Raw genomic sequence first — 268088 nt, 5'->3', positions numbered from 1 at the left:
TGTCCTCTCCGACCACAGCTGGTGCAGGAGGAGCCACCTCCTCCGGTGCCCCTTGGCACGGCCCCCCCTACCTCCATAGGGGTAGGGGCGGGGGTGCACGGGGGTGGAACGGGCAGGACCCTCTCCGAACGCCCGCGGGCAGCCAGCAAATTGTCCAACCGTATGGACATGTCAATGAGTTCGTCCAGGGATAGATTGGTGTCCCTACAGGCCAGCTCCCTGCGGACGTCCGCCCGGAGACTACACCGGTAGTGGTCTATGAGGGCCCTGTCATTCCACCCCGCTCCAGCAGCCAAGGTCCTAAACTCCAGCGTGAAGTCTTGAGCGCTCCTCGTCTCCTGCCTGAGGTGGAACAGCCGTTCACCCGCCGCTTTACCTTCGGGGGGGTGGTCGAAAACAGCCCGAAAGCGGCGGGTGAACTCTGGGTAGTGGTCCCTCGCCGAGTCTGGAGCGTTCCAGACCGCATTAGCCCACTCCAGAGCTCGGCCCGTCAGGCAGGAAATGAGGGCACTTACGCTCTCCTCTCCTGTAGGAGCAGGTCTGACGGTGGCCAGGTACAACTCTAGCTGGAGAAGAAACCCCTTGCACCCAGCCGCCGTCCCATCGTACTCCCTCGGGAGTGCCAGGCGAAGCGCGCCAGAGCCAGACGTCGTAGGAGGAGGAGATGGTTGTATCGGGGGGGGTGTAGGTGGAGAGAGGATACCACTCCTCTCCCATCGTTCCATCCTCTCCATCATCTGGTCCATGGCGGATCCGATGCGATGCAGGACCGATGTATTGTGCTGGACACGTTCCTCCATTGAGGGTAGTGGAGTGCCCGCTGCTCCCGCTGATTCCATGCTCCTTCTGGTGGTGCGGGATTCTGTAATGTCTTGTCTGTGGTGTGGCGGAAAGAAGCGCAGGAAGCAGCGAACACTGTGTGGTAATTTTAATCAAGAACCACCCGTACAAAATAAGAGGTCTCCCAACAACAGGGAAAAATACACTGGACAAGCACAGTCAACAAACGCAGTTGACATACAGAAAAACAATCCCGCACAATAGGGTGCGGGCCAGCTGAACTAAATAGCCCTCTTAATTACCTAACTCAGGGCAGGTGAGAAAACATAAAAAAAAGGGAAAAACAAAAAGGGAATCGGTGGTAGCTAATAGGCCGGTGACGACGACCGCCGAGCGCCACCCGAGCAGGAGGGGGCGCCACCGTCGGTAGGAATCGTGACAAAGGCTGAGATTGTTGTATGCCCCATATAATATTATGTTGGTGGTAAGAATTTTGTTTAATAATTTAAATTGAAAACTCAGTGTTGAATCAAGCGCTGTTTTTTATGTATCAGTTCATACACCATGTGCCATGGAATTTGAATTTGTACATCAAACATTTCTTCCAAGCTATTTTACAACCTGCATGGCACAGCTGCAAACATTTTTGTCCTCAAATGAAACTGGTAAATTTGTCTAGTAATGCCAATCTTTTTCAGGCAATTTTGGTCTTTATTATATAGCAGACAAACAAGTTTCCTACCTTCACCCCCTTCCACTTGCCTACTCCATTTTCACAGTAATGCTGCAGTCAGTTGGTTATAACTTGGATTCAGCAAACATTGTCACACTCGGATCTGTTGTGCTTGTCTCCACCCCCTCCAGGTGTCACCCATTTTCCCCATTATCCCCTGTGCATTTATACCTGTGTTTTCTGTTTGTCTGTTGCCAGTTCGTCTTGTCTCATCAAGCCTACCGGCATGTTTTTCCCCATACTCCTGTTCTGTCCAGTGCCTGTTTTCTAGTTCGTCTAGTTTTGACCATTCTGCATGCCCTGAGCCTGCCTGCCATTCGCTAACTTTCTGACTCTGCCCTGGATTACTAACCTCTGCCTGCCCTGACCCTGCCTGCTGTTCTGTACCTTACTGACTCTGCTCTGCATTACTGACCTCTGCCTGCCCCTAACCTGTCGTTTGCCTGCCTCCTGTTTTGTCAATAAACATCTGTGATTCGAACTGTCTGCATCTGGGTCTTATCCTAAGTCGTGATATTACAAACTGGCCATGACTGACCCAGCAGACTCGAACCAGCTCCTCAACGCCGTCTCCTCCCAAGGAGCCACCATTGGGAGATGCCAGGAGTTACTTTTAGGTCTTTTGGAAGGATTCCAGACCTTGGCAGAACGCCACGACCGTGCTTTCCATACATTGCTGGAGCAAGTCCGTGGATTGTGTATTAGACAGCCAGCCACTACCGTAACCTCCCAGCCTCTCAGTAACCCCACTGTCAGCAACACGTCCCCCCCAGGCCTCCTGGCTTCCCGAGAACCCAGCTTACCTCATCCAGAACGCTTCGCTGGAGATTCAGGGACCTTCCGGGCGTTTCTCGCCCAGTGCTCCCTCATCTTTGAGCTATAGCCCTCTTCTTTTCCAACGGACTGCTCGATGGTAGCGTGTCTTATAACACTAATGTCCAGGAGGGCTCTTGCCAGGGCTACAGTCTAGACGAGTTCATGGTATAGGTGAAGAAAGGTTTTGATTCTCTGTTGTCAGAGATGAGCTGCTCAGAAGCTATGCCAAGACTCCCGTAGTGTGGCAGACTATGCAATCGATTTCCACACGTTGGCCGCCGAGAGTGCCAGGAACCGAGAAGCCCTGTTCGACACATTCCTTCACAGAGGAGGTGAAAGATGAACTCGCAGCCCAGAAGCTGCCCATCGATCTCCTCCCTCTCATTGCCTTAACCATCTGGATCGATGGCCGACTACGGGAACGTAGGAGGGAGTGGAGGTCTGTTAGCACTCCCCCTCGCTCGTCCATAGATTCCACTTCGCCTCCGAGGAATCCCGGAAGTCTTCGACATCTACATAGCCGAGAGAATCCGAGGTTACACGAGTTCCCTCGGGAATCACTGATGTATGGCAGCTCGCCTCCTCCGGAATCTATGCAACTTGGCAGAGCTAGATTGTCTCCTGCCGAACGGTTACACAGACTGAACACCAAGAGCTGTCTGTATTGTGGGACTACAGGACATTACATTTCTACCTGTCCTGTAAAAAGACACGGCTCATCAGGAGGTAAGTATGTTGGTGGGCATTACGGAGAATGTCCAGTCTCCCCTTACTCACACTCCTCTCCATGCCATCCTGCTGTGGGGTAACCGGTCCAAATCTCTCCGGGTACTCATTGACTCTGGGGCCGACAAGAGTTTTTTGGACTCTGAGCTGGGAATCCCCACTCAACCCCACTACGCGGTTCCTATCAACCTGCGAGTGTCAGGCAACCATATCGAGTCAATCCAGTTTCTACTTCAAATCCTCTCAGGTATCCATGGTGTTGGGGTTTTCATGGCTCCAGAGACACAATCCCCTTTGTGGGTTTGATCAAGGGTTGAAGCCCGTTCTGCCATGCTCATTGCTTGAAGTCGGCGCAGCCTGCCCTGGGACGTCTTCCTGTGGGCTTGGGAAAAGCCCCGGACCGTTCCAGCGGACTACCAGGACCTCTGGGAGGTTTTCAGCCAAGGCCCGTGCCACCTCGCTTCCTCTACATCGGCCCTATGGCTACGCCATCAACCTTCTCCCGGGCGCTACACCGCCTCAGGGGCAGCTTTATTCCCTGTCAGGTCCGGAGACCAAGGTGATGGAGACGTAAATTGAGGACTCCCTGGCTGCAGGGGGTATCCACCCTACTGCCTCCCCTGCCGGTGCAGGGTTCTTCTTTGTGGAGAAGAAGGACAAAACCCTGCGGCCGTGTATTGACTACCAGGGCCTGAATGACATCACAACAGGTTAAAACCTGTTGGAGATAGGGGGCAGTATTTGCACGGCCGGATAAAAAAACGTACCCAATTTAATCTGGTTATTACACCTGCCCAGAAACTAGAATATGCATATAATTAGTAGCTTTGGATAGAAAACACTCCAAAGTTTCTAAAACTGTTTGAATGGTGTCTGTGAGTATAACAGAACTCAAATGGCAGGCCAAAACCTGAGAAGATTCCAAACAGGAAGTACCCTGTCTGACCATTTCTTGGCCTTCTTTGTCATCTCTATCCAAAACAAAGGATCTCTGCTGTAACGTGACATTTTCTAAGGCTCCCATAGGCTCTCAGAAGGCGCCAGAATGTTGAATGATGACTTTGCAGCCCATGGCTGAAAAACAGTAGCGCATTTGGATAGTGGTCGATCTGAGAACAATGAGACTGGTGCGCGCGTGAAGAGTCCATTTTAGATTATCAGTCTTTGAACGAAAACAACGACTCCCGGTCGGAATATTATCGCTATTTTACGGGAAAAATCGCATAAAGCGAAAGCGGTTGACATGCTTCGAAGTACGGTAATGGAATATTTTTTATTTTTTGGTCACGATACGCGTCTGCGCGTCACCCTTCGTTAACATTCGGATAGTGTCTTGAACGCACGAACAAAACGCCGCTATTTGGATATAACTATGGATTATTTGGAACCAAACCAACATTTGTTGTTGAAGTAGAAGTCCTGGGAGTGCATTCTGACGAAGAACAGCAAAGGTAATCCAATTTTTCTCATAGTAAATCTGAGTTTGGTGAGTACCAAACTTGGTGGGCGTCAAAATAGCTAGCCCATGATGGCGAGCCATCTACTCAGAATATTGCAAAATGTGCTTTCACCGAAAAGCTATTTTAAAATCGGACACCGCGATTGCATAAAGGAGTTCTGTATCTATAATTCTTAAAATAATTATGTTTTTTGTTAACGTTTATCGTGAGTAATTTAGTAAATTCACCGGAAGTGTTCGGTGGGAATGCTAGTGACATGCTAGTCACATGCTAATGTAAAAAGCTGGTTTTTGATATAAATATGAACTTCATTGAACAAAACATGTATGTATTGTATAACATAATGTCCTAGGAGTGTCATCTGATGAAGATCATCAAAGGTTAGTGCTGCATTTAGCTGTGGTTTTGTTTTTTGTGACATTATATGCTAGCTTGAAAAATGGGTGTCTGATTATTTCTGGCTGGGTACTCTCCTGACATAATCTAATGTTTTGCTTTCGTTGTAAAGCCTTTTTGAAATCGGACAGTGTGGTTAGATAAAGGAGAGTCTTGTCTTTAAAATGCTGTAAAATTGTTATAAGTTTGAAAAATGGAAGTTTTCGGATTTTCGAGGAGTTTGTATTTCGCGCCACGCCCAATCATTGGATATTGGAGCGGTGTTCCGCTAGCGGAACGTCTGGATGTAAGAGGTTAATCGTTTAGCACTTCCTAAGGCTTCCACTAGATGTCGACAGTCTTTACAAAGTGGTTTGAGTCTTCTATGGTACAAACTGACCCAAATTGAGGCTGTGGAACTTGGTCACAGGGAGAGGGCCATTTACTACTATGACGCGGCCGCCCATGGCTACCCTCCCCTTTCGAAATGTTTAGTAAGACAATGCAATCGTCCGTCTTGAATATTATTGAAGCTCTGGTTGAAAAAGGCCCTAAAGATTTATGTTATACAACGTTTGACATGTTTGAACGAACTTAAATATATATTTTTTGCACATTCGTGATGAGAATTCCCGCGCACTACGGTACATTTTGAGTAGCCTTCGGAACGCGCTAACAAGAAGGAACTATTGGGACATAAATTATTAACTTTTTCGATCAAAACTACATTTGTTGTGGACCTGGGATTCCTGGCAGTGACATCTGATGAAGATAATCAAAGGTAAGGGAATATTTACAATAGTATTTTTGATGGCTGATGGTTCCAAGATGGCGCTAACATGAATCGCCTAGCCTTTTTTTCTGAGCATACCACGTCGTTTATTGCAAAGTGTGATTTCCTAGTAAAGTTATTTTTAAATCTGGCAAAGCGGTGGCATTCACGAGATGTTAATCTATAATTCTTTGAATGACAATATTACATTTTAACAATGTTTTCGAATAGTAATTTTGTAAATTGTAGCGCTGATTCACCGGAAGTATTTGAGGGAAAAGATTTTCTGAACGTCATGCGCCGATGTAAAATGCTGTTTTTATATATAAATATGAACTTTATCGAACAAAAAATGCATGTCTTGTGTAACATGATGTCCTAGGAGTGTCATCTGATGAAGATTGTCAAAGGTTAGTGCTGCATTTAGCTGTGTTTTGGGTATTTGTGATGCATCTAGTTGCTTTGAAAATGGCTGTGTGATTATTTCTGGCTGGTTACTCTCCTAATCTGTTAGGGCTAGGGGGCAGTATTGACACGGCCGGATAAAAAACGTACCCGATTTAACCTGTTAGGGCTAGGGGGCAGCATTTGCACGTCTGGATAAAAAAAATGTACCCGATTTAATCTGATTACCACTCCTACCCAGTAACTAGAATATGCATATACTTATTATATATGGATAGAAAACACTCTAAAGTTTCTAAAACTGTTTGAATGGTGTCTGTGAGTATAACAGAACTCATTTGGCAGGCAAAACCCTGAGACATTTTCTGACAGGAAGTGGATACCTGATGTGTTGTATTACCTTTAAACCTATCCCATTGAAAAACACAGGGGCTGAGGAATATTTTGGCACTTCCTATTGCTTCCACTAGATGTCACCAGCCTTTACAAAGTGTTTTGAGTCTTCTGGAGGGAGATCTGACCGAACAAGAGCCATGGAACGATGATGTCCCATTAGACACCTGGCGCGCGAGTTCATGTTGGGTACCCTCGTTCCAATACGTTATAAAAGAGTATGCATTCGTCCACCTTGAATATTATTCATGTTCTGGTTAAAAAAGGCCCTAATGATTTATGCTATACAACGTTTGACATGTTTGAACGAACGGAAATATATTTTTTCCCCTCGTTCATGACGAGAAGTCCGGCTGGCTTAGATCATGTGCTAACAAGACGGAGATTTTTGGACATAAATGATGAGCTTTTTTGAACAAAACTACATTCGTTATGGACCTGTGATACCTGGAAGTGACATCTGATGAAGAGAATCAAAGGTAATGGATTATTTACATAGTATTTTCGATTTTAGATCTCCCCAACATGCCGTCTAGTCTGTATCGCAACGCGTATTTTTCTGGGCGCAGTGCTCAGATTATTGCAAAGTGTGATTTCCCAGTAAGGTTATTTTTAAATCTGGCAAGTTGATTGCGTTCAAGAGATGTAAATCTATAATTCTTTAAATGACAATATAATATTTTACCAATGTTTTCTAATTTTAATTATTTAATTTGTGACGCTGACTTGACTGCCGGTTATTGGAGGGAAACGATTTCCTCAACATCAATGCCATAGTAAAACGCTGTTTTTGGATATAAATATGAACTTGATAGAACTAAAAATGCATGCATTGTCTAACATAATGTCCTAGGAGTGTCATCTGATGGAGATTGTAAAAGGTTAGTGCATCATTTTAGCTGGTTTTATGGTTTTGGTGACCCGGTCATTGAATTGACAAAACATTACACACAACTCTTGTAAATGTACTGTCCTAACATACTCTAAATTTATGCTTTCGCCGTAAAACCTTTTTGAAATCGTAAAACGTGGTTAGATTAAGGAGATGTTTATCTTTCAAAGGGTGTAAAATAGTTGTATGTTTGAAAAATGTGAATTTTGACATTTATTTGGATTCAAATTTGCCGCTCTTGAAATGCACCTGCTGTTGATGGAGTGCACCACGGGTGGCACGCTAGCGTCCCACCTAGCCCATAGAGGTTAATCTGGTTACTACTCCTGCCCAGTAACCAAAATATGGATATAATTATTGGCTTTGGATAGAAAACACCCTAAAGTTTCTAAAACTGTTTGAATGGTGTCTGTGAGTATAACAGAACACATATGGCAGGCCAAAACCTGAGAAGATTCCATGCAGGAAGTGGCCTGTCTGACAGGTTATGTTTCATCTTGGCTCTTTTTATTGAAGACTGAGGATCTTTGCTATAATGTGACACTTCCTACGGCTCCCATAGGCTCTCAGAGCCCGGGAAAAAGCTGAACGATATCGAGGCAGCCACTGGCTGAAACACTTTATTGCGTTTGGCAAGTGGCCGATCAGAGTACTATGGGCTTAGGCGCGTGCCCGAGTCGACCCCATGCTTTATTTTCTTTCGTCTGTTTACCTAAACGCAGATTCCCGGTCGGAATATTATCGTTTTTTTATGAGAAAAATGGCATAAAAATTGATTTTAAACAGCGGTTGACATGCTTCGAAGTACGGTAATGGAATATTTACAATTTTTTTGTCATGAATTGCGCCATGCTCGTCACCCTTATTTACCCTTTCGGATAGTGTCTTGAACGCACAAACAAAACGCCGCTATTTGGATATAACTATGGATTATTTGGGACCAAACCAACATTTGTTATTGAAGTAGAAGTCCTGGGAGTGCATTCTGACGAAGACAGCAAAGGTAATAACATTTTTCTTATAGTAAATCTGACTTTGGTGAGTGCTAAACTTGCTGGGTGTCTAAATAGCTAGCCCTGTGATGCCGGGCTATCTACTGAGAATATTGCAAAATGTGCTTTCACCGAAAAGCTATTTTAAAATCGGACATATCGAGTGCATAGAGGAGTTCTGTATCTATAATTCTTAAAATAATTATGCTTTTTGTGAACGTTTATCGTGAGTAATTTAGTAAATTCTCCGGCAGTGTTCGGTGGGAATGCTAGTCACATGCTAATGTAAAAAGCTGGTTTTTGATATAAATATGAACTTGATTGAACAAAACATGCATGTATTGTATAACATAATGTCCTAGGGTTGTCATCTGATGAAGATCATCAAAGGTTAGTGCTACATTTAGCTGTGGTTTGGGTTTATGTGACATTATATGCTAGCTTGAAAAATGGGTGTCTGATTATTTCTGGCTGGGTACTCTGCTGACATAATCTAATGTTTTGCTTTCGTTGTAATGCCTTTTTGAAATCGGACAGTGTGGTTAGATTAACGAGAGTCTTGTCTTTAAAATGGTGTAAAATAGTCATATGTTTGAAAAATTGAAGTTTTTGCATTTTTGAGGAATTTGAATAACGCGCCACGGGATTACACTGGCTGTTGAGTTGAAGCGTCCCACATAGCCCATAGAGGTTAACATAATCTAATGTTTTGCTTTTGTTGTAAAGCCTTGTTGAAATCGGACAACGTGGTTCGATTCAGGGGAGGTGCATCTATAAAACGGTCATATGTTTGAGAAATTTAAGTTATAGCATTTATGAGGTTTTGTATTTCGCGCGACGCGATTCCACTGGCTGTTGACTAGGGTGGGACGGAAGCGTCCCACCTTGCCTAGAGAGGTTAAAAAACGTTACCCGCTTCCAGTCATCACCTCGGCTTTCGAGCCTCACCATGGGGCTACCATCTTCTCCAAGTTGGACCTCCGGAATGCCTATTATCGGAAGGGGACGAGTGGAAGACCGCCTTTAACACGACTAGTGGGCACTACAAATACCTGGTGATGCCATTTGGACTAACCAACGCTCCTGCTGTGTTCCAGGCCCTGGTTAACGACATTCTCAATGACATGTTGAACCGGTTCGTGTTCGTTTACCTTGATGACATCCTAGTTTTTTCCCGCTCAGCTCAAGAACATGTCCGGCAAGTCCTCCAGTGTCTTCTGGAGAACCAGATGTTCGTCAAAGCAGAAAAATTCTGATTCCATCACGCCACCATCTCCTTCCTTGGATACATCGTAGCTGCAGGCAAGTGGATCCTGGAAAGGTGAGATCGGTGTTGGACTGGCCACAACCTACCTCCAGAGTGCAGCTGCAATGGTTCCTGGGGTTCGCCAATTTTTACCGCCGGGTTCATCTGTGGTTACAGCACCCTGGCTTCCCCCTTTTCAGCACTCACCTCTCCAAGGTCCTGTTCACGTCTCCAGCTGCAGACCGGGCGTTCTTGGACCTCAAGCATCAGTTCACTACCGCCCCCATCCTAATCAATCCGGATCTGACCCGGCAGTTCATGGTGGAGGTCGACGCTTCGGACGTCGGAGTGGGATCTGTACTGTCCCGGCGTCCGGCCCAAGACCAAAAGCTGCATCCCTGCATTTTCCTCTCCCAACGTGTCCAAAAAAATCTGGAAGGACTTACGACATGGATAACTGAGAACTACTCGTGGTGAAGATGATGTTGGAGAAGTGGAGGCACTGGTTAGAGGGGGCGGAACACCCATTCATAGTATGGACAGATCACAAGAACCTGGAATATATCCGCACCGCCAAGCGCCTCAACTCCAAGCAAGCTCAATGGGCTCTGCTATTCACTCGATTCAACTTCACCATCTCTTACCACCGGGTCCAAGAATGTGAAGCCGGATGTGCCGTCATGCCTCTATAGCACCTCTGCTACACCATCGGACCCCAAGACCCTCCTTCCTAGACGGGGGCTCGGCTAACCGGATGTTTGTCCCAGACTCTGCCAGTTCCCTGGCTCTGGAAGGGGCTCATTCCTCTGGAAGGGGCTCATTCCTCTCGACTGGCCTGCCATCCTGGCTTCCATCGGACCCTGGCCTTTGTACGACAACATTTTTGGTGGCCCACCTTGTTTCCTGACATGTCCACGTTCGTCGCCACCTGCACTGTGTTTACCCAGAATAAAACTCCTCAGCAAGCTCTGGCTGGCCTCCTTCAACCACTTCCTGTCCCTCACCGTCCCTGGTCACATATATCCCTGGACTTCGTCACTGGTCTCCCAACACCACTATCCTTACGGTGGTGGACAGGTTTTCCAAAGCCGCCCATTTCATTCCCCTCCCCAAGCTACTCTCAGCCAAGCAGATGGCCCAGCTCATGCTGCAGCACATCTTCCAGATCCATGGACTTCCAGTGGACATGGTCTCCGACCTTGGTCCTCAGTTTTCATCCCCATTATGGAAGGTGTTCTGTACGCTCATTGGGTCGTCGGCCAGCCTGTCATCCGGGTTTCACCCCAAGTCTAACAGCCAGTCAGAGCGAGCCAATCAGGACCTGAGACAACTCTTCATTGCCTCGTCTCCACCAACCCCACCACCTGGAGCCAGCAACTTGTGTGGGTGGAATGTGCCTGCAACACCCTCCCCTGCTCAGCCAATGGTCTCGCGCCTTTTGCGTGTTCGATGGGTTATCAGCCCCCGCTCTTTCCTGAGCAAGAGGTCAGCATTGGGCTGGCCATGACAGGGTCTTGATCTGGTGGTCCTTCATTCACATCTTGTTTGACCTGGCTGTATGGCATGGGACATTGTCCTGCTGGAAAAACCAATCCTCAGAGTTGGGGAACATTGTCAGAGCAGAAGTAAGCAAGTTTTCTACCAGGACAACCTTGTAAGTGGCTTGATTCATACGTCCTTCGCAAAGACAAATCTGCCTGAATCCAGCCTTGTTGAAGCACCCCCAGATCATCACCAATCTTCCACCAAAACATGTGAACTTTCATGTGCCTTAATAACAGAATTGTATGCCATCTGTAAATACGATTAAAATGGTTAAATTACGAGCCTTGTTGGTTAATCCACAGACAAAAAGCTAGCAAACCTTCCCACTAGCCATGATTTGCTGAGATAATGAGTGGGCTGGACATGCTGAGAGAGGAGTTCGGATTGGTCTGCCATAGAAGCTCATTAGTCTGTGTTGGTAATCCTGTCAAACGCAGATAAAAAAAAAAAAATGTATTGTGTAGTGGAGCTGCATAAGTGTGGCTCTCCACTTTCTGGAGGATCAAGTTTTGAAATCTGTGGAATTAGAGTATGATAGCTAAAGAGATGGATGAAACAACTGTCTCCGGATTATATCTTCAAACTAAGGGACACCATGGCATGGCATTCCTGACAGGGAGACACGTCCGTGCACGATGATGTATACAGGTGAGATAGTCTAGCATTAGCTAGTTACATTTTCAGATAATACACGTCTAATTTTGACAGAAAGTGGTTTCATTTCAAGCTAAAGTGTACTGTTAGCTGTCTGGCTCCCAAGCTGATGTTATTTGTTTCCCAGAGCCATTTGCTGTTCCAGTTAGAGCCTAATGTTAGCTAGCTAACATTGAACATGGTTGGTTAGCTCCCAGCACTGTGGCATTGTTGGCACTGTTCATTGTTGTTTAAGTAGCTAACGTGACGTGTGTGAACTTACACTTTGTTTACCTAGTGTTAGCAGTTTATGTTATTCTTTAATAACACAAACCCCGTAGCAAATCAGGGGGAGAAAAATATATTTATCTGAACAGGACAAATCATAGATGTTATGCTGGGAGGTAGATGTTCAGTCTCCCCTGTCCTCAACTTTTCTCCACATAACAAAGAAACAGGATGTCATTTATAACCCCCCACCCTAGCCTGGGGTTGAGCAATCAGAAGTCCTTGCAGTACAACTGGGCCAATGACCAAAGAACAAGTATCCTGCTCCAGACTCAATATACACAACATAGCACACGAAGTTCATGCTGACATTCCACAGATTCTAAACAGCTGTTGAACTGAAAACCAACTCCTATTTACATTGACCATTAATACTCTATTTAGTATTCTCATCCTCTGTGTTGTGTATTTATCTTCAAAATATTCTTATACTCCTCCCTAGACCCTTTAAATATACTTAAAATAAATGTTTAGAAAACATGAAAAAAATAGACAGAATAAAAAACATTAGCAGTAAGCATAAAATCATTCACATTAAACACCTTGCATTTCTATAACACAAACAGCATATTTTACTTGCCGTTGCAATAAGAAATAGATTTCACACAAAGTTATAGAAAAGGTGTCTTAACAGGTGATACAACACACCTGAGAAAGCATGGTTCGTTACAGCCCCAAAGACAGTTACCACGGGCACATTGACCACAATCATGAGGCTTGGTGTGATGATGAAGACCCTTATGATCCCAACCACATTCTGTGAACACCACTGACACCCATCTCAAAAAGGACACGGTTGATGAGTCTTATATCCCCTATCACGTAACAGTTGGATTTTAGCAGACGAACATCGGGCAATAGCACACTTGATAACCTGGATGAGGATAAGAAAAATAACCACAACTCCCACTATTGGAAGTATCATGCCCTCCAAAACTCTTCCCCATGTACCAAATGTGGAAGACAACCACATGACTAAACCTAAATCATCTGGATATCATAATCTTGATATTTAGCGCCCTCAGTCCTGATCTTTTGGATTAGGTCAGTTATTTCATCAGAATTATCAGGAATGTAAGTACAGCATTCAGCACCAATAACAGCACATGTAACCCCTCTTGCGGACAGAAGATAGTCAAGGGCCAAACGATTTTGCATCGCCACAGTCCGAATGGCAACCATCTCAGCGTTAATTAACTCAAGACTCTCAGCTGTACTATTAGCTAGGATTTCCAAAGAGTTAGCCTTATTAATAAGTTCCCATGCTATTTTAGAAATACCATAAGATGGAAAAGCAATCGCAAAGAATCTGTTTCCTTAATCACATGTTTATCACGGTGTGAAAAAGGAGAATTCACAGAATATCTACAACATATCCCAAATAACACGACCCTTGTCACAACTTTGGTAACCAGGAATAGGCATAGGATCCACATATAAAGTAAGTCTGAGTGTCCCTCATTCTTCTCTGTGTTAGAAATGGAAACACAATCCACATCCTGTATTAGGAGGAAACTCACAAGGAAAATAATTTCAAACATCTTTCACTTGTCTGCAAGACAATAATATTCAATCGACCTATTGTCAATGTAATCATTCACCAAGTCCTTTAAAAGTGACCAGCTCTTCCACACTGGTATCAGTCCCACATAGGTAACTATTCTGACAGTCTGACGGTATTGAGGAATTCTTCTTCTGTTCCACTGGTTGCACTTCACCGGTGATCTTGTCTCGTTTCAGGTACAGTCAAGGGATATTGCTGCAACCTCAGACGATTGATTCTCATAACCTGTAACGAAGTAAACAAACATGTCCTGGTTTCAAGAGATATTGATATTTCACATAGATTTCCCTAAGTAAGCATCTCCCAATTTTCAGGAAAAAGGTGTACATTTCACCTGCAGTTGAAGTCGGAAGTTTACATACACTTAGGTTAGAGTCATTAAAACTTGTTTTTCAACCACTCCACAAATGTAATGCTAACAAACTATAGTTTTGACAATCGGATAGGACATCTACTTTGTGCATGACACAGGTAATTGTTTACAGACAGATTATTTCACTTTTAATTCACTGTATCACAATTCCAGTGGGTCAGAAGTTTGCTTCATCCTTGGGAGCAATTTACAAACGCCTGAAGGTACCACGTTCATCTGTACAAACAATAGTACGCAAGTATAAACACCATGGGACCACACAGCTGTCATACCGCTCAAGAAGGAGACGCGTTCTGTCTCCTAGAGATGAACGTACTTTGGTGCGTCTTTTAGTTTACCTCCACAGAATCCAGCAAAATCTGAGGCTGAGCCGGAGAGAGCTTCTTAAATTTCTGCATCAGCATTGTGTCGTTGGGGCTGTCGTCTTGATTCCATTTCCCCCCTGCTTCTCCTGGCCACTTCTCATTAAATAAGTTTTCTTTTCCGACATTCTCGTTGCCAATGACCAGAAATCCCGCAATAATGACATACACATGGTTTCTTTTTTGATGAATGAATAATGTTGTTGGTTTCACTCAGAACCTGCTCAACTCTGATACCCACGTCTCGTGGATGCTTAAAAGTTTTTGATCATTTATCCAACTGTTTTGGAGATGCTGATTTGTGTGATTACTGTCACTAGAAGTTTATCTTCACTTCCTTTTACAGCCTGTGTTCTGTTTGGCCTAAGACATGTTTGTGACTGCTGTCAGAATCTGTTGACTCAAGGCCAGGCAGTACTGACCAGATGCTTGAAACCTGATCTGCCTTGCACAATTCAGTGTGAGGATAGATAGAGGGAACAGAGAGGTGGAGGTCATGTCTGACTTTTTCACCCGTGTCTCCTCCTCTACTTTGAAGTGGTTCTTTATATCAATAAACAGTGAATTTAAAATCTCTTTCATTCTCACATCCGGAAGAGCTGTTCCGCCCTTTTCCAGAGTGGTTTTCTCACTTAACAATGACATTACATTAACGTCAAAAGTTGTATATTTATTTAACTCAGCCAAGAAATAAACATCTTCTCAATGTCAACTGAGTTTATTTTCAGCAAACTTAACATGTGTTAATATTTGTATGAACATAAGATTCAACAACTGAGACATAAACTGAACAAGTTCCACAGACATGTGACTTAAAGAAATGTAATAATGTTTCCCTGAACAAAAGTAAAAGTCAGTATCTGGTGTGGCCACCAGCTGCATTAAGTACTGCAGTGCATCCCCTCCTCAAAGACTGCACCAGATTTGGCAGTTCTTGCTGTGAGATGTTGCCCCACTCTTCCACCAAGGCACCTGCAAGTTCCCGGACATTTCTGGGGGGAATGGCCCTAGCCCTCAAACTCCGATCCAACAGGTCCCAGACATGCTCAATGGGATAGAGATCCGGTCACTTCGCTGGCCATGGCAGAACGCTGATATTCCTGTCTTGCAGGAAATCACAAACAGAACGAGCAGTATGGCTGGTGGCATTGTCATGCTGGAGGGTCATGTCAGGATGATCCTGCAGGAAGAGTACCACATGAGGAAGGAGGATGTCTTCCCTGTAACACACAGCACTGAGATTGCCTGCAATGACAACAAGCTCAGTCCGATGATGCTGTGACACACCACCCCAGACCATGACGGACCCTCCAAATCGATCCCGCTCCAGAGTACAGGCCTCGGTGTAACGCTCATTCCGTCGATGATAAACGCGAATCCGACCATCACCCCTGGTGAGACAAAACCGCGACTCATCAGTGAAGAGCTCTATTTGCCAGTCCTGTCTGGTCCAGTGACAGTGTGTTTGTGCCCATAGGCGACATTGTTGCCGGTGATGTCTGGTGAGGACCTGCCTTACAGCAGGCCTACAAGCCCTCAGTCCAGCCTCTCTCAGCCTATTGCAGACAGTCTGAGCACTGATGGAGGGATTATGCGTTCCTGGTGTAACTCGGGCAGTTGTTGTTGCCATGCTGTACCTGTCCCGCACGTGTGATGCTCGGATGTACCGATCCTGTGCAGGTGTTGTTACACGTGGTCTGCCACTGCGAGGACGATCAGCTGTCCATCCTGTCTCCCTGTAGCGCTGTCTTAGGCGTCTCACAGTACGGACATTGCAATTTATTGCCCTGGCCTCATCTTCAGTCCTCATGCCTCCTTGCAGCATGCCTAAGGCACGTTCACACAGATGAGCAGGGACCCTGGGCATCGTTCTTTTGATGTTTTTCAGAGTCAGTGGAAAGGCCTCTTTAGGGTCCTGAGTTTTCACAACTGTGACCTTAATTGCCTACCTTCTGTAAGCGTCTTAACGACTCTTCCACAGGTGCATGTTCATTAATCATTGAACAAGCATGGGAATAGTGACGCTTGCGTCCCACCCTAGTCAACAGCCAGTGCAATCACGTGGCGCGAAATACAAATACCTCAAAAATGCTATAACTTAAATTTCTCAAACATATGACTATTTTACACCATTTTAAAGACAAGACTCTCGTTAATCTAACCACATTGTCCGATTTCAAAAAGGCTTAACCTCTCTAGGGTCGGCGGGACGAAATCGTCCCACCTACGTAACAGCCAGTGGAATCCTGTGGCGCGTTATTCAAATACCTTAGAAATGCTATTACTTCAATTTCTCAAACATATGACTATTTTACACCATTTTAAAGACAAGACTCTCGTTAATCTAACCACACTGTCCGATTTCAAAAAGGCTTTACAACGAAAGCAAAACATTAGATTATGTCAGCAGAGTACCCAGCCAGAAATAATCAGACACCCATTTTTCAAGCTAGCATATAATGTCACAAAAACCCAGAAGACAGCTAAATGCAGCACTAACCTTTGATGATCTTCATCAGATGACACACCTAGGACATTATGTTATACAATACATGCATGTTTTGTTCAATCAAGTTCATATTTATATCAAAAACCAGCTTTTTACATTAGCATGTGACGTTCAGAACTAGCATACCCCCCGCAAACTTCCGGTGAATTTACAAAAAAATGTACTAAATTACTCACGATAAACGTTCACAAAAAGCATAATTTTGCATTTTGCAATATTCTAAGTAGATAGCCCGGCATCACAGGGCTAGCTATTTAGACACCCAGCAAGTTTAGCACTCACCAAACTCAGATTTACTATAAGAGAAATGTTATTACCTTTGGTGTTCTTCGTCAGAATGCACTCCCAGGACTTCTACTTCAATAACAAATGTTGGTTTGGTCCCAAATAATCCATAGTTATATCCAAACAGCGGCGTTTTGTTCGTGCGTTCAAGACACTATCCGAAAGGGTAAAGAAGGGTGACGAGCACGACGCATTTCGTGACAAAAAAATTCTAAATATTCCATTACCATACTTCGAAGCATGTCAACTGCTGTTTAAAATCAATTTTTATGCTATTTTTCTCGTAAAAAAAGCGATAATATTCCGACCGGGAATCTGCGTTTAGGTAAAAAGACGAAAGAAAATAAAGCATGGGGTCGACTCGTGCACGCGCCTAAGCCCATTGTCCTCTGATCGGCCACTTGCCAAAAGCGCAAATGTGTTTCAGCCTGGGGCTGCCTCGATATCATTCAGCTTTTTCCCGGGCTCTGAGAGCCTATGGGAGCCGTAGGAAGTGTCACGTTACAGCAAAGATCCTCAGTCTTCAATAAACAGAGACAAGAAGAACAAGATCTTGTCAGAGAGGGCACTTCCTGTAAGGAATCTTCTCAGGTTTTGGCCTGCCATATGAGTTCTGTTATACTCACAGACACCATTCAAACAGTTTTAGAAACTTTAGGGTGTTTTCTATCCAAAGCCAATAATTATATGCATATTCTAGTTACTGGGCAGGAGTAGTAACCAGATTAAATCGGGTACGTTTTTTATCCGGCCGTGCAAATACTGCCCCCTATCCCCAACAGGTTAATCTTCAATAACACAAACCCCAATGCAAATCAGGGGGAGAAAAATGTATTTATTTGAAAACGACCAATCATAGGTGTTATGCTGGGAGGTAGATGTTCAGTCTCCCCTCTCCACAGAATAAAGGAACAGGATGTCATTTATAACCCCCCCACCCCACCCTAGCCTGGGGTTGACCAATCAGAAGTCCTTGCAGTACAACTGGGCCAATGGCCAAATAAGAAGTATCCTGCTCCAGACTCAATGTACAGAAAGTAGCACACGTAGTTCAGGACTGATATTCCACAGATTCTAAACAGCTGTTGAACTGAAAACCAACTTCTATTTACATTGACAATTCCCTATTGACCATTAGTACTCTATTTAGTTTTTAGTACTCTCGTCCTCTCATACTCTACATTGTGTCTTTATCTTCAAAATATTCTTATACTAGCTAGGTACATTGTTTACCTAGCTAGCTATATGTCTTAAGCTAAAGTGTACTGTTAGCTAGCTAGCTAAAGTTAGCTGGCTGGCTCCCATGCAGACTTTATTATTTGTTTCCCAGAGCCGTATGCTGTTCTAGTTAGAGCCTAATGTAAGCTAGCTAACATTGACCATGGTTGGTTAGCTCCCACCACTGTGGCATTGTTGTTTAACTAGAGAACGTTGGCTGTCTGGCTCGTTAGCTAACGTTACGTGACGTGTGTCAGTAAACGTCTGCAAAAAAGCGTAATGAAATTGTTGCCAGCAGAACTGGTTAGGTTGTTTTCATGTTATCCAGGGGTAAACAAATCATCAGCCAGAGCGCGTCAAGTGTGCACAAAAGTGAGTTTACAAGTTGATCAACTTTCAAAGCAGAATTACTTTCTCATTGTTCCTCAAATGCAGTGGATGATATACCATTTTGTAGCTCTCTACTTTTATCTAATGTAAAAAAACACAATTTCTAATTTTGCTACAGAATCTAGGTGGTGAGTCACATATTTGAGAAGCGTTTGACTGTTTTTAAGAAATGTATCTTAATTAATTTGAGTGTTTCTATTACAAAGAAAAACACAAAATTATACATCTGACAGACAGCGCCTGATTCAGTAACACTAAACAAGGATTAGATGGAGGCAAAAAAAGTAGGTTATAAAAATCCATGCCTTCTGGGAATGTTTAAAAGTCCAAAAGTTCTGTCATTAGTATTAAAATCAACCAATGTCAGCTTTTAAATGCTTTATTATCCAAATGTTTAAAGTGTGTGGGTGACGTAGAGAATGCATTTAACTGTTTTTAATATTAGGGCTTTCAGGAGGAACGGTAAAATTGCGTGTCAATTCATAAACCATGTGCCATGGAATCGGTACATCAAAAATCTCTTCCCAACTAGTTTGCAATCTATATGGCACAGCTCTCAATTTGTTGGTCCTTAAAGAGCAACTGCCTTTAAAAAGCACCGAATCCCTTTGAAAACAGCCTGTGGCATCGATATGAGTCAGGAACAGTTATTCTAGTGTCAAAATTGACTACAAAGTGTAAATAGGATAATTTAGTCATTAAATCTTTCTCCTCTAAACATTCCCAGAAGGCATGGATTTGTATAACCTACTACAGGCCAAAAACCTATAGGTGTAAACAACTCTTCAACCGTTACAAAATGATATTTCGGGCCATGTGTGGAAAAAAAACCTCTGGGGGGCAAACATCATTAACCAAATGCGGATTTGGTCAGGAAACACCTCCAAGACTAAAATCTAGTTTTTTTTAATGAGCAACAGAAAAACAAACGTGCCAATCGGCATTTTCAGTGGTTCTTTAAATACTTTTTTGGTTAAGCTTAACCAGATTTGTTTATATTTTTTGCTTGGTGCAGGGAATCCGAACGTATCCACTTGTCATCCAGGCCAATCGAGATAAACTGCAGGAATCACTTTCATTAATCCCTAAATGAGGGGTCTGCTTGCAGCCCATTTTTATAGGCATTCATAATTAATTGCAGATTCTGTTGAGCTCATTAAAGATTATTAAAAGATGAGTTTCTCGATTTGTATTTATAACGCAGAACACTGTGGGTAAAAAGAGACACACAAGGACAGCGGAGTCCCACAAGACCCACTTCAGAGAGGAAGAGCCATGCATGGGGATGTTATTTATTTTTTTAATCTGTGAAAAAGGGAAAAATAAGGATGTGCTGATAAATGCATTTGCTGAACTAATTTGAATCAATCTTCATGTGATGTTATTTAAAAAGTAACAGTCCAGTGTTTCCAGATTTCTATGAAATATGACCTATAATTAATTACAATACCAGTGAAATAGTTATTTCCCAAAAAGGATAATTAAGTATGTTAAAAAGCAGCTTTTCTGTGTTGGAATGGTGTGGGTGTACCCCAACAACAGAATGGTGTGGGCGTATACCAGTCATAAAAAATATGAATGCGAGTAGACAGCTGATTGGCCATCTCATCATCCTCTGAGGAAATAGCAAGCATTTTTTAAATGGTCTGTTTCAGATACAAGTTTGATTTTAAGTGTTTTTTAGAAACAAATACTACAGTATATAGGATGAGTCAATAACATTATTTGTTTATGATTTAACAGAATATAGTCTTTTAAAAGTGAGATATTCACTGGACAGTTAATCTAACGCAACCTTGAATTCTGAAATTGAATCATAGTTACAAATAATTCCACATCAACTTGTAGCATGTGATAAGTGCTACAGTTTTAACAGCTTCTCCTTGTAAAAATGTGCACTCTTCATACTTTATCTTATCCTCTCTAGGGGGTGTGGGACGGTAGCTTCCCACTTGGCCAACATTCAGTGAAATTGCAGAGCGCCAAATTCAAAAACAGAAATACTCATTATAAAAATTCATAAAACATACAAGTGTTACACATCGGTTTATAGATTAACTTCTTGTTAATCCAACCACGGCGTCAGATTTCAAAAAGGCTTTACGGTGAAAGCATACCATGCAATTATCTGAGAACAGTGCCCAGCAGACAAATCATTACAAACAGTTACCAGCCAAGTAAAGGAGTTACAAAAGTCAGAAATAGCAATAAAATTAATCACTTACCTTTGATGATCTTCATACGGTTGCACTCACAAGACTCCCATTTACTCAATAAATGTTCATTTTGTTTGATAAAGTCCCTCTTTATATCCAAAAACCTCCATTTTGTTTGCGCGATTTGTTCAGTAATCCACAGGCTCAAAGGCAGTCACAACAGGCAGACAAAAAATCCGAAAAGTATCAGTAAATTTCATAGAAACATGTCAAATGATGCTTATAATCAATCCTCAGGTTGTTTTTAGTCATAATAATCAATAATATTTCAACCGGACAAAAGCATTGTCAATATAAAAGGAAAACAAGAAAGGCGCACTCTTGGTCGTGCGCATGGAAAACCTCTGGGACACTGCAGTGTCCACTCATTCAGAGTGGTCTTACTCCCTCATTTTTCAGAATACTAGCCTGAAACAATTTCTAAAGACTGTTGACATCTAGTGGAAGCCATAGGAAGTGCAATTTGAGTCCTAAATCAATGGATACTGTAATGGCATTCAATAGAAAACTACAAACATAAAAAAATCCCACTTCCTGGATGGATTTTTCTCAGGTTTTTGCCTGCCATATCAGTACTGTTATGCTCAGACATTATTTTAACAGTTTTGGAAACTTTAGAGTGTTTTCTATCCAAATCTACTGTCACGGTTGTCGTTGGTAATGGAGGACCAAAACGCAGCAGGTATGTGTAAGCTCATCTTGACGTTTATTAACTTCCAAAATGAACACCAAAATAACAAAACAAGAGAACGAACGAACAACAAACAGTCTGGCAAGGCACAAGGCTAAACACAGAACAATCTCCCACAATTAAACAGACAAACACACCCAACTAATATAGGACTTCCAATCAAAGGCAACACCACACAGCTGCCTTCAATTGGAAGTCCACCCCAATTAACCAAACATAGACATACAACTAACTACATCAACATAGAAATACGTAAACAAGGAACAGTGCCCAAAAACCCCGGAATAATAAATCAAACGCCCTCCTAACTAACACACCACCCTGAACCACATAAAACAAATACCCTCTGCCACGTCCTGACCAAACTAAAATGACAGTTAACCCTTATACTGGCCAGGACGTGACATCTACCTATCTATTATATGCATATCCTAGCTTCTGGGCCTGAGTAGCAGGCAGTTTACTTTGGGCGCGCTTTTCATCCGGAGGTGAAAATAGTGCCCCCTACCCTAGTGAAGTTAACGGAGAACCAAATTACCTTTTTTCATATCTTTTTTGATTTTTAAAGAGGTACAAGGTCTATTGAGACAGATCTTGCATGCTTTATACAGTGCTTTCAGAAAGTATTCAGACCCCTTGACTTTAACCATATTTTGTTTTACATTGCAGCCTTACTCTAAAATGTATTAAACATAATTTTTTTCTCAGGAATCTACACACAATAATGACAAAGCGAAAACAGGTCTTTATACATTTTTACAAATAAAAACTGAAATACCTTATTTACATAAGTATTCAGACTCCAAATTGAGCTCAGGTGCATCCTGTTTCCATTGATCATCCTTGAGATGTTTCTGCAACTTGGAGTTCAACTATGATAAATTCAATTGATTGGACATGATTTGGGAAAACACAAACTTGTCTATATAAGGTCCCACAGTTGAAAGTGCATGTCAGAGCAAAAACCAAGCCATGAGGTCAAAGGAGTTGTCCACAGAGTTCCGGGACAAGATTGTGTCAAGGCACAGATCTGGAGAAGGGTACTAAAACATTTCTGCAGCATTGAAGATCGCCAAGAACACAGTGACCTCCATCATTCTTTAATGGAAGAAGTTTGGAACCACCAAGACTCTTTCTAGAGCTGGCCGCCCGGCCAAACTGAGCAATCGGGGAAGAAGGACCTTGGTTAGGGAGGTGACCAAGTACCCAATGGTCACTCTGACAGAGCTCCTCTGTGGAGATGGAAGAACCTTCCAAAAGGCCAACCATATCTGCAGCACTCCACCAATCAGGCCTTTATGGTACTAGTGGCCAGACAGAAGGCATTCCTCAGTAAAGGGCACATGACAGCCTGCGTGGAGTTTGCCAAAAGCCACCTAAAGGACACAGACCATGAGAAACAAGATTCTCTGGTCTGATGAAACCAAGATTGAACTCTTTGGCCTGAATGCCAAACGTCATATCTGGAGGAAACCTGGCACCATCCCTAAATTGAAGCATGGTGGTGGCAGCATCATGCTGTGGGGATGTTTTTCAGCGGCAGGGACTGGGAGACTAGTCAGGATCAAGGGAAAGATGAACGGAGCAAAGTACAGAGAGATCCTTGATGAAAACCTGCTACAGAGCGCTCAGGACCTCAGACTGGGGTGAAGCTTCACCTTCCAACAGGACAACAACCCTAAGCACACAGCCAAGACAACGCAGGAGTGGCTCCAGGACAAGTCTCTGAATGTCCTTGATTGGCCCAGCTAGAGCCCGGACTTGAAACCGATCGAACAACAGACCTGAAAATTGCTGTGCAGCAACACTGCCCATCTAACCTGACAGAACTTGAGAGGATCTGCAGAGAAGAATGGGAGAAACTTTCCAAATACAGGTGTGCCAAGCTTGAAGTGTCATACCCAAGAAGACTCGATGCTGTAATCGCTGCGAAAGGTGCTTCAACAAAGTACTGAGTAAAGGGTCTGGATACTTATGTAAATGTGTTATTTTTTTTGGTTTGTTTTTTCATAAATTAGCAAAACAAATCGAAAAACCTGTTTTTGCTTTGTCATTGTGGGTTATTGTGTGTAGATTGATGAGTAAAATTTTTATTTAGACAGATGAGAGGGACGAATTGTTAGAAGTGGCGGATACTCTTTATACAGATTTAGATTACATTTCTCCCACCCTCTCTCAAATCTGCATGCAGCTCTTACTGTACTGTATATACCAGACTGCTTATCTATCTAACATGAGCACAACGCTCAAATACATTTCCCAGTTTCCTTCCTTGACTGTAGACTCCCACTTGGGTGGCTTATTGCTGCACAATGCATACATGCATACATCAACAATGAATATACATAAAACAGGTTAAAAGTACTCAATTGTCAAGTAAAGATACCTTAACAGAAAATGACTCAAGTAAAAGTGAAAGTTACCCAGTAAAATACTACTTAAGAAAAAGTCTAAAAGTATCTGGTTTTAAATGTACTTAAGTACAGTGGTAGAAAAAGTACTAAATTGTCATACTTTACTCAAGTATTATTATTAATTACGGACAGAAAGGGGGCACACGCCAACACTCAGACATAATTTACAAACACAGTAGTTGTGTTTTGTGAGTCCACCAGATCAGAGGCATTAGGGATGACAAAGGGTTATATTGATAGGTGCCATAATTCTGTCCTGCTTAAGCATTCTAAATGTAACGAGTACTTTTGTTCGTCAGGGAAAATGTAAAGAGTAAAAAGTAGATTATTTTCTTCAGGAATGTAGTGGAGTAAAAATACAAGTTGTCAAAAATATAAATAGTAAAGTAAAGTACAGATACTTTTAAGTAGTTTTTTGGGGTATTTTTACTTAAGTACTTTACTTTAGTCAAATAGTATTGTATTTTCCTGTAGAACTGTAATTTCAGGAAAGATACTGAGCTAATGTATGTACCGTATGCAAAGACGTAGTCGTAAGATCTATGCACTGCAGTGTCATGGGAGATAGCTGAATGTTGTCCAGTCCACCATCCTTCTCTTTGCCTCCACACTCTTTTGGTCTTGGCCGCACATACAAATGGCTGTTAATAGTCATGAAGAAGCTATAAACGTCAATCAGTAAACACCTTTGACTACTTGGTGTCTGATTGGTGATCTGGCCGAGATGAGAGGGTCCCTGTGGATGGTAATTGAAGGAATTATCTGCGGACTGTTACATTCCCCAGCAAGAAAACCAAATATTGTTGCTCAAACAAAAGGGGTAACTAACAACGAGTCACCGAAAAGAACCAAAATAGGTGGGGTTTTAGGAGGGGTTCTGAAAGACCCTCATGGGGGTGCCCACTGAAAGTTGACTACCAACAACAACTGGAACATAAAAAAACACCCACCATGAGCACCAACTAAATTTGCCCAAGAAGAGGCAAACAAAAGTAAAACCCACACAAAACTTAAAGACAGGAAGAAAACCAAAAAGGTGGAGCAAAACAAAAACAGGGAAGATTAGATAAAGAACTGTTTGTCTGGAAATCAAAATAGGGAGAGCTAACTAAAGGTGTTAACCCTCCACATCTCAAGGGCCAGATGGATTAGCAGGACGTGTACTCCGAGCATGTGCTGACCAACTGGCGAGTGTCTTCAATTACCTTTTCAACCTTTCCCTGGCCAAGTCTGTAAAACCTACATGTTTCAAGGAGACCACCTGTGCCCAAGAACAGCAAGTCAACCTGCCTAAATGACTACTGACCCATAGCACTCACATCTGTAGCCATGAAGTGCTTTGAAAGGCTGGTCATGGCTCACATCAACATCATCCCAGAAACCCTAGACCTAATCCAATTTGCATTCCGCCCCAACAGATCCACAGATGACTATCTCTATTGCACTTAACACTGCCCTTTCCCACCTGGACAAAAAGAGCATCTAGTTGAGAATGCTGTTCATTGACTACAGCTCAGCGTTCAACACCATAGGGCTCTCCAAGCTCAAATCAAATCACATTTTATTAGTCACATACACATCGTTAGCAGAGGTTAATGCGAGAGTAGCAAAATGATTTTGCTTCTAGTTCCGACAGTGCAGTAATATCTAACAAGCAATCTAACAGTTCCACAACAACTACCTTACACACAAATGTAAAGGGATGGAATAGGAATATGTAAATATAAATATATGGATGAGTGATGGCCGAGCGGCATAAGCAAGATGCAACAAATGATATAAAATATATTATATACATATGAGATGAGTAAAGTAAGATATGTAAACATTATTAAGTGGCATTATTTAAAGTGACTAGTGAACCATTTATTAAAGTGGCCAATGATTTGAGTCTGTATGTAGGCAGCAGCCTCAGTGTGTTAGTGATGGCTGTTTAACAGTCTGACGGCATTGAGATAGAAGCTGTTTTTCCAGTCTCTTGGACCCGGCTTTGATGCACCTGTACTGACCTCACCTTCTGGATGGTAGCGGGGTGAACAGGCAGTGGCTCGGGTGGTTGTTGTCCTTGATGATCTTTTTGGACTTCCTGTGACATCGGGTGGTGTAGGTGTCCTGGAGGGCAGGTAGTTTGCCCCCGGTGATGCGTTGTGCAGACCGCACCACCCTCTGGAGAGCCTTGTGTTTGAGGGCGGTGGAGTTGCCGTACCAGGCGATGATACAGCCGACAGGATGCTCTCAATGGTGCATCTGTAAAAGTTTGTGAGGGTTTTAGGTGACAAGCCAAATTTCTTCAGCCTCCTGAGGTTGAAAAGGCGCTGTTGCACCTTTTTCACTAGACTGTCTGTGTGGGTGGACCATTTCAGTTTGTCTGTGATGTGTATGCCGAGGAACTTAAAACTTTCCACCTTCTCCACTACTGTCCCGTCAATGTGGATAGGTGGGTGCTCCCTCTGCTGTTTCCTGAAGTCCACAATCATCTCCTTTGTTTTGTTGACATTGTGCGAGAGGTTGTTTTCCTGACACCACACTCAGAGTGCCCTCACCTCCTCCCTGTAGGCTGTCTCGTTGTTGTTCGTAATCATGCCCACTACCGTTGTGTCGTCTGCAAACTTGATGATTGAGCTAAGGACCCTGGGACTTAACACCTCCCTCTGCAACTGGATCCTGGACAGCTACAGATGGTAGTGAGTACAGCCCAATACATCACTGGGGCCAAGCTTCCTGCCATCCAGGACCTCTATACCAGACACTCCCGCCACCCTAGTCATAGACTGTTCTCTCTGCTACCGCATGGCAAGCGGAGCGCCAAGTCTATGTCCAAAAGGCTTCTTAACAGCTTCTACTCCCAAGCCATAAGACTGCTGAACAGCTCATCAAATGGCTCCCCGGACTATTTGCATTGACTCCCCCCCTTTTTTTATGCTGCTGCTACTCACTGTTTTATCTATGCATAGTCACTTTACCCCTACCTACATATTACCTCAATTACCTTGACTAACCTGTACCCCTGCACATTGACTCGGTACCGGTGCCCCCATATATAGCCTTGTTATTGTTATTTTATTGTTTACTTTAGTTGATTTAGTAAATATTTTTATTAAAACTGCAATGTTGGTGAAGGGCTTGTAAGTAAGCATTTCACGGTATGGTCTACATCTGTTGTATTCGTTGCATGTGACAAATCACATTTGATTTGATGACAACTGGAGTAATGGGCCAGCCACTCTAAAATAACACCTGGGCCAGCACATGTGAAACACCTTCCCACTAATGAGATGGCAACCAGCACAGGTGTAACACAAATTGACTAACAGGGTGACACCAATCAGTGCGCACAACATGCTAATGAGCTATACGTGCTAAAGTCCAACCTCAAAACATAAATAGAAAAACCAAAGCCTGTCACACCTTCCCCCTTAAGACAACAATATCTTATATTTTTGATGGACAAGTTTGCTCACCTGCAACAGAAAACTTGAATTTTACAACTTAATCAACTTAAATGTGTCGCTACTTATGTGTCGACTTCTCCAATATAAACATGGCGTCTATTGGCTGTCAACAATTAAATATAAGACAATATACAAACTTTTTTCCCTTCTTTTCTATAGTTGCCAAAAAACTCACAAGTTTCGAAAAACTCTTGTCCCCTTGGAATGAGCGCAAACAAAACAAAACTCATCACCAATAGGAAAAACATTAAGTCAGAGCAACACACTGGCTAAATGCAAAACAAAAGGTATTGATTGCCCACCCGAGAGACAATGAGCAACCAAGTTGTCCTTACCACAGACATGTCAGATTTCAAGAGGAAACTCTTGCAATATACATAGTAACTTTCCTCTCATGAGTCCCAAACGTCAATGTCACGCTCTAGTACATTTGTCTAAGTTGGCACATCTGAGAAGAAGCTCTGATATTCTAAAAGCAATGCAATAATCTCGCTTTTTTCCTACAGAGACAAGTGTGCCAAAAAGACATCAAGGTTTTCTAGAATCTCGGAGTTACTCAAACGTCTAACCAGCACAGGGTGTATTGGGTTTTCCTCGTACTCTTGAGGAAGACTATAGTCAGCAGAGACAGCAGTGGCCACAAGCACAACATCACTACCGGTTTCCACTGATTTCGTCGCACCCGATCCTAGCAGGTGAAGTATGATTTCAACATGTTGACATGATATAGCCAGGTTTTTTTCCCCTGTGCTCCGGTCTGGCGATGATATAATCCAGATTACCATTTTTTTTTCATTATGATGTAAGGGCCTGAACTGCGAGCCTGCAACGGTGACCCCAGTGCAACGGTGACCCCAGTGCAACGGTAACCCCAGTGCGGTTTCGGGCCTTCCTATCGTACCAAACTTTCATTTTCGTTTGCACCCTCTTCAGATTCTCACTGGCAAACTCACAGGCGTGGGGCAATGTGTATCGAAAAAGACTAACGTTCTTCAACAGACTTGGTCCTGATTTTAAGATATCGCCCTGCAGCAACCTCTCTCTCAGCAAACTCAAAGGACCTCTGACATGATGTCCAAACACAAGTTCATTTGGACTAAAAGTGAGAGATTTCTGAACAACCGTCCGTGCAGCATACAGCACAAGAGGGACCCCTTCATCCCAGTTTTTCTCAAACTCAAAGCAGTAAGCTCTCAACAGACTTCAAAGTCTGATGAAATCTCTCAAGGCACCTTGAGACACTGGGTGGTTGATGCTAGAGGGGCAATGGGTTATACTGACTGCACCTGCGGAAGTCCAAACGTTGAAAATAATTTCACCAGGGCCTTAACAATAGTCGGAGCTGTGATTTTCCTCCGTGGAATGGCCTCAGGGAAGCAAATGGCAACACACATGATGGTTAAGAGAAACTGGTTACCACTCTTGGCTTTGGACAAACACAGTCCACCAGAACCCTGCTGAAAGGTTTGTCAAAAGCAGGAATATGCTGCAAAGGTGCAACCGATACAGCTTGATTCACTTTCATGGCAAACGCGACAGGATTTACAGTAAGCCACATCATCCTGTTTCAGACCAGGCCAGAAGAAGTTACGCAAAATACGGTCATACGTTTTGTTGACTCCAAGATCGCCTGCCATACTACCATTGTGAGCCAACCTCAATATCTCTTTTCGAAGTGTAACTGGAATGACAATTTAAGATACACTGGACCAATAGTCTTGCCCAGAAGGGAGCGAGAACGCCATTTCCTCATTAGAACACTATCTCTTATAAAACCCACACAAACTTCATAAACTCCTCTGGATGTATCTCAGCAAAAAGAGGGGAGGGGGAATCATCTTTACACTTTTCAGCAATTAGCTGCTTCCTAGACATCGCTCACCTTTGGGGTTTTCAAAGGAGAGGTCATCTCAGGAGGTTTAGCGAAATCAGGATCGCCCACAAACATCTCGGACAGATCGACCATGGTGGGATCACTCTCATCCTCCTCAACACAAGACTTGCTCCCAGCACCTTTCTTAGACATAGCACGTGTAACGGCACACACTGGGAACGCTCTAGGGTACTTTTCTGATGACCCATCAGGTTCCTCTACTCTGGGTTCCTAGCCAAATTTTTCCCCAAAATGAATGAGACCCCCTTTACCTGTAGACTTGGCCTCACTCCAACAACAACGGTACCAGAAATAAGACCAGACTCTAGTTCCACATTATGCAAAGGAACTTCCATGCACCCATCTCCACACCTTGTTCGGACACACTGTAACCAGTTGCTGAAGTGTCAGACAAAATAAATCCTCCAAAATGAAGGACTTGGCTGCCCCAGTGTCTCGCAGTATGTTCACCGGCTGTTTAACAACATCGCCACTCTGCAGAGACATTAATCTGTCTGACACAAAGGGTTCATACACATCTGATCCAAAATCTTGTTTAGGAAATACCTCAATCTCAACCGCAGACTTGACAGGCTGGAGTGCTCCCACAAGAAGAAACCGATCTCTAATTTTTTTGTTTCAATTTAGGACACAGAGATAACGTGTCCTTTCTCACAGCAGTAATAATAATCTGGTAGATATGAAAAAACAGTTTTCTGCAGATCTCTTTGGGCACTTTAGAAATTGACTTAAATCTTGCAGGAGGAGGTGATTTCTCTGGATTGTTTTTTGCATATGGATAACTACTGGGTGCTTGTTCTCTTGCGAACTCAACATGGCTTTGTGATTCGGGTCTTTCGTAATTTAAGGAACTGTTGTCTGTATGCCTCTGGGACCAACTCATAAGCCTGAAGGATAGAAGCTTAACAGTATCATAATCTGAACTCTGGTCAAGCGAAAGTGGTGCACACTTTCTGAGCGTTTCCCACAATAACACTTTGGAGGAACACTGACCAAATACACTAATTTGGTCAAAAGTATGTGGACATCCCTTCAAATTAGTGGATTCTGCTATTTCAGCAACATAAAATCGAGTACACAGGCATGCAATCTCCATAGACAAACATTGGCAGTAGAATGGCCTGTACTGGGGTGGCAGGTAGCCTAGTGGTTAGAGCGTTGGACTAGTAACCGAAAGGTTGTAAGATTGAATCCCTGAGCTGACAAGGTAAAAATCAGTCGTTCTGCCCCTGAACAAGGCAGTTAATCCACAAGGTAAAAATCTAGGCCATCATTGAAATAAGAATTTGTTCTTAACTGACTTGCCTAGTTAAATAAAGGTAAAATAAAAAAATAAAAATAAATAAACTGAAGAGCTTTCAATGTGGCACCGTCATAGGATGCCACCTTTCCAACAAGTCAGTTTGTCAAATTTCTGCTCTGCTAGAGCTGTCCCAGTCAACTGTAAGTGCTGTTATTGTGAAGTGGAAATGTCTAGGAAGCAGCAACGGCTCAGCCACGAAGTGGTAGGCCACACAAGCTCACCGAAAGGGACCTGCAAGTGCTGAAGCACGTAGCTCGCTAAAATCGTCTGTCCTCGGTTGCAACACTCACTACCGAAATGCTCGTGGCTGAAAAGAAGCAAGTCCCTGCAGCAATGTTCCAACGTCTAGCAGAAAGCCTTCTCAGAAGAGTTGAGGCTTTTACAGCAGCTAAGGGGGAACCAATTCCATATTAATGCTCATGATTTTGGAGTGAGATATTCGATGAGCAGGTGTCCACATACACTACATGACCAAAAGTATCTCGCGGCCATTTTAGGGATGTGGCAATCCGCTCAAACAGAGTAAAATATACATCCACCTCCTTTTCGTTGAAAGGCGGTACAAGTCAGCTTCGACCAAGATCCAGTGTGCAGGATGCCCTGACTGGATTCGGAGTGCTTAAAGATGTCCCTTTGTAGCGCTTCCAGCTCCATATTTTTTAATTGAATGGCATGCGCAAGTTCTTGTTGTTTGGCTGCACGCTCATGTTATCTTTCCCTGTGCTCCAACTCTAATTTATGTTGTCCGCATCTCTCCTTGCGATCTCTTTCCTTGTGCTTGAGCCCTAATTTCTGTTGTTCAAGCACACATTTTTGTTGCTCCAACTTTGCCCTTAGTTGCACGTTTACGAGATGTACTCTACTACCCGTATCACCCTTTTCACAAACCTCCCACTCCGGGAAGGATTTCCTCCTCCACCAAAGCAGTACCGATGAACTCTGACTACTGCTTTTGCATCACCAGATGTCACCTTGATGTCATAATGCTTTGAAATGACGAGCAGATTCGCCTTTCTACATTTATACAACGTCTCCCATGTAGGGTTTTCCACAAATGCTTCCAACAAGTACATGGCTTTATTTTATTAGCCTGTGTGCATATACAACTTTCAAAACGATTCCACCAATCTTATAACCCCTCAAGGTGGATGTCAGTGACAAACTACTGAAACGTGTATTTATATCTAGGCACAACAAAGCTTCAGAGTAGATTACTAGAGCGACTACCATACGCATGGGAAACAATATCCCAGATGAGCCCCAGTTTTGTTATGGTCTCCAGCAAGAAAACCAAATAATGTCGCTCAAACAGAAGGTGGAACTAACAAAGAGTCACTAACAACAACCAAAACAGGTGGGGTTTAAGGATGGATTCTGAAAGACAGTCATGGGGGTGTCCACTAAAAGTTGACGAGCAACTTTGCTCAAGAAAAGAAAACACAAGAAAAACCAACACCAAACTTAGACAGGAAGCAAACCGAAAAGGCAGAGCGAAGCAAAAACAGGGAAAATCAAATAAAGGATTGTTTGTCTAGAACTCAAAATAGGGAGCATCAACTAAAGACGTTAACCCGCCAGATCTCTCAAAAAAACTGGAGCACTGGGCCAGCCACTCTTAAAAAGCTATTGGGCCAGCACAGGTGAAACACCTTCCCACTAAAGAGACGGTAACCAGCACAGGTGTAACACATACTGATTAACGAGGGGACACCAATCTGTGCGCCCCCACATGCTAACGAGCTAAAGTCCACCCTCAAAACATAAATGGAAAAACCAAACCCTGTAACAGGACATCTTGTAAATTCTGAGGTGTATTGAACACGAACAATAAAATAAATTGTATGACCACTGAAATCATATGTTCAAGTTACTGAAAATGAGACTTACTACAGTGTACCCACAATTTCTTTTTTTTTAAGCACAGTCTAAGATTTCCTGCTGTTCAATGGTCAGTCAATTCATAAAATTGATAAGTTAAAAAAATAATAATAAATACATTCCTTATGAACAAGGAACAATTTACCCCTCTCGTCACCACAGATCTATTTTGAGAAGTTTCTGACTAGTCAGGTTTAGATTTTGAGCCATGCTTTTGTGCACCCACCACTTTTTTAAGTTAAGAATGTGAGAAATCACATTTTGTTTTACATTTTGTTTCCTATTCAATGACTTTTGGGTCTTGATGCCCTAGTCAAGAAAACAAGCAGCTCAATATAAATCTACGATTAAAGGGATAATAAAATCCACAATTTGGGTTAAATTATTCTTACCTTGAGTTGTGTCTGTAGGCCAGTAGTGACAGTATCCACAATAATCTGTTGTTTACTTTTGCCACAGCCAAGAGTTAGCATGATTAGCATTGTCCCCAAAAAATCTGTAATCCATGGTTCCAGTGTTAGCATAGCTGCACTGCAAGCCTAAAGACACAACTCAAGATAAGAGGAATTTGACCCAAACATCAATTTTGGCTGAACTATCCCTTTAACTTGCTGGAAAAATATTTTTGTATAAATCCCCTATGCATTCCAAAACAGTGTCTGTATCCTCATGGTGTGTGCACAGCAGGGTTGTGCTCAAAGATTATTTTGAAATTCAAATTTAATTGGCCACATCACACAGAACATGAAGTTTCATTGAATCTGACAGGTCACACTTCCAGATACCAATGAATATTGCTTTTCTCTGGATTTTTTTTTTAATATACTCTTTTTAAGCTTAGTCATTGGAATAGCAATTTATTTCAACCAACCATTTCATTTGTTTGGCTTCTTTGTGAAGGCTTTAGGGCCAAATTGAGGGTTAAACTAATGCATTCTGCAAAATGTACTATTTCCCCATATTGAACCAAATTTATTGTGTAACTGACAGCATTTAATCAACATGAAATCTTAATAAAATCTGTTTATATACACCCCCAGGAAGAACATGACCCTTTTTGTAACATTTTCTGACAAGCGAGCACATAGATATGGTCATTTTCGCATTTTCATACAGTTTTTGAATGTTTGGGAATTACGTATACTAAGGCATTTGTGAAAATTCTACAGCAATATAGTGGGAAACAGCCGTGCATTATGACGATTAATAGACAACCTAATAAAAACATATGTCTTGTTATTTTTTATTAATTTATTTTATTTCACCTTTATTTAACCAGGTAGGCAAGTTGAGAACAAGTTCTCATTTACAATTGTGACCTGGCCAAGATAAAGCAAGCAGTTTGACACATACAACAACACAAAGTTACACATGGAGTAAAACAAACATACAGTCAATAATATAGTAGAAAAATAAGTCTATATACAAAGTGGGCAAATGAGGTGAGAGAAGGGGGGTAAAGGCAAAAAAGGCCATGGTGGCGAAGTAAATACAATATGGACCGGAGTCTACGCAGACCGGTGAGCCATAGCCAATCAGAGCTACAGTAGGCATATATGCAAACCAGCCATTTGCCATTAATCACTTTGAACTGGACTGTGTGTTTACAGGCAGTTGCAACAACGCGACTTTAGATCATTAGAACACATTCGGCAAAAGCCACAAAATACACTTTAATGGATTTCTGAAAATGTGTAGCTAAATACCACAGGAGTCCTATTACATTTGGGAACTTTCCAGTCCTATTGATCAAACAACTAAAATAAGGTAGACTATATTTCCCTATATGCACATCAACAACAAAAAGATCAACAACTAATGCGATCCAGGGCAAGATGAGCTAAAATCTAACATTAGATAAACCCTCTCTAACTTTTTCAGCTAGTCAAAATTGCACTGAAAGCCTGCTCGCCCTTCTGCAGCTTGCTGCCAATGTCCCAACCAAGCACCCAAGCTAACTTTCCAGACACAAATGAGAGAACACCTCACTGACCATTTTACTCGCCCTAGCAAAGCTGGTTAGGTTGTTTACATGTCACTATATCACCAAAGCCCCATATACTACCCACCACCCCATATACTACCCACCACTACCCACTTATTGCCTACCTCCCTACTCTTCTACATTTGCACACACTGTATGTAGATCTTTCTATTTTTATTTTCTTTTGTGTTATTGACTGTACGTTTGTTTATGTGTAACTATGTGTTGTTGTTTTTGTCGCACTGCTATGCTTTATCTTGGCCAGGTCGCAGCTGTAAATGAGAACTTGTTCTCAACTGGCCTACCTGGTTAAATAAAGGTGAAATAAAATCAACAAAAAATACTATATATTGAGCATTCGTGACTAACTCTGACTTTTTTTGCCTACGTTTACTGACATCTGTCATATTCAGTGGGTGTTGGGTATTCATAAATTCATCAGTAATTCTGTGCTCTGGCACATTCAGACAGGACTGTGCTCTGAAATTGGAGTAGATAACCAGAGTGAATTTGTGAACGCAAGAGATATGCTATCTAGATAACAATCGTTCATCATATTTAGCTAGCAAAGCGATTCACATTTGTTGCTAGCTAACCAAATGACATCTGCATCGCTAGCTGTGTAGCCACCAAACAACAATACAAGGTGAAAATTTCAGTCACATCCACTTCTCCAATGACATGACATCTTCCTAGCAGCTAGTTTTTAGCTTGCTACATCAATATATACACTAGCATATTAGCGAAGTTATGACTGACTTGTGATCATTGCCCTTGCTAGTTTGATTGTATTGACATTCCCAGCCTAAGTTACATTTGTCTGTTTTTGCCCAAAATATTTAGTCATTATAAGTGAATGAATGGAGGCAGCAAACATTGTACCAGGCAAGCTGTGATTAACAACCTGATAGGAATATGTTTTGGACCGCCAAGAATGCCTTAGTGTATGTCATGGAATTTTGAGGCAAATAAAACTTCTTATAAGGTTTTGTAGCATAAACTTGAATTTTATATTTTGTACTGATATTATGATTGTTTGTTTGTTTCATATCTGCAAAGTCGTTAGAATGCTGTCACCCTTTAGTAAGGGATAATCAACAAGGGGCTATGACGTGGAAGATGTGAATTGGCCTTCCACAGAGTTGCATTATTTTCCAGAGAATTCATAGAGCCCCTCATTGATTATCCCTTTTATACCATTTCTATAATTTAACACGTGTTCATTTGTGTTCATTTGCAGGAAGAAATGTGTTCAACATCCACTGAAGTAGCTAGCAAGTTTACTATACTGAACAAAAATATGAACGCAACATGCAACAATTTCAACGATATCGTATAAGGAAATCATTTAATTGAAATAAATTAATTAGGCCCTAATCTATGGAGTTCACATGATTGGGCAGGGGTGCAGCCATGGGTGGGCCTTGGAGGGCATAGGCCCACCCACTTGGCAGCCAGGCCCACCCACTGGAGAGCCAGGCCCAGCCAATCAGATTGAGTTTTTCCCCACCAAATGGCTTTATTACAGTCAGAAATACTCCTCAGCGCCCCCTTTGTTCAGTGTAGATAGCTACAGTACTGACATTAGTTGCCTTGGTAACTAAACAAACAGATTTGTTTGTTTAGCTAACCAAACAATCAGTCCTAGCTTGCTGTTGTGAAAATCAAATTCAATAATGCCACTGTTTTCAATTCGACTTTTGCTTTCAAAAGCAGCTCAAACATAGAACATGCAAGAATTAAGTATAGCTATTGAATTCTGTCGTGCTGATATACCATGCGTTATAGGAAAATAATGTATGCTCTAGAATGCTCTTCAAGCCAATCAGAAACGAGTATTCAACAATTCCATGGTATAATTAATCAATAAGGCCTGAGGGGGTGTGGTATATGGACAATATACCACAGCTAAGAGCTGTTCTTATGCACAATGCAACACGGAGTGCCTGGACACAGCCCTTAGCTGTGGTATATTGTCCATATATCACAAGCCCCCAAGGTGCCTTAATGAACTTATAAACTGGTTACGAACGTAATTAGAGCAGTAAAAATAAATGTTTTGACATACTCGTGGTATACGTCCGATATATCACGGCTATCAGACAATCAGCATTCAGGGCTCGAAACACCCAGTTTATAATCAAATAATAACTTAGAATATTTGCATAAAGATTATGTTTTCCTTGATCATTCATTATAAGTTTGTCCAGAGAATCTATTGTTGCAACAATATTTTAGATGTATATATATTTGATGTTTTATGTACAAGATGCATATTTGAATAGATTACTCTTAATATAGAATATCAGAGTATTCTTCGGAAGATGGCGCCGGAGGGAATGGCTGCCGATTTATTGTCTCTTAACCAACCGTGATATTTTGTTTGTGTCACAGGGGTCATTGAAAGGAGACCAAGGTGCAGTGTGTGTAGTGCTAATTATTTTCCTTTAATGAATACACTTTGACAAAAAACAACAAATGACCGTAAACTGTCCCGTCAGGTCCACTCGACTAAACGGAAACAACTACCCACAAACCCCAAAGGAAAACAGGTTGCCTAAGTATGGCTTCCAATCAGAGACAACGAAAGACACCTGCCTCTGATTGGAAACCATACCTGGCCAAACATGGAAAAACAACACATAGAAATAGAAAACTAGAACACTCCCACATAGAAACAGAAAACCCAAATACCCACACAAAACAACCCCCTGCCACGCCCTGACCATTTTACTATGGCAAATGACCTCTTTACCTGGTCAGGACATGACAGTTTGTAACTTATTTTGTACATAATGTTGCTGCTACTGTCTCTTATGACCGAAAAGAGCTTCATCAGAACAGTGATTACTCACCTCGAATTGGACAAATCATTCTTCTTTAATGAATTGGACAGAAAGGATATACCCCAAACACACAAACAGGCCCTCATCCCCGTCATTCACTGGAGAAAGAAACAGAGATTTTGCGGAAAGAGATCGGGATGCCTTGTGAGGATCATGTGACGAGTGGCTAAGAGCCGATTGCCTGGTCAGGACCCGGAAAAGGCAAGTGGGAAAGCTGCCGTTACCGTCAGTACTACTCGCCAATGTGCAATCATTGGACAATAAACTAGACAAGGTACGATCACAAATATCCTACCAACAGGACATCAAAAACTGTATGTTTCACGGAATCGTGGCTGAATGACGACATGGATATTCTGCTAGCGGGATACACGCTGCACCGGCAAGATAGAACAGCACACTCCGGTAAGACGAGGGGGGGGCGGTCTGTGCATATTTGTAAACAACAGCTGGTGCACGAAATCTAAGGAAGTCTCTAGATTTTGCTCGCCTGAAGCAGAGTATATTGCGATAAATTGCAGGACACACTACTTGTCTAGAGAGTTTTCAGCTATACTTTTCGTGGCTGTTTACTTACCACCACAGACAGATGCTGGCACTAAGACCGCACTCAGTCAGCTGTATAAGGAAATAAGCAAACAGGAAACCAGTCATCCAGAGGTAGTGCTCCTAGTGGCCGGAGACTTCAATGCAGGGAAACTTAAATCAGTTCTACCAAATTTCCATCAACATGTTAAATGTGCAACCAGAGGGAAAAGAATTCTACATCACCTGTACTCCACACACAGAGACGCGTACAAAGCTCTCCCTCGCCCTCCATTTGGTAAATCCGACCACAACTCTATCCTCCTGATTCCTGCTTACAAGCAAAAATGAAAGCAGGAAGCATCAGTGACTCGGTCTATAAAAAAGTGGTCATATGAAGCAGATGCTAAACTACAGGACTGTTTTGCTATAACAGACTGGAATATGTTCCAGGATTCTTCCGATGGCATTGAGGAGTGCACCACATCAGTCACTGGCTTTATCAATAAGTGCATTGAGGACGTCGTCCCCACAGTGACTGTACGTAATACCCCAACCAGAAGCCATGGATTAAAGGCAACATTCGCACTGAGCTAAAGGGTAGAGCTGCTACTTTCAAGGTGTGGGACTCTAACCCGGAAGCTTACAAGAAATTCTGCTATGCCCTAAGACGAACCATCAAACAGGCAAAGCGTCAATACAGGGCTAAGATTGAATCGTACTACATAGGCTCCGATGCTCGTCTTCTGTGGCAGGGCTTACAAAGGGAAGCACAGCCGCAAGCTGCCCAGTGACACGAGCCTACCAGACGAGCTAAATCACTTCTATGTTTGCTTCGAGGCAAGCAACACTGAGGCATGCATGAGAGCATCAGCTGTTCCGGACGACTGTGTGATCATGCTCCCCGTAGCCGACGTGTAAGAACTTTAAACAGGTCAACATACACAAGGCTGCGGGGCCAGACGGATTACCAGGATGTGTGCTCCGGGCATGTGCTGACCAACTGGCAGGTGTCGTCACTGACATTTTCAACATGTCCCTGTCAACACCATTATCTGTATATAGCCCCACTATTGTTATTACAATAGAGACTGCATCATCTGTGGATCTGTTGGGGTGGTATGCAAATTGGAGTGGGTCTAGGGTTTCTGGGATGATGGTGTTTGGTGCAGTATTTCTCAAGTAGAAAAATGTGCATTGAGTTGTCTTGTGTAAGCAAATGTGTTGTGTGAACAAAGTTGGAGCTGCTGGGCAGGTCTGTTTCAACCTTCAATTACCCATTGCGACGCACGGATGTTCCAAACTCTGTTTTAGACGAGACTGACCAAAATTATCCTATTTACACTTCGTGGTGAATTTTGACACTATGCCATCTGGGGAAGCAAGTCAAAATAATCACACACACACACAGTCACACACACCGGTGTGGAAGGCCCTCCGAGAATGTCATTTTCATTCTCTCTCTTATTCTGTCCTCTCCCTTGACATTCTCCATCCCATCCCATCCCATCCTTCAATACTCCACATCTTTTAAGACTTAAGTCTCCCATCAACTCAAGGTAAATGCAGTTCCATCCATGTATTGTAATATATCATAGAACATGTACCATTAACTTATCCTGTCAGCTATGTAGTGAGAGTGCTCAGGATGAAGTTTGGGAAACCCTGGGTTACATATTGAACTGGCATCTGACTTTATACTTTTTTTTGTTAAGGGAAAACGTTGAAATTAGGTTTCATCTGAAGTAATTTGTTGGTCCCACACCGTCTGATCCTAACTGATCTAACTGCTCTATTTCTACACTGATACAAGGCTGTAAAAAATATGATTTGTTGGTATTTCTTTTTTATCTTTGAGGACTTTTAGAGGGTAAGATTCCTACTCTCTAACTTTAGAATTTATTTATTTTTTAACCTTTATTTAACTAGGTAAGTCAGTTAAGAACAAATTCTTATTTTCAATGACAGCCTAGGAACAGGCTGTCAGGGGCAGAAACAATAGAAACAACAGATTTTGACCTTGTCAGCTCGGGGATTCAATCTAGCAACCTTTCGGTTACTAGTCCAGCGCTCTAACCACTAGGCTACCTGCCACCCTGAATTTAGGCATACTGATGTCACAGATGTATTAGGAATAAATCCTGCTGAGTATCCAATCTGCTCTGAGCTGGAGATGTCTGAGTAATACACCACGATTTTGTTTTTCACTTTGATTACAGTCCAAAATGCACCATGCAGCAATACAAAATCCGCAATTTTCTGTTAATTCCACAAATCATTTAATTTGCAATGATATCCAGCTAAACAGATTTATAAACTTACTGTAACCCTATATCTAACATATGGAAACATAAGCATTTTCAGACTGTTTTTATCCTGATTGGTGCAGCTGTAAAATTTGTAATGAGAAGAAAGAAGCAGCATAGCGTACATTTGCCTCCAAACCATCAGCTTGCCAGTTAGTGCAGTAATAATTACATTATAACAGATGTAAAAAAAATGGCAACTAAGTGCCCTGGGTGGGAGAGATTAACAAACACATTCAAAACTGTTAGGAGACTTAAACTTTATTAAACCATAAAAATGGGAAGACTTTAACACAATTTACACAAGCAAGCATAAAGCATATTAATGTTACGACTGATTCAGTAAGGTTATAAAATGCATAGTATTGATTTTTTATATACTCTACCAGTACCATTGTCTTGTTATGGACAGCACATATTTTACATCTTGTTGCATGTAATTATACAGATTATCATCCCGTGATATCAGAATTACCATATCCCACATTAGAGTTGAGGTGTGTTCTAAAGTTACAGTAGCCTACACAAGTGTGTAGTCTGGAAAGTTAGAGTCCAGAGTCTACACACTGGCTAAAAGTGTGAGTGTGTAACGTTAAGTACACAAAAGGCTTGTAGTGTGTAAAGTTAAGAGTGCATAAAGACCACATACACAACAGAGAACTCTTATGTGGGATCAGCACTATTCCCTATAGCGGGACACTTGGGACCAGGGATGTGTATTTTGTGATGAACCACATTGTGTGGTTATTTACTTTGTCACAGTGCTTCAAGAGTAAGTTGAGTGTAACATTTTCAGCTCAATTAAGAGTTTGAATAATCATCTTTGTTATTACATTGCAAATCCCCTCCTTTACACGATTCTTCCTTTTAGCCACAGATCTTTATCAAGAATGGATCTGCTTATAATTGTATTCCCTTGTGGGAATGTTTCATTATATTTCTTTCACATAATTACCGCTACTCAGAACCTAGTTTTTTAGTTTGGCCTTAATAAGTCTAGAATATTCAGAGAGTGTGGTTCGGTGCGGTTGATCTGAGGGGTTTGCGTTTTCTGACATGTTGAAATCTTCTTAGTGGATAGAGGGGCAACAGATTGGGAGAGGGTGCTCTTGATGTGAGGGAAGACAGTAATTTGGCTTGCAGGGGTTACAGGATAGAGATGGACATAACCCCCTCTTTTAATAATGCAGTGGTGCCGTGCCAATCTCTCTTAAAGCAGATAAATCCCATGGGGGTTAGATTAGATCTGTATCTCCACAAAAACTGGTGGTCTGTGTGTGGAAATCAGGTCAAAGATAATGGACCTTGCAGCTGATAGCTGTCAATAACATAGACTAGTGTACTGTCACTTTTTGCAAAGAAATATCCAAGCTCATATCTGCCCATAACATAGACCAGTGTACCGTTATATGTTTATATAGAAGCATGGTGAAAATATGACTAGGTGGAAAAGGTCAACTTTGGAATTGTCTGTAAATTGGTATATGGTAAGCAAGAAACAATCTATGACCTAAATAACTTATAGAGTTCTCTAGCTAACTGTGTCCATCAGGTGTCAATTAGAATGCAATCTACACAACAATGCAAAACCTACAGCCAGGCTGGAAGTGTGGTGAGGTCTTTTCCTCCCACCCACCTAGGTTGAAGATACCCAGGTCAGGACAACCAAATAATTCCATGCGCAAGCTTTTGAAAATAAACAGATTCATGGGACCAGCTCCGTTGCTTAGTAGCATAGCTGGTCCCTTGGTTTAGAATTCCTCCTTACTTATGCAACGAGTTATGGTATATTATAATCGTCTTGTCTTAGCATTTTATCTTCAACTTAGCCACGCACCGAACCTTTGGAACTCCCTTCCTGACAATATCAGGGCAGCTCAAACTGTTGTGTCTTTTATAGCAGGCATTAAGACTTATCTCTATCAGCTGAGCTACTTTTTCTCCTAGACTTTGCTTGTTGTTGTTTATGATAGTCTTTTACTTGCTTGAACAGCCTTAGGCCAATATAACTTCAGACAAATTATTTCTGTAGCCATCACTAGGCTTGCTGCACCTTTTTACTAGCAACTTGGCCCACTCTTCAGCAGAAGGACAACGACTCCAAACACACATAAAAAACACCCAGGAATGGTTCAAGAAGAGATGCTGGCTGTTCTGGAGTGGCCAGCAATGTACAGATCTGAATCCGATCAAAAACCTATGGCAAGATTTGAAAACAGCAGTTGGTCAAAGGCACCCCTCAAACATTGAAGAATTGGAGCAGTTTGCAGCTGAAGAGTGGGCCGACTTGCCAGTAGAAAGGTGTAGTATGCCCATTGATGGCTAAAGCTTCTATCTCAAGGCCATGAGACTGTTAACCAGCCATCACTAACATAGAGAGGCTGCTGCCAACATACAGACTCAAATCTCTGGCCACTTAAATAAATGGACTTAATAAAGGTATCACTAGTCACTTTAAATAACTCCACTTTAATAATGTTTACATATCCTACATTACTCATCTCATATGTACAGTCGTGGCCAAAGGTTTTGAGAATGACACAAATATTAATTTTCACAAAGTCTGCTGCCTCAGTTTGTATGATGGTAATTTGCATATACTCCAGAATGTTATGAAGAGTGATCAGATGAATTGTAATTAATTGCAAAGTCCCTCTTTGTCATGCAAATGAACTGAATCCCCCAAAAACATTTCCATTGCATTTCTGCCCTGCCACAAAAGGACCAGCTGACATCATGTCAGTGACTCTCTCGTTAACACAGGTGTGAGTGTTGATGAGGACAAGGCTGGAGATCACTCTGTCATGCTGATTGAGTTAAATTATCAGACTGGAAGCTTCAAAATGAGGGTGGTGCTTGGAATCATTGTTCTTCCTCTGTCAACCACGGTTACCTGCAAGGAAACACGTGCGGTCATCATTGCTTTGCACAAAAAGGGCTTCACAGGCAAGGATATTGCTGCCAGTAAGATTACACCTAAATCAACCATTTATCGGATCATCAAGAACTTCAAGGAGAGCGGTTCAATTGTTGTGAAGAAGGCTTCAGGGCGCCCAAGAAAGTCAAGCAAGCGCCAGGACCGTCTCCTAAAGTTGATTCAGCTGCAGGATCGGGGCACCACCAGTACAGAGCTTGCTCTGGCAGCAGGCAGGTGTGAGTGCATCTGCACGCACAGTGAGGCGAAGACTTTTGGAGGATGGCCTGGTGTCAAGAAGGGCAGCAAAGAAGCCACATCTCTCCAGTAAAATCATCAGGGACAGACTGATATTCTGCAAAAGGTACAGAGATGGGACTGCTGAGGACTGGGGTAAAGTCATTTTCTCTGATGAATCCCCTTTCCGATTGTTTGGGGCATCCAGAAAAAAGCTTGTCCGGAGAAGACAAGGTGAGCGCCACCATCAGTCCTGTGTCGTGCCAACAGTAAAGCATCATGAGGCCATTCATGTGTGCGGTTGCTTCTCAGCCAAGGGAGTGGGCTCACTCACAATTTTGCCTAAGAACACAGCCATGAATAAAGAATGGTCCCAACACATCCTCCGAGTGCAACTTCTCCCAACCATCCAGGAATAGTTTGGTGACGAACAATGCCTTTTCCAGCATGATGGAGCACCTTGCCATAAGGCAAAAGTGATACCTAAGTGGCTCGGGGAACAAAACATCGATATTTTGGGTCCATGGCCAGGAAACTCCCCAGACCTTAATCCCATTGAGAACTTGTGGTCAATCCTCAAGAGGCGGATGGACAAACAAAACCCCACAAATTATGACAAACTCCAATCATTGATAATGCAAGAATGGGCTGCCATCAGTCAGGATGTGGCCCAGAAGTTAATTAACAGCATGCCAGGGCGGATTGCACAGGTCTTGAAAAAGAAGAGTCAACACTGCAAATATTGACTCTGCATCAACTTCATGTAATTGTCAATAAAAGCCTTTGACACTTCTGAAATGCTTGTAATTATACTTCAGTATTCCATAGTAACATCTGACAAAAATATCTAAAGACACTGAGGCAGCAGACTTTGTGAAAATTTATATTTGTGTAATTCTCAAAACTTTTGGCCACGACTGTATGTACTGTATTCTATACCATCTACTGCATCTTGCCTATTCTGCATGCCATCGCTCATCCATATATTTATATGTACATATTCTATTCATCCCTTTACATTTGTGTGTATTTGTGTGTATAAGGTAGTTGTTGTGAATTTGTTAGATTACTTGTTAGATAGTACTGCATAGTCGGAACTAGAAGCACAAGCATTTCTCTACACTCGCATTAACATCTGCTAACCATGTGTATGTGACCAATACAATTTGATTTGAAGAAGCATTGGTCTGCAGCAATCTTGACCTTAGATTGTACTAAGTACTAGCTCTGTGTTGCCAATAATTTTGCTTTTAAGTTTCGCCAATAACAATTGGTTCTGCAATGTTGAAAATCCAATAACAAGAGAAATAGGGAATTATTTAAGAAAAGTGCAAGGGTGCTAATATATTTGGCTGTATATTAAACACATTTTCTTGTTTATCTTTTATTTTATGCACTTTGAGATTATTCTTTTAAAATTAAAAGCACTTTACAAATGTAAAAAAAATATATATTATTAGTGTCCTCACAAACTTCCTGTCCTCAACTCAATGTCCTAAAAAAACAGCCACCAATATTTTCAACTCACTGACTCTCCTCAAAAACAGCAGCCACCCATATGATCACTGGAACTCCTCACAGAACTAAGTGCTCAGGGCAGGCCCACGTCATTCCCAAGAGCTTCAATGTTTGAAACCATTGTTCGTGAAAAAGATATCAAAGTGGAAGAGGAATTTTCTAGGTCATGGCCGATCAGACAAACAGCAGCCCAGTTAAGGGTCGTCCTCAATTGAGATTTGAGCAAAATCATAGATTTGATCACAACAAGTGGTGGGTTGCTTCCTATTGACGTTCACATGCAGCATCACTGTGGGGTTCCACTTGACCGAGGAAGCAAACCAACCTTGTGTTTGATCCATGCAAGAGGGAAAGGGTGTGGAAGGAGAGGGAGGGAGTGGCAGAGTTTGAGAGGGAGAGGTTGAAATGGGAGGAGGGAAAAGGGATTTGTGAGGACATGTATACAGTGTGCAAGCATGAGAGAAAAAGAGAGACTGAGCACAAGAGAGAGAAAGGGAGAGAGGGAAAATGAGAGAGAGCGTGAGAGCACAAACGAGAGAGAGGGAGAGAGAGAGACACCCTGGGGGATTACTACAGTACACTCTAATTTCTCTTCCAGATGTTAGTAGCCTATGAGAAACATTCCAGTGTCAAGTGAGGGTCTCAGTACTGCACATTTGACCAAGCCAAGCATAAATCTTGTTTCTAACCATAACGTTTGGGCTGAATATTGCCCTAGCCTAGAGCAGTGGTTGTCACACATACAAAGACTTATGGCAGTTCTAAATGGGGCATTTCAACCAGTAGCCTTTGAGATAACTTGCCTGCCCCAGTTGGCACCCTATTCCCTATGTAGTGCACTACCTTTGACCACGACCCATAGGGGGACTATATAGACAATAGGGGGGCATTTGGGACACAGCATTTATTCGGTGTCCTAAACACTTGAACCAAGGGCAGGCCTCTGACTTCAAGAACCGCGAATTCCCACAATTGTTCTGCTGCCAAGGACTTTTATTTTTCTGTTTACTGAACAAGGCCAGAGACCACTTGGCTAAATATACCCTTTCCCATGCAACACGGGGGAATTAGTGCCCATGGCCAGCACACAGTGCTCTAATTCAAGAACACAGCAACATTAAGCTTCCTCCACACCTCTTTTGTTATTGTTTTGATATTTCCAAAAGGACTCTGTTTACGAGTCATGGGTTTTGTGAGCCAAACGATCCATACAAAATAAAATCAAATAGGCTAATAAAAATGCAATAGGCTTGAGTTCTAAGGCTTGAGTTTTTTCTATTCTAATTGAAGAACTCCAGAAAAAAAAAGTTTAAAAAAAGTTGCCTATTAGCATTAAGTTGGTTAAATAGGTGATAAATAATCATTATAACTGTGAGACTGAGAGACCGGTTGAACCTGCAGACTCATGCCAAGCCCGACTAAGCACGTTTACAGACATGAAATGGGTGGCTGTTTTGATAGATGGGACCCAATGGAAACTCATTATAATGAACTCTGTTACTGAAAATAAAATGTCATGATAAAGCTCAACATCAAAGTTGTTTCCAAACATATTCAGTTTTCAATACAAAACATCTACATCCAAAACCAAAACGTACATTCAAAATAAATTGTTAAAATGGTGGGAAAAGATTGTTCAATATCTTGCACTCATTCAAGACAAAACCATCGTCTATTATATCCTGAGACATTGATGAAAACATCATGTGATAAATGATGTTTAAACATCTACATTAATTTTCTGTGACCCAGGGGTCAAAACATATATCTGTGATTCCAAAGAAACATCAAAAACTAAAGCAGAAAATTTGAAATTCAAGTCAATGAACATAACTTGAAATTAAATAGATCATCCTTTATTGTGATGCCTGAAATAAAAAAAAATCCAAATGTATTTCATTCTCTATGTTTATGACCTCAATGCAGCAAAGTAAGTAATGTTTTGACAAATAAACGCAGCAAAAAAAGAAACGTCCCTTTTTCAGGACTCTGTCTTTCAAAGATAATTTGCAAAAATCCAAAAAACTTCACAGATCTTCATTGAACCATAAACAATTAATGAACATGCACCTGGGGAACGGTCGTTAAGACACTAACAGCTTACAGATGGTAGGCAATTAAGGTCACAGTTAAGAAAACTCAGGACAGGTATAGGATGGCAACAACAACTGTCCGAGTTACACCAGGAACGCATAATCCCTCCATCAGTGCTCAGACTGTCTGCAATAGGCTGAGAGAGGTTGGACTGAGGGCTTGTAGGCCTGTTGTAAGGCAGGTCGTCACCAGACATCACCGGCAACAACGTCGCCTATGGGCACAAACCCACTGTCGCTGGACCAGACAGGACTGGCAAAAAGTGCTCATCACTGGCGAGTCACGGTTTTGTCTCACCAGGGGTGATGGCCGGATTTGCGTTTATCGTCGAAGGAATGATCATTACACCGAGGCCTGTACTCTGGAGCGGGATCGATTTTGAGATGGAGGGTCCGTCATGGTCTGGGGCGGTGTGTCACAGCATCATCGGACTGAGCTTGTTGTCATTACAGGCAATCTCAACTCTGTGCGTTACAGGGAAGTCATCCTCCTCCCTCATGTGGTACTCTTCCTGCAGGCTCATCCTGACTGTGTTCTGCCATGGCCAGCGGAGAGTCCGGATCTCAATCCCATTGCACACGTCTGGGACCTGTTGGATCGGAAGGTGAGGGCTAGGGCCATTCCCCTCAGACAGTTCTGGAAACTTGCAGGTGCCTTGGTGGAAGAGTGGGGTAACATCTCACAGCAAGAACTGGCAAATCTGGTGCAGTCCATGAGGAGGAGATGCACTGCAGTACTTAATACAGCTGGTGGCCACACCAGATACTGACTGTTACTTTTGATTTTGACCCCCCCTTTGTTCATCGACACATTATTCCATTTCTGGAATAATGTCTGTGGAACTTGTTCAGTTTTTGAATCTTGTTATGTTCATACAAATATTTACACATGTTAAGTTTGCTGAAAATAAACGCAGTTGATAGTGAGAGGACGTTTCTTTTTTTGCTGAGTTTATTTTGGAATTTCTTCATTATTTGAATCTACAGCAAGTATGAAACCATTCTATTATTTACCATCGGGATAGCAAAAGAGCAAAGGCTATTTTTAGTTAAATAGATTTTAGTTTGAACTGAAATGCACCGGAGATGAAATCAAGCGTTGCTTATGTTTATCTTTGCAAAAGAAGTTGTGTGCTTTTCAAAAGTTCAGATTCTACTCACAGTGAACTATAATGTGTTTTTGATTTTCCCAAGAGGCTTACAACAAGCACACATGAAACAGTACAATGTAGAGAGATTGATTTTCTCCTATCATTTCACTTGAGTTGTACCGTGATGCTATCAGGTAGCTGGTCATGTATATACTTATACCAGCTGCATTCAAATATATTCATTTACTTGTGCATCACTGGGGAGCAAGTGAAATTAATCAGAACTATGCTTGGGATTTGCAACCACTCACTGCGGGTTGCCACAAACCTGGTGTATCCCAAGTGGCACTCTATGCCCTACATAGTGCACTACATTTGACCAGAGCACTTATGGGCCCTGGTTGAATGTGGTGCCATATGAAACTCACCAACTAACTTATGTATTTCTGTACAATATCCGGGCTTATAAAGGAAGAGTTCACAGCAAGGGCAGAGGCAAAGGCAGCGTCATTCTGTCTCATAGTGAGCCAAACAAATTGGATCAATTTGTCTCTAATAACTCTAAAAAGTCAGGTTGAAATATTACGTCTTAAAGGAGGAAGTACAGTATGTAAGAAAGAGCCACAGCAGACAGTACAGTCTTCCATTATATGTATTATCATAGGTCTGTATCTTATCATGGACTGGCTCAAGAATGTGCAGACGGGCATTTAAAAGCTAATAAGGTAGGATGACAACAAGAGACTCATTGAGCCTATAATTCAATAATAATATAGATGGTCCGCTCACATGAATGTAATCACATTATAGTGCTGTGATCAAATGTCAGAACGATGACAATCTCTCCTCGGCATCTTAGCATTATTTTAGGCCATCCAGACTGTTGCTCCTTTGGCAGTCAGCTATACACACGCACACTTAGGCTACGTACGGCTGTAAACACACTATTGGTGACACACACACACAGACGTAAACATAGATACACACACTCAGGAAAGCACACACATGCACAAGGGAGAACGCACATGCACAAGGAAGCACACGCATGCATGCACACACATGCACACAAACACTAATGATACATCATCCCATTGCATGCTGGGCTCATTTCCTTTAAAATTCTGATCAGAATGTCTGACATTCATACAAATCTGGTCTACTTGAAATAACAGTAGAACATAAGTAAGAGAAAATTCAACAAAGAACCATTACCCATGACATCACAGTTGAGCACAAGTAAATAGAATGAAATCGTAGAGACCATTAGCCATCTATGAAATCAGAACAGTCTTTTAACCACGTCCTTCAAGCATGCAAACAACTTCCTTCACACGAGGAGAGAAAAGAAAATGTTGAAACGGTTACAGGGTGTTTGACTTTCAAAGAAAATCTAATGTTATTTGCGACATGCTTTGTAAATAAGAGGTTTGGACTAACAGTGAAAGGCTTACTTATGTGCCCTTCCCAACAATGCAGAGAGACATTTTTTGCTAAAATAAAAAAATATAGAAAATAATAACAAGGAATAAATACATAATGAGTAACGATAACATGGCTATATACACGGGGTACGAGTACTGGGTCTATGTGCAGGGCTACGAGATAATTGAGTTAGATATGTACAGTACATATATTGTAGGTAGGGATAAAGTGACTATAGGCAACAGGATAGATAATAAACAGCAGCAGCAGCGTACAGTATGTGATAAGTCAAAATAGTTAGTGCAAACAGGGTCAATGCAGCTATTCCGGGTAGCTATTTGGTTAACTATTTAACAATCTTATGGTTTGGGGGTAGAAGCTGTTCGGGGTCCTGTTGATTCAAGATTTACCCCAGAAACCAGAACCTGTATTTATAAAAGGTTTCAAAGTATGAGTGCTGATCTAAGATCAGGTCCTCCCTGTCAGTACAGTGTTATTCACTGTGATCTGTGTTCTGCAGATCACAGTGATCAGAACAACCTCAATTCCTCGGGTCATGGGCAAGGTGTCGAATGCGTTCCACAGGGATGCTGTCCCATTTTTGATTCCAATGCTTCCCATGCTTGTGTCAAGTTGGCTGGTTGGTGGAAACAAACCAGTTCTTGACACAAAAACATTTCCCCTGCACCCAAAAGTACTCGTTCCATTTTGAATGGCTATCAGGACAGGAAAATGGTCCAATTCACACATGTTCTCAAGAGAACATCTCGGGTCATCCTTATCTGATCTGGTGGACTCACTAAACACAAATGCTTCGTTTGTAAATTATGTCTGAGTGTTGGAGTGTGCTCCTGGCTCTCCGACAATAAAAAACAAGAAAATGGCCCCGTCTGGTTTTCTTAATATAGAGAATTTGAAATGATTTATACATTTACTTTCGATAAATTCAGTATATTTAAAACCAAATACTTTTAGACTTTTACTCAAGTAGCATTTTAATGGGTGACTCACTTTTAAATTAGTAATTTTCTATTAAGGTATCTTTACTTTTACTCAAGTATGACAATTGGGTACTCTTTCCACCACTGCAAACTGGTGAACCCAGCACCTACTACCATACCCCGTTAAAAGGCACTGAAAAATGTTGTCTTGCCCATTCACCCTCTGAATGGCACACATACACAATCAATGTCTCAATTGTCTCAAGGCTTACAAATCCTTCTTTAATCTGTCTCCCCCTTCATCTACACTGACTGAAGTGGATTGAACAAGTGACATCAATAAGGGATCATAGCTTTCACCTGGATTCACCTGGTCAGTCTATGTCATGGAAAGAGCAGGTCTTCATAATGGTTTGCAAACTCAGTGTATATGTATATATATACTGCTCAAAAAATAAAGGGAACACTTAAACAACACATCCTAGATCTGAATGAAAGAAATATTCTTATTAAATACTTTTTTCTTTACATAGTTGAATGTGCTGACAACAAAATCACACAAAAATAATCAATGGAAATCCAATTTATCAACCCATGGAGGTCTGGATTTGGAGTCACACTCAAAATTAAAGTGGAAAATCACACTACAGGCTGATCCAACTTTGATGTAATGTCCTTAAAACAAGTCAAAATGAGGCTCAGTAGTGTGTGTGGCCTCCACGTGCCTGTATGACCTCCCTACAACGCCTGGGCATGCTCCTGATGAGGTGGCGGATGGTCTCCTGAGGGATCTCCTCCCAGACCTGGACTAAAGCATCCGCCAACTCCTGGACAGTCTGTGGTGCAACGTGGCGTTGGTGGATGGAGCGAGACATGATGTCCCAGATGTGCTCAATTGGATTCAGGTCTGGGGAACGGGCGGGCCAGTCCATAGCATCAATGCCTTCCTCTTGCAGGAACTGCTGACACACTCCAGCCACATGAGGTCTAGCATTGTCTTGCATTAGGAGGAACCCAGGGCCAACCGCACCAGCATATGGTCTCACAAGGGGTCTGAGGATCTCATCTCGGTACCTAATGGCAGTCAGGCTACCTCTGGCGAGCACATGGAGGGCTGTGTGGCCCCCCAAAGAAATGCCACCCCACACCATGACTGACCCACCGCCGAACCGGTCATGCTGGAGGATGTTGCAGGCAGCAGAACGTTTTCCACGGCGTCTCCAGACTCTGTCACATCTGTCACGTGCTCAGTGTGAACCTGCTTTCATCTGTGAAGAGCACAGGGCGCCAGTGGCGAAATTGCCAATCTTAGTGTTCTCTGGCAAATGCCAAACGTCCTGCACGGTGTTGGGCTGTAAGCACAACCCCCACCTGTGGACGTCGGGCCCTCATACCACCCTCATGGAGTCTGTTTCTGACCGTTTGAGCAGACACATTTGTGGCCTGCTGGAGGTCATTTTGCAGGGCTCTGGCAGTGCTTCTCCTGCTCCTCCTTGCACAAAGAAGGAGGTAGCGGTCCTGCTGCTGGGTTGTTGCCCTCCTACGGCCTCCTCCACGTCTCCTGATGTACTGGCCTGTCTCCTGGTAGCGCCTCCATGCTCTGGACACTACGCTGACAGACACAGCAAACCTTCTTGCCACAGCTCGCATTGATGTGCCATCATGGATGAGCTGCACTACCTGAGCCACTTGTGTGGGTTGTAGACTCCGTCTCATGCTACCACTAGAGTGAAAGCACCGCCAGCATTCAAAAGTGACCAAAACATCAGCCAGGAAGCATAGGAACTGAGAAGTGGTCTGTGGTCCCCACCTGCAGAACCACTCCTTTATTGGGGGTGTCTTGCTAATTGCCTATAATTTCCACCTGTTGTCTATTCCATTTGCACAACAGCAGTTGGATTTTATTGTCAATCAGTGTTGCTTCCTAAGTGGACAGTTTGATTTCACAGAAGTGTGATTGACTTGGAGTTACATTGTGTTGTTTAAGTGTTCCCTTTATTTTTTTGAGCAGTGTATATTCTGAGAACACAATATACAAAGAGAAAACGACAGCCAAACAGTTCTGTCAGGTCTACAAAACACTAAACAAAAATTAACCACCCACAAAACCCAAAGGAAAACAGGCTACCTAACTATGGCTCCCAATCAGCGACAACAATGTACAGCTGTCCCTGATTGAGAGCCATACCAGGCCAAAACAAAGATATACAAACACATAGAAAAAAGGACATAGAATGCCCAAAACCCCAAAACACACAGAAAAACACCCCCTGCCATGCCCTGACCAAACTACAATAACAAATAACCCCTTATACTGGTCAGGTCGTGACAGTACCCCCCCCCCCAAAGGTGCAGACCCCGAATGCACCTGAAACAAAAACAATAACCCCAAACTAAAGGGAGGGAAGGGAGGGAGGGTGGCCACCGTCCCTTCTTGTGCTACACCACCCCCTTCCCAATCCTCCCCCCTACGGAGGTGGCTAAGGAGCGGGACGCAGACCGCGCTCCACCACTGGCTCACCCCACTTAAGTGGCGCCTCTAGAGCGGGTGACTTTGGCTGCGAGGCTGCGCAGGACAGGCAGTCGGCTCTGGCTGCGCCGGACAGGCGGGCGGCTCTGGCTGCGCCGGACAGGCGGGCGGCTCTGGCAGCGCCGGACTGGCGGGCGGCTCTGGCGCAGGATGCACCAGGCTGGGGAGACTTGCAGGAGACCTGGCTCTGGGAGCAGGCACAGGACTCACCAGGCTGGGGAGACTTGCAGGAGATCCTGGCTCTGGGAGCAGGCACAGGACTCACCAGGCTGGGGAGACATGCAGGAGCCCTGGCTCTGGGCGCCGGCACAGGATTCACCAGGCTGGGGAAACATGCAGGAGGCCTGGCTCTAGGAGCAGGCACAGGACTCACCAGGCTGGGGAGACATGCAGGAGGCCTGGCTCTGGGCGCACGCACAGGATTCACCAGGCTGGGGAGACATGCAGGAGGCCTGGCTCTGGGAGCAGGCACAGGACTCACCAGGCTGGGAAGACATGCAGGAGGTCTGGCTCTGGGAGCAGGCACAAGACGTGCAGGGCTGGGGAGGCGCACAGGAGGCCTGGTGCGTGGGGCTGGCACAGTCTTCACCAGACGGTTAGCACGCACCTCAGGACGAGTATGGAGAGCTTACTCAGGTGACATCAATTCGAGGACACGCTCCATAGGGCGAATGTCGTGCCTCATGCACCAACACAGCAGCTCTCTCATATCTCTCTCCTCCAATCTCCCCATCAACTCCTTCACTGTCTTTGCTTCGCTCCCGTCGCTCACCGCCATCTTCACCCTGACTGGCTCTGGTTCCATCCTCGGCACCGCCGACCATCTTGGGGATGCCTCTCCTCCTCTTGCCATGCCAGCCGATCCTCCCAGAAATGGCGTTCTGCCTTCGCTGCCTCTATCTCCTCCGGCGGGCGGCAGTATTCTCCAGCCTGTCCCCAGAGTCCCTTTCCGTCCAGTATCTCTTCCCAAGTCAAGGAGTCCTGAACCCTCTGCTCCTCCATACCACTCTGCTTGGTCAGTTGAAGGTGGGTAGTTCTGTAATGGTTGTCTTTGGAAGAAGAGGACCAAGGCGCAGCGTGGTGAGTGCTCATCATTTAATAAATATTCTGAGAACACAATATACAAAGAGAAAACGACAGCCAAACAGTTCTGTCAGGTCTACAAAACACTAAACAGAAATTAACCACCCACAAAACCCAAAAGAAAACAGGCTACCTAAGTATGGCTCCCAATCAGCGACAACGATGTACAGCTGTCCCTGATTGAGAGCCATACCAGGCCAAAACAAAGAAATACAAACACATAGAAAAAAGGACATAGAATGCCCAAAACCCCAAAGCACACAGAAAAACACCCCCTTCCACGCCCTGACCAAACTACAGTAACAAATAACCCCTTATACTGGTCAGGATGCGACAGGGTTTCAGGTGTCTCCGGAAGGTGGTGATTGACTCCGCTGTCCTGGCATCGTGAGGGAGCTTGTTCCACCATTGGGGTGCCAGAACAGCGAACAGTTTTGACTGGGCTGAGCGGGAACTGTGCTTCCACAGAGGTAGGGGGGGGCCAGAGGTGGATGAACGCAGTGCCCTTGTTTGGGTGTAGGGACTGATCAGAGCCTGAAGGTACGGAGGTGCCGTTCCCCTCACAGCTCTGTAGGCAAGCACCATGGTCTTGTAGAAGATGCGAGCTTCAACTGGAAGCCAGTGGAGTGTGCGGAGGAGCGGGGTGACGTGAGAGAACTTGGGAAGGTTGAACACCAGATGGGCTGCGGCATTCTGGATGAGTTGTAGGGGTTTAATGGCACAGGCAGGGAGCCCAGCCAACAGCGAGTTGCAGTAATCCAGACAGGAGATGACAAGTGCCTGGATTAGGACCTGTGCCGCTTCCTGTGTAAGGCAGGGTCGTACTCTGCGAATGTTGTAGAGCATGAACCTACAGGATCGGGTCACCGTCTTGATGTTAGCGGAGAACGACAGGGTGTTGTCCAGGGTCACGCCAAGGCTCTTAGCACTCTGGGAGGAGGACACAATGGAGTTGTCAACCGTGATGGCGAGATCATGGAACGGGCAGTCCTTCCCCGGGAGGAAGAGCAGCTCCATCTTGCCGAGGTTCAGCTTGAGGTGGTGATCTGTCATCCACACTGATATGTCTGCCAGACATGCAGAGATGCGATTCACCACCTGGTTATCAGAAGGGGGAAAGGAGAAGATTAATTGTGTGTCGTCTGCGTAGCAATGATAGGAGAGACCATGTGAGGATATGACAGAGCCAAGTGACTTGGTGTATAGCGAGAATAGGAGAGGGCCTACAACTGAGCCCCGGGGGACACCAGTGGTGAGAGCACGTGGTGCGGAGACAGATTGTCACCACACCACCTGGTAGGAGCGACCTGTCAGGTAGGACTTAATCCAAGAGTGAGCCGTGCCGGAGATGCCCAACTCGGAGAGGGTGGAGAGGAGGATCTGATGGTTCACAGTATCAAAGGCAGCAGATAGGTCTAGAAGGATGAGAGCAGAGGCGAGAGAGTTAGCTTTAGCAGTTTGGAGGGCCTCCGTGACACAGAGAAGAGCAGTCTCAGTTGAATGACCAGTCTTGAAACGTGACTGATTTGGATCAAGAAGGTCATTTTGAGAGAGATAGCAAGAGAGCTGGCCAAGGACGGCACGCTCAAGAGTTTGAGAGAAAAGAAAGAAGGGATACTGGTCTGTAGTTGTTGACATCGGAGGGATCGAGTGTAGGTTTTTTGAGAAGGGGTGCAACTCTCGCTCTCTTGAAGATGGAAGGGACGTAGCCAGCGGTCAAGGATGAGTTGATTAGCGAGGTGAGGTAAGGGAGAAGGTCTCCGGAAATGGTCTGGAGAAGAGAGGAGGGGATAGGGTCAAGCGGGCAGGTTGTTGGGCGGCTGGCCGTCACAAGTCGCAAGATTTCATCTGCAGAGAGAGGGGAGAAAGAGGCCAAAGCATAGGGTAGGGCAATGTGAGCAGGACCAGCGGTGTCATTTGACTTAACAAACGAGGATCGGATTTACATTTTACATTTACATTTAAGTCATTTAGCAGACGCTCTTATCCAGAGCGACTTACAAATTGGTGCATTCACCTTATAATATCCAGTGGAACAACCACTTACAATAGTGCATCTAAATCTTTTAAGGGGGGGGGGGGGGGGGTTAGAAGGATAACTTTATCCTATCCCAGGTATTCCTTGAAGAGGTGGGGTTTCAGGTGTCTCCGGAAGGTGGTGATTGACTCCGCTGTCCTGGCGTCGTGAGGGAGCTTGTTCCACCATTGGGGTCAACCTTCTTTTTAAAATGGTTGACGAAGTTATCCGCAGAGAGGGAGAAGGGGGGGAGGGGGAGGAGGATTCAGGAGGGAGGAGAAGGTAGCAAAGAGCTTCCTAGGGTTAGAGGCAGATGCTTGGAATTTAGAGTGGTAGAAAGTGGCTTTAGCAGCAGAAGCAGAGGAAGAAAATGTAGAGAGGAGGGAGTGAAAAGATGCCAGGTCCGCAGGGAGGCTAGTTTTCCTCCATTTCCGCTTGGTTGCCCGGAGCCCTGTTCTGTGAGCTCGCAATGAGTAGTCAAGCCATGGAGCAGGAGGGGAGGACCGAGCCGGCCGGGAGGATAGGGGACATAGAGAGTCAAAGGATGCAGAAAGGGAGGAGAGGAGGGTTGAGGAGGCAGAATCAGGAGATTTGTTGGAGAAGGATTGAGCAGAGGGAAGAGATGATAGGATGGAATAGGAGAGAGTAGCGGGAGAGAGAGAGCGAAGGTTGCGACGGCGCAATACCATCTGAGTAGGGGCAGAGTGAGTAGTGTTGGAGGAGAGCGAGAGGGAAAAGGATACAAGGTAGTGGTCGGAGACTTGGAGGGGAGTTGCAGTGAGATTAGTAGAAGAACAGCATCTAGTAAATATGAGGTCAAGCGTATTGCCTGCCTTGTGAGTAGGGGGGGACGGTGAGAGGGTGAGGTCAAAAGAAGGAGGCAGAGAGAAATTAGTCAAAGGTAGATGTAGGGAGGTTGAAGTCACCCAGAACTGTGAGGGGTGAGCCATCCTCAGGAAAGGAACTTATCAAGGCATCAAGCTCATTGATGAACTCTCCAAGGGAACCTGGAGGGCGATAAATGATAAGGATGTTAAGCCTGAATGGGCTAGTGACTGCGACAGCATGGAATTCAAAGGAGGAGATAGACAGATGGGTCAGGGGAGAAAGAGAGAATGTCCACTTGGGAGAGATGAGGATTCCAGTGCCACCACCCCGCTGACCAGATGCTCTCGGGGTATGCGAGAACACGTGGTCAGACGAGGAGAGAGCAGTAGGAGTAGCAGTGTTTTCTGTGGTAATCCATGTTTCCGTCAGCGCCAAGAAGTCGAGGGACTGGAGGGTAGCATAGGCTGAGATGAACTCTGCCGTGTTGGCCGCAGACCGGCAGTTCTAGAGGCTGCCGGAGACCTGGAACTCCACGTGGGTCGTGCGCGCCGGGACCAATTTATTGCCCTGGCCTCATCTGCAGTCCTCATGCCTCCTTGCAGCATAACTAAGGCACGTTCACGCAGATGAGCAGGGATCCTGGGCATCTCTCTTTCAGTGTTTTTCAGAGTCAGTAGAAAGGCCTCTTTAGCCTGTTGGGGCTCGGGGGCAGTATTGAGACATTTTGAAAAAAATATGTGCCCATTTTTAACTGCCTCCTACACCAACTCAGAAGCTAGGATATGCATATTATTAACACATTCGGATAGAAAACACTCTGAATTTTCTAAAACAGTTTGAATGGTGTCTGTAAATATAACAAAACTCATATTGCAGGCAAAAACCTGTGAAAAATAGATCAAAAAAAATGTGGATTTTGTGACTGTACTATTTAGTGTCATTGTTTTATAGATACCATAGTGAGAAAGGATTCATTTCGCAACACCTACGGCTTCCACTAGATGTCAACGATCTTTATAAAGTTGTTTGAAGCGTCTATGATAAACAGAGAGCAAATTAGAATCCAAGGAAGTTGACATGTCATCACTTCATTTTTTTGCGCCTGCGCATAAATCTGAGAGACGTGAGTTTGTCATAATTTTTTATCTAGACATAGGATAGGTTGTGTGAAAATATTACTGATGTTTAACATTAAAAATGGACCAAAAGATTAATGCTAAACAACATTTGACATGTTTGAACGAACATAAATAGATTATTTACTAGGTTTTTTTTACCTTTTCGGCGTGATTTTACCAGCCCCACACCACGTTTTATGGGAGCATAATGAACGCTAAGTACTTGGTGTTATTTGGACATAAATTATGAACTTTGTCAAAAGAAACCACATTTGTTCCGGACCTGGAATGCTTTCCGGACCTGGGATCCTGCCTTCTGATGGAGATAATCAAAGGTAAGGGGGTATTTACAATGTTATTATCGATTTTAGATGATGCTAACTGTATAGCATAGCCTGTTGTTCTTAGCATAGCACCCCGTTTATTGCAAAATGTGATTTCCCAGTAAAGTTATTTTGAGATCTGGCCATTCGGTAGCAATTACGAGATGATAATATATTATTCTTTGAATGACAATATTATAATTTACCAATGTTTTCGAATAGTAATTTTGTTATGTTCACCGGAAGCATTTCAGAGAAGAAAAAAATCTGAATTTCACGCTACTGTAAAATGCTGTTTTTGGATATAAATATGAACTTGATGGAACAAAAAATGCATGTATTGTATAACATAATGTCCTAGGAGTGTCATCTGATGGAGATTGACAAAAGTTAGTGCATAATTCAAGCTGGTTTCTGCTTTTGGTGATGCCTGACCTTGAATTGAAAATGGATGTTTGTACTTTTGTGGCTATGTACTGTCCTAACATAATCTAACTTTATGCTTTTGCCGTAAAGCCTCTTTGAAAATCGAACAATGTGGTTAGATTAAGGAGATGTTTATCATTTAAATTGTGTAAAATAGTTGATTGTTTGAGAAATTGAAATTATTAGATTTTTGATGTTTTGAATTTCCAGCCTTGTTAGCAATCCCGGCTCGGGGTTCATTGCTAACCTGTAGCCCCAACAGGTTAGTGTCCTAAGTTTTCATAACTGTGACCTTAATTGCCCACGCTGTTAGTGTCTTAACGACCGTTTCACAGGTGCATGTTCATTAATTGTTTATGGTTCATTGAACAATCATGGGAAACAGTGTTTAAACCCTTTACAATGAAGATCTGTGAAGTTATTTAGATTTTTATGAATTATCTTTGAAAGACAGGGTCCTGAAAAAGCTGAGTTTATATACAGTACCAGTCAAAAGTTTTGACACACCTACTCATTCCAGGGTTTTTCTTAATTGTGTCAGTGTCACCAGCAAAGCATCCCCACACCATCACACCTCCTCCTCAATGCTTTACGGTGGGAAATACACATGCAGAGATCATCTGTTCACCTACTCTGTCTCACAAAGATACAGTGGATTGAACCAAAAATCTCCAATTTGTACTCATCAGACCAAAGGACAGATTTCCACCAGTCTAATGTCCATTGATCATGTTTCTTGGCCCAAGCAAGTCTCTTATTATTATTGGTGTCCTTAGAAGTGGTTTCTTTGCAGCAATTTGACCATGAAGGCCTGATTCACACAGTCTCCTCTGAACAGTTGATGTTGAGATGTGTCTGTTACTTGAACTGAGGCTGGTAACTTGTCCTCTGCAGCAGAGGTAACTCTTGGTCTTCCTTTTCTGTGGTGGTCCTCATGAGAGCCAGTTTCATTAAAGTGCTTGATGGTTTTTGCGACTGAATTTGAAGAAACTTTCAAAGTTCTTGACATTTTCCGCATTGACTGACCTTCATATCTTTAAGTAATGATGGATTGTCATTACTCTTTGCTTATTTGAGCTGTTCTCGCCAATAATATGGACTTGGTCTTTTACCAAATAGGGCTATCTTCTGTATACCACCCCTACCTTGTCACAACACAATTGATTGGCTCAAATGCATTAAGATGGAAACAAATTCCACAAATTAACTTTAACAAGGCACACCTGTTAATTGAAATGAATTCCAGGTGACTACAACGTTTTGGTTACTACATGATACCATGTGTTATTTCATAGTTTTAATGTCTTCTACAATGTAGAACCCTTGAATGAGTAGGTGTGTCCAAACTTTTGACTGGTTCTGTATATACACACACAGTGAGCTCCAAAAGTATTGGGACAGTGACATTTTTTGTTGTTTTGACTTTGTGTCATTTCAAATCCAAAGTACTGGAGTACAATGACTATGTGTTTAAAGTGCAGACTGTTACCTATTAATTTTATTTTGCAATATTTATTATTCGTTAATAATGATGTGTGAGAAAGTTGCAGACGCATAAATATCATACCCCCGAAAAATGCTAACTGCCCCTTTTATTGTAATGGTGAGAGGTTACCATGTCTGGTGGGGTATGATATTTGTGAGTCTAACTTTTTCATTATCCGTAATCATGGCAGCATCCACATTAATGTAGAAGTGTTTAGAAACATATTCTATTCTTATTTACAACAAAAGCTACTCCAAAATAACCCTATTTACTATTCAATTCTATCAGGCAGAAAATAATCTGAAACACAACCATGTATTCAGTTACAAGTAATCTGACTACAAAAAAAAAAAACGTATCAGTTACATTACCAGCAAGGTTAGATACTTTTGAAAAACTAGATGAATACTTCTTGGATTACTTTTAAATTAAGAAAGGGTGTTTGCGGAAAAAATACATTGACACCTATGTTTTCTCAATGACATTGAAAAAAGGCACACCACAAGTCCGAGACCACTATGATGACACACCAAATGCATTTGATGGATCCTTTTTTGTCTTCTTCTTATGCTCTTAAGGGGAAAGTAATCAAAAAGTAACTGAAAGTAATCAGATTAAGCTAAAAGTTACGTAATTGATTACAATTTGACAGGTAACTAGTAACTAATGGATTACATTTAGAAAGTAACCTACCCAACCCTGCCAGGAATGCATCTTATGGAGTGAGTAGGGGTGACTAGACTCAAGAGAAAGTGGGTTTGAAACTGAGCCAAACAGTAAGGATCAAGAGTACAGCAATGTGCTGTGTTACCTCACTGCTGCCATCCTAATCAAGTCGGAGCCAGAGCATGTAATCAAGTTTTATCTAACCTTCCTTAATATCTTACAAAATATTGATTTAATTTGATCTTTAATCCTAGTAATCTTTTTGTGTACTTTCCCCTTAAAGAATATCAGTTTATACCAAAACTTCTGTTAATAATTAGGTAGCATTGTGTGGTTGTTGTTAGATGACAGATGTAGCAAGTCTGAATTCACTGTATCAGATTGCTATCACTTTTTCATAGTCAGTTTTTCCCCTTATGAAAGCAGTGCTTAGATCAGAGGGCAACGTTGAGCTGATACCATATCACTTATACCTATTCAATTCTTTCAGATCTACATTAAGTACCTAAGGGCTTGTGCTAGGAGTGAGGGCTAGGAGTAGTTTCTGGACCAGGCCTGTGTAATGCATGGGCGACTTCAGAGAGACTTGCTAGGTGCTGAAGCTCCATCAAGAATGTTTAGCACACCCAAGAAATAATGTATTAATAGATGCATGCTTAATACACCATAGATTGCAACCACCCCTACTCAACGACCAAGCCACCCCTTAGCTAGCCCAGTGAAAATTCCCTGGTGTTACCACTGGTGTAATGTGGCCATCAAAACAAACACCTACCATTTATAGGACCTCTGACCATACAGTTGAAGTCAGAAGTTGACACACACTCAGGTTGGGGTCATTAAAATGTGTTTTTCAACCACTCCACAAATTTCTTGTTATGAAACTTTGTGCATGACACAATAATTTTTCCAACAATTGTTAACAGACAGATTATATCACAATTCCAGTGGGTCAGAAGATTAAATAGACTGAGTTGACTGTGCCTTTAAACATCATGGAAAATTACAGAAAATTATGTCATGGCTTTAGAAGCTTCTGATAGGCTAATTGACATCATTTGAGTCAATTGGAGGTGTACCTGTGGATGTATTTCAAGGCCTACCTTCAAACTCAGTGCCTCTTTGCTTGACATAATGGGAAAATCAAAAAGAAATCTGAAAAAACATTGTAGACGTCCACAAGTCTGGTTCATCCTTGGGAGCAATTTCCAAACGCCTGAAGGTACCACGTTCATCTGTACAAACAATAGTACGCAAGTATAAACACAATGGGACCACACAGCCGTCATACTGCTCAAGAAGGAGACGCGTTCTGTCTCCTAGAGATGAACGTACTTTGGTGTGAAAAGTGCAAATCAATCCCAGAACAAAGGCAAAGTACCTTGTTTCCTCCAGCATCTTCACAGGTACAAAAGTATCTATATCCACAGTTAAACGAGTCCAATATCGACATAACCTGAAAGGCCGCTTGGCAAGGAAGAACCCACTGCTGCAAAACCGCCATAAAAAAGCCAAACTCCGGTTTGCAACTGCACATGGGGACAAAGATCGTACTTTTTGGAGAAGTGTCCTCTGGTCTGATTAAACAAAAATAGAACTGTTTGGCCATAATGACCATCGTTATATTTGGAGGAAAAAGGGGGACGCTTGCAAGCCGAAGAACACCCTCCCAACCGTGAAGCACGGGGGTGGCAGCATCATGTTGTGGGGGTGCTTTGCTGCAGGAGGGACTGGTGCATTTCACAAAATAGATGGCATCATGAGGTGGGAAAATTATGTGTATATATTGAAGCAACATCTCAAGACATCAGTCAGGAAGTTAAAGCTTGGTCACAAATGTGTCTTCCAAATGAACAATCACCCCAAGCATACTTCCAAAGTTGTGGCAAAATGGCTTAATTTTAATAAGGACAACGAACTCAAGGTGTTGGAGTGGCCATCACAAAGCCCTGACTTCAATCCCATAGAAAATTTGTGGGCAGAACTGAAAAAGTGTGTGCGAGCAAGGTGGCCTACAAACCTGACAGTTACACCAGCTCTGTCACGTGGAATGAGCCACAATTCACCCAACTTATTGTGGGAAGCTTGTGGAAGGCTACCTGAAATGTTTGACCGAAGTTAAACAATTTAAAGGCAATGCTACCAAATACTAATTGACTGTATGTAAACTTCTCACCCACTGGGAATGTGATGGAAGAAATATAAGCTGAAATAAATCATTCTCTCTACTATTATTCTGACATTTCACATTCTTAAAATAAAGTGTTGATCCTAACTGACCTAAGGCAGGGAATTTTTACTAGGATTAAAAGTCAGGAATTGTGAAAAACTGAGTTTAAATGTATTTGGCTAAGGTGTATGTAAACTTCTGACTTCAAATGTATATCGCCCCTACTGTTGGGAGCTAGTCTCAGAAATCCCAGACCTAGGGAGACTAGATGTTAGCTGTAAGACATACAGAAAAATAACATGTACAAGTGAAAAGCAGTCATAAAGTAAACAGACTTTATTTGGAAACCACAACCCGGAATCCCCACCACCATCAAGCACCCAGGAGCAGAGTCAATACCAGGGCTCATATTAGAAAAAAGGGATATCGTTTTAAAAATACATTAAAAAAACTGTGTTTTTTGGTCACCAAACAAAAGCGATTAAAATAAAATAATTTATCAATTACATTGCAGTTGAACATATTTGCCTATGACAAAAGTGATAGATATAGTCTTGAATAGAATTTAAATATTAATTTCAATATTCTTGATTGATTACAATTGTAAGACTTTCAGAGCACTCGTCTTGCATGATAAAAGATAGCTATGCTAAACAACGTACCATATATTTTAAGTGGCAAACAATGACAGTACTGAGAGCTCACAGTGCAAGTAATAAATAAACAAATAAATAAGCATCTGTACATGCACAATATGTAGTGTTTTAGGAGCTCAATGATAAAGTAATGCATGATCATGTTGAGACTGCTAGGAGAGTCATGTTTCATATGAGGCCTCAGGCCAACCATCATATCACACTGACAATGTTTTTTAATTTAATATCAGCAGATTTTCCATTAGCGTAATCATGACTGACAGTGAGTGCGAACAGATGGACACACCAACTTTCAGTGAGTGCAAAGAGGAAAAGGGAACAGACTGACACTGCACAGTAGTGGTCTACAACTAATCACCAGGATACAAAACAATCATGGAACACTGAGGGGTTAAATAAGGGGTTAAAGAGAGGCAAAACAATGACAGGCGAGTTTTTGTTTCACTTAGCTAATCAGGTTTCTGACAAGTCATATTATCTCTTTCATCACGCATCATCAAACAAAAACAGTTCCATTCCAGATAACTCGAACTCAACGACAACATTAGTGTTTTAAGAGAATGACAGTTGAAAAAAATCAAGATAGCATCAAACAGCATGTTAATTACATAAAGAGAGAGAGAGAGAAGGAAGACAGACAGAGAAACGCCGATAGAGAGAAAGAAAGAAAGAAAAAGAGAACAAGGTCAATGAGCTGAGCTGCAGTGGGAGAAAAAAAAAAAAAAAAAGAGGAACTGTTCTGCCAAATAACTGTGCTGTGAAATCCTCCCTCAAGAGAGAGGAAGCATCTTGTGTAAATGATAAAAAAACACATGGCACAGCCTGAGGGAGAACATGGGAGGGAGAGGGGTGAGGAGCATGTGTCACAATCCTCACGCCAAAACTGCCTGGTATTGTTGCAATCAAAGATGTTATGATACGTGAAGAGTGAAGACTAACAGCAGAAAACAATATATCTGTCTGGTGGTGGGTCAGGTTGTATGTGCGTGCGTGTGTGTGTGTGTGTGTGGGGGGGGGGGGGGTTGGACAGACATGAACTGAATATGAGACAAACAGCTCCATGGAAGCACTATGAGACAAGGGCTGTGCTATGAGGAGAGTAACACTGACGACGTGGCAAACAGGAAGTAAAGGGTGAGATCAATAAGTGAAAATAGGGGTGAAATGTAGTGTAATATGCTGGTGCAGCAACTGTAGTAATGGGTTATTTGGAGATGCATACAACATACAGAGATCCTGTCTGCCTGAAGTGGGCCTTGTAGTGTCCATTACATCATTTCCTTTCATTGTTCGTGATACAATCATTCCTTTTTTAAAAACAATACCTGGCTACGCACAGAGTGAGTCACACACAAAAAAAATCCAGTGATCAACAACTTATCTAGTAAACATATCAAAATCAAAACAAACCAGCATAAATTAGGATATGATAAAATGACATTCAGAAGAAGCAACACAAAGGGTTATGCATCTGTAGTGGAGATTAAATAGACTATGACTAATCGCGTTGTGCTTTTCCTCTCTCGTGCTGTTCAGAGAACAAACAAACCACAATTTCCCTTTTTTAATTCTCACAATGGTGTTAAAATTATGGGACACAGTAGGTAGGGTAGCCCCTAAACATGATAAAAAAATCGAAAAGGAGTTAAGCCATGCATGATGAAGTGGGGAGGGGTTTTATTTCTTAAAACCAACCGAGTTTGTGGCAGTGTCCGAAATGCCACCCTATTGACTATGCACTACTATGGGCTTCTAACCTATGGGTCCTGGTCAAAAGTAGTGCACTATATACACTGAGTGTACAAAACATTATTAATTTTATTTTACCTTTATTTAACTAGGCAAGTCAGTTAAGAACAAATTCTTATTTTCAATGATGGCGTAGGAACAGTGGGTTAACTGCCTTGTTCAGGGGCAGAACAACAGATTTTTACCTTGCCAGCTCAGGGATTCGATCGTGCAACCTTTCGGTTACAGTCCCAACACTCTAACCACTAGGCTACCCGCCGCCCGATTAAGGACAACTTCCTAATATTGAGATCCACCCCTCCTTTAGTCCTTTCGGTGGTGGACCATTCTTAATACACACGGGAAACTGTTGAGCATGAAAAACCCAGCAGCGTTGCAGTTCTTGACACAAACCAGTGTGCCTGGCACCTACTACCATACCCTGTTCAAAGGCACTTAAATATTTTGTCTTGCCCATTCACCCTCAATTGGCTCAAGGCTTAAAAAATATTTTCACCTCTCTCCTCCCATTCATTTAGACTGACTGAAGTGGATTTAATAAGTGCCATCAATAAGGGCGCATAGCTTTCAACTGGATTCACCTGGCCAGTCTATGTCATGGAAAGAGCAGGTGTTCTTAATGTTTTGTATATGTTATTATAGGGTGCAATTTAGGACGCATCACACCTGTGATTCAGGAGCTGTTAATAGCTCTACAAAAATGTGTCCTGCACTGCGGTAAATAACAACAAGGTTAATCACCGCATAATATGAAGTCAATCTCCTCCAGTTTCTTCAAGGCGGTTGCCCGTTTCTTCTCTATATCTTTAATCTCTTTTGTGGATTTGCTCTTAGTCCTCAGCTGTTTGTCAGCCTGGCTGCCGTTCAGATGCTCTGATTGGCTGTCGCCGCCACCTCGAAAGCTTTCTGCCGAGGAGGATTTCCGTGCATTCTTCTTATTCCCGGCACCCTCCCCAACCCTATCGCTGTCGGTGGCTCCACTCCCTTCCTCCTCCTTACCCAGCTTATTTACCTCCGCCTTCGCTAGCGTAGCAGCGCCCTCTGCTGAAGCTGGGCTCAGCGGCTGCCCCGCTGCAGACATGGCTGCCGCCATCTTGCCGCGCACGATGCCCGGGTGGCGGCATACGTACTCCTCGTTGGGTGCCATGGCAAGCATTTCCTCCAGGCAGCGCTTCGCTCTCGGCAGGTCTTGCTCCTCGAAGTAGACCACACACAGGTTGTGTTTCCCTTGCATGTTGGTGGGGTCCATACGGAGGATCCTCTAGAAGCAGATCTTGGCACCCTCGATGTCCTTCTTGTGGTTCATCAGGATATCCCCCATGAGAATCAAACCTTTAACATGCTCTGGGTGGTGGTGCAGTAGCTCGTCTTATACAGGCTGGGCATCCACCTCCTGTTGAGACTGCGAGTAGAGCAGGGCCAGGTTGAAGAGGGCGCTGCGGAAGCCCGTCTGTAGACGGATGGCCTCCCTCATCTAGCGCTCGGTTGCAGCATTCTCGTTGGCGTCCATGGCAAGCATCCCCAGGTTGAAGTAGCCGTTGGCATTATCTGGCTCCTCCTGGATGTAGGTCAGGAAATGACAGTTGGCCTCCTGAAAGAACCTGGGCTCACCTGGAAAACACACACAGACAGAGAAAAATGCACACACACATGCACACACACACATAATGGTTAGGGCATAACAACAACAAGTCATTGTTTATTTAGTTGGAGATGAGTGTGATTTGTTAAAAAACATGTTCTCATGGCACAATCACTATACTGGTTAGTGGGTAAAGGTGGGGCACGCACACTCAGAAAGTCACAGGGGCAGATTGTATAGCAGGAACTGTATGATAAGATAGGAATGGCATTCAGTAAAATCTACACACAATTTATACTGCCCAATGTTTCACCATGACGTTTTATTACATCTATCGGTGCTTGCATCTAAAGAGTGTGCCAAGAGTTTTCAATTTTTTTATTAACTTATTGTATGTGCACTGTGCCTGTAAACTATGCTGGGTGTACGTGCAGCCGCGCACTGCCTCTGACCGACAACCCCGTAGGGTGCCAGCAAGAGTCCCTGGGCACTAAGTCAAAAACCCACACCTACAATTGAATCAACAGTTGGGCCTCTGTGAACAGAACGAGAGTAATACCAAAAGAGAGAAAGAACACAAAGAATACAGGGAGTCGGAACAAAAACATTGGTGGTGACAGCATTATTAGAACACCGATATTAACAATAACACCTAGAGCCTAAATTAATCTGTCATTTTACAGCTGCAGCGAACCGTGAGTGATCCGGGCAGAGCCAGGGGAGTGCTGACACACACACATACACCACGCCACACACACACACCTAGTGGGTAGGGTGAAGGTGCATTTATAATAATTGTAATAATATTTTTTGGGTCCAATTCCCAAATCTGAAATCTTTGTCGACCCAACCTGCTATCATGGTACATTTGCTTGCACCATGGGGGACCATTAATCACACTGGTATAACTTGTGAGTCTGCAAATGTGAGGAAAATGTTGATGTGTCGCGTGCTGGGACTTTTGTTTAAATTCAACTTCAGGGTTAGGGAGCACTGCTCAGGTTCTTAAAAAGAGGATAAGTTACGCTGAAAACGAGCGTGGGTAAAGTGAGTGGCCCAGGAGGGGGGGAAGGGGGTGCAGGAAAAGTCAGCACCAGGAAGAGGAGGAGGAGAGGGAGGGGGAGGGAGGGAGGAGGTACCAAGGCAGCACCAGGACTGTGAACTTGGCCTTGAACTCACATGGCTGTCTGGGTAAACAATCTAGTCAACAGAGCTACAGATGGCACACATTCCAATGAAACCAAGTCTCTTCAGTAGAATAATTAAAGACGTTAGGTTTGTTAAAATAGAGCCCTAGTACTCTAACGCAATGGTAAATCTTACGCTATAGGTTCGGGGGTGTCAGGAATATTTTTGCTATTTTCACAGCAATTATTATGAGCAAAATAGCTGCCGGTGGCATGAAAGGCTTGGGTTTAAATGAATAAATAAGTTGTAGGTGTGACGAAGGCTTGGGCACTCACTGGTCCAACAAGGCGTTCCATAGCTTAATACCGCATGCGTTTGTCTCAAGTTCTGTAGGTTATTGACGGTCTTTGCGTTGTCATCAACTCCAATTCGGCTGGGGGCACGAAATATTCTCCACCTAGTCCATTGTGGAATAATACTACAGTTTATTAAATAGCATAGGCTACTGCGTGATAGCAACAGTAAAAAAGAAAAATTAATCAGTTATTGCTCAATATGTTTGGAGTCAACATTGTTGTAATTGGCTTCAATGAGTATAGGCCTTTACACATTGCACTTCTCCTCAAATAAAAAATACAAGGCTCCTGTAAACTGTATTGTATGTGTGAGGCATGTTCTCAATAAGCTAGATATAGCCTAGGCCTATCTTTGATATGGCGTTATAGACTGAATAGCCTACGTTTGGAGGACTGTGTCTTTGGTAACAGGACAAGAGGCGCTCTTTGGAAATAGGGATGGATACAAGCCTAATGGAGTATGCACTGCAGGTAGGCCTATGTGAATTGTGAATAATGCAAAAGCATGTCGGCAAAAGCCTCACGAGTAGACCATTTAGAAACCTTTTATGCATAGGCTACTTGGCTAATGCATGCCCAGGATAAGAAAGACACCAGATACATTGTTGTGGAACCAAGGGTAGCCTATTAAGGACTTTGTTTTTTTAATCAAACAAAAAAGGAACAGAATTTAAATGTTTCTAAATAGGAGTGTCACTGGATTATCTCATCTCTCATTCTATGATGGGCAAATAGCCGACATGGAGTTTTTTTTATGCACAACCAAAATAATACCCCTCCCGCCTCAACGCAAGCGAGCTCATATAAGAAAGGTAAACTACCAATCCTGACACTAGAGTTTGAAAATAGAAGAGAGACGGCTTTAACAGGTCGAAATTGCAACCAAGCGTGCGTTTGACCAATGCGCTGGCTTGATGCCAGCCAAAAATAGACCCCCTAATCTCTTATCTGTTAATGTTTATTAATGACAAGATGAGTGATTCATTGTTGATTGATAATCTACATTTCAAATGGGACAAAAGGTTAACTAAACAAAACAACTGCTACGTGCTCTGGTTGAGCCTGAGTTGTATTCAGTAGGAGCGAAACGGAAGCAAATGGGCCGATACAGGAAGTGTCCTAACAAATGCTTATTTTCGTTTTCCATTGCAAAACGTTTTGCTACGATGTGCACTAATGAATACAACCCTGGGTTGCTCAGCCTCAGTCAAATACTGGATTCCTTTATGAGCAGGGCAGAGTTGAAGAGGGACAGTTTGTGGTGTGGTTTGAGCTCCTGGGCGTAGTTGAAGTTCTTCAGGGCCCCTGAAGGCTCCTTTATCTCAATGTTGACGATGGCCAGGTTGTACCAGAGGTCAGCGTTGGTTCTGTCCAGCTCCAGGGCCCGCAGGTAGGCACCCCGGGCCTCGGATGGCTTGTTCATCTTCAGCAGCAGCTCCCCTCTGGGTTTGTACAGAAAGAAAAGTGAAATCAAGCCAAATCTAAAGCTCACCTTCACAACTGGCTATGAAAAAATGATCATAACTCTCATCTTATCTACATCAATTCTCTATTGTTGTTTGTTAAAGGTCCAATGCGGCCATTTTGATCTAAGATATCAAATAATTTCTGGGAAACAATTGTGATTGTTTTCAAAAAGAAACAAAAATAGCCTCATAGAAAAGAGCAATTTCTCATGCAAGAATTTAGCTAGGACGTGGGGAGGGGGGAAATCGAAAACTAGCTGTTATTGGCAGAGAGGTTTAGAACTCTCTTTCTTATTGGTCTAACTCATTTCTTAAACTAAAATGGCATCATCATAATTTTCAGAATATCACAGTAGTATTACAACCTCAGTGTGGAAATATATATAAAACACAGGGAAATCATGTTTTTGACCCCACTGGGCCTTTAATGATAATCTGTTTCTCGCTTCCTTTCTCCTTTACGTACATGCTATGATGTAGAGCAGACTGTATAGTGAATCATTTTAATTTTATTTAACATTTATTTAACTAGGCAAGTCAGTCAAGAACAAATTCTTATTTACAATGACGGCCTACACCGGCCAAACCCGGACGATGCTGGGCCAATTGTGCGCCGCCATAAGGGACTCCCAATCACGGCCAGGTGTCTAACAGACTGGATTCAAACCAGGGTGTCTGTAGTGATGCCTCTTGCACTGAGATGCAGTGTCTTAGACCGCTGTGACACTCGGGAGCCCAAGCAGTCTGCTTGGTCAGCTGTGTTAGAGCAGAGTCAATAACTGGCTTTTGATGAACACACTGTCACTGTGATATAGTAGACTGTACAGTTGACAGGTAGTCTGACCAGACAAGTAGTCTGACCAGCCAACTGTGTTACAGAGCCAATTAATGGCTTTGATGAAGGATGTAAACAAAATACCTTATGTTGGTGTAGAATTAGGGCTGTTGCGGTGACCATATATATTACCATGACTGCAGTCAAATTCCATGTTAGTCGTCACAGTAATCTCCTTTTATGCACTCTGGACATGTATTGGTAGTACCTAACTTGCTAACGACGTCAGGTCGCTACTGCCCTGACACTCAATGCTCTATTGTCCCTCTAATCACTCTGACATCAACGCAAATGCAATCGAAACGTACATCAGACACGTATCATTAAAACAGTATTATGCCTTTAAAACTCAGCGTTAGGCAAAAATGTTTGACCTCAATGTGATGATCAATACGAAGAAAGAAGTTCAACAACAGGTTGAAACTGAGTGGAAAACTTGGTCATTGTGGATGTTGTTTGAAAGCCAAACAAGAAAATGGACAGAGTTTTCTAAGGTGATGATTTATTCAAAGCATTTAAGACGTTGCATGTAGAACAACCCTATGCATATTAGAGCGTATGTATACGTATAGGCGTATCTATGAGCCCTAGCCCCCCAAAACCTGAATTCAAATAATGATTGTTCCATTATACAATACATAGCCTAATAGCCTACCGCACGGAAGGCTATTACGCACGGCATTAAAAAAAAGAAAAGATTTAAGTAATTGCCTTTGAGTGTGGACTGTTATGTATTGTTACTTTCTATCCACGAGTCTGGGAGAGAACGTATAGGCTTAGGCAATACAGGGAGGCTTACAGAGTTCACCTACAATTATAGTGAATTTGTATTTGATTTGGAATAGCATAGAATTAGGGCATTTAAAAAAAAAACATAATTAATAAGCTTTATAATAACATTACATTACATTTAGCTACATAATATCGCACCACTGTGCGTTTCCATCTCCTCCTCTCTCTCCTTCATCCCTTTCTCAAGCGCGCAGAGATAGGGGCTGTCAACAGTTTAATTAAATAGGTTTTGTCGTGAAAACATGATACTATCGATGTTCCCGAAAAGATTTCACTTGGTTTCCCAAATTAAGCACTGGGTAGCTGCAGGAACAGGGTTGAAGAGCCCATAGCATACAGAGTTTGGGCGGAAAATCACCTGTCGCGAAGCGAGTGGCAGCATACTCCTCTAACAGTGGTTGATGCGTGAAGTGGAAGTATTCTTATAAGCCCAGACATTTCTATATGTAAACGCTATAAAACCGGAGTAGCCTAGCCGGCATGATTTAAACTGTGGGAAAGCGGTCTCCATTCACTATTTGAGTGCATAGGGATGATTCCCCTGCTCCTTTTCCTACCCGTTTGATAATTTTTTTTGACATATTAGTAAAGATTAAATTGGGAATAGTCTGATGGTTGAAAATATGATCACTTGATTAGAGAACAGTGTGTGTCGCCTGAGGCAAGTAACAGAATGCAAGCTTTTGTTTGGCTACTTTTCAAATAGTCAATAGCCTATAGTCGCATCATGCAGCCCATAAATGTTTTGATTTTGAAGACATTCTAGGGTTTGTATCATTCACAACAAAATTTGCCAAATAACTCTAAATCTAGCGTATAGGACCTGTTTCAAATTATCACTTTTACACTCAACATAGCCACTTCATATTCACACGCTCCGGAATGGGAAAAAGATCCTTTCCATTTTAGTTCAATAATATAATTCTTTACAATAAAATCATATAATATAATATAAAATAATGGCATGGGACTCATAAGCATATCTTGTCTGATAAATGAAGTAGCCTTAAGTCTATGGCTCCTATTCGGTTCTTCTGAAATACATTTTCTTCATATCATAATGTTTGTTCGGACCTGCCTAAAATAAATTGATTTATTGTGATGGTGTATATTAAATGGATTTATTATACTTTTTTAAATGTAGATGTTCCAAAGGCACGCATCAGCGGCTTGTAAGTGTGGAGGCCTGGAGATGCTAACCATGTTTATGTTCATCAATGGTCAATTACCATGAGACCGGCAGTCAATTGCATAACAATAACTGGCTGACAAAATGTCATGACCTCCGAAGTCCAACATAGAATCTAGAATGACTGCTTTGTAATTGATTCATTTAAGTCTAATTAGTTATTTACAACCTACGTAAGCAGTCAATTGACCCTTCGCTAAGCTGAATTAATGTAATTGACTGCTTACGTATGTTGTAAATTCATTCATTCAGCTTCTGATGAAGGAGTGCCTACTGACGTATATGGTATCCATTCAAATATCAGTATGCTCAAGGTTGTTAGTAAACAGTTATGGTGTAGATTGTACATCAACCTGATGGAGGTAGTAAATACACTAAATAGACTTCTGATGAAGGATGTTAAGAGAAAGTCAACAGCCTTGTTCAACATCATTATTCTGATATTTGGTGTAAACTAACCACCTTGCCTGCTGATGTAGGCTTGCTTGAAGTCAGGCCTCATGCTGATGGCCTGTCTGTAGAGTTGGTCAGCCTCCTCCAGGCGTGAGTCATTGGTACGAATCAGGTTCGCCAGGTTAATGTACACGTTCAGGTGGTTGGGCCACTCGGGTGGCGTACTTCTTCTCTGGAAGGGCAACATAATAAACTAGTCCTTATCTCTAATTTGTTGACGATTGATCAGTAACTGATCCATGACGCTTATTCCACATGAAAGATATTAGATCACACTATATTATATGCTTGCAGTTGTTTTGGTTTGTTATTAACTTCGTTCTGACAGGTTAGGGGTACTGGACACTAGTTTGCTATTCCAGGTGAACTATAACTACCGGAGAACGTAGAGCAGGACTTCTCAAAGTGGGGTCCGCAGACCTCTGGGTCTGTGGCCAGACCTAAAATGTATTTATTTTCTTACATTGCATTTTTTTTAACGAACATTACTAACAGATTAAACACATTTTGGCTGAGGGATCCATGGAATACATTTAGAGGGTGTTAAATAATACAATGTAATAAATTAATAAATATATGTAATTCATTCATTAAAGCGATCATTCAGAATTTTGGCAATGAGGTAATTTATCTTCCTTCATGCTGGACACGGATATACAAATGGTATTGACGTGTTCATCTGACTCTGGGGAAATAGATAAAGGGCCTCATTGCCAAAATCCCGAAGTATCCCTTTAAAGGAGCTATATGTCATATTTTTGCATTGTAATTTCAGACAATGTCCTTAATATATCTGCAGTAATAGTGTAATGACGTTTCACAATATGTTATCCCACCCAAAGAATATTGGGCACACACAAAAATGCACTTGAATGGTGCGGCCTTCTTATATTGTCAACAAAAGGCATCTCTTGTTGTCAAATTGACTGGGGCCAGCAAGGGGCAAGCGTCAAACATATATAAATTGCCCCAGTCAGTTTGACAACAGAAGATGTTCCTTCCCAGTGCCCAATACTTGGTTTGTCTGGCCATGCACTGCCAGTCATAGTAAAACTCATTGTATGCTATTTCTATCTCACTCAAGTTGTGGGGTCCTTGATTAACTTGCCATCACAAAAGGGGGTCCCCGGGCCCCAAAAGGTTTGAGAACCCATGACGTAGAGAATGTAGTGAGCTTATGGTACGTTCTTAACTCTGTAACACTCGCCCCCTTTAAACTCACTACACAGAGATCCAAGCCGTCAAGCTGAGCACAACTGCGCATCCGGGTCATGGCACCACTGTTACCCGGGTCAGTGTGCTGCTAACAGCTTAGCTTCCTCCACTGTCCCGACTGCGCAATCCTGGGCTCGAACCAGTGATCCTCTGCTTCGCAATGCATGTGACCTCCCTCGTTGATAACATTCTAACTTGTTGAGCCAAATGGTACTAATTGGATGGCTCCATCCTTGACTTTTCAAGCTAGCTGTGGAGTGAGCTTACGGTACGTTCTTAACTGTTACACTAACATCCCTTTTCATGAGAGTTAGGATCTTAATTTGAGAGCTAGCATAGCAGGAAATGCAAACTTGTAGTGTATTCAAGGCTTAAAAAGGTTTATAAAGTTTGTAATTTCCACTTTAAAATGTCAGACTTGATTTGCCCTAACGAAAAATGTCCATTAATTATAATCCACATAATTATTCACATTTCCTGTTGCTGCAGAATTATTTTCCTGCTGTAGCAAACTGGCTCAAATTAAGATCCTACATCTGTACCGACGTTTCGGCATGGCCTTAAAATTACAAAGCAATCAACAGAAGAGACAACAAGTCACTTTCTTGGAGGCCTAATAATGACTGAGCAGGAAAACTAGCATATCAATATAATTTCAAAGCCACCGACAGCCTCTGATGTGGGCAATATGCTTCTGCCATGGCCAACATGAGAGTGGGATTTTTTCACAGTGGGATTTTCTTGAAAGAAAAAGCGCAAATTTGTATATATAATCCCACAGTCATACATTTCTATACTAGCCACACATACAGCCAGAGGGAGAGAAGATCTGTTTCTTTTATGTTTTCTAAACTGATTTATCGAATCAGAGTTTACGCAGTTTTTCAAATAAATTATGAGAACATGAGACTGAGGCAGGGACTTCCTCCATCGACAGCCTCACAGAACCGTATAAAACACGTACTAAAGCACCATGTAGTCCGTTTCATGTCATGGGGTTGTCAGTCGTTGGATTCCTGGACATAAGCGGAAATCTGGATATAGAGAGTTAACTCGTTTGGAAAACCAATGAATAAAAGAGGCATGATCAAAATAAGTGTAGTGTATCAAAGCGATTATCATTGGGCCCCACGCGGAAATCCTGTTCAGTCCTTTCAGCATCGGTCGTCGATACATGATGGCCATAGCCGCTTGCATGCTTCAGCTGAAAAATCTCTTTAAAGCTCAGACAAGGCCTCGCCTGTTCCATTTCGTGATGATAAAATTGAAGAAATCAGCCCCGCTGCTTATTCACAAAATCGTCATTTGTTTCAAAGCTGACCCCTCGCATGGGAAGTACAGTCAGGCCCTTCAAATTATTATTATCAAATAGGCCATAGTCCAGAAGTTGTTTTTCTTGGAAGTTTGGGGTGGATGAATTGAGTGAACTGTCACTCATGAATGACAAAGAAACACCACATCAACGCTTACCTACAATAATGACCAAAGGGCTTTCACATGCCAGTCATGTTTGTAGGGATTTCAAATGCTATTTCATTATGTTTTTAACAAGGAGATTGGATCCCAGAACTCAGTTTGTATTTTATGAACAATAGAATAGTGAGAACTGGGCAGTTACAGAGAGACCGACAGTGGAGATGTAGAGTCTGCAGTGCAACCACCAGGCCAGGCTGAGGCACTACCATTTCCTTGATTCCTGAGATAAACCAACTTTGAGGGAATGGGGTAGGAAATCAGGCCGGCCTCCCATTGGCTTCTAAAAACATAACCTCATCAGAACTGAGGCGACGCAGCTGTATTTCTAAGCATTAGACAGCTGAGCATCACCTCAGACTATTAAACTGACTATTAAATGATCAATTAATGCCAAAGGTTTTTACAAAGACAAGTCTTCAGGAGACCTTTAACATTTAAATGATGATCAATGATCTGTCAAGCGTGAAGAAGTGCCCCTTTAGTTGACGTAATTCCTGAGAGATTATAGGTAATTGAAGCTGCACTTAACGTTGTAGAAAATTGGCCTGTTGGAAACTACAACTCCCTACTTACATTGCACAGTTTGGGCATGATCTGATTTATCTCAAGAGAAACTGTGCATCTAGCCCATGCTATTTTGTGGGTTTTCTTTCATTCACTAATCTTAACTTTTTTTGTACATAATGTTTCCACCATCGTTTCCTACCAAAAAGAGCTTCTGGACATCAGAACTGCGATCACTAACCTTAATTAGAAATGTTCTGATAAAGCGGATGCTAAGCTACAGGAATGTTTCGCTAGCACTGACTGGGATATGTTCTGGGATTCATCAGATGGCATTGAGGAGTTCACCACATCAGTCACTGGCTTCATTAATAAGTGCAGACAACGACAACGCCCCCACAGTGACTGTATGTACATATCCTAACTAGAAGCCATGGATTACAAGCAACATGCGCACTGAGCTCAAGGCTAGAGCTGCTGCTTTCATGGAGCTGGCACTAACCCGGACGCTGATGAGAAATCGCTCCATGCCCTCCAACAAACCAACAAACAGGCAAAACGTCAATACAGGACTAAGAAGGAATTCTACTACGCCCTGTAGCACTCACATCTGTAGCCATGAAATACTTTAAACGGCTGTTCATGGCTCACTCACATCAACACCATCATCCCAGATCCCGCTCCAACAGATCCACAGATGACGCAGTCTCTATTGCAATCCACACTGCCCTTTCCCACTTGGACAAAACTAACATCTATGTGAGAATACTGTTCATTGACCACAGCTCAGCATTCAACACCATAGTGCCCTCCAAGCTCATCACTAAGCTAAAGACCCTGGCACTGAACACCTCCCTCTGCAACTGGATCATGGACTTCCTGATACTACGCCCCCAGGTGGTGAGGGTAGGCAACAACACATCCACCGCGCTGACCCTCAACATGGGGGCCCCTCAGGGGTGTGTGATTAGTCCCCTCCTGTACTCCCTGTTCACGAATCCAACACCATCAATACATTTCCCGACGACACAATAGTGGTAGGCCTGATCACCAACAACAATGAGATAGCCTATAGGGAGGAGGTCAAAGACCTGGCAGTGTGGTGCCAGGACAACAACTTGTCCCTCAATGTCAGTAAGACAAAGGAGCTGATCATGGACTACAGGAAATGGAGGACCGAGCAGGCCCCCATTTACATCGAAGGGGCTGTAGCGGAGAAGGTCGAGAGTTTCAAGTTCCTTGGTGTCCGCATCACTAAGGATCTATCATGGTCCAAACACACCAACACAGTCATGAAGAGGGCAGGACAGTGCCTCTTCCCCCTCAGGAGGCTGAAATGATTCGGTATGGGCCCTCAGATCCTCAAAAAGTTCAACAGCTGCACCACTGAGAGCATCTTGACTGTCTGCATCACGGCTTGATTTGGCAAGTACTTGGCATCTGACCGCAAGCCCCTACAGATGGTCGTGCGGACGGCATACTACATCACTGGGGCCAAGCTCCCTACCATCCAGGACCTCTATACCAGGCGATGTCAGAGGAAGGCCCTAAAAATTGTCAAAGACTTCAGTGCCCCAAGTCATAGACTGCTCTCTCTGCTACCACACGGCAAGTGGTGCCGATGCACCAAGTCTGGAACCAACAGGATCCTGAACAGCTTCTACCCCCAAGCCATAAGACCGCTAAATAGTTAAATACTGTAGTTAACCAAATAGCTACCCAGACTATCGGCATTGACCCTTTTTGCACTAACTTTTTTGACTCATCACATATGCTGCTGCTACTGTTTACTATCTGTCACTTTATTCATAGTTATATGTACATATCTACCTAATTACCTCATACCCCTGCACATCGACTCGGTATTGGTACCCCTTGTATATTGTGTATCTATTATTACGTGTTTTACTTTTCTATTATTTCTCTATTTACTTTCTCTCTGCATTGTTGGGAAAGTCCCGTAAGTAACCAATTCACTGTTAGTTCACACCTGTTGTTTACGAAGCATGTGACCAATTATTTTTAATTACAGTTGATTTCAAAAGGCAGGGGACCTCCTTTAAATTGTCTTGTTGATCCATGATCTGTCATGTGTAGAGATTAAACCAGGTGCCAGGACATCATTGTAAAAAATACCTTGTTCATACTTGACTGCCTGGATAAATAAAAGGTTAAAAAAAATGTGTGAATGCAGCTGACAACACATAGAAAACACAACTTAACACGTAGAGGGATTTTGTCTAAAAGCCTGGTACAATGAACAATGAGACACTATTCTTCCCACTCGCTGCTGTTACCTCCCAGCTACTGAGTCCTCTCGTTGTCATGTCCCTCAAAGGATGATGAAGGTGAAACATTGTGAAAAACAAACAACTGATGTTTTCCCTCTTAAATACACCTGGGCGCTGAGGCGTTGTTGGCCTTGTGACATACAGTACCTGTGGCATGAGGGATTTGGCAACCAGGTTGGCTTCCTCAGCCTCCTTGGACTTGTTCAGGTTTTTGTAGGTTCTTCCCACATTCATATGGGCTCCGATGTCATCTGCAGGGACATGCCACATGAGAATGCACATGGGTAAGCACATGGGTTTAGCTATGACAACAACTTGCCAGGGATATCAAGACTGAATGGGGTTAGGGATTAGTAGTACTGTACATGCCCATGCAGTCAGGTCAGGTGGCGGTTTTTCAGTATATATGAACTGGGCTAATCTGAAGGAGTTTAGAGGAACATTGTATGTGTGCCAATTGCCACCCTATTTCCAATATAGGGCACTACTTTTGGGACGCACCATTTCAATAGGACCACACAATACATAGCTCTACAACGGTGTAGTGATGGAGAAACAAATCTATACAGTTAAGTATCACAACATCATTCTTAGACATTATTTTGATATTTGACTCCATATATATATATATATATATATATATATATATATATATATATAATATATATATATATATATATACACACACAGTTGAAGTCGGAAGTTTACATACACCTTAGCCAAATACATTTAGACTCAGTTTTTCACAATTCCTGACATGTATTCCTAGTAAAACCTCCCTGTCTTAGGTAAGTTAGGATCACCAAGAATGTGAAATGTCAGAATAATAGTGGAAAGAATTATTTATTTATATTGTTTTAGGGTTAGGGTTATTAGGGTTAGGGTTATTTTATTTTTTACTTTTATTTCTTTCATCACATTCCCAGTGGGTCAGAAGCTTACATACACTCAATTAGTATTTGGTAGCATTGCCTTTAAAATGTTTAACTTGCGTCAAACGTTTCGGGTAGCCTTCCACAAGCTTGGATATAGACTGTGGATGTAGATACTTTGTACCCGTTTACTCCAGCATCTTCACAAGGTCCTTTGCTATTGTTCTGGGATCAATTTGTACAGAACGCGTCTCCTTCCTGAGCGGTATGACGGCTGCGTGGTCCCATGGTGTTTATACTTGTGTACTATTGTTTGTACAGATGAATGTGGTACCTTCAGGCATTTGGAAATTGCTCCCAAGGAGGAACCAGACTTGTGGAGGTCTACAGTTTTTTATCTGAGATCTTGGCTGATTTCTTTTGATTTTCCAATGATGTCAAGCAAAGAGGCACTGAGTTTGAAGGTAGGCCGTGAAATACATTGTCACAGGCGTCGATGAAAGGTGACCAAAATGCAGCGGGTATAGTGCTCATCTTTCTTCTTTATTTAGAAAGAACACTCAAAACAAAATAAACAGACGACGAAACAGTTCCATAAGGCACACAGACTATACAGAAAACAACCACCCACAAACCCAAAGGAAAAAACAGGCTGCCTAAGTATGGCTTCCAATCAGAGACAACGAAAAACACCTGCCTCTGATTGGAAACCATACTCGGCCAAACAAGCTGGTTGAGAGAATGCCAAGAGTGTGCAAAGCTGTCATCAAGGCAAAGGGTGGCTGAAGAAAATCTAATATATATTTTGATTTGTTAAACACTTGTTTGGTTACTACATGATTCTCTATGTGTAATTTCATAGTTTGATGTCTTCACTACTGTACTAAAATGTAGAAAAAAATAGATGTACTATTGTAAAGTGGTGTTTTGCAAGCACAGACCGTAATATGTTCAGGAATTCATCCGATGGCATTGAGGAGTACACCACAGCAGTCATTGGCTTCATCAATAAGTGCATCAATGACGTCATCCCCACAGTGACCGTACGTACATACCCCAACCAGAAGCAATGGATTACAGGCAACATCCGCATTGAGCTAAAGGCTAGAGCAGCCGCTTTCAAGGAGCGGGACTCTAACCCGGACGCTTATAAAAAAAATCCTGCTATGCCCTCCGACGAACCATCAAACAGGCAAAGCATCAATACTGGACTAAGATCGAATCATACTACACCGGCTAACGCTCGTCGGATGTCAAAGGGCTTGCAAACCATTACAGAGGGAAACACAGCCGAGAGCTGCCCAGTGACACGAGCCTACCAGACGAGCTAAACTACTTCTATGCTCGCTTTGAGGAAAATAACACTGAAACATGCATGAGAGCACCAGCTGTTCCGGACGACTGTGTGATCACGCACTCCGCAGCCGATGTAAGACCTTTAAACAGGTCAACATTCACAAGGCCGCAGTGCCAGACGGATTACCAGGATGTGTACTGCGAGCATGCGCTGACCAACTGGCAAGTGTCTACACTGACATTTTCAACCTCTCCCTGTCCGACTCTGTAATACCAACATGTTTAAAGCAGACCACCATAGTCCCTGTGCCCAAGAACACTAAGGTAACCTGCCTAATTGACTACCGACCCGTAGCACTCACGTCTGTAGCGACGTTTGAAAGGCTGGTCATGGCTCACATCAACACCATTATCCCAGAAACTCTAGACCCACTGCAATTTGCATACCGCTTTAACAGAACCACAGATGATGCAATCTCTATTGCACTCCACACTGCCCTTTCCCACCTTGACAAAAGGAACACCTATGTGAGAATGCTATTCATTGGCTACAGCTCAGCGTTCAACACCATAGTGCCCTCAAAGCTCATCAATAAGCTAAGGACCCTGGGACTAAACATCTCCCTCTGCAATTGGATCCTGGACTTCCTGACAGGCTGCCCCCAGGTGGTACGGGTAGGTAACATCCGGCATGTTGATCCTCAACGTAGGGGCCCCTCAGGGGTGCGTGCTTAGTCCCGTCCTGTACTCCCTGTTCAGTCATGAAGGTGTAGTGGAGCAGGTTGAGAGCTTCATGTTCCTTGGTGTCCACATCACCAACAAACGAACACACCAAGACAGTCGTGAAGAGGGCACGACAAAACCTATTCTACAGCTGCACCATCGAGAGCATCCTTACTGGTTGCATCATTGCCTGGTATGGCAACTGCTCGGCCTTCGACCGCAAGGCACTGCAGAGGGTAGTGCGTACGGCCCAGTACATCACCGGGGCCAAGCTTCCTGCCATCCAGGACCTTTATACCAGTGTCAGAGGAAGGCCCTAAAAATTGTCAAAGACTCCAGCCACACTAGTCATACACTGTTCTCTCTGCTACCGCACGACAAGAGGTACCAGTGCCAAGTCTAGGTCCAAGAGGCTTCTAAACAGCTTCTACCCCCAAGCCATAAGACTCCTGAACATCTAATCAAATGGCTACCTAGACTATTTGCATTGCCCCCCCCCCCCCATCTTTTACACTGATGCTACTCTCTGTTGTTATCTACAGTATGCATCGTCACATTAATAACTCAACCTACATGTACATATTACCTCAACTAACCGGTGCCCCCGCACATTGACTCTGTACCAGTACCCCACTGTGTATAGTCTCGCTGTTGTTATTTTACTGCTGCTCTTTAATTACTTGTTACTTTTATTTCTTATTCTTACTCATACTTTTAACTGCATTGTTGATTAGGGGCTTGTAAGTAAGTATTTCACTGTAAGGTCTACACCTGTTGTATTCGGCGCATGTGACTAATACAATTTGATTTGATTCATGCTTGAAAACCCACAAACGTTGCTGAGTTAAAGCAGTTCTGCATGGAAGAGTGGGCCAAAATTTCTCCACAGTGACGTGAGAGACTTATCAACAACTACAGTAAGTGTTTGGTTGGAGTCATTGCTGCTAAATGTGACACAACCAGCTGAGTGTAAGGTGGCAATTACTTTTTTCACCAAGGGACATTGGGTGTTGCATAACTTTGTTAATTAAATAAGTATGTAATTGATGTGTTATTTGTTCACTCAGGTTCCCTTAATCTAATATTAGGTTTTGGTTGAAAATCTGGTAACATTCAGTAGAAAACAATACGCAAAAGTAGAAAAAATTTGAAAAGGTACAAAAACACAATCAAGGCATCTTTATTACTATTAATTTTTTTATTGTTTGAAAATGTATTTAATTTTTCTTTCACTTTAAAAATGTGGAGTATGTTGTGTAGATCAGTAGGGGAAAAATCTAATTTAATCCAATTTCAAGGCAAGTAAATGTGAAGACTGTGCAAGGGGTGTGTATACTTTCACTAGCGACTGTACATGTTTCCTTCTCCATGACATGACCTGTATGCACAAGCCATGTTGGTAGAGGACAGGCATATCTGGAGGGTTACATAGTACTATACTTTAGATTAGCCTACCAGTATATTAATTTGCTTCCCCTGCCTGCAGTCACAAAATTTCTATGAGGACAGGCAGAAATGTTAAGTTCTACAAGTCAACCATGTCACACGCTAACTTGTATGAGTCAGCTCCGTTACCCTGTATGTCCTATACATAGTCACACGTGTTGAGTTCCATGAAAGGCATTGTCACTAAATGCTGAGTTCTATGAGAGTCAGCCCAGTCACACATGTTAACTTGCATGACACACATGTTAACTTGCATGACAGTTAATCCCCACTTTAAATTAGATTGTATGACATTCAGCCCTAATTTGAGTTTTATAAATTGGTTGAGATAAGGTCAATCACACATGTTAAGGTTGAACCTTTCCCTGTGAACATTTAAGCATTGTGTTTTTGTTGTGTAGATACACCAACAGCTCTCTCCACACTCCAACTGACCGGAGGAGTCTGGAATATCTTTACTCAGCCAGCAATAATATCTGGGAGACATGGATTTATTTGAATGGCTTTACTGAACAATAATTCTTGGGTCCGTCCCAAGAGCCCTGGACTATATCAAAAGTAGTGCACGATATAGGGAATAGGGTGCCATATGGGACACAGCCCTCATTTCCATGGTCAATGCAACTTCTGTCTGTAGCAGTATAATCGATTAGTAAAGTTTTACGTGATTCAATTGAAAACAGACAGTTTGAGAAGGAGCTCAGCCAATAGGGCCTGTTTCACACAATATCAAATCAAATTTCAAATCAAATCAAATGTATTTATATAGCCCTTCTTACATCAGCTGATATCTCAAAGTGCTGTACAGAAACCCAGCCTAAAACCCCAAACAGCAAGCAATGCAGGTGTAGAAGCACGGTGGCTAGGAAAAACTCCCTAGAAAGGCCAAAACCTAGGAAGAAACCTAGAGAGGAACCAGGCTATGAGGGGTGGCCAGTCCTCTTCTGGCTGTGCCGGGAGGAGATTATAACAGAACATGGCCAAGATGTTCCATGTTCATAAATGACCAGCATGGTCAAATAATAATAATCATAGTAGTTGTCGAGGGTGCAACAAGTCAGCACCTCAAGAGTAAATGTCAGTTGGCTTTTCATAGCCGATCATTGAGAGTATCTCTACCGCTCCTGCTGTCTCTAGAGAGTTGAAAACAGCAGGTCTGGGACAGGTAGCACGTCCGGTGAACAGGTCAGGGTTCCATAGCCGCAGGCAGAACAGGGGACAGCAAGGAGTCATCATGTCAGGTAGTCCTGAGGCATTGTCCTAGGGCTCAGGTCCTCCGAGAGAAAGAAAGAAAGAGAGAATTAGAGAGAGCATACTTAAATTCACACAGGACACCGGATAAGACAGGAGAAATACTCCAGATATAACAGACTGACCCTAGCCCCTTGACACATAAACTACTGCAGCATAAATACTGGAGGCTGAGACAGGAGGGGTCATGAGACACTGTGGCCCCATCCGATGATACCCCCGGACAGGGCCAAACAGGAAGGATATAACCCGACCCACTTTGCCAAAGCACAGCCCCCACACCACTAGAGGGATATCTTCAACCACCAACTTACCATCAATGTATACTGTATACTGTGTATTTATGTTGTAATTATATTGTATTACAAAGAAGATTGATGAACTCTAGTCTAGGGCTGTGGCGGTCATTACATTTTGTCAGCCAGTTATTGTCATGCAAAACACTGATGGTCTCAAATAATGTCTCTGTACTCTAGCATGGGTAGGATGGTCATCTGAATCATGGTTAGTTTGGCAGTTGGGGTGAAAGAGGAGCGATTACGATAGAGGAAACCAAGTCTAGATTTAACTTTAGCCTGCAGCTTTGATACGTGCTGAGAGAAGGACAGTGCTCCCAAGTACTAAACCCTCAGAGGTAGTAATAACACCTGTGGGAAGAGGGGCATTCTTCTTACCAAACTACATGACCTTTGTTTTGGAGGTGTTCAGAACAAGGTTAAGGGTAGAGAAAGCTTGTTGGACACTAAGAAAGCTTTGTTGTAGAGCATTTAACACAAAATTCAGGGAGGGGCCAGCTGAGTATAAGACTGTATCATCTGCATATAAATAGATGAGAGAGCTTCCTACTGCCTGAGCTATGTTGTTGATGTAAATTGAGAAGAGCATGGGGCCTAGGATTGAGCCTTGGGGTACTCTCTTGGTGACAGGCAGTGGCTGAGACAGCAGATTTTCTGACTTTATACACTGCAATCTTTGAGAGAGGTAGTTAGCAAACCAGGCCGAAGACCCCTCAGAGACACCAATACTCCTTAGCCGGCCCACAAGAATGGAATTGTCTACCGTATCAAAAGCTTTGAACAAGTCAATCAAATTAGTAGCACAATATTGCTTAGAATCAAGGACAATGGTGACATCATTGAGGACCTTTAAGGTTGCAGTGACACATCCATAACCTGAGCGGAAACCAGATTGCATACCAGGGAGTATACTATAGACACCAAGAAAGCCAGTCAGTTGATTATTGACAAGTTTTTCCAACATTTTTCATAAAAAGGGCAAAATAGAAATATAACATTTAGGATCAGCTTGATCTCCCCCTTTAAATAAAGGATGAACAGTGGCTGCCTTCCAAGCAATGGGAACCTCCCCAGAAAGGAGAGACAGGTTAAAACGTTTGGAGATAGGCTTGGCGATGATAGGGGCAGCAACCTTAAACAAGAAAGGGTCTAAACATCTGACCCAGATGTTTTTTGGGGGTCAAGTTTAAGGAGCTCCTTTAGCACCTCGGACTCAGTGACTGCCTGGAGGGAGAAACTTTGTAGCGGGGCAAGAGGGAAAAAAGGGAGAAGCATCGGGGATAGTCGCATTAGAAGGGGTGGGAGATGAGGAAATGTTGGGCGGGCAGGGAGGCATGGCTGAGTCAAATAGGAATCCTGATTTAATGAAGTGGTGATTAAAGAGCTCAGCCATGTGCTTCTTACATTTACATTTAAGTCATTTAGCAGACGCTCTTATCCAGAGCGACTTACAAATCGGTGCATTCACCTTATGATATCCAGTGGAACAACCACTTTACAATAGTACATCTATATTTTTTTGGGGGGGGGGGGGGGGGGTAGGGGGGAGGGTTAGAAGGATTACTTTATCCTATCCCAGGTATTCCATAAAGAGGTGGGGTTTCAGGTGTCTCCGGAAGGTGGTGATTGACTCCGCTGTCCTGGCGTCGTGAGGGAGCTTGTTCCACCATTGGGGTGCCAGAGCAGCGAACAGTTTTGACTGGGGTGAGCGGGAACTGTGCTTCCGCAGAGGTAGGGAGGCGAGCAGGCCAGAGGTGGATGAACGCAGTGCCCTTCTTTGGGTGTAGGGACTGATCAGAGCCTGAAGGTACGGCGGTGCCATTCCCCTCACAGCTCCGTAGGCAAGCACCATGGTCTTGTAGTAATAACCATATCATCAACATTAAGGGACATGGGCAGCTGTGAGGAGGAGGGTTTATTCTCCAGGTCTTTAACCGTTTTCCAGAACATCCTGGGGTTAGACCCACAGAGAGAGAACGGCTCCTTAAAGTAACTAACTTTGGCCTTCCGGATAGCCTGAGTGCACTTATTTATAATTTGCCTGAACGAGAGCCAGTCAGCCTGAGTATGCGTGTGCCGAGCCTTTCGCCAAATGCAATTCTTGAGGGGAAGTAACTCTGCAAGATCACGGTCGAACCAGAGGCTGAACTTGTTTTTAATTCTCATTTTCTTTATGGGGGCATGTTTGTTAACAATACCATTGAAAATATAAAAAAAGAAGGTCCAAGCGTCTTTGACAGAGGGATAAAGCTGATTCTATACCATTTTACAGATTAAAATATTACGATTAAAGATGACAGATTAACAGAACATGAGTTGGCCTATTACTCTGTTATCTGGCATGCCATAGGCTGTAGGCTTGTTCATTTAGCAGACAAGATATGCTTATAAGTCCCGTGTCATTATTTTATATTATATGATTTTATATTAAGAAGAATATAATTGAATTTATCTGAATAAAAAAGAAAGGATATTTATCCCACTCCGGACCAAATGAGCATGTGAATTCTATGTTGAGCGTAAAAGTGATCATTTGAAACAGGTCCTATATACTACGCTAGTGTTACTTACGGCCGTCGTTGAAGAGAGAAGACCAAGGCGCAGCGTGGTTAGTGCTCATCATGAATTTATTAAAGACAGAACACTTTAAACAAAAAAACAAGAAACCGACAGCCAAACAGTTCTGTCAGGTGCAAAACACTAAACAGAAATTAACTACCCACAAACCCCAAAGGAAAACAGGCTACCTAAGTATGACTCCCAATCAGCGACAATGATGTGCAGCTGTCCCTGATTGAGAGCCATACCAGGCCAAAACAAAGAAATACAAAGCATAGAAAAAAGGACATAGAATGCCCACCCAAATCACACCTTGACCAAACCTAAATAGAGACATAAAAAAGGCTCTCTCAGGTCAGGGCGTGACAGTCCCCCCCCCCAAAGGTGCGGACTCCGGCCGCAAAACCTGAACCTATAGGGGAGGGTCTGGGTGGGCATTTCTCCGCAGTGGCGGCTCTGGAGCGGGACGCAGACCACGCTCCACCACTGGCTCACCCCACTTTGGTGGCGCCTCTAGAGCGGGGTCCCTCGCCGCGGGCCCCGGACTGGAGGGCGACTCTGGCTGTGCCAGAGGACAGGCGGGCGACTCTGGCTACGCCGGAGGACAGGCGGGCGACTCTGGCTACGCCGGAGGACAGGCGGGCGACTCTGGCTACGCCGGAGGACAGGCGGGCGACTCTGGCTACGCCGGAGGACAGGCGGGCGACTCTGGCTACGCCGGAGGACAGGCGGGCGACTCTGCCTGCCCTGGAGGACGAACCAGGCTGGGGAGACATGCAGGAGGCCCAGCTCTGGGCGCCGGCACAGGACTCACCAGGCTGGGGAGACATGCAGGAAGCCTGGCTCTGGGCGCAGGCACAGGACTCACCAGGCTGGGGAGACATGCAGGAGGCCTGGCTTTGGGAGCAGGCACAGGACGTGCAGGGCCGGGGAGGCGCACAGGAGGCCTGGTGCGTGGGGCTGGCACAGTCTTCACCAGACGGCTAGCACGCACCTCAGGACGAGTATGGAGAGCTGACTCAGGTGACATCAATTCGAGGACATGCTCCGTAGGGCGAATGTCGTGCCTCATGCACCAACAGAGCAGCTCTCTCATATCTCTCTCCTCCAATCTCCCCATCAATTCCTTCACTGTCTCTGCTTCGCTCCCTTCGCTCACCTCCAACTTCACCCCGACTGGCTCTGGTTCCATCCTCGGCACCGCCGACCGTCCCGTGTGCCCCCCCCCAAAAAAAAACTTGGGGCTGCCTCTCCTCCTCTTGCCGTGCCAGCCGATCCTCCCAGAAACGCCGTTCTGCCTTCGCTGCCTCTATCTCCTCCGGCGGGCGGCGGTGTTCTCCAGCCTGTCTCCAGGGTCCCTTTCCATCCAGTATCTCTTCCCAAGTCCAGGAGTCCTGAACCCTCTGCTCCTCCTTACCACGCTGCTTGGTCCATTGTAGGTGGGTAGTTCTGTAACGGCCGTCGTTGAAGAGAGTAGACCAAGGCGCAGCGTGGTTAGTGCTCATCATGAATTTATTAAAGATAGAACACTTTAAACAAAAAAACAAGAAACCGACAGCCAAACAGTTCTGTCAGGCGCAAAACACCTGGCCGTGCTGCTGCTCCAGTTTCAACTGTTCTGCCTGCGGCTATGGAACCCTGACCTGTTCACCGGACGTGCTTGTTGCACCCTCGACAACTACTATGATTATTATTATTTGACCATGCTGGTCATTTATGAACATTTTAACATCTTGATCATGTTCTGTTATAATATCCACCCGGCACAGCCAGAAGAGGACTGGCCACCCCCCATAGCCTGGTTCCTCTCTAGGTTTCTTCCTAGGTTTTGGCCTTTCTAGGGAGGTTTTCCTAGGGAGTTTTTCCTAGCCACCGTGCTTCTTTCACATGCATTGCTTGCTGTTTGGGGTTTTAGGCTGGGTTTGTGTACAGCACTTTGAGATATCAGCTGATGTACGAAGGGCTATATAAATAAATTTGATTTGATTTAAACAGAAATTAACTACCCACAAACCCCAAAGGAAAAGAGGCTGCCTAAGTATGACTCCCAATCAGCGACAACGATGTACAGCTGTCCCTGATTGAGAGCCATACCAGGCCAAAACAAAGAAATACAAAGCATAGAAAAAAGGACATAGAATGCCCACCCAAATCACACCCGGACCAAACCTACATAGAGACATAAAAAAGGCTCTCTCAGGTCATGTAACGCCCTGGCCATAGAGAGGTTTTTTTTGTTCTCTATTTTGGTTAGGCCAGGGTGTTACATGGGTGGGCGTTCTATGTTTGTTTGTTTCTTTGGTTTGATCGTGTGTGGCTCTCAATCAGGAACAGCTGTAGATCGTTGTTGCTGATTGAGAGTCATACATAGGCAGCCTGTTTTTCCTTTGGGGTTTGTGGGTGATTGTTTTCTGTTTAGTGTGTTCCTGACAGAACTGTTGCTAGTCGTTTTTTTGGTTTATTTTGTATAGTGTTCATTCAATCATTAAATCCTTTCATGATGAACACACCCTCCGCTGCACCTTGGTCTCATTTAGATGACGGCCGTTACAGAATCACCCACCAGAAAAGGACCAAGCAGCGGAGGAAGGAGCAGCACCAGGAGAAGAGCATTCAGGATTCCTGGAAGTGGGAGGAATTACTGGACGGAAAAGGACTATGGGCTCAAGCTGGGGAGTATCGCCGCCCGCAGTGGGAGATCGAGGCAGCGAAAGCTGAGAGGCGCTGGTATGAGGCAAGGGAGCGCAACAGGCACGAGAGGCAGCCCCCAAAAAATGTTGGGGGGGGCACACGGGGAGTGTGACAGAGTCAGGTTGGAGACCTGAGCCAACTCCCCGTGCTTACCGGAAGCAGTGTGGTACTGGTCAGGCACTGTGTTATGCTATGAAGCGCACAGTGTCTCCAGTGCGCACTCATAGCCCGGTGCGCTATAAGCCAGCCCCCCGCAAGTGCCATGCGAGTGTGGGCATCGAGCCAGGGCGGATTGTGCCAGCTCAGCGCGTCTGGTCTCCAGTGCACTGTTTCGGTCCAGGTTATCCTGCGCTGGCTCTGCGCACTGTGTCTCCGGGGCGCTGGGAGGGCTCAGTTCGCCCTATGCCTGCGCGCCGCCTGTGCCGGGCAAGAGTGGGCATTCAGCCTGGAGAATGGGTGGCAAGCCTACGCACCAGAACTCCAGTGCTCCCCCACAACCCGGTTTCTCCTGTGCCTCCTCCTCGGACCAGGCCTCCAGTGGGTCTCTCCAGCCTGGCCTATCCTGTGCCTCCTCCCAGGACCAGGCCTCCAGGGGGTCTCTCCAGCCTGGTCTATCCTGTGCCTCCTCCCAGGACCAGGCCTCCTGTGGGTCTCCCCAGCCTGGTGAATCCTGGGCCAGAGCCGCCAGAGCCGCCCGCCTGTCCGGTGCCGCCAGAGCCACCCTCCTGTCCGGAGCCGCCAGAGCCGCCCGCCTGTCCGGAGCCGCCAGGGTCGCCCGCCAGCCGGGCGCAGCCAGGCGCAGCCAGGGTCGCCCGCCAGCCGGGCGCAGCCAGGGTCGCCCGCCGCCAGGGTCGCCCGCCAGTCCTCCGGCGCAGCCAGGGGCGCCACCTAAGTGGGCCAAGCTGAGGGTGGAGTGGGGTCCACGTCCCGCACCAGAGCCGCCGTAGGAAGGCCCACCCGGACCCTCCCCTTTAGAGTCAGGTTTTGCGGCCGGAGTCCGCACCTTTGGGAGGGGGGTACTGTAACGCCCTGGCCATAGAGAGGGTTTTTTTGTTCTCTATTTTGGTTAGGCCAGGGTGTTACATGGGTTGGCGTTCTATGTTTATTTTTCTATGTTGGTTTGTTTCTTTGGTTTGGCCGTATGTGGCTCTCAATCAGGAACAGCTGTAGATCGTTGTTGCTGATTGAGAGTCATACATAGGCAGCCTGTTTTTCCTTTGGGGTTTGTGAGTGATTGTTTTCTGCTTAGTGTGTTCCTGACAGAACTGTTGCTAGTCGTTTTTTTGGTTTCTTTTGTATAGTGTTCATTCGATCATTAAATCCTTTCATGATGAACACACCCTCCGCTGCACCTTGGTCTCATTTAGACGACAGCCGTTACAGGTCAGGGCGTGACAGCTAGATTTATAGTTATTTGGCAACTTCAGTTGTTAATGATACAAACCTTAGAATGTCTTCGAAATTAAAACATATATGGGCTGCATGATGCGACTATGGGCTATTGATGATTTGAGAAAGTCGTAAATAAAAAGCTTGGCTCCGTTCCTTCCCTCAGGCGACACAGAGTTCTCTCATCAAGTGATCGTATTATCACCCATCAGACTATTCTCAATGTAAAATTATCTTTACTAATATGTTAAAAAGAGATGGTCTGCCTATGCACTTCAATAGCGAATGGAAGCCGCTTTCCCGCATGTTGTTTTTTCAGGTAGGCTACTCCGGTTATTTCACTCCATGCTCAACCACTGTTTGAGGAGCATGCAGCCTCTCGCTGATCGACAGGTGATATACCGCCCAAACTGTATCCTATGGGCTTCCCAACGCTGTTCCTGCAGCTACCCACTGCTTAATTTAGGAAACCAAGTGAAATCTGTTCGTGAACATTGAAAGTAACATGTTTTCACTACAATACCTTTCATTCAACTGCATGCTTAAGAAAGGGGAAGAGATGGAAATACACAGTGGTGAGATATTATGCAACTAAATGTAGCCTAATGTGTCACCTTATTAATTATGCAATTATTTTAAAAAAATCCCTATTACTAGGCTATTCAAAATCAAATACAAATTCACTATAGTAGTCTAACTCTGTAAGCTGTCCTGCACAATCAATGAACCAACAGCATCGCCTAGGACTATTCGTTCTCTCCCAGACTCATGAATATAAAGAAAGAAAAAAAACTGAATGGGTTTAGCTTAAAATAAATTATTAAAATATTTATTTGGGAGGAACAACGGATGAAAATAACAATCGTGGAGAGTTTATTGTAAATTAGGCCAAGAATGAGGAGATCTAGATGGCATACTTTCAGGGCAGAGGTGAAAAGCGTGTATTCAGATTCCCAGTCCCAGTTTCTGTTGAAGGTCTTGACTGCGTGTGTGGTGAGGAGCACTCCGATCATCAAAAGGATATTTTCTTCATGTGTCTGGTCAATAAAAGGGAAAAAGTAAAAAGACTATATATCACCCAAATAATACCCCCCAAATTGATAATGATGTCTAGTTCGTACAATTTGGTTTGAAATTGTGGCTGAAGAGAGACACTGAGGGCTCGTTTCCTGGACACAGAATAAAAGGTCAGTTTTTCGTGTGTTTTGTATCATATTGTACAACAGCTGATGAAACTAACACTGTAAACATGTGACAAAATTTGACAGGGGTCGCGTGAGTTTCAAAAACCTGCCGAGCAGAAATTACAATAAGAAGCATTTTAGAGCTGTGTTTACAAAACGCAGCAAGATATTTCATATGAATTAGATTTTATTCGGTGTGAAAAATGCAAAATTCTGCATTATCGCGGCCACCGTTTGATCAGTGTTATTTCCTGATAGTTGCTGGAATCTACAAAGGACCTTATAATCAGCCTGTTTGCATGGGTGGGAGTTTCGGCTTGCCTGGTGTAATCACCAGGCAGAAAATTGGTTAATACACTGAAAATACCTTCTTTAACTTGTCTCCTTCCCTTCATCTACACTGATTAAAGTGGATTTAACAAATAACATCAATTAGGTATCATAGCTTTCACCTGATTCACCTGGTCAGTCTATGTCATGGAAAGAGCAGGGGTTCTTAATGTTTTGTATACTCAGTGTAGACGAATAACAAAGTAAGGTTCCAAACATTTCTGCCAATTCAGACCACTCCCAGACAGTTGCAGCTAAATTCTTGGTTGAGACTTTCTTTTTTTGCTAAAAAGTTATTTTTGTCCATTTTGATGGACAACTATTACAGTAACTTCATTGTTACCCAGAAATGATTTGATATTGATATAAAAACGTCTGCATTGGGAGTTTAAGCCTAGTCTTGGATAATTGAAAGTGCTTCTTAGTCCAAGACTAGGTTTATTATCAGAGTCCGGTATACCGCCCCTGAGAGTGGTCCATTGTTAAAGTGCATATTTTATGCTTTGGAGACATTTAATACCCCATTACACCCCATCAGAGTTTGTGTTGGAAGGGTACTACTCACTCCAAATGGTCCCCGATCTGTTTGTGTTGTCTTGCCAACTCCTTTGGTCATTGTTGTAAAGACAACACAAACAGATCTGGGACCAAGCTAACTACTGTACTACTCACCCTTTGTGGGAGACAATCCTATAGCCGTGTGCCACGAGAACACAGAATCCCATACTGGGGACCCTCTCTGCCACCACGAAGCCCACGGGGAAGAAGAGGTTGGAGGCTGGGATGAAGGGGAGCACGATCAAAGAGAGAGACTGGAGAAAAAGGGGAAGGAAGAGGGGGGGAGGAGTAGGGAACAAAATACAAATAAGAACATAATGAAAGGCATGATGAACATAAGCCTCCTTGAATACACTTATCCTGTGAATTAATGAAATGCTCATTTTGAATGGCAGAGTGCATTGGCACAGAGGCATGGGTTCACATACACAATGTACAAAACATTAGGAACACCATCCTAATATTGAGTTGCACCCCCCTGTGACCTGAGAACAATTCATCATGGGATGGACTCTACAAGGTGTCAAAAGTGTTCCACAGGGATGCTGGACCATGTTGACTCCAATGCTTCCCACACTTGTGTCAAGATTGCTGGATGTCCTTTGGTTGGTGGACCATTCTTGATACACACGGGAAACTGTTGAGCATGAAAAACCCAGCAGCGTTGCAGTTCTTGACACACTCAGACCGGTGCGCCTGACACCTACTACCATAGCCCGTTCAAAGGCACTTAAATATTTTGTCTTGCCCATTCACCCTCTGAATGACACATGTTACAATTGTCTCATGTCTTAAAAATAATTATTTAACCTGCTTCCTTCATCTACACTGATTGAAGTGGATTTAACAGGTGGCATAGCATAAGGGATCATAGCTTTCACCTGGATTCACCTGGTCAGTCTATGTTATGGAAAGAGTTTTGAACACTCAGGATAGATTTAGCTGTTTGGACTCTCATATACTCAGTACACACACACAATATCAGTTGAACACTTTACATTTCATGTAAGCATATCGACATCATAGATAAGGCAAGATAGAGTTTTCCCAACTATATGTTATAGTTCGTTATAAGTGACCATTTCAGGTTGATCAGAGGACACCAAGACAAGCATGTTAGAGGAGTTACTTATCAGTTTGCACACCATATCAGTAGAGCACTCTCCCTTGCATTACCAGTAAGCATATCTACATGATAGATTAAAGAGATCCTCCGGGATCTCTTTCGTATACTTTTTAGACAGTCATTCTGAAAGTAGCGCTCCCAAGCCAAAAGTGGTCTCTGAAAATTGAGTACCATGTTACATATGTGCAGATACAGTATGTGCACCACGGCATTGCTCTCTCTCGCTCTGCTGTGTGTGCCTCTTGCTAGATATCACTCAAATGGTGAGGGGCTGAAGCTCATTGGTACAACTCGAATTGATATGGGGCTGGCACACACGGAGGAAAATTAAGGAGAAATGGCGCAGCACGGCTTCCAGAAAAACAGTCGCCTTCAAACTAGGGATTTCGTGGCTAATTGAGGTAAGACTAATTCTGCTTATAGATGATGCATGTATGAACTTCATTGACACATTCAGCCCAAAGCAGAAGGATTAACAAATCATTAGTAGTCACCAAAGTTCCCGGAGTATGTCTTTAAGCAAGGTAAAATTTGCCTGGCATGCATGTCACTCTCACTTCCTTATCTCTTATTTGTTACGAGTACAGAATCATTTTCATTGGAAACCTAGGAGGAGATGTTTTAAAGCTTTTTACTGGTTGTGAACTCGAGGGGCAAACAAGGGCACGGAGAAACACTTGGCAGGGAATGCAATGCATGTTATATTACTTTAATTGCCTCACACCCTCAAGAAAGGAATAGAAAATGTGGTCCTCTGTAACTCAGTTGGTAGAGCATGGTGCTTGCAATGCCAGGATAGGGGGTTCGGTTCCCGGGACCACCCATACGTAAAATGTATGCACGCATGAATGTAAGTTGTTTTGGATAAAAGCGTCTGCAAAATGGCATATATAAGAAATGCAAATCAGACATAACATAATGAGTTGTTAGCTGTAGCATTTACTACAAATGCCTAAGCCTAGAGGTACCGGGGGAATAGGTGTGCAATATGGAATTCAATGACTGACTGTCAAGTTTGAATGTCACTTGCATAAGTACATGCCTTTCTTGCAAGGTCTTAACCCAACAATGCAGTAATCCAATGACTGAATGTCATATTGAGTTCAGCAGTTTAAAAGTGAGATTGTGTGACTGTGAAATTTAGCAGTGAGCTATATTAAATGCTTAGCTAACCACAAAATATCCAGGGGTGTCAAACATAATGTCCGCAGGCAGTTCGCCTGCCTGCTTTCTGATTTAACGTGGCCCCCACTTGAGCTCTCAATAACTAGCTTGACAGAGTAACTAGCTTGACAGACCAAGCAGCGGGGTAAGGAGCTGCAGAGGAGTTAATTCGAGTCATGGACTTGGGAGGAGATTGTGGACAGACAGGGACCCTGGAGACAAGCTGGGCGATATGAGGCAAGGCTACAAAGCAGGCACGAGAGGCAGCCCCCCCAAAAAATGTGTGGGGGGCACACGGGGAGATTGGCGGAGTCAGGCGCTGGACCTGAGCCAACTCCCTGTGCTTACCGGAGGCAGCGTGGTACTGGTCAGGCACCATGTTATGCGGTAAAGCGCACAGGGTCTCCAGTACGCGCTCATAGCCTGGTACGTTACATCCCAGCCCCCTGCAAGTGCCATGCGAGCGTGGGCATCCAGTCAGGGCGGAGTGTGCCAGCCCAGCGCGTATGATCTCCAGCACGCAATTTCGGCCCAGGGTATCCTGCGCCGGCTCTGCGTGCTGTGTCTTCGGGGCGCTGGGAGGGCTCAGTTCGTCCTATGCCTGCGCTCCGCTCATGCCGGGCGAAAGTGGGCATTCAGCCTGGAAGAGTGGTGGCAAGCCTACGCACCAGATCTCCAGTGCTCCCCCACAGCCCGGTCTATCCTGTGCCTCCTCCACGGACCAGCCCTCCAGTACGTCCTGTTCCTGCTCTCCGCACTAGCCTGGGGGTGCGTGTTACTAGTCTGGCGCCTCCAAAGCCAGTCCCACGCATCAGGCCTCCAGTGCGCCTGTCCAGTCCAGTACGTCCTGTTCCTGCTCCTCGCACTAGCCCTGTGGTGTGTGTTACTAGTCTGGCGCCTCCAAAGCCAGCCCCACGCATCAGGCTTCCAGTGCGCATTCCCCGTCCAGAACTTCCGGTGACAGTTCCCCGTCCAGAGCTTCTGGCGACAGTTCCCTGTCCAAAGCTTCCGGCGACAGTTCCCCGTCCAGAGCTTCTGGTGACAGTTCCCCGTCCGGAGCGTTCCGGCGACAGTTTACAGTCCGGAGCCTGCTGAGATGCCCTCCAGTCCGGAACCGACAGAGACGCCCTCCAGTCCGGAACCGACAGAGACGCCCTCCAGTCCGGAGCCCCCAGAGTCGCCCTCCGGTCCGGAGCCCCCAGAGTCGCCCTCCGGTCCGGAGCCCCCAGAGTCGCCCTCCGGTCCGGAGCCCCCAGAGTCGCCCTCCGGTCCGGAGCCCCCAGAGTCGCCCTCCGGTCCGGAGCTCCCAGAGTCGCCCTCCGGTCCGGAGCTCCCAGAGTCGCCCTCCGGTCCGGAGCTCCCAGAGTCGCCCTCCGGTCCGGAGCTCCCAGAGTCGCCCTCCGGTCCGGAGCTCCCAGAGTCGCCCTCCGGTCCGGAGCCCCCAGAGTCGCCCTCCGGTCCGGAGCCCCCAGAGTCGCCCTCCGGTCCGGAGCCCCCAGAGTCGCCCTCCGGTCCGGAGCCCCCAGAGTCGCCCTCCGGTCCGGAGCTTCCAGAGTCGCCCTCCGGTCCGGAGCTTCCAGAGTCGCCCTCCGGTCCGGGGCCCGCTGAGAGGGTCCCCAGTCTGGGATCGGCGGCGAGGGACCCCGCTCTAGAGGCGCCACCAAAGTGGGGTGAGCCAGTGGTGGAGCAGGGTCTGCGTCCCGCCCCTGAGCCGCCACCGGATAGATGCCCACCCGGACCCTCCCCTATAGGTTTAGGTTTTGCGGCCGGAGTCCACACCTTTGTGGGGGGGGTACTGTCACGCCCTGACCTTAGAGTTCCTTTTTATGTCTCTATTTTAGTTTGGTCAGGGCGTGAGTTGGGGTGGGCATTCTATGTTCCTTATCTATGTTTTGTATTTCTTTGGTTTTTGGCCTGGTATGGTTCTCAATCAGGGACAGCTGTCTATCGTTGTCTCTGATTGGGAGCCATACTTAGGTAGCCCTTTTTCCACCTGTCTTTTGTGGGAAGTTGTCTTTGCGTTGCATGTGTTTGCACGCATAGCTTTTCATTCGTTGTATTGTTTTTTGTTTTGCTGGTTCACGTTTAAAATAAAGTAAGATGAACCCAACTCACGCTGCGCCTTGGTCTACCTTTAACGACGGACGTTACAGCGTCTTTAGTGTGTCTGTCTACCAAAACATTCAACTGCCATACATCACTATCCCATCAAAACCCCTTTGACCTAATGGAGAAAAAACCTAAACACTTTTGTAATTTCAATAAAAACCTTAAACCCACCGGTTTAGCAGTACTTTCAGACAAAAACTTTGAGCATTTCATCCTCAAAAGCGTCATGACGGTCAAAACTACCATATGCATGTTTAACAGTAGAATAGCCAGGCCTTGAGGAGTATCAATTGGCACCAGTCTAATAAATCCATTTAACTAGAAAAGCCTGGCCTCATTGCCAATGTCATTTGGTTGTGTTTATGAAGTTGTTAGGTAACATTACCAAATGTAAGTATTTGGAAGAACATAACATTTTCATTAGTTTGTTACTGTGGGCTATATGTAAAAATGAAAAACCAACTATGAAACAAAAAGCATGTGTATTGAAACACAGTAAAAGCTTATGTTTATAATGACAAAACGAATGAAAATACCCAAACCGCAAGACACGCGGTCAATGAGGAAAATATCAGTAGACTAAATATCAGTATAGCGTGCTTGTGAACGGTGAAAATCAGCACAAAAGCAATAATGGTATTATAATGAATATAAGTGTCTATGACAGCGGTCAAAAATAGTCTTATTGTCAGTTATTAGACACATTATTTGTGGCCTCGCTCCTGCTTACAGTATTGTGTGCATCTTCGCGAAATAGTTGGATCTCATTTAGTTGTTATCCTTTAACTTACTTAAATGCAACACTTCCCACAAACAAGTCACTTGCAGCTGAATTAGGTGTCCGGTTCTGTTCCAAGTGCATCTGCCTACCTTGCAGCTTCTCCCCGAGAGCAGTGCACAATTTGGCACGCAAGGAATCTTTGCTTGGACCACATGTGTCTCTCACGCTGCCTGTGTGCCAGACTCATGATGAAGTCTCTTCTGGTCTCATGGGTGTTGTTCATGCGCTGCTTGAACAACACGTGTGCGATGATAGCAGCAAAGTCAGGCATGTTGTAAAACACAGCAGCAGGCCAGCGGCAAGTTCCTCCTTTCAGCTAGTACAGCTGTGCCATCTGATCCGAAACATTACCCGAAACCTGCTCACCCACTGCCCGATATGGCTCCTTTCCCAGATATGGAAAGCCGTTCAGTATGAATCAGAATAATAATCATCATAGATGTCATGATGTATTTCTTCCCCGCCATCTGAGTCGTTGTTATTCAGATCTTGTAGCAACGCTAACACAGCATGTGCATCCATTCGTCTTGGTCCCATTGTAAATTATGCACGCTCTCACTGTGTATCTTACTCCAAGTAGGCCTAGAGTAGACTAATGAAACTGCTTGGATTTGTTGGACTGGTATAGGGTACAACGTTTTGAGATTATAATTAGAATAGATTAATACATTAGCCCTGAATACAATGGCCGCCCTGTTCTTCATTCACAATTGGTGATTACATAATTATGCATCGTCCATTTCCCCTCATCGTTCATTTCAACTATCGGAGAAAGAGCGGAGCAGGCTGGGGAAGATCATTCAAAAAATGACATGCCCTCCTAAAATTGGTTATAACTCCAGTTCTGTTTGCGATATTAAGATTCTAACAATGACAATGTGTTGTATAGACTTATTTAGGAAAACTGACGGACAAGGGGGACATTACTTTAAAAATGGCAGAGTAATTAAACATTTAAATTCGTTTTGAGACATGATACACTCTGCCTTTCTAGTGTTAGTATACACAATCACAAATAAACCCATTCATATTTCGTTCAGGAAGGTCATATAAAAAAAACATAATACATGGCAATTTATTTAAAGCCAACAGATTGGCATATTGTGAGTTGTATTTATCTGAGCTTAGTAGCTGCGCCATGCCAATGAAATCAACTTGTTCGTTTAGCAGACATCAGTCCTACCACAGTCAACACACATATTTTACAGTAAGAACATAATGAAATATCCCAAATGGCTATTGCTGATAGTCACCAGAAGCCTACTCCCATGAGGAATACATGGAGCCATGGTTATTCAAGGAAAAAGTAATATTTTGAAACAGAGACCATCCACACAATTTGTACAGTTTTTTTGGCCAAAAATAGGTTTATTCAAAATGTTGGAATCTGCTCTTTCTGATAGGGTATAGCAATCAAAACATCTGGAATGCACGCTGCACAGGCCATCAGTCTCGTCATTTTCTATTTGACAATTGATAATATTGTCACCCATCAGACTATGATCAATTTAATCTAGTCTTTAAGCCATATCTACAGTATTATTATTATTATTATTATTATTACTACGTGAAATTAGTTTTAATATAGTTTAGGTGTTGTTTGGATGGGCCAGCTGGGTAGGCAACTGTTGTCTCACAGTCAGAAAATACACTATCACCTTATTTTAGTATTTACAGTCTATGTGCTTCTGGATCAATCGATATGCATTTGGTGTCCTGAGGTTTCTTATTACCTATTTAAACATAATAAATGCATTAATTTAGTATTTATTATTTATTATGGAATATTTCTACAATTGAAATATCAACGGTCAGAATGAATGTCATGGCAATTCTAGTAGTTATTGAATTCCAGCGCTCTGAGTGTTAAGGGAGAAAAGTGTAAACCCTCTCATCAGCTATCAAACTAAATCACTCACTCTACGCTATAGGTGGTCCTTGTCGTGAATTATCCAGAGTTATCCCCCCTCCCTATGTATTAACACCATAATATGATATTTACAATGAACAGCATGATTGCGTTTGGCAGTCGCTTCAGAGGGCCCGGTGACGGGCGAATAGTGCTTTTTGATGTCGATTTTAGTTTGATTATTGAAAAAATAATCACGGAATTCGACTTTTAAACATTAAATGCAATATGAAATAATGATATACCAATGATTTTAGAGCTTTGCAATGAAAATTCCACAGCCAAAAATGGTAAACATTCAATTGCCAACAATATTCCACTGTCTCTTTCATGTCACATTGGGTAGGTAGCCTAGACATCAATAGAAAAATAGGAAATTACTATGAAATAACAAAATATTTCAGATGTGTATATTGCCTAGTTTTTTGTTGTTGATTCGTTTATCATCATCTCTGCTCAGGCAGTAGCAGCCAGCCAGCCAGCCATAACATTAACTCTGTAACTCTCCCCATAATGTACATTTACGTAATTTAGCAGACGCTCTTATCCAGAGTGACTTACTGTGTTTGTTCATCCTATTTAGCTAGGCTAGCCTGCCTAAAGATGCTGAAAGCTGTCTGACGAAATAATTGACTAGTTCTTCAACGTAGATAAGGCATATTTTCACAAACTGTCTCTATCCCTCTCATCATTGTGTTGTGTACATTCCTCTCTCATGCAGTCTATGTGGTCTGTGTGTATCTAACCTAACATTGCAGGCGTAAAAGTGTATCCGACCCGGAAAAACACTCTTTTCACTGTCCGAGCCGGAAAGAACAGGCGCAATGGATTATGGTCATTGTAGTTAATTAAAACAGACAGTTGTCACATCCCAAAATATACAGGCCCCGGTGCACACCTGAGCAAGAGAACAAGTACATTAGAGTGTCTAGTTTGAGAAACAGGCACTTCACAAGTCCTCAACTGGCAGCTTCATTAAATAGTACCCTTCAAAACACCAGTCTCAGCGTCAACAGTGAAGAGGCGACTCTGGGATGTTTGCCTTCTAGGCAGAGTTCCTCTGTCCAGGAGGACTTGTGAGGCGTCTGTTTCTCAAACTAGACACTCTAATGTACTTGTCCTCTTGCTCAGTTGTGCACCAGGGCCTCCCACTGCTCTTTCTATTCTGGTTAGAGCCAGTTTTCGCGGTTCTGCGAAGGGAGTAGTACACAGCGTTGTACGAGATCTTCAGCTTCTTGCCAATTTCTCGCATGGAATAGCCCTCATTTCTCAGAACAACAATAGAATGATGAGTTTCAGAAGAAAGTTATTTGTTTCTAGCCATTTTGATCCTGTAATGAAACCCACAAATGCTGATGCTCCAGATACTCAACTAGTCTAAAGAAGGACAGTTTTATTGCTTCTTTAATCAGAACAACAGTTTTCAGCTGTGCTAACATAATTGCAAAGGGTTTTCTAATGATCAATTAGCCTTTTAAAATGATAAACTTGGATTAGCTAACACAACGTGCCATTGGAACACAGAAGTGATGGTTGCTGATAATGGGTCTCTGTATGCCTATGTCGATATTCCATAAAACAAATCTGCCGTTTCCAGCTACAATGGTCATTTATAACATTAACAATGTCTACACTGTATTTATGATCAATTTGTGTTATTTTAAATGGACAAAAAAAAGTGCTTTTCTTTCAAAAAACAAGGACATTTCTAAGTGACCCCAAACTTTTGAACAGTAGTGTACGTACAGTGGGGGGAAAAAGTATTTGATCCCCTGCTGATTTTGTACGTTTGCCCACTGATAAAGAAAGGCTCAGTCTATAATTGTAATGGTAGGTTTATTTGAACAGTGAGAGACAGAATAACAACAAAAATATCCAGAAAAACGCATGTCAAAAATGTTAAAAATTGATTTGCATTTTAATGAGGGAAATAAGTATTTGACCCCCTCTCAATCAGAAAGATTTCTGGCTCCCAAGTGTCTTTTATACAGGTAACGAGCTGAGATTAGGAGCACACTCTTGAAGGGAGTGCTCCTAACCGCAGCTTGTTACCTGTAAAAAAGACACCTGTCCACAGAAGCAATCAGTCAATCAGATTCCAAACTCTCCACCATGGCCAAGACCAAAGAGCTCTCCAAGGATGTCAGGGACAATATTGTAGACCTACACAAGGCTGGAATGGGGTACAAGACCATCGCCAAGCAGCTTGGTGAGAAGGTGACAACATTTGGTGCGATTATTCGCAAATGGAAGAAACACAAAAGAACTGTCAATATCCCTCGGCCTGGGGCTCCATGCAAGATCTCACCTCGTGGGGTTGCAATGATCATGAGAACGGTGAGGAATCAGCCCAGAACTACACGGGAGGATCTTGTCAATGGTCTCAAGGCAGCTGGGACCATAGTCACCAAGAAAACAATTGGTAACACACTACGCCGTGAAGGACTGAAATCCTGCAGCGCCCGCAAGGTCCCCTGCTCAAGAATACATATACATACCCGTCTGAAGTTTGCCAATGAACATATCAATGATTCAGAGGACAACTGGTGAAAGTGTTGTGGTCAGATGAGACCAAAATGGAGCTCTTTGGCATCAACTCAACTCGCCGTGTTTGGAGGAGGAGGAATGCTGCCTATGACCCCAAGAACACCATCACCGTCAAACATGGAGGTGGAAACATTATGCTTTGGGGGTGTTTTTCTGCTAAGGGGACAGGACAACTTCACCGCATCATAGGGACGATGGACGGGGCCATGTACCGTCAAGTCTTGGGTGAGAACCTCCTTCCCTCAGCCAGGGCATTGAAAATGGGTCGTGGATGGGTATTCCAGCATGACAATGACCCAAAACACATGGCAACAAAGGAGTGGCTCAAGAAGAAGCAGACCTTAATCCCATAGAAAATCTGTGGAGGGAGCTGAAGGTTCGAGTTGCCAAACGTCAGCCTCGAAACCTTAATGATGTGGAGAAGATCTGCAAAGAGGAGTGGGACAAAATCCCTCCTGAGATGTGTGCAAACCTGGTGGCCAACTACAAGAAACGTCTGACCTCTGTGATTGCCAACAAGGGTTTTACCACTAAGTCATGTTTTGCAGAGGGGTCAAATACTTATTTCCCTCATTAAAATGCAAATCATTTTATAACATTTTTGACATGCGTTTTTCTGGATTTTTTGTTGTTATTCTGTCTCTCAGTGTTCAAATAAACCTACCATTAAAATTATAGACTGATCATTTCTTTGTAAGTGGGCAAACGTACAAAATCAGCAGGGGATCAAATACTTTTTCCCCTCACTGTATCTACACACACACACACAAATATATATATATATATATATAGATATATATATATATATAGATATATATATATATAGATATATATATATATATATATATATACACACATTTTTTTTATTTAACCTTCATTTTACTAGGCGAGTCAGTTAAGAACACATTCTTATTTACAATGACGACCTACAACGGCCAAAAATGGACGATGCTGGGCCAATAGTGCGCCGCCCTATAGTCCCAATCATGAACTGTAACTCAGTAAAATCTTTGAAATTGTTGCATGTTGAGTTTATATATTTGTACAGTGTATTTGATTTGTCTAGCCAAAACACTAGACCTGATGCATGTTAAATAAAGAATACAATTCACCAATTTACACACAATTAAAAACATTCAATATAATTTTGGTAAACAACTCCAGCATATATTTGGCCTTGTGTTTTAGGTTATTTTCCTTTTGAAAGGTGAATTTGTATCCCAGTATATGTTGGAAAGCAGACTGAACCAGATTTTCCTCTAGGATTTTGCCTGTGCTTAGCTCTATTCGGTTTATTTTTATATAAAAAAGTGAGTCCTTGCTGATGACAAGCATACCCATAACATGATGCAGCCACAACCATGCTTGAAAATATGAAGAGTGGTACTCCGTGATGTGTTGTGTTGGATTTTTCCCAAACATAACGCTTTGTGTTAAGGACATTTCTTTTTTCAGTTTTACTTTAGTGCCTTATTGCAAACAGGATGCATGCTTTGGAATATTTTTTATTTTGTACAGGCTTCCTTCTTTTCACTCTGTCAATTAGGTTAGTATTGTGGAGAAACTACAATGTTGTTAATCCATCCTCTGTTTCTCCTATCAAAGCCATTCAACTCTGTAACTGTTTTAAAGTCACCATTGGCCTCATGGTGAAATCCCGGAGCGGTTTCCTTCCTCTCCGGCAATGGAGTTAGGAAGGATGCCTGTATCTTTGTAGTGACTTGGTGTACTGATACACCATCCAAAGTGTAATTAATAACTTCACCATACTCAAAGGGATATTCAACGTATGTGTTTTACCCATGCACCAATAGGGGCCCTTCTTTGAAAGGCATTGGAAAACCTCCCTGATCTTTGTGGTAGACTCTGTGTTTGAAATTCACTACTCGACTGAGAAACCTTACAGATCATTTTTATGGACATTTCTAGTCCTGAACTTATTTAGGCCTACCATAAGAAAGGGGTTGAATACTTATTGACTAAAGACATTTCAGCTTTTAATTTTTAATTAATTTGTAAACTTTTCAAAAAACATAATTCCACTTGAGAAGATTGCCATCCTCCTGCATCTCACAACTACCTTCTGGACCCATGGGTTAAGGCAAACTCTTTCATATTCAGGATGAAGTGTCATGCACTCCACCCCTCCTGCCACTTGACAGCCACTTTCCATAACCTGTAATACATTATATATATGGAAGGGACTTCATCACCCACTGGAGGCTTGAAGACAGAACCTTACCCAGAGAGCTGTGCATGTCAGCGTGGTTAGACAGCCAAATCCTTAGATTTGACCAAACAGACAGCCATTCTAGTTCTGGTTAGACAGCTAAAGTTGTACTGTTAATTGTATTTGCTAGGTAAGAGTAGGCATACTGTCTTTATAAGCACATCAATATATTTACAGCATTAAATGTTTTGTCTTTGTAGCACCAATAGACTCATCAATCTTTTTGTTGATAAATGTATGCATCTACACTCAAGCTGGGTGACGTTTGTGCAATGTCCACATGTAGCCTACACCTGTTGTAGGGATATTAGTACACTGAACAAAAAAAGAAAACGCAATATGCAACAATTTCAAAGATTTTACTGAGTAACAGTTCATATAAGAAAATCAGTCAATTGAAATAAATTCATTAGGCCCTAATCTATTGATTTCACATGACTGGGCATGGGTGAAGCCATGGGTGGGCCTTGGAGGGCATAGACCACCCACTTGGCAGCCAGACCCATCCACTGTGTAGCCAGGCCCAGTCAAATCAGAATGAGTTTTTCATAAAACAAACTGTAGTAAAGCCCACAAAAGGGCTTTACTACAGAGAGAAATACCCCCCCAAGACAATCCTGCAGGTGAAGCCGCCAGATGTGGATGTCAAGGGCTGGCGTGGTTATACATGGTTGTTTGACAAAACTGCACATGTTAGAGTTGCCTTTTATTGTCCCCAGCACAAGGTGCACCTGTGTAATAACCATGCTGTCTAATCAGCTTCTTGATATGCCACAGCTGTCAGGTGGATGGATTATCTTGGCAAAGGAGAAATGCTCACTAACAGGGATGTAAACAAATATGTGAACTACATTTTAGAGAAATAAGCTTTTTGTGCATATGAAACATTTCTGATATGTTTTATTTCAACTCGTGAAACAAGGGACCAACACTTTACATGTTACGTTCATATTTTTGTACAATATACAGTGGCTTGCGAAAGTACTCACCCCCTTCTGAATTTTTGCTATTTTATTGCCTTACAACCTGGAATTAAAATAGATTTTTGGGGGGGTTGTATCATTTGATTTACACAACATGCCTACCACTTTGAAGATGCAAAATATTTTTTATTGTGAAGCAAACAAGAAATAAGACACAAAAAAAAACTTCAGCGTGCATAACTATTCACCTCCCCAAAGTCAATACTTTGTAGAGCCACCTTCTGCAGCAATTACAGCTACAAGTCTCTTGAGGTATGTCTCTATAAGCTTGGCACATCTAGCCATTGGGATTTTTGCCCATTCTTCAAGACAAAATTGCACAAGCTCCTTCAAGTTGGATGGCTTCCGCTGGTGTACAGCAATCTTTAAGTCATACCACAGATTCTTTATTGGATTGAGTTCTGGGCTTTGACTAGGCCATTCCAAGACATGTAAATGGTTCCCCTTAAACCACTCGAGTATTGCTTTAGCAGTATACTTAGGGTCATTGTCCTGCTGGAAGGTGAACCTCCATCCCAGTCTCAAATCTCTGGAAGACTGAAACAGGTTTCCCTCATGAATTTCCCTGTATTTAGCACCATCCATCATTCCTTCAATTCTTACTAGTTTCCCAGTCCCTGCCGATGAAAAACTTCCCCACAGCATGATGCTGCCACCATCATGCTTCACTGTGGGGATGGTTGTCTCGGGGTGATGAGAAGTGTTGGGTTTGCGCCAGACATAGCGTTTTCCTTGAAGACCAAAAAGCTACATTTTTGTCACAAATTTCTAGGAGTGGTGGTAGGAGTCAGGCGCAGAGAGCAAAGCTAAGGAAAAAATGAATTTATTTTTCCCGGTACAGAAAACGGTCAACGCCAACACAACAGGCGCGTGAACAAAATGACCAACCCAGAAACAACGGGCACACAGTCCGGAAAGATAAATTACGGCGAATAGCCAGCACATCCAAAACAAGCACACTGACAGAAAATAATCCCGCACAAACCTGGGCGGGCTAAGCAGGTTTAAATAAACACAAATCAAGACACTCAATAAGGAACAGGTGCAACCAATTAGACATTACAAACAGAAAAGGAAAAAGGGATTAGCGGCGGCTAGTAGGCCGGCGACAACGACCGCCGAGCACCGCCCGAGCAGGCAGGGGAGCCACCTTCGGTGGGATTCGTGACAATTTTAGTCTCATCTGACCAGAGTACCTTCTTCCATATGTTTGGGGAGTCTCCCACATGCCTTTTGGCGAACACCAAACGTGTTTGCTTATTCTTTTCTTTAAGCAATGGCTTTTTTTCTGGCCACTCTTCCGTAAAGCCCAGCTCTGTGGAGTGGACGGCTTAAAGTGGCCCTATGGACAGATTCTCTGATCTCTGCTGTGGAGCTTTGCAGTTCCTTCAGGGTTGTCTTTGGTCTCTTTGATGCCTCTCTGATTAATACCCTCCTTGCCTAGTCCATGAGTTTTGGTGGGCAGCCCTCTCTTGGCAGGTTTGTTATGTTGCCATATTCTTTCCATTTTTTAATAATGGATTTAATGGTGCTCCGTGGGATGTTCAACGTTTCTGATATTTTTTTATAACCCAAGCCTGATATGTACTTCTCCGCAACTTTGTCCCTGACCTGTTTGGAGAGCTCCTTGGTCTTCATGGTGCCACTTGCTTGGTGGTGCGCCTTGCTTAGTGGTGTTGCAGACTCTGGGGCCTTTCAGAACTGGTGTATATATACTGAGATCATGTGACAGATCATTTGACAGATTGCAGACAGGTGGACTTTATTTAACAAATTGTGACTTCTGAAGGCAATTGGTTGCACCAGATCAGATCTTATTTAGGGGCTTCATAGCAAAGTGGGTGAATACATATGCACACACCACTTTTCTGTTTAGTTCTTTTTTTTTTTTTTTTAACAAGTAATTTTTTTCATTTCACTTCACCAATTTTGACTATTTCGTGTATGTCCATTACATGAAATCCAAATAAAAATCCATTTAAACTACAGGTTGTAATGCAACAAAATAGGGAAAATTCCAAGGGGGATAAAGTTCTGGGATTTGTCCCCTGGGAAAGATCGAACAGCGGACATATGGAGAGAGGAGCCGAAACAGAATATTGTGTTGTAGGACAGCTGAGCTGACTCAAGAGCGGGCATTCAACTCGCAGTTGATACCGTTTCCACAGTAACATGACATGACGTGATGAAACGTTGAAACTAAGTTGCAAGCTACTTTCGTAGCAAGGTGTTGTTGAACAAGTTTCTTATGAAACACATTCCAGACACTGGAATCTTGCTATCTTGACATAACTGATATGACAGAGAAATATCAGCTCGATAGGATAGCCAACTGCAGCTATCATCAAGTTATGCTAGCTTGCTGTTGTCAGCTTGGCTAAGTACAAGGTCAGTGCAGGAATCATCAAGAAAATGATGAGCACACTTCAATGGAGCGTTTTGACTGATGTCACGTCTATGCTAATATGGCAAAACATTTCCTACCTAGCAAACCAACAACTGTAACAATGTATTTGAGAGACAAGGAGCTCATTGTGCAAATGTATTTATGTTTTTAAATAAACATTGGAGACGAAATGTAGTTTATATGTTGTCAACAATCTAAGTTAACCCTGTCTGTTTGCCAGATAGTTGCGCACACGTCAATTTTGTTGCTAAACAGTCAATCAATCTAAAGAACTGAATTAGCTGACCATCCTGAGATGGCAAGTCAATCAGGAGGGGAGAAAGTCATCAACTTCAAAACTTTGTTCTCTCCATAGCAAAACTAGCTTAGCTTACCTCACTGTACTCATTTCTGGCCTTGTTTGTCGTGATTGAATGGCAAAGACAAACCCAAGAAACACCAACATCAAACCACACCCCCAAGACAATTGTAGTTTGCCTTCAGTCATAGCCGCTAGCATTTCTTAATGATCATTGATGAAAAATAAGGCCAAATCAGGAAGTGCAGTCGACCCCTTTAACATTATAAATGATCATTTGTGGTGGTCTTTGTCTCATAGGGAGGGTAAAAGCAACATTGTGAGGAAGTTCACTGACCCATATTGAGTCACAGAGAGAAAACAGTGAGGAGAAAGAAGTCATGGGTCTGTTACTCTGTTACACAATATACACTCCTCCCATCCATTTCTCTTCCTCTATCTATGGGCAGGCAGAGGATACAGTAGTAGATTCAGGGCAGGCATCCACACTGCTGAACTTTCCAATGCACAAAATCTGCCAAACAGGGTCATTCAGAAGAGAACATTAGTTGTGCTGAGCCAGGATGAGGATACGGAGAAAAGCTATCTGTTTGGGACAAAAGATTAAAACAACATCCCAGGTTTCTAGTTGTATGTTGGACAGAATTTGAATCGTCTTGAAACAGGGCCATATCTTGACTTTATAAACACAGCAGGGTTGTGTGTTAAGCAGAGGCGAGTGAAACCCAACATCAAGAGGTCATCATTCAACTTACAAGCAGAGTTAGTCAAACGTTTGGCTTCAATATGGGAATTCCACACTGATGGTTTGATGTCTTTGGCGTGCCTATAGTTATGAGGTTTACAAACAATTAAGGTCACAACTGGCAAACTTCAGGTCAGACACAACAAACCATACTAGTGCAGACAAAACAAACAACACACACAGAAATTCCACAACTTTCCGCACCACATAAGAATATCCATGACAGCGCCACGCCTGGCTGGGGATAAGTAATATAAAAATACATGTAATCTGATCTGGCAAAACCACAACAACTAATCAAAAAGGCAGCCAGATCCACTAAAGCACTGACACGTTTTTACAAACCACAAACTCCCACTACACTCACCATGAGGACGGTCTTGGCGGAGGAGTTTGAGTGGCGCAGGCTGTGATAGGCCAGCAGGCCCAGGAGGCTGTAGAAGGCCAGGGTGGCCAGGTTCCTCAGGTCAGAGGGCTCTCCACCAGAGGAATGGTCCCCATTGTCCAGTCACAGCACAGCTCTGATGGGTTGAGAAGGAGCCAGGTGTTCACTGGCAACAGGTAGTTGAAAGTCAGTTGCCTGGCCAAAGTGGGGTTGAGAGAGAGAGAGAGAGAGAGAGAGAGAGAGAGAGAGAGAGAGAGAGAGAGAGAGAGAGAGGATATTTGACAAGTTTGGTTAATAAAACTTGGATAGTAAATGGAAGAGAGCGAAAGAGGGGAAGAGAGAAAGAGGGTGAGTGGACAATTAATAAAACATTGGGTTATCAAACATGGAGAAAGAGGAGGTGATAGAGAAAGACAAATGGCAGGTGAATAGAAATGAGAGTTCCTGCCTGGAAAGGGAGTAGAGTGAAACAGGCACAAAGAGGGTGAGTGGAGGCATACGCTTGACTAGACCAGGAGGGTGTGGACAAGAGGAGTAACTGAGAAGATATCCTTTTTTTATCCTGAGAACCAATTTGTGCCAATTTAGCACTCAAGAAACATCCTTGCACAAATACTGTATGCTACTGTCATCTTTGTGGAGCCTCCACTACCTCCTGTTTATCCTTTTCCCTTATAACTTTGTGAATGGACTGGCATTCATGACTCACATTCTTCGGAAGCCATGAGCGTTATAGGGTGTGTCACAAATGGCTCCCTATTCCCAATGTAGTGCACTACTTTTCACCAGGGCCCATAGGGTGCCATTTGTGCCATTTGTGATGGGGCCTTAGTGTCCATGGCTCTGAGGAGCACCATTCAGACGTAATCTGTAAGGGTTAAACCAATTACTGCTAGCTCCCACACATAAATATAGTGATTATCCAAATATGCACCATTGTTATGTCTGGGAACTGGTTATTTTTCTGATAACACTAATTATGCGATACAATCTGGAGACTGCCAGTGGATTAATTGATGAAGAATTTTAATATAAACTAATCTTTAGGAATGTTATCTGCATGATGCCATCAGGTTGTTTATGTCTGTGATTGGAGATTAATAAAAAATGTAATGTTAAAATCTTCCCGAGCTCTTCTGACTCCCTGACCTTGTTTAGGTTAACACCTGGAACCCAAAACAATATTTCACATTCTATTGGGGAATTATAGAATATGATCATGGACTTAATTTCTAGTCCTGGATTTCCAAAATATGTCTGCAACATATCCATCAATGCGGGTTCTATTTCCCAATACTTTTAACAACCGCTGCGCCTCCCTACAAATACCCCAGTCACAGGGCCACAGTGACTGCCTCTCAAGAACCTCTCAAGCTGTGAAATACAAGACATATTTCACTGCATAGATGACCAATTAGATAGGATAGGTCCCCAACCCCATACCTGGTTTAATGTACACTGGACGGCTGTAACCTTTACATTATGCAAGACATGTTTCATGTACAGTCGACCACTGACATAGGGTAAGGTCCAATCCCCACGCATATTAACATTAAATACTGCAAGGATACAATTTATGTCTCTGCATTTGAAGTTTGAAGATAATTGACATCAGGTTATTGTTAGCTTAGTGCAATTGCTTGGAGTTTCCAGGTACAGTAGCTAGCTCCTCTCAAATACAGGGAAATAGACCTAACTACTCAAAAGCTGGGTGGTTAGCACTTCGTACTCAGTATCCTTTTAAAATACACTGGACAGTTGTAAATCGCTTGTAACCAATACATGGGAAAAGTGAAAACCAGGCCAGGCCTGTTCTATGGTAATGGTGTTCTGGAATGGGGTCCTGGTAACTTTTCCAGATGTGGAGAACAATGTTTTAGCTAATGTCGTCACATTGGCGCCATGACATAGGAATGTTTTCCACCACCACAAAGCAGAGCTCAAACCTGTTAGGTCTGGTGTAATTAATATAATCACCAAAAAGATGCGGGTGAAATTATGTTCACACTGCAATGCAATTTATTTTGTTTTTAAAACAAATTGCGCAATCAAATGATGGATAATAGATCTGATATAAATGAGTTTATGTCCTCTAGCCATGTGTGAATTATGCCTTTGTTCGTGTTCCATTTCCACTTGATTTGTGGCTGTTGGTTTCACCACTTTGAAGCTGTGATCCGAAGAGCCTGTATGTCTGCTTCAATGCTATCACGGGAACTGCAACAACAGCCCTTCAAACCCCAAAGAAAACATTTCGCTGCCTTGAAAATGCAGGTCCAATATGTATTTGGTTTCTCAATCGGTCTTGTAAACGAGATCTGTTTCTCACTGTATCTAGGCCTACACTTTTAAGGTCGAACAATGTTCATTGATTGGGTAACAGACAATGTACTGTTCCAAGTGGCAGGGCTATCATGAGCAGAACAGACAATCTAGATTTCCCGGGTCATGGCTTCAATAGAAAAAATGATTTTATGTTGCCACGGAAACACATCCACGGCTCCACCTACCTGGTAAAGACGGGAAGCTGTGATTGGATGACCTGTACCCTGATGATGACCAGCAGCAAGGTGCTGATGATGAGGATTACGAGCTTGAGGAGTGTCTGCAGGACGACGTAGGGGAAACCATCTTTACCCCTCAGCACCTGGAGGAGGGTGTCCAGCAGCATGGGTAGTGTGAACTGAGAAAGAGGAGAGGGAGGGGGGAGAGAGGAGAGAAAGAGAGAGAGAAATAATTAACTGACTGATCTGTAAAATGGGAATCATGATGGGGTGAGGCCAGTTTTGTGTACTTTAGCTTTCATTCCAGTCTAGTTGACCTCCAGTTGAGAAACACTGATCATTTACAGTGCATTCAGAAAGTATTCAGACCCCTTGACTTTTTCCACATTTTGATACGTTACAGCCTTATTCTCAAATGGATTAGATAGTTTTTGTTCCTATCAATCTACACACAACACCCCATTACGACAAAGCAAAAACAGGATTTTAGAAATACTGAAATATCACATTTACATAAGTAATCATACCCTTTACTCAGTACTTTGTTGAAGCACCTTTGACAGCAATTACAGCCTCTAATCTTCTTGGGTATGGCGCTACAAGCTTGGCACACCTGTATTTGGGGAGTTTCTCACATTATTCTCTGCAGATCCTCTCAAGCTCTGTCAGGTTGGATGAGGGAGCGTCGCAGCACAGGTATTTTAAGGTCTCTCCAGAGTTGTTAGATCGGGTTCTAGTCCGGGCTCTGGCTGGACCACTCAAGGACATTCAGAGACTTGTCCCAAAGCCACTCCTGCGTTGTCTTGGCTGTGTGCTTAGGGTCATTGTCCTGTTGGAAGGTGAACCTTCGCCCAAGTCTGGGGTCCTGAGCTCTCTGGAGCAGGTTTTCATCAAGGATCTCTCTCTGTACTTTGCTCCGTTCAGCTTTCAGCATGACGCTGCCACCACCATGCTTCACTGTAGGGATGGTGCCAGGTTTTCGCCACACGTGACGCTTGGCATTCAGGCCAAATATTTCAATCCTGGTTTCATCAGACCAGAGAATATTGTTTCTCATGATCAGAGTCCTTCAGGTGCCTTTTTGGTCACCTCCCTGACCAAGGCCCTTCTCCCCAGATTGCTCAGTTTGGCCGGGCAGCCAGCTCTAGGAAGAGTCTTGGTGGTTCCAAACTCCTTCTATTTAAGAATGATGGAGGCCACTGTGTTCTTGGGGACCTTCAATGCTGCAGACATTTTTTGGGACCCTTTCCCAGATCTGTGCCTCGACACAACCCTGTGTCGGAGGTCTACGGACAATTCTTTCGAACTCATGGCTTGGTTTTTGCTCTGACATGCACTGTTGGATCTTATATAGACAGGTGTGTGCCTTTCCAAATCATGTCCAATCAATTGAATTTACAACAGGTGGACTCCAATCAAGTTGTAGAAACATCTCAAGGATGATCAATGAAAACAGGACGCACCTGAGCTCAATTTTGAGTCTCATAGCAAAGGGTCAGAATAATTATGTAAAGAAGTTATCCATTTAGTTTTTTTATACATTTGTAAAAAATAAAAATAAAACTGTTTTGCTGTGTCAATCAATTGTGTGTAGATTGATGAAGAAAAACATTAATTTAATTAATTTCAGAATAAGGCTGTAACGTAACAAAATGTGGAAAAGGTCATGGGTCTGAATACTTTCCGAATGCACTGTATACCCAGATGAATCAAGAATCTTTAATATTTAGGACACTTTATCAAAATGAAGGCCTCTGGCTTTGGCTCTCTGACGATTTTGTGTCATGTAACTAATTTGTCTATTTTTAAACTAGGGGAAAGATAGCCGACAAAACAGCTGCTCACCATCATTCCATCTCAAGTACCCCTTTTGTGGTAAAAATGGGAGCTAGCCAGTTCAACAACAAAAAATGGTCTCATAACTCAAATCTATTACTGGGGTTTTGTCAGGGAGGGCGTGACCGTGCAGTGTGTTGGTTGGAGCAACAGCATGTTGCAGTGTGGAGTGAGGTTACCGGCGCTGGCCTGCGGTGTCTTACCCCTTGTGAAACAAACACCTCATGGACACAGCAGATGCCAATGACTGTGATCCCCTGCTCTTTGCATAATGTGGCTGCAGCCACCAAAACCACGGTCACAGCAATGGGCATCCACACTAGAGAGAAAGTCAAAAAAGGAGAAACAAAGAATGGGATGTTGCCAGAGGTCATAGTCATACGCACAATCATATCCTAATAAAACTTAGGTGCTGTGTTAATGAGTACCCACGAACAGGACAGAAAGACCCGGTATACAGTCTGCAGGACATTCTGTCCTTTTCATGTGGCCAGAACCTCCACTCAAGAACAAAACTAAAGAGCCTTGGAAACCATTCTAAATCGGTCAGTTGGATTTATAGTGGACTTTATAGTGAAATTAGCCACAGTGTGTTCATCTAAAGGCCCCTGGAATTAATCCCCATCAAAACCCATCAAAATATTAAGTATTAAATGGTTGAGATGATACTCTAGGTCAGGGGGAGACAACCCTGTTCCTGGAAAGTAGCAGGTACTGCAGGATTTTGTTCCAACTAGGCACCACACCTGACAAACTGAGCTCATTGATCAGTTCAGTGTGCCTAAATTCAACACACCTGGTCTTCCTGCTCTGTTAAATCAAAAACATGGAGTGCCGCAGGAGCAGGTTTGCCTACCTTTGCTCTAGGTCGAGGCCCTCAGGAGCCGCACGAAGGGAAGGTTGTTTCACACATTCATCTGGTAACCATACATACCAGTTACAAGATTCAGAGTGGAAAAGGCACTTCGAAGTGAATGTACTAAATGAAACATATACAGTTGAAGTCGGAAGTTTACATAAACTGAGTTTAAATGTATTTGACTGAGGTGTTTCACAATTCCTGACATTTAATCCTACAAAAAATTCCCTGTCTTTGGTCAGTTAGGATCAACACTTTATTTTAAGAATGTGAAATGTCAGAATAATAGTAGAGAATGCCATTATTTCAGCTTTTATTTATTTCGTCACATTCCCAGTGGTTCAGAAGTTTACATACACTCAATTAGTATTTGGTAGCATTGCCTTTAAATTGTTTAACTTGGGTCTAACGTTTCGGGTAGCCTTCCACAAGCTTCCCACAATAAATTGGGTGAATTTTGGCCCATTCCTCCTGACAGAGCTGGTGTAACGGAGTCAGGTTTGTAGGCCTCCTTGTTCGCACACGCTTCTCAGTTCTGCCCCCAAAAATTCTATGGGATTGAGGTCAGGGCTTTGTGACGGCCACTCCAATACCTTGACTTTGTTGTCCTTAAGCCATTTTGCCACAGCTTTGGAAGTATGCTTGGGGTCATTGTCCATTTGGAAGACCCATTTGCGACCAAGCTTTAACTTCCTGACTGATGTCTTGAGATGTTGCTTCAATCTATCCACATAATTTTACTTCCTCATGATGCCATCTATTTTGTGAAGTGCACCAGTCCCTCCTGCAGCAAAGCACCCCCACAACATGATGCTGCCACTCCCGTGCTTCACGGTTGGGATGGTGTTCTTCGGCTTGCAAGCCTCCCCCTTTTTCCTCCAAACATAACGATGGTCATTAAGGCCAAACAGTTATATTTTTGTTTCATCAGACCAGAGAACATTTCTCCAAAAAGTATGATCTTTGTCCCCATGTGCAGTTGCAAACCACCGTCTGGCATTTTTATGGCGGTTTTGGAGCAGTGGCTTCTTTCTTGCTGAGCGGCCTTTCAGGTTATGTCGATATAGGACTCGTTTTACTGTGGATATAGATACTTTTGAACCTGTATCATTTCTGGAATTTTCCAAGCTGTTTAAAGGCACAGTCAACTTAGTGTAAACTTCTGACCCACTGGAATTGTGATACAGTGAATTATAAGTGAAATAATCTGTCTGTAAACAATTGTTGGAAAAATTACTTGTCATGCACAAAGTAGATGTCCTAACCGACTTGCCAAAACTATAGTTTGTTAACAATAAATTTGTGGAGTGGTTGAAAAACGAGTTTTAATGACTACAACCTAAGTGTATGTAAACTTCCGACTTCAAATGTATTGCATTATTTGATGGCCGGTTATGCACCTATATGAACCTGTCAAAACCCACAAACCCTACTACATGGCAAAACATTTCATTACACCATAAACATACTGTTGACATGTAGGCTATGTTGTATAAATATATTTTTTTAATTGACCATATTTAATGATCATTGCAATTGCGCACACATTGATGTCGGACATGCACCTACCCAAATGCTCTGTTTCTGATGACTGGGATGAATGCAGGAGCAGATTTCAGGAGCAGGACAAGACACCCTCTTTTTGACTGATAAGGCCATGTATGTGACAGGCCTACCTGACTTATATAACTATGATGGTCATAATGCTTCTTGACAGTGTCTTAAAGTGTATCTTCGTAGTCCAAGTAACACAGGACGCCCATAACACTTCATGACAGTGTCATAAAGCATATTTTCTACAAGTTATTTAAAATATGATGAAAAAAACATGACTGTAAAGAATTCATTACAACAACAAGAAGAAAGATTTAAGAAACACACTTTCAAACGAAAGGAAACTTGTCAGGGGGAGAATTTTTTTTTTGAATAATTGTGGGTTGAAACTTATGTAGGTGTCATAACCAGCCATAAAATAACACAATATATGTCAAATAGGTGTAAATATATGGGTCATGACAGGTTATGTCAGCTGTAACGTTTTATGACAATGCGTGTCAAGTAAAGTGTTACCCAATATTACTAAATTTGCCCAAGTTTGTCATAAGACACGAACAGAATGCATCAGTGATTCGTATTTCCTGCTACTTTCTGAGGAAACAACAAGAATGCCCGTCTGTGTGTGTGCGTGGGTCTAACACCTTGTCTAGCCGTTAGCAATGTTGCTAATGAAAACAGTTTTCTGGTAGAAGGCAAGGCTTTCCCAAATACCTTCTCAATTAAATGTTAACTACAAAGTAGCCTATGCTTATCTGTTTTAATAAAATACATTATTTGAAGGACAAACATTAGTGGCAATTCATATCTTGCAGTAAAACTGTAAGACCTTAATCCAGAAAAGACCGGTTAAATCTTAAAAAGGGTTTAATGTTCTATTACTTCCCCTAATAGTCCTGATCATAAAGACCTAGACAATATTCAAAACTACTAACAATACACTGAATTCATACATTTTCAGTAATTCAAATTGTAAAGTCATGTCACAATACCACAACAAAAAAAAATCTAATCTGGGAGGTAAACTCGATAAAGTATTCAATAATTTTGCTGTCTGTTTCAGACGTAATCAAGGCAGTAGATGTACCAGAGGCCACCAAAACAGAGCTAATTTGGCAAAAGCCCCCCGAACAGCTACTTTTTCTATTTGGCTGGCTACTCTATGTACTTGTGGAAAACACTGGTAATTACTTACATTTTCATTCCTTGCATGCAAATTCACTTGACAGATTGACTGTTTGACATACACTTCTGCAATTATTTGCATTTATTATGTTCCAGACTGTTTGAAGAGCCAAGGGACACAACAGACACAATGAGAGCTTGATGGAAGGTAAAACCTAAGAACTAGTTTGTCTGGTATAAGAATAACAACATCTAGGTCATCTAGGTAAAGTCCCCCCTTATCTCCGCTCACTGGTCACCATAGCAGCACCCACCTGTAGCACGCGCTCCAGCAGGTATATCTCTCTGGTCACCCCCAAAGCCAATTCCTCCTTTGGCCGTCTCTCCTTCCAGTTCTCTGCTGCCAATGACTGGAACGAACTACAAAAATCTCTGAAACTGGAGACACTTATCTCCCTCACTAGCATTAGGCACCAGCTGTCAGAGCAGCTCACAGATCACTGCACCTGTACATAGCCCATCTATAATTTAGCCCAAACAACTACCTCTTCCCCTACTGTATTTATTTACGTAAGATTTTGCGCTACACGTGCAACACAGCATTCCTAACCTAGCCCACAATGTCTGCTGTGTGGATCGAGCAGTCAACAAGTCGAGCAGTCATTTGAAAGAGTAAGGACATTTCAGCAAGACAAATCAAAGGCAAAATCCATTAATGCCAAGATAATGGAATTCATTGCCCTTGACAATCAACCGTTCTCTGTTGTGGGTGATGTTGGCTTTCGCCAACTGGTCGAGCACCAGCACACTTTTACGTTTAATTTTTTTAACTATTTTTTCAGATGTTGCCCTACCGGAGTTACACAGTAATAGCGTCACTGTTATTAGCTTAACGACTGACATTTGGACCAGCGATATCTCCCCATGAGCATGCTGAGTCTGACAGCACAGTGGGTCATCGAGGATTTCGTACTGAGGAAAGTTGTATTGCATGCTCATGAATATGCTGGTTGTCATACCGCTGCTGCCAATTCAATGGCATTTGAGAACGTTTGAAACTTGGAAACATGAACACACTAGCTAGCGCCATTCGAACAAATGACTTGAGAAATAAGCTCGTCAGCAGACGTGATACCCCCCGTCATGGCACTGAAACGCCTGCTCAACAAAACTGGCAGGGATGTAAACAAATGTGCACAAAATTTGAAATAAGGTTCATGCATATGGAACATTTTGTGCGTATGGAACATTTCTGGGATTTTTTTTTCAGCTCATGAAACATGGGACAAACACTTTACATATTGCGTTTACATTTTTGTTCAGTGTAGTATTTTTATTCTAATTCCTAATTCTAACACCACTCAAATCAAAATCAAATCAAATTTATTTATATAGCCCTTCGTACATCAGCTGATATCTCAAAGTGCTGTACAGAAACCCAGCCTAAAACCCCAAACAGCAAGCAATGCATGTGAAAGAAGCACGGTGGCTAGGAAAAACTCCCTAGGAAAAACTCCCTAGAAAGGCCAAAAACCTAGGAAGAAACCTAGAGAGGAACCAGGCTATGAGGGGTGGCCAGTCCTCTTCTGGCTGTGCAGGGTGGATATTATAACAGAACATGGTCAAGATGTTAAAATGTTCATAAATGACCAGCATGGTCAAATAATAATAATCATAGTAGTTGTCGAGGGTGCAACAAGCACGTCCGGTGAACAGGTCAGGGTTCCATAGCCGCAGGCAGAACAGTTGAAACTGGAGCAGCATCACGGCCAGGTGGACTGGGGACAGCAAGGAGTCATCATACCAGGTAGTACTGAGGCATGGTCCTAGGGCTCAGGTCCTCCGAGAGAAAGAGAGAAAGAGAGAATTAGAGAGAGCATATTCAAATTCACACAGGACACCGGATAAGACAAGAGAAATACTCCAGATGTAACAGACTGACCCTAGCCCCCCGACACATAAACTACTGCAGCATAAATACTGGAGGCTGAGACAGGAGGGATCAGAAGACACTGTGGCCCCATCCGATGATACCCCCGGACAGGGCCAAACAGGCAGGATTTAACCCCACCCACTTTGCCAAAGCACAGCCCCCACACCACTAGAGGGATGTCTCCAACCACCAACTTACCGTCCTAAGACAAGGCCGAGTATAGCCCACAACGATCTCTGCCATGGCACAACCCAAGGGGGGGCGCCAACCCAGACAGGAAGACCACGTCAGTGACTCAACCCACTCAAGTGACGCACCCCTCCCATGGACGGCATGGAAGAACACCAGTAAGCCAGTGACTCAGCCCCTGTAATAGGGTTAGAGGCAGAGAATCCCAGTGGAAAGAGTGGAACCGGCAAGGCAGAGACAGCAAGGGTTATTCGTTGCTCCAGCCTTTCCGTTCACCTTCACACTCCTGGGCCAGACTATACTTAATCATAGGACCTACTGAAGAGATAAGTCTTCAGTAAAGACTTAAAGGTTGAGACTGAGTCTGCGTCTCTCACATTGGTAGGCAGACCATTCCATAAAAATTGAGCTCTATAGGATAAAGCCCTACCTCCAGCCGTTTGCTTAGAAATTCTAGGGACAATTAGGAGGCCTGCGTCTTGTGACCGTAGCGTACGTGTAGGTATGTACGGCAGGACCAAATCGGAAAGATAGGTAGGAGCAAGCCCATGTATTGCTTTGTAGGTTAGCAGTAAAACCTTGAAATCAGCCCTTGCCTTAACGGGAAGCCAGTGTAGGGAGGCTAGCACTGGAGTAATATGATCAAATTTTTTGGTTCTAGTCAGGATTCTAGCAGCCGTATTTAGCACTAACTGAAGTTTGTTTAGTGCTTTAGCCGGAAAGTAGAGCATTGCAGTAGTCCAGCCTAGAAGTAACAAAAGCATGGATTAATTTTTCTGCGTCATTTTTGGACAGAACGTTTCTGATTTTTGCAATGTTACGTAGATGGGAAAAAGCTGTCCTTGAAACAGTCTTGATATGTTCTTCAAAAGAGAGATCAGGGTCCTTCACAGTTTTATTTGAGACGACTGTACAACCATCCAGATTAATTGTCAGATTCAACAGAAGATCTCTATGTTTCTTGGGACCTAGAACAAGCATCTCTGTTTTGTCCGAGTTTAAAAGTAGAAAGTTTGCAGCCATCCACTTCTTTATGTCTGAAACACAGGCTTCTAGCGAGGGCAATTTTGGGGCTTCACCATGTTTCATTGAAATGTACAGCTGTGTGTCGTCCGCATAGCAGTGAAATTTAACATTATGTTTTCGAATGACATCCCCAAGAGGTAAAATATATAGTGAAAACAATAGTGGTCCTAAAACGGAACCTTGAGGAACACCGAAATTTACAATTGATTTGTCAGAGGACAAACCATTCACAGAGACAAACTGATATCTTTCCGACAGATAAGATCTAAACCAGGCCAGAACTTGTCCATGTAGACCAATTTGGGTTTCCAATCTCTCCAAAAGAATGTGGTGATCGATGGTATCAAAAGCGGCACTAAGATCTAGGAGCACGAGGACAGATGCAGAGCCTCGGTCTGACGTCATTAACCTCTATGGGCTAGGTGGAAAAGCAAAACATTAGATTATGTTAACCTTTCTGGGCTAGGCGGGACGAATTCGTCCCACCTACGTAACAGCCAGTTGAATCCTGTGGCGCGATTTTCAAAACCTTTGAAATGCTATTACTTCAATTTCTCAAACATATGACTATTTTACAGCTATTTAAAGACAAGACTCTCGTTAATCTAACCACACTGTCCGATTTCAAAAATGCTTTACAACGAAAGCAAAACATTAGATTATGTCAGCAGAGTACCAAGCCAGAAATAATCAGACACCCATTTTTCAAGCTAGCATATAATGTCACAAAAACCCAGAAGACAGCTAAATGCAGCACTAACCTTTGATGATCTTCATCAGATGACAACCCTAGGACATTATGTTATACAATACATGCATGTTTTGTTCAATCAAGTTCATATTTATATCAAAAACCAGCTTTTTACATTAGCATGTGACGTTCAGAACTAGCATACCCCCCGCAAACTTCCGGGGAATTTGCTAACATTTTACTAAATTACTCACGATAAACGTTCACAAAAAGCATAACAATTATTTTAAGAATTATAGATACAGACCTCCTCTATGCACTCGATATGTCCGATTTTAAAATAGCTTTTTGGTGAAAGCACATTTTGCAATATTCTAAGTACATAGCCCAGGCATCACGGGCTCGTTATTTAGACACCCGGCAAGTTTAGCACTCACCATAATCATATTTACTATTATAAAAGTTTGATTACCTTTTGTTGTCTTCGTCAGAATGCACTCCCATGACGTCTACTTCAATAACAAATGTTGGTTTGGTCCAAAATAATCCATCGTTATATCCGAATAGCGGCGTTTTGTTCGTGCGTTCCAGACACTATCCGAAATGGTAAAGAAGTGTCGCGCGCATGGCGCAATTCGTGACAATAAAATTCTAAATATTCCATTACCGTACTTCGAAGCATGTCAACCGCTGTTTAAAATCAATTTTTACGCCATTTTTCTCGTAGAAAAGCGATAATATTCCAACAGGGAATCTCCTTTTCGGCAAACAGAGGAAAAAATCACAAAGGCGGGGGCGGTCGGGTCACGCGCATAAGCCCAGAGTCCCTTGATCGGCCACTTGAGAAAGGCGATAATGTGTTTCAGCCTGGGGCTGGAATGACGACATTCTGTTTTTTCCCGGGCTCTGAGAGCCTATGGAAGACGTGGGAAGTGTCACGTTAGAGCAAAGATCCTTAGTAAAAGATAGAGATGGAAAAGAAGTTCAAGAAATGGTCAGACAGGCCACTTCCTGTAAAGGAATCTCTCAGGTTTTGACCTGCCATTTGAGTTCTGTTATACTCACAGACACCATTCAAACAGTTTTAGAAACTTTAGGGTGTTTTCTATCCATATGTAATAAGTATATGCATATTCTAGTTACTGGGTAGGAGTGGTAACCAGATTAAATCGGGTATGTTTTTTATCCAGCCGTGTCAATACTGCCCCCTAGCCCTAACAGGTTAAAAGGTCATTTACCACCTTCACAAGTGCAGTCTCAGTGCTATGATGGGGTCTAAAACCAGACTGAAGCGTTTCGTATACATTGTTTGTCTTCAGGAAGGCAGTGAGTTGCTGTGCAACAGCTTTTTCAATTTTTTTTGAGAGGAATGGAAGATTCGATATAGGCCGATAGTTTTTTATATTTTCTGGATCAAGATTCGGCTTTTTCAAGAGAGGCTTTATTACTGCCACTTTTAGTGAGCTTGGTACACATCCGGTGGATAGAGAACCGTTTATTATGTTCAACATAGGAGGGCCAAGCACAGGAAGCAGCTCTTTCAGTAGTTATTTTGGAATAGGGTCCAGTATGCAGCTTGAGGGTTTGGAGGCCATGATTATTTTCATCATTGTGTCAAGAGATATAGTACTAAAACACTTTAGTATCTCCCTTGATCCTAGGTCCTGGCAGAGTTGTGTAGACTCAGGACAATGGAGCTTTGGAGGAATACCCAGATTTAAAGAGGAGTCTGTAATTTGCTTTCTAATGATCATGATCTTTTCCTCAAAGAAGTTCATAAATGTATTACTGCTGAAGTGAAAGCCATCCTCCATTTGCGAAGGCTGCTTTTTAGTTAGCTTTGCGACAGTATCAAAAAGACATTTTGGATTGTTCTTATTTTCCTCAATTAAGTTGGAAAAATAGGATGATCAAGCAGCAGTGAGGGCTCTTCGATACTGCACGGTACTGTCTTTCCAAGCTAGTCGGAAGACTTCCAGTTTGGTGTGGCGCCATTTCCGTTCCAAATCTTTTCAGTCTCCTGAGGGGGAAAAGGTTTTGTCGTGCCCTCTTCACAACTGTCTTGGTATGTTTAGACCATGATAGTTCGTTGGTGATGTGGACACCAAGGAACTTCAAACTCTTGACCCGCTCCACTACCGCTCCGTTAATGTCAATGGGGGCCTGTTTGCCCGCCTTTTCCTGTAGTCCATGATCAGCTCCTTTGTGTTGCTCACATTGAGGGAGAGGTTGTTGTCCTGGCACCACACTTCCAGATATCTGACCTCCTCCCTATAGACCGTCTCATCATTGTCGGTGATCAGGCCTACCACTGTTGTGTCGTCAGCAAACTCAATGATGGTGTTAGAGTCGTGTTGGCCACGCAGTCGTGGGTGAACAGGGAATACAGGAGGGGACTAAATACACACCCCTGAGGGGCCCCAGTGTTAAGGATCAGCGTGGCAGACGTGTTGTTGCCTACCCTTACCAACTGGGGGCGGCCCGTCAGGAAGTCCAGGATCCAGTTGCAGAGGGAGATGTTTAGTCCAAGAGTCCTTAGCTTAGTGATGAGCTTCGTGGGCACTATGGTGTTGAACGCTGAGCTGTAGTCAATGAACAGCATTCTCACATAGGTGTTCCTTTCGTCCAGGTGAGAAAGGGCAGTGTGGAGTGTGATTGAGATTGCGTCATCTCTGGATCTGTTGGGGCGGTATGCGAATTGGAGTACGTCTAGGGTGTCCGGAAGGATGCTGTTGATGTGAGCCATGACCAGCCTTTCAAAGCACTTCATGGCTACCGACGTGAGTGCCACGGGGCGGTAATCATTTAGGCAGGTTACCTTTACTTCATTGGGCACAGGGACTATGGTGGTCTGCTTGAAACATGTAGGTATTACAGACTCGGTCAGGGACAGGTTGAAAATGTCAGTGAAGACACTTGACAGTTGGTCCGCGCATTCTTTTGAGTACAAGTCCTGGTAGTCCATCTGGCCCAGCGGCTTTGTGAATGTTGACCTGTTTGAAGGTTTTGTTCATGTCGGCTACTGAGAGCGTTACAATACAGTCATCCAGAACAGCTGGTGCTCTTGTGCATGCTTCAGTGTTGCTTGCCTTGAAGCGAGCATAAAAGGCATTTAGGTCGTCTGGTACGCTAGCGTCACTAGGCAGCTCGCGTCTGGGTTTCCATTTGTAATCCGTAATAGTTTTCAGGCCCTGCCACATCCGACGAGCGTCAGAGCCGGTGTAGTAGGATTCAATCTTAATCCTGTATTGACACTTTGCTTGTTTAATGGTTCGTCTGAGGGCATAGCGGATGTCTTGTAAGCATCTGGATTAGTCTCCCGCTCCTTGAAAGTGGCAGCTCTAGCCTTTAGCTCGAAGCGGATGTTGCCTGTTATCAATGGCTTCTGGTTGGGATATGTACATACAGTCACTGTGGGGATGACGTCATTCATGCACTTACTGATGAAGCCGATGACTGAGGTTGTGTACTCCTCAAAGCCATTCGATGAATCCCGGAACATATTCCAGTCTGTGCTAGCAAAACAGTCCTGTAGTATAGCATCCGTCATCTGACCACTTCCGTATTGAGCGAGTCACTGGCACTTCCTGCTTTAGTTTTTGCTTGTAAGCAGGAATCAGGAAAATATAATTATGGTCAGATTTGCTAAACGGTAGGGTGGGGGAGAGCTTTGTATGCATCTCTGTGTGTGGAGTAAAGGTGGCCTAGGATTTTTTTTTCTCTTGTTGCACATGTGCCATGATGGTAAAAATTTGGTAAAACTGTAACTAGTAAGATAAGATAGTGACAATGAGTTGTTACATGTTCATTTCCTTGAAATCAGGAGGGGGAAAACACTTCCCCATTCATCCCTCTCTCGTGATAACCATCATCGCTCAGAAATCAAACCCCTGAGTCATTATCTTCCTTCTGACTTTCCTTAGAATCAGGCATCAACTGTTATTTTCCTCAGCGCAATGCATCCATTTCTCAACATGACCGCCCGCAGACTTTAACAAGCTTCTCTTTCCAGTGAATTGATGGAGCTGACCGGACACTCAGAATGCTCAAACCTGTGTATGTACACAACAAACAGGGGGACAATATTGGTGGAGGGCTACAGTAGACTCACCGATGGAGTGGTCGGCTCCTTTAGATCTGGTGTAGGCCAGGAACGCTGCCAGGAGAAAGATGGAGGACAGGAGCTCCGCTCTTCCTACAACACCAGTCACCTACCAGAGGAACCAAAAATAAAAATAAATAAAAGTCAACATTTCTGGCACAAATATGTTCTTCTTTCATAAATTAAATGAAGAGTTCCACTTTCCCCATGACAGCCATTACCTGTCATAGGCACAAAGTTGAAAGTAAACGGTCAAAGTTAACGTTTCTGGCACAAAGATGTTCCCTCGTCAATCAATCATCCTTTAAACACTTCCTGCTCAGTCTCTCTGGAGTTCACGCTTCTCAACATGTCTCCCAGGCATGCCTGAAATCAGCTGAAACCTGATTCTCCATGACAAAGGCTAACCTAAACCAACAATATGCAATACCCAACCGAAAGCAACAAGACCGTAAATGAAAAGTATACCCGTCACATAGCGTAGAACTAAATCATGGAGGCAGACAACAGAGGTAACCCACACTGGCTCCTGCCGGCCAGGGTATTTTATAGAAATATATGGAGGATGATTGCCACCTTATGGAACTACTTGGAACTGCACATGTCCTGTTTTCACAAATGCAGCTGGGGCTGGTAAATCCTGGACTAAGAGGAGAGCAAGTCTGTATCATGTTCAGTAGGGAGAAAATGTTTTGAAACACAGTGAGGTATTAACTGAACTTGACCAGTAAGAATAAGAACCTTACTGAACATGACCCAGGTGAGGTTGACTCACCTAACCTCTACCGCATAGATGTCCTAAGAACAACACATAGACTGATACACAATTGCTAAACACTAGACTGTGACAGTCTTGCCTGACGACTCAAACTTAATTCTTCCGCTGCGCTATCGTTCACTACATACAGTACTTCAGTCTGAGACTGCAAGTGTTTCGTGGTGACGTCAAAATGAGGGTGTTGTACAAAACAAAGTCATCAGCAATTGGATCATCTCTAACCAATCTGAGTATAAAAGCCAATGACGAATTTTCAAAATGTTGCTTTACCCGTGTGTTTTGGCTCTGGCCCAACCCATCGATTTCTGGGACCAATCAGACGCACTAGAACGTAATTCTAATCTAGAAAGCGTAGGGCATTTACTCAGATCCAGACTCATTGCGGAGAATAAACTAACGTCTGTGGGTGTGGTGTAGCATTTGGCCAAAGCAAGGAGTTTGTGTAGCCAGGCAGGTGACAGTCAGCCTCTTAACAACATAGGTTGACAGACATCACTGTTATGCAGCATTTTCATCTCTCAACCACTTGCAACTATTGAATCCAATGAAACTACTCAAAGCATGCATCTTTCAGTTCCATCTTTAGGATTATCAATGTCATACAAACAAAGTTCTAGTTGAATATGTTCACTATGAATATGTTCAGATACCAGACACAGATGCACACAAACTCTGAACTACACATTCAGAAAGAAAGCCATTCTAAGATGCTAACAAAGACAGAGGCATGCACAATGGTCTCTTTGTCCATGTTTATCATGAAGGGGAGCTTCATTGCTCAGTGTATCAAATGAAAAACAAATGATCTGTTGGGAGAGAGATTCCAGACCAAGATAATGTGAAGGCCATTGGCCGGGCCAAGGGCTACTTTGTGAATTGTGAAATGGGTCCTTTCAAGCGATTGAGAGGCTGCACTCAGCTGAAGGAGAACGACATGAGGAAGATGAGAGGGAGTGAGGGAGCACTAGAGCTGTGTAACATTACAACTCCCTTTCCCAGAGTGGCAGAATGTTGTCTTTGTTTTACTATTCTGTTTTAGTTTTCAATTCTTCTATTCAGTTTTTCTAAGGCCTGTCTGGTTGCCGGTGCAACTCGGTTGAATGTGGTGAAATACAAGTACAAATTGTGAGTAAGGGGGTTAGCAAATAGGCAAGATGAGAGACGTTGTTGAGGTAGACAGTAATGACTGAGATTAGTTCAATTTAGTTAATTTCCAAACAATTCAGGCATTGAAAGGGACATTAACCAACTCAATGTCCAACTTGTATTGAATTCCATTCTTTCCATGTCACCAATGCATGCAGGTCCGTATAACTATTTTAGCAGCAATGTTGAACGTTCAAGCTGCTGTACAGACACTATGGGATCGCTAGTCTAGAGCACTCGGTTAAATTGTGTTTGAAAGCATTGTTTAACTCTAAACAGTTAAATGAGTGAGAAATAGATGTAATTGTTGCAATAACTTGTAAGTGGGCAACAGGGTTGCGGAAATTTACCCCAAAATGTCCATGGGAAGTTAAGGGAATTTTGCTTAAATTTGTCCAAAAAGTTAGCTTATAACAGTGAACCTTTTTTGGGGGATACACATAAGGCAATTCTTGGTCTTGTGGCATATTGAGCGTCTCGTCCCGTATGCGGGATCAAAATCCAGCGAAAACTCCTAGCGACATTAGCATAACGAAATTTAATAAAAAAATGTTTTTTCAAATATAGGACTGTCTCATATCGTTTTATAGATACACCTCTCCTGAATCGACCCACGTCGTCCGATTTCAAAAAGGTTTTACAGGAAAAGCAAAACATTAGATTATGTTAACCTTTCTGGGCTAGGCGGGACGAATTTGTCCCACCTACGTAACAGCCAGTTGAATCCTGTGGCGCGATTTTCAAAACCTTTGAAATGCTATTACTTCAATTTCTCAAACATATGACTATTTTACAGCTATTTAAAGACAAGACTCTCGTTAATCTAACCACACTGTCCGATTTCAAAAAGGCTTTACAACGAAAGCAAAACATTAGATTATGTCAGCAGAGTACCAAGCCAGAAATAATCAGACACCCATTTTTCAAGCTAGCATATAATGTCACAAAAACCCAGAAGACAGCTAAATGCAGCACTAACCTTTGATGATCTTCATCAGATGACAACCCTAGGACATTATGTTATACAATACATGCATGTTTTGTTCAATCAAGTTCATATTTATATCAAAAACCAGCTTTTTACATTAGCATGTGACGTTCAGAACTAGCATACCCCCTGCAAACTTCCGGCGAATTCACTAACAATTTACTAAATTACTCACGATAAACGTTCACAAAAAGCATAAGAATTATTTTAAGAATTATAGATACAGAACTCCTCTATGCACTCGATATGTCCGATTTTAAAATAGCTTTTTGGTGAAAGCACATTTTGCAATATTCTAAGTACATAGCCCAGGCATCACGGGCTAGCTATTTAGACACCCGGCAAGTTTAGCACTCACCAATATCAGGTTTACTATTATAAAAGTTTGATTACCTTTTGTTGTCTTCGTCAGAATGCACTCCCAGGACTGCTACTTCAATAACAAATGTTGGTTTGGTCCAAAATAATCCATCGTTATATCCGAATAGCGGCGTTTTGTTCGTGCGTCCCAGACACTATCTGAAATGGTAAATCAGGGTCGCGCGCATGGCGCAATTCGTGACAAAAAAAATCTAAATATTCTATTACCGTACTTCGAAGCATGTCAACCGCTGTTTAAAGGAGTCCATCGTAAAAGCAGCAACATAGCCATTTTCCGACCAACCACATGCATCACAAATAACCAAAAAACAGCTAAATGCAGCACTAACCTTTTACAAACTTCATCAGATGACACACCTAGGACATCATGTTACACAATGCATGCATTCTTTTGTTCAATAAAGTTCATATTTATATATGAAAACAGCATTTTACATCGGCGTCTGACGTTGACTAACTATTTTCCCGTCAAATGCATCCCGGGAAACAGTGCTACAATTTACTGAATTACTATTCGAAAACATTTTTCAAATGTAATATTGTCATTCTAAGATTTATAGATGAATATCTCTTGAAAGCACCTGTCATACCAGATTTAAAAATAACTTTACTGGGTAATCACACTTAGCGATAAAAGGGGATGCGATACTCAGAAAATGAGCTAGTAAACCTAGCTCGGCGCCATCTTGGAACAATCGCATATCACATCTAATCTTGTATAATATTGTCAATAATCGCTTACCTTTAGTTGTCTTCATCAGAAAGCACTTCCAGGAATCCCAGGTCCACAACAGATGTATTTTCGGTCTGAAAAGTCCATCCTTTATGTTCCATTAGCTTGCTGTTGTTAGCGCGCCTGAAGGCTGTATCCAAATGCTCTGCCGTGCGCGGGACAGCCGTTTCGAAAAAAACAACATTTTTCTCCCATTTAGGTTCGTTCAAACATGTCAAACGTTGTATAACATAAATCTTCAGGGCCTGTTTCAACAAGAGAGCCAATAAGATTCGAGGGGGACGATTGTATTGTGTTTCAAAACGTTTCGAAAGGAGGGGGTAGTCAGGGGCGCCGGCGTCATAATGGTGATGGCCCTCCCCCTGTGACCAATTTCCAATGAGTCTCATTCACTGAGTTTCGACAGTAGAAGGCTCAAAACACTTTGTAAAGACTGGGGACATCTTGTGGAAGCAATAGGAAGTGCTCAATGAACGATAGCTCACGGTGTGAATAATAGGCAACGACGTGAAGTTGAGTCCACAATTCAGAATTCCACTTCCTGTTTCAATCGGTCTCGGGGTTTTGACTGCCATATGAGTTCTGTTATACTCACAGACACCATTCAAACAGTTTTAGAAACTTTAGGGTGTTTTCTATCCACAGGTATTAATTATATGCATATCCTAGCTTCTGAGTTTGATTAGTAGGCCGTTGAAAATGGGCACGAATTTTTTTCAAAATGCGCTGTGGCGCCCCCTATCCTAGGGTAACGTCAAGAGGTTAAACTATCCCCAATTCAATGGAATTGCAACCCTCCGCATGCACAGTGCATTCTTCCACCACATACAGTGGGGGAAAAAAGTATTTGATCCCCTGCTGATTTTGTACGTTTGCCCACTTACAAAGAAATTATCAGTCTATAATTTTAATAGTAGGTTTATTTGAACAGTGAGAGACAGAATAACAACAAAAAAATCCAGAAAAACGCATGTCAAAAATGTTATAAAATGATTTGCATTTTAATGAGGGAAATAAGTATTTGACCCCTCTGCAAAACATGACTTAGTACTTGGTGGCAAAACCCTTGTTGGCAATCACAGAGGTCAGACGTTTCTTGTAGTTGGCCACCAGGTTTGCACACATCTCAGGAGGGATTTTGTCCCACTCCTCTTTGCAGATCTTCTCCAAGTCATTAAGGTTTCGAGGCTGACGTTTGGCAACTCGAACCTTCAGCTCCCTCCACAGATTTTCTATGGGATTAAGGTCTGGAGACTGGCTAGGCCACTCCAGGACCTTAATGTGCGTCTTCTTGAGCCACTCCTTTGTTGCCTTGGGTCATTGTCATGCTGGAATACCCATCCACGACCCATTTTCAATGCCCTGGCTGAGGGAAGGAGGTTCTCACCCATGATTTGACGGTACATGGCCCCGTCCATCTTCCCTTTGATGCGGTGAAATTTTCCTGTCCCCTTAGCAGAAAAACACCCCCAAAGCATAATGTTTCCACCTCCATGTTTGACGGTGGAGATGGTGTTCTTGGAGTCATAGGCAGCATTCCTCCTCCTCCAAACACGGAAAGTTGAGTTGATGTCAAAGAGCTCCATTTTGGTCTCATCTGACCACAACACTTTCACCAGTTGTCCTCTGAGTCATTCAGATGTTCATTGGCAAACTTCAGATGGGCATGTATATGTATTCTTGAGCAGGGTGACCTTGCGGGCGCTGCAGGACTTCAGTCCTTCATGGCGTAGTGTGTTACCAATTGTTTTCTTGGTGACTATGGTCCCAGCTGTCTTGAGACCATTGACAAGATCCTCCCGTGTAGTTCTGGGCTGATTCCTCACCGTTTTCATGATCATTGCAACTCCACGAGGTGAGATCTTGCATGGAGCCCCAGGCCGAGGGATATTGACAGTTATTTTGTTTCTTCCATTTGCGAATAATCGCACCAAATGTTGTCACCTTCTCACCAAGCTGCTTGGCGATGGTCTTGTAGCCCATTCCAGCCTTGTGTAGGTCTACAATCTTGTCCCTGACATCCTTGGAGAGCTCTTTGGTCTTGGCCATGGTGGAGAGTTTGGAATCTGATTGATTGATTGCTTCTGTGGACAGGTGTCTTTTTTACAGGTAACAAGCTGCGGTTAGGAGCACTCCCTTTAAGAGTGTGCTCCTAATCTCAGCTCGTTACCTGTATAAAAGACACCTGGGAGCCAGAAATCTTTCTGATTGAGAGGGGGTCAAATACTTATTTCCCTCATTAAAATGCAAATAATTTATAACATTTCTGACATGAGTTTTTCTGGATATTGTTGTTGTTATTCTGTCTCTCACTGTGCAAATAAACCTACCATTAAAATTATAGACTGATCCTTTCTTTGTCGGTGGGCAAACGTACAAAATCAGCAGGGGATCAAATACCTTTTTCCCCCACTGCATGCAGTGCACTCTTCCATCACATGTACAGCTGATTCTCAAGATCTTGCACACTAATGTGATGCTATTGAGCCCACACTACTACACTGTCTGAGCCAAGGACTACATGCTTTCTGTTAAGTTTTGATTACAATACTGTGTGTGCTGAATATATTTTATATGACATACATGATTGTTTGTTAACTAGTAAATAGTAGCCTACAGCAAAGTGTGTTTTAAATAATCTCTAACTTAACAATTTCTGCTTGTTTGTTTTTGCTACCATGTGGGTTTTAGCTTGCTTGAACTTGCTAACTGAGGAGTGTTAATTCACCTGTTTCCATACATGTTTCATTTTAAAACATTTATCCTACAAAGGAGTTGTTTAATCTAACTGCTTAACTATTTATCTGTACATGGAATTGTATTATTTATTTATTTTACTCATGTTTTTCTAATCTTTACAGGAAAATGCCACGGGCACTATCTGATGTGTAGAGACATTTCACTGCAGCTAATGTAGAAGGAAAAGCTGTGTACATTTGCAAATTCTGTGCCAAATCATATGTGAAGAATGCAACAAAGATGCAGAATCGTCTGGCCAAGTGCATAAAGTTCCCTCAGCGCTCACAACAAGCAACCTCTGACAAAAGTCCCTCTACTTCTATTCGAGGTGAAAATGATGAATCAGACACCTTATCGATAGCAACAGCTCATGGTCCTCCTGGAATCAGAAGTCGTTTGACTCAATGGAGGAATGTTGTCAGAAATGCTGGTGAATGTCTTGCTCAAGCTGTGTATGCAACTGATTCACCTCTGATGCTCACAGGCAATGTGTATTGGAAGAGATTTCTGAATGTTCTTCGCCCAGCATACACCCCTCCAACCAGACATGCTTTATCTACTAATTTATTGGAATCAGAGTTCAACAGAGTTCAAGTGAAGGTCAAGCAAATCATAGAGAAAGCAGACTGTATTGCAGTCATCTCTGATAGGTGGTTGAATGTTCGTGGGCAAGGAATAATTAACTACATCATCTCCACCCCTCAACCAGTATTCTACAAGAGCACAGACACAAGGGACAACAGACACACCGGTCTCTAAATTGCAGATGAGCTGAAGGCAGTCATCAATGACCTTGGACCACAGAAGGTATTTGCATTGGTGAAAGACAATGCTGCAAACATGAAGGTTGCTTGGTCTAAAGTGGAGAAGTCCTACCCTCACATCACACCCAAGGCTGTGCTGCTCATGCATTGAATCTGCTCCTCAAGGACATCATGACACTGAAAACAATGGATACACTCTACAAGAGAGCCAAGGAAATTGTTAGGTATGTGAAGGGTCATCAAGTTATAGCAGCAATCTACCTCACCAAGCAAAGTGAGAAGAATAAGAGCAGCACATTGAAGCTGCCCAGCAACACCCGTTGGGGTGGTGTTGTCATCATGTTTGACAGTCTCCTGGAGGGGAAGGAGTCTCTCCAAGAAATGGCCATATCACAGTCTGCCGATATAGACAGCCCCATCAAGAGGATCCTCCTGGATCATGTATTCTGGGAGAGAGTGGTAAGCAGCCTGAAACTCCTGAAACCTGTAGCAGTAGCCATTGCACCGATTGAGGGAGACAATGCCATCATTTCTGATGTTCAGATTCTTCTTACAGATGTAAGAGAAGAAATCCGTACTGCCCTGCCCACTTCACTGTTGCTCCAAGCAGAGGAAACTGCAGTTCTGAAATACATCAAAGAGCGTGAAGACTTCTGCCTGAAGCCCATACACACCGCAGCGTACATGTTGGACCCCAAGTATGCTGGCAAGAGCATCCTGTCTGGTGCAGAGATCAACAAGGCCTATGGTCCATCACCCTACAAATCCAGCCGCCTCAGAGCGCAACTGGTCCTTGTTTGGGAAAACACACACCAAAGCACGCAACAGGCTGACCAATACAAGGGTTGAAAAATTGGTGGCCATCCAGGGAAATGTTTGGCTTTTAGAGCCTGACAACAAGCTATCCTCAACAAGGTTGGAAAGTGACAGTGAATATGAGGCCTCAGAGTCTGATGTTCAAGAGGTGGACATTGAGGAGGTCCAGGGAGAAGACATGGAAGCCTGAGAGGAAGACAACCAAAGCTTTAGTTTCTAGACTATCATTTTACAGATGTATGTTGAACACATTTTTGAGAGATGCGATGGATCATTGGGGATCATTCAATTTTCCCTTTCTTTTGTTGTTCAGTGAAATCATCCCATGTGAAGAGTCAACTCATTTAATTAAAGTTCAATACATAATTAAATTGTTTTCTTTATAATGGAAGGATTTAATCATTTGCAATTATGTCTACTTATGATAAGGTAAAAGGTAAATGTTTGTCTCCATATGATATGGTAAATATATACAATGCAAAAAACATCTACATTTAAATGGTATTAAAATTAATTTGCATATATTTCCGTTAATTCCCATATATTACCGTTAATTCTCACAGAATGTTTCCAACTCCAAATATTCCCCAAAATGTGCAACCCTAGTGGGCAACATATACAATCATCCTAAAATGACATTTAAACATTTAGATATAAACTCAGCAAAAAAGGAAACATCCTCTCACTGTCAACTGTGTTTATTTTCAGCAAACTTAACATGTGTAAATATTTGTATGAACATAACAAGATTCAACAACTGAGACATAAACTGTGACTAACAGAAATGGAATAACGTGTCCCTGAACAAAGGGGGGGGGTCATAATCAAAAGTAACAGTTATGGTGTGGCCACCAGCTGCATTAAGTACGGCAGTGCATCTCCTTCTCATGGACTGCACCAGATTTGCCAGTTCTTAATGTGAGATGTTACCCCACTCTTCCACCAAGGCACCTGCAAGTTCCCGGAAACGGCACATTATAGTGGCCTTTTGTCCCTAGTACAAGGTGCACCTGTGTAATGGTCCTGCTGTTTAATCAGCTTCTTGATATGCCACACCTGTCAGGTGGATGGATTATCTTGGCAAAGGAGAAATTCTCACAAACAGGGATGTAAACACATTTGTGCAAAATATTTTAAAGAAATAAGCTTTTAGTGCATATGAAACATTTCTGGGATCTTTTATTTCAGCTCATGAAACCAACACTGTACCCTTTTCACTTGATCATCTGCATGTTTTGCAAGGGGAGCATAAACAAAGTAAGACATGGTGCATGACATGTCATATGTAATCTCGTGCACCAAACACTTCCCTCCCCAAGCTCGAGGATATTTCATGATAGATTCATCACCTAAGACATGGGCATGCCCCAGAAGTCATTGAAGAACAGGTTGCAGAGTGGGGTGGCGGGCCACAGGTCCTTGTTGTCCAGAATGGCTGAGACATTATCAAACACAAAGCCACAGGATAGGCTGTTCCAGTAGCATCCCAACACCAGTCTGGTCAAAATCTCCTTCCACAACACAACAGCCATCGCTGACCAAAGGCTTCATTGATCATTGTGATGGATGAAGTAACAGCAGGACAGGAGAAATTAGAGTAGAGAGGTTATCTTTATTCATTATCATATCATGGTTCACACAATACAATGTGCCCAGCCCAGATTTGCTAGGATGCCACTGACACAGCTTGGTGCTGCCGGTGACAAGACTGGCATCATAACAATGTATGCCTTCAGGTACACTGAGTAGGTCTATGATCAATTCCCATACAATGCAGAAATATTATATTAGCAAAACAAACTATGACAATGACATTGAGGATGTCGTATTAAAACTTGAAAGGCACCAATGTAGCTAGCTAGCTAGGTAATCTATATCAACCGAGAACAAGATCCTGTAGTTGCAGTCACGCTAGCTAGTCACTGTAACTTTAAAAACATAGCCATCCAGCTAGGCGGCATTGGGGATACGTCAGGATTTTTACTTTATCTACTTCCCCAGAATCAGATGAACTTGTGGATACCATTTGCAAATCTCTGCGTGCAGTAAGAAGGAAGCTGCTAACTAGCGTTAGCGCAATGACTGGAAGTCTATGGGTCTCTGCTAGGTAACAAATACCCATACTCTTACTTCTAGACATTGTGTTAACGCTAGTTAGCATTGGCTAGCGACACTGCCTATAACGTCCTTCTAACTTGACACAGATGCATACAAATGGTATCCAAGAGTTCACCCGACTCTGGGGAAGTAGATAAAATCCCGAAGTATGCCTTTTACAAACACACGAACGTTAACTTAGTTAGCTAACTGTTGTTGAAGATAACCTAATCGCCGCTGCATTTCCACTTGATTGTTCACGATTCATGGTCTGGTTTATCCACTGCTGATGAAAATAGTTTACAGTAACATGTCCTAACATATATAACATTGTTAGAAGAAATTAGAACATTTAGAAACATACGTTAAAGTATTCGGCGATTGACATTCCAATTTGAACGCTAGCAAGCCAATAAATCCCCAAACTTCCGGAGCAAAGTTTAAGCTAAAAAGGGGCACTGAGTTCAGAAACAGCGGTGGCTGTAACGTGTTGTCCCATGTGTACTGACACTATCAAGAAGAGAACACACTTAGCTTGGTAGAAATCATGAACATTTTTTTGTTGAAAATCTCTCTAACTAGCTATGTATCTGGCTAAATGACTGGCTAGCCTTTTGCGACGGTGAAACGACTTTATCAGCCATAGTAGCATGTTGCGCAAATCAATTTACGATTGTTGTCAGTGGTAACCTAGCAACTGGAGTAGCTGTTTGGTCAAATACGTTCTCATTGTTCCAGCTGTGGTATGCTTAGCTAAAATACCAAGTAAGCTCGCCAAATACGTTGTGGCAGGTATATGAAAAAAGGTAAGATACACACGAATATTGATTTAAATGAAAATAACCCAGGTGTATGCATACGTCATTTCTATACATTTACATTTACGTCATTTAGCAGACGCTCTCATCCAGAGCGACTTACAGTAGTGAATGCATACATTTCATACATTTTTTATCTGTGCTGGCCCCCCGTGGGAATCGAACCCACAACCCTGGTGTTGCAAACACCATGCAAACACCATGCTCTACCAACTGAGCTACATGTAGAATGCAATGTTTAGCATGTCTGGAAGCAAGTAGCTAGCAGCAGCTAACAAGCTAAACATGTTGTTAGGTGCAGTAGTCAGCTAACTTAGTTAACTAGCTAGTTACAACTAAAATGCATCTTGCAAGGATAATAGCTACAGCTCTGTGTTGTCCCTTTACAGCATTACCCAAGCTTACAATGTGTGTCTGTCCTGTCCATCTATTTGTTCCCCAGTTCCTGTTAGCTAGCTGTAACTATACAATTGTTAAGATGCCTCCTCATCTTGACTGGAGTAGGGTAATTGATTCTGACCTAGAACAAATGCAGGAAAGTGGAGATGCATATATAATTAACCAAATGTTTCTACAGGTAACATTACAGTACTGTTCCAAAATGCACATACCTGCACCCCAAATCCTCTTCTAATCTAATACTGTATCAATCAAATAGTCCAATCTAGTTTTTCGTGTTGATATGGATGTATGACCATTGAAATGAGTGGTTCTGCTACTGATTTGTCTGTAAACAAACAAAGGACTACCCTGCCTTCCGCCAAAGCACATACTGCCTGTGTCTGCAAAATGCCTAAACAGACTAATCCTCTTCTGTGCACCTCATTTTCATCCCCCTACCATTTCCCCTGGCCATGATCAAGCACCTGGCTTGTAGACTAAACAAACGTGTAAGCAATGTTGTTCTCTGCTACTACCAATGAGACAGGAACATATATAAAAGACCAAGCAGTACAAGTTACTTGATCTCTAGACACTGCTGGTCACAGGGTTTCACTTCATTTTGCACCAAGCATTACTGTTGATGTGTTTCTGCCTGATGTCAAATTCACTGTGTGTTTCACTGAACAGCTGTGGTGCCCTATTTCTCTGCAGGTCAAACAATGGGAGTGGGAGCTGAAAGATGGAAGCCCAGAGAAAATAGTTCAGCTCTTGCGAGTCACTCAGGGCCTTCTAAAGGTGTCCCATGCTATTATTACCCATTCATATCCAGAGCTGCATTATTCAAACTCACTACAACTCTTTGATCTATTCACATTGCTGTGCTGAAATGCATTCCTAATATTATTAGATCCAGTGTTATTATCAGTAGAATACATTACATAGTTGCTTTGAAGGATAAGCTCTACACAGTGTGGTTTAAGTAATGTAGTAGAGTTTGATTATATTTGCATCACATAGTGTACATGACCTGCTTGTGTGTGGATTTACAACATGCATGTGTTCAAATCAAGTAACAGCATAGATAATAAACAGTGAGTAGCAACAGTGTACAAAAGGGGGGGTGTCAATGTAAATAGTCCGGTGGCGATTTTATTAATTGTTCAGTCTGTTATAGTCGGTTTCATGTTATTTATTACTGGTGGTACTGATACGGACCCAAAATCTTTATATTTTTCTGTAGTGGAAGAAAGTGGAGGTTACCATGGCATTTGAACTCATTGATAATGTTGGCACAGAAGCATTGTTGTTAATTAAGCGTTGTTAAGTGTATTGTTAGAAATGAATTGCCCACAGTAGATACTTTAACACTATCTCTTTTGTATCTTACAGAAAATAGGTGGAAGGCCAAGGAGTTAAAGTGGGAACAAGAGTTTGAGGTAAGGCTTGGTGTGAATGTGGTCATTAAATGAAATGGTGAAGCATTAGAGTCCATATTCAATTGAAACTGCCGGTTCTGGGTAGCAGTTTTGTTTGAATTGGACCACAGGTTATTTTACCTCATGCTGCTCAGTTTCCTTCAACTGGCTTAGTATACCTCTCAGCCAATTGTAAAGTCACTCATAGCACTTAACGAGATTAGAGTGCGCTAGCTAATTCTTCTCTGCTACGCTGCTGTATGTTGTGGTTTTATCTCTCTGTGTTTTCTGAACAACAAATTTGCCCCGGTCTGTGATTTCTTAAGCACTTTCACATAAGCAAATGGAGACATAATATTGTGTTAGGATCCTGGTAGTTCAAGTGGGTAGATTTATAAATGTTCTAAATAGATGGAGTCTTAGAGTTGGTTGTCCGCGTGGTTTCCTGTCCAGATGGCTAAGAAGTCGGGCAGTGGCAGGGGGCAGGACACGTGCTTCATGCGGGATGAGATCCGCACACTGGAGGCTCAACTGGACCGCAGAGAGGACATCTAACAGTTAAAGAAAGAGATGAGCAATGAGAAGAAAATCAACAAAAGTATATATATCCACAGTAAAACGAGTCCAATATCGACATAACCTGAAAGGCCGCTCAGCAAGGAAGAAGCCACCGCTCCAAAACCGCCATAAAAAGCCAGACTACGGTTTGCAACTGCACATGGGGACACAGATCGTACTTTTTGGAGAAATGTCCTCTGGTCTGATGAAACTGAAATAGAACTGTTTGGCCATAAAAACCATCGTTATGTTTGGAGGAAAATGGAGACGCTTGCAAGCCGAAGAACATCCCAACCGTGAAGCACGGGGGTGGCAGCATCATGTTGTGGGGTTGCTTTACTGCCGAAGGGACTGGTGCACTTCACAAAATAGATGGCATCATAACGAAGGAAATGTATGTGGATATATTGAAGCAATATCTCAAGACATCAGTCAGGAAGTTAAAGCTTGGTCGCAAATGGGTCTTCCAAATGGACAATGACCCCAAGCATACTTCCAAAGTTGTGGCAAAATGGCTTAAGGACAACAAAGTCAAGGTATTGGAGTGGCCATCACAAAGCCCTTACCTCAATCCTATAGAAAATGCGTGAGTGAGCAAGGAGGCCTACAAACCTGACTCAGTTACACCTGCTCTGTCAGGAGGAATGGGCCAAAATTCACCCAACTTATTGTGGGAAGCTTGTGGAAGGCTACTGGAAACGTTTGACCCAAGTTAAACAATTTAAAGGCAATGCTACCAAATACAAATTGACTGTATGTAAACTTCTGACCTACTGGGAATGTGATGAAATAAATAAAATCTGAAATAAATCATTCTCTCTACTATTATTCTGACATTTCACATTCTTAAAATAAAGTGGTGATCCTAACTGACCAAAGACAGGGAATTTTTACTCTGATTAAATGTCAGGAATTGTGAAAAACTGTGTTTAAATGTATTTGGCTAAGGTGTATGTAAACTTCCAACTTCAACTATTTCACACTTTTTTTCAAACAATGTGGTTTTTGTTTAAAGGAAGATAATCTTTGAAATGTGTGTTGAATTACTGTATTTACACCACCTCCATCTGTGATTTCCACTGCAGATTCTCTTCTTCCTTTGTTACTGTTCAATCTGTTCTTTTCTCCTGTCCTTACTTGAACTTCTCTTCCATCACCGACTTGTGGCCAGGTCATATATGAGCTATGTGTTGTAAGTTACTCAGTCCTCCATATTTCTTGCCTATTTTGCATACCTCTCCCTGCTTTCTTTTAATCTCCTTTCACAATATCTCATGTATTTTATTACACAATATTGTTCACAAATCAGAACCTGCTGTGATCTTCTGTGGTTGTCCTTGTATTAACGTTGGCTCTGCTCTGCCTGTTCATCCTACTCGATCCAAACAAATAAAATGTTTTTGAATGTCTTCAAGGCTGTGCAAGAGTGGGACAATCAAATCAAGATGCTGACAGAGCAAGTGGAGTAGTATACAGGGGAGATGGAGAGAAATGCCCTGCTCATAGAGGAACTCAAGAATCCACTGAAGAAAGACAGAGGTGCTTGTCAAATTCTCTTGTTGTAAAAGCACAGCCATTTAGCACATTAGCTCTTTAGTATAAGTATAGCCATAGACTCTGATGTAGCATTGTTAGCAATAGCTCATAGGTTAAAAAAAATTCCCCCAGGCTTGCCATCCAGCAGAGGAAGCTGGACAAGCTAAATGCTAAGCTGCAGGCCACAGAGACAAGAGCACAGACGCCAGGGATACCCTAAACCACATGAGAATCAACGAGTCTGTAAATCTGCCCAGCATGCCCAGTTTCACACACGCCCAGTCGCTTAAGGGTTCTCCAACAAACCCAAGTTCCTATAAACTAATCAAAAACCAATTCTCCCGACCCCTGTGGATATTCTCATGACTCATGCAACAGACTTTGTTTTCGAGATGTCTGGTCTGTCAAAGCTTGTATCCTAGATTAAACAAAGTTCGAAAGCCATGGCTGATCTTTCTAGGCTCTCTTTACTGTCCTGCAGGGCTCTGATGGTCTGCAGGTGGCCATCGCTGAGATCAAAGAATGTAAGAATCAGATGAGTGTGAGAGACCGCGAGACAGAGGCCATAACTACAGATATCAACCAGCTGGAAATGAGAATCAACGAAGATCTTAAGGAAAGTCTCGGTAAGTCACAAAACGAATTAAATTAACAAACGTTAAGTCACATTTAAAGGTAATTTCACATTATCTCAACACACTTTACAGACAGAATTTTGTTATGTAAAATAAGAACAAGAAACAACAAAAAATCAAAAACAGAGAGAGAGCAGATATTTCATAAAGTTAGTTAATGACCTTAGTAGCTAGACAGTTCAGTTTCTGTTTTTCATCCATCATCCTCTTTCATAAGGTCTGGAGCCCCAAGAGGAAGTAGATCTGACGGAATTCAGAAGAACCAAATCCCTGAAACAGCGGCAGTTCAAAGCAGAGAACCAGGTTCTCACCAAAGAGGTAAATTGGGACGGGAGGGATCCTCATGATGTCAATTTGACTGTGTCCCAATTGGCACCCTATTCCCTACATAGTGCACTACCTTTGACCCGAGCCCTATGGACACTGGTCAAAAGTAGTGCACTATACTATGGGCACTGGTCAAAAGTTGTACACTGTCTAGGGAAAAGGGTGACATTTGGAACAAAACCTTTAGCTCTGCCAGTGGCCCTGTTTCCTTCATGACCCCATTTGACCCCACAGATCGAACGACTGGAAGAGGAGATACTTGAACTGAAGAAACAAATCAGAGGAATGGTAAAGGACAAAGGTAAATACCAGAGGTGGGACCAAGTCACTATCATTCGAGTCACAAGCAAGACTCAAGTCACAAGGTCCGAGTTTCAAGTCAAGTCCCAAGTAGAACTTGTCAAGACTCGAGTAAAGTCCAAGTTGTGCATTCTAAGAGCAAGTAGAATCGAGTTACAAGTTTAAGTCAAGTCTCAAGTCAAGTAAAAAAAAAACATCTATACATGCAATGACTTGTTCAACTACAAATCAATCAAACAAATGTATTTATAAAGCCCTTTTTACATCAGCAAATGTCACAAAGTGCTAAATCTTTGTCTATTTATCGAGTCTACCAGACAGCCCTTTTCATTAATTTGTCTACAACACATTTTGATTAGCCTATGTAATTGTAAAATAGGGACCTTGTAGCAGTCGTAAGGGCATGAAATCAGCAGAAGGCAGGTTGATGTGCTCAAGAGTGTAGATTTATCTACAGGTTTAGTTGATACAATGGTGAAAGTGCCATGTCATACAAAATACACAAGTAGATTTACCAAAGATATATGGGCAATAGCCCAAAAGGAATAGCCTATATCAGGCTTAACCTGCCCTATCTGACCGGACACAGGTGAGAGGGCAAGGCTGTAAAGCGGCCCCTTGAGAAACCAAATTGAATCTGTTTAACAGCTCAAACAGGTAGACCTACATAATATAAACACTTGGCCCCCAGAACCATACAATTACCCAATTGGCAAATACAATCAATAAACTGGTTCTACAATGTAAAAGGTAATTTCCACATCCTTTGTTACATTGGTACATTCGTCTTAATCAGACTTAATACATCTTAATGATATTTCAGCACCATGCATACATGGAAACAGAATGAAAAAGACATAGGACACAGAACTCCGACATAACCCGGGACATATGAACAACGAAACCATACATTTAATTAAATAAACAGAACTTACACCTCAGTCTTGTTAACATTCATGTGCACAATAAACATCGCGCCCACTCAGAGGGTAAGAAATGGTTGGCTAAATGAACATGTATCGTAGGCCTATGAAACAGAAATGTTTACATGTTGCAATAAACGCTACGGGGATGGATTGATGAAACGGAAGCAATTATTGTAGTATTAGATGGAATATAGATTTACCACATAGGACCTATGCATTTAAACGTGTGAACACAAGAGCAAACATTTCAGCAAGATAAAAAAAAAAACACTCTCCACTGGCGGGTGTTTGGAGAGCGCAACTGTAGAGCCCCGCGTTTGGTGCGTCTTTGCCACAGTAATAATTAATTTTAAACAAATTCAAAATGCAAGCTTCATGAGTAAATTCTACATTTGAAGCAGTTGTTATATATTCAAATACCAGTAGGCCTATGCTAGTAAGTGTTGCCCCATTGGTGATGAGCTTGCAAAGTAAACTGTTAATATTAATGATCACCAAACAATTTTGGAGCTACATATTTATTTATTATGCCAATCCTCTTCCTATAATTTGACGTTTGCGCTATCCTATCTGAAGCTATACAGCAAATCAGCAATCTGTTCGCCAGTTTACCACCCGACCTGTTTTGATTGCTGGTCCAGTCAGAGTGCTGAGAATGCGTTTATACTAGCCAATCTGCTGCAGGTTTGCAAGAGCAATGCTGTGGCTACTGCGTGTAGAGTAATCCACAAAGACTCTGTGCCACAAAATGATTGACAAAACATTACAAAACCTGGCCAGATAAGTTCAAGACGAGTCTTGAGGCTCCAAGTAAAGTCTCACGTTATATTATTTGATATATAGAGTCGAGTCCCGACTCATCAAATGTGTGACTGGAGTCAGACTCGAGTCCAAGTCATGTGACTCGAGTCCACAACTCTGGTAAATACCCTCTACCCGCTCCCTGCTACAAAACTATAGGAGGGAGATATGAGTTGGTTAGCAAGCATGCCTTGCAAGTATTGATAACAAGTACTAGTTGTTAGTAGTTATTTGTTTTTTTTATCCCCCATTTAACTAAGTCTATCTGTGTTTTTGTGCTGATAAAACCACTTTTCTCTATCATAGGGATCCCAATGATCAGCTTATTGCTAGAGGAAGATGCCAAGCCCGCCAGATCCATCAAACCGATACCAACACCAACCTTAAGTTCTGCAGATGAGGAGGAGGATGACAGAAGGAGACATCAGAATTCTGGTCCCTAACCCTTAAAACACGGGTTCCCAAACCTTTTGGGGCCGGGGACCCCTTTTGTGACAGCAAATTCATCAGGGACGCCTTCAAAATCCGAACACAACTCTGACTTTAGAGTGCGTTAAATAAAGAAAGAACAGTTTGCCGTTTTAAAGCAAATTTCCTACAATTATACACATTTCCCATTGGGCGGAGAGACATTTTTGCAGTTTTAAATTACATTCGAAACAACATTTTTAGGGAATACAAGAAGTATTGAGTTGAAAATTGGATCATTGATGGAGTACTGTGGATCCCTGTGAGCTTCACAGGCACTGTTGTAGCCTATATTGGAGATGAATACTATTACATTGTATTGTAAAGAACCCTCTACACTTGTTCCACAGACCCCTTGGCCAAATCTGTTTAATCTGTTGTTGCTAGCAATATTATATATATATATATGATAAAAATAATGTTTATTTTTTGGGGGCCGCAGGCTACAGTGCATTAGGAAAGTATTCAGACCCCTTGACGTTTTCCACATTTGGTTACGTTACAGCCTTATTCTAAAATTGATTAAAATGTTATTTTTTCCCCTATCAATCTACACACAATACCCCTAATGACATCTTAAAGTTTTTTTTTTGGTTGAAATGTTTGCTAATTTATAAAAAATGTAAACTGAAATATCACATTTACATAAGTATTCAGACACTTTACTCAGTACTTTGTTGAAGCAGCTTTGACAGCAATTACAGTCTTGAGTCTTCTTGGGTTTGATACTCAAGCTTGGCACACCTGTATTTGGAGAGTTTCTCCCATTCTTCTCTGCAGCTCCTCTCGAGCTGTGACAGGTTGGATGGGGAACGTCGCTGCACAGCTATTTTCAGGTCTCTCCAGAGATGTTCGATCGGGTTCAAGTGAGTGGGCCACTCAAGGACATTCAGAGACTTGTCCCAAAGCTATCCTGCGTTGTCTTGGCTGTGTGCTTAGGGTTGTTGTCCGGTTGGAAGATGAACATTCGCCCCAGTCTGAGGTCCTGAGCGCTCTGAAGCAAGTTTTCATTAATCTCTCTGTACTTTGCTCCATTAAACTTTCCCAGGATCCTGACTGGTCTTCCAGTCCCTGCTGCTGAAAAACATCCCCACAGCATGATGCTGCCACCACCACGCTTCACCTTAGGGATGGTGCTAGGATTCCTCCAGACGTGACACTTGGCATTCAGGCCAAAGAGTTCAATTTTGGTTTTATCAGACCAGCGAATCTTGTTTCTCATGGTCTGAGAGTCCTTTAGGTGCCTTTTGGCAAACTTCAAGTGGGCTGTCATGTGCCTTTTTACTGAGGAGTGGCTTCCGTCTGGCCACTCTACCATAAATGCCTGATTGGTTGTGCTGCAGAGATGGTTGTCCTTCTGGAAGGTTCTCCCATCTCCACAGAGGAACTCTAGAGCACTGTCAGAGTGACCATCGGGTTCTTAGTTCCTCTCTGATCAAGGCCCTTTTCCCCCCGACTGCTCCGTCTTGGTGGTTCCAAACTTCTTTCATTCAAGAATGATGGAGGCCACTGTGTTCTTGGGGACCTTCAATGCTGCAGACATTTTATGGTACCCTTCCCCAGATCTGTGCATCAACACAATCCTGTCTAGGAGCTCTACGGACATTTCCTTCGACCTCATTGCTTTGTTTTTGCTCTGACGTGCACTGTCAACTGTGGGACCTTATATAGACAGGTGTGTGCCTTTCCAAATCATGTCCAATCAATGGAAAATACCACAGGTGGACTCCAATGAAGTTGTAGAAACATTTCAAGGATGATCAATGGAAACAGGATGCCGCAGAGCTCAATTTTGAGTCGCATAGCAAAGGGTCAGAATACTTACAGTTGAAGTCGGAAGTTTACATACACCTTAGCCAAATACGTTTAAACTCAGTATTTCACAATTCCTGACATTTAATCAGAGTAAACATTCAAAATAATAGTAAAAATGTCAGAATAATAGTAGAGAGAATGATTTATTTCAGCTTTTATTTCTTTCATCACATTCCCAGTGGGTCAGACGTTTACATACAGTCAATTAGTATTTGGTAGCATTGCCTTTAAATTGTTTAACTTTGGTCAAACGTTTTGTGTAGCCTTCCACAAGCTTCCCACAATAAGTTGGGTGAATTTGTAGGCCTCTTTGCTCGCACACGCTTTTTCAGTTCTGCCCACAAATTTTCTATGGGATTGAGGTCAGTGCTTTGTGATGGCCACTCCAATACCTTGACTTTGTTGTCCTTTAGCCATTGTGCCACAACTTTGGGGTCATTGTCCATTTGGAAGACCCATTTGTGACCAAGCTTTAACTTCCTGACTGATGTCTTGAGATGTTGCTTCAATATATGCACATAAGTTTCCTTCCTCATGACGCCATCTATTTTGTGAAGTGCACCAGTCCCTGTTGCAGCAAAGCACCCCCACAACATGATGCTGCCACCCCCGTGCTTCACGGCTGGGATGGTGTTCTTCGGCTTGCGAGCTTCCCCCTTTTTCCTCCAAACATAACGATGGTCATTGTGGCCAAACAGTTCTATTTTAGTTTCATCAGACCAGGGGACATTTCTCCAAAAGTACAATCTTTGTCCCCATGTGCAACCCATGTGCGGTTCTGGAGCAGTGACTTCTTCCTTGCTGAGCGGCCTTTCAGGTTATGTCGATATAGGACTCGTTTTACTGTGGATATAGATACTTTTGTACCCGTTTCCTCCAGCATCTTCACAAGGTCCTTTGCTGTTGTTCTGGGATTGATTTGCACTTTTCGCACCAAAGTACGTTCATCTCTATGAGACAGAACGCATCTCCATCCTGAGTGGTATGACGGCTGCGTGGTCCCATGGTATTTATACTTGCGTACTATTGGTTGTACAGATGAACGTGGTACCTTCAGGCATTTGGAAATTGCTCCCAAGGATGAACCAGACTTGTGGAGGTCTACAATTTTATTTCTTAGGTCTTGGCTGATTTCTTTTGATTTTCCCATGATGTCAAGGAAAGAGGCACTGAGTTTGAAGTTTGGCCTTGAAATACATCCACAGGTACACCTCCAATTGACTCAAATGATGTCAATTAGCCTATCAGAAGCTTCTAAAACCATCAAATCATTTTCTGGAATTTTCCAAGCTGTTTAAAGGCACAGTCAACTTAGTGTATGTAAACCTCTGACCAACTGAAATTGTGATTAAGTGAAATGATCTGTCTGTAAACAATTGTTGGACAACTTACTTGTGTCAACCACGAAGTAGATGTCCTAACCGACTTGCCAAAACTATAATTTGTTAACAAGAAATTTGTGTAGTGGTAGAAAAACGAGTTTTAATGACTCCAACATAAGTGTATGTAATCTTCTGACTTCAACTGTAAATAAGGTATGTGTTTTTTTTAATACATATGCTAAAATGTCTAAAAACCAGTTTTCCCTTTGTCATTATGGGGTATTGTGTTTAGATTGGTGAGGAATAAAATGTATTTAATCCAATAAGGCTGTAACGTAACAAAATGTGGAAAAAGTTAAGGGGTCTGAATACTTTCCAAATGCACTGTACATAATTTCCTACATGTTTTATAGTACGAGCATCTGAGGAGAGAGCTCAACCATAAGGAGAGAGAGCGAGAGATGGAGCATCAAAGGACCCAGTCGTCTCAGTTTAAATCCAAATGTAGGTACAAACTGGGGTATATTGTACAGTAGGATAGGTTGAAGTACGCGGATAGTTCTATGGCTACTCTGCATTTCACAGTATACACTGTCAGAATTGTACACTATATCTTCCTCTATACTATTTCATAGTAAAGGACTAGGTTCTGTCAATGCATTGAGCGAGAAACAGATTCTGTGGGTGTCCAAAGGAATCCCTGAACACAGTTAGATAAGCTCTGCTGTCTTCTCCCATGTGTCCCTTAGTGGAATTATTGTTTATGGAGAACAAGCAGCTGGAACAAGTTATGACGGAGATCCTTCAGGCAATCCAGGACGCTCAACAGAAAACCCCCTCTTCACATGTTGCTGTCACTATCTTCAGTCAGGAGAGGCTGGTTCATTTAAGTGTAGCCAGTCGCACCATCACTGCTGTCGATATTTGATATGTTCTCACTTTATTATTCACATTTTTGTCAATGAGGAGAATTGGAATTTCAGTTTACGCCTGCCTTCACCTGAAGGCCCAGGTAGACCAGCTGATAGGAAGCAATGATGAGATCAGATAGGAAATGAGGTCGGCTCGGGAGGAAGCTGCCAGCGACATAAGTCAACTGGTCAAAGCCCCCGAAAAGGTATCCTGCTGGCTGGTTGCACTTGCTGTACAGTATGTAGGGCTTGTAATAAGAAAGCCACATAATTTTCTTTCACTGATTCATGAGTGTAGATCAGTGGTCACCAAACGGTCGATCTCAATCGACTGGTCAATCTCCTAAGCATTCCTAGTCGATCGCAAAACAACATTTATAGTAAACAGCCAACGATAAAGCCTTGCATTCCTACTGTTTTCTGTCTCGTGCTGTTGGAGGTAAGTGTACTTGTTTCAGCTACCCTGTGCACCGGGTAAGTGAAGTATTTCCATTTTGAACCATTTCATGTGTCTGAAGATACAAACTCCTCCTTGGAAGAGTTAAAAAATTAAACCAGCTTCCCTTTTACTTCTGTTGTTCAGGTGACCCGACTGGAGGGCAAGGTGGTTGCGCTGAGAAAGTCTGGAGAGGGTGGGGTGGTCTTTAGGACCCTGAATCTCCCCGACGACATGGCCCCATCCAGCACTGAGGTCATCAGCTCTCTGAATGGGTTTGCCGTTTGACTGTTACAGGTAAATCTCACCCAACTCACCCGCCTACCGCTGTTTGCCTAATTGGTTGTGTTTGAGATTGACAAGCTTGCAGTGGGCGACTCCAATGTAGTCGATCTCAATCACGCACAATTTGTTTTTCTCTCAGTAACATTTCTCCCAAATGATCTGAGAGACATTTTCACACACAATGTTATTTTATAGGAGATTAAAAACAAGGAGGAGTCAAGCCAGAAGCTGGTGGCAGCCTTTGAGGAGTACAAGGAGAAGTTTGCTGTGATTCGCCATCAGCAGGGACTCCTGCTGGAGCACCAAAGGTATGTAGAGCAGTTGGTTGAGATGGTCTGCAGATAAAGGACCAAACTTACTATCAATCAATCAATCAATCAAATGTATTTAAAGCCCTTTTTACATCAGCATATGTCACAAAGTGCTATACAGAAACCCAGCCTAAAACCCCAAACAGCAAGCAATGCAGATGTAGAAGCACTGTAAATGTATTACAGTGGTGCTGGGCACCTAACTAATCAGAACACAACCATAAGCTTAAACAGATCAACATGGACATCCCCCATTATCGTTCAGAATAATAGCGTTGGGCCAGCCCCCTATTTTTAGGGCACCAGAAAAGTCAATGTGTTATTTGAACGTGGTCCTCATGACACACCTACTACGTACACCAAAACTGATACCCACAAAACTGAAAAGAACACAACACTTTATCTCTGTGTATTATGATGATTGTAGTGAGAAGGAGGCCTGGCAGAAGGAGAGACAGACTTTCACAGAGATGAAGAACAAGGTAGAGGAGCAGAAGGAGGTGGATGCAGTGAAAATCAAAGAGTTCAATGTGAGTGACAGAGCCAAACATTATGCATTCACACAAGTGGCTCAAACACTGTATTTCTAAACTTTAGGCATTATGTATTTCTAATCCCCTCTGTGTCCAGTAGCACTGGCTGGAGGCACTGCAGAAGGATCCAGAGGAGCTGTGGGGGCAGATGGCGGATGACGGTGCTGCATGTGAACGAAAAGTCCCTGACACGTCATTACACCACCCTGCTGGAGCAGGAGCAGCACCTCCGCAAGAACAACAAGCTGAAGGATGACTTCAGCACCATGCAGGCCTACGTCATACAGAGAATGATACAAGGTACACATGCCCTCTGATTGGCTGAAATGTCGCCATATTGCATACACCTATCCAGGAACTATAAAAGTAGGGTCAAGCGTAGATGGTTTCACTTGACTGACATATATATGCCAATAAATAACTGTGTAGTGTATATTTTTTATGACTGGTATAGAATATCAATTTAAACCGTTTTAAAGCTGCAAGATGTCATTTTTTGGGCAACCTGACAAAATTCACTTAAATGTGACTTACAGATCTGTAATTTTCATTGAAAGTGAATCTAAGAAGCAATATATCTGTTCTGTATGCGTTATTTCTATGCTTCCCATTCTTAAGTTTAGGTTTTGCATTTTTTGCTTTTGGTTTTGTACACCAGCTTCAAACAGCTAAAAATACAATATTTTTGGTTATGGAAAATATATTTCACATTAGTTTAGATGGTACAATGATTCTCTACACTATGCTTGCTTGTTTTGTCACATAAACTGAAATTAGGCAAATTATTAGAATTTTTGCAACCAGGAAATGGTGGAGAGATTTCTGCATTGTGTACCTTTTAAGGAGGAATCAATAGTTTTCTTTACAAGACTTGATATAGCATTTTCTTACTTTCCACTTTTGTAGGAAATGGCTGCTTATAAGATGTCAGGGCTGCAGATAGCGTTGGATGACTGCGTCACCTCTTTAGAGCTGGAGAGGGCCAACAAACAGTACACAGAGCTGGGGACAAGGGTGATGAGGTGTCAAATTAATGCTATTAGTGGGTAATTATTGTTACTAACAGTACATTCTGGTTACCTTTTTTAACCACATCACTCAGGTGAAGATAGCCAGCTAATTAGCTAGCATCCATGTTAGCTCTACTTTCACTACACCGAAAGTATAAAGACTGCATTTAGTTCACACCACCCTGGTAAATAAAGCTTTCTGTTTCTGATTATCTGGCTCAAGCTCACGTTACCCGTGTCTCTCCCGACTTCACGTCATAGTAGCAGCGCGTGGAGTAGCTAGCTAGCTAGCCCCCCGGTAATTCCATTTGCTTTCATCTGAGATGTTGACAGGCTTACCGGCCAAGTCATCAGGGAAGGGGGAGAAAAAGCAGTGCAAGTCTAGCAAAGCTTGCCCTGTGCAATTGCGGACAATACATGTCCAGGACGGATTTCAATCTGCTCTTTACTACTTTCCTCAGTGTTGAACACTGGAGGCTCTCGTCGACCCCGCTAGTTGTGTGCATTGCGCTCAGCTGGGCTCTGGTGTCCCTTGGCAGTATCCAGAGAAGGGAGAAGCTACTCAGGCATCCCCTCGCCTGCGCTTCAGGCTGATTCGGAGAACCCCCATCTTTCCTGGGGGGCGGACCTTCATTCCAATAAATACGGAAGTGAGGATGACAGCATGTCTCTTGCCGCATCAGGCAGCACACTCTCTGACCAGGAGATGGATTACACCCTGAAGAAGAATTTCTCCCTTCTGCTCAGTTTGTGCTACCCAGCCAGACTGAAGAGGTAGGGCAGGAGTCAATAACTGACCTCCCCTTTTTTGAGGCAATCAGACGCGCTGCCACCAAACTTGATGTTGAGCATCTCACACCTCCCCCACCTTCCAAGAAGACTAGGATGGATGGAATCTCTTCCCAGACTGTCTTGAGTTGTTGGCGTCTTCCTGGGTTGAGCCACTCAAGTCACCTTCTCCTGTGACTGGCTACCCCCACGTGGATATTCATGGTATGGAGTCGTCGGGATGACTCAGCCCGCTTCCCGTGGTGCCTTCCCTGGCTGAGCACCTCGACACGAAGACTTGAGCTCCTGTTACTCTGCCCCCAAGCTCATTCATCCCAATGATCGCTTCACTGCGTCCGTATGTGAGAGGATCTACTGATCTGCAGCTCAGGCGGGGCACGGTCAGCATGTCAAGTGTACCGCTGAAGCTTCTGGGAGGGTCATGGTGCATGCGACTGTCAGCCAGAGAGCCCTCGGGCTGAACAACGCAAGGGTGTCTGAGAGGGAGAAGGGAAAGATCCTGAATGGACAGATCGATACCCCCAGACTGTTTGGACCAGCCATATCGGAGATACAGGCCAGGTTCGAGTCTAAGAAAAAGGAGACTGCTCCAGCAGGGAAACTCCTTCCCCTCCCAGTGCCTCAGCGGACTTGGTCCCATCTGTCCATAGATTTTGTTACTGATCTTCCCCTGTCTGATTCTCCAAATCCTGCCGTTTTATCCCCCTCTCTGGTGTCCCTACCGCTCTCCAGGTCTCTGAAGCACTGTTCCAGCAGGTCTTCCGACACGATGGCCTTCCAGGAAGACATCATCTCTGACTGTGGTCCCCAATTCACGTCGCGGGTATGGAGAGCCTTCATAGAGAAGCTGGGGGTCACGGTCAGCCTCACATCCGGGTACCGTCCTCAGTCCAACGGGCAAGTGGAGAGGACCAACCAGGAGCTGGGGAGGTTCCTGAGGAGTCACTGTCAGAACCAGCAGGGGTAGAGATGGCCCGGTTCCTTCCCTGGGCGGAGTACGCCCAGAACTCACTTTGTCACTCCTCCACTGGCCTGTCTCCGTTTCAGTGTGTCCTGGGGTACCAGCCGGCCTTGGCCCCGTGGACCTATTTCACGTTTCCCACCTCAGGCAGTGGTTCCTGATCCACTGCCTGGACATTGAGGGAAGCCCTGCCTATGCCGTCAGATCCCTCACGTCGTGGGGGTTGGCTACAGTACCTGGTGGACTAGGAGGGGTATGGTCCAGAGGAGCGGTGTTGGGTTCCGGTACATGACATTCTAGATCCCAACATCATCCGATATTTCCACCTTTGCCGTCCGGACCGGCCCACTCTTTGCCCTCAGCTGGTGTGGTGTAGCGAGGGGGGGGGGTACTGTCACATGTACTCCCGCTCTCCCTCGCTGGGCTACTAACCACCGGTCCTGGCAACTCATCATTATGCACATCTGGCAACCTTCATTATGCACACCTGCGCCTCATCATTAGGCACCACCCCCTTTCTCTAGGACTCCGTTGTTATCACCTATAATTGTTTATGTTCAGATGCTACTCTTATTCGTGTAGTCACTATGTTCGTTCTTATTAAACTCACCGACAGCACCTATTTCCTAACTTCCTGCTTCTTTGTTACAAGTGCAACACATTCCGCAGAAAAGCTTCCTTTTCATCAGATGACAACAGAAATGCAACACTACTTGGATGGCAGCCACACAAGTAAATGAGCTTACAATAAAAAAGCAAGGTATTTTTTGCAAAAATGATGCATGGCCATCATATTTCTAATGTTTAGGCCTATCATGGAAAGAATGTAGCCAGAATGTAGCCAGCTAATGTTTTGCTTTAAGTTCATCTTTTATTTTACTGGAGAAAAATAGGCTGGCTTACACCAAGAAAAGTATCTAGACATCAGACAGAGCGCTGTCTGCTGATAGAATGCGCGTTCATGAATTGTCATCTGAGTTTAGAACAGCAACTGAGCACAAAATGTGTCTGATGCCGAGCAGAACAAGCATTTTAGATCTGCTTTTACAAAACGCAGGAAGATATTTCTTATGCATTGTCTATTTTTTTTCTTAATGAAAAACACAAAATTCTGCGTTAACACAACACTTAAGTTTAACTTGCTATGGTTCCTCCTTTAAAAGTTGCGAGCTTACACTGAGGGACTTAAAGCTTCCCAGTGTCACGGCTTCATTGCTCCAGACCACCACAAGGGGGAGTTAAAGCACTCATGCATTGGTGTCACAAGGTTTTTATATGACCAATCATATCGAGTGGTTCAAATGACGAATTTGATGCGAGCCACCCGTCCCTGGTGACTTTCTTCAGCAAAGATGGCTGACAAAACAGTACGGGGGAAGCAAATGTAAGTAGTTATAACGTCATAACGAGTCAAGCTAAAAATGTACAATTGAGAGGAATGTGTTAGTTAATGTAGAGACAAACAATTGTGCATATTTTTTGGTCATAAAGTTAATTTACGAAAATCGCTTTTTAGCAAGTTAGCTGATTAGCTAACATTAGCCAGCTAGCTAGCTTATGTAATGATATGAGTATGACATTGTAATTCGTGTTTAATGTTTTAGGGATTCCTGAGAAAACCAGGCAGTCATCTTGGGAAACAGTGTATGTAAAGAATCTAGCTAGCTAAAGCATTTACTGCAAATTGAATATTCAATTGTGTAAGCTTGCCGTGCAATGCAGCTGAAGTAACATAGCTAGCTAACTATTTACTTGCTTATTGTGTAGTGGAGGATAAAAATAACTGTATGCCTATGGATGTGTAGCTAGCTACAGTATGTAGCCGATCTGTGTATGGATCCTAAAATGTTAGGTTCTGAACAAAAATTCATACCAATCTATGAACCTCCGCTATCATAGTTGTTGAATCAACTTCAAGTCTGAATGGCATTAATGAAGCCTATGGATTGAGTAGAATATACTAACTTTATTGTGCCAAGTCCTGTATGCATGTACTGTAGTTATTACCACGCATGAGATCCCCACATTGTAGCCTGTACATTGAATATATTCACTGATCATGTACTCTTCCTTGGCAAATAAAGGTGCGGTTCAGGGATGAATCTCTGTGAGACATTCTTTTTCAGTCATATCCAATACCAGGTGTATCAAACTCCATTCTTTGAATGATGCTGTGTCTGCATGTATGTATTACAATTATACACTTCAACAGTGTTTACCACTCCTGCTCCTGGGACATCAATGATTACACATTGTAACTATGCAATAGACTAGAAACATGATTTAAGTAAAGGCTGATTTGTAATTCATATATATACAGAAGAAAAAAACGATGCATATCTAACTCCCTTCATCTGCATTAATCTGAGGACACAGGATAGTATTTCAATGAGATACTTAATTTCAACCAGTGGAGAATGTGAAATGCTTTATTGAAATAAGTTCATTATCCAGGTGTTATTAATACATGTATTATAATTGTCATAATTGTAGAAGTTCAATCTGTACTTCAATGCACATATGGTGTGTATTATAAGACAAGGTGGGGAGTGAGGTGTAGAAGACAGAAAGGGAAAGCGTAAGAACAGAGGCAGACAGCATATGATTAATGAATTACAGTGCTACCCTAATATTCTCTCAGTTCATCAAAATTACAGTGTCTCTAGCGGTGTCTCCTAACCAGCCTTGGGCCCCCAGTTGGCCCGAAGGTTAAGGTGGCGATGACAGGACTGGCTTCCTCTTTCACATCAAAACATACCTGCAGACGAGAGACAGATGGATAGAGAGCATGATTAAGCCTTGTTTTTTTTAAATTCTAACACGCTCAGTTATCATAATCATCAGGGGGTGAAATGCAAAACTGACCTTGGATCATTAACTCTGGGACTACTACATCTCTATCTGTATTTCAATGATAAAGCATCTCTTTAATAACACTTCCTGTTGACCCGACCAAGTGACCTCTCACCTATGATCATGCTGTGCCCTCTGTGTCAGCCAGTTCAGATGAGGGAGGTGTTCACCAACAGAGCTGATATAACCTAGAGGATTTAGGGAGAAGGGGGAGAGGGATGAAGTGAAGGAGAGAGACTGTTATTGTGTGTGTGTGTGTAGTCTCACCTGGTGTCCACACTGTGGCTACAGAGTACTTTATGCTGAAAAACAGACACGAGGACAAACAATGTCATTATTAGAGATAAATACCACTTGAAGCTTGATGATGACTTGATCATTTGAATCAGCTGGGTAGTGCTAAGGCAAAAACAAAAATGTGCACTGGTGTTTGAGCATTCCGATATGCCACAGCTGGTGAGGTGTCAGGTTTGCCTCTGTACTTAAAGAGTGATTATTCCAACTCTCTGTGAAATGTTGCTGATCTGCCCGCAGACGAGGTAGGAACACATATCCCACACAGAATATGTGGATAGAATTCGACAGGTCAAGGTAGCTTTCTTCCTACAAACTGTGCATGTGAGACAGGTTCCATGTACAACAAGACAGGCAGAGAAGAAGAGAGAAAAGAACACAGAACAGTTTAATTACCTCTGGTTGGACACTTTTGCCAGCAATAAAGCTTCCACGGCCTGTTCCTCGGACAGTGAATATCTGGCAATATCTACATTTGACCCCTTGATCAGCTCGCACTCTGAAAGTAAAGAAAATAGCTTATTTTTTGTAGATATGAAAACAATAACTGAGATATGACCATTCGATCTAAAACTGCTGTAGTGTCTTGTCTGTGGTGTGGCGGAAAGAAGCGCAGGAAGCAGCGAACACTGTGTGGTAATTTTAATCAAGAACCACCCGTACAAAAATAAGAGGTCTCCCAACAACAGGGAAAAATACAATGAACAAGCACAGTCAACAAACGCAGTTGACATACAGAAAAACAATCCCGCACAATAGGGTGCGGGCCAGCTGAACTAAATAGCCCTCTTAATTACCTAACTCAGGGCAGGTGAGAAAACATTAAAAAAAGGGAAAAACAAAAAGGGAATCGGTGGTAGCTAATAGTCCGGTGACGACGACCGCCGAGCGCCACCCGAGCAGGAGGGGGCGCCACCGTCGGTAGGAATCGTGACAGTACCCCCCTCCTGACGCGCGGCCCCTGCAGCGCGCCGACACCGGCCTCGAGGCCGACCCGGAGGACGAGGCGCAGGGCGATCCGGACGGAGGCGGTGGAACTCCTTCAACATGGATGGGTCCAAGACGTCCTCCGCCGGCACCCAGCACCTCTCCTCCGGACCGTACCCCTCCCAGTCCACAAGGTACTGCAGGCCCCCCGCCCGGCGTCTCGAGTCCAGAATGGCCCTTACGCTGTACGCCGGGGACCCCCCGATGTCCAGGGGGGGTGGAGGGACCTCCGGCACCTCATCTTCTTGTAGGGGACCAGCCACCACCGGCCTGAGGAGAGACACATGAAACGAGGGGTTAATACGGTAATAGGAAGGGAGTTGCAACCGATAACACACCTCGTTTATCCTCCTCAGGACTTTGAAGGGCCCCACACACTGCGGCCCCAGCTTCCGGCAGGGCACGCGGAGAGACAGGTTCCGGGTCGAGAGCCAGACCCTGTCACCCGGTGCGAACACGGGCGCCTCACTGCGGTGGCGGTCAGCACTCCTTTTCTGCCTAGCACTGGCCTCCTTCAGTGAGTCCTGTACTGCTTTCCAGGTCTCCTTGGAGTGCTGAACCCAGTCCTCCACCGCAGGAGCCTCGGTCTGGCTCTGGTGCCATGGGGCCAGGACCGGCTGGTACCCTAGCACACACTGGAAGGGTGACATGTTAGTAGAGGAGTGGCGAAGTGAGTTCTGGGCTAACTCTGCCCAAGGAATATACCTCGCCCACTCCCCTGGCCGGTCCCGGCAATACGACCTCAGGAACCTGCCCACCTCCTGGTTCACCCTCTCCGCCTGCCCATTGCTCTCGGGGTGATAACCGGAGGTTAAACTGACCGAGACCCCCAGCCGCTCCATAAACGCCTTCCAGACCCTGGATGTGAACTGGGAACCCCGATCAGAGACAATATCCTCCGGCACCCCGTAGTGCCGGAAGACGTGGGTAAATAGGGCCTCCGCAGTCTGCAGGGCCGTAGGGAGACCGGGCAAGGGGAGGAGACGGCAGGACTTAGAAAACCGATCCACAACCACCAGAATCGCAGTGTTCCCCTGAGAGGGGGGAAGATCTGTCAGGAAGTCGATAGACAGGTGCGACCATGGCCGTTGCGGAACGGGGAGGGGCTGTAACTTCCCTCTCGGTAAATGCCTAGGAGCCTTACTCTGGGCACAGACCGAACAGGAAGAGACATATGACCTCACGTCCTTAGCCAAGGTGGGCCACCAATACTTCCCCCTTAGACTCCGCCCTGTCCTCTCTACACCAGGATGACCCGCCGCAGGTAGCGTGTGCGCCCACCGAATCAACCGATCGCGAACATCGAGCGGCACATACATGCGCCCCACGGGCACCTGCGCAGGCGCAGGATCCAACACCAGTGCCCGCTCGATGTCCGCGTCCACCTCCCACACCACTGGTGCCACCAGCCTAGACGCTGGAATGATGGGAGTTGGATCGATGGGGCGGTCATCCGTGTCATACAGACGGGACAGCGCGTCGGCTTTAGTATTAAGGGAACCCGGTCTATATGAGATGGTAAACCTAAACCGGGCGAAGAACATGGCCCACCTTGCCTGACGTGGATTCAGTCTCCTCGCTGCCCGGATGTACTCCAGGTTTCTGTGGTCGGTCCAGATGAGAAAGGGGTGCTTAGCCCCCTCAAGCCAGTGTCGCCACACCCTCAAGGCTTTGACTACCGCTAGCAACTCCCTGTCCCCCACATCGTAGTTACGCTCCGCCGAACTGAGCTTCCCTGAGAAGAAAGCGCAGGGGCGGAGTTTCGGTGGCGCACCCAAGCGCTGTGATAGCACGGCACCCACCCCAGCCTCGGATGCGTCCACCTCTACCACGAACGCTAAAGATGGGTCCGGGTGCGCCAACACGGGCGCGTCGGTGAACAGGGTCTTCAACTTCTTGAAGGCTCCGTCCGCCTCCGTCGACCATCTCAAACGCGCCGGCCCCCCCTTCAGCAGTGAGGTAATGGGAGCCGCTACCTGGCCAAACCCCCGGATAAACCTCCGGTAGTAGTTGGCAAAGCCCAAGAACCGCTGCACCTCCTTCACCGTGGTTGGAGTCGGCCAATTACGCACGGCCTTAACGCGGTCACACTCCATCACCACCCCCGTGGTGGAAATGCGATAACCCAGAAAGGAGACGGCTCGTTTGAAAAACTCACACTTCTCAGCCTTAACGTATAGGTCATGCTCCAGCAGTCTACCAAGCACCCTGCGCACCAGGGACACATGCGCGGAGCGGGTGGCGGAATATATCAGAATGTCATCGATATAGACAATCACGCCCTGCCCGTGCAGGTCCCTGAGAATCTCGTCAACAAAGGATTGAAAGACGGCTGGAGCATTTTTCAACCCATACGGCATGACGAGGTACTCATAATGGCCTGATGTGGTACTAAAGGCGGTTTTCCACTCGTCTCCCTTCTTGATACGCACCAGGTTATACGCGCTCCTGAGATCCAATTTTGTGAAGAACTGTGCTCCGTGAAATGATTCCACCGCCGTAGCGATAAGAGGTAGTGGGTAACTAAACCCCACCGTGATCGCGTTTAGACCTCTATAATCAATGCACGGACGCAGACCTCCCTCCTTTTTCTTCACAAAAAAGAAACTCGAGGAAGCGGGTGAGATGGAGGGCCGAATGTACCCCTGTCCCAAGGATTCCGTGACGTATGTCTCCATAGCCGCCGTCTCCTCTTGTGACAAGGGGTACACGTGACTCCTGGGAAGCGCAGCGTTAACCTGGAGATCTATCGCACAATCCCCCTGTCGATGAGGTGGTAATTTAGTCGCTCTCTTTTTACAAAAAGCGATCGCCAAATCGGCGTATTCAGGGGGAATGCGCACGGTGGACACCTGGTCTGGACTCTCCACCGACGTGGCACCTATGGAAACTCCTAGACATCTCCCTGAACACTCCTCCGACCACCCCTGGAGAACCCCCTGTTTCCATGAAATGAGGGGATTGTGACCAGCCAGCCAGGGGACCCCCAGCACCACTGGAAACGCAGGTGAATCAATAAGGAAAAAGTTAATGCTTTCCCTATGATTCCCCAGCGTTACCATGTCCAGCGGCACCGTAGACTCCCTGACTAGCCCTGACCCTAATGGTCGGCTATCTAAGGAGTGCACGGGGAAGGGGGAATCTATCGGCACCCGTGGAATGCCCAGCTTAATGGCAAGTCCACGGTCCATAAAGTTCCCAGCTGCGCCTGAATCGACTAGCGCCCTATGCTGGGAAGAGGGAAAAAATTTTGAAAATGAAACAGGCAAAAACACATGACCAACAGGGGGTTCTGGGCGAATCTGGTGCTGACTCACCTGAGGTGACCGAGAAGTGTTCTGCCTGCCTTCTCGACTCCCAGACTGGCTCCTCCAGCACCGGTCGGCCGTGTGTCCTCTCCGACCACAGCTGGTGCAGGAGGAGCCACCTCCTCCGGTGCCCCTTGGCACGGCCCCCCCTACCTCCATAGGGGTAGGGGCGGGGGTGCACGGGGGTGGAACGGGCAGGACCCTCTCCGAACGCCCGCGGGCAGCCAGCAAATTGTCCAACCGTATGGACATGTCAATGAGTTCGTCCAGGGATAGATTGGTGTCCCTACAGGCCAGCTCCCTGCGGACGTCCGCCCGGAGACTACACCAGTAGTGGTCTATGAGGGCCCTGTCATTCCACCCCGCTCCAGCAGCCAAGGTCCTAAACTCCAGCGCGAAGTCTTGAGCGCTCCTCGTCTCCTGCCTGAGGTGGAACAGCCGTTCACCCGCCGCTTTACCTTCGGGGGGGTGGTCGAAAACAGCCCGAAAGCGGCGGGTGAACTCTGGGTAGTGGTCCCTCGCCGAGTCTGGAGCGTTCCAGACCGCATTAGCCCACTCCAGAGCTCGGCCCGTCAGGCAGGAAACGAGGGCACTTACGCTCTCCTCTCCTGTAGGAGCAGGTCTGACGGTGGCCAGGTACAACTCTAGCTGGAGAAGAAACCCCTTGCACCCAGCCGCCGTCCCATCGTACTCCCTCGGGAGTGCCAGGCGAAGCGCGCCAGAGCCAGACGTCGTAGGAGGAGGAGATGGTTGTATCGGGGGGGGGTGTAGGTGGAGAGAGGATACCACTCCTCTCCCATCGTTCCATCCTCTCCATCATCTGGTCCATGGCGGATCCGATGCGATGCAGGACCGATGTATTGTGCTGGACACGTTCCTCCATTGAGGGTAGTGGAGTGCCCGCTGCTCCCGCTGATTCCATGCTCCTTCTGGTGGTGCGGGATTCTGTAGTGTCTTGTCTGTGGTGTGGCGGAAAGAAGCGCAGGAAGCAGCGAACACTGTGTGGTAATTTTAATCAAGAACCACCCGTACAAAAATAAGAGGTCTCCCAACAACAGGGAAAAATACAATGAACAAGCACAGTCAACAAACGCAGTTGACATACAGAAAAACAATCCCGCACAATAGGGTGCGGGCCAGCTGAACTAAATAGCCCTCTTAATTACCTAACTCAGGGCAGGTGAGAAAACATAAAAAAAAGGGAAAAACAAAAAGGGAATCGGTGGTAGCTAATAGGCCGGTGACGACGACCGCCGAGCGCCACCCGAGCAGGAGGGGGCGCCACCGTCGGTAGGAATCGTGACAACTGCAGATGTCATTTTCAGGATATGTCAATACAGCACAGAAAGCTTAACACCAGACTGGTATTGTGGTTGTTCATTGGGTGATGGGAAATATGCAATATGTATACAAAATAATATACTTACCTGTTGTATCTTGAAAGAAAGCAGTGGAATTAAAAGTGAAATGTTTAACCACTTAACCTGCTTCATTATTTATGTATTACCAGTTGATGAAGAACAACTCCAATTTCATACATCATAGAACATTTGACTATGAATAAGTAAGAATAAAAAAGTTAAAATAACTTCTTAGATTTGATGGGGACATTATACATCTTAGTACCTTATCAATTTATGATTTGTATCAATGTGGACAAGAGACGGCAGCAGGAACAGAGTATTTTTGCTGAGCAATGCAACGAAGCTGGATCATTCTGGCAATGATACCTGCACCGTCTGCACACTGCAAAGACTCCCTAACTCTTTGCATTGTACACGATGGCCCATTGCTCTGAGACTTCCTTTGACCATTCTAAAGCCCGCATGGGGCATCCTTGCCTTAACGGCGCTGACTTTCTGGTCTACCTCTTCATCTGACATATCAGAATAACATTCCCTGGCAGACATATTGTGTTCTTTCATCCTCCTGTAAAAAAACGAACCATTACACTGTCATGAAATATGATTATAGATCCAATATGAAACAATTAGGATATGGCATGCTTATGAGTTGCCATGAAAGAAAGTTAGACTAATTCAACTGAAATTGGTGAGTACAGGCATTTGTAGCTAAATGCTTTTGGTTAGCTTGAAAATAATAATTGCATGATTTATCCTTTTACTGTATGTATGTATGTATGTATGTATGTATGTATGTATGTATGTATGTATGTATGTATGTATGTATGTATGTATGTATGTATGTATGTATGTATGTATGTATGTATGTATGTATGTATGTATGTATGTATGTATGTATGTATAGTGCAACGTTATGAACCGACACTGAAACGTAGGAGGACGGAAGAATGCCCAATGCTGCTTACCTGAGATGCCATCATCCTTCTTTGTAGGTGTCCGCTATGACATCCTTTGTTTCGGAAAGAAAGGCTGAACAGAATTGTACAGTTGTAGCCAAACTGACACTCAAAAAATGGCCAAAATGGAGGGTGGTTGATAGTTTTGTTTTCAAATACATTTTTTTGTTCTCTAAATATTTTTGGGGAATAAAATGCATAAAGTTTTGTGCTCTATTACAAAATATTTGATTGCAAGCATTTTTTTTTTTTTACTTTGAAGCCTCTTTTTTGCTTTCAGAACAATTATTTTTGATTGAAAATAAAAAGGTTTTGCTCTTGACAAAAAGACATTCATTTGTTGCAGGTTGGGGAGGGGGGCTAATAGCTGAACAATAGACTATTCAACCTTTACCTAAGAATAGTCTAACAGCTGAGCTTGGTGTGAAAAAACCCTGTCCTATCACAGACCAGGTTTTCCCTAACGACCAAGGAAGAGTTATGCGTTTGGGTCCCAATGCACTACTGTGTCTCTAACTTGCAATATAAACCAAATAATAAACTGATAATTGTGCACGACTTCAAATGAAACAAGCAGGGAGCAGGTTTTGAACACTCAGCGCGCTGGACTTCGGGCAAGGTTATCAACTGCAGCAAAACCATGCTCAAGCTGCAGAGTCGATAGAGCGTGTACTCGCGGTAGCTTGCTACTCACCGTAATAAAGTAAGGACTTTTCAAATAAGTTACCTTACACATTATGTTGGCTGACAATTTGTTAGCTACGCTGTCCTTACGAATCACATAGCATATCATTACAGCAGTATGTACCGGTATGTTAGCTATCTACACATCAAACTTGACAGTATATTAACTATAGGCTATCTAACTACCCAACGTTTATTGACTTGATTATTCCCGTCATTCTTAGCTTAGCTAAATGGTATAGTCGTGCGTTCTCAATGGACATTTGGGTGCTTTCGTAAATTTGCTCTGGCTATCTACACCGATTTCAGAGCACTCTCGTCTTAGAACCAGAGTGCAGAATAATGAATTTATGAGCGCTTAACACCCGTTGAATATGGCTGGTGTCAGTAAACGTCGGCAAAAAAGCATAATTAAATTGTTTCCAGCAGCAGTCACCAACGCTCTGGTTAACACGAAAACTGCCTAACCATCTTTGCTAAGGCGAGTAAAATGGTCAGAATGGTCTCATTTGTGTCTGGAAGTTTCTAGCAAGCTAGCCAACGTTAGCTTGGGAGCCTGACTGCCGTTGTAAGGCCAGAACGCTCAAATCAACCCTACAACGTGAGAGCGAAACAGTCTGAATTTACAAACTGACAATCTGACAACGCTCTGAATTTATGAGCGTCACGTTGTACAGCGCCATATTTTCCGTTCCATCCTAACAGACACCCAGAGTTTTTTTTTTTTTTTTTTTTATGGAATAAAAACATCATCACATTAATCAAATTAATTAAGCAAGTACCAGTCAAAAGTTTGAACACACCTACTCATTTCAGAATTTTTCTTTATTTGTACTATTTTCTACATTGTAGAATAATAGTGAAGACATCACAACTATGAAATAACACATATGGAATCAGTTAAGGACAAATTCTTATTGACAAGGACAGCCTACTCATTCCTCCCCATCTGGGAATTGAACCCCGGTCTCCCACATGCCCTCCCTGTCTCTGGTAATGCCAATATGGAAGACTATCAAATGCTTCTCAAATATGCCCTCTGGTGGTCAAACTAGCACTAACTTGCAGTAACAGAAAAAATGTCTGACAATTAAATGACGTGCCACAGAATGCTGCGGCAGCCTGCAAGGTGTGCCGCAGTATGACGCAACTTTTAAAGGAGGAACCACTGTCTAGATTTAACTTTAGCCTGCAGCTTTGATATGTGCTGAGAGAAGGACAGTACACCGTCTAGCCATACTCCCAAGTACTTGTATGAGGTGACTACCTCAAGCTCTAAACCCTCAGAGGTAGTAATAACATCTGTGGGAGGAGGGGCATACTTCTTACCACATGACCTTTGTTTTGGAGGTGTTCAGAACAAGGTTAAGGGTTGAGAAAGCTTGTTGGACACCAAGAAAGTTTTGTTGTAGAGCATTTAACACAATATTGTTAGGTTCTTATTTTTCAGAGTAAATAACTCACGGACACTATAGAAGCTTTAACCAAGTTGAATCATTCCCCAAAGGTTCTGTACAGCTGAAAACAGACAGCTAAAGATTTCAGACTTCACAGTTTATATGCATCCTACTTAAGACACTCCCCTTTCTCTCCAATCCTTACATTTTATGGCTCTACAGGAAGCTAATAAAGAGGGTAACAGGATTCCAAACATTTATTACTCTCTTAAGAGAATCTGTCCTCACCTCCTGACCTCAACCCCTCTTTCATCTAATACACATTCCAAAGCCGCCTTCTTTCTTCTGAGAACCATTAACTTCTAACATAACCCAGTCTCTTTCATTTCCTATCATTCATTTAATATCTCAATGTTCAAAGTTTAGCACATCCCAACAGTCCTTCCTCTTGAACAATAGCGTCCTAATGTTCACTTTACATAAACTTGGGAATTACTTAAATGAATAAAGAATAATAATAAAACATGAATAATAAAAAAAAGAACAAATTATTATAAAACATGAATTAAACAAACAAATGAACAACCAGTCGCCGCGAGGTGTACAAATTCATAGACTTATGGCCTCTATACTGTGATCACACAATTTTATTCCCATCTATCATCACATAACAAAATGTCATTCCAGCTGAATCTGCGGTCTTATTATATGTCAGATGGAGCGGCTTTGGCTTCTCCACTTTCCCTTCTCCACTTTCCTAAGAGAGTGATGGCACAAGACTTGGAAAGCAACAAACAAACATAAAACATAACAGTATTAACAATGTGATTATCTATGCATATACACTGCTCAAAAAAATAAAGGGAACACTTAAACAACACAATGTAACTCCAAGTCAATCACACTTCTTTGAAATCAAACTGTCCACTTAGGAAGCAACACTGATTGACAATAAATTTCACATGCTGTTGTGCAAATGGAATAGACAACAGGTGGAAATTATAGGCAATTAGCAAGACACCCCCAATAAAGGAGTGGTTCTACAGGTGGGGACCACAGACCACTTCTCAGTTCCTATGCTTCCTGGCTGATGTTTTGGTCACTTTTGAATGCTGGCGGTGCTTTCACTCTAGTGGTAGCATGAGACGGAGTCTACAACCCACACAAGTGGCTCAGGTAGTGCAGCTCATCCAGGATGGCACATCAATGCGAGCTGTGGCAAGAAGGTTTGCTGTGTCTGTCAGCGTAGTGTCCAGAGCATGGAGGCACTACCAGGAGACAAGCCAGTACATCAGGGGACGTGGAGGAGGCCAACAACCCAGCAGCAGGACCGCTACCTCCGCCTTTGTGCAAGGAGGAGCAGGAGAAGCACTGCCAGAGCCCTGCAAAATGATCTCCAGCAGGCCACAAATGTGCATGTGTCTGCTCAAACGGTCAGAAACAGACTCCATGAGGGTGGTATGAGGGCCCGACGTCCACAGGTGGGGGTTGTGCTTACAGCCCAACACCGTGCAGGACGTTTGGCATTTGCCAGAGAACACCAAGATTGGCAAATTCGCCACTGGCGCCCTGTGCTCTTCACAGAATAAAGCAAGTTCACACAGAGCACGTGACAGACGTGACAGAGTCTGGAGACGCCGTGGAGAACGTTCTGCTGCCTGCAACATCCTCCAGCATGACCGGTTTGGCGGTGGGTCAGTCATTGTGTGGGGTGGCATTTCTTTGGGGGGCCGCACAGCCCTCCATGTGCTCGCCAGAGGTAGCCTGACTGCCATTAGGTACCGAGATGAGATCCTCAGACCCCTTGTGAGACCATATGCTGGTGCGGTTGGCCCTGGGTTCCTCCTAATGCAAGACAATGCTAGACCTCATGTGGCTGGAGTGTGTCAGCAGTTCCTGCAAGAGGAATGCATTGATGCTATAGACTGGCCCGCCCGTTCCCCAGACCTGAATCCAATTGAGCACATCTGGGACATCATGTCTCGCTCCATCCACCAACGCCACGTTGCACCACAGACTGTCCAGGAGTTGGCGGATGCTTTAGTCCAGGTCTGGGAGGAGATCCCTCAGGAGTCCATCCGCCACCTCATCAGGAGCATGCCCAGGCATTGTAGGGAGGTCATACAGGCACGTGGAGGCCACACACACTACTGAGCCTCATTTTGACTTGTTTTAAGGACATTACATCAAAGTTGGATCAGCCTGTAGTGTGGTTTTCCACTTTAATTTTGAGTGTGACTCCAAATCCAGACCTCCATGGGTTGATAAATTGGATTTCCATAGATTATTTTTGTGTGATTTTGTTGACAGCACATTCAACTATGTAAAGAAAAAATTATTTAATAAGATTATTTGTTTCATTCAGATCTAGGATGTGTTGTTTAAGTGTTCCCTTTATTTTTTTGAGCAGTATATATACACGTCTGAAACCATGACAATTCCCACTCTCTCTTCACCTGACTCTATGCCTCCAAGATAGTTTCCTGCTGGGTTCCACAAAAATTAAAGCTCTAAAAAGCTTCCTCATGCTTTCACCCAGTCTTCCCCTTTAGGCCCCAGGTTCCGAGAAGTGTTCCCAAGTCATGTCATTTTCACTTTGTTCCCCATCTTCTCCATTTCACATGATAGGCACGACACCTGATATGCAAGTACGTATCCCTAATCCACGTTCCATCCTCTTGAGGGAACTCAGCACTGTATCTGCTTTTACATCAATGCCTTCAACACATTGTTCACAGTACCATTACCCCTCTATTCTCTATCATATGATGCATTAACCCATAAAGCAGCTAAACCCCTGTAATGGATTTCTTAGAGAAGTAGAGGAGTCAGGCGCAGGACACAGGGATAAATGTAAACAAACATGTTTACTCAAAATATCAACAAATCTTCTCATAGAAAAAATACATTGTTTGGAGAAACACCTCCAACAACACAAAACAGGAAACAATCACCAACAAGACAAACAGGAAATGCAGAGGGTTAAATAGGGAAATCAAAAACAGGTGTACACAATAAAGACAAAACCAAACGAACAGTGAAACATCGATCGGTGGCAACTAGTTAGCCGGTGACGTCGACCGCCGAACGCCGCCCGAACAAGGAGAGGGGCCGACTTCGGCGGGAGTCGTGACAACCCCAAACCAACTATGAGGTTTATAGTAATTTCTAGACCCAACCATCTGTATGTCTTACAGTGGAATCTAGTCTCTCTCTCGCTCCGCTTCCTGTGTCATGGTGTCTTCACTCACCCATTATGCAGTTGGACCTCAGTTCACGTGAAAACTATGCACCCCCCAAGGAGTGACATGACGATCTTAACCACTGCAGGTACTGTTCGAAGTAGTGTGTCTCTCAAAGCAATGCTGTTCCAACACCCCTGCCTGGTGTCTCTTGATTTACACTCAATCTCCAGAATTCAGCCCGTGCCCTTGGTTATATCTTGGTTCTACCTGAGGATATGCACACTGCAACACATGGGTTATTTCCTGACAACATCATTTGTGATATTTGAATAACAGCATCCTCTGTCCTCCCATCGGTCCCCCAGTTACCACTAACCAATCCATGTGACATGAGTCGTCATTACTGATATACCGACAATTTTACAAAAGTAACCATTGCTACTTCCAACACGGCCCATTACTATAGTCTCACAATACCCCTCATTTGCGCAGTAGTCCAATTTCATGCTATTTATATAGCATTCTACGTTTCTACTACTGATCCTTCTGTCACTGCACAGCTATTTTCAGGTCTCTCCAGAGATGTTCGATCGGGTTCAAGTCCGGGCTCTAGCTGGGCCACTCAAGGACATTGTCCCGAAGCAACTCCTGCGTTGGCTTGGCTGTGTGCTTAGGGTCGTTGTCCTGTTAGAAGGTGAACCTTCGCCCCAATCTGAGGTCCTCAGTGCTCTGGAGCAGGTTTTCATCAAGGATCTCTCTGTACTTTGCTCTGTTCATCTTTCCCTCGATCCTGACTAGTCTCCCTGTCCCTGCCGCTGAAAAACATCCCCACAGCAGCCACCACCATGCTTCACCGTAGGGATGGTGCCAGGTTTCCTCCAGACGTGACGCTTGACATTCAGGACATTTAGGTGCCTTTTGAGTCATTTAGGTGCCTTTTATCAAACTCCAAGCAGGCTGTCGTGCCTTTTACTGAGGAGTGGCTTCCATCTGGCCACTCTACGACAAAGGCCTGATTGGTGGAGTGCTGCAGAGATGGTTGTCCTTCTGGAAGGTTCTCCTATCTCCACAGAGGAACTCTGGAGCTCTGTCAGAGTTACCATTTGGTTCTTGGTCACCTCCCTGACCAAGGCCCTTCTCCCCCTATTGCTCAGTTTGGACAGGCAGCCAGCTCTAGGAAGAGTCTTGGTGGTTCAAAACTTATTCCGTTTAAGAATGATGGAGGCCAATGTGTTCTTGGAGACCTTCAATGCTGCAGACATTTTTGGTACCCTTCTCCAGATCTGTGACACGACACAATCCTGTCTCGGAGCTCTCAGACAATTCCTTCGACCTCATGGCTTGGTTTTTGCTCTGACATGCACTGTCAACCGTGGGACCTTATATAGACAGGTGTGTGCCTTTCCAAATCATGTCCAATCAATTAAAACATCTCAAGGATGATCAATGGAAACAGCACCTGAGCCCAATTTCGAGTCTCATGGTAAAGGGTCTGAATACTTATGTAATTAAGGTATTTCAGTTTTATTTTTTTTATACATTTGCTTTGTCATTATGGGGTATTGTGAGTAGATTGATGAGGAAAAAAACAATACATTTTAGAATAAGGCTGTAACATAACAAAATGTGTAAAATGTCAAGGTGTCTGAATACTTTCAAATGCACAATTACAAGCTTGCGTTTGCTTTATGTAGGCCTAGTTATCCTGTTTCGCCTGTATTGGTCAAAGGTAATGCAGTAGCATGGGAGTGTGCAGTGGTTCTCAAGTGCACATTTTTATTTTGTCTCCACACTCTCGTCCTCACAAGAACATACTCAAGAGAACTTCCTCGGCGAACGAACTCGGAGCATGAGAGTGTGGAGCATGGTAGAATGCATTTTAAGAAACACCCTTTGTCTCTCCCCCACCCCCAGGTTCAGGAGGAGCTACAATTGTCTTGGGATCAGAGAGAGGTGGAGTTGGAGCGCCAGCTTTACCTCTATGAGAAACAGCAGAACCAAATCATCGGCTCTACCCAGAAGGTCCTGTCTAACACCAGACACACACACACTGGTTGTACCCCAAATGGCATCCTATTCTTCTTTTTTTGTAGTATAATGGCGGTCTGCAAACAAGCGTTTAAGGTGCATGCCACCTCCTACTGTACTGGTGTGTGGTCATTCACGGTCTATATAGCTCTACATTGCTATGAAACAAACCCATAATCCTAAATCCTCCTACCTAATTCTGTACTACTAAGAAAGTAAAAAAGATCCCTACTAACTTCTAACAGACCCTCCTCATCCCCAACTCCATCCAACGTCATTGACCCTACACCTCAATCTGTCCCTCTCTTTAACATACTTACAACAATACAACAACACATGCTCCACTGTTTCATCGACCATACACTACATACACAAACCATTCTCATGCTTGCCAACCAGATGTAATGACGAGTTCAATGTAAAATGTCCTAGGCCCAACCAAGCAAACACCACCTCTTCCTTCCTTCCAACTTTCTGCCAATAGGAATGACTGTACTTGAATGCTCAATTCATGTTCAATAAATCATTTAGCCATGCATGATAAATTAATCATAAGTAACACTGTCTCAAACCATTTGCTGCCAAGTCAACCAATTTTGAGTCTTAGTCTCACTTAACCCTGGTGTGTTTGAAGAGGCTACTGGTGCTCTGCCAGACCCCAGCCTGCCCCTAGTCCACCAGCTGGACTTTGCCTTGGGGAAAATCAAAGATAACGTCCGCACCATGCTGAAGACCTAGTTCACCTGCAGAACTCTGGATGAGGTACAGTATTACTTTCAGCTCCTTAGTATACACATTACAGCGGACTTCCAATACCACTGACGCGCGCTTCAAGGCAACAGCTTGGAATCAGGTTGAGAAGTACCTCTGTGACAAGGGCATTGTATAAGTCTATTAGCCTTGCATTCTAAGGGGTATGCTAGTATGGATATTGGAACATAGCCATCATCTCTGAGCCTGTCTTTCTTTTTGTTCTCCCTGTGCAGAAGCTGAAAGAAGGAGTCAGCCCTGTGGAAGGCAGAGCAGAATGTCCTTTCTATGGACAGGGATATCAACGAGCTGCGTCTGCGGCTCCCTACGGCTGCAGAAAGGGAGAGACTCCTGGCAAACCTGGCCAAGCACCAGCAGGACCAGGCAGAGAGCCAACCAGCCCTCAAAGTGGCACACCAGACCATCAACAACCTGCAGGGCCTCCTGGATCACATGGAAGAGGTCCTTAAGAAGTACCAGAACCTATTGTATTTACCTACAGGTAAATACAATAGATATAGAACTATAAGAGAGCTACAAGACATTATGTACACATCTTTCTTGTATACCAACCAATTTGGAGTGAAAGTCCAACTAATGTTTTGATGGGGCGGCAGGTATCCTAACGGTCAAGAGCGTTGGGCCAGTAACCGAAAGGTCGTTTGTTTGAATCTGTCTGTGCCCTTGAGCAAGGCCCTTTACCCTAATTTGCTCCTGTAAGTCGCTCTGGATAAGAGCATCTGCTAAATTCCTAAAATGTAAATGTATGTAGAGAGTATGTGCGAAAGAGAGGGTGCAAGATGCTATTTTGCCGTGTCTCTGTTATGTGCATACACTTGTTTGTCTGTCTGTGTGTGATTTTGATGTGTACTGGGATGGTTCTGACATCTTTGGCCTTCCTCTGTTACCCCAGGAGCAGGAGGACATCACCAGGAGATATGAGGAGGTGAGGACACTGCACCAGAAACTGGACCTGCACACTGACACCTCCCTGGACCGCTTCAAACAAACTGCGCTGGTATGTAACATAGTCCCACACTCTCTAATGTGTCTCTCTTGGTCTTGGTTCAGAAATCCCAGGTGGAAGTTCCCAGAATTTTGTAAGTCTGGATCAATGATCTCTACCTCAAATACAGCATTGCTATGGACTTTTATGATGTCACTCATTGTTCTTTATTTGGGGACACCTTTTCACTCCTCCCTGACTGACCGGCTGAAAGGCCTCACTAAAGAGCTGGACAGGCAGAGGAACTTCACAGCCATGCAGGCCAAGGCACACACCTCAGAGAAAGGAAGTCACTGGCTTGATCGCATCCCAGGCCTGGAAATGGATTACATTATAATATAATAGATTTTCTGATAGAAATGGTCAAGGATAAAGTGAAAGTATTAGCCATTTTAAATATATAAAACAGTTTTTTCTTAAATTGTCTTTGTTAATATAATTTCATCCCATTGATCACTAGTCACTTTAATCATGTTTACATATCTTGCATTACTCGTCTCATATGTATATACTATATTTTATACCATCTATTGCATCTTGCCTATGCCGCTCGGTCATTGCTCATCCGTATATTTATATGTATATATTCTTATTCCATTCCTTTACGTAAATTTGTGTGTATTAGGTAGTTGTTGTGGAATTGTTAGACTACTTTTTAGATATTGCTGCACTGTCGGAATTAGAAGCACAAGCATTTCGCTACACTCGCAATAACATCTGCTAACCATGTGTATGTGACCAATAAAATTTGATTTGATACAAACAGTGTTTAACCAAGTTGGCCTGTGCCCTGGGTTTAGCTTAGCCTAACCCCACTGTGTGTGTTCCAGGCTGGAGGAGCATCATGCAGCCTAGGCTAAGGCCCTGTCAGGGGAGGCTGAGGAGCAGCGGGCTTAGCTGGGTCAGATGGAGAAGGAGCTGCACTACCTCCGCACAGAGCTGGAGGCCCAGAAACGTCCGCTCGACCCAGCAATACCATGAATAACCTGGTGGAGAGACTCAAATCACAGCTCAACCAGAAAGAGAAACAACTGAAGGTGAAGACTAGAGAGATACCTATTGGCCTTGTCTTTTGGTCTTATCTCTCTACAACTGACCCTGTGTACAGTAGTGTCTTATGACTCTCGTTTTTCCCTTTCTCCCCCTTTGTCTATGTCTCAGGCTCTGAGTAAGGCCCTGTTGAAGCTGAGGGCAGAGATGACATCCCATGCTAAGCAGCATATCATATCCATCGCAACTCACAGAGAGGAGAACCTCGATGTGCTGGTAGACAAGCACACCAAGGAACTCAAGGTTGGTTATCACACACTCTCTCATAGCATATTCGCTACTAGGCTAATAGCTACTTTGCTCATAAACACTAACACTTACATCATTTCAAACTATAAACACAAAGGACTAACATTCTCCTGATTAAATGTTTTCATTCCCAGCCAGACATGTCACGGAATCTATCTGCATTTACACTGGAAGTATAGAAACATATCATGAAGCAGCACAATACATCCATTGCATACACAAGAGATGTTAATCGCAAGGTTATTCCCAATTCCCATCAGGCTCGTGTTCAGGAGCTAAACGAGGAGCTCCAAGGAGCGAAGGAGGCTGTGAAGGTGGGGTGTAGGAGGGAGAACACCCTGAAGGAGGAGGTGAAGGGCCTTAACAGGGACCTCCAGAAGAGCCTGAAGACCCAGAGCAAGCTGCAGGGGGAGAAGGAGGAGAGAGATGAGATCCAGGAGCTCAAACAGAGAATCAAGAGGCTCAATAGCGGCCTGCAGGTGTGTGTCACACTCATACTGATTTCTGTGTTCAATTAGTAAACTAGGGTGTAGGGACAGTCTTATTATTACGGACGTCAAATGTCCAAGCTGCTACACAGACACTATGGAGGCTCTAATCTAGACCGTCCAGTTAAATTGTGTTTGAGAGGATTTTTTTACTCTCTAAATGTTTAAATGAGTGAGAAATATATGTCATTGTTGCAATGGTTTGTGAGTGGGCAACATATACTATAGGGATGTGCATCTCTCCTTTCATGAAGGATTCGATACGCATCCAGATGCATGGCCTCCGATAAGATATAGGAACTATCTGTTTTAGTTTAAGAACTATTCGGTGGGATTCAGTTTGATTAGGGGAACGAATTGTTGCGATATGATTTGATGCACCAATTTATTTTACATGTGTGTGATGTCAGGTGTATGTAAGTACGTGATTTGAGCCATAGGGCAGACTGAGTATCTACCACCCTACTATCAGATTAGGGGTGGGGGCAATTTATGCTTTTTGTCCCCCCACTTTTTATCAGAAATCAACATCACCCACTGATAAACTTGTCATTTTTGCAGATTAAAAATGTTGTGAGCTAGTACTATGACAATATTTATCTTTAGACATAAGCATGGCATTTAGCCAATTAATATAATGCAGCTTTATTCAGAATAAAACAATGAGTTAAAAACATTAGTGAACCACGTAATGTTTGAATCGGTTTGTGCTCCTGCCGACCGATGCATTCCTATTTTAGGTGTTTTCACATATAATCCTCTTTAAAATAACCAATCTCAGTGCTCTTTAAAGTGAACTCTGCAACAAAGAAAAAAATAAGCTAAATAACTCCGTTCTCTTTGGATTCACATGCTGCCCTTGTTTTTGAATGAGGACTCAACTCTCTTGCCAGTTCACTTCACCTATTTTGTGGTCCAAGTCCTCTTTGCATTCACATTGCTATGTTTAGGAACATTGACTCAATGCACTCCAAGCCATTTTCATCAGACTGTATTATCAGACAGCTAGATATACCTACTTACATTTTGGTAGCTCATAGATTGCATTTAGTTAAGATGAGATATAATAATTGTAAACTTTATCATGGAAATAGTATTGGTAACAGAATAAATAGCAGAAGAATAACTGCAGATTAAATAATGGTGTAATTGACAGTTGTACACCCAATACAGTGGCGATTTTAGCATGTAAATCTTGCCAGCAAACCACTACAGAACACAACACTAAACAATACATTAATTGCACTATAATGGTGACACACCTGTGCCCTCAAACTGTTAGGTCCTACATAAAGTTGGCGCAACAGCGGAGTCCCAACAGCAGTCCCAACACCTTACCACTTAAACTTACTGTACACCTGGATATCAGCAGAGCCTTGCCTGGCAGCGATTGCCATTCATTGTCAATGAAGCAGTCCACAACGCTACTTTGGCAGTGCCGCACTAGGTTGCGGTGTGTTCTGTGTACCGCATGCGTTCAATATTATTCAACTTGTGCGTTGCTTTAACATGTGGTGGTACAAACTAGCTTTTAGCTAGTTCAAAAGCGAAGCATATGTGCATTAGGTATGTAAAATGCGGGCTAGATATCGGCAAAACCAAATGCATATTAATCTGGTGGACATCGGGCATAACGGTCGTCTCGCACCAAACTGCGCATGTGCAGGCCATCAAATCAAAGGCACTCCTTCGATATAAAGTTGTTTTTGACAAAAATGAAAACGTGTCAGTTTGTGACATTCACAAGGTTGGAATAATAACATGTTCAACTACTTAAAACATTGACTCAAATCTAGGTTGCACCTTTAGATTTTGAGTAAATTAACAACGTAAGGAAGAATTTTTCACTTCTTTCATTGACTTCTCAAACCCCAAATCCCGGTCTTGTCTGTTTGGTCTGTTTTGCAAGCCTTCTGTGGTTACACTTACCACATTGGTGACCCACTTAAATGAAAATGCAACACTTCAAAATGTAGCTACTGTCGCTGTCCTCTAACCGGTGATCTACAAATTATTATCAGATTTTGTGTGGTTTTTGAGCTGTGTTAGTTTTAACAGGATGTGCAACCTCATCTGCCACCTCTCGTGCAATTTATTTCAATGTGATAATCGATATGAGTGATTGACAAAACAGTGTTGCATTTGTCTTTGTTTGGTTGGTGCCCCTCATTTCAAAATGCAACATTCAAAAATGTAGCTGACTGTGTTTTGCAGGTTGTCCTCTAACTAGTGATGTACAAATATCTCCAGTGTCCATGTGGTTTTTGAGTTGTGGTAGTTTCAACAGTGTATATCCCCCCTCCTAATCGTTAAGTGATTCATTGCCACTTGACAAAACAACAGGGTTTCTGGTGCGTGTGCAGTTTATAATGTGCATGTTTTAAAAAAGACCTTTAATTGACCATTCATTTCCAATGGTATTGTGTTTAATCAGGTAAATACTGCTGAATGAGTCCAAAAACGTGCTGTGATTGATTTATTTGTATGATATACCAGAATTAACCAAAACGTGCTTGCTCTGCCTATTATTATACTATTGCATCACCTCCAGTATACTGAACAAAAATAAAAACTCAAATTGTAAAGTGTTGATCCCATGCTTCATGAGCTGAAATAAAAGGTCCCAGAAACTTTCCATATGCACAAAAATTGAATTAATCTCCTATCCATCTACCTGACAGGTGTGGCATATGAAGAAGCTGATTAAACAGCATGATCATTACACAGGTGCACCTTGTGCTGGGGACAATCAAAGGCCACTCTAAAATGGGAAGTTTTATCACACAACACAATGCCACAGATGTCTACACTGAGTGTACAAAACATTAATAACACCTTCCTAATATTAAGTTGCACCCCTCCTCTTTTGCCCTCAGAACAGCCTCAATTCATCGGGGCATGGACTCTACAAGGTGTCAAGCGTTCCACATGGATGCTGGCCCATGTTGATTCCAATGCTTCCCACAGTTGTGTCAAGTTGGCTGGATGTCCTTTGGGTGGTGGACCATTATTGATACACACGGGAAACTGTTGAGCATGAAAAACCCAGCAGCATTGCAGTTCTTGACACAAACCGGTATGCCTGAACCTACTACAATACCCAGTTCAAAAGCACTTAAATATTTTGTCTTGCCCATTCACCCTCTGAATTTCACACATACATAATCTGTCTCAATTGTCTCCTGCCCTTCATCTACACTGATTGATTAAAGTGGATTTAACAAGTGACATCAATAAGGGATCATAGCATTCACCTGGTCAGCCTATGTCTATAGAAAGAGCATGTGTTCTTAATGATTTGTACACTCAGTGTATACCTGTGTTATAGCTAGCTAACGTGTGTCTGTAAGATTCTGCATCGTGCTGCTACAGTAGGAATACAGACAGTACACAATGATTGCCCATGAAAGTCTAATAGTGTTTTTGTCATTCTCTTACAGACATCACCGCTTGGTAGCCTACAGATTATTTGGGGAGTTTGTTCTATGTGGTGAGAAGCTAGGCACAAGACACGGAATCCCCTTGCCTGTGTGTGTTGTTGGGGCCATTTGAGCAATTCAAGGGATGTGAAAGGTCCGTAACAACAATCTCTATCAAAGTATTTTATTTTTTTATTTAACCAGGTAGGCTAGTTGAGAACAAGTTCTCATTTGCAACTGCAAAAGTAGCTCTAAACACCTCACTGCACCCCCCAAACACACCATATGCAAGTATTCCATTTGTATAACTGTAGTATTTATAGGCGTTAGTAGTATATTTTTCTTCTACTGTTTTTGTCATACATTGCCATAACTGTTCCTGCACGCTGCTATGTAAACTCATCTTGGTCTCCAGAGCAAATAACATTTGTCTCGAATACAAGCCATGTCTACTTAATAGCTACATTGACAGACTAATCTACTGTTTTATTGAAACAAGTTTACTTGACAACAAATTAAAGGTGAACTGATTCACCAACTCCCTACATAATTTGTTTTAGCAGTAAGATTGTAGCTAGTTACTTCCAAATACATTTTATGAATATCACAATGAATTGTGATATTCATTGTGAAGTTGAAGTCAACACTTTATTGGTTTCTGATGCAGCTGGAAACATTTAGTTACTTGTCACTTTATCAAACTCGATTATACACATATGTACAAGAGATATAAATATCTACACCGTAATGCAGTTATGAGCATACTAGGCATTCCATATTATACTTCAACATCAGTCTACTGTGTTGGCTGAATGTTTCAGGCAGGGTCCTGAATGTGCTTCAGCTTGGTGAACCTAGTCTTGTGTTGGGCAATGGCAGCTGGTCTAGCAGAAAATCATGATCTCGATGACCTTGGACTCATAGACACTTTGGCTCTTGCCAGCCCCGTGCAGTCTTTTCCTCTTCCGAGTCAGATGATTTTGAGCTTGACCTTGTTCCCGGCTGAAAGCTTTCGTCCAATGGGTCTACCGGATCTGTACTACTAAAGCTGGTGTCAGGGTCATCATCAGGAGCAGCAGCAGGATTAGTCTGTAGGATATACAATAGTCAGTGATTAGCCAACATTTTACTACTTTGTCCCCATCACACTAAAACAAGGTACTATATCCACCCATCTACCTCCTGTCAATAGATCATGCATACTAACCTTCACACACAATACCAAACCCCAAACAGACACCAGTCAGTCACCCACACCCTCCTTACTTTTAACTCTGCTTTTCTCCAATTTAGACTTCAAGCTTTGCATAAACAATCAACTATGTGTCCATAATCCAGAGAACTACAGTACAAGTTTTAGCCTACTTAAACACACTAACTATGATAACAAGACACGGACCATGTTCATGCCTAGCTCCAGTATATTTATTCACTCATCATGGAGTCATGGAAAGATTGATGTTGATGCCGCTGCAATGTTGATGGTATCAGACTCTGTAAATAGAACACATAGGCCAGTCACGTTAGCCTCTGTGGTAGTTAGTTACCTAGCTATCGGTTAGATACGGTAGGCCAGGGGTTCCCAAACTTTTTCTCTCATGCCCCCCCTTCCAGCATTGGGTAACATCCCGTGCACGCCATGTCTATTTCTTTGGGCACAAGCACGGTTCGTGACACAAACTGTTCACGCTCCTCCAGTTGGCGGAGACAACATTTTGCAGGTTTAAAGCTTGTTTCCTGCAATTCTACACATTTTGTCATGTTGTGCAGATTACATTTTGCAGTTTTAAAGCTCATTTTCTTGCAATTGTATACATTTTGCCATATCTAATGTGTATTCATGTGATATTTGAGTGACTCAAACATTACAACAAAACCTATGGGTTAAAAAAACCTCGCTACAAAACGTTAGCTGATATGGGTTAGTTGCTCTGGACATTTCTTACAAGTTATAAATAGCTCTCTAAGGTATGCAACAACTGACATGACAAAAGGAAAACTGATGATGCACTACCCAATTTTGAAATTGCACATTGTGCATGCTACTATTAGAGTTCCTTAGAAAACAACCATTCGGTGCGCCCCACAGTTTGGGAACCACTGCAGTAGGCTGTAGCTAACGTAACCTACTGTAGATAAAGTTAGCTTGCAAAGTTACAAATCCCATTGCCAGATAGCATAGCAGCTGGATAATTACATTGATTTGCTTTGGAATGTCTAGTCACCGTATTATGAAAGCTAGCTATAGCAAGATTTTAGGTTAGATAAACAGATGTATTTCGCTAGCTAGTTAACTAAGTTAGCTACGTTACCTCTACTCAACTTCTTAGTAAGGTAACTGATTAAATGTTTCCCCAGCAGTCTTTGCTTGCAGTTTGCACATCCAGGTACTGAGCATCACACCATGACTAAACTGTATAGTTGTTGTAGACATACAAAGAAAAATAAATAGTTATTCGCAAGCTATGTTCAATGAACGAGTGGCTGGTCCAGTGAGTAAAGTTAGCTACCTGTTGACACCCATTCTCAAACAGATCAACCTTGACAGGGTTGGTAATACGTCCTAAAATCGCTATGAATTCTGTATATTGTGGTTTGCTTACAACCAGGAAATGTAGCAGTGAAATTTACCTTTAAGCTGAAAGGTCACAAAGATGATGGGAGAACATAAGCCTAGATTGTGAAATGTTTGTATACACCTAAGATGATGGTGCCATATCAACAGTGGTGGTATCAATCTTGGTGCTTGGAGAACTTGTGCTTGCAGTATAAGCTAACCAACCCAGACCAACACTTCCCTTACCTTTCCTTTATTCCAGGCAGCAGTAAGCCCTACCCAGAGATGCTGCCATGGAGGACATGAACCTGAGGAACCTCTACCTAAAGGACAGGCTTCACTCCCTGGAGAGCCAGATGTCAAAGGAGCCCCCCTCCAGGCCCTCTGTATGTCTCCTTTTACACTTGTTATTTACATTTGTGCTTTTATTATCCGGTCGTTAACGTTAATTTGCTACCCTTTCTTCTTTGTGCATCTTTACTTCATCTTCACTTACTCTTATTCTTTCCTTTTTTTCTCTTGCATCCGCTCCTCAATCCCATTCATAGTCCATGTCCTTAAAAAGTCTTTGTTCTCTGACGTTTGATGTTGGTGATGGCCATGAGAAAGACACTGTCATGACACCTTTAGCCAATGACAGCATAGCCTCTCAGATAGACAGCACGTCAGCCCACAAGGAGGCTGCTGACAGCTTAGGCCAGGAGGGGGAGCTAAACCCAAACCAAGAGCAGAAAGAAACCCAGGCAGACTTGGATGAAACAAATGATGGCGTACCTGAGGCAGAGCCGACAGAGAAACCAAGCAGGGCTGAGAGTGGAGAACAGGAAAGAACAGATGTGACTGGAGAGGGAGGAGATGAAGAACAGACCGAAAATGAAGCAGCAGAGAGAGATGCAGAAAAAGGGGAAACAGAAGAGGCTGACAGAGAGTCCAAGCAGGAGAACGTCAATGAGGTGGCTGTTTATGAACTAGTGGACAAAAGCATAAAGGAGAATATCATTGCCAGACAGGATTCCACAAGTAATACTGTGCTGTATTTGAATGTAACCAAATCCCAGAGTCCAGAGGGAAGTGAGCCAGTGGCTGGTGAGCCATCAACCTCTGAGAGGCCTGAGTCAGCTAAACCTGCATCTGAGCAAGAAGGGGTAACAGCAGGTAGTGTGATGGGGACAGATGATGCAGGGGGTGACGGAGATGGAGAAACAGAGGGAGGTGGAAATGAGGTGAAAGTGGGAAGTGGGACAGTGGCGAAAACGGTCGGGAAAGAAGAGGATAATGGAGCCGAACGCTGACCCCAGCGCTGACCTCAGTGACGGCGAATCTGACAGTTGTATCATCAAGGAACTCGACACTGAGGATGTCAGCGAAAGCGAGCTTGAGTTTACTTCAGAGAGTATCCATGGCGCCAAGCTGGATTCAGAGGTCATTACTGATGACAGTGAGAAAAGAAGTGAAAAGCTGAAATCTAAGTCTCCCAAAACTCATAAGGTACAAAAGGCAGCCCCTGGCTTCTGACCTGCCAAGATGCTAGTGTAATTTTTGAGTTAGCAGAAAGTGCCCGCAGTGTTTGTCTTAATAGCATATTAGGCTCCCAGTCTGTGTACTGTACCTCATTCTAGTCCTATGCGCTAAGTTTGTATGTTTATCCATGTGGTCACCTACAGTGCCTTGCAAAAGTATTCATAACCCTTGGCGTTTTTGCGTTTTTCCTATTTTGTTGCATTACAACCTGTAATTTAAGTGTATTTTCATTTGGATTTCATGTAATGGACATACATAAAATAGTCAAAATTGGTGAAGTGAAATGAAAAAAATAACTTATTTCAAAAAATTAGAAAAAATAAAAAACAGAAAAGTGGTGCGTACATATGTATTCACCCCCTTTGCTATGAAGCCCCTAAATAAGATCTGGTGCAACCAATTACCTTCAGAAGTCACATAATTAGTCAAATAAAGTTCACCTGTGTGCAATCTAAGTGTCACATGATCTCAGTATATATACACACACACACCTGTTCTGAAAGGCCCCAGAGTCTGCAACACCACTAAGCAAGGGGCACCACGAAGACCAATGAGCTCTCCAAACAGGTCAGAGACAAAATTGTGGGGAAGTACAGATGAGGGTTGGGTTATTAAAAAATATCTGAAACTTTGAACATCCCACGGAGCACCATTAAATCCATTATTAAAAAATGGAAAGAATATGGCACCACTAACCTGCCAAGAGAGGGCCGCCCACCAAAACTCATGAACTAGGCAAAGAGGGCATTAATCAGAGAGGCAACAAAGAGACCAAAGATAACCCTGAAGGAGCTGCAAAGCTCCAGAGCGGAGATTGGAGTATCTGTCCATAGGACCACTTTAAGCCATACACTCCACAGAGCTTGGCTTTACAGAAGAGTGGCCAGAAAAAAAAGCCATTGCTTAAAGAAAAAAATTATCCAACGCGTTTTGTGTTCGCCAAAAGGCATGTGGGAGACTCCCCAAACATATGGAAGAAGGTACTCTTGTCAGATTAGACTAAAATTGAGCTTTTTGGCCATCAATGAAAACACTATGTCTACGCAAACCCAACAGAGAACACCATCCTTCAATTCTGTCCAGTTTCCCAGTCCCTGCCAATGAAAAACATCCCCACAGCATGATGCTGCCACTACCATGCTTCACTGTGGGGATGTTTTTCATTGGCAGGGACTGGGAAACTGGCCAGAATTGAAGGAATGTTGGATGGTGATAAATACAGGGAAATTTGAGGGAAACCTGTTTCAGTCTTCCAGAGATTTGAGACTGGGACGGAGGTTCACCTTTCAGCGGGACAATGACCTTAAGCATACTTCTAAAGCAACACTCGAGTGGTTTAAGGGGAAACATTTAAATGTCTTGGAATGGCCTAGTCAAAGCCCAGACCTCAGTTCAACTGAGAATCTGTGGTATGACTTGAACAATGGGCAAAAATCCCAGTGGCTAGATGATTGAGACATACCCCAAGAGACTTGCAGCTGTAATTGCTGCAAAAGTTGTCTCTACAAAGTATTGACTTTGGGGGCATGAATAGTTATACACGCTCAAGTTTTCTTTCTTTTTTGTCTTTATTTCTTGTTTGTTCACAAAATATTTTGCATCTTCAAAGTGGTAGGCATGTTGTGTAAATCAAATGATACAAACCCCCCAAAAATACATTTTAATTCCAGGTTGTAAGCCAACAAAATAGGGAAAATGCCATGGGGTGAATACTTTCGCCAGCCACTGTACTTACACTTCCTTTCTTTCCTCCCTTAATCTCTCCCTCCTCTCCTCCTAAAACATATTGTTCCTTTTTTGATTCGTCGCATTCTGATTGCGTAAGCATGATGGCTGATGTTTCTCTTTTTCCAGACCTCAGGGAGAGGTTCAGGCATCCCCTCGCAGAATGAGCATGAGCTGCAGACAAAGAACCTGAAGCTTTCCTAAGAGAACCTGGAGCTCCAATTTAAACTTAAGCAGGCCAACAAGGACCTGCCCAGACTAAAGGTATGGAATATAAGAAATGGCTTTGACTTAAAACAAGACTCAAGATCATTAGCCACCTTTTATTTCGACTGGGGCCTTGAAGCCCAAGAACTTAAGCACTGGAACTAAGTTCATGCACCAGGTTAAGACCTTTGGTCTGTCAAGACCTGCCAGAGATGTTTGTATACCAGCTCATCCAATTATTCTCTCTCCTTTACTGATAGGACCACATTTCAGACCTCAAAGAGATGTACAATGTTCTGAAGAAGGAAAAGGCGAAGGTGGAGAAAAAACTGGGCCATGTTTGTGGGGTAGGTCTATCCTATTTTTGTGTATACAGATGTTGTATTCCTATGTCGTCAGGCTATAGGTCTCCACTATCTGTAACACCTGTCTGTGTTCACGCTTGTTTTACAGTCATGACTCGTAGAGACATTCTCACTTTACAATTTAACCATCTAGTAAATGTGTATGATGAAAGAAATGGATCAAAAAGCTGAATCAAACTCTTTCCTGTCCACTCTAGGCAGGTCGCAGCGGTAAAACAGTGCCAGAGTTGGAAAAGACCATCGGGCTGATGAAGAGTGTGGTGCAGAGGGAGAATGAGACACTGAAGAAAAAAACTCCAGCAGCACTGAGTCAGGAACAGCTCACAACTCTGGAGCGCGAGCATTAAAAACTCAAAGTGAACTCTTGACTGATGATTGACTTGTGTAATAGGACATTAAATGTCCTATAACATTTTGAACGACCAGTGGATCTCTTATAGCCTTTCAACACTGCTCGAAGTCTATGATGTTCAAATATATTTGATCCTCTTGTTCTCTCTTCTCTAGAATGACTATGAGAAGCTCAAAGGAAACACTGAAGCACTGCTGAGCTCCAGACTGGAGACCAAAACCAAAGGAGTGGAGAAAATTGTGATGGAAAACAAGCATTTATGCAAAGAGATTAAAAGGGCATGTGTCCCATCCCCTTTTCATTTAATTTGGCATGGCATGCATAGTTAGAAAATTTAGGCAAGTCTCAGGGCAAATGTTTGTTGCAGGACAGAGGCTGCAATGAGAAGCTGGGGACTGTGCTGGAGGAGGCCAGACAACGGCTAGTGGTAGCCCAGTCCAGGGTCATCCCTGAGGGGGTTGACAGTAAGACCTGGAAGGCCACTGTGGTAACAAGGTGAGAGATCTGTTGAAATGAACCAAGTTAACCATTGATTCTCCATGGGAATAATCCCATTCAGTTCTCATGTAACCCAAAAAAACAAGCAAACCTGATGAACCCAGTCTTTTTACTACTGTAACTCTTTAATGCTAAAATAAAACGTGCTATGGATAAGAATGTCTGCTAAGTGACTAAAATGTTCATGTAAAAAAAGCATTAACATTTTCTAGCTATAGAATGCCATTCATGTACAGATGGCTGACTGAAGAGCGGTTAGTTTCCTTCCCTCCCTTTAGGATGTTTGATAGTAAGATGAAAGAGCTGGAGCGGGACATCATCCAGAAGAACTCCAGTCTCTCAGAGGTCAGGCTGCAGATGCGAGAAGCCAATGGAAAGACGAGAGGGCACAGTGAGTCACCAGCCAACTACAGGACCAGGTTAGAGTCTGATAAGGCACCCTATTCCTTATATAGTGCACTACATAGGGAATAGGGTGTGGGCACCTCGTCAAAAGTAGTACATTATATAGGGAATACGGTGCCGTATGGGGGGCACAAATTGTCATTCTGGGCCAATCAAACCAGATGGTTTGTAGAACTAAAATGAAGAATTCCAGTACTATGCTACATTATGTTAATGGTGACACAAACATTTGTTTTTATTCTCAAGGTGGAGCTGTTGAAAAACTTTCCCACCACAGCAAAGATGGCGTCGAGTTTCAGTCAATGAGGTGAATACATCCCATATGTGTATTCGCCAGCTCTTCAATGTGGACAAACTTGTGAGGCATCCATCTTGATTGCCTTTGTATAGCATTACAAGCATATGGCTCACATATAGTTAATATGGGAATGGTTGTCCATCACTGAGTCACGAGAATGTCCCATTTGTCATAGATTTACCAATAATCAGCTGGAGAGTGAGAAGGCAGAGCTGGTACAGAAGCTCAGAGTACAGTGAGAAGTATGGGACATCCTTTGCTGGGCCAGGTGAGACCTATAAAGACAATGTGGTCCTGTTTAACAACTTTCCACTTCATTCAAAGTAAAGCAGGAAGATCTTTATTATATATGCATTGTCAAACAAAACTTGTATTGTTCAATAAACTCCGGAATGATACAGAACCTGAATAGGTGCAATAACTAACTAGCACAATACATCCACATCAACAAGTGTCTCATGTTTTTGTCGTCAGGGTATGAGGAGCTGCAAGCCCTGATGAAGGCCACAAAAAGGCAGTTGCAGGTATTGTGATGTCTGCTCTATATCTCATCTGAGTTGTTTTGATTGTAGAAAAATAATGGCTTATTCTAATTTATTCCTCTGTGAACATATTTTTTTATACCTTCCTGAATCCAGGACGAAGTGAAAAAGATGAAGTAACTGGAGAACTTTGACCCGATATTCTTTGAGGAGATCGAGGATCGTTACGGCCGTATTCTAAAATTGATTAAATAGTTTTTTCCCCCTCATCAATCTAGACTCACTTCTTATTGGTGTCCTTTAGTAGTTTCTTTGCAGCAATTTGACCATGAAGGCCTGATTCAGTTGATGTGTCTGTTACTTGAACTGTGTGAATCATTTATTTGGACTGCAATTTGAGGCTGTTAACTCTAATGAACTTATCCTCTGCAGCAGATTTAACTTGGGTCTTCCTTTCCTGTGGCGGTCCTCATGAGAGCCAGTTTCATCATAGCTCTTGATGGTTTTTGTGACTACACTTGAAGAAACGTTCTTGAAATTTTCTGGATTGACTGAACTTCATGTCTTTAAGTAATGATGGACTGTCGTTTCTCTTTGTTATTTGAGCTGTTCTTGCCATATTATGGACTTGGTATTTTACAAAATAGAGCTATCTTCTGTATACCACCCCTACCTTGTCACAACACATCTGATTGGCTTAAACGCATTAAGAAGGAAAGTAATGCCACAAATTAACTTTTAATAAGGCACACCTGTTAATTGAAATGCATTCCAGGTGACTACCTCATGAAGGTATTCAAAAAGGCAAAGGGTGGCTACTTTGAAGAATCTCAAATATAAAATATATTTAGTTTAACCCTTTTTTTTGTTACTACATGATTACATGTTATTTCATAGTTTTTGCTGTAATTCGACAAAAAAAAAAAACCTGGAATGAGTAGGTGTGTCCAAACCTTTGACTAGTACTGTAAGTACAATTTTTTTAAATATTTTTTATTATTGACTGTGTTTGTTTATTCCATGTGTAACTAACTCTGTGTTGTATGTGTCGAACTGCTTTGCTTTATCTTGGCCAGGTCGCAGTTGTAAATGAGAACTTGTTCTCAACTGGCCTACCTGGTGAAATAAAAAGTTTCAGACCCTTTACTCAGTACTTTGTTGAAGCACCTTCAGCAGCGATTACAGCCTTGAGTCTTCTTGGGTATGACGCTACAAGCTTGACACTTCTGTATTGATCAGATGATGCGGATGCTACACTACAGGACTGTTTTGCTAGCACCGACTGGAATATGTTCCGGGATTCATCCAATGGCATTGAGGAGTATACCACCTCAGTCATCGGCGTCATTAATAATTGCATCGGCGATGTCGTCCCCACAGTGACTGTACATGTATATATCCCAACCAGAAGCCATGACTTACGGGCAACATCCGCATTGAGCTAAAGACTAGAGCTGCCGCTTTCAAGGAGTTGGACACTAATCCGGAAGCTTATAACAAATCCCGCTATGCCCTCAGACAAACCATGAAACAAGCAAAACGTCAATACAGGATTAAGATTGAATCCTACTACACCAGATCTGACGCTCGTCAGATGTGGCAGGACTTGAAAACTATTACGGAATACAAAGGAAACCCAGACGCGAGCTGCCCAGTGACGCGAGCCTACCAGACAAGCCAAATGCCTTTTATGCTCGCTTCGTGGTAAGCAACACTGAAGCATGCATGAGAGCACCAGCTGTTCTGGATGACAGTGTGATAACGCTCTCGGTAGCCGATGTGACAAGACCTTTAAACAGGGCAACATTCACAAAGCCGCTGGGCCAGACGGATTACCAGGACGTGTACTCAAAAGCATGCACGGACCAACTGGCAAGTTTCTTCACTGACATTTTCAACCTCTCCCTGACCGAGTCTGTAATACCTACATGTTTCAAGCAGACCACCATAGTCCCTGTGCCCAAGGAAGCGAAGGTAACCTGCCTAAATGATTACCGCCCCGTAGCAGTCACGTTGGTAGCCATGAAGTGCTTTGAAAGGCTGGTCATGGCTCACATCAACAGCATCCTCTCAGATACCCTAGACCCACTCCAATTCGCATACGGCCCTAACAGATCCACATATGACGCAATCTCAATCGCACTCCACACTGCCCTTTCCCACTTAGACAAAAGGAGCACGTATGTGAGAATGCTCTTCCTTGACTACAGCTTAGCGTTCAACACCATAGGGCCCACGAAGCTCATCACTAAGCTAAGGACCCTGGGACTAAACACCTCCCTCTGCAACTGGATCCTGGACTTCCTGACGGGCCGCCCCCAGGTGGTAAGGGTAGGCAACAACACGTCTGCCACGCTGATCCTCAACACTGGGCCCACTCAGGGGTGTGTACTTAGTCCCCTCCTGTACTCCCTGTTCACTCATGACTGCGTGGCCAGGCACGACTCCAACACCATCAAGTTTGCCGATGACACAACAGTGGTAGGCCTGATCAACGATGAGACAGCCTGTAGGGAGGAGGTCAGAGACCTGGCTGTGTGGTGCCAGAACAAAAACCTCTTCCTCAACGTGATCAAGCACCAAGCACGCCCCCATTCTCATCGACGGGGCTGCAGTGAAGCAGGTTGAGAGCTTCGGTGTCCACATCACTAACTAACTATCATGGTCAAAACACACTAAGACATTTGTGAAGAGGGCACGATAATGGACATGGAATTTCTGTCATACATTATAACAAGCAGTAAAAAGCAAGATACTCTTCAACAGGCACTACACAAACTACACCCTTTGTTTCCTATCCCACCAATGAATTACATCCATAGAATAACGTTGTTTTTAAATTCTTAATGTTATGTTAATTCCAAAACTATGTAAGAAGCAAAAAACCTGCAGTCACTTAAAATATTTGTTGATTATTTAATTCATACTGTAGCAGTTTACATTTTACATTTTAGTCATTTAGCAGACGCTCTTATCCAGAGCGACTTACAGTAGTGAATGCATACATTTCATTTCATGCATTTTGTTTATTTTTATTATTTTTTTGTACTGGCCCCCCGTGGGAATCGAACCCACAACCCTGGCATTGCAAACACCATGCTCTACCAACTGAGCCACAGGGAGACTTGTTTCAAGTCGTTTCTAGAGTAATATATTTGATATCAGTATAGTTTCCAATTTAGTAGTGTTGACAACACTGACAAAGGGGAGTGTTGGTTTTTCCTCGTTATAGGCTACGTGTTAATTTAACCCTGCGCCCAAAGACTTTAGAACGATTGAGTTCATTATGCCATTCTGAAACTAGTAACTCCAAAGCATTGTCCAGTCGAGTGCACATTTAGGGTATTTCACTGGATTGTACTATAAGCAATACATTAGCTCCGTTTATACCTGGTTCTAACTTTTGTCCTGATCTTGTCCACATTCTGATTGTGTCCACATTTTTAGACAGGTGTAGACAATCAAAAGACACACTGTGATCTGATTGTGATCAGATCTTCCTGTCCACCTCCGGAAGTAGTCAGGCATGCATTGTGTCAGTATATCTTACAAGTATAGACGGATCTGGACAGCGAAACCATTTAAATCATAATTATTCCGCCCTCTAAAATCATTGGCAGGTGGCGCCGTTTACTTATGGCATCGTTATGTTAAAATAAATATTATATTTAAAAAATCTGTCTAATAACTTACATACATACAGAGAGGGACCAGGAAATCTGGTCACAATGTGGACACAGTGGACTGATAAGAGACACATTTTAGCTTATTTATTGCTGCAGTCAGAGAAATAGGCTGTCGCTCTGTCGTCGTCACTGACATTTGACCATTGTTAATAAACAAAAGGTAATGATTTAGATTTTTCACCCTCTGTAGATTCTTTCATCGACTGAAATATCCGTTTTTGTCTGGCATCAGGAACCGTTGACTGGATGACCTTATTGATATGCTGCTTCTCAAGACAGAGAAATACTTAAGTATTCAGGTTTGAATTGAAATCCGAGGAAGTTTTAACATCTGCTGCTGGAATACTGACCAACGGTTGGATAGGCATGATAGATTTAAGGATTCCGCACAGTCATCCTATTTCCCAAGTAAAATAGCTTTTCAATAACCAACATATCACCCATAATATTTTTGCTCTATTAAAATACTCAGAATTAAAGAAATTGTACCTTTTCTCTATCAGGAAGCCATGAAAGAACAGGCTGAGTGGGCAGGGAGCTTATACAGTATTCATGAGCTCGCCTTGACTGACAGCTCTTTGAAACTACCTTGTGGTCATTGCCAGGTAACAAGGTAAACAATGGGCCAACAAATGCCGTCATGGTCAAGAGAGCTGATCATGGACTCTTGGATATCAGACAAACAGCAGCAATACACAATTGCATTTCTATTGTTTTGTAACTAATTACAGAAGACAATTCACTGATACATTCCTGAGTCACCTTAGACGCTTAGACATAAGGGAATGTACACCGTCATTGTAAATAAGAATGTGTTCTTCACTGACTTGCCTAGTTAAATAAAGGTTAAATAAAACAAATAATAATAATAGACACAAAACAAATAAAAAGAAGTGTACTGGTTAATTTATTGGTGCCTCTGCATTAGCATTAAACATGTTCAGACATTTATTTGATCATTTACAATAGGCCAGCATTGGAGAAATATTGATCAACATGAACATTCATGAGAAATAAAGGTGAGAGATAATGCTGAGACATCATTCAACATAAAAAAATATATTAGAGCCATAAGCCTAATAAAGGCACCCGGCCGCCCTACAGCGTGCAGCACCCATTGAGTCGTAGAATTTGTAACACTCATCTCCCGTCCGAATGTTTAAAAAAAACAGTGCAAAGTAACAAAATGTGATATATCATGTAAAAGTGAATTACTTAGGCTTTAGGATATGCAAGCAACTTCAGAGATTGATGGGGAGTGGGAGAGGAGGGGGACCCATGTACCCCGCTTCAATCAAGCAAACTTCAGTCAGCCCCAAGATTGAAGCGGGAGAGAAATCCAGCTATGGCCTCCTTGTCAGGCCTCTCACACTGGACAGACAGGAATCCTGGGATGGACAGCTCGCACAGCTTCCCCACATATAGCGCATTTGGAAAGTATTCTGACTCCTTCCTTTTTTCCACATTTTGTTACAACACAGCCTTCTTCTAAAATGTATTACTTTTTTCCCTCATCAATCTACACTCAATACCTAATAATGACAAAGTGAAAACAGGTTTTTAGACATTTTTGAAAATGTATATAGAAAAAAAATGAGAGAACCTTCCAGAAGGACAACCATTTCTGCAGCACTCCACCAATCAGGCCTTTAGGGTAGAGTGGCCAGATGAATGCCACTCCTCAGTAAAAGGCACATGACAGCCCGCTTAGAGTTTGCCAAAAGGCACCTAAAGGACTCTCAGACCATGAGAAACAAGATTCTGGTCTGATGAACCCAAGATTGAACTCTTTGGCCTGAATGCCAAGCGTCACGTCTGGAAGAAACCTGGCACCATCCTTACGGTGAAGCATGGTGGTGGCAGCATCATGCTGTGGGGATGTTTTTCAGTGGCAGGGACTTGAAGACTAGTCAGGATCGAGGGAAAGATGAACGGAGTAAAGCACAGAGAGATCCGTGATGAAAACCTGCTCTCAGGACCTCAGACTGGGGCGAAGGTTCACCTTCCAACAGGACAACAACCCTAAGCACACAGCCAAGACGACGCAGGAGTGCAGAGGCGCTCCCCATCCAACCTTACAGAGCTTGAGAGGATATGCAGAGAAGAATGGGAGAAACTCCCCAAGTACAGGTGTGCCAAGCTTGTAGCGTCATACCCAAGAAGACATGAGGCTGTAATCGCTGCCAAAGGTGCTTCAACAAAGTACTGAGTAAAGGGTCTGAATATTTTTGTAAATGTGGTATTTCCGTTTTTTATGGAAGAACAAAAAACATATAGTGAATATCAGGTGTGTTACAGAAAATATTCAGTTTATAAGTCAAAGCAGCCACAGCCATAGTTGCATTATCTAACGTTAGCCCACTGATCCCCCCCCCCCCCCCCCAAAAAAAAAAAATGTTGGCTACAATGTCAGACTCATCAAACTCTGATATTTACATTATGGTCAGCGCTTACAAGATCAACTGTCAATGATGTTACAGCATCCGTCTTCAGGATTATCTTTCTGTGTCACGCCCTGACCGTAGAGAGCCTTTTTATTTCTCTATTTGGTTAGGTCAGGGTGTGATTTGGGTGGGCATTCTAGATTATGTATTTCTATGTTGGCCTGATATGGTTCCCAATCAGAGGCAGCTGTCTTCCGTTGTCTCTGATTGGGGATCATATTTAGGCAGCTTTTTCCCACTGGGTTTTTGTGGGATCTTGTTTTTTGGTTAGTTGCCTGTGAGCACGCCATTTGCTTCATGTTTCTATGGGCTTTATTGTTTTGTTTGGTGAGTTTCATTTATTAACTGTCTGGGCTAGGGGGGCAGTATTTTCACAGACGGATGAAAAACGTACCCAATTTAAACAGGTTACTACTCTGGCCCAGAAACTAGAATATGCATATTATTAGTAGATTTGGATAGAAAACACTCGGACGTTTCTAAAACTGTTCGAATGGTGTCTGTGAGTATAACAGAATTCATATGGCAGGCAAAAACCTGAGAAAAATACAACCAGAAAATGACAAATCTGGTGCCTGTAGTTTTTTCAAGTCATTGCCAATCGAACACACAGTGACTAAGCATTCATTTTGCACTTCCTAAGGCTTCCACTAGATGTCAACAGTCATTAGAAAGTTGTTTGAGGTGTCTATGATGAACAGAGACCGAATGAGAAGGCTGGGAAGTTGGTGACCCAGGGAAGGATGTCAGTTCATTGGCGCGCATTCACGCGAGAGGTAGCTCTGTTCCAAAACGTTTTTCAAGACAATGCATGGGTCCGGTTGGAATATTACTGAAGTTTCACGTTATAAAGGCCCTAAAGATTGATGCTATACAACGTTTGACATGTTTGAATGAACGTAAATAGATTTTTTTTTTACTTTTCGTCGTGACATTTTCCTTGCGCGTCCTATATTTTGAGTAGCTTACTGAACGTGCAAACAACATGGAGTTATTTTGACATAAATTATGAACTTTATCGAACAAAACAACGTGTTGTGGACCTGGGATTCCTGGAAGTGCCTTCTGATGAAGATTATTAACCTCTTACATCTAGACGTTCCGCTAGCGGAACACCTGCTCCAATATCCAATGATAGGCGTGGCGTGAGTTACAAATTCCTAAAAAAAACCCAAACTTCAATTTTTCAAACATATGACTATTTTACACCATTTTAAAGATAAGACTCTCGTTAATCTAACCACACTGTCCGATTTCAAAAAGGCTTTACAGCGAAAGCAAAACATTAGATTATGTCAGCAGAGTACCCAGCCAGAAATAATCAGACACCCATTTTTCAAGCTTGCATATAATGTCACAAAAAACAAAACCACAGCTAAATGCAGCACTAACCTTTGATGATCTTCATCAGATGACACACCTAGGACATTGTTATACAATACATGCATGTTTTGTTCAATCAAGTTCATATTTATATTAAAAACCAGCTTTTTACATTAGCATGTGACGTTCAGAACTAGCATTCCCACCGAACACTTCCGGTGAATTTACTAAATTACTCACGATAAATGTTCACAAAAAACATAACAATTATTTTAAGAATTATAGATACAGAACTTTTTTGTGCAATCGAGGTGTCCGATTTTAAAAAAGCTTTTCGGTGAAAGCACATTTTGCAATATTCTGAGTAGATAGCCCAGCCATCAAGGCTAGCTATTTTGACACCCACCAAGCTTGACCCTCACCAAACTCCGATTTACTATTAGAAAAGTTTGATTACCTTTTGGTGTTCTTCGTTAGAATGCACTCCCAGGACTGCTACTTCAATAACAAATGTTAGTTTGGTTCAAAATAATCCATAGTTATATCCAAATAGCGGCGTTTTGTTCGTATATGCATATTCTAGTTTCTGGGCAGGAGTAATAATCAGATTAAATCGGGTACGTTTTTTATCCGGCCGTGAAAATACTGCCCCCTATCCATAACAGGTTAAAGGTAAGTGAATATTTCTAATGCTATTTATGCATTTAGATGACTCCAAAATGGCGGATATCTGTATTGCGTAGTGTATTTTTCTGAGCACAGTACTCAGATTATTGCAAAGTGTGCTTTCCCAGTAAAGTTATTTTGAAATCTGTCAATGCGGTTGCATTCAGGAGATGTTAATCTATAATTCTTTGAATAACAGTTTAATATTTTATCAACGTTTATTATGAGTATTTTTGTAAATTGTAGTGCTGATTCACCGGGAGTTTTGGGGGAAATACATTCTCTGAACATCATGTGCCAATGTAAAATGCTGTTTTTGGATATAAATATGAACTTGATAGAACAAAAAATTCATGTATTGTCTAACATAATGTCCTAGGAGTGTCATCTGATGAAGATTGTCAAAGGTTAGTGCATAATATTAGCTGGTTTTCTGCTTTTGGTGACGCCTGTCCTTGCATTGAAAATGGCTGTGTGTAATATCTTGTCTATGTACTGTCCTAACATAATCTAACTTTATGCTTTCGCCGTAAAGCCTCTTTGAAATCGGACAATGTGGTTGGATTAAGGAGATGTTTATCTTTCAAATGGTGTAAAATAGTTGATTGTTTGAGAAATTGAAATTATTACATTTTTGCTATCTTGTCAAGCAATCCCGTTACCGGGATGAGAACGGGAAGGGGTCCCATAGAGGTTAAACTATGTGGAATTCTACGCACGCTGCGCCTTGGTCTCCTTCTTACGACGAACGTGACAAGATCCCACCAAAAACGGACCAAGCCGCGTGGCCAGGATGAGTGGACATGGGAGGAGATCATGAGTGGAGCAGGGCCCTGGACGTGAATTGGGGAGTATCGCCGTTCAAGGGAGCAGATGGAGGCAGCAAGAGAGGAACGGGGACAATACGAGGAGTTAGAACGACAACGGAACCCCGAGAGGCAGCTCCCCCCCAAAAAAGGAGGGGGGGCACATGGGGATATTGGCAGAGTCAGGGTTTAGACCTGAGCCAACTCCCCGTGCTTACCGTGGGCATCGTGTGACTGGTCAGGCACCGTGTTATGCGGCGATACGCACTGTATCTCCAGTGCGCATTCACAGCCCGGTGCGCTCATTGCCGGCTCCCTGCATTTGCCGGGCTAGAGTGGGCATTCAGCCAGGACGGGTTGTGTCGGCTCAGCGCTACTGGTCTCCAGTACATCTCCTCGGTCCAGGATATCCTGCGCCGGCTCTACGCACTGTGTCGCCAGTGCGCCTCCACAGCCCAGTGCATCCTGTGCCAGCGCCCCGCACTTGCCGGGCTAAAGGGAGTATCCAGCCAGGACGGGTTGTGCCAGCTCTACGCTCCAGACCTCCAGTGCGCCTCCATGGTCCAGTATATCCTGCACCGGTTCAACGCACCAGGTCTCCAGTGCGCCTCCACAGCCCAGTACGTCCTGTGCCTGCTCCCCACACTCGCCCTGAGGTGCGTGTCACCAGTCTGGTGCCACCTGTTCCGACAACAGTTCCGAGTCCAGAGCGTCCGGCAATAGTTCCCAGTCCGGAGCTTCCGGCGACGGTCCCCAGTCCGGAGCTTCCGGCGACCGACGGTCCCCAGTCCGGAGCTTCCGGCGACGGTCCCCAGTCCGGAGCTTCTGGCGACGGACGGGAGTCCAGAGCCTCCGGTGACGATCTACGGTCCGGTCCCTCCGGCGACAATCCACGGTCCAGAGCCTCCGGCAACGATCCACGCTCTGGTTCCTCCGCCGACGATCCACAGTCCGGAGCTTCCGGCTACGATCCACAGTCCGGGTCCTCCGGCAACGATCCACGGTCCGGAGCTTTCAGCAACGACCCCCACAATAGAGTCGCCACCGAGGATGGCGGATCCGCGAGCAGAGCGGGGTCTACGTCCCGCACCGGAGCCGCCACCGAGGCTAGATGCCCACCCGGACCCTCCCCTATTGAGTCAGGTTTTGCGGCCGGAGTCCGCACCTTTGGGGGGGGGGGTACTGTCACGCCCTGACCGTAGAGAGCCTTTTTATTTCTCTATTTGGTTAGGTCAGGGTGGGATTTGGGTGGACATTCTACATTCTAGATTATGCCGGCTCCCTGCATTTGCCGGGCTAGAGTGGGCATTCAGCCAGGACGGGTTGTGTCGGCTCAGCGCTACTGGTCTCCAGTACATCTCCTCGGTCCAGGATATCCTGCGCCAGCTCTACGCACTGTGTCGCCAGTGCGCCTCCACAGCCCAGTGCATCCTGTGCCAGCGCCCCGCACTTGCCGGGCTAAAGGGAGTATCCAGCCAGGACGGGTTGTGCCAGCTCTACGCTCCAGACCTCCAGTGCGCCTCCATGGTCCAGTATATCCTGCACCGGTTCAACGCACCAGGTCTCCAGTGCGCCTCCACAGCCCAGTACGTCCTGTGCCTGCTCCCCACACTCGCCCTGAGGTGCGTGTCACCAGTCTGGTGCCACCTGTTCTGACAACAGTTCCCAGTCCAGAGCGTCCGGCAATAGTTCCCAGTCCGGAGCTTCCGGCGACGGTCCCCAGTCCGGAGCTTCCGGCGACGGTCCCCAGTCCGGAGCTTCCGGCGACGGTCCCCAGTCCGGAGCTTCCGGCGACGGTCCCCAGTCCGGAGCTTCCGGCGACGGTCCCCAGTCCGGAGCTTCCGGCGACGGACGGGAGTCCAGAGCCTCCGGTGACGATCTACGGTCCGGTCCCTCCGGCGACAATCCACGGTCCAGAGCCTCCGGCAACGATCCACGCTCTGGTTCCTCCGCCGACGATCCACAGTCCGGAGCTTCCGGCTACGATCCACAGTCCGGGTCCTCCGGCAACGATCCACGGTCCGGAGCTTTCAGCAATGACCCCCACAATAGAGTCGCCACCGAGGATGGCGGATCCGCGAGCAGAGCGGGGTCTACGTCCTGCACCGGAGCCGCCACCGAGGCTAGATGCCCACCCGGACCCTCCCCTATTGAGTCAGGTTTTGCGGCCGGAGTCCGCACCTTTGGGGGGGGGGGGGGGGTACTTTCACGCCCTGACCGTAGAGAGCCTTTTTATTTCTCTATTTGGTTAGGTCAGGGTGGGATTTGGGTGGACATTCTAGATTATGTTTTCTATGTTGGCCTGATATGGTTCCCAATCAGAGGCAGCTGTCTTTTGTTGTCTCTGATTGGGGATCATATTTACGCAGCTTTTTCCCACTGGGTTTTATTGGGGGATCTTGTTTTTTGGTCAGTTGCCTGTGAGCACACCGTTTGTGCTTTATTGTTTTGTTTGATGAGTTTCATTTATTAAACTATGTGGAACTCTACGCACGCTGCGCCTTGGTCTCCTTCTTACGACGAACGTGACATTCTGGCAAGACCCATCGAATGTTCTCCTCAATCAACCTGGTCTCAGAGCATTTCATGTTATTCTGTTCATAAATCCGTGTCACTCCATTTAGTATGATATGTTACATTTTGTACGGTTACATAAGATAGATGGTTAGTTAGGGTGCTCGACATTCACAAATGAATACGTACCATATGAAACGTAACATATCATACTAAATAGTGTTTTTTGAGTACAGGTTAATACGACATGCTCTGAGACCAGGTTGCCCCAATTGATAAAGCAACTTAGCTTGAAATGTGCACTGCACACGCGTGACATGATCGTAATTTTCAGTGCAGCCTGTCCACCCGAAATGAAAAGCAGCCCCTGCTGTCGGATGTCTTCATTCTTCAGAAAATACTGTAACGTTAAATTTACAATATGGCATCCAGTCACAACACCGTGTGCTTTTGCCAGCACGCTGGTAAGTAGCTTGCTGGCTAACAGTCACACCCCAGATGAAAGGTTCTCATTATCTTTGGTCGAACGTTCCGCTTGAGCTACGGATTGTAAACAAAGTCAAAGCAATATATAGGCAGGCGCATGTGATGGCGGTTTTAAGGGGGTACATATTTAAATTAGTAAATATCATCCAATTTCATTATAAAACTGATTTTTACTGTTTGGGAACTTTAACATCACATGATGTGTACATGTATGATGTCACATCAATGCACCACTCTAGTGTTGGTGTAAAATGACCTGTTTGCAAACATTTAACATTGCTTAGTTTGCTGACTCAACATGACCCTAAGAAGTACCCAAGTATTATTGTCTGTCAAATACAGGCCTATGTATGTGCTGTTAAAAGGAATCAGCAGTTCTCTATGGTCTGCCAGGACACACAGGAAGTGGATGTCCAACGCCAGCGGCAGGGGAACATATCCAGCATCAGCAGCTACCTGTTGCACATGTGCTTGCCTCGTCCGTATTTTTTAAACCTCCGGTTTTGGGCTCGAAATGGAGCTATGGCCTGTACGTGTATAGTACATAATATTGATCACTCATCTGGCATGGCGGTGAAATCATCCACTGTAGTTAATTACTTTTCCTAAAGCAATTTCCTAGTTGAAGATTTTTTCTCATAAATGAGTCGTGTTAGAAATGGCCATTTGAAACTCAGTCATCTTTTAAAAAGCTTTGCGTCCTTCCTTTTCACAATTTCAGTAAATACCTTATATTGATAGTATGACTGTTTAGTATCGTATATATTAGTACCTCGTTTCGATATTCTACATTCAAATATCAGTGAAATAGTGGGGGGCACTTTCTTTTTTGCACATTGTCCTTTTCAGGGTATGCCAATGACTCCAAACAAATGTTTTTTTAGTGTTTCCCATGGGCATTTTAGACAAACTAATGTTGTATTAACAATGTTTTTTGGTTGTACTGTTATTTATCTGTCATTATGGAAAATGGTATGGTGCAGCAATGTCTAAATCCAAACATTGTATAAACATAAAAGGATATTGACTCACTGACTTGTGCCAAGGACATGTTGAACAATTAAAAAAGCAAAGGTTTTTATTGTTGTAATAGCCTTTTCAGCATGGTCTGAACTTTATGTCTTGTACTACTTTTTTAATCTTATGAGCATAGAGTGTCGAGCTTCATTACATTGTCCCATTATTAATAAGTATCATGTTCATTTGAAATGTATTAACATTTGTGAGCCTAACCCATTGAACACAATACGTAACCGCTACTTTGAAGTTACATTGTGGTGAAGTTGGTGCCAATGTAACATAATCATTACCCTCTGTTAACATAGCCTTGTGGTGGCATAAAGTTTGGTGCCATCCTTGTGACAAAACAATAGCAACTTGTAACACCAAATCACACACCTGAATCAAGCTGATACTAATTGGACTCACTGAGCACTAGTAGCCTCTCGACTTGACCCACGTTGGGCATTCAGTGATGGGCTGCAGCTGTCAGGTCTCACAGAATGTGATGGTGTGGCAAACAGCAAGCGAAAAAAAGGTCAGATCTGAAATAGCAACTATTTTCAATTAAACATTTAATTATTCTACAAAATACGTTGTTCTCGCTGTCTGTTAGATTAAGCAGGTAGATTTACCAAATATATCCTTTTGTGTTAAAATGCTAGTTGTCTCCTGGTAGGCTAAAGGCTGCATACTTACATTTTCACAACCCTTAAAAGTATTTCATTGGTATGTAATGGCACAATTGGCCCAGTGTTGTCCGGGTTAGGGGAAGGTTTGGCCGGGGTAGGATGTCATTGTAAAATAAGAATTTGTTCTTAACTGACTTGCTTGGTTAATTAAAAAACTGAAACACAAGAGGGTTAGGGTTAAGCCTTGTAAGTAAGTATCCTTGCACAAGTGACCGGAATGGCTCATATGGCAGGAGCCTATTTCCTGTTTCTATAGCGTGTGACAGCTTGATGTACAAGTACACCCCCTGGACAGGACACTAGTTTATCACATGGCTTTAGCCCAAATCTATCTCGTTAATGCTGAGTGCCAAGCACAGACTCATCAGGTCCCATGTTTCTTTTTACAGTCTTTGGTATAACTCGGCCGGGGATCAAACTCTCACCCTTCCAATCTCAGGGCAGACACTAACCACAAGGCCACTGAGTTGGGCAAGGTTCTATCGAACTGAGTTTGTGTTTGCTGTGAGTTCCCGCTAAGTAATATTTACCATACCCTCCTTGTACATGAATGCATCCATGATCTATTAGGTGACTAATTATTTTATTTAGATTATTCTGAGTTTCATGTGGGTTTCATGTAATACTGGAAAATACTTGAATGGCTATTAAGACAGACTTTACCTGGTCAGTTTCATGGTTTGGGCCATGGAGGGACATTAAATCCCCCAAAGTGAAGGATAACGGCCCAACAGTTTCCAAAAAAGGGTCCCGTGGTAGGATTGTAGCTCTGTTTTAAAGAAAGAAAAATGACATATATTTATTTGGGTGCTTCCCAACAGCCACATTACATGTAACATTGAAAAATCAAAATAATCCTTAAAAGGCATTTGTAACATACTTTACATGACCAAAAGTATGTGAAAACCTGATCGTCGAACATATTATTCCAAAATCATGGGCATTAATATGGAGTTGGTCCACCCTTTGCTGCTATAACAGTCTCCACTCTTCTGTGAAGGCTTCCGCTAAATGATGGAACATTGCTGTGAGGAATTGCTTCAAGAGAACACGTTTCCACTGCTCCAGAGTCAGTAATGTGTTTATAAAATAAAACAAAAAAAACACAATGATGTATAAAAAAAAAAAAGCATTTTGACACAGATTCCAGAGTCCAATGGCGGTGAGCTTTACACCACTCCAGCCGACACTTGGCATTGCGCATCCTGAGCTTGTGTGCATGCTGAGCTAGGCTTGTGTGCAGCTGCTCAGCCATGGAAACCCATTTCATGAAGCTCCCGACGAACAGTTCTAGTGCCGAGGTTGCTTCCAGAAGCAGTTTGGAATTCGGTAATTAGTGTTGCAACCGGGGACATACAATTTTTACACGCTATGCGCTTCAGCACTCGGCGGATCCATTCTGTGAGCTTGTGGCCTACCACTTTGCGGCTGAGCCGTTGTTGCTCCTAGACGTTTCCACTTCACAATAACCACACTTATAATTGACCGGGGCAGCTCTAGCAGGGCAGACATTTGACAAACTGGCTTGTTGGAAAGGTGGCATCCTATGACGGTGCCACGTGAAAGTCACTGAGCTCTTCAGTAAGGCCATTCTACTGGCAATGTTTGTCTATGGATATTAAATGGCTGTGTGCTTGATTTTATACACCTGTCAGCAACGTGTGTGGCTGAAATAGCAGAATCCACTAATTTGAAGGGGTGTCCACATACTTTTTTACAATATGGTCGGCAAACAACTAAATGTCTTATTGGATCAATTTCACATCACCATATATGTATGAAATATAATTGTAGTATGCCCAATGTTAGGGCCAGGTGAATGTCTTACAACAAACAAGATTGACTTTGACCACTTGCTCACATTTTTCTTGTAATCATGATATGATTAGCCTTCTTAATGTCTTACGCATTACTTAAAATGGTCTGAAGTAAAGGTCTACAAGTGTTTTCCATTTATCTATGTATCAGATGTCAGGACACAGAATTATAGGCCTCAGGAACTGACAATCCAATCTTGAACTTGGTAAACTGCTGAATTTCACTCTGTACACAAAGTAGCAGATGTCTCACAGTTCTCATTGTTCAATAGAAAGTTGTATCAGGTTCTTATCAATCAACGTCTGTAATGATGCATGTATACGTCATTCAGAATGACTATATAATGTTGAGAAGGATTTTCCCTTTGAGCCATACTTATTAGCTATGCTCTACCACCTTGCTGTTGACCTTTTCTTTTTTAGCCTCTGGTGCTGTTAGTCTTTGCATTTTCACATGACGACTTGTATCCCAAACCTCTGTATTAAAACTTTTCCTTCAACTGGATCCTGGAAGCCAAGTCTGCTCTTTTCTGACCGCTTATACCCATAATATCTTCAAATGTTCATAGATGTAAGAGAGATTAAAGTAGACGGCATCGGTCAAAATCGTGATTTATGACCCTATGACCGGATGGCGCGTTCATGCCCAAATAAGGAAGGTGTCATGTGGTTAGGGTCATATAGTTTCATCCTGTTCTATCACGTGTTAGAGTGTGTGTTATTTTATATCTATATTGCATCTCTTTGAAGTGGTCATGATGATTGATGTGTAGGGACCTCGTTGAGCTGGGGGGGTTGTGTTTGAACATTTCAAAGAGGATGGCCCCCACACCCCCCCCCCCCCCTATTTTATTGCTCTTAGGGTTGTTGTCTATGAATTAGGAATGTCCGGGGGGCTATGTGTTGGAGGCAGATGTCTTATAAATACTCCCCAGACACACATGCGGCCCCAGAACACTAAACAAGATTTAAAAAATAAAACCCTGAACATTAAACAGAAAATGATGTCTCCTAGACCAATTCTCGGGGTACTATGCGCCTCTTGTCGCGAACCCAATGATAAAAGCATCGAGGATCTTTGGGGTGAGGCCCCAGAATGTTTTAAAGCGTTTTTGGATACTAGTGATGGCCATATGACTTATATGTTCAAACCTGAGGATTCAACGGTGAAGATTTTCACAGACAGCGGCCCCAGACCCCTTTATCATGCAAAACCCGGGAGTTTTTCTCCTGCACTGCGTATGAGAGACTGGCTTAAGATACGGCTAGCGCTCTGTCAAATTGAACAGGCCCTAAGTGCTACAAAAGTACCAGGCTATGCATTGGAAGAACTTGTGGGAGGTCGCCATGATTTGAAAGCCATCCGGATCTGTTCAATGGCTTATAGCCCCGACTCCAAAGTGACAATTTTAGCATGTGAACAATTTGATAGTACAAATGCGACGAAGTCTGTCAGTTCATATGTATTTTCCAAAGCCTGCAAGGATGTGAATTTTTTTATGCCTGTGTTTAGCTTTAAATGGAGGGATTACCCTATATTCATAACCCTGATTAATAAGCTGGACAGTCTTTTCCAAAATCATGAACAATTACGTCGATGGCCGCTTCTATCCTTAAGACACACGGGCGAATGTCTACAGGCCAGACGTATGATCTATCCCTGGAGTGAAAACTTACTGAGTCCTGACGCTGGGGAATTGGACACAGACAGCGGGTGGGGTTCAGTGACAACCCTATAGCCAGGCCCGTTATCTGTAAGAAAGGAACAGTAAAAAATGTTTTGTATTAATTATTCAAAGGTCTGTACTAAATATTATGAATTAAATAAATGTTTTTAAAGCTACCCCTTAACGAACGGGAATTTGTCAGTTCTTCAAGCATTGTTTATACATAACAAACATTAATGCATGTTACAATATTGCACAGTAAAACATTTTAAGTGATTATTGCATGTTTTAAAAGGTCTGTACTAAATATTATGAATTAAATAAAATGGTTTTAAAGCTGTATCTCACCTTTAACGGAGGGGCTATGCATTTTTGAGCCATCCCCAGGCATGGCCCTGAGAAAAAAGGATTCCGGAACAACATGTGCGTGCACTGGGGGTGTGTGCGGGAGGGTAATTGTGTGTGTGTGTGTTTCAAAACAAAAAGGGGGCTGTGTCTCTGCATGGGTGGCTTTTGAAACCAGAAAAAGTGTGTGTGAGTTTGTTTAGGATTGGGTGCGTCTCTTCAATTGGGCTAGGCACTTTCAATTTTATTACCACACAAGCCTTTCAAATACGTATTTATCTCACCCCCAAGGATGTGGGGGGGGGGGTAAAAAGTCAAAAAGCCCAGGCATAAGATATCTTGACTAGACGACCTCCTAAGGGTTTAAAACATATGTTATTTTCTAATCAGCGCCCCCCAAAGCTGTGCTTTGAAGCATAAATGCAATATCGGCAGACCGAATATGTCGAGACACCCGCTTGTGGTTTTTGGGTCTCTAGACATTCGGGAGTACTTTATATGACCCTTTTATGCATACAGGATGTCGCCCGAAAAAACGGCACCCCCCCCCCAGCTCTGTAAACTCATTGCAGAATAGTGAAACTAGCCAGTCGGTATGACAGCCTAAAGCGCAACTCAAAAGACTCCCGGCCAACAGACAGAAGAGTTATCAGGCCAACAGATAATCGCGGAATCGGTCCTAATGGAGCTTTCTGAAGGTGAGTTAGTGAAAACAATATATTAGATTTGGAGAGGTATTTTCAGGGAATTGTATGGATATTAAAAATTTGATATCGCTATTCTAAAACGGATGGACAATGATTTTTAGTTAATATGTCAAATGCACGTATTTTTATATTTTAAAAATGTGTATATTTCGTATAAATATATGTTAATATTATCTAACATCTGTAGGGTCTCAATCCTTTACACAGCTGCTCCGGGGGATAGATGATTTGGAACAGCATTCGTTAGAGGGGGATTCTCAGAATCAAACCGCGTGCAGCCCTTTAACCTGTTAGGGCTAGGGGGCAGTATTGACACGGCCGGATAAAAAACGTACCCGATTTAATCTGGTTACTACTCCTGCCCAGTAACTAGAATATGCATATAATTATTGGCTTTGGATAGAAAACACCCTAAAGTTTCTAAAACTGATTGAATGGTGTCTGTGAGTATAACAGAACTCATATGGCAGGCAAAAACCTGAGAAGATTCTGTACAGGAAGTACCCTGTCTGACAAGATCTTGTTCTTCTTGTCTCTGTTTATTGAAGACTGAGGATCTTTGCTGTAACGTGACACTTCCTACGGCTCCCATAGGCTCTCAGAGCCCGGGAAAAAGCTGAACGATATCGAGGCAGGCTCTGGCTGAAACACTTTATCGCGTTTGGATAGTGGCCGATCAGAGTACTATGGGCTTAGGCGCGTGCCCGAGTCGACCGAATGCTTTATTTTCTTTTGTCTGTTTACCTAAACGCAATTCCTGGTCGGAATATTATCGCTTTTTTATGAGAAAAATGGCATAAAAATTGATTTTAAACAGCGGTTGACATGCTTCGAAGTACGGTAATGGAATATTTAGAATTTTTTTGTCACGAATTGTGCCATGCTCGTCACCCTTATTTACCCTTTCGGATAGTGTCTTGAACGCACGAACAAAACGCCGCTGTTTGGATATAACTATGGATTATTTTGAACCAAACCAACATTTGTTATTGAAGTAGAAGTCCTGGGAGTGCATTCTGACGAAGACAGCAAAGGTAATAACATTTTTCTTATAGTAAATGTGACTTTTCTCAGTGCTAAACTTGCTGGGTGTCTAAATAGCTAGCCCTGTGATGCCGGGCTATCTACTGAGAATATTGCAAAATGTGCTTTCACCGAAAAGCTATTTTAAAATCGTACATATCGAGTGCATAGAGGAGTTCTCTATCTATAATTCTTAAAATAATTGTAATGCTTTTTGTGAACGTTTATCGTGAGTAATTTAGTAAATAAACCGGCAGTGTTCGGTGGGAATGCTAGTCATATGCTAATGTAAAAAGCTGGTTTTTGATATAAATATGAACTTGATTGAACAAAACATGCATGTATTGTATAACATAATGTCCTAGGGTTGTCATCTGATGAAGATCATCAAAGGTTAGTGCTGCATTTAGCTGTGGTTTGGGTTTATGTGACATTATATGCTAGCTTGAAAAATGGGTGTCTGATTATTTCTGGCTGGGTACTCTGCTGACATAATCTAATGTTTTGCTTTCGTTGTAAAGCCTTTTTGAAATCGGACAGTGTGGTTAGATTAACGAGAGTCTTGTCTTTAAAATGGTGTAAAATAGTCATATGTTTGAAAAATTGAAGTTTTTGCATTTTTGAGGTTTTTGAATAACGCGCCACGGGATTACACTGGCTGTTACGTAGGTGGGACGATTTGGTGCCACCTATCCTAGAGAGGTTAAGTAGCCAATCCCCATCCCACTATTGTCGACATAAGTTCAATAATAAAAATCCCTAAGAAAATGTATACATTAAAAACAAAAAGTGTGAACCCTATATTAAAAGCTATTTTTTGTGTTTACAGCGGACAGACCCAAAAGAAGGATCCTGGGTGCTTCATGTACTCTGAGCGATGACATCGATGCTATTCTACCGTTCTGTTCGAACGGTTTTACCCTAACTCCCCTCAGGAACCAAGCTACATATTTCCGAACCAAACATGGCACAACATGTGCACAAGTGCATTGTGCAAAATCCCCCCGGCCCGAAAAGTTACTGCTTCAAGAAACGGCCCTACATGGACAAGGTATGAAGCCATTATATAAGTTATTAGTAATACATAGTTTATTATAATTTATACATTTTTTATGATTGAATATGTTAAAACAATGACAAATAATGTTTTTTTCAGACTCCAAACGAGACATGCCTTGCAGAATCTGCAAGGCCTGGTGAAAAAAGTCTAAAGCCCACGGTTTCCGCAATTCGTCAGAACAGCCCGCGTCAAAAAAGCGGAGGTAATTTAATTATGCATTGTTAATATATAGTATTATATCTGAAATGTATTTGACATTTTAACCTAATATATTACTGTTTAACAATCTATTTTATGTGCATATTATTTTCTTTCAGACTCCTCCCCGGCATATAACGGCACCGAAGACCATGCACACCGAGAACACGCGGAGGATTTCGGCGCGCCGGACATTCACAATAAAACAATGAAACTGGATGATTTCAACGTTTTAAATGACATTCCAGAGGTAGACGACTGGATATTCTGTAATGCAGCCAGTCTTCTTGATTCCTCCAATTCTTATGTAGAAACACCCAAACCTGAAATAGACCAAGCTGGGTTTATCAATGCCTTTTCAAAGACTCTAAATCCAGAAATGTCTTGCTACACAAACGAATGGTTGATTTACTCGAGCGGCAATACAGTCAGGATCTATCCTTCTGGCGTAGAACAATGATGTAACGACTGTCTGAAGAAGTAGACCAAGGCGCAGCGTGTTGAGTGCTCATATTTAATTTTAATTGAGACAATTTGAACAAAACAAGAAAATGACAGCCAAACAGTTCTGTCAGGTATAACAAAAACAGTAAACAGAAATTAACTACCCACAAACCCCAAAGGAAAACAGGCTGCCTAAGTATGACTCCCAATCAGCGACAACGATGTACAGCTGTCCCTGATTGAGAGCCATACCAGGCCAAAACAAAGAAATGCAAAGCATAGAAAAAAGGACATAGAATGCCCACCCAAATCACACCCTGACCAAACCTAAATAGAGACATAAAAAAGGCTCTCTCAGGTCAGGGACAGTACCCCCCCCCCCCCCCCCAAAGGTGCGGACACTGGCCGCAAAACCTGAACCTATAGGGGAGGGTCTGGGTGGGCATTTCTCAGACAGCAAAGCTATGGCTGCTCCAGTGTCCACTTGCATCCGTACTGCGTTTCCATCCAGTAGCGGCGTCACCCAGTATCCGTGTCCATTGTCTGAAATGGACAAAACATGCAAAGATTCTTCCCCTTCAGACAGGGTATCACTTTTTTTATCCTCTGTGTGCTCCATTTTATGCACTTTCTTTTTGTACTCCCTTTTCTCCCTTTTCCTTTTTTCAGTACTTTTGTTTGATTGTCTCTTTGTTTTTACATGCACGTTTGATGTGACCCTTTTTTCCACAACTTCTACAGTCTAAGAATTTGCACCAACACTACTCTGCTTGGTGACCTGGTTTCCCACAGCAATAGCATGGCTTGCCACCTCCTGCCTTGTTTTTTAACTCCGTAGACACCTTATGCACTTGGGTCGATGCACTTAGCTGTTGTGCGTATTTATTTGCCATTTCCATTGACGTACTCACTTCTATTGTTGTCTGCAATGTTAAAACCTCTCTAGGGTAGGTGGGACGAAATCGTCCCACACTATTCAACAGCCAGCGAAAAATCAGAGCGTCAGATTTAAAACCACAAAAGTTCTCAAACATAGGACTATTTTACATCATTTTATAGATACACTTCTCCTGAATCGAACCACGTTGTCCGATTTCCAAAAGGCTTTACAGCGAAAGCAAAACATTAGATTATGTTAGGAGAGTACATCGACACAATAACCACACAGCCATTTTATAAGCAACTAGCATGCATCACAAATACCCAAAACACAGCTAAATGCAGCACTAACCTTTGACGATCTTCATCAGATGACACTCCTAGGACATTATGTTATACAATACATGCATTTTTTGTTCGATAAAGTTCATATTTATGTGCCCTAAAGGGACAAATATAGAATATCAATACACAACAAAGACTGCTGCCTCAGTTTGTATGATGGCAATATGCAGAATCTCCAGAATGTTATGAACATTTTACATTTACATTTTAGTCATTTAGCAGATGCTCTTATCCAGAGCGACTTACAGTAGTGAATGCATACATTTCATACATTTTTTTTTCCGTACTGAAGTGATCAGATGAATTGCAATTAATTGCAAAGTCCCTCTTTGCCATGCAAATGAACTGAATCCCCCAAAAACATTTACACTGCATTTCAGCCCTGCCACAAAAGGACCAGCTGACATCATGTCAGTGATTCTCTCATTAACACCGGTGTGAGTGTTGACGAGGACAAGGCTGGAGATCACTCTGTCATGCTGATTGAGTTCGAATAACAGACTGGGTGCTTGGAATCATTGTTCTTCCTCTGTCAACCATGGTTACCTGCATGGAAACACATGCCGTCATCATTGCTTTGCACAAAAAGGTCTTCACAGGCAAGGATATTGCTGCCAGTAAGATTGCACCTAAATCAACCACTTATCAGATCATCAAGAACTTCAAGGAGAGCGGTTCAATTGTTGTGAAGGCTTCAGGGCGCCCAAGAAAGTCCAGCAAGCGCGAGGACCGTCTCCTAAAGCTGATTCAGCTGCGGGATCGGGGCACCACCAGTACAGAGTTTACAGAGCTTGCTCAGGAATGGCAGCAGGCAGGTGTGAGTGCATCTGCATGCACAGTGAGGGAAGACTTTTGGAGGATGGCTTGGTGTCAAGAAGGGCAGCAAAGAAGCCACTTCTCTCCAGGAAAAACATCAGGGACAGACTGATATTCTGCAAAAGGTACAGAGATTGGACTGCAGAGGACTGGGGTAAAGTCATTTTCTCTGATGAATCCCCTTTCCGATTGTTTGGGGCATCCGGAAAAAAGCTTGTCCGGAGAAGACAAGGTGAGCGCTACCATCAGTCCTCTGTCATGCCAACAGTAAAGCATCCTGAGACCATTCATGTGTGGGGTTGCTTCTCGGCCAAGGGAGTGGGCTCACACCTAAGAACACAGCCATGAATAAAGAATGGCACCAACACATCCTCCGAGAGCAACTTCTCCCAACCATCCAGAAACAGTTTGGTGACGAACAATGCCTTTTCCAGCATGATGGAGCACCTTGCCATAAGGCAAAAGTGATAACTAAGTGGCTCGGGGAACAAAACATCGATATTTTGGGTCCATGACCAGGAAACTCCCCAGACCTTAATCCCATTGAGAACTTGTGGTCAATCCTCAAGAGGCGGGTGGACAAACAAAAACCTACAAATTCTGACAAACTCCAAGCATTGATTATGCAAGAATGGGCTGCCAACAGTCAGGATGTGGCCCAGAAGTTAATTGACAGCATACCAGGGCGGATTGTAGAGGTCTTGAAAAAGAAGGGTCAAGACTGCAAATATTGACTCTTTGCATCAACTTCATGTAATTGTCAATAAAAGCCTTTGACACTTATGAAATGCTTGTAATTATACTTCAGTATTCCATAGTAACATCTGACAAAAATATCTAAAGACTCTGAAGCAGCAAACTTTGTGGAAATTCATATTTGTGTCATTCTCAAAACTTTGGGCCACGACTGTAATTTACACCATCCCAGCAGCTGTCTTAGAAATATAACTTTGCTCTGTGCTTCTCCGAGCATGCACTTAGTGCTAGGCTATGGATCGTTTGATTGAGACCACACTAAATAGCCTATAAGCACACTTGATATTGTTCGCCCAGAAGAGAATCAGAGATGAGGCGCGGCACTGAGCACACGTCGATATATACAGATGAAGTCGGAAGTTTACATACACTTAGGTTGGAGTCATTAAAACTAGTTTTTCAACCACTCCACAAATTTCTTGTTAACAAACTATAGTTTTGGAAAGTCGGTTAGGACATCTACTTTGTGACTGATACAAGTAATTTTTCCACCAATTGTTTACAGACAGATTATTTCACTTATACACTGTGATACACTGTATCACAATTCCAGTGGGTCAGAAGTTTACATACACTAAGTTGACTGTGCCTCTCAACAGCTTGGAAAATTCCAGAAAATTATGTCATGGCTTTAGAAGCTTCTGATAGGCTAATTGACATAATTTGAGTCAATTACAGGTGTACCTGTGGATGTATTTCAAGGCCTACCTTCAAACTCAGTGCCTCTTTGCTTGACATAATGGGAAAATCAAAATAAGTCAGCCAAGATCTCGGAAAAGAATTGTAGACCTCCACACGTCTGGTTCATCCTTGGGAGCAATTTCCAAATGCCTGAAGGTACCACGTTCATCTGTACAAACAATACTATGCAAGTATAAACACCATGGGACCACTCAGCCGTCATACCGCTCAGGAAGGAGACGGGTTCTGTCTCCTAGAGATGAACATACTTTGCTGCGAAAAGTGCAAATCAATCGCAGAACAACAGCAAAGGACCTTGTGAAGATGCTGGAGGAAACAGGTACAAAAGTATCTATAACCACAGTAAATCGAGTCCTATATCGACATAACTTGAAAGGCCACTCAGCAAGGAAGAAGCCACTGCTCCAAAACCGCCATAAAAAAAAGCCAACTGCACATGGGGACAAAGATCATACTTTTTGGAGAAATGTCCTCTGGTCTGATGAAACAAAAATAGAACTGTTTGGCCATAATGACCATCGTTATGTTTGGAGGAAAAAGAGGGAGGCTTGCAAGTCGAAGAACACCATCCCAACCGTGAAGCACGGGGGTGGCAGCATCATGTTGTGGGGGTGCTTTGCTGCAGAAGGGACTGGTGCACTTCACAAAATAGATGATTTCATGAGGCAGGAAAGTTCTGTGGATATATTGAAGCAACATCTCAAGACATCAGTCAGGAAGTTAAAGCTTGGTCGCAAATGGGTCTTCCAAATGAACAATGACCCCAAGCATACTTCCAAAGTTGTGGCAAAATGGCTTAAGGACAACAAAGTCACGGTATTGGAGTGGCCATCACAAAGCCCTGACCTCAATCCTATAGAAAATTTGTGGGCGGAACTGAAAAAGCGTGTGTGAGCAAGGAGGCCTACAAACCTGACTCCGTTACACCAGCTCTGTCAGAAGGAATGGGCCAAAATTCACCCAAATTATTGTGGGGAGCTCGTGGAAGGCTACCCGAAACGTTTGACCCAAGTTAAACAATTTAAAGGCAAAGCTACTAAATACTAATTGAGTCTATGTAAACTTCTGACCCACTGGGAATGTGATGAAAGAAAAAAAAGCTGAAATAAATCATTCTCTCTGCTATTATTCTGACATTTCACATTCTTAAAATAAAGTGGTGATCCTAACTGACCTGAGACAGGGAATTTTTACTAGGATTAAATGTCAGGAATTGTGTAAAACTGAGTTTAAATGTAGTTGACTAAGGTGTATGCAAACTTCCGACTTCAACTGTATATAGCCTAATAAGCAACTATTCTAAAACACTTAGAAATATTGACATGTTCTCAATTACAAATTATATGACCCTTCCCTGGTCTAGATTGAAAAAATACTAAACCCTCCCCTTGACTGAAATTGGAAAATCATGACCCTCCCCCATTTACCTCCAGGTAACCAATCTGTATCCACCCCTAAGCTCCAAATGGTTCAAAACTCTGCAGCCCGTCTCCTCACCCACACTATGTCCTGGCAGTACATCTCCCCTGTCCTCCGTGAACTCCACTGGCTCCCTGTCTTCATACTCATTGATTACAAGATCCTCCTTCTGACCTACAAAGCCCTTTCCCACCTTGCCCCACCCCCTTACCTCTCAGACCTTCTTCTCAATCTCCCTTACAAACCCACATGAGTGCTCTGTTCCACCACAGCAGACCACATTGTCATCCCCAGGTCAAAGCTCCAGAGCTTCGATGACAGGGCCTTCTCCAGGGTTGCTCCTAGGCTCTGGAACAACCTTGCTCCAGCCATCCATGACTCTGAGTCCATCATCATCTTTCAGTCCCTCCTAAAGCTCCACCTTTTTTACCATGCCTACCCTTAATAACATTTCATGTTCAAAATTGTGCACTCTCCTCAAACAATAGCATGGTATTATTTCACTGTAATAGCTACAGTAAATTGGACAGTGCAGTGAAATTAACAAGAATTTAAGCTTTCTGCCAATATCAGATATGTCTATGTCCTGGAAAATGTTCTTACTTACAACCTCATGCTAATCGCAGTAGCCTACATTAGCTCAACCGTCCCGTGGAAGGGACACCGATCCCGAAGATGTTTTAAACCCCCACACACGCAAAGCAATACACTACAAAGACACTCCTCGCTCCCCCATACTGAGCACCACCTAACTGAAACCCTTACCCTACACCTTACCCTAAACCAGGTTTGAATCCTAACTCCAGTCGCACCCCTTACCTTAAACCGGGTTCATATCCAAACCCCTGCCCATACACTAATATACATCCCTTCCTTGAGCCCATCCTTCTCTTGTTTTGTCTGATGTTGTTTTGTTTGACTCCTGTTTTTGGGGGGTTTCATTTCTGCAATTGTAAAGTAAAGACTTTGGGTTTGTGCTATATAAGTCCCATGTATTATTATTTTTATTATAATTATTATGCAGATCTGAAAGACTTGGATAGGTTTAATCAATATGGTAGTAGCCACAATTTGTCAACTATCCAGTCCTCTCAGATCTAGGGATTAGAGGCTAGGTAATGTTTTGGGACAGGTCATATCTGTCTTCTAGCTAGTCTCTCGTCCCTGACTCCTAACCCTGGAGCAGTTTGATCTCATGTTCACAGCAAAGGGAGACCGGAGCAGTCTGCTTCCTTTAACAACAATAAAAAAAGCTTTTTTAATTTAAATCAGAAAATCTGTATTTTGCAAAGATTAAATGTTTTATTTGTCTGTTCATATTTTATTCTTAATTATGACGGGACAAAAACAAGATGTTTGAAGACAGCCTTTGGATGTACTTGGGTTGCTGCAAGTCATCTCTCTCTGTCTGAATACTGCAAGCATAGTTTTTTTTTTATTTAAAGAGAATTTCTTAGCAATTAATAGTTTGTATGAAGAGAATGGCTTTACAATGTTGGAGTGTATACGGACTCTCCCGACAAGGTTGTTAAAAATATAAATATATTTTGAACCTTTGTATCTATGTTTCAAACATTTATTTGAGTATTGTTTCAGATGAAAAAATGCCCTCTTTATTATATATGTAAATATTGTACTTTAATGATTTACGGGTGAAATTGTCATTATTACACTAGTTGGAAGTTCTTAATTTCTGAAAATATTGATATTTCTAATGCAGAACAATATAAAAAATGTATAATAATCTTGAATATGCAAGTTAATGTTTTTTATTTTCTATTGTAAATAAAGGGAATTCAGGTGTATTTTTCTTAATGGAACATTTGGTATAGGAAATGTCTCTATGGAAGCCTCTTTATCTAATAAGTAATCCTGAAAGACAGCCTGTCGCTGCAGACCCTTCTATGTAGATAGGTATGCCCAGTCCCAAACCTACCCCTAGCCTCTACACCCAATGCATTTTCGGAGAATCAAGAGGATTAGTTAAGTATGGGCAATGTAGAAAATGCTCCACCTTTCCCTGAAACACTAGATATAATTTTCACCACATTGCTTATAGACTGTCATGACTTTCCCTCTTGGGTGAGGATCATAGGCGCCAGATCAGCTCGACACAGGGCTGACAGATTCCACCCCAACCAAATTTCTATGACTTAACAGCCGGGTCGTAAATACCTTGCAGGAACTCTCTCTCCCAATCTGCCGAAATGGAAGTTAAAAATCCCTTTGTTACCACAGAGAGAGGCTTTGCAAAAGGTTGGACATTGACACAATATTCCCAACACAACGAATTTTGGGAATTGGTCAGGAGGGACTTAAAGAACAATTATGTCAGATCAGTTGTTGTTTTGTGATATCATTATGAGCGGTATAACCAAATAACGTTAACTCTACAAATGTGTACGTCCCAGTTATCAAATGTACATCTAAATGTTGTGGAACTTACCTGATTAAATATGAAACTATTTGTGAGAAAATGAAAGGTGATTTTAGCCTTCTAAATGAGAATTGTCTTTCATGTAAAGTTTTACCCAGTCATTAACCACGCCCACGTGAGCACAGACATTATTACAAAAGAAGAGAATGCCCTTTTCCCCCAATTGTTTATAAAATGACTCCTAACTAAATTTACATCAGACCAGCGTGACTGACAGCGTGAGATAAAATGTACGAAATGGTTAGAAACTCTCAAACTTTCAACAGAGAAAAAGAAAATCTCTACCAGACCAGAAAATGTGGAGACCCTCTGGACAGGAACATTCAGTCTGCAGCTGTTTATGCACTGTTAGCCTAGGAAACTCAACCGAAGACGAGAGACAAATAACAATTTCCTCTCACCTCTATAGGTATCTCTAGGGTATCTATTCTAATCAAACAGAGACAAGGACCGCTGAACACCACTTGGTACACCTCCGGAAGATTCGTTCTAACAGATACTCCGAGACCAACCTACTACAACTACAAAGGATATGGTGACCTCTGGTGGACAACCAGAGACTTTTACTCTCCACAGACTGATCGGGCGATTTCACCAGAGAGCGACAACAAAGACATACAAGCGTAAATATGTAGTTTGCATTTCTAAATCTGAATGAGCAGTTGTTAGGTTGCTAAATATCCACATTTACGATGAGCATATAATTCAACTGTATGTACGATAGTTGAATTCCTTTGTCTCTCCTTCTACCGCTCTTTCGTTCCCCACCCCCTTTCATTGTGTAACCAAGCCGTCATATCAGGTTAGTCCACTAGGGACTTTTCATTGCATCATGTTAGTAACCAATGTATAATCTATCCTGTGTGTGCTTATGTAATTCTGTGATTATTTAGTTAATCAGTAAATAAATAATGAAGGCAATTTTGTATCGCTGATTCATCATGGAGACTAGGGTTGGTGCTAATTTGAAGTCAACGACGTTCAGAATGAGACTGAGGTAATAATGATAAATAATGGTTGACTGGTATAACGATATATTTATATCTGTAGAGTTAATTCCGGAAACGGTAACTCACTAAAAAACTTTTCCCGTGGTGCCCCAAGATTGCTAATGAGTTAATTGTTACATGATTAATTCATCATCGTAATAATTAAACATAGTTAATTGATTTGATAAAATAATCATCATCACATTAATGGTACTAACGTTACGACGGCACCTATGTAATCCTCTCAGATTAGAGCACATGGTTTAGATGCTAGTGGTTGATTTGGGACTGGGCTGTAGGCTAAAGTAGAAGCAGTCTAAATTCAGCCATCACTCAGAGCTTAGGTAAACCAGGGAAGACTAACACTGACATAGTTCTCTCACCTATTAATAGACACATAAAACATCTGTGTGAATTCACTTACCTACCTAGTACATAAATATGACTGAACCAGTGATATGGGTGTGTGTGGACTATGGCCGCTTCATGAGTTATGACAACTGGAATGATGATGAAAATGTGGTTGAACCACTGACAGTGTTGATAATCGTCAATATTTGATGGGTGATAGGAGTGCCTTTCAGGGATTGCGACGTCACAAAATGTTCACGTGTAGAACATATGGGAATATCTGTCATGTAGAATAGGGTATTGTTTTGGCTCAATTCACTACATTTCTACATGCAGTTTTCCTGAAAGTTACATTTTGTATTTATTTAACTAGTCTGTCAACAAATAAAAATAAATTGGACATCATTTGATACACATGCAGGACCTCAAAGTCTCAGAACAAAGCAGTGAGCCAGACGCCGATCCCCTCTGCAGCACCCGATGTATCAGCAATTATACTACTTTTCTCAGGAAGCTGTGATCAGAATGACAGACAATAGCGCCATCTAGCTGTTGACCAGCTAATGGTTGTCAGGCCATGGGTAAATTTGGCACTCACAGGATGCTTAGAACATTTTTTCCCCTTCTGGAATCCCAGTGAGGTCGTTTTTCCATCCCTTGATATATTTTTGTTCCAAGTCAGGTTCAGTTTACATGGAATGTGCAGATGTACAGTACTAAAATGTAACTTTTGTGACTGCTTCCTTTCCCCAATAGTATCTGCCCCCGCAAGTGGGAAAGGACCTGTCTCCTTTTCTTTTTATAAAGGGAAAAATGTGAAGTCAACTTTCATCATACAAAATTATACCACAATTAATCATAATCAGCATGAGAAAATGTACCATTTGTAAAGAAACGTGTAATAGTTTGAATTAAAATAATGCAAAGGACAACAAAAATGTGTCAGTGCTCAAGTATTGGACTTTATTGACAGTTAAGCAATATCAGTGCACAATACCAATCACTTGAATACAACATGATCAAAATCCATTGCTTTCTACATACACATGGTTTGTGAGCACATTGGCTAATCTTGTTGGGCAAAGTGAAGATTATATTTCATGATTTCATTGAGATTTAAGTTCAGTATGGTAAGCCTTTATACGCTATACAAGGGGACGATCAAAGCTAGATTACCTTCTCACGTAAACTTTTATTCGCCAATTAAAAGACAGTATAAAATTCACTTAAACATATCGGTATAAACTCAATATGCTGGGGAAAATATATTTCTGTACCCCCACCTTCGACAAACGTTACAGGCAAAAGGGATGCGGAGGTAAGAAGTTATCCAATTAATTTAAAAAGGTGACTTTTGTTACGTTCTTAGACGTTCACACCAGTAAACCAGATCAAGCTTCATTGGAAGTCCAATCCAGGGGTTGTATTGTGTTAGTAGACCAGGATATTTATATCAACATTTCTGCATTGGGCTGGGCTTTCTTGTATAGGCATTTCTCCAAAAAAATAAGGATATTCTGTATCCCAACATGAAACACAAAGCCCATCTAAGAAGTAAAAACAAAGGCAACTTTTGAAACGTTACGGCAGCACACCAATGATTAACTTACAGTTTATGATTTTATGTAACAATTGAAGAATGAGTATTGCAACCACTACAGCCTTGCGTGGGAAGAATAGAATTCCCATAAACAAAATGCAACATGCTCCTTATCAGCAACAGGGCATTGAAGAGAACTTTGGTTTAAAACAAAGATTTCAGACAAGCTTCAGTTGACCAAGCACACAAAGACCATGGTTTTGTTGACTTACTCTCTAGATTGGACATCTTTTGCATGCCCTTTAGGGAAAAGACCCTAAGGCTAAAAAAGGTGTCAAATAAACATTTTCTTCAAAGGGGATAACAAATCAAATAGTGTTAACGCAATACTTGTCACTCAGTTAATGTGGCAAAACTAACTACGTGGTTACAGTAGGAGCAAAACAAAAAAAGCACAGATGTGGTTTGAGACAGTCCATCGGCTACATTAAATTCATATTGCAAAAACAGGACAGGGACCCAAAACAAATCAACCATTAAAATGAAGGTGAAAGGGAACGTATTTCTCAGTCTATAATACAGGGGAGGCTTCAGTGCCTATACAGAGCACAGAGATCGATGGTTATCTACTATGCCATGATAACATGCTTGGCTAATTATTGCAGGACATAAGCAGTCTCTGGCAGTGGTTAGTTTAAGGGCAGATTAGGGTGGTAATAGATCGATAGCTGTACTGCATGTCAAGGTATGTTTCTCTACTCTATGGTTCCTTGACAGTGGGACTCTATGGTGCCTTCTGGTTGGTTTCTCAGTCAGCCTCTTCTTCTGACTCCTCTTCCTCAGCTGTTTCCAGCCAGGTTAGCCACTGGTTGACCTAACAGGGGAGAGAGTTAGCAACTGGTTGACATAACAGGGGAGAGTGTTATACAGGGTCATGTTAAATAGGGCAGAATGTTAAGCAAAAAGATGTGTTGTTATTGACCAAGTTCAGGTAGGAGGCTACCTCCCCGTTTCACTCAGTTTCCAAATGCTTTCCACATACTGAGCGCAACCCTGTTGTGGTTGCAAGAATAAAGGACTGGGTACACATGTTTAAGTGTATAAGCTACCAGTTGGTCAACTGTGACAGATTTCTCAACAAAAAATACCTGGAATAAAGCTTTTCCCTTTCCAGGGAATTCTTGGGTAATATCTTCTTTCCATGCAAGGAAGGCCTCTTCTTCAATGATCTCCATGTCGTAGAAGTGGACATAGTAGCGCAGCAGCATACCTGAAATAAACACACACACACACACACAACACTATGACAACTACACACAGTATGCAGCAGCAGAGACACAGTTGCAATGAAGTCGACATAGAATATCCTACTCGCATGTCCAAAAACGAGCAAATAGATTCAAATCTTGATCACTGAAGCAAAAGTGAATAGGTTTCCACCACGTTTCCACCAAATTATTAGTTTCAATGACAGCCTGGCAAGTGGCGTGGGACAGTAAACCTACCTTTGGGAAAGTGGCTGGCGTGGCAGTGCACCTGCAGGGCGTACAGGGCTGAGACCTGCAGCTGGGGCTGGTCGTGTAGGAACTTCTGCATGACGGGTTTGAAGGCCAGCAGCAGCTGCTTCTCTTGGTCCAGCTGCTCTTTGGAGGGCCCCGCCGCCTGCTCCTCTCCACCACTGCCCTCCTCCTCCTCCACACAACACAGCTCCCCTGAGATGTACTGCAAGAAACTGGGAGGAGAGGGGAAGTGTGGGTAGCAACAGTTAGAGCATGGTAAAATGGATACACTAATGTATGGTCCCAAAAGTGTATTTTACACATTCCATTAGTTTGTGTCTTCACCCACCCCAGTGTGCATGAAATATTGTGCAAAAATAGACTGAAAGGCTGATTCTATATTGTGACAAGTACAGTCTAGACTCCACTGTCATATTGGTCTCAAGCCTTGAATGAATACCTTTATTCAACCATAAGCAGTCTAAATAAGATTTCAAAAGTAGTCTCCGGGCCTCCCGCAGCAGTCTAAGGCACTGCATCGCTACAGATCCAGGTCCAAACCCGGGCTGTGAAGCAGCCGACCGAGACCGGGAGACCCATGAGTCGGCGCACAATTGGCCCAGTGTCGTCTGGGTTAGGGGAGGGTTTGGCCAGCAGTAATGTTCTTGTCCCATCGCGCTCTAGCGACTCGTGGCGGTCGGGCGCATGCACGCGGACTTCGGCTCGCCAGCTGTACGGTGTTTCCTCTGACACATTGGTGCGGCTGGCTCACAGTTTAAGCAAGCAGTGTGTCAAGAAGCATTGCTCTCGACCTTCGCCTCTCCCGAATCCGTACGGGAGTTGCAGTGATGGGACAAGACTAACTACTAACTGGATATCACGAAATTGGAGAAAAAGGAGCAACATTTTTTTTTTTTACAAAAAGTAGTCTCCATCCTGGAGGTTCAGTACCTACCTGGTCATGAGGATGTTGACAAAACCCTTGTCAGTGTGGAGCTTGGGGGAGATGTTGTCTTTGATCCACTTGTAGATGGCCTGCGGTGAGGGGTCTGCCTTGATCTGCAGCAGCAGGTCCTTCTCAAGCTTCAACAGGGGGAACAGGAAGCTCAGGCCCTTACCCTCCAGGATCTCCAACATGCGGTCCTTGTTCTGGTCAATCTCTGGAGGACCAGAACGGACAGACAGGTCAGATTAGCCATAGCATCACTGACATGGAAGATGAATGTGCTGCAGTCTCTGCTGATACTGTTCAGATATTGTAATCATTAGTCTCTTTCGTTGGTCATCCGTGATATCAAGTGCCTTTAGTCTAATGATTATTAGATGCCATCACATGAGAAATTTAACATCACAGTGAAATCATTCCATTTCAGTCACTAAAGCGCCTTTAGAGGGAGTATGTGGAGAGAGGGTTGTCAACCTACCGGGTAGCATCTTTTGCATGTTGACCTTGCTCTGTTGGAAGAGGTCAGTGAGCCACTCCTTGTCCGTGAGCTTGGCAGTCTGCTGCAGACAGAGCAGGAAGAGGGGGAAGTGGGTTCCATTCTCCAAAGGGTGGGCCAGCTCAGACACGCTCACCAGCTCAGATATGAGGGCCAGGGCTGCAAACTGGGCCAGGTAGGATTTCACTAGCGGCACGTCCACCTCAATCTTAGGGCACTGGTCAAGCACGTTGAGGAAAGCCTTGGAAGCGAGGATGGAGGGAGAGAGACAAAGACATTAGTGAGACGAAAACAAAGCTTTACCAAGCGCTTCAAAAGTATTTGACATGAATGTCAAAAACATTGCGTGGAAGAGACACATACCTGCATGAAGTTATCCCCGGTGACGAGGCCTTCTGTGCGAAGCGTGTGTATGAGGGTGCTGGCATGCTCCTTATCCTCATCTGACCGGTCCAGCGACACCACAATGATCTTACTCAGCATCTCCGGCAGGAAGTGCTTGGGAGCCTTCATCTCTCTGACACCGTTCACAGCATCATCAATGTTTTTGCTGTTCAGGTATTCCGTTACAACAGTCTCCTAAAGGGGGGAGAGTGAAAAGTGAGCCTTGTTTAGTGTTGCACGGTGTATTGGTGCCAATAATATATATTGTGATAACAAAGAGTTGTGATACCAGAATTCAGTCACATCGGTACTAAATGGTTGCCTACCGTCATTTTCAGCAGCTCCTCCCTAGCCGGTGGTGGTTTCTTGCTGGTCTTATGAGGTTTCTCATGAATGGGAGGAGGGTTGCTTTTGAGGCCGAGCTGTGGAGACTGGGGGAGAAGACTAGGTGAACTACACTGGAACAACAAACTTGGCAAGCCCTCAAAAGCCCAGTTGGAATCGGAGTTGGGGTCGATTCCATTTTAAGAAGTTAACTGACATTCCAATTTTCTTCATTGAACAGCAATGGGAAGAATTTGAATGTCAGTTTTTTTCCAGAATTGAAATCGACCCCAACCCTGGTTGGGGGGTTAAAAAGGTGAAGTGGGGTGTGCTCTGCTGATCCCTTACCTGTCCCAATGGAGGGGTGTTGGTGCGGGGGGGCTGGGCACTGGGGGGGATCATGGTGGGGATTTGGGGCTGCAGCTTGGGAACCTGGTTCTTATTCAGGAGGAACGACTGAGCTGGTCTCAGGCTGATCTACAACATGGGGGGAGAACAGTAGCAGAATGGTTAGCATGGTGTCTTGGAAAGGAAGATACTGAGATCAGCAGAATATCATTCCCTCAATCAGTCAACAGACCAGATACCAGTTTTAGAGAGAAGAGGTGTAGCATAGGAGAGCAGGAAGTAGGAGACAAGACTGGCAGTAGGTTTTTCCCCCTCAGAATTGTTATCGTCACAGGGCATGATCATACAGGGATGCAAACTGGTGAGGGCCCCAGAAAAGTGACAAAAACAAATGTTAGAATGGAAACACGTGAACATTTTAATAACGATGTGATACCACGTCAAGTATCACGATACCGAGTAGTATCGTCACACCACAGGATTTGCCCCGGCCAACCCTCCCCAGGATGCCTGTTACCGTTTTCTATACGTGCTGCACAAAAACAGTGTCCCTGATATTCACACCTCTACTCAATACAAGACATTGAATTTAACTTCAAACTTTTTACTGTATAATAGAAAAGGCAGGACTTGACATTAACTCCTTTTTTTGGACAAGTAGGACAGACTTCTTTTGTTGTCCAAAAGATCAAGAGACTTGTAACATCATTTTATTGTCATTGTATGATGCAAGGAACCACTTTACAAAATTAAATGTATTACTATATTTTTTACCATAGAGAATCAGACAAAAATGTAGCATATAAAATAGTGCAACATTACAATTACAACCAAATACTTTTTATGGCTTAATAAAATGAATTCCCTCCAGGGCTCGAAATTAAGGGCGTCCGGTCGTCCATGACCATTAAAAAAAATATGTCCACGGTTCAAAACAGAATCTGGAACAGTTCTGGGACCACTGCACATAAAAACATTTTAAAAAGCAAGTGAGGCTGATGCAACAAATCAAACCCTTTAGCTTAAACCGTTTATAAAGTTATATTTCTAAATATTATAAACTCAACAATGCGCACATGGCTGTAGGCTGTGTGAGAGAATGTCCCAAAATGCAATTAGCAGGAAAACACTTCTCAAAAGTGCACAGCACGCCGAGCGGTTATGTGACAGATGAAAATATTTTTTAGAAATAAAGTGGAGATCTAAAGATGCATCAACTAGCATGGGTTACTACTGCAATATGACTAAGATTATGCCTTTGGCTGCTGAACAATAGAAAAGGAACATTGATTTGAAAACCAGTAGCACATGAAAAATTCTGGTTTCAATGGCATATTAAGTGTTTCTAAAATAATTCCCTCAACATTTCTATGGTTGTATTTTGGCTAGGCTACTTGACATAAAATGACAAACTTAATTGTTAAAACCTGGACGTTTTATGGTTAAAGTGAAGGTTGCACGATATAATTTCTACAAATCTGACAGCGTAGATTGATTATTTTCCATATAAAACTGTCTTCATGGAAAGTGTAAACTACTATTTTCGAAATTAATTATGTTTATCAAACACCAAAAACACATTGCGGCTTTGACGTCAAGAAAGGAACAGCATGCTGGTGGTTTCGGTGAGTTCTTATATCTCAGTGATGAAGGCGAATCAGGTAAGTAGGTACTAAAGTGCCCAAAGAGTTGTAATGTCATGTTGCTAGCAGATAAAAAAATAAATAAAAAAGACTAAAAAAAGATAGCAGGCTAATAAGTGCACCAGGATATGCAAAACGAACTGGCCCACTCGGATCTAGCATGGTGTTTGGGGATGAAATAAGCTTGCAAGCTACAACAACTTCAACACGGCATGTTTTGCATAAATGAATGGTGAAATACTAAATTAAGATTAACATCATTATTTATTTCAAGGTATGTCTTTATTTTTGCTGAACTGCCTGCTCTTTATTAGCCGATATAGCTTGCAGGATATCATGGTAGCCAATGTCTGTTAGCCATTATACCTGGATTTACGTTTACTGCTGCTAGTAACATTAGTACTCAGGTGGCTAGCTATAGCTACCATCGGACAATAACAGTTTTAGCCGGTTTGGTTATAGACGTTCAATGTCTACTATGACAGTAAAGGTTTATCTTGCTTTTGTGTAACAGTACGAGAAATGCTGAGTCGCTTAACTGCTAATAAGTGATGCGTTTCAGGCTGCTATATGATAGATGGTAGGGGTAAGCCAGCAGGGGTGTAAAAGGGGATATACTAGATTTTTAGCTGATACAGAATAAAGAAATCACAGGATATGGTCTGATGATAAGTTGTCTTTATTCAGTGACAAAATATATTTTTCAACAATGAGGACTTTGTATGACTTGGGTCTTCACCGTCTTTTGTGGAGAGTGGCTTCACTCCTGCTGTGCATTCACTCGTGTTCTTCTCAATGTCGCTTTTCCGTCATGACTTTGCCCAAATTTGGATTCAAAAAAAGAATTGCCCAAAATACTAATGTAAAGGGGATATGTCAAATCGGGTGCTTTTAGTTGGAAGGATGAAACCAATCAGAATGTTTGGGGGAGAAGGTAGTTGGTGGTTTGGGCTAGAAACTTGAAACTAATGAAAAGGTGCAAGCATGACTGTCACTGTGCTCCGTTTTTCCTCTATGGCAGCGGCACTCAGCCTAGTCAGACTGGCTTGCCTGTTCTTACCGGCGAAATGAAAAAATACGTATCCACTTCGCTCGCGCTGAGTGCCGCTCCAATAATTAAAGAAATGTAGGAAACCACATCACGGTCTGCAAACCCCAGCTCGCCATCATGGCTAAATAACATTTTAAAACTGATGGGAGATGCACAGAAAGAACAAAGGGAGAGAAGCAGCAGAGTATGCTAATGGCTGGTTAGAGGATGTGGCTGGCTGCTCACAGTTGTCAGACATGATTTTGGATGAAGCACTCATTCTGATGTGACATATCTGACATCACACTCTGAACTCTGATATTCTGTGTGTAGCGATGCATTCTGTGCTCAGTCATCAATTTCAATATGAGAAACATACAACACTATTTAACGATCATACAAGATCCTTTCGCTTCTCTTTTATAGCCCAATGGGTGATACACTGCGGACTTTGTCAGGTTATTTTTCGGTGTTTAAAACAACTAATTGACAAAGGTCGGTTCAATTATTTGAATTCTATTTCGTTCAGTTTTTTGTTTGTTCTGCAGTTTCTCTAGAGATAAATCAGATCATGCCCGAACTGTGCGATGTAGTACTTGTCCGGTCTGTGTTTCTTTTACGCCTGCTATGTAAGAGAGAAGAATGCGCAATCAAGAGGGGATAAATAGAAAGCAGTTGCTTCGTGAGGTATTGGTATTCAGCAGTCATAAAAGTATTCCATTTTTACTTTGAAGACCTACTAAAATTGTTATTTTGTCAGACAACATAGGTAGCAGCTCTAGAGATTATACACAATGACCAAAATATTTTATTAAATTAAAGTGAATAACTGATGGTTAGTAAGTGATAAACAGCCATGGGCAGTCACTACCATCATGGGACTTGTATTAATTGTTTTATTTGGTGTTACAGCACTCAACTGACACGATGCATAGCGCAGCTAAGTTTTTTTTATTATCGAACCTGAAATTGTGATTATTATTTTTGGTATAATCGAACAAACCTCAAAAAGCACTAACCGCTCAGCACTAGTGGCCAGACTGGTGGGGAGTGGGTTAACCTCTTGGGGCTAGGTGGGACGCTAGCGTGCCACCTGTGGTGCACTCCATCAACAGCAGGTGCATTTCAAGAGCGGCAAATTTGAATCCAAATAAATGTCAAAATTCAAATTTTTCAAAAATACAACTATGTTACACCATTTGAAAGATAAACATCTCCTTAATCTAACCACGTTTTACGATTTCAAAAAGGTTTTACGGCGAAAGCATAAATTTAGAGTATGTTAGGACAGTACATTTACAAGAGTTGTGTGTAATGTTTTGTCAAGTCAAAGACAGGGTCACCAAAACCATAAAACCAGCTAAAATGATACACTAACCTTTTACAATCTCCATCAGATGACACTCCTAGGACATTATGTTAGACAATGCATGCATTTTTAGTTCTATCAAGTTCATATTTATATACAAAAACAGCGTTTTACTATGGCATTGATGTTGAGGAAATCGTTTCCCTCCAATAACCGGCAGTCAAGTCAGCGTCACAAATTAAATAATTAAAATTAGAAAACATTGGTAAAATATTATATTGTCATTTAAAGAATTATAGATTTACATCTTTTGAACGCAATCAACTTGCCAGATTTAAAAATAACCTTACTGGGAAATCACACTTTGCAATAATCTGAGCACTGTGCCCAGAAAAATACGCGTTGCGATACAGACTAGACGTCATGTTGGGGAGATCTAAAATCGAAAATACTATGTAAATAATCCATTACCTTTGATTCTCTTCATCAGATGTCACTTCCAGGTATCACAGGTCCATAACGAATGTAGTTTTGTTCAAAAAAGCTCATCATTTATGTCCAAAAATCTCCGTCTCGTTAGCACATGATGTAAGCCAGCCGGACTTCTCGTCATGAACGAGGGGAAAAAATATATTTCCGTTCGTTCAAACATGTCAAACGTTGTATAGCATAAATCATTAGGGCCTTTTTTAACCAGAACATGAATAATATTCAAGGTGGACAAATGCATAGCCTTTTATAACGTATTGGAACGAGGGTACCCAACATGAAGTAGCGCGCCAGGTGTCTAATGGGACATCACCGTTCCATGGCTCTTGTTCGGTCAGATCTCCCTCCAGAAGACTCAAAACACTTTGTAAAGGCTGGTGACATCTAGTGGAAGCAATAGGAAGTGCCAAAATATTCCTAAACCCCTGTGTTTTTCAATGGGATAGGTTTAAAATCAATACAACACATCAGGTATCCACTTCCTGTCAGAAAATGTCTCAGGGTTTTGCCTGCCAAATGAGTTCTGTTATACTCACAGACACCATTCAAACAGTTTTGGAAACTTTAGAGTGTTTTCTATCCATATATAATAAGTATATGCATATTCTAGTTACTGGGTAGGATTAGTAACCAGATTAAATCGGGTACATTTTTTTTATCCAGACGTGCAAATGCTGCCCCCTAGACCCAACAGGTTAATGTACCTCTTCTAGGTTGAGTTGTCCCTTCTTGCTGAAACGTGGAGGCATGTCCTTGTTGGACTGGACCTGCTGTTGCTGGCTCTGGTGGTTCTGGTTCTGGAAATGCTGATTCTGCACCTTTAAAACAGACCAGACAAGAAACATAAATTGGTGGCACTAGCGGGAAGAGAGACGTTTCCTTTCCACAAGCAGGAAGAAAGGACAGCTCATCTCTGTTGCGCACACATGCTGCAAGTTTACTAAACCATTAATCTGGTTTAAAAATAAAAAATTGCATTGACTCAAATCAAATCCAGTTATTTACTGCTAGTTTGATAATCAAAGCTGCTAGATTACCTGGTTGGACTTGATAAAAGACTTGTTGGCTCCAATTTCGAACGAAGACTGTGGTTGGGGGGCGGTGTTGTGGCCGTTATGTCCGTTGACGTTGAAGAGCGGGTTGGAGCGATGACGTCCCAGAGTGGGAGAGAACCTGTCCTGAATGACCCCCGGGCCCGTCCCTATCCCACCACCTGAGGAGACAGGTTAGAGAGGAGTGCGAATTTACATCTGGCTGTCACATTTTCTAAGTCACAGAGCATGTTTGAAGTAGACTTCATTAGTCAGACTGGGTAGAATCACTGGTCTACAAAATCATGTTACATCCCAAATAACTACTCATTTTGTGATTAAATGTTCCCCTCAAACACGCTGGCAGACAATAAAGTGGTTAATGGACGAGACCTAGACAGGCACATGGACAAACCTACGCCCATGCCTACCTGGCATTTGTCCAAACATGTCAGCCAATCCCCCGAGAGTCTCCATTTTCATCCGGTTTGGCATAAAAGGGCCTTCCAGGAAGAAGTCCATCCTCATTCCCTGAGCCATGGTCGCTGGGATGAAAACACCCAAATCCTGGGGAGGAGGCAAAAACACACTGTGAATAGTGCTCAAAATGGCCCTAAAAATACATCCTATTTGTTGGTTCTTGATGTTGTAGTTATATAGCCATGTGCATTCTCTGCCACTCATAACTCTTAGATACACTGAGCAACTCCTGAATAATCACATGCTTCCATTAGTAGATGTGTGAAGGCATTTTCTCTGTTGTGTAATAAGTGAGAGTTGCTTTGGAGAAAAAAAGAGAGACCTGGAGGGGTTGTCAGGAAGCTCCAGTTATAAACAAGCATAGGGTTGCTGTACCAATAAGCTTGGCCTAAGAAGCCACAGGTAGGGCATCACATGTTCAAAGATGCTACTTTGACTTAAGATAGTGATATGCACAGGCTCGTTCTCAATTGGTCTTTCCTCAATTCCTCGTGTCCTCTTTCCTCGCCTCCTCAACAGTATTGGAAGAGATGAGAAAGTCCAAGGTCTCTCCTCCTTTAGAGGATGCGGCAATGAGAGAGGATGAGATGAACAGGCAATAATTCCGGTTCTCTCCACTAACTCACTTTCACTGCCTCCTGACGGATCTGGTTGATGGTCTTTGGTCCGTTGTCGATGAAAGCTTTGCGGGGGACCCAGTTGTTGTCTCGCAGCTCTACCGTGTCTTGCAGCAGGAAGCGGATCCTGGCGGGCAATTCCTTGTTGTTCATTAAGGATAACATACGGCCAAAGTACTGGTCCATTAAAGACTGTAGGGCAGAGATGGACAGTGGTGTCATGACAGCGAGAGAGACAGACATACAGGCCGTAGGGATGACAGCAGACAGACTGCTAGGAACAAGAGAATGTACCTTAGCTTTTTCATGGTCGAGTCTAGGCCCCACGGTTCTCATTATCTGACAGAGGCACTCCAGATCCTCCCCCATATCCTTGAGTTGGACTCTCTTCTTCTTTTCCAAAAGCTAGGGAGAGGGGGATGATGGTGTTATACAAGTGGCATATTAGGGACCTGTGCCAGTAGAAAAGTAAAAACTATGAAGATTGCAAAGCAGAACTCAACTAGACAAAGTTGTATCTTAAGTTGCAAACAATGATAAAAAGTTATACAAAACTAAATCCAAAAGAACTACACTGAAATGGTAGAACATACTGTTTTGATGCACTTATGAAGGATAGATTCATGGATGAGGTCGAGTTTGCCAAGTTCCGAGATGAATTTAATGTTGCCAAGCATCTTGATCTTGGCAATGGCACGCTGCTCCTCCTCCTCAGAAGTAAGAGGGTTGTCATGTTTGTCATAGACTGGTAGAAGGAGAACATCAAGTTAGTACAAGTACAATAGGGAGTCAAGGAGCGGACTTGTGGTGGGTCTTGTCCCAAAACAGCCGTGTAGGGGAGTAGTAGTAGTACTCACTTTCAACATTTCTGCTGCGGTTTTCAAATTCATCTTGAAGCTTGGAAATTAAAAGTCTTCTGAAGGTCTGCAAAATCAGGACAACATTTGAGATTGAACATCAGAACCAGTGACATTCTATACAGGCACTTGGGACATAAAGAGAAGACCAAAGTAGGTTCTACACTATCGTACAGCACATATAGATTACCACACAACTAGATTAAAAGACATAACCGTGCAGAAAATAAAAACTATCTAAACATGATGCTTACAGTGCTCTGCTTTTGGGATGTTTGGATCTCGGGCGAAGGGCCATCAAAGTTTGGTGCGTCCTCTGCCAAACGCAGACATAGCTGCGCATAGAGTGAGCTATACTTCGGCTCTTCTAGGGCTTTGTCTACAATCTAGATGGGAGGGAGGAGAGAGGAAAATATATATTTTTTAAATCCATTAAAGCATCAGTTATACATGGAGGATGCCAGGAAATTATAGATTACATTTGCAAAGAGCAGACACGGTTAACAGGAAAAAAAACAAGAGGCTTACTTACCAGCAAGATGATTGCTTTAAGGACGAGTTTTGTATCTACGCCCACATTCAGGAGCTCAAGGCATAGCTTGTCAAACTTCTCAGGCGTGAGCTTGTTGAGTATGCTAAAGAGGAAAAGGAGGAGCGGGGAGAGAGGATAGAGAACAGGGAAAGTCAGGGGTACATGCATAATCAAGAGGGGTTGAGAAATCAACAAGCTTTGCTTGTTAGCCATATAAAGTTGCAGTGGTCTGCTCTTGTAAACATCTGACAGAGAAGCATGTGCTCATGCAGGCGGCAAGGGCACAGAGCATAAAACCAAACACATTGAGAAAATAAAGCTTAAACCAATTTGTGGCCAAATTGTGTTTCTTGACACTTACCCTCTCACTTTCCTGAAGATTGCATCGTGTCGCTCTTTTTCGTTGCTGGAGTTGGCATCTCGTCTAGTGCTTCGTGAAGGAACCCATTTCGGAGCGCTGTGCCCGGGGGTTTTCCCCAGGAACTCGCTGGAGTAACAGAAAGGAGACTTTGTTGAGCTACGGCACTAAGTGATCATACACCACCAGTACTACATACAGGTGACAGCAAATCACATCTGCAATGCTGGAGAGCAAATACACTGAGGATGACGTTTATCATTCTAGAGAGCATCAATTCCATTCAGATACAGTTCGCATACAAAAAAATGCCTTTTAGCTGAAAGGCAGATGGCTCCAGTTCCCAGTATTTATTATTTGTGGATCCCTTAGGATGATTTCTGGGAATCATGCCTGTGTGGTAGGCCTACCTGTTGCCGACAGTCTTGGGATAGTGCTGAGGTGCACCCCTACCAACACCTCCCCCCGAAGAAGCACTGTTAGGGTAAACGGAGAACAACATTGAATATGCAAGAGCATTGCACAGGAATTTAACATGTTTAACTAATTGAAAGAGTTGATCAGTTTCACACTCCCCTCCATAGGTCATTCATGTCCTGTAAGTGAGAGCTAAAAAGTGTTGATTGATTTAAGCAACATATGGTTGGTTCCATAAGATTAGTCAATACATTGTCACCCAGAGCCGTATAGCTTGCATGCAAGGCTCTGTTGGCATCTATTCATCTAGGACTATAGCCTACTTCAAGCTAAAGTTACTGTCAAGACAAATCTGGATATACACTGAACAAAAATAAACATCCAACAATTTTGAAAGATTTACAGTTCATATAAGGACATCAGTTAATTGAAATAAATTAGGCACTAATCTACGGATTTCACATGATTGTGAATATAGATATGCATCTATGGTCACAGATATAAAAATAAAAAAAGGTTGGGGCGAGGATCAGAAAACCTGTCAGTATCTGGTGACTACCATTTGCCTCATGCAGCGCGGCATCTACTTCACAGAGTTGATCAGGCTATTGATTGTGGCCTGTGGAATGTTGTCCCACTCCTCTTCAATGGCTGTACGAAGATGCTGGATTTTGGCGGGAACTGTCGCCCATGTTGATCCAGAGCATCCCAAACATGCTCAATTAGTCACATGTCTGGTGAGTATGCAGGCCATGGTAGAACTGGGACATTTTCAGCTTCCAGAAATTGTGTACAGATCCTTGTGACATTGGGGCTGTGCAGTATCATGCTGAAGAAAAAGTGGCGATGGTGGCAAATGTGCCTTAGGATCCTGTCACGGTATCTCTGCATTTTATTGATGGCAATTTGAATGCACAATGGGTTCCTTGTCCGTAGCTTATGCCTGCCCATACCATAACCCCACCATGGGGCACTCTGTTCACAAAGTTGACATCAGCAAAACGTTGGCCCACACGACGCCATGTCTGCTCGGAACAGTTGAAACCGGGATTCATCCATGGAGACCACACATATCCAGCGTGCCAGTCACCATCGAAGGTTAGCTTCTGCCTACTGAAGTTGGTTACGATGCTGAACTGCAGTCAGGTAAAATCCTGATGAGGACGACGAGCACGCAGATGAGCTTCCCTGATACGGTTTCTGAAATTCTTTGGTTGTGCAAACCCACAATATCATCAGCTGTCCTGGTGGCTGGTATCAGATGATCCCGCAGGTGAAGAAACCGGATGTGGAGGTCCTGGGCTGGCGTAGTTACATGTGGTCTGCGGTTGTGTGGACATTTTTAAAACGGAGGCAGCTTATGGTAGAAAAATGAACATTCAAGTCTCTGGCAACAGCTTTGGTGGACATTCCTGCAATCAACATGCCAATTGCACGCTCCCTCAAAACATGAGACATCTGTGGCATTGTGTTGTTTGACAAAACGGCACATTGACTGGCCTTTTGTCCCCAGTACAAGGCGCACTTGTGTAATGATCATGCTGTTTAATCCGCTTCTTGATATGACACACCTATCAGGTGGATGGATTATCTTGGCAAAGGATAAATGTTCACCAACAGAGAAGTAAACAAATTTGTGCACAACATTTGAGAGAAATATGCTTCGAGCGTATGGACAATTTCAGGGAACTTTTATTTCAGCTCATGAAACCAACACCTTCTATGATGCGTTTATATTTTTGTTCTGTATAAAAAAGGCCTGTCAGCCATAAAGACATGACAAATCACAATGGACTGACATCGGACCGTGTTACCATCACCATAGTGATATCGCCACTGTGGACCTGAACAATGGCAGTTATTCACATTCAACATCTGGAGCATAAAGAGTAACCTACTTTTCCTTGTTTTTGCTTTGCTGAAGCCATTCGTGTTGCATAATATCCACGGTCTTATCTTCATGGAAAGCATGTACATACTTTATTACTAATTATTAAATTAGGCAGATCATATTCTTTGGATAACATAATCTACTCCTGGGTGGGTAAGGAACTGAGTCCAAATAAATGTTGCCATGTCATAACGATTCATTGCAATATTGACTGTGAAACAACGGTGGAAATTGGGAAAAATTAAGTCTTGCCATCACTGGTCTCACCGTTATCCAAAAAGCTCAGGCTCTGGTGCAGAATTAAAAATGAGTACATCCAAAATGGTAGTGGCAGGGGAAAGAGTGACCACTGAAATCTTTATTGATAAACATTGCTGATTACCATCTCCAAAATATAGAGGAGAAAAAAATGTGTCACTGTCTGGTATGACATTGTGCACATTCAGAGTAGGAGTAGGCCTACTCATTGCAGCAGTACATTTACCAAACCTAATAGTGTAGCTAAAACCCCTTACTAAATCAATGGTGCCTGGTACATTGTTGGTGCTCAGGACATTAAAGTGGCACCCACCCACATACCATTGATTGCACCATTCTTAACAAAGAGCCCATTGAACACAAATATGCTTCATATTTGCCCAAATCACAGTTGATGCTACACTATTTTATGTTACACAGTGTCAGCTTTAGCAATTTTTTGAGCCACGGCTATCAATGTGAATGTGGTTTGACTGCATCCTGACCTGACCCTAAAGCCTCTGGATAACATCAATGTCAAGTGACATGTCCTAGTTTCTTAGATTCACTATATACTCACACAGAAGTACATGGAAACCCCTTCAAATTTGTGGATATGGCTATTTGTTGTGGACAGGTGTATAAAAATCGAGCAAACTGCAAAAGATGGCGCCGAAGAACATGGCTGACGTTTTACATTCTCCCAACCAATTGTGCTATTTTGTTAGTTTTTTTGCGTAACTTATTTTGTACATAATGTTGCTGCTACTGTCACTCATGACCGAAAATAACTTCGGGACTTCAGAACAGCGATTACTCACCGCGGACTGGAATAAACTTTTTCCTTTAACGAGTCCAACGAGAAGGATATACTGCTTTCACTGGAAAAGGCCCAGAACAGGACCCGTAATTTGCTTGAAGAAAAGACGCAGGAAAAGGGGCCGCAGATGGGGCTGCCTTTGAGAATCTGTAGGCGAGCGAGTAAACTCCCACTACTACTCGTTCTTCTTGCTAACGTTCACTCATTGGAAAATTGAAATTGATGACCTACGATTAAGATCATCCTACCACTGGGATATTAAAAACTAACATCTTATGTTTCACCGAGACGTGGCTGAAAGACGTTACGGATAATATAGAGCTGGCGGGATTTTCCATGCACCGGTAGAACAGAGAAGTTATGTCTGGTAAGACGAGGGGTGGGGGTGTGCGTCTATTTGTAAATAACAGCTGGTGCGCAATGTCTAATATTAAAAGGAGTCTCGAGATATTGCTCGCCTGAGGTAGAGTACCTTATGATAAGCTGTATACCACACTATCTATATTATTCGTAGCCGTCTATTTACCACCACAGAACGAAGCTGGCACTAAGACCGCTCTTAACCAACTCTGTAAGGCCATATGCAAAGAAGAAAATGCTCACCCTGAAGAGAAGCTCCTAGTGGCCAGGGACTTTAATGCAGGCGAACTTAAATCAGTTTTAACACATTTTTACCAGCATGTCACATGTGCTACCAGAGAAGGAAAAAAAATTCCTACACCACCTTTACTCCACACACAGAGATGCATACAAAGCTCTCCCCTGCCCTCCATTTGGCAAATCTAACCACAATTCTATCCTCTTGATTCCTGCTTACAAGCAAAAACTAAACCAGGAAGTACCAGTGACTCGCTCAATACGGAAGTGGTCAGATGACAGATGCTACACTAAAGGACTGCTTTGCTAGCACAGACTGGAATAGGTTCTGGGATTCATTCAATGGCATTGAGGAGTATACCACCTCAGTCATCGGCTTCATCAATAACTGCATCGACGACGTCGTCCCCACAGTGACCGTACGTAGATATCCCAACCAGAAGCCATGGATTACAGGCAACATCCGCATCGAGCTAAAGGCTAGAGCTGCCGCTTTCAAGGAGCGGGAGACTAATCCGGATGCTTATAAGAAATACCACTATGCCCTCAGACAAACCATCAAACAAGCAAAGTGTCAATACAGGATTAGGATTGAATCCTACTACACCGGCTCTGACGCTCATCGGATGTGGCAGGGCTTAAACTACTATGGATTATAAAGGGAAACCCAGACGCGAGCTGCCCAGTGACGCGAGCCTACCAGACGAGCTAAATGCCTTTTATGCTCGCTTCAAGGCAAGCAACACTGAAGCATGCACAAGAACACCAGCTGTTCCAGATGACTGTGTGATAACGATCTCAGTAGCCAATTTGAACAAAACCTTTAAAAAAGGTCAACATTCACAAAGACTGTGGGCCAGATGGATTACCAGGACGTGTACTCAAAGCATGCGCGGACCAACTGTCAAGTGTCTTCACTGACAATTTCAACCTCTCCCTGACTGAGTCTGTAATACCTACATGTTTCAAGCAGACCACCATAGTCCCTGTGCCCAAGGAAGCGAAGGTAACCTGCCTAACTGATTACAGCCCCGTAGCACTCACGTTGGTTGCCATGAAGTGCTTTGAAAGGCTGGTCATGGCTCACATCAACAGCATCCTCCCGGACACCCTAGACCCACACCAATTCGCATACCGCCCCAAAAGATCCACAGATGAATCAATCTCAATTCACACTGCCCTTTCCCACCTGGACAAGAGGAACACCGATGTGAGAATGCTGTTCATTGACTACAGCTCAGCGTTCAACACCATAGCACCCACGAAGCTCATGACTAAGCTAAGGACTCTGGGACAAAACACCTCCCTCTGCAACTGGATCCTGGACTTCCTGTCGGGCCGCCCCAGGTGGTAAGAGTAGGCAACAACACGTCTGCCACGCTGATCCTTAACACTTGAGCCCCTCAGGGGTGTGTACTTAGTCCTCTCCTGTACTCCCTGTTCACCAATGATTGTGTGGCCAAACACAACTCCAACACCACCATTAAGTTTGCTGACAACGACGAGACGGCCTATAGGGAGGAGGTCAGAGAACTGGCAGTGTGGTGCCAGGGCAACAATCTCTCCCTCAATGTGAGCAGGACAAAGGTGCTGATCGTGGACTACAGGAAAAGGTGTGCCGAACAGGCCCCCATTGACATCGACAGGGCTGTAGTGGAGCGGGGTGAAAGTTTCAAGTTCCTTGGTGTCCACATCAACGAACTATCATGGTCCAAACATACCAAGACAGCCGTGAAGAGGGGACGACAAAACCTTTTCCCACTCAGGAGACTGAAAAGATTTGGCATAGGTCCCCAGATCCTCAAAAGGTTATACAGCTGCACCACCGAGAGCATCCTGAACGGTTGCATCGTCGCCTGGTAGGGCAACTGACGGCATCTGCCCGCAAGGCACTACAGAGGGTAGTGCATACAGCCCAGTACATCACTGGGGCCAAGCTTCCTGCCATCCAGGACCTATATAATAGGCAGTGTCAGAGGAAGGCCCTAAAGATTGTCAAACACCCCAGTCACCCAAGTTATAGTCTTTTCTCTGCTACCGCATGGCAAGCGGTACCGGAGTGCCAAGGCTAGGGCAAAAAGGCTCCTCAACAGCATCTACCCCCAAGCCATAAGACTGCTGAACAACTAATAAAATCGCCACCAGACTATTTACATTGACCGACCGACCCCCCCCCGTTTGTACACTGCTGCTACTCGCAGTTTATATTATCTATGGATAGTCACTTCACCCCAACCTACAAATTACCTCCTGTATTACTAACCTGTACCCCCGCACACTGACTCGGTACCCCCAGTATATAGCCTCGTTATTGTTAGTGTTACTTTTTATTATTATTTTTTACTTAGCCTGTTTAGGATAGGGGCAGTATTGACACGGCTGGATAAAAAACATACCCGATTTAATCTGGTTACCACTCCTACCCAGTAACTAGAATATGCATATACTTATTACATATGGATAGAAAACACCCTAAATTTTCTAAAACTGTTTGAATGGACTCTGTGAGTATAACAGAACTCAAATGGCAGGTCAAAACCTGAGAGATTCCTTTACAGGAAGTGGCCTGTCTGACCATTTCTTGAACTTCTTTTCCATCTCTATCATTTACTAAGGATCTCTGCTCTAACGTGACACTTCCCACGTCGTCCATAGGCGCTCAGAGCCCGGGAAAAAACAGAATGTCGTCATTCCAGCCCCAGGCTGAAACACATTATCGCCTTTCTCAAGTGGCCGATCAAGGGACACTGGGCTTATGCGCGTGACCCCGACCGCCCCCGCCTTTGGGATTTTTTCCTCTGTTTGCCGAAAAGGAGATTCCCTGTCGGAATATTATCGCTTTTATACGAGAAAAATGTCGTAAAAATTGATTTTAAACAGCGGTTGACATGCTTCGAAGTACGGTAATGGAATACTTAGAATTTTATTGTCACGAATTGCGCCATGCGCGCGACACTTCTTTACTATTTCGGATAGTGTCTGGAACGCACGAACAAAACGCCGCTATTCGGATATAACGATGGATTATTTTGGACCAAACCAACATTTGTTATTGAAGTAGCAGTCCTGGGTGTGCATTCTGACGAAGACAACAAAAGGTAATCAAACTTTTATAATAGTATATATGATTATGGTGAGTGCTAAACTTGCCGGGTGTCTAAATAGCGAGCCCGTGATGCCTGGGCTATGTACTTAGAATATTGCAAAATGTGCTTTCACCAAAAAGCTATTTTAAAATCGGACATATCGAGTGCATAGAGGAGGTCTGTATCTATAATTCTTAAAATAATTGTTATGCTTTTTGTGAACGTTTATCGTGAGTAATTTAGTAAAATGTTAGCGAATTCCCCGGAAGTTTGCGGGGGTATGCTAGTTCTGAACGTCACATGCTAATGTAAAAAGCTGGTTTTTGATATAAATATGAACTTGATTGAACAAAACATGCATGTATTGTATAACATAATGTCCTAGGGTTGTCATCTGATGAAGATCATCAAAGGTGAGTGCTGCATTTAGCTGTCTTCTGGGTTTTGGTGACATTATATGCTGGCTTGAAAAATGGGTGTCTGATTATTTCTGGCTTGGTACTCTGCTGACATAATCTAATGTTTTGCTTTCGTTGTAAAGCCTTTTTGAAATCGGACAGTGTGGTTAGATTAACGAGAGTCTTGTCTTTAAATGGCTGTAAAATAGTCATAGGTTTGAGAAATTGAAGTAATAGGATTTTTAAGGTTTTGAAAATCGCGCCACAGGCTGGCAGTGGCTGTTACGTAGGTGGGACGAATTCGTCCCGCCTAGCCTAGAGAGGTTAAGAAAAGATTTGCCAAATAGACTAAACTCTTCTTGAACTGCACTGTTGGTTAAGGGCTTCTAAGTAAGCATTTCACGGTAAGGCCTACACTTGTATTCAGCGCATGTGACGAATAAAGTTTGATTTGCAATCTCCATAAACAAACATTGGCAGTATAATGACCTTACTGAAGAGCTCAACGGCTTAATGTGGCACCGTCACAGGAAGCCACCTTCCCAACAAGTCTGTTCGTACAATTTCTGCCCTGCTAGAGCTGCCCATGTCAACTCTAATACCCTGACTACACCGATCGCAACGCGTGCGTGAGCGTTGCAAAATACATTTAGGAATCTGTTATTCAATTATTGCACCCGCAATGCTCGCGAGCGTCTGCGTTGCCAAGGGCTAAAATAGAAGTCATTCCTATTTCTGAAGCAGATCACGCTGCAAGTCCTGCCTCTCCCATCTCTTCATTGGTTATACCCACATGAGTAATTGAAAGACGAACTGTGTTGCCGGTTGTCGTGGTAATACTATGAAGGTTTATATGTCAATCACCATATAAGTTCAAAGATGAAAAAGCCTGGAAGGAGGAGAGATGACCAGAAACGATTCGGTTCACCTTTTTATGTGTGGATTAATTGTCGGAGTAGAGGACCTTGTGCATTTCAGGTAAAATAACAACCTAATGTTTATACCCCAGGACAAATTAGCTAGCAACAGCAAGCTAGCTAAATAGGACAAATTAGCTAGCAAGTGCAAGCAAACTAGCTAAATTGCCAAAAATGTTTAATGCTTTTCGACCTGTCCCCAAATGAATGTCATTGGTTCAGAGTTTGTTTTGATATTTTAACCTGCGTGTCGTGATCGCATTTGGTGTAGGGGGACAAAATACATATTTTGGACGATGTCGCACGCGCACAGACGGTTTGGGTTCCTTGTAAGTGTTGTTATTGTGAAGTGGAAACGTATAGGAGCATCAACGGCTAAGCCGCAAAATGGTAGGCCACACAAACTCACAGAAAGGGACCGCCGTGTGCGTCTATCTTCGGATGCAACACTCACCACCGAGTTCCAAACTGCCTCTGGAAGCAACGTCAGCACAAGAACTGTTCGTCAGGAGCTTCATGAAATGGGTTTCCATGGCCAACCAGGAGCACACAAGCCTAAGAACACCATGCACAACGCCAAGCATCGGCTAGAGTGATGTAAAGCTTGCCGCCATTGGACTCTGGAGCGTTCTCGAGTGATGAATCACGCTTCACCATCTGGCAGCCCGATGGACGGACCTGGGTTTGGTGGATGCCAGGAGAACACTACCTGCCCCAAGGCATAGTGCCAACTGTAAAGTTTGGTGGAGGAGGAATTTTATTTTTTATTTCACCTTTATTTAACCAGGTAGGCAAGTTGAGAACAAGTTCTCATTTACAATTGCGACCTGGCCAAGATAAAGCAAAGCAGTTTGACAACATACAACAACACAGAGTTGCACATGGAGTAAAACAAACATACAGTAGAAAAATAAGTCTATATACAATGTGAGCAAATGAGGTGAGATAAGGGAGGTAGAGGCAAAAAGGTCATGGTGGCAAAGTAAATACAATATAGCAAGTAAAACACTGGAATGGTAGATTTGTAGTAGAAGCAAGTGCAAAATTAGAAATAAATAAATAAATAGAGTAGGGGAAGAGGTAGTTGTTTGGGCTAAATTATAGATTGGCTATGTACAGGTGCAGTGATCTGTGAGCTGCTCTGACAGCTGGTGCCTAATGCTAGTGAGGGAGATAAGTGTCTCCAGTTTGAGATTTTTGTAGTTCGTTCCAGTCATTGGCAGCAGAAAACTGGAAGGAGAGATGGCCAAAGGAGGAATTGGCTTTGGGGGTGACCAGAGAGACATACCTGCTGGAGCGCGTGCTACAGGTGGGTGCTGCTATGGTGACCAGTGAGCGGAGATAAGGGGGGACTTTACCTAGCAGGGTCTTGTAGATGGAATAATGGTATGGGGCTGTATTCCATGGTTTGGGCTAGGCCCCTTAGCTCCCTGTGAAGGGAAATCTTAATGCTGCAGCATACAATGACATTCTATACGATTCTGTGCTTCCAACTTCGGCAACAGTTTGGGGAAGGCCCTTTGCTATTTCAGCATGACAATGCGCCAGTGCACAAAGCAAGGTCCATCCATAAATGGTTTGTCGAGATCGGTGTGGAAGACCTTGACTGGCATGCACAGAGCCCTGACCTCAACCCCTAAAACATCTTTGTGATGAATGGACCAACATCAGTGCCCAATCTCACTGATGCTCTTGTGGATGAATGGAAGTAAATCCCTGCAGCAATGTTCCAACATCTAAAGGAAAGCCTACCCAGCAGAGTGGAGGCTGTTACAGCAGCAAAGGGGGGACCAACTCCATATTAATGCCTGTGATTTTGGAATGAGATGTTCGACAAGCAAGTGTCCACATACTTTTGGTCACGTAGTGTAGTTTGATAGTCAAGGCTGCTAGATTACCTGGTTGGTCATCTGTGGGACAGAGACTATGCTGTTGGATTGCTGTACTATGTTGTAATAGCAACAATATCAGACATAAGAAGTCAGGGCCTGATTTTCAGAAAAGCAGCATACTGATCCATGACGGGTGGGGTATGAGGTACAAATGACACAGCAAAGAGGATGCCGCTTGATGAAACCCCAGCGTGTGTGTTTGGAAATGTCCCCTCAATTTCTAAAAGGATTCCTATTGAGGGAAGAACATACCTGAAACGAGAAGCACCCCCTACTGCAATCACACTCTCCACTTTGGCGGCTTGACAAAGATGAATCTTTAAAAGAATAATAATAACAGGGGAGGGGTGGGGAAAACAGTGCTGTAGGAGAGAAAGATATGGATCATACATTAGTATCATGAGTTTCATTAGTTACCAAAAATGACGATCTATTCAACAAAGATGGATTCGAATGCTGACTTTGTCAAGTGCAACGACTAGCTAGCTAACTTCAATTATACGGAACAAAAATATATATATAACGCAACATGCAACAATTGCCTTGATTTTACTGAGTTACAGTTCATATGAGGAAATCTGTCAACTGAAATAAATTAATTTGGCCCTAATCTATGGAATAAAAATGACTGGGAAAAGAGATGCATCTGTTGGTTACAAATAGAAAATTAAAATTAAACGGGCCTCGATCTCGTCACGGTATTTCTAGTCATTCAAATTGCCATCGATAAAATGATATCGTGGTCGTTGTCTGTGGCTTATACCTGCCCATACCATAACCCCACCATGGGGCACTCTGTAAACAACGTTGACATCTGCAAACCGCTCGCTCGCCCACATGCCATACAAGCGGTCTGCGGTTGTGAGGTCGGTTGGACATAGTGCCTCATTTTCTAAAATGACATTGGAGACGGCTTATGGTAGAGACATCTATGTTCAATTCTATGGCAGCAGACATTCCTGCAGTCAGCATGCCAATTGCACACTCCTTTAAAACGTGAGACATCTGTGGCATTGTGTTGTGTGACTAAACTGCACATTTTAGAGTGGCCTTTTGTCCCCAACACAAGGTTTACTTGTGTAATGATTATGGTGTTTAATCAGCTTCTTGATATGCCACATCTGCCAGGTGGCTATATTATGTTGAAAACGTATCAAATGCTAAATAAAACAGGTATGTACTCGCTTTGGTAACGTGATATCAGAAATTTGTGATATTGGCCAGTTAGCTAACAATAGCTCATGCTACCTCAAACGTTAACTACCCAGGATACATTGAACGTAGCCGCGAGTTAGTTAGGAAGTGTCATGTTCTGTATATTGTGTTAAACTGCTGGTCATGTCATTAATTTGAGTATAACAAAGATGTTCGTAATGTTTCAATATTTGTCGATAAAACGCCGGTAACCGCATGGAGCCATTAAAATGACCATGTTATTCCATCACGACGCCATTTTATGCAGTAACGTTAATCAGCTAGCGAGGCTAGCTAGCTTGCATCGGGCAGCCATTTTGGATAAAATGATGCGAATTTGTAAGGAATTGCAAACTTACCTTCACTAAAAGAACTTCAGTTTTATTGGTTGGTTGGCCACCAAAGAAGAAATGTAAAATCTTGAAAATAAAAGCAAATTTGGAAGCGTGAAACAGCCAGCGATATCAGGTACGAAAAGTAGCTAGCTAGCTAGACGTACACTGTCTACTGCTTCGTGCTGGAGAATAATGGTGCGTTCGAGACAACTGGGAACTCGGAAATTTCCGACGTCAGTGCGTCGGAGAAAAAAACAGCTCCAACTCGGGTACTGTGGCTTTTTTCTAGAGCTCTGATTTGCCGACCATTAAGATCACTGACGTTATGGTTCGTCCTTTATTTTTTCGAGTTGTCGTGAACCGATTGAAGTCAGAAGTCGGAGATTTCTGAGATCCCAGTTGTTCTGAATGTGGCATTAGACTAAAAACTAGCCTATCTACGACGTCATTCTTAAAATGTCACAATATGCATTGTCAAATTTAAGAAATTGGGTGTTATTAAATTGTTGTGGAGTATGCAACTATTCTCCAGTAAAATGACCCATCAAACAGTCCAAATTTAGCCTCGAAACTTTTATGTCCACAGCTTCTCCCCACACAAAACACTCATGTAGAACAACAAATATTTTTGTTAAAACCAAGTGGTTTCCTAAGTGGTTAGAAAAATATTTGAAATTGATTTATTTGATAAAGGGAATATACGCTTTTATGGAACATTTTTAGAAACATAACTTCCCAATACATGATTCTATATACAGTTGAAGTCGGAAGTTTACATACACCTTAGCCAAATACATTTAAACTCAGTTTTTCACAATTCCTTACATTTAATCCAAGTAAAAATTCCCTGTCTTAGGTCAGTTAGGATCACCACTTTATTTTAAGATTGTGAAATGTCAGAATAATAGTAGAGAGAATTATTTATTTCAGCTTTTATTTCTTTCATCACATTCCCAGTGGGTCAGAAGTTTACATACAGTCAATTAGTATTTGGTAGCATTGCCTTTAAATTGTTTAACTTGGGTCAAACGTTTCAGGTAGCCTTCCATAAGCTCCCCACAATAATTTGGGTGAATTTTGGCCCATTCCTCCTGACAGAGCTGGTGTAACTGAGTCAGGTTTGTAGGCCACCTTGCTCGCACACACTTTTTCAGTTTGGCCCACAAATTTTCTATGGGATTGAGGCCAGGGCTTCGTGATGGCCATTCCAATACCTTGACTTTGTTGTCCTTAAGCCATTTTGCCGCAACTTTGGAAGTATGCTTGGGGTCATTGTCCATTTGGAAGACCCATTTGCAACCAAGCTTTAACTTCCTGATTGATGTCTTGAGATGTTGCTTCAATATATCCATATAACTTTACTTTTTCATGATGCCATCTATTTTGTGATGTGCACCAGTCCCTCCTGAAGCAAAGCACCCCCACAACGTAATGCTGCCAACCCCGTGCTTCACGGTTGGGATGGTTTTCTTCGGCTTGCAAGTGTCCCCCTTTTTCCTCCAAACATAACGATGGTCATTATGGCCAAACAGTTCTATTTTTGTTTCATCAGACCAGAGGACATTTCTCCAAAAAGTATGATCTTTGTCCCCATGTGCAGTTGCAAACCGTAGTCTGGCTTTTTTTATGGCGGTTTTGGAGCAGTGGCTTCTTTCTTGCTGAGCAGCCTTTCAGGTTATGTCGATATAGAACTTGTTTTACTGTGGATATAGATACTTTTGTACCTGTTTCCTCCAGCATCTTCAGGTCCTTTGCTGTTGTTTTGGGATTGATTTGCACTTTTCGCACCAAAGTAAGTTCATCTCTAGGAGACAGAACACGTCTTCTTCCTGAGCGATATGACGGCTGTGTGGTCCCATGGTGTTTAATACTTGCGCTATTGTTTGTACAGATGAACGTGGTACCTTCAGGCGTTTGGAAATTGATCCCAAGGATGAACCAGACTTGTGAAGGTCTACAATAATTTTCCTGAGGTCTTGGCTGATTTATTTTGATTTTCCCATGATGTCAAGCAAAGAGGCACTGAGTTTGAAGGTAGGCCTTGAAATACATCCACAGGTACACCTCCAATTGACTCAAATGATGTCAATTAGCCTACCAGAAGCTTCTAAAGCCATGACATAAGTTTCTGGAATTTTCCAAGCTGTTTAAAGGCACAGTCAAATTAGTGCATTTAAAGTTCTGACCCACTGGAATTGTGATACAGTGAATTATATGTGAAATAAGCTGTCTTTAAACTATTGTTGGAAAAATGACTTGTGTCATGCACAAAGTAGATGTCCTAACCGACTTGCCAAAACTATAGTTTGTTAACAAGAAATTTGTGGAGTGGTTGAAAAACGAGTTTTAATGACTCCAACCAAAATCAAATCAAATGTTATTGGTCACATACACATGTTTAGCAGATGTTCATGCTAGTGTAGCGAAATGCTTGTGCTTCTAGTTCCGACCATGCAGTAATATCTAACAATTAAGTAATCTAACAATTTCACAACAACTACATTATACACACACAAGTGTAAAGGAATGAATAAAAATATGTACATATAAATATATGGATGAGCGATGGCTGAACAACATAGGCAAGATGCAGTAGATATAGAGTACAGTATATACATAAAGTGAGGGAAAAAAGTATTTGATCCTCTGCTGATTTTGTACGTTTGCCCACTGACAAAGAAATGATCAGTCTATAATTTTAATGGTAGGTTTATTTGGTATGACTTCCGGGTTTGGAGCGAGTAGTCGTGCTGCACTTCGCTCCGCAGGTAATATTACATTTCATTACAACGGTTTGATCTGAGCAATTTTTTAGCTAGCTACATAGCTGTCTTTGTATCAAAGATAATTGTGTAGTTTAGAGTAATTATCGAGGTTAGCTAGCCAGCTATTTTCGTCCGCCGCGCCGCGACGCCGTTCACCTAAATTAGTCAACACTGCTAGCTAGCCAACTTCTACCGACTAGCAGCACTGTAGAAACTAATACATTACAACGGAACGATTTGATTAGTGTTAGCTAGCTACATAGTTGTCTTTGCTGTCTTTGTATCTAAGATAATTGTGTAGTTTAGAGTAATTGTCGAGGTTAGCTAGCCAGCTATTTTCGTCCGCCGCGACGCCATTCCCCAGACTTAGTCAACACACCTTGTCAACATCAAACCCCCTGCTAGCTAGCCAACCTTTACCGACTAGCAGCACTGTAGAAACTAATACATTACAACGGAACGATTTGAGTAGTGTAGTGTTAGCTAGCTACATAGTTGTCTTTGTCATAGTTTGATAATTGTGTAGTTTAGAGTAATTATCGAGGTTAGCTAGCCAGCTATTTTCGTCCCCCGCGACGCCATTTTTCCAAACCTAGCCAACTATTACCGACGAGCAGCATTGTAGAAACTAAATACATTACAAAGGAACGTCTTGAATAGTGTTATGTTAGCTAGCTACATAGTTGCCTTTGTATCATGATAAGGTGTAGTACTGAAACTATCGAGGTTACCTAGCCAGCTACACTTTCAAAGTCAACAACGCAGCCACTGCTAGCTAGCCTACTTCACCAGCCAGCAGTACTGTATCATTTTAGTCATTTTAGTCAATAAGATTTTTGCAACGTAAGCTTAACTTTCTGAACATTCGAGACGTGTAGTCCACTTGTCATTCCAATCTCCTTTGCATTAGCGTAGCCTCTTCTGTAGCCTGTCAACTATGTGTCTGTCTATCCCTGTTCTCTCCCCTCTGCACAGGCCATACAAACGCTTCACACCGCGTGGCCGCTGCCACTCTAACCTGGTGGTCCCAGCGCGCACGACCCACGTGGAGTTCCAGGTCTCCGGCAGCCTCTGGAACTGCCGGTCTGAGGCCAACAAGGCAGAGTTCATCTCAGCCTATGCTACCCTCCAGTCCCTCGACTTCTTGGCGCTGACGGAAACATGGATTACCACAGATAACACTGCTACTCCTACTGCTCTCTCCTCATCTACCCACGTGTTCTCGCATACCCCGAGAGCATCTGGCCAGCGGGGTGGTGGCACTGGAATCCTCATCTCTCCCAAGTGGACATTCTCTCTTTCTCCCCTGACCCATCTGTCTATCGCCTCCTTTGAATTCCATGCTGTCACAGTTACCAGCCCATTCAAGCTTAACCTGTTAGGGCTAGGGGGCAGTATTGACACGGCCGGATAAAAAACGTACCCGATTTAATCTGGTTACTACTCCTGCCCAGTAACTACAATATGCATATAATTATTGCCTTTGGATAGAAAACACCCTAAAGTTTCTAAAACTGTTTGAATGGTGTCTGTGAGTATAACAGAACTCAAATGGCAGGCCAAAACCTGAGAAGATTCCATGCAGGAAGTGGCCTGTCTGAGAAGTTGTATTTCATCTTGGCTCTTTTTATTGAAGACTGAGGATCTTTGCTCTAACGTGACACTTCCTACGGCTCCCATAGGCTCTCAGAGCCCGGGAAAAAGCTGAACGATATCGAGGCAGCCTCTGGCTGAAACACATTATCGCTTTTGGCAAGTGGCCGATCGGAGTACTATGGGCTTAGGCGCGTGCCCGAGTTGACCGAATGCTTTATTTTCTTTCGTCTGTTTACCTAAACGCAGATTCCCGGTTGGAATATTATCGCTTTTTTATGAGAAATATGGCATAAAATTGATTTTAAACAGCGGTTGACATGCTTCGAAGTACGGTAATGGAATATTTAGAATTTTTTTGTCACGAATTGCGCCATGCTCGTCACCCTTATTTACCCTTTCGGATAGTGTCTTGAATGCACAAACAAAATGCCGCTGTTTGGATATAACTATGGATTATTTTGAACCAAACCAACATTTGTTATTGAAGTAGAAGTCCTGGGAGTGCATTCTGAAGAAGACAGCAAAGGTAATAACATTTTTCTGATAGTAAATCTGACTTTGGTGAGTGCTACATTTGCTGGGTGTCTAAATAGCTAGCCCTGTGATCCCGGGCTATCTACTGAGAATATTGCTCAAGAAAGCACATATACATGCCTGTCTGAAATTTGCCAATGAACATCTGAATGATTCAGAGGACAACTGGGTGAAAGTGTTGCAGTCAGATGAGACCAAAATGGAGCTCTTTGGCATCAACTCAACTCACTGTGTTTGGAGGAGGAGGAATGCTGCCTATGACCCCAAGAACACCATCCCCACCGTCAAACATGGAGGTGGAAACATTATGCTTTGGGGGTGTTTTTCTGCTAAGGGGACAGGACAACTTCACCTCATCAAAGGGACGATGGACGGGGCCATGTAAATCTTGGGTGAGAACCTCCTTCCCTCAGCCAGGGCATTAAAAATGGATTGTGGATGGGTATTCCAACATGACAATGACTGTCACGTCCTGACCAGTAATAGGGGTTATTTGTTATTGTAGTTTGGTAAGGACGTGGCAGGGGGTATTTGTTTTATGTGGTTCAGAGTGGTTGTGTGTTTAGTGGGGTGTTTGATTTATTATTCCGGGTTTTGGGCAATGTTCTATGTTTATGTATTTCTATGTTTAGGTAATTGGACTCTCAATTGGAGGCAGGTGTTTTCTTGTTGCCTCTGAGGGTCCTATAAATAGGTATGTGTTTGTGTTGGTATTTTGTGGGAGATTGTGCTGGGTATAGCTTTGTTGCCTTACCGGCCTGTTATTAGTCGTTGTGTTTTTGTTGTGGTTCACCTTCTTTGTCCATTAAAATAAAATGAAGATGAGTGCACATTTCCCCACTGCGTCTTGGTCCACTTTACCCTACGACATCCGTGACAATGACCCAAAACACACGGCCAAGTCAACAAAGGAGTGGCTCAAGAAGAAGCACATTAAGGTCCTGGAGTGGCCTAGCCAGTCTCCAGACCTTAATCCCATAGAAAATCTGTGGAGGGAGCTGAAGGTTCGAGTTGCCAAACGTCAGCCTCGAAACCTTAATGACTTGGAGAAGATCTGCAAAGAGGAGTGGGACAAAATCCCTCCTGAGATGTGTGCAAACCTGGTGGCCAACTACAAGAAACGTCTGACCTCTGTGATTGCCAACCAGGGTTTTGCCACTAAGTCATGTTTTGCAGAGGGGTCAAATACTTATTTCCCTCATTAAAATGCAAATCATTTTATAACATTTTTGACATGTGTTTTTCTGGATTTTTTAAATTGTTATTCTGTACACTGTTCAAATAAACCTACCATTAAAATTATAGACTGATCATTTCTTTGTCAGTGGGCAAACATACAAAATCAGCAGGGGAACAAATACTTTTTTTCCCTCACTGTTTGAGATGAGTAATGTAGGGTATGTAAACATTATATAAAGTGGCATTGTTTAAAGTGACTAGTGATACTTTTATTTATTGAGTCAGTATGTTGGCAGCAGCCACTCAATGTTATTGATGGCCGTTTAACAGTCAGATGGCCTTGAGATAGAAGCTGTCTCTCGGTCTCAGCTTTGATGCACTTGTACTGACCTCGCCTTCTGGATGATAGCAGGGTGAACAGGCAGTGGCTCGGGTGGTTGTTGTCCTTGATGATCTTTTTGGCCTTCCTGTGACACCGGGTGTTGTAGGTGTCCTGGAGGGCAGGTAGTTTGCCCCCAGTGATGCGTTGTGCAGACCTCACTACCCTCTGGAGAGCCTTACAGTTGTGGGCGGAGCAGATGTCATACCAGGCAGTGATACAGCCTGACAGGATGCTCTCGATTGTGCATCTGTAAAAGTTGGTGAGTGTTTTTGGTGACAAGCCAAATTTCTTCAGCCTCCTGAGGTTGAAGAGGTGCTGTTGCGCCTTCATCACCACGCTGTCTGTGTGGGTGGACCATTTCAGTTTGTCCGTGATGTGTTCGCCGAGGAACTTTCCACCTTCTCCACTTCTGTCCCGTCGATGTGATAGGGAGGTGCTCCCTCTGCTGTTTCCTGAAGTCCACGATCATCTCCTTTGTTTTGTTGGCATTGAGTGTGAGGTTATTTTCCTGACACCACACTCCGAGGGCCCTCACCTCCTCCCTGTAGGCCGTCTCGTCGTTGTTGGTAATCAAGCTTAACACTGTAGTGTCGTTTGAAAAGTTGATGATTGAATTGGAGGCGTGCATGGCCACACAGTCATGGGTGAACAGGGAGTACAGGGGAGGGCTGAGAACGCACCCTTGTGGGGCCCCAGTGTTGAGGATCAGCGGGGTGGACATGTTGTTTCCTACCCTCACCATCTGGGGGCGGCCCGTCAGATAGTCCAGGACCCAGTTGCACAGGGCGGGGTCGAGACCCAGGGTCTCAAGCTTAATGACGAGTTTGGAGGGTACTATGGTGTTAAATGCTGAGCTGTAGTCGATGAACAGCATTCTTACATAGGTATTCCTCTTGTCCAGATGGGTTAGGGCAGTGTGATTGCAATTGCGTCGTCTGTGGACCTATTGGGGCGGTAAGAAAATTGGAGTGGGTCTAGGGTGTCAGGTAGGGTGGAGGTGATATGATCCTTGACTAGTCTCTCAAAGCACTTCATGATGACGGAAGTGAGTGCTACGGGGCGATAGTCGTTTAGTTCAGTTACTTTAGCTTTCTTGGGAACAGGAACAATAGTGGCCCTCTTGAAGCATGTGGGAACAGCAGACTGGGATAGGGATTGATTTAAGTGTTTGTAAACTTCCGACTTCAACTTTACAAAGCAATACCTTCAGGACTTAATTAATTTCATCTAATTTATGTTTTGGAGAACATTTCAACGTAGATGCACGTTTTATATTAGAATGTTGCACCCTGCTGGATAAGAAATGTAATAATACATTAAGGGAACTACTGAAATTGAATGAAAGAAAGCTTGGTTGGTCCCTCACAAATGTTTTATATCAAATAAAGTAAAAAGTTCACTTTAAAATATTGCACAAAATATATCCCTGTAATAACGTGTTGTCTAAATTCATGGACTTAGAGGACATCTGCCTGTGATAAAAAAGGGGAAACTATTAGACACATTTTTATTGGTCTGACTCTGTGAAGTTATTTTGAAGCGAGCTAAGTAATGACATTTTTTATTTCATTAATAAGGCCCATGTATTTACAATTAAATATTTAATGTTATTATTCAAATGAGAACAAAGCTATTGAATTAGTCATACCTTTTTTTCATTCTCTCTGGTAAATTTTGCATATACAAAAACAAACATTTGAAATCTGTCCCCAAATGCAATATATTTGTGCTTATAAAATCTCTAGAAATTTGTCAATAACAAAAAATATGTATTCTTACAACTATATAATAGGTTTATACAATTGTAACCCCTGACCTTATTCAATTTATTTTGAGGTACTGCAATTAGCTTGTAGTGATTTTGTTTTTGTTTATTTGCCTTACTTTTGTTTCTTAAGAAAACATGATACTTATAGTAATGTCATTTGTTATTGTATTGTAAATCAACATTTTAATAATAATAAAAAATCTTCATTGCTATGTCTCTTTTAGCGAATCACAACTAAGAAATATTTTGTAGGCGGTACCTAATCCAGGAACATACATACTCGGTATGTTCCTATCTTACAGTCAAAGACAGTATCTTTGCTGCAGTTACACAATTAGTGGTTATAAAATAAAGGTAACCGCCCCTTGTGGTTGATTGACGTGTCTTTCACTCAACCGCAGTGCAGGAAAAGGGATTTGAAAAAGTTTATGAAATCTACAAGAAATAGCAGCAGTCCAGTGGTGTAAAAATACTTAATTAATAATACTCTAAAGTACTACTTAAGTAGTTTTGTTTGGTATCTGTACTTTACTATTTATATTTTTGACAACTTTTACTTCACTACATTCCTTAAGATTTTTTTTTACTTTTTACTCTATAAATTTTCCCTGACACCCAAAAGTACTCGTTACATTTTGAATGCTTAGCAGGACAGGAAAACAGTCCAATTCATGCACTTATCAACCAAACATCCCTGGTCATCCCCTACTGTCTCTGATCTGGCAGACTCACTTTTTTATTTCACCTTTATTTAACCAGGTAGGCCAGTTGAGAACAAGTTCTCATTTACAACTGCGACCTGGGCAAGATAAAGCAAAGCAGTGCGACAAAAACAACACATAGTTACACATAAACAAACATACAGTCAATAACAGTACAAAAATCTATGTACAGTGTGTGCAAATGTAGAAGAGTAGGGAGGTAAGGCAGTAAATAGGCCATAGAGACAAAATTATTAAAATTTAGCATTAACACTGGAGTGATAGATGCGCAGATGATGAGGTGCAAAAGATCAAGAGGGTAAGTAATAATATGGGGATGAGATAGTTGGGTGTGCTATTTACAGATTGGCTGTGTACAGGTACAGTGATCGGTAAGCTGCTCTGACAGCTGATACTTAAAGTTTGCGAGGGAGATGTGATATTTGCAATTCGTTCCAGTCATTGGCAGCAGAGAACTGGAAGGAAAGGCGGCCAAAGGGGGTGTTGGCTTTGGGGATGACCAGTGAAATATACCTGCTGGAGCGCGTGCTACGGGTGGGTGTTGCTATCGTGACCAGTGAGCTGAGATAAGGTGGGGCTTTACCTAATAAAGACTTATAGCTGACCTTGAGCCAGTGGGTTTGGTGACGAATATGTAGTGAGGGCCAGCCAATGAGAGCATAAAAGTCGCAGTGGTGGGTAGTATATGGGGCTTTGGTGACAAAACGGATGTCACTGTGATTGACTACATCCAGTTTGCTGAGTAGAGTGTTGGAGGCTATTTTGTAAATGACATCGCCGAAGTCAAGGATCGGTAGGATAGTCAGTTTTACGAGGGTATGTTTGGCAGCATGAGTGAAGGAGGCTTTGTTGCGAAATAGGAAGCCGATTCTAGATTTAATTTTGGATTGGAGAAGCTTAATGTGAGTCTGAAAGGAGAGTTTACAGTCTAACCAGACACCTAGGTATTTGTAGTTGTCCACATATTCTAAGTCAGAACCGTCCAGAGTAGTGATGCTAGTCGGGCGGGAGGGTACGGGCAGCAATCAGTTGAAGAGCATGCACTTAGTTTTACTAGCATTTAAAAGCAGTTGGAGGCCATGGAAGGAGTGTTGTATGGCATTGAAGCTCGTTTGGAGGTTTGTTAGCACAGTGTCCAAAGAAGGGCCAGATGTTTACAGAATGGTGTCCTTTGCGTAGAGGTGGATCAGAGAATCACCAGCAACAAGAGCGAAAAGAGTCGGCTCGAGAATTTAACCCTGTGGCACCCCCAAGAGACTGCCAGAGGTCCGGACAACAGGCACTCTGATTTGACACACTGAACTCTGAGAAGTAGTTGGTGAACCAGGTGAGGCAGTTATTTGAGAAGCCAAGGCTATTGAGTCTGCCGATAAGAATGCGGTGATTGACAGAGTCGAAAGCCTTGGCCAGGTCGATGAACTAAGCATACCAGACACAGCTGCTATGGCATTGATGACTATGGGACAGCCACCCCTTAAAGGACAATTCCGCCACTTTAAGTTATTACGCTGTTCCTATATACTGTATGTAGTGTCAGATTTGATGTTTTATCGTTTTTGTTAGTCATTCTGCACGATTAGTTTTTGTCATTTTGAAGCTTCTGTATTGCCCTCGTCTATAGCAAACTACGATTGCATTTAGTCTCCCATGATGAAATGCTTCACTTAGTTAGCTGGCTATCAATCGTTTTGTCCAGAAAGGATACAGCTTTTAACAAAATTGACTGTTCGTAGCAGGTTTAGAATTTACTCAGCAGGTTAGGAAAAGGGTTAAAGTTATCCTACTCTCGACCAAAAGCATTTGACGTTAAATAGTTTCACTGCCCTTATAAAAAAATAAGCTTCTGACAAACAGTTGCGGCAAACTCATATTTTCACATGCAAATAGTTTTTTGGCAAACTGTTTCGGCAGATTTGCAGTGACTTCTGAATATCTGGCAGAAAATCATGTGAAATTTGTGGTGAACATTCTACCGTTTGTAGTGTATCCCCTCTCACAGGTGGATACGGAGGCTGTGGAAACATATATGTCTCCGAATCCCTGCATCAGGGGTACATTCAGTCATCCACTTCACCCACCTCCTCGAGTTTCTTTTTTATGAAGAAGGAGGAGGGATGTCTGCGCCCGTGTATTGACTATCGGGGTCTGAACCAGATCACCGTGAGGTATAGTTACCCGCTACCGCTCATAGCGATTGAGTCAATGTACGGGGTGCGCTTCTTTACCAAACTAGATCTCAGGAGCGCTTACAACCTGGTGCGTATCCGGGAGGGAGACGAGTGGAAGACGGCTTTCAGTACCACCTCAGGGCACTATGAGTACCTCGTCATGCCGTACGGGTTGATGAATGCGCCATCAGTCTTCCAGGCCTTTGTAGATGAGATTTTCAGGGACATGCACGGGCAGGGTGTATATTGATGACATTCTGATATACTCCGCTACATGCGCCGAGCATGTGTCCCTGGTGCGCAGGGTGTTTGGTCGCCTGTTGGAGCATGACCTGTACGTCCAGCAGTCCGTCTCCTTCCTAGGGTACCGCATTTCCACCTCAGGGGTGGAGTGTGACAGCATTTCAGCTGTGCGTAATTGGCCGACTCCCACCACGGTAAAGGAGGTGCAGCGGTTCTTAGGGTTTGCCAACTACTACCAGAGGTTTTGGTCAAGTAGCGGCAAGGTGGGCCATGTTTTTCAACCATTTTGTGTTTACCCTTTCCTACAGACCAGGCTCCCAGAATGTAAAGGCAGACACATTGTCCCGGCTGTATGACACAGAGGAGCGGCCCATGGATCCCACTCCCATACTCCCCACCTCCTGCCTGGTGGCGCCGGTAGTGTGGGAGCTGGACGCGGACATTGAGCAGGCGTTACGTGCAGAGCCCGCTCCCGTCCAGTGTCCCGCTGGGCGACTGTACATCCCATCTGCTGTTCGTGACCGGTTGATCTATTGGGCCCACACGTCACCCTCCTCTGGTCATCCTGGGATCGGTCGGACAGTGCGCTGTTTGAGCGGGAGGTATTGGTGGCCTACCTTGGCTAAGGATGTGAGGGTTTATGTTTCCTCTTGCTCGATGTGCGCCCAGAGTAAGGCTCCTAGGCACCTGCCCAGAGGGAAGCTACACCACTTACCCGTTCCACAATGGCCTTGCTCGCACCTGTCGGTGGATTTTATAATCGATCTGTTACCCCCTCACAGGGTAACACCTTGATCCTGGTCGTTGTGGATCGGTTCTCAATGTCCTGTCGTCTCCTCCCTCTGCCCAGTCTCCCTACGGCCCTGCAGACTGCGGATGCCTTGTTTACGCACGTCTTCCGGCATTACGGGGTGCCTGAGGATAGTGTTTGATCGAGGTCCCCAATTTACGTCTAGAGTTTGGAAGGCGTTCATGGAACATCTGGGGGTGTCAATCAGCCTTACTTCAGGGTTTCACCCCGAGAGTAATGGGCAGGTGGAGAGATTAAAACAGATTTGGGCAGGTTTCTGCGTTCCTATTGCCAGGACCGGCCGGGGGAGTGGGCGGCATTCGTGCCCTGGGCCGAGATGGCATAGAACTCGCTTCGCCACTCCTCCACTAACCTCTCTCCCTTCCAGTGCGTACTGGGGTACCAGCCGGTTCTGGAACCTTGGCATCAGAGTCAGACCGAGGCTCCTGCGGTAGTCGACTGGTTCAGGCGCGCGAAGGAGACATGGGAAGCTGTCCGTGCTGCGTCAAAAGGAGAACGCAGACTGCCACCGCAGTGAGGCCCCGGTGTTCGCACCGGGGGACCGGGTCTAGCTCTCGACCTGAAACCTGCCCCTCCGGAAGCTGGGTCCGTGGTTTGTGCGGCCATTTAAAGTCCTGAGGAGAGTGAACGAGGTGTGTTATAGGTTACAGCTTCCCCCCGATTACCGTATTAACCCCTCGTTCCATGTGTCTCTCCTCAGGCAGGTGGTGGCTGGCCTGCTACAGGAGTCTGAGGTGCGGAAGGTTCCTCCGCCCCCTCTGGACATCGAGGGGGCCCCGGCGTACTCCGTTCGCTCCACACTGGATTCGAGGCGAGGGGCCTTCAGTATCTCGTGGAGTGGGAGGGGTACGGTCCGGAGGAGAGGTGCTGGGTTCCGGTCGAGGACGTGTTGGACCCTTTAATGCTGGAGGAGTACCACCGTCTTTGTCCGGATCGCCCTTCGCCTCGCCCTCCGGGTCATCTGCTTTCGGAGCCGCGCGTCAAGGGGGGGATACTGTCACGACTTCCTCCGAAGTCGGTCGCTCTCCTTGTTCGTTCGGCGGTCGACGTCACCGGTCTTCTAGCCATCACCGATCCACCTTTCATTTTCCATTTGTTTTGTCTTGTCTTCCCACACACCTTGTTTCAATTCCATCAATTACATGTTGTGTATTTAACCCTCTGTTCCCCCCATGTCCTTGTCCGGTATTGTAAGTGCTTGTGCACGCTGGGTCTGGTGTGCGTCGGGTTTTGTCCCCATTTATTGATTGTTCTGTTTTCCGGTGTTTTTTATTATTAACCTCTTACATCTAGACGTTCCGCTAGCGGAACACCTGCTCCAATATCCAATGATAGGCGTGGCGCGAATTACAAATTCCTCAAAAATACAAAAACTTCAATTTTTATATTATTTCACAGCATTTTAAAGACAAGACTCTCCTTTATCTAACCACACTGTCCGATTTCAAAAAGGCTTTACAGCGAAAGCAAAACATTAGATTATGTCAGCAGACTACCAAGCCAGAAATAATCAGACACCCATTTTTCAAGCTAGCATATAATGTCACAAAAAACAAAACCACAGCTAAATGCAGCACTAACCTTTGATGATCTTCATCAGATGACAACCCTAGGACATTATGTTATACAATGCATGCATGTTTTGTTCAATCAAGTTCATATTTATATCAAAAACCAGCTTTTTACATTAGCATGTGACGTTCAGAACTAGCATACCCCCCGCAAACATCCGGTGAATTTACTAAATTACTCACGATAAACGTTCACAAAAAACATAACAATTATTTTAAGAATTATAGATACAGAACTCCTCTATGCACTCGATATGTCCGATTTTAAAATAGCTTTTCGGTGAAAGCACATTTTGCAATATTCTAAGTAGATAGCCCGGCATCACAGGGCTAGCTATTTAGACACCCAGCAAGTTTAGCACTCACCAAAGTCAGATTTACTATAAGAAAAATGTTATTACCTTTGGTGTTCTTCGTCAGAATGCACTCCCAGGACTTCTACTTCAATAACAAATGTTGGTTTGGTCCCAAATAATCCATTGTTATATCCAAATAGCGGCGTTTTGTTCGTGCGTTCGAGACACTATCCGAAAGGGTAAAGAAGGGTGACGAGCATGGCGCATTTCGTGACAAAAAAATTGTAAATATTCCATTACCGTACTTCGAAGCATGTCAACCGCTGTTTAAAATCAATTTTTATGCAATTTTTCTCATAAAAAAGCGATAATATTCCGACCGGGAATCTGCATTTAGGTAAACAGACGAAATAAAATAAAGCATGGGGTCGACTCGGGCACGCGCCTAAGCCCATTGTCTTCTGATCGGCCACTTGCCAAAAGCGATAATGTGTTTCAGCCAGAGGCTGCTTCGATATCATTCAGCTTTTTCCCGGGCTCTGAGAGCCTATTGGAGCCGTAGGAAGTGTCACGTTACAGCAAAGATCCTCAGTCTTCAATAAAAAGAGCCAAGATGAACAACAACTTGTCAGACAGACCACTTCCCATATAGAATCTTCTCAGGTTTTTGCCTGCCATATGAGTTCTGTTATACTCAGACACCATTCAAACAGTTTTAGAAACTTTAGGGTGTTTTCTATCCAAAGCCAATAATTATATGCATATTCTAGTTACTGGGCAGGAGTAGTAACCAGATTAAATAGGCTACGTTTTTTATCCGGCCGTGTCAATACTGTTTTCTTGGTATAGTACATTTGAGTGTCAGGAGAAAATGTGAATGTGATCAAATTTTGTTTGTATTCAAAATTGGGCTGGCTAGGCTGCCTATACATTTTTTTCATCCAAAATGATTAACTGGAATTAATCAATCAACATAAGTGATGACAGATGAGTACATTTTTTATAAGGCCTACAGTTGCAAACATGTGTAAAGCAAGCTCAGCCCTGTGAGTTCCATTGTTTCAGTTGTTGTCTATGTGTAGAGGAAATCCCCCTCCTAATCTACGTAATTTATATTAACAAATATAAGGTAGCTGCAGTTTGACAGGGTTTTCATCCCTTCAGGGCCAGGAGTTTTTTTAAACCATGTGACCTGATTAGAAAAAACTGGTCCCATCACAGCCCAAATAAAACCTTTTTACATCTGATTAATCACTGTCATAACTTATAGGGTCCAGAGTTTTCCAAGTTAGGTTAACATGTAAGGATAAAAACTCCAGGCCCCAGGGGGTAAAAATTGCTTAACCGCTCTGGGACCTATGGTGCCACCAGTCTGCTTGCAGTTGTCAGTTATGATCAGGGCTTTATTCAGGAATGTTTCTTCAGCTGCTTTGATATGTCAAGTGGGCAAGATGTGCAGTCTGTGTTTGACGTTTTGAGTTTAACTTCATAGAGAAACTTGTCCAAACCTACAATGGAGCAGCTGTAATGAAATTAATCTGCTATTTGTATTTACAACTAAGTCCCCTCCTGTTCCCTGATTTAAGAGATGATGACTACTCTACTCCACTACCATTGTCAACTTTCTCCTGACATGAACTGAAGCCACATCTCATGTGCCCACTCATCCACTGGCACATTGAATGTTCCCCTCGATGCACTGAGTACCCTTATCAATTCTCTCATTACCTTATGTAGAGTCAATGACATACACAATCACATTATTACACATCAATCACATTATTACTCATTGCTTGGACTAACTCATTCTTAGCTCTTTTGTCTAATTGTGTAGTGTGTTGTGTTTTTGTCTTCCCAGTCAAATCCTGTCATGCACGGTTCAAGCCTCGGAACACCTCAACTCATGCATCATACCCTCATTCATTCACTGCTGTGATCCCTTTCCAACACTAAGTAACCATCTCATTCCCCATGATATTGTACTATAAATGTCTTTATTAAATGCTTTAGGTTAATATAATTAGTATTTGACAATTATTTAAACACACTTTGTTGTCTCCATACGTGCCGCCTCTATACCGTGGGTCTCCCATCCTCCTCAAGTCACCAGTCTTCACTGCCGTGGATAGATGGCAGCGTTTGCTAACCACCGCATTTAACCACGGCAAGGTGACTGGGTATATGTTGACTGAGTACAAACAGTCCAGTCATGCCCTTTGTAAGGCAGTCAAACAGGCAAAACGTCAGTACAGCGACAAAGATGCAATTCAACTGCTCAGACACGAGACGTTATGTGGTAGGGACTCCAGAAAATCACGGATTATAAAGGGAAAACTAGCCACGTTGCAGACACCGACGTCTTGCTCCTGGTCAAGCTAAACACCTTCTTTGCCCGCTTTGAGGTAAACACAGTGCTGCCGACGTGGGCCACCACTGCTCCCGTGGATTGTGAGCTCTCATTCCATGCCTGACATCAGTAAGACATTTAAGCGTTTTAACCCTCGCAAGGCTGCCGGCCCAGACGGAATCCCTAACCGCGTCCTCAGAGCATGCGCAGACCAGCTGGCTAGTGTATTTACGGATATATTCAATCCCTCCCTATCCAAGTCTGTTGTCCCAACTTGCTTCAAGATGTCCACCATTGTTTCTGTACACAAGAAAGCGAAGGAAACTGAACTAAATTACTATCACCCCATAGCACTCACTTCTCTTATCATGAAATCCTTTGAGAGGCTAGTTAAGGACCATATAACCCCCAGCTTACCTGACACCCTAGACCCACTGCCATTTGCATACCATGAATGACGCAATCACCATCGCACTGCACACTTCCCTATCCCATCTGGACAAGAGGATTTCCTATATAAGAATTCTGTTCATTGACTACAGCTCATCCTTCAACACCATAGTACCATCCAAGTTCCTTGGTGTCTCCATTACCAACAAACTGTCATGGTCCAAGCACACCAAGACAGCTGTGAAGACGGCACGCCAAAACCTATTCCACCTCAGGAGACTGAAAATATTTAGCATGGGTCCTCAGATCCTCAAAAGGTTTTTACAGCTGCACTATTGAGAGCATCCTGACTGGTTGCATCACTGCCTGGTATGGCAACAGCTCGGCCTCCGACCGCAAGGCATTACAGAGGGTAGTGTGTACGGCCCAGTTCATCACCGGAGCCAAGCTTCCTGCCATCCAGGATCCTCTATACCAGGCGGTGTCAGAGGAAGGCCCTAAAAATTGTCAAAGACTCCAGCCACCCTAGTCAGACTGTTCTCTCTGCTACTGCACGGCAAGCGGTACCGGAGTGCCAAGTCTAGGTCCATGAGGCTTCTTAACAGCCATAAGCCATAAGAACAGCTAATCAAATGGCTACCCAGACAATTTGCACCCACCCCACCCCCCACACTGCTTCTACTCTGTTATTATCTATGCAAAGCCCCTAATAACCCTACCTGCATGAACATAATTACCTCGACAACGGTGCCCCCGCACATTGACACACTGACTCTGTACCGGTACCCGCTCTATATATTTACTGCTGCTCTTTAATTATTTGTTTTTGTTATCTCTTAATTTTTTGTTGTTGTTGATATTTTCTTAAAACTGCGTTGTTGGTTAAGGGTTTGTAAGAAAGCATTTCAGTGTAAGGTCTACACCTGTTGTATTCGGCACATGTGAGAAATCACGTTTGATTAACACCACATATTGGCTTTGCTTGAATTGCCCTGCCAATGAAATGTTGTTTGGGCAATTCTTTTAAATTCTATAAAAAAAATTTGAGGTAGGCTATATGATCACACTGGTAATAGGTCCGTTGTTGTATTAATTGCGAGGTACAGCTGAGTGAGAATACATTTATATAATTTGCTTTTTATTTTTAGTTTACTGGCCTGATGGTGCCTGCATCTGATGGTCAGTCTCAGCTTAGGGAGAAAGCAGCAGGCTGAGGGTCCGCCTCTCAAAATCCCCCCGCTCTCCCTTTCCGACACTGACCAAAAAGGGACATTGTCTTCCAGCTGATGGGGAAACTCCACTTGCACCGCATAATAATAACAACATCGCAAGCCTACTCATTCGTTACTGCTGCACTGCTTGTTGTTGCGCTGAGTGGAAATAGGTAGGACATGCATTTTATGGCTTATAAAAGTGTTGACAGTGCTGAGTACAAACTTAAACATGTTTTGTATTACTGCACTGATGGAGCAAGGCAGATAAGCATTTCGCTACATCTGGAAAATATGTATACGCGACCAATGAAATTGTATTTTATTTAAACACGTTCATTGAAAAGAGGATGTGTGTTTCTTTGTGGTACTGACTAAATCAGTGTCAGCAAGTCATGTCCGGGACTAAACAGTATCATACTAGCAGGGAACAACAGAGGTTGAGAAACACTGTAGTGGAACCCAGTGTAAGTGGGCAAATACCAACCAAGACAACTTTGGGAACTACACTACAACGTTAGTTATCTTTAACAAAAGACTCCACTATGCAAGTAACCATTTCGGGTGAGTTTGTAAATTCAGTCAGGCCATCTACTCCAATTTCAGAGCACAGTCATCCGAGTGTGCCAGAGCACAGTGTGGTCTCCCAGGAGGTCTACCCCGTGGGGTGGTAATAGAGGGGACTCTATTGTGTACTCCCAGCAGAGGGAGCCAACGTGATGCGACGTTGGCTCCCTCTGCTGGGAGTACACAAGCTGGGCACCCTGACACTGATAGCTCCAAGTGGAGGTAATTAGGGGAAAGTGCCAACCAGCCATGGAGGCCACATAAAAGGAGCACTGTGGCACACCACAAGAGAGAACCGGGAGAGACCAACACCGATCCCAAGCTGAGAAGGACCGAGCCAAACCGTGATTTTCTTTGATATGTTTATTTTATGGCCTAGTAAAGTTGTGTTTGCGGACTAATACCTCCCTGACTCTGTGTTAATCTCTGCACGCTCAACCCAACACCCCACGGTTTACCACAACAGAATAACTAATGAATTTACGAATGCTTAACACCTGTTGAATATGGCTGATGTCAGTAAACGTTGGCAAAAAAAAGTGTAATTCCATTGTTACCAGCAGCACAGTTAGTCACCAACGCTCTGGATAACATAACAGCCTAACCACCTCTGCTAGGGCGAGAGCTGTTCTCTCATTTGTGTCTGGAAGTACCTAGCAAGTTAGCTTGAGTGCTTGACTGCTGTTAGTACAGAACGCTTGGATCAACCCTTATAGAGATGGGTGGGACTAAAGCTTAAGAAGGTGTGAACGACGCTAAATGGGTGTAGACAAAGAAGGGGTCTCCAGTAGTAGTACAAAAACATTTAAGGCCATTTTCTCAAAAGTGAGTTTACAGGTTTATCAACATTCAAAGCAGAATTACTTTCCTATTGTTCCTCAACTGTAGTGTATGATATACCATGTTCTAGCTCTGAGTCTCTACTTTTATACAATGTAAAAAAAAAAAAAACAATTTCAAATTTTGCTACATAAGACAGATTTGAGCCGGTCGGTCACATTTCTTTATGGACCTCGGTTTATCATGTTGAAACAGGAAAGGGCCTTCCCCAAACTGTTGCCACAAAGTTGGAAGCACATAATTGCCTAGAATGTCATTGAATGCTGTAGCGTTAACATTTCCCTTCACTGGAACTAAGGGGCCAAGCCCAAGCAATGAAATACAGCCCCAGACCATTATTCCTCCTCCACCACTTTACAGTTGCCACTATGCATTGGGGCAGTTAGCGTTCTCCTGGCATCCGCCAAACCCATATTAGTCCATTGGACTGCCAGATGGTGAAGCGGGATTCATCACTCCAGATAACAGGTTTCCACTACTCCAGAGTCTAATGGCGGTAAGCTTTACACCACTCCAGCCGATGGTTGGCATTGCTCATGGTAGACTTGTGTGCGGCTGCCCGGCCATTGAAACCCATTTCCTGACGACCATTTCTTGTGCTGACATTGCTTCGGAAGGCAGTTTGAAACTTGGTATTGAGTGTTGCAACCGAGGACAGACAGTTTTTACGTGCTTCAGCAGTCCTGTTCTGTGAGCTTGTGTGGCCTACCACTTTGTGGTTGAGCCGTTGTTGCTCCTAGATGTTTCCACTTCACAATAACAGCACTTACAGTTGACCGGGGCAGCTCTAGCAGGGCAGAAATTTGACGAACTGACTTGTTGGAAAGGTGGCATCCTATGATGGTGCCACATGAAAGTCACTGAGTTCTTCAGTAAGGCCATTCTACTGCTCATGTTTGTCTATGGAGATTGCATGGCTGTGTGCTCTATTTTATATACTTATCAGCAACAGGTGTGTCTGAACTAGACGACTCCACTCATTTGAAGGGGTGTCCACAGACTTTTGTATATATAGTGTACACACCTCCGCCTTTTTCCCAGAGTTCTTTATTCCAGTCTGCATGATGTACTGAGAACCCAGCTGGCTGTATGGATGGGGACAGTATATCCTGAGAGAGCCATGATTCCGTGAAACAGAGTATTTTACAGTCCCTGATGTCTCTCTGGAAGGAGATCCTCGCCCTGAGCTCATCTACTTAATTGTCCAGTGACTGAACATTAACAACTAATATACTCTGAAGCAGTGGATGGTATGCACACCTTCTGAGTCGGACTAAAAGTCCACTCCGAATACCTCTTCTCTGCCGGCGGCGTCTTGCAGGAGTTTGTTATAAGTGGAATTGCCTTGGGAGGTATGAACAAAGGGTCCAACTCAGGAAAGTTGTATTTCTGGTCGAAATGCAGGTGAGATGCCACCGCTCTAATATCCAACATTTCTTTCCGCCTTATGTAATAGTGCAAAGGACGTTCTTAGCTAATAATGTGAGAAATAACACACACACACAACAACAAAAAAGTAGCTTAGGAGCCATCAACAGGGCTATCATCTCTATCGATGCCATCTTGTGAATTAACTATTTGAGAACATTCCCAATGTCAAACCAGTTGGATAATGTTCCTAGAAAATTACTTACTTAAAAAAAAAAAAATTATGTAAGCACGTTTGAACTTTTAGGAAACGTTCTGTTAAAGTTTTGAAATACCAAGAAAGCAACTATCCTGCATCATTCCCATAATGTGGTGGGAAGGTTGTATGCAAAACAACCGTAGGACAATCACTCTCTCACCAAGCTCTAACAAACATATGGGTCTCAGAACGTTATGTGCTAGCTGGAATGCGCACCATAAGCAAGTAATCAAGTTAATCCTGCAAGTTTTAAATAACATTCTTGGAATGTTTTGTGAACAGTAATAATGTTTTATTGTGGTCTTCATGGAAAGATTTAATATTCTTAGGACATAATCTGAATGTTACTAAAGTTTTCAGAAATTCCCACAGAATAACTTTGCCTGCAACTTAATTTGGTGGCCTAACCATATAGATGTAACCTGGTACAGACAGACACAACCCACACAAAGGCCAATCAGAAATCATGTCTGCATACTGTTTGCAATGTAATCAGACACATTATACATGCCTGACATGATTATAAATGTGACTGTCAAACCTGGTCCAATCTTTGTGATTGCAGCATCTCATATGGAGATGGGAATCTCCAACCAAGACTCATACAATATAGGAATGGGTCCATTTGCAATACAGGAACAAGAGACGAGGAAAACACATCAACATCATCCTTTGATTTATATTCAAATGAGCTGGACACAAGAACATTTGATTTGATTTTATCTTCCAAAGGTGTCGTTCTTTCTATGTTATTATTCATCTATGTGGATAAAGAGTTGAGTCCTCATTTTGCAGTGCAATACATCCACAAAAGAACATCATGCACCAAAATTAACATCTGCTTCATCATCAAAACTTCATCTAATTCTCTCCTTGAAGGAATTGCTAAGCTAACACAATAATAAATCTCTTTCTTATACATTTACACATGAAAGACACTCTTTTTAATTTTCTCTTAAAGACAGACTTAAACATTAAAACTTTCCATAAAAACTACAAGAAAACATTAATAACGTTCAAAGAATGTTATTTAATGGATACATAGAGGTCCATAGTAGCAATAGCACAATGTAGCCTACACCATGTAGTGCACTAAATATTGTAACATATCATCCAATGCAACCCAATTTATCAAGGAGAGATCCATATTCTGTATTTCCTTGTGTTATGTCACCACAGTACCTTGTATAAGCAAACTTATGGAATAGACTGGGAGCAACCAGAAATGTTTTATTTGTAAGATATGGCACACAAAACAAGATTAGTCATAGGGAAATGTTGTGATAGTCCAACATTGTAATATTGCATGATAGACGATCAGAGAAATGGCTCTTGTTGGTAATTAGCCGCTATGATGGGGTTTTCCTCGGTTGACATCACACTCTGAATGGTATTCTTCTTTCCTCCTGTGATTAATCATTAGATTTGACTATGTGTCAGCGGGGAAAAGGTAGGATAGTTGTTCTGTTGTTGACATTCAGGTCGGTGTTCTCGCTCTCTCCATCTATCTCTGTACAGCAGCTACAGTAGCTCCCTTTTGTAGTTGACATACAGGGCAGAACTCTCTCTGTTGCTCTCCCTCTCTTCCTCTCGCTCTCCCTCAGCTAACACCTCTCAAAAACAAAATCCTTGAAAAAATGTGGTGATGGATTTTCCATGTCCAAAATGCCACTTGATATGAACCAAATATAACAGGGGGCCATAAGTCAGATTTGTGACATTTTAGTTCTTATACCTGCAAGTGGGGGCCATGTTTTTATTTAGAATGGTGATGATTGCTCTTGACATCCTTTGTCAACACCTGATTTTCATGTCACCGTTTTCTGCTCCCCCGTCTCTGTTGGTTCGTTCCGCGCCTTGCTGTGTCCCGACACAACGCAGCAGCCCTCCAGCGATGGAAGCAGGTCCCTGCTCAGAAACACAAATAAGAAATCACAAACTGGTTTGGTTTCCCACCGCGCTAATGCCACAAAGTAGGGAGCAGTGTGGGGGAAATGGAGGGAGAAGAGATGTGAGACTCTCTTGAAAGTCAGCTTGGGCATATGCAGTTGGTATTATTTGGCCACAGCAAGCTAAGCATAATGTTTTTTGAGTGTATTAGAGGGCGACCGATTAATCGGCATGGCCGATTAATTAGAGCCGATTTCAAGTTTTCATAACAATCGGTAATCAGCATTTTTGGATGGCGATTATGGCCAATTACATTGCACTCCACGAGGAGACTGCGTAGCAGGCTGACCACCTGTTTTGCGAGTGCAGCAAGGAGCCAAGGTAAGTTGCTAGCTAGCATTAAACTTATCTTATGAAAAACAATCAATCTTCACATGATCACTAGTTAACTACACATGGTTGATGATATTACTAGGTTAACTAGCTTGTCCTGCATTGTATATAATCAATGCGGTGCCTGTTAATTTTATCATCTAATCACAGCCTACTTTGCCAAACGGGGGATGATTTAACAAAAGCACAATCGTTGCACGAATGTACCTAAACATCAATGCCTTAAAATCAATACACAGAAGTATATTTTTTTAAACCTGCGTATTTAGTTAATATTGCCTGCTAACATCAATTTATTTTAACTAAGGAAATTGTGTCACTTCTCTTGTGTTCATTGCACGCAGAGTCAGTGCAACAGTTTGGGCGGCCTGGCTCGTTGTGAATTAATTTTACATAATTATGACATAACATTGAAGGTTGTGCAATGTAACAGCAATATTTAGACCTAAGGTTGCCGCCCGTTTGATAAAATACAGAACGGTTCCGTATTTCACCGAAAGAATAAACGTTTTGTTTTCGAAACGATAGTTTCCAGATTTGATCATATTAATGACCAACGTCTCGTATTTGTGTTTATTATATTATAATTAAGTCTATGATTTGATAGAGCAGTCTGACTGAGTGGTGGTAGGCAGCAGCAGGCTCGTAAGCATTCATTCTGTCACGAACCGGCTCGAAGCCCGTAACAAAAAGGGAGATAAAGAATAACAAAATATATTTCTTAATTGAAGTAAAGTAAATACAATTAACAATGGTGTGTGTTTAGTCAGTAGTGTAAGTGAGTGGTCGCGTGTATACATGTGATAATGAGCCACAAAAATGCCACAACCAAAATCTGTCTGTGCCTGCATGGAGAGAGTCTCCTCAATGAATGGGGAAGAGGTGCATTTATCCTGGGACACACCCGAGCCCAAACTATCATTTTGGCAAGTCGGTTAGGACATCTACTTTGTGCATGACACAAGTAATCTTTCCAACAATTGTTTACAGCAGCTCTTAGCAATGCTTGATCACAGAGCTGTTTATGACTTCAAGCCTATCAACTCCTGACATTAGGCTGGCAATACTAAAGTGCTTGTTAGAACATCCAATAATCAAGGTATTTGAAATACAAATGAGAGAAATAGTCGACGCGTCATAATTTCTATAATTACAACCTAAAACTTCTAAACTTGGAATATTGAAGAACTGGGAATATTGAACCACCAGCTTTCACATGTTCTCATGTTCTGAGCAAGGAACTTAAACGTTAGCTTTTTTACATTGCACTTTTACTTTCTTCTCCAACACTGTTTTTTCAATATTTATTTCAGACAAAATAGATTTTATTTATGTATTTTTTAAGTTAAAATAAGTGTTCATTGAGTATTGTTGTAATTGTCATTATTACATATATATATATATATATATATATATATATCACCGATTAAATCGGTCAATTTTATATATATATATATATATATATATAAATTGACCGATTAAATCGGTGTATATATATATCGGTCAATTATATATAAATTGACCGATTTAATCGGTATTGTTTTTTTGGGGGGTCCTCCAATCGGTATCGGTGTTGGAAAATCATAATCGGTCCACATCTAATGTGTATATAATTATTTTGATTCACCTGCTTTGCATATACTGTATCTGTTATATGTAATGGAGCAGTTTTAGCCCTTGCACCAATTATATATTCATCTTTTCTCATCTGCCCTTTTTTTGAGAACATTACACCACTGCACACTTTGGGCTTATTGTCCTTTTCTTGGAGTTCTAACCTCTATTACATCAGCCCTTTTGACACTACACTTCCTCTCTTCTTTCTTTTCTTGGAGCAAATACTGCATCATTATTCAATAATCTCTCCTCCACTTCCAATAAGGTTGTTGCATCTGACGGCGTGCTCCCAGGACATCATCCCATGGAATGATGGGATTGTAAATAAGAGAGTGTGTGTGTCAGTGGCGGTTGGTGCCATTTAAGTTGAGGGAAGACATTTTTTTTAAATGAGCATGACCTTATTTCTATCACACCATATTGGATGACTGTTATTCATATTCCATTCACCCAGCTCAATGTAACATCGATAGGTTTAGTCTAGTACAGCCTTTCTTAAATTATGGGTTTGTGTCGCGGACCTGTTAATGCTGGGTCGCGACGTGACAGAGTAAATGTATAATTATTTCATTAATTACTGGAATTGATTTGGCCAAGTGCATCTGTGCTCTCTGTTCAGTGTGCTCTCTGGCAGCAGAGCGAGTGTGAATGGGAGATGTCCGTGTGCTTCGCGGTTTACCGCATCTTTTTTCTGCAGTTTTCTTGATGATCACTCAGCGACACACACAATGCAGAGTTGTCGTTCAAGCAGCAAACTTGTTATTCCCACTCACCGCTGTCATGAAATGGACTCGTGCTAGCCACAAGTTCTGACTGAGCTCAATTGTCATGAAACGCATATACAGCGATGAGTTTCTCTCTCTTTCATACAAACTTATGAGGAGAGCCCACAATGTGTTTTGTGCGGGGAAGTGTTAGTAATATGTGCTTAGTCTCTCATAACAAACAAATTAATAAAACAACCCGTCCTGACCAAACATCCACAGCATGATTGTAAACCCAGGGAGTTCTTTCAGAACAGGGCAAAATGCTTCGACAGTGGAAAAGTAAGTCAGCTAGCAAGGCATTGTCATTTTATAACAGGTGATGATAAGCAGAAATAAGGGAGTACTATCTCTCATCGTAGTAGATGTGTTTCTCTTTCAAACAATCCCCTGGCCTTGTACACAGCTAATAGCTAACATTCGCCAAAGCAAGCTAGCTACTGATAGTGCAAAACTAGTAACTGTACAGATGAAGTGGAAAAATTCAGGCCTGCCTCCCAAGTGGCGCAATGGTCTAAGGCACTGCATTGCAGTGCTGCAGTGGGTTCAAGTCCAGGCTGTTGCAGCCGGCTGCGACCGGGAGGCCCATGGGGCGGCGCACAATTGGCCCACTGTCGTCCGGGTTAGGGGAGGGTTTGGCCGGCAGGGATGTCCTTGTCCCATCGCACACTAGCGACTCCTGTGGCGGGCCGGGCGCAGTGCACACTGACACAGTCGCCAGGTGTACGGTGTTTCCTCCGACACATTGGTGTGGCTGGCTTCCGGGTTAAGTGGGCATTGTGTCAAGAAGCAGTGCAGCTTGGTTGGGTTGTGTTTCAGAGGACGCACAGCTCTCGATCTTTGCCTTTCCCGAGTCCGTACGGGAGTTGCAGCGATGAGACAAGACTGTAAATACCAATTGGATACCACAAAATTGTGGAGAAAAAGAGGTTTAAAAAAATTATAAAAATAAATGATCAGGTGCATCTTACTATAGAAATGATAGTTAAACTAGTCTAGCTTGGAACTGTTGCTGTTAAAATACAATATTTTTTATTCCTAACTGGAATAAACTGATTGGAGCAAGACACTTTTTGAGGCAAACACACTCACACAGTTCTGGGTTGCTCATCTACAGCAGGAAGCAGTTTCCTGCCTGACAGAAAGCAGTAGATGTTCTGGTCCAGTTTGGCACCACCTACCTATGCGAGTCAGGGTTCTCAACTCTGACATACTTAAAAAACAAGTACAGAAACAGTTTCAAGGCTGAGCATGACCTCAGTGTTGGATTGTCAAAAACAGAGCCCAGAATAGACATGCTCTCATTAGGACTGTGTGTGTGTGTGTGTTTTCTGGTATACATCTGTGTGACGTGATCAATCAGTGCATTCCAGTTCAGAATGATTTTTTTTTTTGTATTTTAACAGCAACAGATCCAACTTAGACTTTCTTTCAACAATAATTTCTACAATAAGATGTACAGACGGCCTGATCATTATTCATCTGTACTGTTAATTAGGGTTGCACTATCAAAAAGCCTGTGTGTGTGTTCTGTTATTCATCTGGGTGATGTGATCAATCAGTTCAGAATGAAAATGATGTACTGTATTTTTACAGCAACAGTTCCAACCTACACAGATATGTAAGAGTGTTTTTAATGGGGAAAATAAACATTAATAGATATTTAGAGTTGAAGTCGGATGTTTACATGCACTTAGGTTGGAGTCATTAAAACTAGTTTTTCAACCACTCCACAAATGTATTGTTAACAAACTATAGTTTTGGCAAGTCGGTTAGGACATCTACTTTGTGCATGACACAAGTAATTTTTCCAACAATTGTTTACAGACAGATTATTTC

The 268088-nt window shown here is 43.1% G+C and overlaps 1 protein-coding gene, 1 long non-coding RNA gene and 1 pseudogene across 3 annotated transcripts; 1 reads left to right on the top strand and 2 right to left on the bottom strand.

The window, feature by feature from the left end:
- Positions 1-65204: 65204 nt before the first annotated feature.
- On the bottom strand, positions 65205-137007 carry LOC106573112 (protein O-mannosyl-transferase TMTC3). Its single transcript, XR_006759660.2, has 14 exons — positions 136726-137007; positions 135614-135809; positions 125929-126028; positions 114644-114759; positions 112609-112783; positions 110083-110332; positions 93487-93670; positions 92262-92347; positions 84963-85002; positions 83067-83090; positions 78927-79123; positions 73350-73505; positions 69816-70042; positions 65205-67145 (listed from the first exon to the last, which is right to left on the bottom strand). It is a non-coding gene; the product is annotated as a protein O-mannosyl-transferase TMTC3 (long non-coding RNA).
- A 4290-nt stretch (positions 137008-141297) lies between these two features.
- LOC106573142 (centrosomal protein of 290 kDa-like) lies at positions 141298-186464 on the top strand (annotated as a pseudogene). The gene is made up of 33 exons (XR_014381034.1): positions 141298-141315; positions 141554-141698; positions 141925-142025; positions 142269-142335; positions 144368-144496; positions 148416-148474; positions 148595-148783; positions 149161-149310; positions 149494-149606; positions 150037-150139; positions 150243-150442; positions 151692-151926; positions 152674-152888; positions 152989-153101; positions 169845-169952; positions 170955-171170; positions 171622-171726; positions 171780-171808; positions 172545-172751; positions 172876-173007; positions 173274-173492; positions 176183-176263; positions 176830-176846; positions 179740-179863; positions 182853-182987; positions 183191-183277; positions 183493-183651; positions 183803-184142; positions 184424-184564; positions 184797-184857; positions 185024-185116; positions 185323-185372; positions 185487-186464. The product of XR_014381034.1 is annotated as a centrosomal protein of 290 kDa-like (transcript).
- Positions 186465-215841: 29377 nt separating this feature from the next.
- LOC106573141 (eukaryotic translation initiation factor 4 gamma 2) lies at positions 215842-239918 on the bottom strand. The gene is made up of 21 exons (XM_082963242.1): positions 239886-239918; positions 239292-239401; positions 229195-229260; positions 228788-228913; positions 228427-228529; positions 228149-228280; positions 227895-227961; positions 227631-227782; positions 227332-227442; positions 227047-227229; positions 226372-226507; positions 225947-226122; positions 225614-225727; positions 220439-220567; positions 220093-220197; positions 219746-219961; positions 219365-219623; positions 218896-219100; positions 217947-218173; positions 217590-217711; positions 215842-217315 (listed from the first exon to the last, which is right to left on the bottom strand). Exons 1-21 carry the CDS (start codon positions 239916-239918, stop codon positions 217250-217252), a joined length of 2838 nt encoding a protein of 945 aa, XP_082819368.1. The 3' UTR covers positions 215842-217249.
- Positions 239919-268088: the final 28170 nt, after the last annotated feature.

Source organism: Salmo salar, chromosome 16 (assembly GCF_965601325.2).
Source record: "Salmo salar chromosome 16, fSalSal1, whole genome shotgun sequence".
NCBI lineage: Eukaryota > Metazoa > Chordata > Actinopteri > Salmoniformes > Salmonidae > Salmo > Salmo salar.
This window is presented reverse-complemented; position numbering and strand designations above follow the sequence as displayed.

Coding starts and splice junctions, on each gene's coding strand:
- LOC106573141 (XM_082963242.1), bottom strand. CDS start 239,918: ATGTCCAACCGACCTCACAACCGCAGACCGCTT. Junction 226,508..227,046: donor TCCGTCAGGAGGCAGTGAAA/GTGAGTTAGTGG, acceptor CCTCCTCCCCAG/GATTTGGGTGTTTTCATCCC. Junction 219,101..219,364: donor CATGCAAAAGATGCTACCCG/GTAGGTTGACAA, acceptor CTGGTCCTCCAG/AGATTGACCAGAACAAGGAC.